Below are 288,358 nucleotides of genomic sequence, written 5' to 3' on the forward strand. Positions count from 1 at the left end.
GGCAGGTCTGGGGAAGGGATTTCAGGCTTTATTTGTTTTTAATAAATTAGCCCCTTCTGGGAAAAATAAACTTTCTAAAACAGTACATAATTTTGTAATCCAGAATAAATAGTTGCATTCTTTATATAGGTCTCCCTTCATTTACAAGAATATTCTTTGTGTCACCTCTTGTTTTACTATTGCTTTTGGAAAACTTTTTAATAACAAGATATACTGTGTCATACCTTTAAGAACTTGTTTTCTTGGTACCACCTTAGAAAGCATTCCAAATGCATTATCTCCCAGCATAGAGAAATTGGTGATATTTTGTAGTTCCTTGGGTGGCAAATTCGTGTATTCTCTCCCTGCAGGGAAGCAGCACATTAAAACAAAAGCAAAACAAAAACAAAAAAAAAACCCACAGACAAAAACACCAGAGGAAATTGCCACCGTTGATTTTTGCACAAAGAACAAAAAATGTCACTAGTTTTTTTAATACTCAATGGGTGAGAACTACTCCTATGGTGGCATTCTAACTTTGCCAAATCTGTATGAAATTTGTGAGTGCTTTTGTTCGCATTTTATGACGGAAGTGGGAAAAGTCAAAGGAAGTTAAAGAAAAGGAACAGAGGTGGTTAAAAGATTGCAAAATTGTTGTTCTTTGGAAAGCTTCTAGGAAATGGTCTTAAGGAGAATGGTTGGGTTATGGTAAGATGTGTGGGTTGTGGGATAAGGTGCCCTGCATCCTGGGGAATTAAAAGTCTCCCCTCCCCACAGAAAGGTTGAGCCCCCTGATTTGGATGTTTGCTGCAGGAGGGTGCATGAGAGCCACCACGTATGGCTGTGCAAGTTGTGCCTGGTGCAAGAGCACCCAGCCCAGGGGCACCTGGGAACTGAAATCTGGCACCTGTGTGGCTCATTAGCTAGGCTGGCACCAGCTGGGAGGAAGGGCACCTGCTTTGCGGTCATCTGACCAGAGGGACACTTCTTTCTAATTGTAAAGGGCTACATCATGGTTCCCCCAAAATGTCATCACTGTGTTTCCCCTACCTGCTTTGCTACCGGTATGGGACCACATGAGGAGTGACATTGGGCAGTGCTACAACGGGATCGCTTATTTCCTTTCCAAAGCACCATTAAGCTCTGAAGGAGTCTTGCTGGTTCATGAAGGAAGGGCAGAATTTCTGTCCGGTTCGGGTGAGGCTCCAGAAACAGGGCTCAGGCTGTGGTCCTAAACAACTGCTTGTGACCTGGGGTCACTTCCCCTTTCCCCTTGTCCTTGAAAAGGCAGACTCCTAGAACATTCTCCTTGACCTCCCCTTTCATTTTGCTGATGAGTCCAATTTCAGGTGTGGACTGCGCATTGTAAAAGCTAATGTGTGGATTTTCATTGCAACTTAGATTAAGGGTTTATCTAAAGTTTCATGGCTCGCTGGACTAAAGTGTGGTTAATGTGAATCCTAAGTTTTTTATTTTCAGAGGAGTACAGGAAAGTAAGACTCGGAGTTAGTTGCTTACAATCCACAAGAACAGCAATTTGCTTTCACATCTGTATTTATATTGTGGTGTAAAATCTATTTATGTGTCCAGACTGTTCTAACATGCAGTCTTAGGAATGCCTTGGGTGATGGAAAGGGTGCAGAGCTATTGTTCAAAATTGGCTTGTGACGTGGAGGCGGGGCAAGATGGCAGACTGGTGAGCTGTAAGTTTTAGTTACTCCTCCAGGAAAGTAGGTAAAAAGCCAGGAACTGCGTGGACTGGAAACCACAGAGCAATCTGTCTTTGGGCATACTTCATACAACACGCATGAAAACGTGGAACTGCTGAGATCAGCGAAATCTGTAAGTTTTTGCGGCCAGGGGACCCGCGCCCCTCCCTGCCAGGCTCAGTCCCGGGGGAGGAGGGGCTGTCAGCTCCGGGAAGGAGAAGGGAGAACTGCAGTGGCTGCTCTTATCGGAAACTCATTCTAATGATTCAAACTCCAACCATAGATAGACTGAGACCAGACACCAGAGACTCTGAGAGCAGCCAGCCCAGCAGAGAGGAGACAGGCATAGAAAAAAAACAACACGAAAAACTCCAAAATAAAGCAGAGGATTTTTGGAGTTCTGGTGAACACAGAAAGGGGAAGGGCGGAGCTCAGGCCTTGAGGCGCATATGCAAATCCCGAAGCAAAGCTGATCTCTCTGCCCTGTGGACCTTTCCTTAATGGCCCTGGTTGCTTTGTCTATTAGCATTTCAATAACCCATTAGATCTCTGAGGAGGGCCGTTTTTTTTTTTTTTTTTTTTTTTAAATCCTTTTTTCTTTTTCTAAAACAATTACTCTAAGAAGCCCAATACAGAAAGCTTCAAAGAATTGCAATTTGGGCACGTCAAGTCAAGAGCAGAACTAAGAGAGCTCTGAGACAAAAGGCAATAATCCAGTGGCTGAGAAAATTCACTAAACAACACAACTTCCCAAGAAAAGGGGGGTGTCCGCTCACAGCCACCATCCTGGTGGACAGGAAACACTCCTGCCCATCGCCAGCCCCATAGCCCAGAGCTGCCCCAGACAACCCAGTGTGACGGAAGTGCTTCAAATAACAGGCACACACCACAAAACTGGGCGTGGACATTAGCCTTCCCTGCAACCTCAGCTGAATGTCCCAGAGCTGGGAAGGTGGAGCAGTGTGAATTAACAAAGCCCCATTCAGCCATCATTTGAGCAGACTGGGAGCCTCCCTACACAGCCCAGCAGCCCAGAACTGCCCTGGGGGGACGGCACTCACCTGGGACATAGCACAGTCATCCCTCAACAGAGGACCCGGGGTGCACAGCCTGGAAGAGGGGCCCACTTGCAAGTCTCAGGAGCCATACGCCAATACCAAAGACTTGTGGGTCAGTGGCAGAGACAAACTGTGGCAGGACTGAACTGAAGGATTAGACTATTGCAGCAGCTTTAAAACTCTAGGATCATCAGGGAGATTTGATTGTTAGGGCCACCCCCCCTCCCCGACTGCCCAGAAACACGCCCCACATACAGGGCAGGCAACACCAACTACACACGCAAGCTTGGTACACCAATTGGGCCCCACAAGACTCACTCCCCCACTCACCAAAAAGGCTAAGCAGGGGAGAACTGGCTTGTGGAGAACAGGTGGCTCGTGGACGCCACCTGCTGGTTAGTTAGAGAAAGTGTACTCCACGAAGCTGTAGATCTGATAAATTAGAGATAAGGACTTCAATAGGTCTACAAACCCTAAAAGAACCCTATCAAGTTCAGCAAATGCCACGAGGCCAAAAACAACAGAAAATTATAAAGCATATGAAAAAACCAGACGATATGGATAACCCAAGCCCAAGCACCCAAATCAAAAGACCAGAAGAGACACAGCACCTAGAGCAGCTACTCAAAGAACTAAAGATGAACAATGAGACCATAGTACGGGATATGAAGGAAATCAAGAAGACCCTAGAAGAGCATAAAGAAGACATTGCAAGACTAAATAAAAAAATGGATGATCTTATGGAAATTAAAGAAACTGTTGACCAAATTAAAAAGATTCTGGACACTCATAGTACAAGACTAGAGGAAGTTGAACAACGAATCAGTGACCTGGAAGATGACAGAATGGAAAATGAAAGCATAAAAGAAAGAATGGGGAAAAAAATTGAAAAACTCGAAATGGACCTCAGGGATATGATAGATAATATGAAACGTCTGAATATAAGACTCATTGGTGTCCAAGAAGGGGAAGAAAAGGGTAAAGGTCTAGGAAGAGTATTCAAAGAAATTGTTGGGGAAAACTTCCCAAATCTTCTAAACAACATAAATACACAAATCATAAATGCTCAGCGAACTCCAAATAGAATAAATCCAAAAAAACCCACTCCGAGACATATACTGATCACACTGTCAAACATAGAAGAGAAGGAGCAAGTTCTGAAAGCAGCAAGAGAAAAGCAATTCACCACATACAAAGGAAACAGCATAAGACTAAGTAGTGACTACTCAGCAGCCACCATGGAGGCAAGAAGGCAGTGGCACGATATATTTAAAATTCTGAGTGAGAGGAATTTCCAGCCAAGAATACTTTATCCAGCAAAGCTCTCCTTCAAATTTGAGGGAGAGCTTAAATTTTTCCCAGACAAAGAAATGCTGAGAGAATTTGCTAACAAGAGACCTGCCCTACTGGAGATACTAAAGGGAGCCCTACAGACAGAGAAACAAAGACAGGACAGAGAGACTTGGAGAAAGGTTCAGTACTAAAGAGATTCGGTATGGGTACAATAAAGGATATTAATAGAGAGAGGGAAAAATATGGCAAACATAAACCAAAGGATAAGATGGCTGATTCAAGAAATGCCTTCACGGTTTTAACGTTGAATGTAAATGGATTAAACTCCCCAATTAAAAGATATAGATTCGCAGAATGGATCAAAAAAAATGAACCATCAATATGTTGCATACAAGAGACTCATCTTAGACACAGGGACACAAAGAAACTGAAAGTGAAAGGATGGAAAAAAATATTTCATGCAAGCTACAGCCAAAAGAAAGCAGGTGTAGCAATATTAATCTCAGATAAAATAGACTTCAAATGCAGGGATGTTTTGAGAGACAAAGAAGGCCACTACATACTAATAAAAGGGGCAATTCAGCAAGAAGAAATAACAATCGTAAATGTCTATGCACCCAATCAAGGTGCCACAAAATACATGAGAGAAACACTGGCAAAACTAAAGGAAGCAATTGATGTTTCCACAATAATTGTGGGAGACTTCAACACATCACTCTCTCCTATAGATAGATCAACCAGACAGAAGACCAATAAGGAAATTGAAAACCTAAACAATCTGATAAATGAATTAGATTTAACAGACATCTACAGGACATTACATCCCAAATCACCAGGATACACATACTTTTCTAGTGCTCACGGAACTTTCTCCAGAATAGATCATATGCTGGGACATAAAACAAGCCTCAATAAATTTAAAAAGATTGAAATTATTCAAAGCACATTCTCTGACCACAATGGAATACAATTAGAAGTCAATAACCATCAGAGACTTAGAAAATTCACAAATACCTGGAGGTTAAACAACACACTCCTAAGCAATCAGTGGGTTAAAGAAGAAATAGCAAGAGAAATTGCTAAATATATAGAGACGAATAAAAATGAGAACACAACATACCAAAACCTATGGGATGCAGCAAAAGCAGTGCTAAGGGGGAAATTTATAGCACTAAATGCATATATTAAAAAGGAAGAAAGAGCCAAAATCAAAGAACTAATGGATCAACTGAAGAAGCTAGAAAATGAACAGCAAACCAATCCTAAACCAAGTACAAGAAAAGAAATAACAAGGATTAAAGCAGAAATAAATGACATAGAGAACAAAAAAACAATAGAGAGGATAAATATCACCAAAAGTTGGTTCTTTGAGAAGATCAACAAGATTGACAAGCCCCTAGCTAGACTGACAAAATTGAAAAGAGAGAAGACCCATATAAACAAAATAATGAATGAAAAAGGTGACATAACTGCAGATCCTGAAGAAATTAAAAAAATTATAAGACGATATTATGAACAACTGTATGGCAACAAACTGGATAATGTAGAAGAAATGGACAATTTCCTGGAAACATATGAACAACCTAGACTGACCAGAGAAGAAATAGAAGACCTCAACCAACCCATCACAAGCAAAGAGATCCAATCAGTCATCAAAAATCTTCCCACAAATAAATGCCCAGGGCCAGATGGCTTCACAGGGGAATTCTACCAAACTTTCCAGAAAGAACTGACACCAATCTTACTCAAACTCTTTCAAAACATTGAAAAAAATGGAACACTACCTAACTCATTTTATGAAGCTAACATCAATCTAATACCAAAACCAGGCAAAGATGCTACAAAAAAGGAAAACTACCGGCCAATCTCCCTAATGAATATAGATGCAAAAATCCTCAACAAAATACTTGCAAATCGAATCCAAAGACACATTAAAAAAATCATATACCATGACCAAGTGGGGTTCATTCCAGGCATGCAAGGATGGTTCAACATAAGAAAAACAATCAATGTATTACAACACATTAAAAACTCGAAAGGGAAAAATCAATTGATCATCTCAATAGATGCTGAAAAAGCATTTGACAAAATCCAACATCCCTTTCTGATAAAAACACTTCAAAAGGTAGGAATTGAAGGAAACTTCCTCAACATGATAAAGAGCATATATGAAAAACCCACAGCCAGCATAGTACTCAATGGTGAGAGACTGAAAGCCTTCCCTCTAAGATCAGGAACAAGACAAGGATGCCCGCTGTCACCACTGTTATTCAACATTGTGCTGGAAGTGCTAGCCAGGGCAATCCGGCAAGACAAAGAAATAAAAGGCATCCAAATTGGAAAAGAAGAAGTAAAACTGTCATTGTTTGCAGATGATATGATCTTATATCTAGAAAACCCTGAGAAATCAACGATACACCTACTAGAGCTAATAAACAAATTTAGCAAAGTAGCGGGATACAAGATTAATGCACATAAGTCAGTAATGTTTCTATATGCTAGAAATGAACAAACTGAAGAGACACTCAAGAAAAAGATACCATTTTCAATAGCAACTAAAAAAATCAAGTACCTAGGAATAAACTTAACCAAAGATGTAAAAGACCTATACAAAGAAAACTACATAACTCTACTAAAAGAAATAGAAGGGGACCTTAAAAGATGGAAAAATATTCCATGTTCATGGATAGGAAGGCTAAATGTCATTAAGATGTCAATTCTACCCAAACTCATCTACAGATTCAATGCAATCCCAATCAAAATTCCAACAACCTACTTTGCAGACTTGGAAAAGCTAGTTATCAAATTTATTTGGAAAGGGAAGATGCCTCGAATTGCTAAAGACACTCTAAAAAAGAAAAACGAAGTGGGAGGACTTACACTCCCTGACTTTGAAGCTTATTATAAAGCCACAGTTGCCAAAACAGCATGGTACTGGCACAAAGATAGACATATAGATCAATGGAATCGAATTGAGAATTCAGAGATAGACCCTCAGATCTATGGCCGACTGATCTTTGATAAGGCCCCCAAAGTCACCGAACTGAGCCATAATGGTCTTTTCAACAAATGGGGCTGGGAGAGTTGGATATCCATATCCAAAAGAATGAAAGAGGACCCCTACCTCACACCCTACACAAAAATTAACTCAAAATGGACCAAAGATCTCAATATAAAAGAAAGTACCATAAAACTCCTAGAAGATAATGTAGGAAAACATCTTCAAGACCTTGTATTAGGAGGCCACTTCCTAGACTTTACACCCAAAGCACAAGCAACAAAAGAGAAAATAGATAAATGGGAACTCCTCAAGCTTAGAAGTTTCTGCACCTCAAAGGAATTTCTCAAAAAGGTAAAGAGGCAGCCAACTCAATGGGAAAAAATTTTTGGAAACCATGTATCTGACAAAAGACTGATATCTTGCATATATAAAGAAATCCTACAACTCAATGACAATAGTACAGACAGCCCAATTATAAAATGGGCAAAAGGTATGAAAAGACAGTTCTCTGAAGAGGAAATACAAATGGCCAAGAAACACATGAAAAAATGTTCAGCTTCACTAGCTATTAGAGAGATGCAAATTAAGACCACAATGAGATACCATCTAACACCGGTTAGAATGGCTGCCATTAAACAAACAGGAAACTACAAATGCTGGAGGGGATGTGGAGAAATTGGAACTCTTATTCATTGTTGGTGGGACTGTATAATGGTTCAGCCACTCTGGAAGTCAGTCTGGCAGTTCCTTAGAAAACTCGATATAGAGCTACCATTCGATCCAGCGATTGCACTTCTCGGTATATACCCGGAAGATCGGAAAGCAGTGACACGAACAGATATCTGCACGCCAATGTTCATAGCAGCATTATTCACAATTGCCAAGAGATGGAAACAACCCAAATGTCCTTCAACAGTTGAGTGGATAAATAAAATGTGGTATATACACACGATGGAATACTACGCGGCAGTAAGAAGGAACGATCTGGTGAAACATATGACAACATGGATGAACCTTGAAGACATAATGCTGAGCGAAATAAGCCAGGCACAAAAAGAGAAATATTATATGCTACCACTAATGTGAACTTTGAAAAATGTAAAACAAATGGTTTATAATGTAGAATGTAGGGGAACTAGCAGTAGAGAGCAATTAAGGAAGGGGGAACAATAATCCAAGAAGAACAGATAAGCTATTTAACGTTCTGGGGATGCCCAGAAATGACTATGGTCTGTTAATTTCTGATGGATGTAGTAGGAACAAGTTCACTGAAATGTTGCTATATTATGTAACTTTCTTGGGGTAAAGTAGGAACATGTTGGAAGTTAAGCAGTTATCTTAGGTTAGTTGTCTTTTTCTTACTCCCTTGTTATGGTCTCTTTGAAATGTTCTTTTATTGTATGTTTGTTTTCTTTTTAACTTTTTTTTTCATACAGTTGATTTAAAAAAGAAGGGAAAGTTAAAAAAAAAAAAAAAAGAAAAAAGACAAACAAGGAAAAAAAAAAAAAAAAGATGTAGTGCCCCCTTGAGGAGCCTGTGGAGAATGCAGGTGTATTCGCCTACCCTACCTCCATGGTTGCTAACATGACCACAGACATAGGGGACTGGTGGTTTGATGGGTTGAGCCCTCTACCATAAGTTTTACCCTTGGGAAGATGGTTGCTGCAAAGGAGAGGCTAGGCCTCCCTGTATTTGTGCCTAAGAGTCTCCTCCTGAATGCCTCTTTGTTGCTCAGATGTGGCCCTCTCTCTCTGGCTAAGCCAACTTGAAAGGTGAAATCACTGCCCTCCCCCCTACGTGGGATCAGACACCCAGGGAAGTGAATCTCCCTGGCAACGTGGAATATGACTCCCGGGGAGGAATGTAGACCCGGCATCGTGGGACGGAGAACATCTTCTTGACCAAAAGGGGGATGTGAAAGGAAATGAAATAAGCTTCAGTGGCAGAGAGAATCCAAAACGAGCCAAGAGATCACTCTGGTGGGCACTCTTACGCACACTTTAGACAACCCTTTTTTGGTTCTAAAGAATTGGGGTAGCTGGTCGTGGATACCTGAAACTATCAAACTACAACCCAGAACCCATGAATCTCGAAGACAGTTGTATAAAAATGTAGCCTATGAGGGGTGACAATGGGATTGGGAATGCCATAAGGACCAAACTCCACTTTGTCTAGTTTATGGATGGATGTGTAGAAAAGTAGGGGAAGGAAACAAACAGACAAAGGTACCCAGTGTTCTTTTTTACTTCAATTGCTCTTTTTCACTCTAATTATTATTCTTGTTATTTTTGTGTGTGTGCTAATGAAGGTGTCAGGGATTGATTTAGGTGATGAATGTACAACTATGTAATGGTACTGTAAACAATCGAAAGTACAATTTGTTTTGTATGACTGCGTGGTATGTGAATATATCTCAATAAAATGATGATAAAAAAAATAAAATAAATAAATAAAAGTCCCCACGTGAGAGACTGAAAAAAAAAAAAATTGGCTTGAGGGTCCTCAGGAAATGTATTTACTCTTACTGAGCCATTCACTGTTTTCTCTTCTGTAAAGTGGAATAAGCATACTTATCTCGGGGCTTTTGTGAAAAGGTAAGTGAGATAATATATAGAAAAATGCCTGGTGCAGTACCTGATGCAAAAACATTCTTTATGATTGTTCCTTTGACCAGTTGAGGATACAGCCCACAATTTAGTTTGTCTCGGGAGAAATGTTCAGAGCCAGGTAGAATGATGCTTTTTGTTTGTTTGTTTTCCAGCCACAGGACGAAGTCTGCAGGCTGGCCACCTCCCTCAGGAGCCTGGGGCTTGAACCAGGTGCCACCCTATGGGTGGGAGATGACGGCAAACCAAGATGGGCGAGACTGCTTCATCAAGTAGGTTAAACAGATGGCATGAACGTGTAGCTCTATGAACCTCTCTGTTCTTGACCTATGCCCCTTAGGAGAATGAACACACTGAAATTAGGGACTCATAGGCCATTACTTCAGCAGCTTGAAGTCCCATGCCTTCTATACCCCATGACATGGGGTTGCTTCTCCTTCCCCTTGTTCTTGGACAGGTGCTGTCTTCGCATGGCGGTTCACTGTGGAGCATGGTAATCCTGGTTATCGAATAACAGGCCAGTTGTATTCATTGGGCTGTGACTAATAACTGAAGTTTGACATGGAGGAGTATCATGGAAAACGTTTTTTAGAAGCGTTCAAGACAGGAGATGTTACTGGCTCATTTGTAACTAGAAAAATCCACGAAAAGGATCATGGATCCTACATTGTGCTACATTGTAAGCATTTCACACAAACACTGGCTAAGGTTTTGGACTTTTGTGGTGCTGTGTTTATTTGCGGTTGTGTGAGAGGATCTCAAAATGGCAAGGGTCCACCCTGCTTGCTTTCTTCAGCCAAAGTGAAATATTCTTAATTACGAGGAATTGGCAATATAGATCTGTAATGAGTCTGCATGGTTGGATCCAGCCTAATACAGTCAGCAAGGATTGGAGGCCAGAGGGAAAAATGTTTCACAGGCAAAGGCTGCAGCTGTGGCTCCAGCCAAGGTGGCTGTGGACCGATTGGTGAACATAGGATCACCATGAGGCGGGGATCATTTTTATAAAAATAAAATTATCCACCCAGTTTGGTTTCTTGGGATTTGATCTTTCGGACTCCCCATTCCCACACCCCATCCCCAAGTTAGGACTGTTGAAAGTAGCTAGGGGAGAACTCACGGGAGCCTTATGGGTAGTTTCCCCAGCCTCCAAAGCCCGAAGCTCTCCCCTTTCCCCAAACTGCTGCAGAGGGAAGAGGGCCTCCTCTTCTGAGCACAGCTTGTTCCTGAGGGCTTGCCTCTAGGGTCTGCTCTGAGAAGATCCAAGTTGCCCCTGAAAGAGCTCACTCCAGGGGAGCCATCTCTGGCTCTTTCAGGTTTTCCTGAGGAAGTGCTCCCCAGAAAGCTATGAGAAGTGGCAGTGGGAGCCAAATCACCCAGGTCAAAGGCTGGAGAAAGCCCAGCAGTTGTGCTTAAACCCTGTGATTGTGAATCATTAATTTCATACAGTTTGACCAAGTCTCTTTCTTATGCTGCTAGAAAGACAGTCTGTTTTCCTATCATATCATATTTGGTAACTTGGTTATGAATGTATGTAACTGGCACAGTTGTGGTGGCCTAGATACTTTGATTCAAAATGGTAAAAATTTCTTCTGAAGCAATGTAATTTTTAAGAGATATGGAGAATGAATTTATGAAGTCAAATCTCAAATTTCTCAGATTAAAATGGATTTTTCTTTTCTGCTGGTTGGATTTGGGTTCACGTACATTCCAGGAGTTTTGATCAATAAGAAACCCAGACAGAGGCAGACTGATTTGAGGTCCCAGGGACCCCAGCTAGCTCCATCTGCGTGCATTTCCACTGGCATCATTGACCTTTTTAAGGGCCAAACCGGGTGTCAATTTAGCATTTACACTGGCCCAACGCCAGCTGTTACAGCATGAAAGAGCAAATCAGAAACTTAATAGAGAAACCTGCACTGATTACTAAATGGCAAAGTTTTAAAGTCAAAGTCCCCAGTGTCAATTTTCCAATTCTGGTTTGTTTACTTGGAAAGTAAGTTTCCATAGTCCTCACGGAAACACTGCTGTAGGGTGTCAAGAACTGTGCTTCTACTGAAAGTGTTGGTTCTTTATCACTAATGAGTTTTAAAAATAATGAGAATCTTTCTGATTTTTTTTTTTGTCTTTGTTTTTCCGATTTTTTCCCTGCATACTGAGGAGTGTCATTACAAAGAGATACTCTAATTAACCAGGTTTGCAGTAGGGAGTATATCTGTGCTTAGGAGTCTTAGAAGTGAAAAGGACAATTTGAAAATTAACCTGTGGTTAGTAATTAGCACCTTTGCATTTAATTTTCCACTCTTATATATTCTCTTTGAAAGTGAGTAGATGTTTTCTTTTTGATCTCCTCATTGGGATCTAAAAGTTGCTACATCAGACGATTGTTTCTGATGGAGGTAGAATTAGTTCCAAATGAGGGACAAAGGTCTGGAAGGACCAGGACTTCACATGTTTAAAGTTAGAGTCTAATGACTAACTAATGAGATAATTCTATCTGTCTTTCACAAGAGGGCCCAAAATAGTTCAAACTGTGTTCTAATTTCATCTTCTGCCTCCCACCCCCAATTATTCACATCAGAGCTGGGTAAACTGTTTTCTATAGAGTCACTGATCCATTGGGTTGGAAAAATCAAGGATGCCAGTACACTCACTTGAATGCACATTTCTAAAATCTTGTCCATCTACAAACTAGTGGTTCTTAACCTTGACAGCACATTGGAGGAACCTGAGGAGCAGTGAAAAACAACTGATGCCATGCCTGGGGTGGGGTCTGGGAAGAGGGCATTTCAGAAGTTCCCCAAGTGATTCTGATGCACAGCCATGAAGGAGAGCGCCTTCCCTAAAGCACTTTTCTGCATGTGACCTCATTTAATCAGCCTCAAGGCTGGAACGATTATGCCCATTTTCCAGATGAGAAAACTGACTCAGAGTAATCCATTGGCTTTCTCAAAGTCACACACATGTACCAAGTCTTCATCCATTTCTTGTTGAACTACACCCAGTTCCCCATTAAGAAAGGACCACTTTTGTTGGCATTTCTAGAGAAATAGGTAATACAGCTTTTTAAGGAACAGAGAACACTGTTTAAGAAGCATGAGAGATACAAACTAGAAACAGATTAGATACCACTGTAGATATATAGTTGTAGCTATAGATACTGATATAGATGTAGATATAAATGGATATAGGAATAGATATTGATACACATATAGCTGTTGATATAGATGTATAGAGCTCTATCTAGAGATAGAGAGGATGAGAGAGAGACCAACCATTCAACCAAGTTTGCCCAGGATGGTCCTAGTTTATGGGTATTTTTCTAACAAAATTATCGATGGCACCCCCTTTTACTCTCAAGACTTTTCTGGTCTGGATAATACAAGTAAGGGGACTCAGTATAAGCAAAGTTTAGGAAATCCTTGCAAGACATAAGATTTCATTAAATCTTGAGCAATCTCCCTTCTGCTGGGGAAGCTGAGGTTCACAGGGATTGGGGTCTCCACATTTTATTGCTAGACAGAACCAGTGTTTGCACCTGCATTTTCAGGCTCTAAAGCCTGCATTCTTTTGGCTCTATCATGGGGCTTAATCCACACTAAGCCTCCTATATTCTATAGTTTTGATCCCCTACCCTCAGGGTTATCCAGCCTGTCTGCTCAGCTCAGCTCAGCTCTACCTGTCCCTTCCATACCCCACACCTCCAGAATCCTTAGATCTGGGCCTGATCAGCCTGGTTGTGTAGTCATAATGTTTCCTTCAAAAGCTCTCCTTGGCTATGTCCATCCTTCCACCCACCCAATATTTATTGAGTGCTACTAAATGCTGAAGATACCGAGATGAATAAGACCAATTCTGCTCTTCAAGAAGCTCAGAGTAATGTTCACTTTCTTCACCAGTATGGACTTGGCCCAACTTGGGAGTAGTTTAGCCTTCCCATCTGCCAGTCTATTCAGTGGTCAATGTGAAATGTATTTGGGGCTCATTTGTCTCCAGAAAAGAATAATCTGAAGAAATACAAGCAGTTTGTGCTGCCCACCCACCACCCACTTTGTTTTAATCGACCATGGCAGAAGACAGTAAAGACAATGTGTTGGGATTCTGTCAATCATGGAAATCAGAAATAACAAAGCTTGACCTCATCCTTCCCTATGAGCTCCAAAGTATTCCCACAATGGCCTTACCTGGTCTAATCCAAAGATCCCAAACAGGGAAGGAGCAATTGAGCCTCTTCAAATACTAGTTGGTAGTTCCAGGGCTATTCTTCTGGCATATTTGCTTGACTTGTACCAAGATTTCAACAAGAGATCACTGTTGTTCTGCGGATGAGGCCTCTTATCACTTACTCTGGATGAAGTTCCCTTACACTTTCCCTTAGCTGAAAAAAAAAAGTCAGGAAGTGTTAAGTTGTAAAGTTGAATATGGATATTGTGGTTACAACCACCATCCCCTGTAATATTTTCTTATTTGAAGGAGACTTCAATTTCCTACTTTATGAAACCTACATTGTTAATAAACAACTAACCAAGACCAAAAGGATCCAAGAGATTGCACGTGCTGTTACCCTTTGTCTCTAGTAATAAAATGCTGGAAGTCTTTGTGGAAATTAACAGTCGTGCCCATAAAGGAAATACAGACCTGTTGGTGGTGGGTGCTCTGTTATTTTGTAAGGTTTTAAATATCCAAAGAGTTAAGAAATGATATTATATTAAGAAGACACAGTGTTGGGGATTGAATCACGTCCCCCACAAAAGGCACGTTCAGGTCCCCACCCTTGGCCTGTGGGTGTGCACCCATTTGTAAATAGGACCTTTAAAGATGTTACTAATGAAGGTGTGGCCCAAACTGAAGGAGGGTGGGCCTTAATCCAATATGGCTGAAGTCCTTATAAGCCAAGGAAATAGGACTCAGAAGAGAAGCCTTGGGTGCAGCCTGAAGCTGGAAGTCAGTGGAACTGGGAAGAAAAAGAAGATGCCACAATGTGCATTGCCATGTGACAGAAAAGCCACGGAACCTCAAAGATTGCTGGCCAGCCAGAATATACCAACCCTGGGAGGAAGCAAGCCTTTTGCCTCTGAAACCCTGAGCCAGTAAATTCCTGTTGTTAAGCCAATCCATTGTCTGGCATTTGTTTTAGCAGCTGAGAAATTAAAACAGACAGTTTGCGTCCATTCTGTATTTGGGAAGAAGAACTCTTAAGTAAAACCTATTGCTTCAAGTGCACACAATGGGTTCTGCATAAAATGCAAATAATTCAAATGTCTCTGTTAAATGAGTTCCTTAGGATCGTGAGCATCCATTCAAGGAGTGGGTGATATATTATAATTTTGGAATTGGGGGAATAAAGGAAACGTGATAGTATCATTACCTGAAACGAAAGGTAATTTTGTCTTGTCAATGCAAATGCTTCCTAGCCTGAGCATTAGAGACTGTTTATTCCCTTCACTGGAGCAGATTTGTTTTCTCTTGAATCTGACAAAGCACCTATCTGCTGAGTTAATAATCACTGTTCCCAGCTGGAAGGTAAGTTTGCAGAGCTGATGGAAGGGCTTTTAACAGAAGGGCTCTGAAATGACACTATCATTCCAGGTCTAACTTGGCATATGGCACAAAGAGCTGTGCTAGGCAGACTTCTCCCAGATCAGAGGCTTCTTCATTTTCCCTGGGTGTTTGCTCTTGAAACTTTGTTGGTTGACTTCATCTGGCCTTAACTCTAGGACAAACCCCCTGAATCGCTTGGCTTATTTGTCCAGCAGGCCAAATTTTCCCCAAGGATTGCAATTAGCTGAAGTTCCTTGGGCCACTTATTACGGTAAAGGGCTGGGCATATGCACATTTGGGCCGAGCTGTGGGCAGCAAGTTAGCTAGTCCATGGGGTCGACTTTCTCCTCCTGTGCTTTTCTGTTGCCCCCAGGGATGTACAGGAGGCGGGTGGCAAAGTCCACTTGCAAACAGAGACGGCCAGCCTGTGAAAAGGCGAAACACCTGGAGCGCCAGGTTTCCATCACAGCCTATAATTGAAATACTAGCTTGGGGCTGCCTGCCACCCCTTGACTCTTTTGAGCAGCCTTTGGACCTCTCCCTTCTGGACTGAGCCAACCCTTGCAGAGAGCAATTTTGATGTCATTGCCTAAGGCTGGGACACAGGGAGAGATTTCGGCCTTTGCCAAGTGCCAAGTGGGAAATATGGGCATTGCTGCCAAGTAAATTGGCTCAACGTAAGAGGACACAGAATCACCTTTGTGGCAGGTGCCTTTTCATTACTGTCCACAGTCCCACATAAAATGAGAAGGGGAGAGACTGAGCGAGGAGGACCGGTGACAGAAGAGGCTTACTGTCATCCTCAGGGGATCAGGAAACAGCAGTTCCCTGCCAAGCCTTTGTCCTGCAGCTCCTCTAAAGCTTGGTCAAGCCTTGTTATCAATGGCCAGTTTCTGGGGAAGAGCCTCTTTGATTGCAAGGATGATGAGGGATGGTGGTACCTTTGTGCCAACGGACCCTCAAACCAGTCTGAGTCTAGAGTAGCCGCATCGCACGGTTTTACACAGAGCGTTGCCACTCAGCTGCACCAGGGCACACCTTGGACAACAGCAGTTCAGGTTGGGAAGACCAAGAGAGACTCTCAAGGCAGGCTGGGTTTGAGCTGGATCTCAAAGGTTGCTGCTGAGCTTTCAGGGCCAGCTACTAATTTGTGGAGCCCATTGCAAAATGAAAATGCGGGGCCCCTTGTTCAAAAAGCAGGAAACAAGTGCCAGTAAAGGTACCACATTGTAAAGCTTTGCCCTTTCCTCTGCTAGCTCTCTGTCGACTTGTCCTAGAATTCTTTATTTCTATTTAATGCCATTCTAAGTAAAGAAAAATTAAAATTTTAAATTATTAGCATGAACATTCGCTGTTCACCTTTGCATTGTAAATTGCCAGTTTTAAATGCAAATATAAGAGCATTAAACTTGCATGCAGAATCACCAACATCACCGCAATTTGTGTTGTGTATCTCATAAAGGCAGATTGTATTTCTTTCTTACCAAAACAGGGGAAGTGCGGCACCAAACTCAGCTGTTTTTATTTTACTTCTTGCTATATGTGCATTCTTCCAGTGCTCTCTAGCTTTGGCTGGCTGATAAGTAAGGGGGAACTGAAAGGAAGAGGAACTATGGGTTGCCCCATCTTACCCTTTCCGTCTCTGTCATTGTTTTCAGCATGCATGGCTGGCCGACACAGAGAAGTAACGTGCAAGAAAAGATAGGAGATGGTTCATTGGTCGTTTGTTTCTCAGCAAACAATTGCCTTCTTTCTGTGTTTGAAGCAAGATGTGGTTCATATGGAAAGTGGGGGCCATCAGCGCCCCTACTTACTCGGTTGTAGACTAAACACGTTGACCTTGTCCTGCTTTGGGCTTGATGAACTCCCACACATCCTGGGAGTTTGCTCTCAAAATAGCCATTGGGCCCCAGGATCAGCCAGGTCTCTGGCACATCACTTCTTATTTTTAATGCTCACTTTGGAAAGATTTTGACCTTGTCTTATTTCTGAAAGAAAGTGTATCAACCAGGGTTAAACCAGGGAAACAGAGCCAGTAGGAGATAAATATTAAGAGACCTATTGTAAGGAATGGGTAGACACAATTATGGAGGCTGTGAGAAAAGTCTGCGATCCGTGGGGCAGGCCTTCAGGAAGGGCAGGCTGGAATTCCCAGGCCGGAGCAGAAGCTGCTGTCCAGGGTGGGATTTCTTCCTCAGGGAAGCCTCAATTCTGCTCTTAGAGCCTTTCAACTCTTGAAATCAGCCCCCCCTCCCCCAGGTTACTCTCCCTTATTTAAAGTCAACTGATGATGGGCTGTAATCGCATCTACAAAATACCATCACAGCAACACCTAGATGAGTGATTGAACAACTGATTGTAGCCTAGTCAAGTGACACATCAAACTGACCATCACAGGAAGGCTCCCCCTTTGCAGAGTCCTTCACCTCCTGGTCTCGGATTCATCACTTTTCTTTTCGTCAGCACTGTCAGTTCCTTAGTGTTTCAATATGTAGCTATCAAAAATGTTATTCTGAAAACAAAACAATGTATAACAAAAAAAACTTTTATTAAAAACTAAAGAGCCAAAATAAACAAATTTAAAGGTAAAATAGATAAATTACAGAGCCTTCAGCCCTCACCTTCCAGCTTCACCTGTTGACTTCTTTATTATTTCTCATGTGGATTTCTCATTAAACATCTACCAAAAAGGAAAGATTGGCTCTAGCCATGGACTCCTCCAGAAAGCAATCTTCATGCCCTGTCCAGGATGGCCTTTCTCACCAACAGATACTCTTCTTTTCCCTTAAATCGTTAGACCAGGAGTCAGCAAACCTTTCCTGTTTAAGGCCAGATGGTAAATATTTCTTTTTGCAGGCCCTGTGGTCTCTGTTGCAACTCAATTCAGCTCTGCTGTTGTAGCTTGAAAGCAGCCATAGACAATATGTAAATGAACGAGCATGATTGTCTTCCAAGAGAACTTTATTTACAAAGACAGACAAAGGGGGTGGGATTTGGCCCAGGGGCTGTAGCTTGCCAACTCCTACCCTAGAGCATCATGGATTTGAGCCCATGCTCATATCCTTCATTCACTAATTGGTAAGTTTTCAAAACCCTCCCACGAAATGGGAGCTGCTACATAATTTTTAAGAAAGTAGGGCAGAGATTGGTAAAGTGACATTCTCTGAGGTTACTCCCAGGGTCATGCAGGGAGCTAAAAATGGACCCTAGAGCCCCCGTTTGTCCTCCTTGTTTCCGGAAAGCTCTATGATGTGTCTTCTGTCAGCAAGCAGTTCTTGCATAGCTATGATATCCATGGTCTCCCTCTAAACTTGGAGCAACATTATCAAAATCCGGGAGAGAAGGAGAACTTTTCACGTGAAAGTGCCGCAGCTCCCCACTTCCTCCTGGTGGGTGCTCAGAGGGTAGAGGTCTGCTGATCACAGGGTTCGCAGCTGCTCCCCACCTCCAGCCAGCACCTTCGTGGGAGTGGGATGGGAGGGAGGGGGAATGGTAGCAACGAGCAGCCCAGTCACAAAGGAATGCTGAATGCAGGTGCAAATGATTATTAGGGAGGTGAAAATTACATAGCAACTTGCTCTTACTAATGGTCTACTAAGAAACAGCCCCATTGTACTTTCAAAAAGTTAATTGTCCACAGCGTCTTAAAGAAATTCTGTTCATTATCCTTGCGGAATTTTATCAAGCTGCGGGATAAAGGTCCCCAACTCTTTTTGGGTGATGTCCTGTTCTAGTCTGTTCTCTCCAAGTCTGTGACCCCATCCTCCTCCTCTGGCTCAGAGCTCACTGGAGGTTCCTTCTCATGTATCCTCTGCCAGTTCTTATTGTTCATTGTTTTAACTTCAGTTTCCCACATTATCAAGCCAACATTTCTATTTAAAACCCACAAAAAAGACAAACGATTTACAAGTTTAAATATGTTGATAGCAATACAAAAAAATAAAAATTAAATTAAAAAAGCAAATAAAGCAAGATCAAAACAAAATAATAAAGTAAAAATAAAAAATAAATATGTAGACAGCATTTGGTTTTGGTCCAGAAATTGCTGGAGACACATGACTATTCCCATACAGGAGATAAAGGAGAATTAACTGGGGATGGCTTGCACTGCCTAGAATATTGCCTGGAAAATAGCAGATACTCAATAAATATTGGTTGAGTAAATATTTATATGTACATAATGTATGAGTGCATGGATAGAAGGATGGATGGGTGACCTTTTCTGAAGCATTATATTTAGTAGGTCATCAGGGAAGATGCTGGCATACAAATCAGTGACCTAAAATGAGCTCTCCTTAACTTGTTGATGGAGACATTTCATTACCAGACATTGGGTATTTAGGTAAAGTATACATGTCCAAATAATACTCTGAAGGTCCTTCAAAGCCTTGTCATTGATCCATATCTTAGTGCGGCTCTTTATCAGATCTCCAAAATTCCGGATGTAATGGGGGTATCTTTTGGTGGATAGCCTTATGGCCATGTATCCCTGCAACAAGCGGCACAGAATCAAAGAGCACAGAAATTAGAGTAAAAACACTTGGACTGAGATCCCAGCTCTTCTCCATACTAGCTCTTCGATGGTGGGAAATCATTGGGATACTGGGGCCCCACTTTTCTCGTTATAAAATAATGTGTTAGGACTAGAAAACTGGGTCAGTTGGGAACCTTCTGAGTTACAAGCAACAGTTTAGCTGAAACAATAAAGAGCATGTGGTTTATGTACAGAAAAAGTAAGTGGTAAAACTCACAGCCAAGGGGAATCCAGGGTGGCATGAGGAATAAAAGTAATATGCTATCCTTGACTGGATCCTGGAACAGAAGGGAGGATATTAGGTAAAAACTAAGGAAATCTGAAAAAAGTATGGACTTGAATAATCATCTATCAATATTGGTACATTCACCGTGACACACGTACCACAGTTAACATAAGATGGAAACAATGTGGAAAACTGGGTGCCAGATATACAGGGACTCCCTGTGCTATCCGTGCAAGTCTTCTGGAAATCTAAAACTGTTCTAAAGTAAAACGTTTATTTTTAAAAAATCTAAAGTATGTGGCAGGGCCAGCATCAGAGGAGGTCTGAAGAGCTTCCCAGAGCTGTCAGGGCTCCGCTCCATCTCTCTGGGCTCCCTTCGACTGAAGCCCGCAGCCCTTCCCGTCCCTTCCGCTGTCATGCAGAAGGAAGAGGGAATCTGTGTCCCAGCATTCTCAACATCAGCCCCTGGGTTCTCGCTGATTGGACTGGCAAAGACCACACCTCCAGACCTAAACCAATCACTGTGGTCAGGGAGGTGATTGGTCTAAGCCAAAAAGCGGTCACCTCCAGAGTAGGAATGGGATTGATCCCATTCAGACCACTTGGGAGGGAGGTAGTTTCTTTCCTAAAGAGAAACATTTTCTGTAAAGGGCCAGATAGAAAATACTTTAGGCCATAGACTTGAAGTAAAGGAGTGGGCGTGATTGTGTTCCAGTGAAACTTTTCAGATGCTGAAATTTGAATTTCATATAATTTTCATGCATCGCAAACTCTTATTCTCATTTTGATTTTTTGGAACCATCTAAAATGTGAAAACCATTCTTCTGGTTGGATTTGGCAGATCCCTGTTCTAGATAATCTCTCAAATGTCTTTCACCTCAGTGATTTTTTTCCCTTTATCTTTTTACCTGGATCACCTCCATTTCTCCTTTCATTAATACCTATAAAGGGATGACCCTCTGCAGGGGTGTTTGCTCAAAGCCCTCAACCTGCTCGTTTTTTGACTTGCAGCAAGGCATTTGGAAGGTCACGCAATCTTTTCCTTTTCCCTGATACATTGAATTGTCATAATAATTCGGTTGCCATAGAACTCTTGGAAAATACAGGACAGTACACTGTTAAATATTAAAGATAATGATTCTTCCCTTCCGACATTATTGGAAATTAAAGACACGCCTTTAACTCTGCAGGTACAATTTAAAGAGTTAAGTGAAAACTCTGTCATGTTGCTAAGCAATTTTTCTTCTATTTTTGTTCACCTTTAGCAGTGACTTTTTTTCTAGCTTAAATATTTAGCAGATTTGAACTGTCTTCAGAATCATACACTTCTTAAAGCTTTTCTTTTCCAGTCATTGGACAGAGTGCCATTATGTAAATAATTGAAGTAAGTGTTCAAAATATGGGTTTAAAGATCTGCAGGGTCAGATAGTGACCCTGGGAAGATAGAGATGGGCGTCGGAGCTGAACAAGAAGGAACAGAGGGAAGATAAATCCAAGGACGGTTTTAAATTCTTACAAGGAGCAAGTTTGGCCGGCTCTCTGGAGAAAGATGAAAAGTAAACAGGTGTGTGAGAAACTAAAATTCATTGGAATAGCATGGAGCCATAGGAGGGTAATGAGCTCTTTTAAAACTAAAATGGGCAACTGTGGAATGATTTGGTCAAATGTACGTTGGCAGCCTTTGAATTTAAATCCAAATACCTTCAGTGCACATCAGGGCTTTGTTTTCTTTGTTCACTGCTTGGTTATGACCCGCCTACTTCTTACAAAAACATCTGAGCCTCAACTAGTCTGTGGCACCCTTATGTGAATTACAAAAGGCATCCCAGCCAGTGGCATCTTTGCGCTGAGTTTCAGGGCTCTGGAGAAGGCTGGATTTCAAGCCCCATTGGGCTCCTTGGCCGGGCTCCCTGCACATCTATTCCCAGCCCCCTGGGTCAGAAATAACTCATGATGAAGGATGCATCTGATTTGGTGGCAGTGCATTTGAGTTCACTGACACCCAAGTGGAATTTCCAAACAGGTTCAAATTCCCATTTAGGGGTCAGGACTGTGAAGGACCAGGTTAAAGTCAGCAGCATTTACAATGATATATGTATCACCTAGAGGATTTATTTGTCCAGCTCTTCATAAAACTAAACCATCCTAATGATGGCAAAGCACAATTTATAAACTCCAGAACTTTATCATAGCAACCACTTTAATGGCAAGATTCCCAAATGCCTGGTGTCCAACCGCCTCCTTGATGTCTCAAGCCACTGTGAGGCATCCTCAAGGTTCAAGAGGGAAGGTTAGCTTTAGTCCTTCCTCTGAGTGTTTCCATGATGCGTTTGCTGTTTATGCTACCAGTTTTCTGTGGGGATTTTGTTATTGTTTTTATTTTCCTTCTTTCCTTTTCTAAATTGTAGGACTTCCATGTGGTAAACTATGTCTGTTGACACAGTCTGGGCTTTTATCATGCCTTCTAATAGCAGTCCCTTCCCGAAATAATCTGCCTGACCCTCTTTTAATTTACAGTTTATAACTTGCTAATGACTAGGAAACCAGTTGACCGGGCATATAAAAGCTAAGTGTTAATAGGCTCTAAGCAGAGTCCTCATGGGCTATTCTGACACAAATGAACCAGCTAGACCTAACAGAAATATTTACAACAACTCACCCAACAATAGCAGAAATCACATACATCTCAAAGTGCACATGGTTCATTCTCTAAGATAGACCACATGTTAGGTCACAAGCAATTCCATTTACAGTAGCAACTAAAAGAATGAAATATCTAGGAATAAATTTAACAAAGGGGTAAAGAACTTACACAGAAAGATACAAAACATTGCTGAAAGACATTGAAGTCCTGAATAAATGGAAAGTGATTCCAAGTTCATGGATTGGAAGAATAAATATTGTTAAGATGTCAATACTACCCAAATTGATTTACAGAATCAGTGCAATCCCAATCATAGTTCCAACAGCTGAAATGGATAAAACAATCAAATTTATATGGAAGGGTAAAGGGCCTCAAACAGCGAAACCGTCTTGAAAAAGAAGAACAAAGTTGGAGGACTCATACTTCCCAAATTTAAAACTTATCTCAAATTACAGTAATCAAAATAGTGTGGTACTGGCATGGGGACAGACATATAGATCAATGGAATAGAATTGAGAGTTAAGAAATCCATTCTCCCTTCTCTGACCAGTTGATTTTTTGACAAAAGTGTCAAGTCCACTCAATGGGGAAAGAATAGTTTCTTCAACAAATGTTGCTGAGCAAAATAGATATCCACATGAAAATATTCAAAGTAGACCCCTACCTTACACCATATACAACATTTACTCAAAACGGATCAAAGACCTAAATATAAGAACTAAAATCATAAAACTTCTAGAAGAAAATCTAGGGAGACAATCTAGGCGAATATCTTCAGGACCTTGAATGAGTAAATGGATTTTTAGACTTTACACGGAAAGCACAAGCAACAAAAGAAAAAATAGATACATGGGACCTCATCAAAATTAAGAACTTTTCTGCATCACAGCACATCATCAAGAAAGTGAAAATACAACCTATGTTGTAGAAAAAATGATCAGAAATCATATATCTGATAAAGGTATAATATCTGGAATATATAGAGAACTACAACTCAACAACAAAAAGACAAACAACCCAATTTAAAATGGGGCCAAGAACTTAGATAGACATTTCTCTATAGAAGATATACAGATGGCCAATAAGCACCTGAAAAGATGCTCAACATCATTAGCCATGAGGAAAGTGCAAATCGAAACCACAATGAGATACCAAAAACCCACCAGAATGCGTATTATTTTAAAAAGGAAAATAACAAGTGTTGTTGAGATGCAATGAAATAGAAATCCTCATGCATTGTTTGTGGGGATGTAAAATGGTGTGGCCTTTGTGGGAAATAGTAGAATTAGCATATGATCCGGTGTTCCAGTTTGCTAATGCTGCTGTTATGCAAAATACCAGAAATGGATTGGCTTTTGTAAAGGGGACTTACTAGGTCACAGATTTACAGTTCTGAGACCATAAAAGTCTAAGGCATCAACGAGAGAATACCTTCACTGAAGAATGGCCGATGGCGTCTGAAACACCTCTGTCAGCTGGGAAGGCACGTGACTGGTGTCTGCTGGTCCTTTGCTCCCAGGTTGCATTTCAAAATGGCTTTCTCCAAAATGTCTCTGGGCTTGTCTCTCTTAGCCTCTTCAGCTCCTGTGTATCTAAGCTTTGGGGTCCTCTCTTAGCTTCTCTATCGCAAACTCCAGGCCAGAATCTCCAAACATCTCCAAGCATCTCAAAGCATCAGCAAGCGTCTCTCCAAAAGTCTCTCTCAGCTGCTCTCTGCTCCTTCTGTCTGTGAGCTCTCTTATAGGACTCCAGTTATTTAATTACGAGCCACCCTGAATGGGTGGAGACCACATCTCCATGGAAATAATTTAATCAGACATTTCCACCCTAATCAACAGACTAATCAGTCTGCCCCCACAAGATTGCATTAAAGAATTTGGCTTTTGTGGGGGGCATAACATATGCAAACCAGCACACCTGGGAATTCCACATCTAGGTATATTCCAAAAAGTATTGAAAGCAAGAACTCAAACAGATATCTGTACACCAGTATTCACAGCAGCATTATTCACAGTGGCCAGAAGGCAGAAGCAACCCAAGTGTCCATCAGTGGAAGAATGGATAAACAAAATGTGGTATGTCCATACAATGGAATATTATTCAGCTGTGAAAAGGAATGAAGTGCTGATACATGCAACAACCTGAATGAACCTTGAAGACATCATGTTGAGTGAAAAAAGCTGGATGTGAAAGGACGATTATTGTATGATCTCACTTATATGAAATAACTAGAATATATGCATATTCATAGAGATAGAAAGTAGAATATAGAATACCAGGGGCTGGGGTGGGGTTGGGGGTGGGGACTTAATGCTTAATGGGTACAGTTTTCGTTTGGAATGATGGAAAACTTTTGATGGAAAACTTTTGATGGTGGATGGTGGCACAACATTGTGAACGTAATTTACAGCACTGAATTGTATACTTGAAAGTGGTTAAAATGCAAACGTTAGGTTGCATATATGTTACCACAATAAGAATAAAAATTTAAAAAGCTTAGCTGTAGGAAATCCAGGTGGTTAGGAGTATGAGCTCAAGAGCTGGGCTACCTAGGGCTGAATTTTTTTCTTCCACTTGCCAATCACATGATGGTAGGCAAGCTGCCGAACCTTTCTGTGCCTTGCTTTACTCAGCTGTAAGTGGGGAAAATAATAGCACAGGCTCTACCGGATTGTAAGAGGATTCAATGGCTTTGTTCATGTGAAGTACTAAAAATAGGAAGTACTCAAGTGTTTTATTATTATTATTATCATTATTAGGAAGGAAAGGAGATGGAGGACAATGAAGGATATAGGCTTTCTAAGCAGACTTCAAGTTAAATATCACCAGTGTGGTGCCTAGGAAACAGATTATTTGTACTCTCCTTTTCTGATAACCTGTAGCTTTGAAGTACACACACTTCCAGGTATCACAGGCTACCATAAGTCAAATTTTAGGCTTCCAGGTTTGACCTTGATATCCCCTGCCTTTTCTCTTGGTCCCCCTGTCCTACAGCCTCACCTCCTTGGTGCCCTCAGGGTCCTTCTCCAATTAGAACCTGCACTAAGGAATAGAACTGATAATCAGTCACACTAGAGTCTAAACAACTGATGAGGGAGTGTCCCATTCCTCCTAGGGGTGTTTGCATTTTCTTAAAGGTGCAATGCCTCTAACCAGTCAACTGAATCTAATAGTACAAGTTTGGATATCAAAGATCCCTTCCGCCCCACTTTCCTGCCCAACCACCAACCCACATTCCTACAAACGTATGTGCACTCTTAGCCATTCTTGTACCCTTTGGTTCCATCATGATGAAAGAGGAGCCCTTTTTTGTCTGAGCCAAGGAGATTCCTCAAGCCCTGGATCCTAGCCCTGCTGCTTCCTGGGAGAGATCACTTCCTCCCTAATGCCATCTCTTCCTGGTGTATTCAATATCTCCATGGTCCAGGCACTTTCCCATCAGTATTTAAACATGGACAAGTAGATACTACCTTAAAAAGTAAAAAAATATATGATAAAACCCACTTTGCCCTTACAGCCTGCTCTGTACTTGTAGTGTTACTTTTCCTTCTCTGTCTATGCAACACTCTTAGAAGCATTGCCCTCCGTGGCTGTCTCCTTCTCCACACCGCCCTCCACCACTCAAGCCACTGGTTGAGTCTGGCCTGCCACAGCCCCCCCAATGTACTGTCCTCTTATGGTGTACCTGTAATGGATAATTTTAAAATCATTACTTTTTATTGAAAAAATAAACTATGATATAGAAATTGTGATACAGTCATATAGTGGTTTCTACACAGCAGTGACAAAGGATGTCCTACAAGTACAAGTTTCCATATTTCAACATTGAAAATTCTCAAAAATATAATGCTGATTGGAAAAAATAAGTTGCAAAAGAATGTCTAGAATATGATGCTGTCTTCTAAAGTTTACAAACATGGAAAATATATACTGAGTGTGGAAATATACAACTATAATGGAAGTCTGGGAACATTCTGAGAAATAAACACCCAAGTCAAAATTGAGGTACTTAAGAAAGGAACAAAAGGAGTAGATTTGTAGATTTTATTTGTAAAATTTTATTTCTGTAATGGGGTAGTGGACACTTGCTTCTATTATAATCTCTACTTTTTAAAACAAGTTTATTGAATCATAACTTACATACCATAAAATTCACTTGTTTTGTCTCTACAATGCAATACCTTTTAGTAAATTTACAGTTTTGCAACCGTCACCACAATCTAATTTTAGAACATTTTCATCACCCCCAAAAGAAATCTCATGGCCAACTGCAGTCTTTCCTGTTCTCACCCCCAACCCAGGCATCCATTAATCTGTTATCCATCTCTACAGATTTGCCTTTTCTGAACATTTCATATAAATGTGGTGACTGGCTTCTTTCACTTAGCATCATGTTTCCAAGGTTCAGCCATGTTGTACCATGTATTAGTACTTCATTCCTTTTTTTTCTTTTGTTTTTTTTAAATCATTTTTTTTTGTTGTTGTAGAATATAGCATATGTACACAGAAGTGATATCTTTCCAAATTCAGTTTTACAGGTAGTTAGCAAATTTCAAAGAATGTTATGGGTTAGGATCCACAGTTTCAGTTATTTCCTTATTGTGAAATGTAACATATATACAAAAAGATAATATCTTTCAAAGTAAGATTTTACAAGAAATCTTAAATCTAGGAAATTTCCAGAAATGTTATGAGTTACAGAGCCATAGTTTCAGTTATTTCCTTATTGTGAAATGTAACATATATACATAAAGGTGATAACTTTCAAGTTACAATTTAATAAGTAACTATAGAAAAAATTTCAAAGGATGCTATCAGTTACAGTTCCACCATTTCATTTCTTTCCTTTTAGATATTCTAATACTGTAGCAACTAAGAAGAAAATTATATAGAGATTTAGTATTCATAATCCTCTGTTAAATTCCATCTTGTCTGTTGCTACCCTTTCCTCTAGTTTCTAGTTCCTCCAGGGACACTTGGATTGTTTCCATCTCTTGGCCATTGTGAACTGTGCTGCTATGTACATCAGTGTACAAACGTCTATTTGTGTCACTGCTTTTAAATCTTCTGGGGACATACCGAGAAGTGGAATTGCCGGATCATAGGGTAATTCGATATCTAGTTTTCTGAGAAACCGCCAAACTGTCTTCCACAGTGGCTGTACCATTATACATTCCCATGAGCAATGAATAAGAGTTCCAATTTCTCCACATCCTCTCCAGCATTTATTGTTTCCTGTTTGTTTAATGGCAGCCATTCTTATTGGTATGAGATGGTATCTCATTGTGGTTTTGATTTGCATTTCCCTAATAGCTAGTGAAGATGAACATTTTCTCATGCTTTTTTTAGCCATTTGTATTTCCTCTTCAGAGAAATGTCTTTTCATATCTTTTGCCCATTTTATAATTGGGCTGTTTGTACTATTGTCGTTGAGTTGTAGGATTTCTTTATATATGCAAGATATCAGTCTTTTGTCAGATACGTGGTTTCCAAATATTTTTTCCCATTAAGTTGGCTGCCTCTTTACCTTTTTGACAAATTCCTTTGAGGTACAGAAGCTTTTGATTTTGAGGAGTTCCCATTTATCTATTTTTTCTTTTGTTGCTTGTGCTTTGGGTGTAAGGTCTAAAAAGCTACCTCATAATACTAGGTCCTGAAGATGTTTCCCTATATTATCTTCTAAGAGTTTTATTGTGCTGTCTCTTATATCGAGGTCTTTGATCCACTTTGAGTTAATTTTTGGATAGGGTGTGAGGTAGGGGTCCTCTTTCATTCTTTTGGTTATGGATATCCATTTCTCCCATCTCCAGTTGTTGAAGAGACTGCTCTGTCCCATTTCTGTGGATGTGGGGGCCTTATCAAAAATCAGTCAACCATAGATCTGGGGGTCTATTTCTGAACTCTCAATTTCATTCCATTGATCAATATGTCTATCTTTGTGCCAATACCATGCTGTTTTGACCACTGTGGCTTTATAGTAGCCTTCAAAGTCTGGAAGTATAAGTCCTTCCACTTCATTCTTCTTTTTTAGAATGTTTTCGGCAATTCAAGTCCCCTTTCCCTTCCAAATAAATTTGATAGCTAGCTTTTCCAAGTCTACAAAGTAGGTTGTTGGAATTTTGATTGGAATTGAATTGAATCTGTAGATCAGTTTGGGTGGAATTAAATCTTAACGATGTTTAGTCTTCTTATCTATGAGCAAGGAATATTTTTCCACCTATTTAGGTCCTTTTATATTTCTTTTATTAAAGTTTTGTAATTTTCTGTGTGAAATCTTTTATGTCCTTGGTTAAGTTTATTCCTAGGTACTTGATTTTTTTTAGTTGCTACTGTGAATGGAATTCTTTTTTGATTGCCTCTTCAGTTAGGTCATTACTAGTGTATGGGAACATTACTGACTTATGTGCATTAATCTTGTATCCCACCACTCTGCTGAATTTATTTATTAGCTCAGGTAGCTTTGTTGTCAAATTCTCAGGATCTGCAAATAATGACAGTTTTACTTCTTCCTTTCTAATTTGGATAACTTTTATTTCTTTGTCTTGGCGAATTGCTCTGGCTAGAACTTCTAGAACAATGTTGAATAATAGAGGTGACAGTGGGCTTCCTTATCTCATTCCTGGTCTTACGGGAAAAGCTTTCAGCCTCTCACATTTGAATACTATGCTGGCTATAGATTTTTTATATATGCCCTTTATCATATTGAGGAAGGTTCCCTCAATTCCTACCTTTTGAGGTGTTTTTTTATCAAAAAGGGATGTTGAATTTTGTCAAACACTTTTTCAGCATCTATGGAGATGATCATTTGTTTTTTCCCTTTCGAATTGTTAGTGCATTGTATTACGTTAATTGATTTTCTTATATTGAACCACCCTTGCATGCATGCCAGGAATGAACCCCACTTGTTCGTGGTGTATAATTGTTTTAATGTGCCTTTGGATTTGATTTGCAAGTATTTTGTTTAGGATTTTTGCATCTATATTCATTAGGGAGATTGGCCTATAGTTTTCCTTTTTTGTAGTATCTTTATCTGGTTTTGGTATCAGAGTGATATTAGCTTCATAAAATGAGTTAGGTAGTGTTTCTTTTTCTTCAATTTTTTGAAAGAGTTTGAGCACGAATGGTGTCAATTCTTTTTGGATCATTTGGTAAAATTCCCCTGTGAAGCCATCTGGCCCTGGGCTTTTATTTGTAGGTACATTTTTGATGACTGATTGAATCTCTTTACTTGTGATTGGTTTGTTGAGGTCTTCTATTTCTTCTTGGGTCAATCTAGGTTGTTCCTGTGTTTCCAGGAAATTGTCCATTTCCTCTAAATTGTCAAGCTTGTTGGCATACAGTTGTTCTTAGTATCCTCTTATGATTCTTTTCATTTCTTCGGGATCCATAGTAATTATCCCCTTCTCATTTCTGATTCTTTTTATTTGGGTCTTCTCTCTATTTTACTTTGTCATTTTAGCTAAGGGTCTGTCAATCTTGTTTATCTTCTCAAAGAACCAACTTTTGGTTTTATTTATTCTCTCATTTTTTTTTTACTCTACAGCTCATTGATTTCTGCTTTAATCTTTGTTATTTCTTTTCTTCTACTCACTTTAGAATTAGTTTGCTGATCATTCTCTAGCTTCTTCAGTTGTTCAGATAGGTCTTTGGTTTTAGCTCTTTCTTGCTTTTTGATATATGCATTTAGAGATATGAATTTCCCTCTCAGCACTGCCTTCATGGCATCCCACAGGTTTTGATATGTTGGTTCTTGTTTTCTTTCATCTCTAGATACCTATTTCTCTTGTAATTTCTTCTTTGTCCTACTGGTTATTTAGGAGTGTGTTATTTAAACTCCATGTATTAGTGAAAGATCAGGTTCTTTGGTGGTTATTGATTTCTAGTTGCATTCCATTATGGTCATAGAATATGCTTTGAATAATTTCAGTATTTTTAAATTTATTGAAACTTGTTTTGTGCCCCAGCATATGATCTATCCTGGAGAACATTCCATGGGCAGTAGAGAAGAATGTACATCTGGGTACTTTGGGATATAACGATCTATATATGTGTGTTAAGTCTAATTCATTCATCATATTGTTTAGGTTCTCAGTTTCTTTATTGGTCTTCTGTCTAGTTGTTCTATCAATGGAAGACCGTGGTGTATTGAAGTAGATGTGTCTATTGCTCCCTTCAATTTAGCCAATGTTTTCCTCATGTATTTTGGAGCTCCTTGATTGGGTGCATAAACACTTATGATTCTTTCTTCTTCTTGATGAATTGTCCCTTTTATTAATATATTGTGTCCTTCTTTGTCTCTTATGCCATCTTTGCATTTAAAGTCTTTTTGTCCAATATTAATATAGCTACCCCAGCTTTCTTTTGGTTGCACCTTGCATAGAATATTTTTCTCCATTCTTTCACTTTCAGTCTCTTAGTGTTGCAGGTCTAAGATGAGTCTCTTGTAAACAGCATATCGATGGGTCATACTTTTTAATCCATTCTGCCAGTCTGTATCTTTTACTTGGAGAGTTTAATCCATTCACATTCAAAGTAATTATTGTGAAGGGAATTCTTGAACCATACATCTTATCCTTTGATTTTCAGTTGGATCTATTTTTTTCTACCTCTCTATCATTTTTTCCTTTAAGTTACCCTTACTAATACTCTTCAGTTTCTGTGCCCTTCTCCAGGCCTCTCTCTCCTTTCTTTTTTTCTCAGCTGGTGGAGCTCCCTTCAGTATTTCTTGCAAGGCATGGCTCTAGTTAACAAATTGTCTTAGCATTTGTTTGTCTGTGAAAATTTTACACTCTCCTTCAATTTTGAAGGAGAGCTTTGCTGGATAAAGAATTCTTGGCTGGCAATTTTTCTCTTTCAGAATTGTAAATATGTCATACCACTGCCTTTTCACCTCCATGGTGCCTGCTGTGTAGTCAATATTTAGTCTTATGTTGTTTCCCTTGTATGTGGTGAATTGCTTTTTTCTGGCTGCTTTCAAAACTTTCTCCTTCTCTTCAGCATTTGACAGACTAATCAGTATATGTCTTGGAGTGGGTTTATTTGGATTTATCCTATTTGGAGTTCATTGGGCATCTTAGTTTTGCATATTTATGTTTAGAAGGGTTGGGAAATTTTCCCGACTATGTCTTGAAACAATCTTCCTAGCCCTTTACCCTTCTCTTCTCTTCTCTTCTCTTCTGGAACACCAGTGATTCTTTTTTTTTTTTTTTTTTTTTTTATTAAATTCAGTTTTATTGAAATACATTCACACACCATACAATCATCCATGATATACAATCCACTGTCCACAGTATGATAACATAGTTATGCGTTCATCACCACAATCTATCTTTGAACATTTTCCTTACATCAGAAAGAACCAGAACAAGAATAAAAAATAAAAGTGAAAAAAAACACCCAAATCATCCCCCCATCCCACCCCATTTGTCCTTTAGTTTTTATCCCCATTCCTCCACTCATCCATACACTAGCTAAAGGGGGTGTGATCCACAAGGTCTTCACAATCACACTGTCACCCCTTGTAATCTACATTATTATATAATTGTCTTCAGGAGTCCAGACTGCTGGGTTGGAGTTTGGTAGTTTCAGGTATTTACTTCTAGCTATTCCAATACATTAAAGCCTAAGAGGTGTTATCTATATAGTGCATAAGAATGTCCACCAGAGTGACCTCTCGACTCCATTTGGAATCTCTCAGCCACTGAAACTATTTCGTCTCATTTTGCATCCCCCTTTTGGTCAAGAAGATACTCTCAGTCCCACGATGCCGGGTCCACATTCATCCCCGGGAGTCATACTCTGCGTTGCCAGGGAGATTTACACCCCTGGGAGTCGGGTCCCACGTAGAGGGGAGGGCAGCGAGTTCACCTGTCGAGATGGTTCAGTTAGAGAGAGAGAGGGCCACATCTGAGCAACAAAGAGGTACTCAGGGGGAGACTCTTAGGCACCATTACATACAAGTTTAGACTCTCCTTTGTGGTAATGAGCTTCATAAGGGCAAGTCCCATGCTCGAGGGCTCAGCACATCAAACCGCCAGTCCCAATGTTTGTGACAACATACGCTAGGGGATCAGCATCTCAAAGTTTAGAGATAGGCCTTACAATTCAGGGATAGAGTTAACTGCTGTAAGAGCTTACAATCTAGGGACTATTACAATTATTGTGTCCACATTAGGCTATGTTCTAAGATTCAATTCTGAGTTTACACATTGTAGTCAGTCCATATTGGTGAGGCATCATCCCTCTCACCATGTTTTCTCCAACACTTTTACTCCTATATATATATTTTCCTACAATTTTATAGAGTTATATTCACATACCATACATTTATCCACAGTGTACAATCAGTTGTTTATGGTATCATCATAAAATTGTACATTTATCACCACAATCAGCATTTGAACATACTGATTACTACAAGAAAAATTGTTTTTTTTTTTTTTTTAGCAATAAGAAAAAATGATAAAAAGAAAAATAACATGTCATACAATACAATATACTACTAAGGACAGCAAATAACACCACTACCAAGAATCCCATATTACTCCCCTATATCCCCTTCTCATATACATTTAGCATTGGCATATTGCCTTTGCTACATTTAATGGAGGTATATTACAATGTTACTGTTGACCATAGACTCCAGTTTGCTTTGATTATGTTTTTTCCTGAATACCATCCCTTTTTCAAATTTCTACATGGTTGACATTCATTTGCAAAAAACATTTTTATATTTGTATATTTAGTAACAGTCATTGGCCACTCCAGTTTTTGCCACGTTATACAGTCCCAGTCTTTATCATCTATCTTTACCTCTGGTGTCATACATTCTCCTATCCCACCTCTTTCAGCAGACATCTTTGTTCAGTGTACTTACAATACCGTGCTACCATCACACAGTATTATGCTATCTATTTCTGGATCTATGCAATCAATCCTAAACATTCTGTAGTCCTTCAGCATCAAATGGCTGATCTCTGCCCTCTTTCTATCTCCTGGTCGCCTGTGTTGTCAGCTTTTAACTCCCAAAGTTTGTTCATTAATGTCTGTTCATATTAGTGAGACCATACAGAATCTGTCCTTTTGTTTCTGGCTAACTTCACTCAACATAATGTCCTCAAGGTTCATCCACATTATTACATGATCCATGTCTTTGTTCTGTCTTACAGCTGCATAATATTCCATCATGTGTATATACCACAGTTTGTTTATCCACTCATCCTTTGATGGACATTTGGGCTGTTTCCATCTCTTGGCAATTGTGAATAATGCTGCAGTAAACATTGGTTTACAAATGTCTGTTTGTGTCTTAAGTTTCAGTTCCTCTGAGTATATACCCAGCAATGGAATAGCTGGGTCATATGGCAAATCTATATTTAGCTTCCTGAGGAACCTCCATACTGTCTTCCAGAGTGGTTGCACCATTCTACATTCCCACCAACAATGAATAAGTGTGCCTCTTTCTCCACATCCTCTCCAGCACTTGTCATTTTCTGTTTTTTGGATAATGGCCATTCTGGTAGGTGTGAGATGATATCTCATTGTGGTTTTGATTTGCATTTCCTTAATAGCCAGTTAAGTTGAGCATTTTTTCATATGCTTTTGAGCCATTTGTATTTCCTCTTCAGAAAAATGTCTGTTCATGTCTTTTGCCCATTTTTTAATTGGATTGTTTGTCTTTCTGTTATTGAGATGCAGGATTCCTTTATATATTCGGGATATTAAACCCTTATCTGATATGTGGTTTCCAAATATCATCTCCCATTGTGTAGGTTGCCTTTTTACTTTTCTGACAAAGTCCTTTGATGTACAAAAGTGTTTAATTTTGAGGAGATCCCATTTGTCTATTTGTTCTTTGGTTGCTCGTGCCTTGGGTGTGAGGTCTAAGAAACCACCTCCTTTCACAAGATCTTTAAGATATTGCCCTACATTTTCTTCTAAGAGTTTTATGGTCTTGGTGCTAATGTTTAGGTCTTTGATCCACTTGGAGTTAATTTTGGTATAAGGTGTGAGATGGACATCCTCTTTCATTCTTTTGGAAATGGATATCCAGTTCTCCAAACACCATTTATTGAACAGGCTGCTCTTTCCCAGTTGCTTCGGCTTCACTGCCTTATCAAAGATCAGTTGTCCATAGATGTGAGGGTCTACTTCTGAACACTCAATTCGATTCCATTGATCAGTATATCTGTCCTTATGCCAGTACCATGCTGTTTTGAGCACTGTAGCTTTGTAATATGCTTCAAAGTCAGGTAGTGTGAGACCTCCCACTTCACTCCTCTTTCTCAAGATATTTTTGGCTATTCGGGGCACCTTACCCTTCCAAATAAATTTAGTTATTGGTTTTTCTATTTCTGTAAAGTAAGTTGTTGGGATTTGAATTGGTATTGCATTGAATCTGTAAATCAGTTTAGGTAAAATTGCCATCTTAACTATATTTAGTCTTCCAATCCATGAACATGGTATGTTCTTCCATTTTTTCAGGTCTTGTTCAATTTCTTTTAGCAGTTTCTGATAGTTTTCTATGTAAAGGTCTTTTGTGTCCTTGGTTAAGTTTATTCCTAAATACTTGATTCTTTTGGTTGCTATTGTAAATGGGATTTTTTTCTTGATTTCCTCCTCTTGTTGCACATTACTTGTGTATAGGAACACTACAGATTTTTGCATGTTGATCTTGTAGCCTGCTACTTTGCTGTATTCATTGACTAGTTCTAGTAGCTTTGCTGTAGATTTTTCTGGATTTCCTACATATAGAATCATGTCATCTGCAAATAGTGAAAGTTTTACTTCTTCCTCTCCAATTTGGATGCCTTTTATTTCTTTTTCTTGCCTAATTGCTCTAGCTAGAACTTCCAGCACAATGTTGAATAGCAATGGTGATAGTGGGCATTCCTGTCTTGTTCCTGATCTTAGAGGAAAAGCTTTCAGTCTCTCCCCATTGAGTGTGATGTTAGCTGTGGGTTTTTCATATATTGCCTTTATCATATTGAAAAAGTTCCCTTCTATTCCTATCCTTTGAAGTGTTTTCATCAGGAAAGGATGTTGAATTTTGTCATATGCCTTTTCTGCATCAATCGAGATGATCATGTGGTTCTTCTGCTTTGATTTATTGATGTGGTGTATAACATTAATTGATTTTCTTGTGTTGAACCAGCCTTGCATACCTGGAATAAATCCCACCTGGTCGTGGTGTATAATTCTTTTAATGTGCTGCTGGATTTGATTTGCGAGTATTTTGTTGAGGATTTTTGTGTCTATATTCATTAAAGAAGTTGGTCTATGATTTTCTTTTTTTGTGGTATCTTTGCCTGGTTTTGGTATTAGGGTTATGATGGCTTCATAGAAAGAGTTAGGTAGCTTTCCCTCTTCTTCAATTTTTTTGAAGAGATTGAGCAGGATTGGTACTAATTCGTTCTTGAATGCTTGGTAGAATTCACATGTGAAACCATCTGGTCCTGGGCTTTTCTTTTTTGGGAGCTGTTTGATGACTGACTCAATCACTTTACTTGTGATTGGTTTGTTGAGGTCATCTATTTCTTCTTGAGTTAATGTTGGTTGTTTATGCTTTTCTAGGAAGTTGTCCATTTCATCTAAGTTGTCTAGTTTATTAGCATATAGTTGCTCATAGTATCTTCTCATTATCTCCTTAATTTCTGCAGGGTCGGTAGTTATATTTCCTTTCCCATTTCTGATTGCATTTATTTGCATCTGCTCTCTCTTTTTTTTTGTTAGCCTAGCCAGTGGTCCATTGATTTTATTGATTTTCTCAAAGAACCAACTTCTGGTTTTGTTGATTCTCTCTATTGTTTTCCTGTTCTCAATTGCATTTATTTCTGCTCTAATCTTTGTTATTTCTTCCCTTCTGCTTGCTTTGGGGTTAGTTTGCTGTTCTTTCTCTAATTCCTCCAGGTGAGCAGTTAACTCTTCAATTTTTGCTCTCTCTTCTCTTTTAATATAGGCATTTAGGGCAATAAATTTCCCTCTCAGCACCGCCTTTGCTGCATCCCATAGGTTTTGATAAGTTGTGTTTTCATTGTCATTTGCCTCGAGGTATTTACTAATTTCTCTTGTAATTTCTTCCTTTACCCACTGGTTTTCTAAGAGGGTGTTGTTTAGCCTCCATATGTTTGTGAATGTTATGACCTTCTGCCTTTTATTTATTTCCAACTTCATTCCATTGTGGTCTGAGAAAGTGTTTTGTATAATATCAATATTTTTAAATTTGTTGAGACTTGCTTTGTGACCCAACATGTGGTCTATCCTAGAGAATGTTCCATGAGCACTTGAGAAAAAAGTGTATCCTGCTGTTGTTGGATGTAGTGTTCTATAAATGTCTGTCAAGTCTAGTTCATTTATCATACAATTCAACATCTCTGTTTCTTTAGTGATCCTCTGTCTAGATGTTCTATCCATTGATGAGAGTGGTGTATTGAAGTCTCCAACTATTATTGTAGAGGTATCTATTTCTCCTTTCAGTGATCGCAGTGTTTGCCTCATGAATTTTGGGGCATTCTGGTTTGGTGCATAAATATTTATGACTTATGTTTTCTTGATGAATTGACCCTTTTATTAATATATAGTGTCCTTCTTTGTCTCTTTTAATTGTTTCGCTTTTGAAGTCTAACTTGTCTGATATTAATATAGCTACTCCCGCTTTTTTCTGGTTGTTGTTTGCATGAAATATCTTTTTCCAACCTTTCACTTTCAGTCTATGTTTGTCCTTGTGTCTAAAGTGAGTTTCTTGTAGACAGCATATAGATGGGTCCTGTTTTTTAATCCATTCTGCCAGTCTGTGTCTTTTTATTGGGGAGTTTAATCCATTTACATTTAGTGTTATTACTGTAAGGGCAGTACTTTCTACTACCATTTTGTTTTTTGGAATTTATATGTCATATCTTATTTTTTCCTCTCCTTTTACCTTTCCTGATAATCTTCATTTCTGTACTCTTCTCCAACTCTCTCTCTCCTGTCTTTTCCTATCAGCCTGTAGCACTCCCTTTAGTATTTCTTGTAGTGCCGGTCTCTTATTCACAAACTCTCTCAGTGTCTGTTTGTCCGAAAATGTTTTAATCTCTCCCTCATTTTTGAAGGAAAGTTTTGCTGGATATAGAATTTTTGGTTGGCAGTTTTTCTCTTTCAGTATCTTAAATATATCATGCCACTGTCTTCTTGCCTCCATGGTTTCTGCAGAGAAATCTGTACATAGTCTTATTGACTTTCCCTTGTACGTGATGGATTGCTTTTCTCTTGCTGCTTTCAGAATCCTCTCTTTGTCTTTGACATTGGACAATCTGACCAGTAAGTGTCTTGGAGTAGGTCTATTGGGATCTATTCTATTTGGGGTACGTTGTACTTCTTGAATCTCTAATTTTCTGTCTTTTATAAGAGTTGGGAAATTTTCAGTGAATATGTCTTCTATTACTCTTTCTGCCCCTTTTCCCCTCTCTTCTCCTTCTGGGATACCCATAACACGTATATTTGTGCGTTTCATGTTGTCACTCAGCTCCCTAAGACCCTGCTCATATTTTTCCATTTTTTTCACCATCTGTTCTTTTGTGTGTATGAATTCGAATGACCTGTCTTCAAGTTCACTGATCCTTTCTTCTGCCTGTTCAAATCTACTGTTGTGTCCCTCCATTGTGTTTTTCATCTCCTCCATTGTGGCCTTCATTCCCATGAGTTCTGCCATTTGTTTTTTTAAGTTTATGAATTCTTCTTTATGGTCAGCCAGTGTCTTCTTTATATCCTTCAGCTCTTTTGCTATATCTTCCTTCATTTCATCAAATTTATTTAGCATTAGTTGCCTCCACTCCTGTGTCTCAGCTGAGCTATTAGTTTGTTCCTTTGGCTGGTCCATGTTTTCGTGTTTCCTGGTATGGCTTGTTATCTTAAGTTGTCTAGGCATCTGATTCTCTTGATTAGTTTATTTTGGAGCTTGTTTTCTGTCTTTTACCTAGTGGTTTTCTTGTTGGTTGGCTTTGTTTTCTGGCCTCTGTTATTCAGTTCAACTTATTCTAGACCTCTAACTTAGGTTCTATTTAGTTGATCAGAATTTTTCCCCTCTTGTTTTTTCTGTTTCTTGCTCTGCCTCTATGTAACCTTTTTGTGAGTGGGTCTCCTCAGATATGGTCGACCCTAGTCAGATTTTCCCAGTCTAGTGAGGCCCAGGTCTCATTGGGAGGGTATGGAGTTTTCCTGAGAATGAGACCCTCCTATGAGGCCTTTAGAATTGGTGCTTTTCCTCTCCTGTCCAGCAGGTGGTGCTGGCCAGCCCACAGCTCCCCCACCAGTGTAAGGAGGTATGGAGCCTTTAGTTCTCCTGGTGACTCTGATCCTGTCAGGGGCGTGGCTGACTGAAGCTGGAATCTGAATTCCAGCCCCTGGGGTCTGAATTCCCAGAAGGAGGACTGCCAGTTGAGCTGGGCCTCCCTCCACTCTCCCAATCCTCAGAACTCCAGTTGTCTCTCAGGGGCACTATTCCCTTCTCCCCTCTCCTCTTTGGGGCCTCTCCAGGTAGATTCCTTGGTCAGCCTGAGTTGCCAATTAAAGACGGGGGTGGAGGCCTTCTGTAGTGAATACGGAATTCAAAGACACTGTGGGTACTCTGTCTCCCCTCAAGCCCAGCCTAGTCCCTCAACCTGGGCTTTCCGATAGAAAATAACCACATATATTACTTTTAGATTAAAAAAAAAAAAAAAAAAAAAGGTATAAAACAAATCAACAAAAACAAAAAAGCAAAAAAAAAAGAAAAAAAAAAAAAGAGTCTCTTTTAAACGTCTTTCCCCAGCCTGGAAGTTTTGTCAGTGTCCGAATAGAGCATTTAAAGATATGCTTTGGGCTATTGTCTGATAATTACTGTCCAACCGCTTCAGTTCCACTCCTGCTGGGGGCTATTGAAATGCAAAAAGATAAGGGATCAGTGAGAAGCCAGAAGGGACAAAATGTAAGGGAAAAAAAATGGCTTTTTTGGAGTCTGGGAATGGGTGCCTGCTTTTACGTGCCCCCACTTCTTGGAGCCCAGCCCTTCTTTAGCACCCCAGCTCCCAAAGTTAGTTAATTAATTTGTTAATTAATTCTGCAGTTGAGGCTGGGTTGAGCTTCCCTTCTTGCCCTCAGCAGATTGCTGTTTTTTGGTTTTTTTCCCCCCCTTTCAGGGAGCCGGCAGCAAGACAGTCTGTGAGGTCTGGGTGGGGAGGGGCACCAGACCCCTGGTCTAGGGAACTTACAATGTTCGCTGTGATCTCAGCTTTTCCTCCAATTCCAAACTTGTGTCCAATGTGTGACTGGTTACTGGAGACCCCGAAAACACTGTTTCATATAGTTCTTGGGTAATTGCCAGCTGCTCTAGGGGAGAGACGAAATTCTCCTCACCACTCCGCCATCTTGCCCCGCCTCTACCAGTGATTCTTATATTTGTTGGCTTCATGTTGTCCATCATTTCTCTGAAATCCATTTCAAATTTTTTTATTCTTTTTCCCCATTTGTTCTTTTGTGCATTTCCATTTGATTGCCCTGTCTTCTGGTTTAGCAATTCTTTCTTCTTCATCTTCAAATCTGCTATTGTGTTTCTCTCGATATTTTTAATTTGATCCACAGTGTCTTTTATTTCCATAAGGTCTGCTATTTTTTATTTACTCTTTCAGATTCTTCTTTGTGCTCTTCTAGAGTCTTCTTGATTTCCTTTATGTCTTTAGCCATCTCATTGAAGTTGTTTTGGAGATTTGTTTGTACTTCTTTAATTGCTCCAAATTTTGTATCTTTTCCATTTTTTAATTTGTTAGTTTGGTTTGTCCATATCTTCTAGATTCTTCAAGTGCTTTTTGATTTTCTTTTGGCTTCAGGTCATTTGCTTGTCTTGATATGATTATTTTGGGAAAAGCAGGATTATTTGAGCATATATATATATATAATTTGGAAGAGCTGCAGCTTGCTGGAGTGTAGTTTCTGTATCCTACCAGCCGGTGGCGCTTTTGAGCTACAGCTCGCTTGAGTGTGATTTCCCTATCCTACCAGCAGGTGGTACTCTCAAGCCGGTCTTCCCCGAACTTCTCCTATGCACTGGGCAGAATCCAAACTGGGTGGGAAACCAATCAGTGCACCAGTTCTCCTTGTGTACTTGTGACTGCCTGCCCTGGGGCTGGGATATAGGCCCTGAGCAGTTCAGCAGGGAGTCCGCTGAAGGGCACCTTCCAGATCAAATGTGCCGTGTTCCTTGCCTGCTGTGCACCTGCGAGCCTCTGGGGTGTGGGAGGATCTCCTGATGTCGTTGGTGTGACACCCTGTCTTGTATCTGCTTCTTGCCAGTGCACCCCCCCAGACTTCCGTTGTGGGGGAGTAAATGCTCTCTCCCGGGTTCACTCATGGGAGCTTTCAGCCATCTGGCTGTGGAGGATCACTTTCCCAGCAAACTATCAAGGCAGGTGCATAGGAGTGGAAAGCCGCTTCTCATTCCCTTGCCCAGAGGTCATCTCACTGCTGCCAGCCCCAGGAGGCAGACTCGGCTAGAGAAACTCATCCTGTCCCTCGAGGCACTCTCTCTGCGTTTTTGTCCACGTGCTCTCCACATATTATGAGGAAACCTCTATGGCCAGCCACACCCCGAAACCATGGTCCCAGGCATCCTATGGCCCCTTTCTAGTTTCTTTCATGGAGGAGAAGCCCATTCCACCTCACCTATTCCACCATCTTCCCTGAAGTCCTCTAGTACTTCATTCCTTTTTATTGCCAAATAGTATTCCATTGTATGAATATGTCACATTTGGTTATCCATTCATCTGATGATGGACCTCTGGTTTGGTTCCACTTCTGTGAACATTTTTGTACAAGTCTTTGTGTGTGAATGTATGATTTTGTTTTCCTTGGGTAGTTAGTTAGGAGTGGAATTGCTGGATCATGTGGTAAATTTCTATTTAACTTTTAAAGAAACTGCCAAACTGTTTTCTGTTTTTCCTTCTCATCAGCAGTGTATGAGAGTTCCAATTTCTCCACATCCTCAACAACACTCATGATCGATCTGCCTCTTTGACTTATAACCACCCTGATATATATGAAATGGTATGTCATTGGGGTTTTGATTTGCATTGTTACATCTACTTTGGAAAAATGTCTGTTCAGATCTTTTGCCCATTTTTAAATTGGGTTATTGGTGTTTGTGATGGTTGGGTTCATGTGTCAACTTGGCTAGGTGGCCTAGATGTCTGGTCAAGCGGGCACTGGCCTGACGATTGCTGTGAGGCTATTTGAGGCTGGTTAATAAACCAACGGGCTGGTTTGTCGGATCATCAGTCAATTGACTGCAGCTGACTGATGACTCATCAAGGGGCGTGCTTCCACAGTGAGAGAATGCAATTTGCTGGATTTGGTCCGGGTGATCAGTTGGAGGCTTATAAGCCAGACGGTTAGAGAACCTTCACTTCTTCTTCAGCTGCTCAGTGAAGCTTTTCCTGGGGAGCTCGTCAAAGTTGCCAGTTCGTTTCCTGAGAAGTTCGTCAAAGTTGTCGGTTCGTTTCCTGAGGAGTTCGTCAAAGTTGCCGGTTCGTTTCCTGAGGAGTTCGTCAAAGTTGTTGGTTCGTTTCCTGAGGAGTTCGTCAGACGTCTTCCTTGGAGTTGACAGCTTGTTGACGGCTCTGCAGAATTTGGACTCGTGCGCTCCCGCAGTTGCGTGAGTCACTTTTACAATTTGATAATAAGAGACATCTCTCATTGATTCTGTTTCCAAGGAGAACCCTAACTAATACAACTTGGTACCGGAAGTGGTTCTTGAGAAACGGAATCTTAAAATGGGCTTTTACAATTTGTTTTCTACTCTGATTAGATTCAGAGGCACTAATGACTCTATTTCCAGTAATCAAGAGGGTACTAACAGTCCATGGCAGGAGTTGGCAAAGGAAATACGCAAAATAGCACCATTTGATTCTCCTAATTGTGCTCTAGTACGAAGTGAGGCTCTGGTTGACAGCATTTTCGACACTTTCACGGAGTTTTGCAGTATTAAGAGGTATAATGATGTTGGCTGGCTGCTCTTAGATACTTTGGACACAGTTGTAAGAGAAAGGGATGAGCTAAAGGCTTCAAATTCAAAACTTGAATGCCGTATGACAGATGTAAAGGGTTCCATCTGTGCCCTGAAAGAAAATCTTATTTCCTGTGCCCACAGACTGGAGGTTTCTGAAAATCAGACGCAGTCTCTTACTGTGCGAGTAGCACATTTACAGCATAAACTAAAATCTCAACCTCTCAGGGTGTCTGCTGTTAAAGTAAAGGCATTGATTGGAAAAGAATGGGACCCAGAAACTTGGGATGGGGACATATGGATTGATAATAATGACAGTGAGGACATTGGAACCCTGGATTCTGCTGGGTCATTGTTAGATTTACCTGTAGAGGGCTGTCCTGGGGAAACAGCTTCTCTGCCTCCAGTCTGCCCTAAGGAGCCTGCCACCCAACCCCCACCTAAGGAGATTAACCCTTCAATGCCTGCTAATCTTGTAATCACCTCCCCTGAGGAAGCAGCCCTCACTCTTTTGTCTGGAGAGATTAATCCTGTTTTAAGAGATGAAAATGCAACAGAGTGCCCTGAGGTGAATGGCTTGAGAGATAATTCTAGCTCTTTTCATGACCCACCCCCACCACCAGTTTTTGCTTCAAGACCTATAACTAGGCTCAAGTCCCAACAAGCCCCAAAGGGTGAGGTACAAAGTGTGACCCATGAGGAAGTACGCTATACTCCAAAAGAACTGTATGAGTTTTCCAACTTATACAGACAGAAACCAGGGGAATATGTGTGGGAATGGATATTGAGAGTGTGGGATAATGGTGGAAGGAATATAAGGTTGGATCAGGCTGAATTTACTGATATGGGCCCACTAAGCAGAGATTCTGCATTCAGTGTTGTAGCTCGAGGGGTTAGAAAGGGTGTTAACAGTTTGTTTGGGTGGCTGGCTGAAACATGGATCAAAAGGTGGCCTGCATTACCAGAGGTTGAAATGCCAGAACTGCCCTGGTATAATGTGGAGGAGGGGATTCAAAGGCTTAGAGAGATTGGAATGTTAGAGTGGATTTATCATGGAAAACCTGCTCACACAGCCCTGGAATGTCCAGAGGACACACCTTTTACCAGGACTGTAAGGAATAAATTTGTGAAACTAGCTCCATCATCCCTGAAGAGCTCTGTAGTCGCCCTTCTCTGTAGGTCAGATATTACTGTAGGAACTGCTGTCACTGAACTGGAATCCTTAAACACAATGGGGATAATTGGGTCCCGAGTCAGCAGAAGCCAAGTGGCTGCAGTTAATCGCCACAGACAAGGTGGACAGGGCTACCATAATGGAAAACAGGCTCAAAGCAGCAATCAAAATAATATGACTCGCAGAGACTTATGGTGTTGGCTAGTGGATCATGGAGTACCAAGTAGTAAAATAGATGGGCAATCGACTAAATTCTTGTTTGAACTATATAAGCAGAAGAATTCTAGGCCACGTGAACAAAAATCTCCCTTGAATTACAAAAACAGAGAGTCATGGCCCCTTAATCAATTCCCAGACTTGAGACAGTTTACAGATCCAGAGCCTCTTGAATGAAGGGAAGGCCGGGTACCCTTGGAGAAGGATCCTGTCACACTGCCAAAAATTTATACTGTTAATCTTCCTCCCAGCCTTCCCCAGGGGGACCTACGGCCTTTTACCAGGGTGACTGTGCATTGGGGAAAAGGAAATGATCAGATATTTCGTGGATTATTAGACACTGGGTCAGAAGTGACATTAATTCCCGGAGACCCAAAACGTCACTCTGGTCCACCAGTCAGAGTTGGGGCTTATGGAGGTCAGATGATTGATGGAGTTTTAGCCCAGGTCCATCTCACAGTGGGTCCAGTGGGTCCCCGGACCCATTCTGTGGTTATTTCCCCAGTGCCGGAATGCATAATTGGAATAGACATACTCAGCAACTGGCAGAATCCTCACATTGGTTCCCTGACTCCTGGAGTGAGGGCTATTATGGTAGGAAAGGCCAAGTGGAAGCCACTAGAGCTGCCCCTGCCTAGCAAAGTAGTGAACCAGAAGCAATACCAGATTCCTGGAGGGATTGCAGAGATTAATGCCACTCTTAAGGACTTGAAGGATGCAGGGGTGGTGATTCCCACCACATCCCCATTCAACTCTCCTATTTGGCCTGTGCAGAAAACAGATGGGTCTTGGAGGATGACTGTGGATTATCATAAGCTTAACCAGGTGGTGACTCCAATTGCAGCTGCTGTCCCAGATGTGGTATCATTGCTTGAGCAAATCAACACATCCCCTGGTACCTGGTATGCAGCTATTGATCTGGCAAATGCTTTTTTCTCAATTGCTGTCAGCAAGGACCACCAGAAACAGTTTGCATTTAGCTGGCAAGGCCAGCAGTTTACATTCACTGTGCTACCTCAGGGTTATATCAACTCTCCAGCCCTATGTCATAATATTGTCCGCAGGGATCTTGATCATTTCTCCCTCCCACAAGACATCACACTGGTCCATTATATTGATGATATCATGTTGATTGGACCTAGTGAGCAAGAAGTAGCAACTACTCTAGATTTGTTGGTAAGGTATTTGCGTGGCAGAGGATGGGAGATAAATCCAACAAAAATACAAGGCCCTTCCACCTCAGTAAAATTTCTAGGTGTCCAGTGGTGTGGGGCTTGTCGAGATATTCCTTCTAAGGTGAAGGATAAGCTGCTGCATCTGGCCCCTCCTACAACCAAAAAAGAGGCACAACACTTAGTTGGCCTCTTTGGGTTTTGGAGACAACATATTCCTCATTTAGGTGTGCTACTCCGGCCCATTTACCGAGTGACTAGAAAAGCTTCTAGTTTTGAGTGGGGACCGGAGCAAGGTGAGGCTCTGCAACAGGTCCAGGCTGCTGTGCAAGCTGCTCTGCCGCTTGGACCATATGATCCAGCTGATCCAATGGTGCTGGAACTGTCAGTGGCAAATAGAGATGCTGTTTGGAGCCTTTGGCAGGCTCCTATAGGAGAATCACAATGCAGGCCCTTAGGATTTTGGAGTAAAGCTTTACCATCCTCTGCAGATAACTACTCTCCATTTGAGAAACAACTGTTGGCCTGCTACTGGGCCTTAGTAGAGACAGAACGCTTAACCATGGGCCACCAAGTTACCATGAGACCTGAGTTACCTGTCATGAGCTGGGTGTTATCTGACCCACCAAGCCATAAAGTTGGGCGTGCACAGCAGCACTCCATCATAAAATGGAAATGGTATATATGAGATAGAGCTCGAGCAGGTCCTGAAGGTACAAGTAAGTTACATGAGGAAGTGGCCCAAATGCCCATGGCCCCCACTCCTTCCACCTTACCTTCTCTTGCCCAGCCCACAGCTATGGCATCTTGGGGAGTTCCTTACAGTCAGTTGACTGAGGAAGAGAAGACTCGGGCCTGGTTTACAGATGGTTCTGCACGATATGCAGGCACCACCCGAAAGTGGACAGCTGCAGCACTGCAGCCCCTTTCTGGGATATCCCTGAAGGACAGTGGTGAGGGGAAATCCTCCCAGTGGGCAGAACTTCAAGCAGTGCACCTGGTTGTTCACTTTGCTTGGAAGGAGAACTGGCCAGAGGTGCGTCTGTATACTGATTCCTGGGCTGTTGCTAATGGTTTGGCTGGATGGTCAGGGACTTGGAAGGAACATGATTGGAAGATTGGTGACAAAGAAGTCTGGGGAAGGGGTATGTGGATAGACCTTTCTGAGTGGGCAAACAACATGAAGATATTTGTGTCCCATGTGAATGCTCACCAGAGGGTGACTTCAGCAGAAGAAGGTTTTAATAACCAAGTGGATAAAATGACCCGTTTGGTGGATACCAATCAGCCTCTTTCCCCAGCAACTCCTGTCATTGCCCAATGGGCTTATGAACAAAGTGGTCATGGTGGTAGGGATGGAGGTTATGCATGGGCTCAGCAACATGGACTTCCACTCACCAAGGCTGACCTGGCCACAGCCACTGCTGAGTGTCCAATTTGCCAGCAGCAGAGACCCACACTCATTCCCCGATATGGCACCATTCCTCGGGGTGATCAGCCTGCTACCTGGTGGCAGGTTGATTACATCGGACCACTTCCATCATGGAAAGGGCAGCGATTTGTTCTTACTGGAATAGACACATACTCCGGATATGGGTTTGCCTTCCCTGCACTACATGCTTCTGCCAAAACTACAATACGTGGACTTACAGAATGCCTCATCCACCGTCATGGTATTCCACACAGCATTGCTTTGGACCAAGGAACCCACTTCACAGCAAATGAAGTGAGGGGATGGGCACATGCTCATGGAATTCTGTGGTCTTACCATGTTCCCCATCATCCAGAAGCAGCTGGGTTGATAGAACGGTGGAATGGCCTGTTGAAGACTCAATTACGGCGCCAACTAGGTGGCAATACCTTGCAGGGCTGGGGCAGTGTTCTCCAGGAGGCTGTGTATGCTCTGAATCAGCGTCCACTCTATGGTGCTGTTTCTCCCATAGCCAGGATTCATGGGTCCAGGAATCAAGGGGTGGAAACAGGAGTAGCACCACTCACTATCACTCCTAGTGATCCACTAGGGAAATTTTTGCTTCCTGTCCCTGCAAGTTTAAGCTCTGCTGGTCTACAAGTCTTGGTTCCAAAAGGAGGAGTGCTTCCACCAGGAAACACAACAATAATCCCATTGAACTGGAAGTTAAGGCTGCCACCTGGCCACTTTGGGCTTCTTATGCCTCTGAATCAACAGGCAAGTAAGGGAATTACTGTACTGGCTGGGGTGATTGATCTGACTATCAAGGGGAAATAGCACTGCAACTACACAATGGAAGTAAAGAAGAGTTTTCCTGGAATACAGGAGATCCCCTAGGGCGTCTCTTAGTACTACCATGCCCCGTGATTCAAGTCAATGGAAAACTGCAACAACCCAATCCAGGCAGGACTACCAATGGCCAAGAAACTTCAGGAATGAAGGTTTGGGTCACCCCACCAGGCAAAGAACCACGGCCAGCTGAAGTGCTTGCTGAGGGTAAAGGGAACATGGAATGGGTAGTGGAAGAAGGTCGTGATAAATATGAACTACGGCCACGTGACCAGTTACAGAAACAAGGACTATGATGATATGAATATTTCCTCCTCGTTTTGTTATGATTATGTTTGTATTTGTCTGTGAAGAAAATATTTTTGCTTTCTTCTCTGTCTTATCCCCTTATCATATGGCATAAGCTGTAACGTTCATTTTGAAGATATGGTTTTAGGTGATGTGTACGACTGCCAAGTTGACAAGGGGTGGACTGTGATGGTTGGGTTCATGTGTCAACTTGGCTAGGTGGCCTAGCTGTCTGGTCAAGCAGGCACTGGCCTGACGATTGCTGTGAGGCTATTTGAGGCTGGTTAATAAACCAACAGGCTGGTTTGTCGGATCATCAGTCAATTGACTGCAGCTGACTGATGACTCATCAAGGGGTGTGCTTCCACAGTGAGAGAATGCAATTGGCTGGATTTGGTCCGGGTGATCAGTTGGAGGCTTATAAGCCGGATGGTTAGAGAACCTTCACTTCTTCAGCTGCTCAGTGAAGCTTTTCCTGGGGAGCTCGTCGAAGTTGCCAGTTCGTTTCCTGAGGAGTTCGTCAAAGTTGTCGGTTCGTTTCCTGAGGAGTTCGTCAAAGTTGCCGGTTCATTTCCTGAGGAGTTCGTCAAAGTTGTCGGTTCGTTTCCCGAGGAGTTCGTCAGACGTCTTCCTTGGAGTTGACAGCTTGTTGACGGCTCTGCAGAATTTGGACTCGTGCGCTCCCGCAGTTGCGTGAGTCACTTTTACAATTTGATAATAAGAGACATCTCTCATTGATTCTGTTTCCAAGGAGAACCCTAACTAATACAGTGTTCTTATTAGTAAGTTGTAAGAGTTCTGTGTACATATTCTGGATAAAATATCTCTAGTTTTTATTTCCTGAAACATTTTGTAATAAATTTGTTCTCAGTCTAAGAGCGCTCCAAGAGAGGTAATTTAAAAGTTCCAGGGCCTTCGAAGTGCCTCCTCACGGGAGCAGCATTGATCGGCAGTTCACATAAGCATATAACCCTCGACGTGTTCCCCTGCTGGGTTCCTTCCCTTTGTGTGGCCAATTCATCAAAGTAGTTTGTCGGTGTCTGTGCAACCCAAGAGGAAGAGCTGGGTGCAGTCTGACTTGAGCATCATCTGCCCTGAGTTTTAATTTAAAGCACCTTCAGTAATAATGTTTGCTCCTGAAGTCTAGAGCAGTCAGAGTGAGTGACAGGAGCCTATAATGAGATCCTCTCCTGGGGTATTAGTCTTAATACATGCACAGGTTTGCCTCTTCATTCCCAAAGAGGCCCTTGGGGCACACGGCATTGTTAGCAGTCTGGTTGATGGCGTTCGGAAACTGCTGACTTTAGAAAAGTCCATTTCTAAAGGACTTGAGAGTCATATTAATGTCAGTTCTACTCACCACACATCTCTCTGTGGATCCTTTTCCCTTTTCCCTCCAGTGCCAGCCTTCATAGCATATTCTCTAAATCTTCCTCTTGCGTGAGTAGCAGCCATCTGGCGGTCAAACGAGCATTAAAAATGCCTTTGACAGCATCATGGAAATCATAACTCACGAGGTACCTTGGGTTTCCAAGAGAGATAATTGATGGGTGACAGCAGAAAGGTTTTTGAATGCCGGAAGAAATTATCATTTGAGAAAACAGTCTGATTCTCGTACTAAGCCAAAAAGATTTCTTATGCTTTAAAATAATATTGTTGTCTTGTCCATCAGTGCACATATTATCGAGAGAAATTACTTACACGTGTCACTGGTTAAATTACTCATCTTTGACAACACATTCCATCATAAATGATGCTCCTAAGACTCCCAGGAGTCTAAGTTCTAGAATTAGAAGCTGAAAAAATATGAAGGAATGTGTCCTTATCTGCTGCATCCAGTCGGCTTCACGGGTTATCATATACCAAGATTGAATTCTGGAAAGCTGGGGAAAAGATAGTAAAACAAGCCCTGAGGAAAAAAAAAGGTCTTCAGTCAATCATTTTGCCTTCTAGATTGTAAACTCATAATCGTACAATCCCTTGAGGGATTGAGGCATCCCTGCATACCTCCCGGTACTTAATGAAAGTTGTTGCTGATTTTTCACTTGTAGGAGAATGCCATGCTTGTGCCATCTTTCTGGCTGATTCCCCACCTAGAGAAATCACTAGAGGTGTTTCCACTTACAGCATTTGGTATTTGGCCTCATTTCTTCCTTCGTTAATTTACATTTCTGTTTGTTTTATTGGCAGTGCTCCTGTAACTGCAAATGATCCTTGTTAATCCTTTGGGCTTAGGGTTTGCAATATTAATTGGCCCTTTCCCAGCATCAGAGATTTGAGTTACAGTTGTTTTTTTGTCTTCCTTCTTTGCAAAGCAAAAGCAAATCACCATGCCCTTGGAATCTGGGTGTGGTGTGGTGTGGTTTGTGGTGTGGTGTGTGGTGTGGTTTGGTTTGGTTTGGTTTGGTTTGGTTTTGGTTCCCTTTGCTTTGCACTTCTGAGAACTCCTCCACTTAGGAACAATGTCCCTCTCCCATTTTAGCTATATTTTCTGCATGGCATTGAGATGTAGACAAAGTATAATATGTACTGGCTCAACATACCTGAAATACCTAGGCAAAGCTTAGTTCCTGATTATCTGGCAGTCAGCCACCACAATGCCTGTGCTATTTTCGCTTGCTCTGTTAGTAAAAATTCTTACACAACAGAGATGCTGTGGTTGGGATTTTTCCAAAGGTGTTAGATAAGGCTTCTCAAATTTTTATTCCAAAGAATTGTTAAAACATAAGAAATCTTGACTCAGTGGGAAAGTTGTACTCTTTTCTCATACAATAACTTTTTCTGGCATTTTAAAACCTTTCTATAGTCTCCCATCAACCAATCAAATCAACTGGGATTTACTGGGCAATTACCATATGCCAACTGATGCATTAGGTACCATGAGAAATAGGGGGAACAATGCAAAATGTGGCCCTGATTTCAAAGAGCTTATATTTGTTCATCTATTCATTCATCCTTTCTTTCTTTCAATTAGCATTTACTACATATCCCATGTGTGCCAGGCACATAATCTAGTTGAGCCAAAATAAGCATAACAAAAAATCCAAGAGCTGAACAGTAGGAGATCAGAGATGAAACAAAGCCTCCAGGAGAAAGTAGCTGGAAGCTGACTGACCTGAGATCTTGCTTCCTCACAATAGTCAGTCTTCTGGCAGCTTCTCTATAGCCTGACCAGTCTGTACTAGACTCCTCATCTTAGAAGCACTCGCCAGGGTGTGAAGGAAGATAACAGCATTGCCGAGCAGAGGACTCTTCTTTGAAGTATCCTAACCTTTGTTCCAAAGGAGTATTATTTACAGCATAGATGTGCTTAGTATAATAATCTGTGTCCAGAGTCCTTAAATAAATCTCACCTTAAAAAGACTCCTTCATTTTCCTGATTAACTCAGTGTCCAGGAACATCCATAACTGTCTTCAAATCACTATTATTTATCAAGCCCCCCATTTGATTTTCTCATTGTATTAGTTATCTATTGCTGTATAACAAATTACCCTAAAGCGTAGTGACTTAAAACAACATGCACTTATTATCTTACACCGTCTGTGGGTCAGGAACCTGGGTATGAGTTAGCTGGGACCTCTGCCCCTGGGTCTCTTACAAGGTCACCATCAAAGTGCTGGCTGGGGCTGGGGCTGGGGTCTCATTTTGAAAGTTAGACTGGGAAAGGAGCCGCTTCCAAGCTCACTCTGTGGTTGTTGGCAGTATTCAGTTGTTAATGAGATGTTGGATTAATGGCCTCAGTTCCTCTCTGGCTGTTGTCAGAAGGCTGACCTCAGTTCCTTGCCATGTGGGCCTCCCCAACATGGCTGCTTACATCATGAAGGTGTGCAAGACGAGAAGGCCATAGAGTCTGCTAGCAGGACGGAAGTCCTTAGTTTTCTAACCTAACCACGAAAGTGATATGTCCTCAGTGTTGCTATATTGTATGGGTTAGAAGCAAATTATTAAAGGGGAGGAGGTTCTGCAAGGCTGTGAATACCAGGAGATGGGAATCACTGGGGCCCATCTTAGAAGCTACCTTCTGGGTGCATAATTATTTTTTTCAGCAGACATTTCTCAATCACCAAGACATGTTATTCATTAGGGTACAGCTATGACTAATAAGTAGCCCTTGTCCTCAAGGCATTCACGGTCTGCCTGGGAACAAGAACACATCAACCTTTAGCCCTAATTCAAGACAGAAAATCTTACAATAGGGGCAGGTTCAAAATCCAATGAAACATAGAAGAGAGGGATGCCTTTTTCCACAATGGATCCCCTGCCAGGAATGCCATTTTCTCTCACATGTAAAAACAAACTTAATGTCACTTCTTCTGTGGAATCTTCTCTGACACTCTTATTTTCCCCCAACTCCATTCCCAGAAGAGGTAGCATTTGAACTGGTTCTTAAGAAACAAAGTAAGAATGTTTATCCAAGTGTAAAATCCAACATAATCAAATGCATAGAGGTACAATGCAATGTGACTCATTCCAGAAACAATGGAACTACAAGATGGCTGGAATACTTGGGATGTCTTCATGAATGGAGAACTATCATGGCAGGAAATTAGTCTAGAAAGATAAAGTGGAGTCTGTGTAGATATCAGAAATTTCAATTGGCAACAGCAACTTCAACTTCTAACTCCAACTGCACATACTGCAGTCACTCAATCCTAATTCAATGCTGACTTTAATTCCCAGAGTTAGACCAGACCCCACAGGTTCAGGGCCATCCTCTGCAAGATTCCCCTTCAGGTACTAGTTGCAACTTTGAGGGTGTGGGCCTCCACACTTCTGACCATCTAACTACAAATTCGGGAGTACCCACCTCCCCCTTGGATTCAGTAATTTGCTAAATCGATTCAGAGAACTTACTGAAAGTGATATATTTACAATTATAGCTTTATTATAGTAAAAGGATACAAAGCAGAAGCCAAAAGAAGAGATGCAAGGGTGAAGTCTGAGAAGGTCTCAAACACAATCTTCTGTGTCCTCTCCACATGAAGTCAAGACATATCCCTCTCACAGCACAGAGATGGAACTTCTCAATCCTGGAAGCTCATAGGGGATTTAAGTGTCCCAAGTTTATATGGGGTCTCATTACATGGGCATGATTGATAGAATCAGTGTCCACATGATTGAGCTCAATCTCCCAGCGCCCTCCCCTCCCTGAGGTGGGCTGAAATAATGCGGCTCAAAACTCCCACTCCTAATTACAGGGTTGGTCTCTCTGGTGGGGCCAATCTCGACACTAAGACTGCGGGTGTGGCTGGCCTTGCTCTATTGTTTTGTTAGTATATGAACTTCCAGTTTGGTTTTGGGCCCATTATGAGGATCAAAAGACACTCCTATCACAGAAAATATCAAAGATTCAGAGGTTGCTTCCCCAGGAACTGAGGACAAAGATGAGCCAAGTTTATCATTATACCACAGAGTCACATTAGGAAAAGAAATTTGAATGCCATGCCAAGGAACTTGGGTTTTACCATATAGGAAGTAGAGCACTGCTGAAGGTCTCTAAGTATAGAATAATGTAAAATCGTATATTAGAAAGGAACTGTGGAAGCAGGGTTGAGAATTTACTAGAGATACTAGCTATAAAACTAAGACAATATTCCAGGGAAGAGTTGATAATGATGCAAAATAAAATACAGGTAAAAGAAGGCCATGAAGATGGAAAGTTCAAAATCTGATGTTTTAGGACTGGAATTGATAGGACTATGAGATCTAGGGAAGAGTTGGGGGAAATGAGGGACGCAATGGAAGAACCCAGGAGTACTCTGGAATTTCTACCTTGAGAGAATATAAGTCTCTTAAAAAGAGGGACTGTGTCTTACTTGACTTCAGAATCTCAATATTTTAACAGTGCCTGGAACTCAACAGTTGATACTCAGTGGGTGTGTGGGTAGGTGGATAGATGGATGAAGGGATGGGTGGATGAATAGATGTGTGGTGAGTGAGTAGATGGTTGGGTGAGTGGGTGGGTGGGTAGATGGATGGATGGTTGATGTTATTAATCATCCTGGGGAGTACAGGAAGGAAACAGTCTGGGGGACCAAAGAGAGATAGGTAGAAGGAAGCAATTACATCCAGATCCTTGGATTGCTAAGATGACAGTGGAGAGAGCTGGGAGACCAATTAAAAAATGAACCCAGCGTTCTCCTTTATGATAATCCATGGTGTTTTAGTTTGCTAAAGCTGATGAAATGCAATATACCAGAAATGGGTTGGCTTTTACAATGGATATTTATTAACTTACAAGTTTATAATTCTGAGGCTGTGAAAATGTCTAAATCAAGAAGGATGATACCTTCTACCCAAAGACTGGCTACCAGTGATCCTCAACTCCTCTGCCACATGGCCAGGCACATGGCAACGTCTGCTGGTCTCTCCCTTCTCTCCTGGGTTTCATTGCTTCCAGCTTCTGGCTCCAGTAGCTCCCTTTCTGAGCTTGTGTGTGTGTCCTTATCTCTCAGCTTCTCTCACTATTCTCTCTCAGCTTTTCTGTGTTTTTCTTTGCTTCTTTGTTAGGTTCTGTGGGAGTCCTTCTCTCTCAGCTTCTTATAAAGGACTCCAGTAGGAGGATTAAGACCCACCTGGGGCATGCCTCAACTGAAATAACCTAATCAAAAGGTCCCACCCACAATAGGTTTACATCCAAAGGAATGGATTAGCTTTAAGAACATGATCTTTTCTGGGGTACTTGCAGCTTCAAACCATCACACATGGCTTTGATAGTTTTCATTGGGTATTTGTTATTTCATCCATTTCAGCAACCTTCAAAAAAGAGTAGTTTGTTCTTCAGAGAACAGACTCTGATTCTTTGTGCAATCCATATCAACATTTTGGAAGCCTATTAGGTTGCTCAGTACTTTATCCCAAAACATTATGTAAGGCAACCACCATTCTGACCACCAAAGTCAATTAGCATCCCTTGAATTTCAGTAAGAGACAGAAGAATATGGAATTTCTTTTCTCCAAAACTCAAATCAAAAAGTCCCCCTCCTTTACATCCTACACTAGCCTTACCTTTAACTTTCTGCCACATGGCTCAACCATACTTCTTGGCAATTCTCACGTTTCTTGGACATCAGATTTTCCGAAGCAGCGTTTTTTAAACTTTGAAATGTATCACCTGGAGATTTGGTGAAAATGCAGATTCTGATTTCATAGGTCTAGGATGGGCCTTGAGATTCTGCATTTCTAACAAGCTCCCAAGTATACGGATGCTGGGCTCCATGGAGCACACTTTGAGTGGCAAGGATCTTAAGGTATAATTCAATATTGGTGCCTTGACTGACATCACTATTGTTGACGACACAGGTTGTCAGCTGCCTTTCAATCCAGAATTTCATTTACCTCCTGCCCTTGTTCAAAGCCTCCCTGAGTGATTTTATATTATCTGTCTCTTCCCTGATGCTTCCAGCTCCTCCGACTTAATAATAATTCGCAAGGGTGGCTCTAGCATGCTGTCTTTCCCCTCCTCCAGATCCCTAATGAAGCTGTCCAATCTGACCTTCTCGCCACTCCCTTCTGCTCACCATCACCATTTCTTAGTTTAATGGTTTGTTTACAACCCTTAGATTTAGTCTTGAGTCTCTTGTTCCTTAAATTCTTCAAGCACCTACAATCAATTAAGGTTCAGAGGTTGGGGATCAAGTTCATTTTTTGAGTAAGAATTTGGGATCTGATAACATGCAGTGTTTGGGAGGTTAGCAGTATGTGTGTAACAAAAACAAATGAGAAAAGCAATCATCCTGGGTCCCTGAGGAGTGGCAGCTTAGCTGGGAACAAGGCAGCTCAAGTCTCAGCCCTCCAGCTGAGCAATTACGTGACCTTGAGGAAACAGCTTACCCTACCTGAGCCAACATCCTTTCAACTGTAAAATCATACATTAAACTTAGATGATCTCTATGGTCTGTTAAAAGTAATTATGTAGAGGCCAATTTAGCCCCATATCTTCATTATATGTTTAAACGAGAATAGAAGTTCCTAACATGAGGCCCATGAATGATCTCCAGTGACTGTGGATAGAATACAGGTTCTGTGAACTTGCATGGGGGGAAATTTACATGCAATTAAATTTTGACTGACATTGAGCATTTTCTTCAATTAGGAATGTTAGACAACAGTCTAGAGTAGTATTTGCAGTGCCTGTGACTTGGTCACCAATGAAAGCCACAAATATATTTTATGTCACATTACAAGTTTTATAGCTATCTATCACTGATGCTTGTCACTACTTTGACATTTTAGTGTTTATTAGACCTGCCAGTACGATTTGTCATTGATCGTACTACATGAAGAAGCACATCTATTACCATAGCATAGTGGCTGTCAACAGGGGGTGATTTTACCCCTCAGAGAGCATTTGACAATGTCCAGAGTCATTTTTGTGCTCCTGGCATCTGGTGGGCAGAGTCCAGTGATGCTGCTAAACACCCTACAAGGCACAGGACTGCCCCACACAAAGAATGACCTGATCTGAAATGTCAGTAGTGCAAGGCGGAGAAACCCTGCTATAGCCTTTTAAAATAATACTTTGATAACCATATCTTAATAAACTCAAGTTCCTTTGTAATCCTGTGTATTTTATTTCATGCAGTTACAAACCTTGTTCTGAGAAGGAGCCCCTTGGCCTCCACAGGTTGCCAAAGGGTCCAAGGCACAAAACATGTTTTAAAAACCCTGAATGAGGAGGAGGTAGCAAAGAACATTTCAATTCAAATCTTTTGTTTGAAGACCAGGAAACTGAAGCTCAAATACTAAGGTAGTGCAACAAATGGAAATAGTGTGGTGGTTGGAATCAGACTCAGGTTCAAACGCCAGCTCCACACTTTACAGCTCATAGGACTTGGGCCAGATCGTTGAACTTCTCTTGGAGTCAGTTTTCTCACCTGCAAAATGGGTAAATAGTCCTTCACTTAGAGCAGGAGTCAGCAAACTACTGCTTGTGGGCCAAATCCAGCCCTTAGCCTGTCTTTGTTAATAAAGTTTTATTGGAACAAGCCATGCTCACTTGTTCACCTATTGTCCATGGCTGCTTTCCCACTATAAGGGCAAAGTTGAGGCACAACGTGGACCTTATTGACCACAAAGCACAAGATATTTACTGTCTGGCCCTTTACAGGAAAAGTTTGCTGACCTCTGACTTAGAGTATAGCTGTGAGGATAAAGTGACATCAGGTATATAAAGATCTAGCTCATTGCCTGGTATGGAATAAACTCTATAAATGTAGTCCATTTACTCCCTTCAAGACAGAGTAACATTTGTGGGATGACAGAACATTGTTCTAAGTCCAAAGTGTATAGTTTCTTTGAACTGGAGAGGAACCTAACAGTCAGAAAATATATGAGGAATAAGGTGGCTTTATATATAAGTTCTGAAGAAGTTCAAATAAATGTATATTTAAATATCTTGCATTTTTCCAAGAAGGATTTGAGATGACTTCCAACAATATGGTAGACAGGTAGCATGTTACCTGTAACCTAGCTTTATTCTCAGTGTTGAGCTTCCAAGAACCTGTGGTAAAAAGGAAAATGTGAAAAACTGTAGCACCTATTACTGGGGGGTGGAGGAGAGAGTCCACTAGATTATCAGGGGACAAAAGGTTTTTATCTTGATACAAATTACAACAAGGATCACTCACATAGATCTTTATGGACTGAGTTTAGTATTTAAAAAAGCAATAATAATAGAAACTAACAGAAGGAATGACTTTTGAAAACATATGTGCCCTCCTGCCGTTGCCACCTGTGCTGGTTTGAATCTGCTACGTACTCCATAAAAGACTATGTTGTTTTAATCCGCTCTTGTGGGGGTAGACCTCTTGTGGGTGGGATCTTTTGATTAGATTGTTTCCATGGAGGTGTGACCCTGTCCATTCAAGATGGGTCTTACCCCTTTACTAGAGCCCTTTAAGAGAGCTCACAGAGAGAGAGAGCTCAGAGAAGCTGAGAGAGCTCAGAGAAGCTGAGAGAGACATTTTGGAGAGAAACTAAGAAAGGTAATCCAGAGTTTGCCCCCAGGAGAAGCAAGGAGGATCCACAGGAGCTGAAGGAAGCTAAGAGAGAAGCTACGAGAGACACTCAGACAGAAATGCCCCAGGAGAAACAAGCAGAGAGCCAAGAGAAGCTAAGAGAGACAGAAGCCCAGAGACATTTTGGAGAAAGCCATTTTGGAGCCAGAACCCAGGAGAAGAAGGACCAACAGACGTCGCCTTGTGCCTTCCCATGTGACAGAGGAACCCGAGATGCCATCGGCCTTTCTTTAGAGAAGGCATCGTCCTGTTGGTGCCTTAATTGGGACATTTTCATGGCCTTAGAACTGTAAATTTGTGAACTAATAAACCCCCATTGTAAAAGCCAATCCATTTCTGGTATATTGCATTTTAGCAGCTTTAACAAACCAAAACACCACCTATTAAACCTCCTTGACAAAAAAAAAGTTGGGTAGGGGAGAGTAGGGTGGAATTGGTTCAAATGGTAGAATAGAATATCTCTGGAAAGTAAAAGGTCAGTGAACACATTTTTAATACAGCAATGCAATTCTGTAAGTTACAGCGAGGAGGAGGATTGAAGAGGAGAGACATTTGACATCTGGAAATAAGGCAGAATATTCACAAATCTGACTGTTAAAATAACTAAAAAATACTTGGGCCCTCATTCCTCTGTAAACTAATGCAGGAACATAAATAAAGAGAAGAGTGCATAGCAGGGCTGGGATTAGGGAGAGGCAAGTAAGGTGAATCATGTAAATGCAGGATTGTATCTTGCTTTTATTTAACATTTTGATGTTGTTCATCATGGAATTTTGCATTAATTTTGCTTTTTAAAAAATTAATTGAAAATATTACATATCTGAATTGCTAAGCATTTTGGTACCTTCTTACATGATGAGCCCGGGGCAAGTGGCTCATTCTTCTCCCCTTGTCACTGACCCTGACCTATTAGGAAATAATTTTAATAATGACTGATGGGTGTAGGAAGGAACTCTCCCCAAACTGATTCACCTTATGGCATCTTTGCCACTTTAGACATGTTGACATAAGGTCTTTGTGCAACTAAGGCCTGCTTTTATTCACAGCAAAGACTATCCATGGGGCTGTTTTGTTTAAATAATTAGCATTCAATGTATTAAAATTATAAATCCCAAACTTGCTTTTCTTCAACTTTTAGGTTCAGTTTCTGAGTCCAGCCTATCTTAGCAATCCACTTTAAGGGACCTTTAAATAATATTGGTCCAATTTACATAATTGTTTAAATTCCTTTAAATCTTTAAAGCTTTTTAATAAAGTAAATATATTCTAGTGTAGTATTGTTGTAACGTATGTATAGCATAAAGTTGCCATTTTTAAGTGTCCAATTTACTGGCATTAATTACTTTTACAATGTTGTGCTACCATCAGCACTTTCCATTACTAAAACTTTTCAGTCACCCGGAACAGAAACCTTTTACCCTTTAAAGCAATAACCCCGTCTGCTTACTCTTTAAGTATATCCATTGTCTGATTTAAGTAACAAAACCTTTCTGAATTTTAAATAAGTCTTACAAAGCTAAAAAATCAAAATTGTAAATGTGGTACAATAGAGTTTTAAAAATATGTTCCAATGTGTACATGAATGTATTTAGATTTCAACTTAAAATTGCAAGTCTAAATCAGTCAGTCAATTACATACTTTATCTGAGAGTCACAGGCTATTATCTAAATAGGGCCAACTCCTCTTAAATAGTGTAAGTGCATGCCACCCAAAATTTGTGCAGGTGCATTAACCAAGAAATGTTAATGATGTGGTTTTGAGTCTCCCCATTATTTCTGTTCTTAATTTTAAAGCTTCCCAGGGTTGAAAGATGCTCAGGCACCCAGGGAGTCAAGTACATTCTCAGAGACTGAAATGACTTTGACCAGAGATTTCAGCTGGGTATTGAGGCTTGGAGATGTAGCTGGCCAAGGTGATTCTGCTCACACAGGACAGCAGCTTAGCCCATGAAACCTAGGGATGGCCTTCTCAGTATGCTGGAGAGTCCTAACAACCAGCTATTTCAGCCAGTAGTTCAGCAGGTTCTTCTCAGGAACCTTAATGGATTGTCCTAACTCCATATTCTGAATTGCATAATTCTTTATTCTTCTCTGAAAAGATTGCAAACCCCACCTAGGTTAATCACTTGAATGCATTTTGTACAGTTTTGGCTCTGTATGAGTGTAAATGCCCTTTCTATATGCTTTTAACGTCTTTTAACTTGGTAGAATCGTCCTTCTTTCGTATTCTCAGGACCCACCATGTTCTCGGATATTCAAATCCAATCCTATCATTCCAGCTATCTACCTGGCTCTGTCTTGCCTGTCACTACAACTTACAAGGCCCTTCAGTAACACAACAAATCGCAGGATGCTGTTGATTCTAGAAATGTTCTCCATGGCTCCTTCAAACTCAGCCATTCCCTCTGGATCAGCTGCAGAATATGTGTTTTTCTCAAGTATGTCTTTCTGTCATCAGCATCAAAGTGTAAGATACACCAAAGTCTCCCTGGTTGGTGTGTGCCCTCGGGCAGTCGTAGTGAACCAAACACAAAAAGGACCAACCCCAGAGATGTCCAAAATTAATTCAGATGGGTATAACTCACCTTGGAAATGGTGTAGCACATGTTGCCAGGCCAGGGGGCCAGGCTGGTCTCTGTGTGCTATTTTAATGAGCCACGAGACCATGGTTGACGCCCAGCCCGCCCATGTTACAGTTTAGTTTGGAAAGAGCAGGATAATGATGTTTAATGGGGAACTGTAAGCACAAAGGCAGGGAGGAGGGGAAATGGCATGCAGTAATCTTTCTGCAATTCAAGGCATGGGCCAAGCCTTCATTAAAGTATTCTTTCCAGTTTAGGGCTTCACAGCTTAACAGAAATTTGAAAACGAGCATGAGTCTGAGCCAGTGGCACGTCTTAAAAGCAGGAATGCAAACTCCCTAAGTATCAGTTAGCCACTTGACATATCTTTATTGTGCAACAGTTAGCTGTTGTGCTTAAAACACTACTAGTAACAGCTGGGAAAAAAATTGTCACTGGAGAACAGTGTCATTTGAAACTATCATTTTGAGCTGCGGTTTTAGCATGGCAATGAAATTGTCCAAATTTTGGCATATCGTTTCCTAATGAAGTTTAGTTTTATGCTAGCCACCATTTAGTAAAATATACTGCATCCCAAATTGTAGGAGCTCATTTCCAGCCAAAGGTTTATATTCCTGTTCTCTCAGTAGCCATATGTCTCTCCTTACGAACGGAGTGTTTTCCAATTACTGGTTAGTAAGCCAGAAATTGGAACATGGAATGCATTTTTTTCATAGAAATAATGTTGAAAGTGGTGGCAGAATTCCAGGCCAGCCCACCAAAGGTATCTGGTTAGCATATAATTTCGCTATAGTTGGGAAGATAGAGCTTTTCTTATATTTTTCCCTGTGACTGTATATTATGATCCTTAATTTCAACCTTGCCACCCAAGGGGCAGAAATGACAGATGGGCCCACCCAGACTCCAGTGGCATTTGGGCCAGCTGAGCCTTCCCCTACTGACCACAGCTGTATCAACTAAAACACTGCTACCTTTCTTGTAGGGTCATGGCCAGTTTACATGTCAGTATGTCAACAAGACAAATAATAATAACAGTTATGTTTTATTAAATGCTTCTTGTGTGCCCTTCACTGATCAGTTCACCCACTCAGCAATCCTACAGAGAAGTGCTGCTTCCCCCATTTCACAGATAAGAAACCGAGGCACAGAGATGTCAAATAACTTGCCCGAGGTCACACAGCTAATAAACAGCTGGCCCAGTCCAAACCCAAGTGGTCTAGCTCCAGAAGCCATGCTCTTGGTCACTCTAGTGCAGGGGTCAGCAAACTACAGCCTACCACCTTTTATCGTACAGCCTGCAAGCCAAGAGGTTTTTACCTGTGTAAATGTTGGAAGTTAAAAAAAACAAAGAAAAATAAACAAAAGAAGAATAATATTCTGTAACGTGTAAAACTGGTATGAACTTTAAATTTCAGTGCCCTTAAATAAAATCTTATTGGGACCCAGCCATGCCCATTCATGTACATGTCTATGGTTACTTTCACTCCACACCAGCAGAGTTGCATAGCTGTGACTGGCTTGCAAAGCCTAAAATACTTATGCTCTGTCTTGGTCCCTTACAGGAAAAGTTTGCTGACCTCTGCTATAGTGCATGAAAAGTACTCAGGTCCAATGCCTGGCCTATTATACATTCTCAGTAAATGTTGGCATTTGAAAAAACAACTGTGTCTCCCTCCCAGCACTAGAGGTAGCACTGTAAGTCAAGTGTTCCTGCTGCAAAAGTTGAGGGTCTCCCATGCAGGAGACACCAGACAGCCCAGTCCCCCACGTCAGGGCCCCTGTGACAGCACCTGCTTGCGCTTACTACCAAGGCCAGGGCTCTGTCAAACGCTTTGTCCTGGAGGCTTTGCTTGTACTTGCAGTGGCCAGTGTCTGCAGCTCCTGAGGCAGTTGTGGGTGTCACCTCAGCAGTGAGGGCTCCAGGGGACCAGCAGCCGCAGCATGGCAGCTGGAGGTAGTCTGTGTCCAGCTTCCTTGGAGGGGGCTGAAGGGATCAACAGCAAGGGATGTTGGGGACCCATTTGTTTTAGTTCCTTGGCTGCTCAAAGCAAATACCATGAAATGGGTTGGGTTAAACATTGGGAATTTATATGCACGTGGTTTTGAGGCCAGGAAAATGTCCAAATCAAGGCATCATCAAGGCGATGCTTTCTTCCCAAAGTCTGGCTACCGGCAATCCTTGGCTCCTCTGCCACATAGCAGGGCACATGGTGGCATCTGCTTGTGTCTCATTTTTCTTCCGGGTTTTGTTGCTATGTGCTTCTTGCTTCTGTGGCTTTCTCTTTGTCTGAATTTCATTCTCTTACAAAGGACTCTAGTAGGAGGATTAAGACCCATCCTGAATGAGGTGGCCACATCTTAACTGAAGCAGCCTCATCAAGAGGTCCTACTTACAGTGGGTTCTCACCCACAGGAATGGATTAGATTTAAGAACATGTTTTTCTGGGTATGTACAGCTTCAAACACCACACAATTCCTAACCAGGGTGCTCCTGCACAGCCTGTGGGGATTGGGTCTATCTCATGGAGGAAGTTAACATCTAGGAGAAGATGTGTGTACTAGTGCAAGGCTCTTACACATGGGCACCAGGAGAGCCACCCAAAATTCATCAGAACAGCATTTCCACAGCAAAAATCTGGAAACAACCAAATGGTCACGGGCAGGAGAATGAATAAATGTGGCTCAGTCCATCACCTTCAAATCTTTACTCAACCGATACATTATAAAAGAGCTCTACTCTGTCTGCCCTCTTTAAAATTTGAAACTTCCTTATGTACTCTAGATATTAAACCTTTATCGGATATGTGGTTTCCAAATATTTTCTCCCATTGTGTAGGTTGTCATTTTACTTTCATGCCTAAAGTCCTTTGAGGCCCAAAAAGTTTTTCATTTGGATGAGATCCCATTTATCTATTTTTTTCTTTTGTTACTTGTGCTTTGGGTGTAAAGTCTAAGAAGCCATTGCCTTAAACAAGGAGTTTGATAGTTGTGGCTCTTATATTAAAACAAAAAAAAATGGAAACTTCCTCCCAAATTTATGTGTGCACATGTGAGCGTGTGTGCACACACACATGCACACACACCAGGAATGGAGCCAGCAAAACCTTCCATTATCAAATACATGACCACTGAGGGCTCAGTCCTTCTGGGAACTCTGACCAGTCATTATCCCAACAGAAGGCGAGGCGGCGAGGCCTCAGGGCTCTCAATCAGTGGTTAGCGGATGGCGCCCTGGAGACACCAACACTGGGCACTGGGGGTCTGCAGCGCCCCTGGTGCCAGAATAAATGCCCTCAGGCAGAAAGTCTTAGGCAGGGAGAACGAGTGCCCAGGTGGGACAGCAGCAGGAGTTTCCCCCTGGAGGTAGTGTTGACACCTGCTTGGCTGTGACCCAGAACATGGCAAACTCAGCTAAGACCCTCTGCTCTAACAGACATTGGAATGGATACTCTGGGCCTCAAACCTCTATCCTTTGGCATGCTCACTACACTTTTCACACAAGACAATTTAATGGCAGATGTAACTTGACCCCCACTTTAACCAAAAAATATCTCAGTGAAATATCTTCAAAATGCCACTCTCTGGGGACCCTCCAAGGTCAACTTTTTTAAAAAAGCAAATCAGAGTGAATAGACAAGCTGACTTGGTGTGCAGAGTTATCATTTATAAGCCAGTTGTCAAGACTTTTAAAAATCTTATGACCTAAAATTACTGTTTTAATACTATATGAATGAATATATTAAATTCTACAACTCAAAGAAAAAAGAAAAAAAAATCGTCCCCTTTGTCCTAATAATACTACTTCGAGGAATATATCCATTGGATATAATCATGAATGTCAAAATGATTTATTTATAAAATAGTTATTGGGATATTTTTAATAAGAGAGAAAATTAAAAACAAATGTGATGCCTGACTTTATTGGCAATATTAAATTATATAATAGGTATATTACAAACTGTTTTTCAACCACAAAAATTACTCGTTTAAGGAATTTTAAATATCATGACAAGATGTTTATGACATGGTAGTAAGGGATAGAAAAGATTATAAGAAGTGTGATTCCACTAACCTTTACAAATTGTTGAAACAGAGAAAATACTAGCAAAATTCACTAAAAAAAATTAGCAATGAGCTATAGAAAAATGGGTGATTAAAAAATCTGTATTTTCCATGTTCTCTGTAATGATCAGCTGATAGCTTTTGCAATAACAAAGTCATCTTTAAAGAGTAAATAAGTTGGCACAGGATAGGTTAATTTGTCAAAGAATAGAAGAGATTCTAAAATGACCAAAATAAACAGACCTTGAATGAAAGACTCTAGGATCAGAGGGTTGTAACTGTCCTGTGTCCTTTCTAATCACCTTTGGATGTAGCTCACTTTTGAGTACTTAAAAATTGTCAAAGGTACATTATAAGAATTTTACAAGGCACACTCATAAGTGTGAGCTTTATATTTTCCTAAGCAGCTTTATTTTCTGTATATATTCTTATTAATTCCAGAGTAGAGGGGTATGTGGACCTTAAGATTCTATTGTCACATTATTAATAAAGTTTCTTAATGTGGACATCTTGAAAAAAATTTTGCCCCCTGAGCAATACTACCTTACTATGTTGCTATTTTAAAGTGTGGGATGTCTAAAAGGTATGGCCTCACTAAATCTTAACTAAAGATGAAGGAATCTCATTGCTACCTGGGCATTGTGGGAAGGAGAAAAACAGTGAGTTCAACTGAAAAGGATTTTATAAGGGATTTTATAATCCTCAAAAGGGTTATAAGGAATGCCTGCTGTCAACATTATGCCTTCACACCTGTGTCATTCATTTGTCACAACATGGTAGTGTAATGCTTTCTGAGGCTCAGAGGGTTTCCTTGCCCAAATCATACAGATGATTAATGCTAGAGTCCGGCCTTGTGTCTGGTTCTACTGAAACCAAGACAGCTGTGGTTCTCAACTTCCTGGCTAACATGCCAACACAATGCCAGCCAGTATAACTCCAACAGGCTAGACAGAATTCTCCCCTCTACCATCCCTTAGTTCCCATTAAAGGTGTTTTATGGTTCCCATTAAGAGACTGACCTGCCTTTTGAGGTCAGTCAGTCCAATGTTTTCTCTAGCGCTCTGTGGACAAGATTGAGTGAGAAGTAATCTATTGGGCACCTGATAGGGAACTGGGCAGCTAGTCTAGAGCATGATAAACAGTCAACAATTCAAGGGCAGTAGACAAGGTTAGGTCCTCTCTGTTTGGGCCAGGCATGGGTTGTGGTAGTGTCTATCTCTAGCTAAGCCTGTGTTGAGAGTCAAAATCTAGACTGGTGAAGGAAGCAAATCAGGCCCAAGTACAGCTTGACCCTCAGTCATCAAGAGCTTCTCACAGAGGCAGCTCAGCACCTTGGACAGTTAGGAGAGCCTATGTTTCAGGAGACTGGTTCCCTTTTTGCAGAACTTCTGCTTCTTTGAAAAATGTCCTGTTCTTCCCTGTATCCTCAGGGATCTTATTTGCAGCAGTGAGACAATAGGGCTGCAACTAGCAAAAGAAGCTTTCTTCTGAAGATGTCCACACACTTAAGATTTCCCAGATTATTAGATAGAAAATCAATTTCTTCTAGCCAGAAGTGTGTCTGTATAACTAAGGATTCCATTAGATTTATGGCAGGGCCAGGGGAGGGAGAATATAACTATTTATCTTTCCTCTAGAACTTTCCTTCTCTGGGTCGGCTCAGAAGTACTAGCAACCCAGCTCCTTTTCTGCAAGTTCTTGAGAGGAACAGATGTCATTTATTTCACAAATCTGATTCCAGGAATGGGCACACTCAAAAGCTGTCTATTTCGCCAACTTGAAAGGTGAAATCACTGCCCTCCCCCCTACGTTGGATCAGACACCCAGGGGAGTGAATCTCCCTGGCAATGTGGAATATGACTCCCGGGGAGGAATGTAGACCTGGCATCGTGGGACGGAGAACATCTTCTTGACCAAAAGGGGGATGTGAAAGGAAATGAAATAAGCTTCAGTGGCAGAGAGATTCCAAAAGGAGCCGAGAGGTCACTCTGGTGGGCACTCTTACGCACACTTTAGACAACCCTTTTTAGGTTCTAAAGAATTGGGGTAGCTGGTGGTGGATACCTGAAACTATCAAACTACAACCCAGAACCCATGAATCTCGAAGACAGTTGTATAAAAATGTAGCTTATGAGGGGTGACAATGGGATTGGGAAAGCCATAAGGACCACACTCCACTTTGTCTAGTTTATGGATGGATGAGTAGAAAAATAGGGGAAGGAAACAAACAGACAAAGGTACCCAGTGTTCTTTTTTACTTCAATTGCTCTTTTTCACTCTAATTATTATTCTTGTTATTTTTGTGTGTGTGCTAATGAAGGTGTCAGGGATTGATTTAGGTGATGAATGTACAACTATGTAATGGTACTGTGAACAATCGAATGTACGATTTGTTTTGTATGACTGCGTGGTATGTGAATATATCTCAATAAAACGAAGATTAAAAAAAAAACAAAAGCTGTCTATTTCTTAGATTCATAACAGACTGATCATACTTTTCCATAAAATTAGATGACTTGAATTGTAAATCCTCTTCATTTATCTTACTGCTAAAATCAATGTGCCTTTTCTAATTAGTTGTTAAAACAAGCTTATATTTTGTATAAGATCTCTTTAATACAAAGGCCCTGAATGTATCTTGGTAGATGGAATTTTTTCCCTAAATTTGCCAACCTCTGCATCTAGTTCATAAAATGGAAGTTCTGAATCAGAGCTACAAAGATTTAATGGGCTCCATGCTGCTGGATCTAATTGCCTGTTGTTGGCAGGACCAGGCTCCAGTGGACCAGCATTTCCCAACCTGTGTTTTATTGAACACTAGTCTAACAATAAGCTCTGTGCAAGAAAATAGTTCCAAGAGCAGTGTAGAAAACTCTGCCTCACTCTCTACGCTTCTTTGGAGAATCACAATGCTCATGAGCATTAGATGTTCTGAATAAAGAAAGATTTTTCATGCTCTTCCGTCCGCATTTTCCAAATCCTTTGAACCACAGAACCCTTTTTTTATTAGTAGTACCCATTAATATTTCTCTGATCTGCTCTTTACCAGAAGATACTTCTCGAGGCACTCAGTTGGCAAGGATATCATCAAGGGGACTAATGTAAGTAATACATAAAGTTAGTGATATTTATATCTCCTAACCTGAGAATCTATGATTGTTGTTATCCCAGGTTAAATGTTTGCATATGCGACAGAGTCAATTGTAGTTATAATTAAAATAATTCACATTCATGTCTTTTTTAAATAGAGCACTTTGGGACTTGGAGGAAAAGTTTTCTAACAGGGGAAGTAATTAGGTATAATTACACAATGGAAAGTGGCAGGAGTGTAGATAGAGGCTTCAGACTCGGAGACACTTCAATCCATAATTAAAATCTATAAAATTAATAAACAATAAATTCTATTAATATTCTAGAGCAGAGTTCTGTGTTAGGTAAGCAAAATAACCGGGCCAAAATGTGAAATAATCTCTGGACTGAACTGATTGATAATGACCTTAAAGATGTTAGCATCTTCTTTGAAGAATAAAACTTATATGAATATTTTAAAAACAAAACAAGAGAATTCTACCAGATAGTTTTTTCACTGGAAAGGGTGGGACAATTTCTTTTGGATTCACCATGGCGCACTGCTATTGAATACTTCAGAATAGCATGTCAAGTGAAAAACCTATAGTAGTGTATTTGCATCCTCCACTTTGAAAGCAGTTTTCCAACCCATTTATTAAAGAGTATTCATATTCTGAGTCAAATTACGTGGCAAAAATAATTGTTCTCTATATATACACAGCACTTTTTTTTCCTTTTAGACCTTGGGCACAGAGTATTGATTTGATAATATTCCTCCATTCATTCACATGCACACACAGAAATGCATCCATATACATATATGTGTATATATTCTCTATAATGCATATAAATATATGAACAGAATAGACATAGTCACAACATGCATTTATACATATTAATATATTTTCCCTTTTATAGTGTATATAAATATCCATGAACATATAGAGTATAGGTGTGTGTGTATATAAATAATGGATATATATATTTATGTGAATATATGTATGTATATTCCCTTTTACACTCCCTCTCTTAGGATAGCATTATATTTCACATATATTCTTTCAGTTATATGTGTCCTTGTAAGAGATGTATTCTTTTGTGAGCATGTTTTCTCAATGTATTATGTAAATAATATATTTACATATATAATTTTGTTTCTGACTTTTTCTACCCAATATTATAGTTGTAGAAAAAACTTTTTATTTGGGAAAACTGCAAGCATAAACCAAAGTCTAGAGAAGAATAGAAGGAACCCATGTGCCCATTATGCAGCATCAACAATTATTAACACATGCCCAATCTTATTTCATCTGTGCTCCCACCCACTTCTCTGCTGCCTAGACTACTTGAGGCAAGACCCAGATGTCGTATCATTCCATCAAGTCTTTTAGTATCTAGCTCTGACAGATCATGACAATGCCATGATCTCATCTAAGAAAGATAATACTTCCTTAATGCAACCAAATGTCCAGTCTGTGTTCACATTTCCCAGATGGTCTCATGGATTGTTTTAAGTTTGTTCAGGTAAATCAGTATCCATAGAAGAGCCATATATAGCAATTGGTTGTTGTGTCTCCCCAATCTCTTTTAATCTCTGAGTTTTTACTTTCTTTCCATATATTTGTTGAAGAAACTCTTTGGTTCATTCTGTAGAGTTGCCTATAGTCTGCATTTTGTTTCTTGCATACCCACAGTGCTGTTTAACATGTTCCTTTCATCCTGTATTTTCTGGGAAATGGTGGTTCCATCTAGATGCTCGATTAGTTTCTGGTTCAATTTTTTTTTTTGCAGGAGGTGGGGATGGACTGTTTTGTTGGTGGTGTTCAGTACTTGCATCCAGAGCCACACAGTGTCTCTGTTTGAAATGTTAGCAGCTGTTGATGATCACTGCTTAAAACATTAATTCTCTGGGTGTCGCAAAATGGTGATATTCTATTATCAGTCTTCATTTATTAGCTGGAATACTTTCATAAAGAAAACCTTCCCCTCATCAGCTATTTGTTACACTGATTACAGTTTATATGAAAGGCAGAACAAATGTTTGAGTCTTTCTCTTTATTGACTAGATTTTAAAATAATGAGTCCCTCCCCTAGCATTCTCCACAGGTGACCAGTAACGTTTTCTTGTGCTATTGTGAATTTGCTTTCTGGCATAACAAGATGTTCCAGGATCATTTGTGCATTTCCTGCCCCAGACCCCAAATCAGCCATTTCTCAAGAAGCCCTTGTGGCTTTTTTTTTTTTTTTTTTGACATTTTTTTTAATCTTCATTTTATTGAGATATATTCACATACCACGCAGTCATACAAAACAAATCGTACATTCGATTGTTCACAGTACCATTACATAGTTGTACATTCATCACCTAAATCAATCCCTGACACCTTCATTAGCACACACACCAAAATAACAAGAATAATAATTAGAGTGAAAAAGAGCAATTGAAGTAAAAAAGAACACTGGGTACCTTTGTCTGTTTGTTTGTTTGTTTCCTTCCCCTATTTTTCTACTCATCCATGGAAAATCTAGAACTCTGGGTGCTAGAGATGCCCATCACTACTGGGCTAGTCATTGTTATTTGACACATTTTCAGGATGCAGAACTAAGAAATATGTATTTTTAAGATAAAATACATAATGATTTCATACTTCCAATTCAAATTCAGGACCACAAGATTTTTACACAACCTCATTGACCTTACATCTGTATCTACTTTCTCCAGCTCTGTCTTACAGCACCAATTTAATTATTCTTTTGCTTCAGCTCATAGATCACCCAGTCTCAGAATAATAATACCATCACTACCACCAGCAATATATGCTGGAAAGGGTTAAATTTTTTTTTGCAGTTGCTTTTGTCCATAGAATATATCCTACTAGGGATGTTCAGTCAAATTGCTGTGCTTTAAATTTACTTGAAATATTTCCTTTCTTTGCACTTATGTCACCAGTTCAATTCACCTGTTCTTTTGTTTTCACTTTGCCTTCAATCTATAACAATTACTTTTTAAATTTAATCTCGTTATGTAACTCTTTAAAATATTTGCCTGGTTCCAGAGTCAAATCTACAAAAATAGATGTATTCCGAGTAGGCTAAATTTTGTCTCTGTTCTTGCCACTTTGGTCAGTCCCTCTCCCAGAGTTACTATTTTGTGTTTTAGTTTTTATTCTGTCCTTCCATTATTTTTTAAATCTAAGTGTGTGTATGCTTATGGGTGCGTATATGTCTGTGTGTGTGTGTGTGTGTGTGTGTGTGTGTGTGTGTGTATATCCCCTTTTAAAAATAAACGGTAGCATACTAAGCATGCTTTCCCCTACCTTGTTTTTCACTTCACAATATATCTCGGAGATCACTCCCCAGCGATATGGAGAAGCACTCCTTTTGCAGCCACAGAGAACACTGAGGGACATCTGAGTTGCTTCTACTCTTATACTACAGAGAGTTCCGTGGAGCGTTAACATTGTGCAGTCTGTCCGTATTCCTGTAGATTCATCTAGTCCACCACCTTTAACTGCACAACACACTCCGCGTAGCCACCGTATTTTGCCTCTCCTCCAGCTCCCTGCCACTTGTCCAAGTGCCCAGGTCCTTAAACCAGTCCCTGTTTCCCTGGAAGCTGTAGGTGGCTCTGTCCCCACCAGCCCAGGCCCTGCCAGATCATCTAAAGACCAGCTCTGTGAAAGCCCCAGTCTTTTTGTGCCCATTATTCTTGGGCAGCTTCCTAGGGAAGAGGCACTTCAAGAGAAACTTCTACATAATTTCAGTATAAACAAAATAACTGTGTTTTTTAATAAAAGGTCTGAATTTACCTTTTGGACAATGTGAATTGTGTGTATGAGTAGGTTTCCCTCTGCATTGGCTTCAAGAATGTTTTGTACAATAATTAATTTATGACCCACTCATAGCAAGCATATAAAATTAATTTGGTCACATATTTTTTTGTTTTCTTAAACTTAATTTAAAAAACAAAGTCACCGTTATAGTAGACATAGTTTGTTGTTATTTTTAAATCAAATAATTCTGATTCTACAAAGCTCAAGTCTTGCTACAACCCAGCCTTTTTATATCCAGGCTTATGTCAACATTCTAGAAGGATATACACAAACATGCCACGTGATTCCTTTTAAGGGGATGTTTACAAATCTCAGTGTCCTTGAAAAAATATTTCTGACTACGGCTTTCCCACATTCTGGAAAGCACATTTCTCTGCAGTGACATTTTGAGAGGATACCTGTAAAGAAATAGGGACTTGACCCAGGAAGCTGTGGGTCAGAGATTTAACAATGGGAAATTTGAGCCATGGAAAGTAGAGCCCTGCTTCGTAATCCTACATCTCACATAAAAACCGCTTATAAAAAAAAAATGCAGAAGGTGTTATCCTTGGAGTCTTTCCTTTATTGTGAGTGTGTGTTTGTGTTTGTGTATTTATAATCAAGAGGCATATAAACAGATTTCAGGATTTGGCAGGTAGTCAGTTCTGCTCTAAAGAATGGATTGCCTGTAAGAGAGACGTGAATTATTTATATGTACACGTATGTATATTTATATTTAAATGTTGCTTTAGTTTGTCTTCATGTTTATGTTTACGTTGAAAATATGATCTAGGAAAATCTGTGTAATGTAGTGTTTTATACAAACTTTGGTTATATGCAAACATAATTTTCATTGCCAAATGACGTATGCTCTGGAAGAGAGTTCTTTGGGTAACTGGCTGTAATCCCCCAAGCATGGCCTACTGATTCATCCGTGTGCTCCTGAAATGCCGATGAAGGTGGCTCATATGCAGAGAGGAAGCTCCCAAGGCTACATCTTCCAAGGCTGTCTGGGTCACTGTTTTTCAAAGGGCACCCTTGACATATTAGTGACTCATGAGATCAACTCAGTAAATCACAAGCAGCATTTAAAGATATGATCCCGATTATAATAGAAAATATTATACATCATATAAATACTGTTTGGGGAACTTGTCTCTCTCTAAATAAATATATATGTACATATGTGTACAAGGTCAGAAAGGAAAATGTATTTCTTCTTTTGAGTGGCAGTGAAGAAAGGCAGGAAGCCCCTGCTCTGGGTGGCTGTGGGCCCTGCCCCATCCCATTCTCTGACCCCTGACCCCTGACCAGGAGCTCTGCTTCATCTCCCTGTGGGCCCCTTTCTCTCCTTTTAGCCCCGAAGCTGCAGCCACAATGGCTACCACCCTCTTCCCTCTTCTCATGACTTTTCCTCTTTCTTCGTAAAATTGTTTCTCCTGAATCTTCTCTTCTTGTTGGTTCTTGGCAAAAAGGCTAGAATTCTGTATTCTCATCCTGCCAGCGAGCCTCCATCCTCCACTTCTGGCTTCCCTTCCCCATAACCAGTGGATCGTGAATGTCAGGGTGGATTCCAGGTCCTTGTCTCTTTTCTATTGCATTTGTCAGTCCATATGACTCAAAAGTTCTTTCTCCCCTGCTCGTTTAAAATTGGGTCTTATGTGATTATGGCTGTCAAGAGACTTCATTATAATTTTATATAATTTTTCTGAGATTGGATAGATAAAATCACTTCTGCTTTTACTGATATTACACATCGAATTGAGACATGTTGGAAAAATATACTGTGTATGGCTTAAGACAGACAGACCAATGGATACAGACTCTTTCCTCTTGTTTAAAACTTTTCTGTAGGGAACTGACCTTTTTACCACCAAAATCCAACAAGTGGGAGGGAGGAATAATAAATAGATACTCACAGGCACAGATGGTCATTTCACATCTAAGTAATCTCTCGTGCATTCTCTTCTACAAAATGCTTGAAAGCCATTGGTTCCAAAAGAAATTTCCAGAAAAAACAATTATTCTGGCATCTCATTAAAACATCTAGAATACACTGCTCATGGCTCGAAATTGAGTTTAGCCTAATGTGTCATTTTAATTATAACGATAAATAATAAAAATGTACATCATAAAATATACAAATTTTCATTACTTACAAAGTTTTAACCACTTTTCTATCAAATTAGATATTTTATTTTGATTAGTGTGGTGGGCAGAATTTTAGAATTCCTACTCCTGGTATATATGCCCTATATAATCCCCTCCCCTTGAGTGTAGACGGAACCTGTGAATATGATGGGATACCACTCCCAAGATTATGTTTTCTAATATGGCAAGGTGAAGGAATTTTGCAGATGTAATTAAAGTTCCCTATCAGCTGACTGACTCAATGAAAAGGGAGATTGTCCTGGGTGGGCCTGACCTAATCAGGTAAGCTCTTTTGAAGAGATTCCAAGCAGCCCAGCCCCTCTCCTATTGGCCCCAAACAGCCATGTTCTGGACTGCTCATGGAGAGGGGGTGGCCTCTAAAAGCTGAGGGCCTCATTCCTACAGCCATAAGGAACTGAGTCCTGCCCCAAACCAGTGAGCTTGGAAGAGGACCCCAAGCTCCAGATAAGAGCCCGAGTCTGGCTGACACCATGATTGCAGCCTTGTGAGACCCAGGGCAGAGGACCCAGCTAAGCCATGCCCAGACTCCAGACCCACGGAAACTGTGAGATAATAGATGTGTGTTGTCTTAAGCCCTGCATTTGCAGTGATTTGTTACCACAACAATCAAAAACTATTACAATTCGTATCTGTTAACTCTCAAAAGGCCATAACTATTGGGCGGAAATGACGCCTTCTTGGGTTTCCCAAAATACTCACTTAACAATCCCCATTGGAATATGTTGAACAAAGGGCAATTAAGAGAACCTCTCCCAAATCTTCTGAGTAAAATGGGTATTTCAGGGGAATTGTGGGTATAAAACAAAATAGTTCTCTTAACTTGCACCCCTCCATTCTTCTCCAGTCCTGTCTCAACCAATTTCCCAGCATTCTCAGCACCTAACTCATTCTCCATGTTAAGTCAATGCCAGTCCTTCCCGACTCAGGTGAGGTCCCGAGTCTCTGCGTCACCTGGAATTGCCCCCGCTCTTCCCCTTTAAAAAAAAAGTGATGCTACATTAGCTGGCAGTGAAAAAGGAAAAGAAAATGGCCTACAGACATTTAGATGACCAAAGTTGTCTTTTTGTAAGCAAAACAATAGCAATACATCTGATCTCTCTCTGCAACTGTGAGGTTACAATGAAAACCAGACATTCTGTTCTTTGTAATTCAAGACATAGCCTCAGGAAGTCATCTGACTTTAAAATATAAACTGTATTTGTTAAATGATGTCTGTTACAGCATTGTAGATGTCAACTCTTTTAAAAAGTCATTTTGCTTTCAATAGGAGATAACAGGAGAAAGAAACTTAGAATATTTTTTTCCTACTTAGAAGAAAGCCGGAGGCGGGGCAAGATGGCAGACTGGTGAGCTGTATGTTTTAGTTACTCCTCCAGGAAAGTAGGTAAAAAGCCAGGAACTGCGTGGACTGGACACCACAGAGCAATCTGTCTTTGGGCATACTTCATACAACACTCATGAAAACGTGGAACTGCTGAGATCAGCGAAATCTGTAAGTTTTTGCGGCCAGGGGACCCGCGCCCCTCCCTGCCAGGCTCAGTCCCGGGGGAGGAGGGGCTGTCAGCTCCGGGAAGGAGAAGGGAGAATTGCAGTGGCTGCTCTCATCGGAAACTCATTCTACTGATTCAAACTCCAACCATAGATAGACTGAGGCCAGACACCAGAGACTCTGAGAGCAGCCAGCCCAGCAGAGAGGAGACGGGCATAGAAGGAAAACAACACGAGAAGCTCCAAAGTAAAAGCAGAGGATTTTTGGAGTTCTGGTGAACACAGAAAGGGGAAGGGCGGAGATCAGGCCTTGAGGCGCATATGCAAATCCCGAAGCAAGGCTGATCTCTCTGCCCAGGGCACCTTTCCTTAATGGCCCTGGTTGCTTTGTCTATTAGCATTTCAATAACCCATTAGATCTCTGAGGAGGGCCGGTTTTTTTTTTTTTTTTTTTTTTTTTTTTTTTTTTTTTTTAAATCCTTTTTGCTTTTTCTAAAACAATTACTCTAAGAAGCTCAATACAGAAAGCTTCAAAGAATTGAAATTTGGGCACGTCAAGTCAAGAGCAGAAATAAGAGAGCTCTGAGACAAAAGGCAATAATCCAGTGGCTGAGAAAATTCACTAAACAACACAACTTCCCAAGAAAAGGGGGGTGTCCACTCACAGCCACCATCCTGGTGGACAGGAAACACTCCTGCCCATCGCCAGCCCCATAGCCCAGAGCTGCCCCAGACAACCCAGTGTGACGGAAGTGCTTCAAATAACAGGCACACACCACAAAACTGGGCGTGGACATTAGCCTTCCCTGCAACCTCAGCTGAATGTCCCAGAGCTGGGAAGGGGGAGCAGTGTGAATTAACAGAGCCCCATTCAGCCATCATTTGAGCAGACTGGGAGCCTCCCAACACAGCCCAGCAGCCCAGAACTGCCCTGGGGGGAAGGCACTCACCTGTGACATAGCACAGTCATCCCTCAACAGAGGACCCGGGGTGCACAGCCTGGAAGAGGGGCCCACTTGCAAGTCTCAGGAGCCATACGCCAATACCAAAGACTTGTGGGTCAGTGGCAGAGACAAACTGTGGCAGGACTGAACTGAAGGATTAGACTATTGCAGTAGCTTTAAAACTCTAGGATCATCAGGGAGATTTGATTGTTAGGGCCACCCCCCCCTCCCCGACTGCCCAGAAACACGCCCCACATACAGGGCAGGCAACACCAACTACACACGCAAGCTTGGGACACCAATTGGGCCCCACAAGACTCACTCCCCCACTCACCAAAAAGGCTAAGCAGGGGAGATCTGGCTTGTGGAGAACAGGTGGCTCGTGGACGCCACCTGCTGGTTAGTTAGAGAAAGTGTACTCCACGAAGCTGTAGATCTGATAAATTAGAGATAAGGACTTCAACTGGTCTACAAACCCTAAAAGAACCCTATCAAGGACAGCAAATGCCACGAGGCCAAAAACAACAGAAAATTATAAAGCATATGAAAAAACCAGACGATATGGATAACCCAAGCCCAAGCACCCAAATCAAAAGACCAGAAGAGACACACCTAGAGCAGCTACTCAAAGAACTAAAGATGAACAATGAGACCCTAGTACGGGATATGAAGGAAATCAAGAAGACCCTAGAAGAGCATAAAGAAGACATTGCAAGACTAAATAAAAAAATGGATGATCTTATGGAAATTAAAGAAACTGTTGACCAAATTAAAAAGATTCTGGACACTCATAGTACAAGACTAGAGGAAGTTGAACAACGAATCAGTGACCTGGAAGATGACAGAATGGAAAATGAAAGCATAAAAGAAAGAATGGGGAAAAAAATTGAAAAACTCGAAATGGACCTCAGGGATATGATAGATAATATGAAACGTCCGAATATAAGACTCATTGGTGTCCCAGAAGGGGAAGAAAAGGGTAAAGGTCTAGGAAGAGTATTCAAAGAAATTGTTGGGGAAAACTTCCCAAATCTTCTAAACAACATAAATACACAAATCATAAATGCTCAGCGAACTCCAAATAGAATAAATCCAAAAAAACCCACTCCGAGACATATACTGATCACACTGTCAAACATAGAAGAGAAGGAGCAAGTTCTGAAAGCAGCAAGAGAAAAGCAATTCACCACATACAAAGGAAACAGCATAAGACTAAGTAGTGACTACTCAGCAGCCACCATGGAGGCGAGAAGGCAATGGCACGATATATTTAAAATTCTGAGAGAGAGGAATTTCCAGCCAAGAATACTTTATCCAGCAAAGCTCTCCTTCAAATTTGAGGGAGAGCTTAAATTTTTCACAGACAAAGAAATGCTGAGAGAATTTGCTAACAAGAGACCTGCCCTACTGGAGATACTAAAGGGAGCCCTACAGACAGAGAAACAAAGACAGGACAGAGAGACTTGGAGAAAGGTTCAGTACTAAAGAGATTCGGTATGGGTACAATAAAGGATATTAATAGAGAGAGGGAAAAATATGGCAAACATAACCCAAAGGATAAGATGGCCGATTCAAGAAATGCCTTCACGGTTTTAACGTTGAATGTAAATGGATTAAACTCCCCAATTAAAAGATATAGATTCGCAGAATGGATCAAAAAAAATGAACCATCAATATGTTGCATACAAGAGACTCATCTTAGACACAGGGACACAAAGAAATTGAAAGTGAAAGGATGGAAAAAAATATTTCATGCAAGCTACAGCCAAAAGAAAGCAGGTGTAGCAATATTAATCTCAGATAAAATAGACTTCAAATGCAGGGATGTTTTGAGAGACAAAGAAGGCCACTACATACTAATAAAAGGGGCAATTCAGCAAGAAGAAATAACAATCGTAAATGTCTATGCACCCAATCAAGGTGCCACAAAATACATGAGAGAAACATTGGCAAAACTAAAGGAAGCAATTGATGTTTCCACAATAATTGTGGGAGACTTCAACACATCACTCTCTCCTATAGATAGATCAACCAGACAGAAGACCAATAAGGAAATTGAAAACCTAAACAATCTGATAAATGAATTAGATTTAACAGACATCTACAGGACATTACATCCCAAATCACCAGGATACACATACTTTTCTAGTGCTCACGGAACTTTCTCCAGAATAGATCATATGCTGGGACATAAAACAAGCCTCAATAAATTTAAAAAGATTGAAATTATTCAAAGCACATTCTCTGACCACAATGGAATACAATTAGAAGTCAATAACCATCAGAGACTTAGAAAATTCACAAATACCTGGAGGTTAAACAACACACTCCTAAACAATCAGTGGGTTAAAGAAGAAATAGCAAGAGAAATTGCTAAATATATAGAGACGAATGAAAATGAGAACACAACATACCAAAACCTATGGGATGCAGCAAAAGCAGTGCTAAGGGGGAAATTTATAGCACTAAACGCATATATTAAAAAGGAAGAAAGAGCCAAAATCAAAGAACTAATGGATCAACTGAAGAAGCTAGAAAATGAACAGCAAACCAATCCTAAACCAAGTAGAAGAAAAGAAATAACAAGGATTAAAGCAGAAATAAATGACATAGAGAACAAAAAAACAATAGAAAGGATAAATATCACCAAAAGTTGGTTCTTTGAGAAGATCAACAAGATTGACAAGCCCCTAGCTAGACTGACAAAATCAAAAAGAGAGAAGACCCATATAAACAAAATAATGAATGAAAAGGTGACATAACTGCAGATCCTGAAGAAATTAAAAAAATTATAAGAGGATATTATGAACAACTGTATGGCAACAAACTGGATAATGTAGAAGAAATGGACAATTTCCTGGAAACATATGAACAACCTAGACTGACCAGAGAAGAAATAGAAGACCTCAACCAACCCATCACAAGCAAAGAGATCCAATCAGTCATCAAAAATCTTCCCACAAATAAATGCCCAGGGCCAGATGGCTTCACAGGGGAATTCTACCAAACTTTCCAGAAAGAACTGACACCAATCTTACTCAAACTCTTTCAAAACATTGAAGAAAAGGGAACACTACCTAACTCATTTTATGAAGCTAACATCAATCTAATACCAAAACCAGGCAAAGATGCTACAAAAAAGGAAAACTACCGGCCAATCTCCCTAATGAATATAGATGCAAAAATCCTCAACAAAATACTTGCAAATCGAATCCAAAGACACATTAAAAAAATCATACACCATGACCAAGTGGGGTTCATTCCAGGCATGCAAGGATGGTTCAACATAAGAAAATCAATCAATGTATTACAACACATTAACAAGTCAAAAGGGAAAAATCAATTGATCATCTCAATAGATGCTGAAAAAGCATTTGACAAAATCCAACATCCCTTTTTGATAAAAACACTTCAAAAGGTAGGAATTGAAGGAAACTTCCTCAACATGATGAAGAGCATATATGAAAAACCCACAGCCAGCATAGTACTCAATGATGAGAGACTGAAAGCCTTCCCTCTAAGATCAGGAACAAGACAAGGATGCCCGCTGTCACCACTGTTATTCAACATTGTGCTGGAAGTGCTAGCCAGGGCAATCCGGCAAGACAAAGAAATAAAAGGCATCCAAATTGGAAAAGAAGAAGTAAAACTGTCATTGTTTGCAGATGATATGATCTTATATCTAGAAAACCCTGAGAAATCAACGATACACCTACTAGAGCTAATAAACAAATTTAGCAAAGTAGCGGGATACAAGATTAATGCACATAAGTCAGTAATGTTTCTATATGCTAGAAATGAACAAACTGAAGAGACACTCAAGAAAAAGATACCATTTTCAATAGCAACTAAAAAAATCAAGTACCTAGGAATCAACTTAACCAAAGATGTAAAAGACCTATACAAAGAAAACTACATAACTCTACTAAAAGAAATAGAAGGGGACCTTAAAAGATGGAAAAATATTCCATGTTCATGGATAGGAAGGCTAAATGTCATTAAGATGTCAATTCTACCCAAACTCATCTACAGATTCAATGCAATCCCAATCAAAATTCCAACAACCTACTTTGCAGACTTGGAAAAGCTAGTTATCAAATTTATTTGGAAAGGGAAGATGCCTCGAATTGCTAAAGACACTCTAAAAAAGAAAAACGAAGTGGGAGGACTTACACTCCCTGACTTTGAAGCTTATTATAAAGCCACAGTTGCCAAGACAGCATGGTACTGGCACAAAGATAGACATATAGATCAATGGAATCGAATTGAGAATTCAGAGATAGACCCTCAGATCTATGGCCGACTGATCTTTGATAAGGCCCCCAAAGTCACCGAACTGAGCCATAATGGTCTTTTCAACAAATGGGGCTGGGAGAGTTGGATATCCATATCCAAAAGAATGAAAGAGGACCCCTACCTCACCCCCTACACAAAAATTAACTCAAAATGGACCAAAGATCTCAATATAAAAGAAAGTACCATAAAACTCCTAGAAGATAATGTAGGAAAACATCTTCAAGACCTTGTATTAGGAGGCCACTTCCTAGACTTTACACCCAAAGCACAAGCAACAAAAGAGAAAATAGATAAATGGGAACTCCTCAAGCTTAGAAGTTTCTGCACCTCAAAGGAATTTCTCAAAAAGGTAAAGAGGCAGCCAACTCAATGGGAAAAAATTTTTGGAAACCATGTATCTGACAAAAGACTGATATCTTGCATATACAAAGAAATCCTACAACTCAATGACAATAGTACAGACAGCCCAATTATAAAATGGGCAAAAGATATGAAAAGACAGTTCTCTGAAGAGGAAATACAAATGACCAAGAAACACATGAAAAAATGTTCAGCTTCACTAGCTATTAGAGAGATGCAAATTAAGACCACAATGAGATACCATCTAACACCGGTTAGAATGGCTGCCATTAAACAAACAGGAAACTACAAATGCTGGAGGGGATGTGGAGAAATTGGAACTCTTATTCATTGTTGGTGGGACTGTATAATGGTTCAGCCACTCTGGAAGTCAGTCTGGCAGTTCCTTAGAAAACTAGATATAGAGCTACCATTCGATCCAGCGATTGCACTTCTCGGTATATACCCGGAAGATCGGAAAGCAGTGACACGAACAGATTTCTGCACGCCAATGTTCATAGCAGCATTATTCACAATTGCCAAGAGATGGAAACAACCCAAATGTCCTTCAACAGATGAGTGGATAAATAAAATGTGGTATATACACACGATGGAATACTACGCGGCAGTAAGAAGGAACGATCTGGTGAAACATATGACAACATGGATGAACCTTGAAGACATAATGCTGAGCGAAATAAGCCAGGCACAAAAAGAGAAATATTATATGCTACCACTAATGTGAACTTTGAAAAATGTAAAACAAATGGTTTATAATGTAGAATGTAGGGGAACTAGCAGTAGAGAGCAATTAAGGAAGGGGGAACAATAATCCAGGAAGAACAGATAAGCTATTTAACGTTCTGGGGATGCCCAGAAATGACTATGGTCTGTTAATTTCTGATGGTTGTAGTAGGAACAAGTTCACTGAAATGTTGCTATATTATGTAACTTTCTTGTGGTAAAGTAGGAACATGTTGGAAGTTAAGCAGTTATCTTAGGTTAGTTGTCTTTTTCTTACTCCCTTGCTATGGTCTCTTTGAAATGCTCTTTTATTGTATGTTTGTTTTCTTTTTAACTTTTTTTTCATACAGGTGATTTGAAAAAAGAAGGGAAAGTTAAAAAAAAAAAAAAAAAAAAAAAAAAAAAAAAGACAAACAAGGGGAAAAAAAAAAAAAAAAGATGTAGTGCCCCCTTGAGGAGCCTGTGGAGAATGCAGGGGTATTCGCCTACCCCACCTCCATGGTTGCTAACATGACCACAGACATAGGGGACTGGTGGTTTGATGGGTTGAGCCCTCTACCATAAGTTTTACCCTTGGGAAGACGGTTGCTGCAAAGGAGAGGCTAGGCCTCCCTGTATTTGTGCCTAAGAGTCTCCTCCTGAATGCCTCTTTGTTGCTCAGATGTGGCCCTCTCTCTCTGGCTAAGCCAACTTGAAAGGTGAAATCACTGCCCTCCCCCCTACGTGGGATCAGACACCCAGGGAAGTGAATCTCCCTGGCAACATGGAATATGACTCCCAGGGAGGAATGTAGACCTGGCACCGTGGGACGGAGAACATCTTCTTGACCAAAAGGGGGATGTGAAAGGAAATGAAATAAGCTTCAGTGGCAGAGAGATTCCAAAAGGAGCCGAGAGGTCACTCTGGTGGGCACTCTTATGCACACTTTAGACAACCCTTTTTAGGTTCTAAAGAATTGGGGTAGCTGGTGGTGGATACCTGAAACTATCAAATTACAACCCAGAACCCATGAATCTCGAAGACAGTTGTATAAAAATGTAGCTTATGAGGGGTGACAATGGGATTGGGAAAGCCATAAGGACCAAACACCACTTTGTCTAGTTTATGGATGGATGTGTAGAAAAGTAGGGGAAGGAAACAAACAGACAAAGGTACCCAGTGTTCTTTTTTACTTCAATTGCTCTTTTTCACTCTAATTATTATTCTTGTTATTTTTGTGTGTGTGCTAATGAAGGTGTCAGGGATTGATTTAGGTGATGAATGTACCACTATGTAATGGTACTGTAAACAATCGAAAGTACGATTTGTTTTGTATGACTGCGTGGTATGTGAATATATCTCAATAAAATGATGATTTAAAAAAAAAAAAAAAAAAAAAGAAGAAAGCCAAGCAAAAGCAATGTATTTTAGGAAGAAAGTAGCAGTCGTTATTACATGGGTTTATTCAAATAAGGAAAGTAGTGAAGTCACCTCTAAGAGTGCGAGAGGCAAGTTCAGGACATGGCACTATTTTATAGCCGTTATCTTGAATTGTATATTGGCATCCAGATTTGAACCAGGAGGAATCAATTAAGTATCAGCATTTGCAATTTTGAAACTGTCAAAATTTGTCTACCCATTACCCAAAAGCATCATCCAGCACAGAAAATGTGTTTGTGCTGCAAACCCTATACCCTGCCAGATTTAGAAATACTCGAAGGCAGGTGGGGAAATTTTTTGTGTGCTGATTGATCTAGAAACAGATCTTCTGGCAAATCAGTAGCGCATTTGAGAAAACAAAAGCATGAGAGGAATGGAAAGAATTGCTTCTAGAAAGGATTAGGTCAAATGGAAAGAGTTAACCACAACATGGGGAGTTTGGAAAAATGGCAAAAGATTGCTCCAGTTAGGGCATGATTGTATGCTTCACGTGCACTAGGGTGAAATCTTGATGTAGCTCTTATTTGAGAAAGCATCTACCTTCCTTAAGTAAACATTTAGTTGCAGAAAATTGTGTAGTGTGAGGGACTGTGATTTTTGCTGAGTTGAGCAAATTTTTTTAATTGTAAATTTAGGGAAGAGACAATTGATGTCTTCAAATTAGATCTTGTTCTTTGAAGAATGAAAATGTCTATTCCAGTTTCAGTATGCCCTCCCTGCTTTCAGTCCTAAAACCCCAAGGTTTAGTGCAGAGAGGAAATAAGAGATAGTTTTCCTTTTGCAAATGCTTTGCAATTACAGAGCGCATTCAAACAGATGATTTATTGAATTGGGGGAAGTGACAGAATCTAGTTAGTAATAATTCACGGTGCCAATTTCAAAATCCACTCAAGAAAATTGATTTGATGTGGCTCTCACGATAAGCTATCAGGCAGTATACGCCCAGTTGGGAAGCGGTCACTTTTAACTGTAAAGCTCTGGGATGCCACAGTTAATATGTTTCCCTCTGTCATGGCCCAAAAGAGCTTTTGTAGCCAAAGGACTAAAGAAAGCACCAGACATGTTCTGAGACATGAGCTTTTATTATGGGGCTTATTTACAGGGTGGGGAAGTCGAGTCACATTGCCCTGAAATCAGGAGCTTCTCTGAATGGATTCAGGAGCTGCTCTGAATGGTGGTGTTTTCAGAGCACAACGTGGAAATAGTCCGCACTTTGGGGGGGCTGAATAAACTGGTTATAAGGGCTCGACATTCCAATGGGTATGAGAGCATAAGGCAGGGAGCTGGGTCGTGTAACATAGGGATTGATTGTAATCAACAGGGAGGAGGGGAGGATTATAGGTTATCTTGTAGGTAACAGTATCTCAGGGAGTCTCAGGGAGGAGGTAGTTTCAGGTATAGATTATAGTTAGCACCTGATTTATTTTTTTTAACCTAAAATAACTACTTTACTTCCAACATATTCCTACTCTACCCCAAGAAAATAACCTAATATAGCAACATTTCTGTGAACTTGTTCCTACCATACCCACTGGAAATTAACAAACCATAGTCATTCCTGGGCATTCCCAGAATGTTAAATTTACCCATGATAGCTTATCTGTTCTTATTGGGTTATTGTTCCCCCTACATTAATTGCTCTCTATCGCTATTTCCCCTACATTGTACTTTATAAACCATTTATTTTACATCTTTCAATGTTCACATTAGTGGTAGCACCTGATATTGCAAGAATAGGTGAAACCTTAACTGACTTAGGTCACGCAAGCTGCTGTGTGCAATCTTCAGGGCCCTTGGTGAATGCCCTGTGCCCGGGGTTCCCACACTCTCCTTAAAAACCTACATTCAAATATATACCTATGTTTCTCTTATCTGAAGTTCATTCATATAAGTTGCCACAATGCCTACAACAGAGTCGAGAACCCAGAGATGTGCAAAAATTGTCTCTGAATTGCTGGGATTGATGGAGGAAAAGGGGAATTGGCAAGGGAGATGAGGAACTCAAAAGGGACCAAAACAACATGATCCTTGGATTTCTGTGTTGTGAGACGTGAAGCAGCAAACCAGCTAAGCTGTGCCTAGACTCCTGCCCCACAGGAATGAGATAATAAATGTGTGTTACATTAAAAAAAAAAAAGAAGAAGAAGACATGGTCACCTGAAGAAGCTCAGAGGACATGCAATGACTAGATTCTACCGTCATTTGACTTAATAATGGCTCGATTTTAAGAAAAAATTTCAAATAGTGCAGGCTTTCTTTAAAAGTGAAAAAAACAAAAAGCAATGGTGTGCTTTTTGGGAAACACTACTGACAAAATAGGACAATAAAATAAAATTGGGGAGCTAAAAAAATAAAGTTTAATCAGCTACAAATGTTTACTATTTCCAAACTTATTGCTACATCTTTTAAAAATATGGTATGACATGTCTCAGGCCAATGATTGGTGTGTACACATTTTTTTTTTTTGCCACTTCCCGCATCTGGGGGTAGAAGTTCTTCCTAGTGTTCTCACCTTCTCTCATCTTTTTTGACAGCTCTAACACTGATTTCTCAGTCCAGTGGAAATTGTGAATATTACTCATTTATTTTTACTTCTCACGGACAGTGAGTAAATCAGTAAGTCCAAATGTCTAAAAATCTCTTCAGAGATTTAGATTTTTTTCAATCCATTCAGGACTGATAAAACTCAATAGATCATTCATGTTAGGAACAGATTGTGTGTATGTGTGTATTTTTCCATTGAATCCCACCCATATCCACCTTGGCTATATATTCCCCCTTGGCTACAATAAATTACAAACTTCATATATTTTGTATTTCACCTCAGAGAATTTTCTGTCTCTGTCAAATGTTATTATATACTTGAAACACACTTACCTATTTTTAATTTTCCTTCTGGGTGCTAAGTGTGCAATCAATTTACATGATTTTTTTTCTTTAACACAATCACATTGACATATTTACGAACACCTATCCTTATGCAAGACACTATGCTAGATCCTAAAAAAGACTTAAAAATAACCTTTGTCCTCAAAAAGCTTAAACTCGAGTTATTATAAACATAAGCTAACAATATAAAGTAGTGTGTGATGCATTCCAAGTGCAGAAGATAAGTAATGTGTTTTAGAGAAGAAGTGATCACTTCAATAGTTAATACTTACCTGTTCCAGGCACCATGTTAATTCCATCCTCCTGACAACCTTTTGGCATTGTTTTATTAGTCTGGACTCTTCTGGTTGCAAGTGACAGAAACTCCAACTCCCATTGGCTTAGGCACAAAGAGGGCTTGTCTGGCTTATATCATGGGTAGAGCTGGGTCCAGGGGCTCCCCAATAGGGGCATCAGGACTCAGTAGCTTCTGCTCTTCTTCAGAGCCCTGCTTTCCTCCAGGCTGGCTTTATGGTCAGGCAGGCTCTAGGCCACCAGGAATCCCAGGCTTGCCTCGTGTGAGCTTTGGGCCTGGCAGCAAGAACACTTCTCTCTCCCTATGGTCCTGCCTAAAGGGTAGGTCTAGCAGTCGTCTCGATTGTGTCCTGTGCCTGTTCTTGAACCGTTCACTGGGGCTGGATGTGCAGGAGGCAGGGCCAGCTCCAGGGCATGGGCCCTGTGCTCAGAAGGATCTTGTGCTTGGTCCTCTGCTCTGCTGCCACTGTGTTGAAATTAGTAGTTTTGAACAAAGGGTGCTGCTTTTTCCTTTTGCACCAATTATGTAGCCAGTTCTGATGGAATGTGATCATTGGCTCCAGGTTGAAAACGGTGACCCTAAAAATCTTTGAGCAATGGAGTGACTCTTTCATGAGTCTCAGAGCAGCGTATCACAGCACCATCTGGTGAGCTAGAGAAAGTGGTATTGGGAAGATTAATTTTCCAACAAAGGCCGGAAATAAGGGTAAAACTGGAAGAACTTGTTAAAATGGCACATTATATTTAAAAACAACACAGAAAGTCACAAGCCTGTGACTAGCTCTTTCACTAAAAGCCCTCACTGACTCTATGACAGTTAGATGTTAAGCAGCCACCAGGTCAAAGGGTGAGTAGAGTGGGTATATGGGGACAGGGGGGCCTATGTTTTTCTTTGCTAGACTTCAGCCAACACAAGGATGCAGATTGCCCATCCTGCCTTCATTTCTCAAATGTTACCTATGACCACTTCAGTCTCTTTAACCAAGAAAAACAAATTTGTGTCAAGGGTTTCCACTTTCATTTTTTAGTAGAATTTAATAGGCATGATTTAGGCTTCAAAATCTACCTCCTGCTTGGAGGACCCTGTATATATGAGGGGGTGGGGACCAGGAGAGGGTGGTCTTTCCCCAGAGGGGCTTGAAAATAAATGATCATCTTTCTGTAGCTTGGAAATACTATTTCCTTAGGGTTCTGTCTTCTTAAGAGAATTTCTTCTTTCTGTTTTACAGAGAAGGGTAGGTCCTAACTCACATGATATAGTCCACCTTTTTTGAACATGCTTCACTGTGATGCCTAAGAAATTTATCCATATTTCTGCCTTCTGGTACTGGCCACAGGCAAACGTATCATCTCTGGCCTCATTTCCCTCATCTGAAAAATTATGCAAATATGTGCAGTCTACCTCTGAGACTTCTTTCTGATGATCTCTGAGGAACTAAGTGTGAAATAATTTTAGCCCCTTGGGAGGAAAAAAAATGTGCAAAAGAAGTACAAAGTGTTATGATTTGTTCTTTCATCCTTTTCAAATGGTGTTTGTTCAAAGAGGAAACACAACGGAACATAGGAAATTGAGTTGAAAACTCACATAAATACATGCTCTGTGGACAATCCTTGCATGCTGAGACCCGGAGTGAAACATCATTGAAAGCACAGATTTGGTCAAATCTGTTATGAGGCTTGTCTGGGCAGAAGCCAACAACAGCAGCCCTGGTTTCCTTGGAGCAGTGGTTCTCAAACTTTGAAGGGTCCGAGATGTTACCCTACTTGCAAGCTAACACACACACAGACAGCAGACCTCTGAAATAGAGACAGACTGCTCATGAAGCAGCGTGTCCCCATGCCCCAGCACCCCATGGGGGCGATGCAGTGAATGCCAGATGTATCTACGTGCAAAGAGGAGATTGTGCCACAGGAGAGGAACTCCAAAACTGTGAAACCTGGAGCTTCTATAGAAGCTGCTGGCACATATGTCCATCCTCCCTCCTGGAGAGAGAGAGAGGGTAGCCCTTGCTTTGAAAAGTAAACATATCCTCTCTGGGAAGAGGAGGTAAAGGTCTCTACCTCACCACTCTGAAATGTAAACACAGTGTTCGTGGGAGAGAAAAGACTTGATATAACTTCCAAGGTCTCTATCTTTAGAGTTGCTATTCAGTCACCCTTTAATCCAGAGCCAGGGCTGTTTTCTCCAAAAGCCCTGACCATGCAGAAACGTGAAAATATTCATGGAGCATTATTTCTTGACACACAAGCTTAGCTGCCCAGTGGAAACCCAGGGTACTTGGCTTTCCCCTAATGTTGATGTAATTTGTCTAAAATGATCCTCCAAGTAATTCTAACCCAACTGTGACCCAATAATTGGGTTAAGAACCTCTGCTGTAAACTACATGTTTAAGTAATGTTAGACATGGAGTTAGGAATTGAGTTGGTGGTAACGGCCCATCTTCAAGCTGATTGTTGGATGGTACACCTGTTGTCTGAGCATCAGACTCGGTCTACATGGGATTTACATTCCAGACTGGAATAGGCATGCCGCTTTAAATGCTAATGTAATCAAAGATTAATTTGATGATGGTTTTCTAAATCTAAAATTTTCAGGATTCTGTTTTATGGTGAAATAATGACAAATAATGGAACATGGGCTGGTAGAAATCTGGCACAAAGGAATTCTTCAGCTGTGTGTTATTGTATGGAGAAACTGGTTCTAAGGACTGATGCTACCTAAGTGCACATTTCCCCCAAAATGACTCTGTTCTCAGACCCCACAGTTTCACAATTTAATATTTAATTCCAGTAAGCAGATACTTACAGAGTAGAATAAGCAAGCTTTATACTCAATAAGTCATTATAATTGGAATCAGTAAGTGGGATCAACTTTCAGGTTAAGGCACATGACTCCTGCTAAAGCTTCTGCTAAATTTTAGAAAGAATTTTACTATTCTCCAGTAAAAGGAACTAGGGCTCCTTGAAGAAATGGCTGATTCTGGGGCTGGAACAGGGAAAATACAAGATGAGCCTGGAGCATCTTGTAGTACCAGAAAGTAAAGGAGTTCTCAGAAACAAAAAGATGTAAAGGATGGGGCATGTCAAAGGGACACAGGCACCAACTTGAATGAGCTCCCCAGGGCCAAACTTGGAAAAGTTGAGCAGCAAGATAACGAATCCCAATGTAAAAAATGTAGTCCAATGTAAAAAGTAAATGCACATGAGTCCATACTGATAGTAATGATTTAACAAATAAATAAATAGGAGAAAAGAGACAAATCTTTCTTACAGAAGAATTCCAAGTAATTATTTAGATAGCCCTCCCATCCAGGAGGCGGGGCTTAATCCCCACTCCCAACTCCTCCCACCCCAGTCTTGAGTGTGAGCTGCACTTAGCGACTTGTTTCCAAAGAGTGTGGTCTAGAAGGAGGAAAAACTTGATAGTGGAGAAACCTGACAAACACTACCTTGGCCAGGTGATCAAGGTTAACATCACCAATAATAAGTCATGTTCATACCATGTCCCGATGTCATGGGGAGACGAGAAAGGCACTTCGCCTCTATGGTATTCTTTCCAAATACCTGTAATCTCCTCCAATCATGAAAAAAACATCAGACAAGTCCAATTTGAGGGATATTCTTTCAAATACCTGCCCAGTACCTCTCAAAACTGTCAAGGTCATAAAAAACAAGGAAAGATGGAGAAACTATCACAGACCAAGGAGCCTAAGGAGATGTGCCAACTAAATGCAATGTGGCACCCTAGAATAAATCCTGGGCAGAAAAAAGACATTAATGGAAGAACTGGTGAAATCCCCATAAAGTCTGGGGTTCAGTTAATAGTAATGAACCAATGTTGGTTTCCTAGTTGTGACAAATACATCGTGGTGGTCTGTTCTAGTTTGCTAATGCTGCAGAATGCAAAACACCAGAGATGGATAGGCTTTTATAAAACGGGGGTTTATTTCACTACACAGTTACAGTCTTAAGGCCACAAAGCATCCAAGGTAACACCTCAGCAATCGGGTACCTTCACCGGAGGATGGCCAATGGCGTCTGGAAAACCTCTGCTAGCTGGGAAGGCAGCTGGCGTCTGCTCCAAAGCTCCGGCCTCAAAACGGCTTTCTCCCAGGACGTTCCTCTCTAGCAAGCTTGCTCCTCTTCAAAACATCACTCCCAGCTGCACTCAGTTTGTTCCCTCTCTCTGAGTCAGCTCATTTATATAGCTCCACTGATCAAGGCCCACCCTGAATGGGCAGGGCCATGCCTCCATGGGAACATCCCATCAAAATCATTACGCACAGCTGGGTGGGGCACATTCCAAGCAAATCCAACCAGCACCAAAACTTCTGCCCCACAAAACTACAAAGATAATGGCATTTGGGGGACACAATACATTCAAACCGGCACATGGTCTAACACCTTAATAACAGGGGAAATTGGGTGAGTGGGACATGGAAACTCCCTGTGCTATCCATGCCATTAATTCTGAAACAAAATTTTCTTTGTCACCTTCGTCATTCCAGAGGCAGGGCACTGAATAATTGGAGGCAATGATGTATGAATTGAGGGAAACTCAAAAACAGTTCTGAACATAGAGGGCATCAAAAGAGCCAAATCTCATGAACCCCTAAAGGTTGGAACTGAAAACTGTCTCCTAATCAAGTAGGAACCCCTGAAAAATGAAGGAAATGGAAGGTGGCAAAAACAGAGAAAGAACTGTGCCAAGCTTCGGCTCCTCCATGAGGTTGCACTGCTTCGGGACTTTGCTGGCCCTGGACCAACCCCCCGCCACTGGCTAGTCCTAGAGATGACTCAAACAATTTTTAAATTCTTGACATATTGTTTTCTGTATATTATTTCTAATCTCACCACCACAAGTGCCTCCTGAAAAGCTGATGTTAATATGCTTACATTTTTTTTACAAAAAAGAGGTTATTTCATAATATTGCAGGCAACACAATATCATAATATAAATATATGGATTTTCCATTGTGTGATTATTTTCATAAAGCCAGCAGAAATAAAATGATGGAAGAAGAAACATTTTCCCCAAATATAAAGGAAAAAAAAGGAGCACTAAGATGAACTGTCTTAAATGTCTGTAGTTGAAGGAGATGAAAATGACTAAGAAAGTATTTATGAAAAGTCTTTATTTCACCTTTCTCTTGGGAAAGGGAAGAAGGTTCTTTTACACAGCAAATTTTATTCATGACTGGCCACTGTTCTTTGGATGTAGGAGCTATGACTCTTTGGGAAACACTTTTGTTTGAGAAATATGTGAGGATCACATAGAAAGTACTGTAAAAGATTGGTTTCCCCAAGATCACACGCCAAACTGGCTGTCACCACTCAGTTCTGTGTGATGAGAAAACCGCCTTTATTTTCTCACTTGCAGAATAAAAGTACTTTAATCTTGGATACAACTAAAATAGGAGTTAATGCTGATTTCCTTTATTCCATTTAAATATAATTTTCCCCACAAAATGGTAAGCCATTGCACATTTTCCTCTTTGTACTGTTTTGAGAAGGATTTTTTCCTCCTCTAAATCCTCCTCCCTCAGCTCCGTTCTGTCATACACAGCCATATTCTGAACTGCTGGTGATTTTCATTAAGTTCTTACAGAGAATAACAAGTGCATTCCTGCTGCTTCGGGTTTCCAAGGAAGGGGGACCCGTGCTGCTCAGGCTCCCAGGGCAGGGGATTTGTTCAACAGTCACTATCCAGGAGCCCCCACTGCTGGGTGTTCCTAGAGCCATTTGGATTTCAGATAAGGATTTTATTTGAAGTGAAATATGTGTGTCCCTTTGTAATGGTTCGGCTGCGTAGACTTGCTCTTTCTAAGAAAATAAAATCTAAAAATCCTGGCTCTCTCTGATCCTTCATTCATTCATTCCTTAAACACTCAGGGGCTACTCTGTGCAGGTGGCAGGATTAGAAACTGAATCGACCAGTGGGGTCTCCTCTGAGGGGGTCCTTGTCTCCTGGAGGCTACCGACGAGCAAGAGGGTAAAGGCAGGACGAGGTGGCCGGTGCTGAGCTCGAGAGATGAGCAGGGATGGAGAAGGTTGAGGCAATGGAGTGGTACTCAGATGGTGAACAGGAGTTGGCTTTCTGGAGATTAGCCAAGGACGGTAGGGATAGAGGGGACAGTGTGACAAGTCTGTGGCAAATCTGTGGTGTGCCAGGTGCCCTGGACTATAGTGAGGGGCTGAGAGAGATGATGGTGAAGAGGACGGTTTGGGGCAGGTTCTGAGTTGCCTCTCAGGCTACAGTGTGAATTCATCCACTGTGTGAACTGGGTGTCAACAGGTTTTAGCCAGGAACTTGACATGGGCAGTCGCGGTTTATAATAATGTCTGCATACCCTTGAGTGTTTCCAGAATAACCCAATGATGTGGGTTTATCAAGAAAATATTAGCAGATGGAAAAATCTGAAGATAACTACATCAATGTATAACAACAGGAATGACAACTAGATACAGAAAGGTGCTATTTGCTCTCAGTAATCCCTTTTAATTTCTGCTTGTGTAGTTCAAATAGCTTTCCAGCATGCTTGATCTGACTCTTCCTGCTTTATAATCCTTCAGCGGGCAATAACTATAGCTACTAACAAGGATGATTTCAAAAGTTAAATAGATTAAGGTTCAAATACTGTAAACAAATTTAAAAGGCCCACTGGGAAAATATTTGCAATACATATGATTGACAAAAGGCTAAATTCCTTGCTTTACTCAGTTGATAAATCTTGAAGAACTTTCCATATCAACACATTTAGAGCACGCAGGCACCCTCAAGCTCCACCCCCCGTGCCCTCCTTCCCTCTCCCCCCTCCCCCATTCTTTTTAAAGGCTCCAAGCATTCTATGACATGATTTTTAAATGATAGATGATAACTAGATAAGAATTGTGTAAATCATTAAAACATTCCTTTAAGGATACACTAGAAAAAGTTAACACTGATATCTTCTGGGGAATGGGCCTAGGTTTGGGGGAACTGGGGCCAGACCCTTATTATTCAATTTATAGACTTATGTACTATTAAAATTTTCTCCCAAAACATGCTTTACTTCCATAATTTAAAAATCTGGTCTAGGATTCGAAATTAGCACAGAAGGGTCTGGAATTACTTCATTCCTATGCTGTGACTCAAACTATGCAAGATGGTTCATTTACAAGGAAGAGAGATCCCTCAGAAGTACAGGGTGTGCCAAATCACATTTAATTTTTGTATATCTAAATAGTGACTGAAGAGTGAAATTTCAGAATATTTCAGGTGAAAATTTAAGTAAGTGAAATTGAGGTAAAGAAAACTTTAGTTATGATAATGCAGTGCTGTAGTTAGTATTAAAATGCTCTTAAGCCGGAAGTCCGGAGACCTATGGTTTAAAAATTTCTCTTGACCCTCAGGCAATAAGATAGTTTCTTTTCTTCTCTTGGCTCAGTTTATCAGTCAGTAAGATGGGAATGCTTTATTCACCTATATCAATGGAAGAGGAATATTTTTATCCACTATTCCAAGTTTGTAACAAATTCAGCTGGAAATTTGGGGGTGGGGGATACTCCTAATTTTCTATTTGCTATTATTAGTTATTCAGAGTTTGTATATGCAGAGTTGTAACTGAGAAGTTAGGACTTAAGTGATGATTACAATTACTGAATCATTATATAGATATTCCTTTTTTACTTTCTGGTATATTAGAGTAGACAGACAGAAATACCTGAAATCTTTGAACTGTAATCCCGCTGCCTTGATCTCTGATAATGATTGTGTAGCCTTTATCTTGTGCCCTTGTGATAGTAAAAACCTTTGTGACTCACCTTTACTTGTACCCATTTTATCTGGTTTTTCAACCTTAGAGTCTTATGATCACTGAAGATAGCTCCTAATGTTTACTAATAAAGTGTTTTGGGTCAGCCCAGAACCAACCCACCCCAAGTCCAAAGTTATCTTGGTAACCAAAACTGGATCTAACCAAAAATGGGCCTGCCTGGCATGCACAGTAGCTTAGACTTTAAGCTATAAGTCACCTATACTTCATTATAATACTAAAAATCGCACCCATCATCATATGAAGGCCGCCATTTTCTTACAGTTCTGTGACTAAGCATGTAATCAGTCTGCGCAAGCTCAATAATTAGATCACCTCTAATTACATCATCTGGAGCCATTGTGCACATTATCCTAAAACCTGCCCATCTTTTAATACTATAAAACTATCAGAATTACAGTAGTTCCAGAAGACAGATTTTGGGACCTGTAGGCCATCTGCTCTCCTGCTTTGTGCCTAGGAATACACTCTTTCTCTCTTCGAAACCCCAGTGTCTCAGGAATTGGTCATGTGAGCACATCGGGCAGAGAATCCACCACCTTGGTCCGGGAACAGAGTAACATATCATTTAATCCTGATACTTATTTCTATTGATCTAGTGACGCAGGAATTTAGTTTATAAACAAAAGTGGTATCAATGGAAAGAATGGAGCTCTAGTAAGTGTGTTTGAGCCAGAGAAACTTCAGGAATGACTTCAATTCAGGAATTAACATGTCTAAATATCTGTAGCAGTACCTAGTACTGCATTAGACAAAGAGTAGGTAATTAATAAGTAGCTGTTAAAAGATAATCTTCCAAAACAGGTCAAATCACAACTCTTCTACAGATATAAAGTGAGCACATGTTAAAAGAGTTTATGTAATTCATTAATGAGGAAAGTGGTACAAAGTTACAAGCGGCCCAAAGAACACTGCAAAAAAAACAAAAACAAACAAAAAAAACCAAAACAAACAAACAAAAAAAACAACAACAAAAAACGGACCCTTTTATAGATCTGGAATATTGAAAGGAATATGCAAATAGAGGCAAAACTAGCTTCCTCCATGCTTTGGGAAGGGAAGTCAGTGGAACCTCTAGGGGGCAGGACTTGCCTGTCTATACCCAAGAATTATTTTGCCACAATTTACAGAGTTTACACAATTTACAGAGTTTGTAAAACAGCTCCCAAACAATCAGAGTTTGTAAAACAGCTCCCAAACAATCAGAATCAGATAAGCCCGAGGGTGTGCTCTAGGCAAGGCAAAGTTTCCCACTGAAGCACATTTTTTCCCCTACCTCTTTTTGATTGATCCAGAAGTGTCTGTGAGCGCCTTTCCCGTGTGCATTCAGGACCTCTTTTAGAGAACATCGTGCTTTTTCTGGCTTGGAGGAGCGGAAGACCCAGAAAAGAGCAGCCACATGGCCTCAGTCACACTTTGGTCAGTGGCAGCCGGAGAGCCTACCTGTCCTCTCTGAGCCTGGGTCCCGCACTCACCGCAGGGCTTGGTTTCTTGCCTTAGTGGGCTGAGCATCAGAGGCCACTCGAGTGAGGATTGCCTGTGATGAGGGAAATATCACTTCCTGGATGCCTCCTCAGCGCCAGACACCTCTTGGCATTTTATAGCCCTGGGCTCACCTTCCAGTGATCCTCAGTTGAGAAAATAAAGATACAGCAAAACGAAGTAACCTGCTTACCACTTACCATGAGCTCAGAGGGAAACTAACAGCCTGAACCCCACCCTCTGCTCTTTCCTCCTTCTAGGAATAGAATTTCAATCATTGTTAGGTTTTTCAATTGAGAAAAACTAACAATCATCTCATCTCTGAATGAGTTTGGGAAAGGAGAAATGAAAATGGTTCCATTTCTAATGGCTTGAGAAGAGCGACTATTTCAAGGGGGGGTGGATTAAGTAAAATTTGTCAAATCTTATAGCACCACCAGTACAACTCACTGCAATTTATTGAACACCTGCTGCGTGTCAGGGCTTATCGGAGGAGCTTGTCGTGAATTTACATGAGTTTCCACTAATTGGCTCCTCATCATAACCCTGAGAGGTAGGTATTTTAGCCCAGCTTACAGGTGAGAAACAGAAGTGCAGGACTTCACACAGCCGGTCGCTGGGCTTTCTGTCCGGGTTTGCAACTTCCCAACCCAATCCTGGATGCTGTCCCAAATGGCCAGGTGTTCTCAAAACCGCCTGCAAGCCACATTTCTAATTCATTCAGGCATCAGCCCTCAGGGCCCGTTTCCTTCCTCCCACTTCTGGCTCGAGGCCCCCCCACCTCTGCACAGGGTGTGGCTGCTTGCAGGGCCCGCTGGACACTTTCGCTCTCACCCAGCTCCTTCACCCAGCAAGAGAGGCTGTACCTCCTCAGAGCTCTTCTTCTTGTCGCTGGGGACTCTTCTTTGCAGCTGATTCCCCATTGCTCTTCCTCGACTCCAAGGGAAAAGCCGGTGAAGGGCTGTAAGGAGTTCCAGTCGCTCTGCTCTGGGGAGAAGCAGATTGGGTCTTAGAGACCCCCGTGGGAGAGAAGGTGCTCTCCCCTTACCTCCAGTGTTTGCATTTAAAAGGATTCCTCCTACTAAGTAGAATAAAACATCTCCCCCAGCCCCATTCCCTTTCCTAATGGAAATCCAGTGACTGTAATTCTGAAATCTTGCTCCCCCTCTGAGCTGCTTTATGTTAAAACCAGGTGTTTTTTTTTAAAAGAGCTCACGTGTGGAACACAAAATGTACCGAGTAAATTTTAAGTTGCTTCCATTACCCTCGTTTGAGTGTTTGGCTTGTACTCTTAATTCATATTCATGTTCTGTGTAACTTTTAAAAATTGGGCAGTTGGACAGTACTTCGTAGTTCTCCAAGTTCTCTCATCTGGGTGCATGTAAATTTCCCAACAGTTGCCCAATACTGGAGCCACTTGCCCCAGGCCAGGCTAGAATCTTAGCCCCGGGCATCTCCTTGTAAAGCCACTGCCCTTTCCTCTGCACCACCCGTGCCTCAGGGCACCATCCGCTTCATAAATTCCCTGAAAAGATAGAACTCAGCTCTGAGTCTTAACATATTGAGCAGGCATATTATTTTCCAGCACCTGGGTACAAAAAGCAGAAGTACTGTTATGTCAGTAAATTAAAAAAAAAAAAAAAAGTTGTATTAAATGTCTGAGTAATCTGCATCAAATGTAAACTTTGAGGTCAAGATTTTGTACCCACTCCTTAAGCCAGATCTTGATTTATTGAACTATTGGGCTCTCTTCTCCCATGATGAATAATTCCGTCTTCAGCCAGGCGTGCCTATGAAATAATTACATGAAAGCTACACAAATGAGCACAAGAAAAACCTTAGTTACTTGCATATAAAATATATTTATGTCTTTCGCAGATGGCTGTTGCTATAGCAGCAATTTTTTTAAAATATTAAACATTTGGCACATTAAAAGAAGTATGGACCATGTGTAATTTTTTTTTTTAACTGTCCATTTGCATGACCCGCCGCGGGACAGTGGCTTTCCTGGGAATTTAACAAGGAAGGGTGGGTTTCCTCCTCTCCTTTCCTGCATGTTACCCCTTCCTTGTACAAACCATTTCAGGCTTTCCATCTTGATTAACTGCATCTTAGTAATTGGAGATTACGGCTCAGAATTGTAATTCTGTCTCATAATTGTAGATGATAAATTTTAATTTGACTCTGTAATTGGCAATAATCAGGCCATGTTCTGGCTTTTCTGGAGTGCTCAATTAAAGGCCCGCAGCCTCCTCTTTCTTACCCTTCCAGCAAAGCTTCTATTCTTGACTTATTGCCATCTGAACGGGTATGTCTATAGTTACATGATATGACAAATATTGTAAGATTTGGAGGACTTTAAAAAGGGATTTCCTAATTACTATTGTTCACTCAGTTGAAAATTTCCCAGCTCTGAAGTTCTGGTCTGTTAATCACCTGGTCACAGAAGCTTTAATTTGCTTCAAGAAGGGTGACTTTTGTGTGGTCAGCAGGGAACACTGGCACAAAATAATAGTGATTTTGTTTCTGTTTCTTTCAAAGAAATAGTTTCTAAATTAAAGAAATTAGCAAGACAAAATGAAAGCGTTTGGTTGAGTTTTCACTTTAACATACATAAAATTCCAAAGAGACTTCTTTAAAAAGACAGGATTTTCCAAGTGTGTTCCTCAGGAGAGTCCTACCCAAGGCCTTCCCTAAGGAAAGGGGTCCCTGTTCCCAAAAGGCCATGCGGTGTGGACTCCTTTTGGAGAGTTACAGTGTGTTCTAGACTTTTAAAGGTGCTGATGATTCTTGCAACAGTGACAACCACAAAAACCTATTTGTTTTACTTTTTAAGCTTAGATTAACCCATTGTTTCCCAGCTAACTATCAGATCCTGTTTTCAAGTGACATGTTCAACTGTGGTTGTAATTCAACTCCAACTATTTTTAAATCCAGAATTTATACCGTATAAACTTATTCAGGTAATCAATCACATTAGGGTCCGAGAATTTCCTCAAAAGACATGATTGAAGGAGAGTTTAAGTTCCCATTTAGGAAAACAGGATAAATGCTGCCTTCAGAAAAAGACCTGCCAACGTCCTAAGATGAAATCTAAGGACAAAGTAATTCTTTCTAGCAGAGTTTCTCACCCTTGGCACTACCAATATTTGGGGCCAGGTGATTATTTGCTGTAGGGGGCCGTCCTGTGCATTGAAGAATGTGTAGCAGCATCCTTAGCCTTTACCCACTAGATGCCATTAGCAACCCAGCCCCAGTTGCAACAACAAAAATGTCCCCAGATATTGCCAAACATGCGGGAGGGTGTGGGGGCGGGGTATAAAATTGCCCCTATTCAGAACCTAACAGTAGGTGGCTTACGGTTCATTTTTGACATGATAATACTAAAAATTGTTCAAACTTTGAATCACTCCCAGCAGTATCTACTGGTCAAGATGGAACAAAATAAAGCATTTAAAATTAGTTGCTTAATGTAATTGAGAGGCAAGTCCAGGAAATTTTTGCAGGGAACATTGTTCAAGTACTTTGGCTTTTTACTTTTAAAGCATAAGAATGCTCTGCCAGCTTTACTTATTGAAAAGGACTTACAAAGGAAATTTACCCTTTCTTCCTGGTTCACTGGTTAATTGCTGATTAAAAACCCTTTTAGTTTGTAAACTCTCAGAACAAAATGAAGGATCAAAAAGTAGACCAGAGCTATGTTGAAGGAATCTTAGAGAAAGGGGTTTATAAGTACATAGACCAGCCCTCCCCCCCAAACTGTTGCTGTTTCTTATAGTTCTCATGACTAAATTCGTATGCAGTAGAATAAAAGTTTACTTTTTAAGACTGTTTTTCTGACTTCAGCCCCAGCACATATTCTCTGGAGTCCATAATTTATTAGCAATACTAAGATGTCATTTGCCCTCTTCCCTTTCCTTCTGTCACAAGCATACGGTGGCCTTTTCTAGATCTCACAAGAGATGGAGTGTAGATGCAGACAAGAGAATCCGAATGTCTTCTATTAAGCCAGAAATTGAGATTTGCAGAACTGTAAAAGAAGCCACTCTTTCCGCTATTTTGTTTTGGAAAATATAGTTATGTTATATGTGTGTGTGTGTGTGTGTGTGTGTGTGTGTGTGTGTGTGTTTATGTTACAATATAATGGGTTTCTTATTGTTATTTTGATGAATTAATAAATATTCTCTAAATTTCCCAGTTATGATTGCATCAGGTAAATGACAATAGCCATAACCCACATAAACAAAAGCTCTTTGAGGTCCTCAGTAATTCTTAAGTTTGTAAAGGGTTTCTGATACCAAGAGTTTGAGAAGCGTTCTGCTAGAGAATGAGACTATTGTTTGTTGGGTCCATGTGGAAAGGGGAGGATCAGACAAAACTTGATGGAGTGTATAGCACGGAGGAGCATTTTAAATACACATTGAGAAATAGACGTGTCTCAGAGCTAGGGTTCACTAACATCTTCAACCCAATAAATGCCACATTAAAAATTAGGCTTCTCTTCTGACACCTTGCTATCTCCGGGGGCGGGGGGTGGTGGTACTCAGTAAACAGGAATATCTATGAAGACAAGTCTCCCTTCCTGACAGATTTTGCATCAGCTATCACCTTCTGCTAACTCCTAAGAGAAGCCCTGGTTTCATGAGAGGCACTGCATGTCCATCAGCTGTATGACTGTCCTTCCCCACAGTTCCACCATTCCCTGCTGGAAATTACAGATCAACACAGTCCCTCAAGTGATGCCATTCTTGGAGAACCTACTGATGTACATGATTAAGTGCTGAAGAAAATGGAAAGTGTAATTTATCCTGAACCATCAGAATTTATGACCAGCCTTTCCATGAATCTGGCAGGTCAACTACTCTCTCATTTTCCTCATTTGTTAAGTAGAGTGTAAAAGAAACTTTCTCCCGCCACCCCTACCCCCATCCCTCTTTTTTGGATGGGGTCAACCCCCCAAACCCAGCAATGCATTCATTTTTACAATTAAAGACCCATTTCTCCAGGACCACATCTCATCTCTCTTCTCAGTTGTGAACCTCACTGTGGCTCGGTCCTGATGGAGGCCCCATGGGTAAGCCTAAATCCTTTGCCCTGGAGCACGCAGCAAGCCAATAACATTCCTAGAATCTGTAGGTGTCAGAGCTTTAAGGAAGCCTTGAGCATTGAATCCAGTGTTTCTTTAATTCCCCTTTGAGAATCTGTTGAAATCCAGGAACCCTTTCCCCCAGAAGGGTGCATGTGGGAGGCAGAACGATGCTCTCCCCAAAGCCGGCCGCATCCTGAGCCCCAGTAGCTGCAAATGTGTTACCTAACACGGCAGAGGGAATGCTGGCTGCAGGTGGGATTAATGTTGCTCATCAGCTGGCCAGCATTAGGATAGTCCAGGTGGGCCCAGTGTAATCCCAAGGGTCCTAAAAGGTGGAAGAAGCAGGCAGAAGGGTCCGTGGCAGAGTGACGCAATGTGAAAAAGACTCGACTGGCCACTGCTGGCTTTGCAGATGCAAGGAATGCAGGCAGTCTCCAGAAGCTGGAGAAGACAGGGAAACACGTTGTTCCCCAGAGCCTCCAAAAGGGTACCCGCCCTGCCGACTCCTTGTTTTTAGCCCAGGGAGACCCATTTGGACTTCTGACCACTAAAACTGTAAAATAAGAAATTTGTGTTGTGTTAAGCCACTAAGTTTGTGGTAATTTGTCCCAGTAACCAGAAACTAATGCAACACACAGCCTCCTACACATAACCCAACTCTGCATAGGGTCCCAGGGAGGACGGGCTCTGGGTAAGAGCCCCCCGGGGATGCTCCGAGCTCTCATTTTATGAATGGCAGTAGAGCCCAGACTCCTGATTTCTAGTCACCAAAGCTCTTGTTTATCTAGAAGTAAAACGTGTACTTTCTTTCTCATAACCGAGTTCGGAGTTAAAATAGGCTGTATTGTATGCTTTTCTCCTCTAGTACAAATAAGGGCTTGGACTTAAGTTGGAAGCACTGTTTTTTTTTGTTTTGTTTTTTGTTTTTTTGTTTGTTTTTAATGGAACCAAAATATGAAACAGCAGTTCAGAGACAGAGAGATTCTTGCTCCCAACAGAGCCCACATGAATGCAAACCCCTGAGATACAGTTGGGTCTGTGTGGACACAGGAGGCAGGCTGCCTGTCCAGGGAAATGCATGTCTGTACCATATAGCATCCTCAGTTGCTTGAGGCCTACAGGCTACATTTGTGAAACCAGAAAATCAGTCCCTGCCTTCAGTGCCTCCCTTCACAAGCACCCTCAGGCACTCTTCTGTGGGAAACCAAGCAAGGAAAACCAAACCTCTCTCGGGATTGCAGGAGGCAGGCAAACAGCCTCAGCAGGGTGAAGGGAATGTGCCTGCTCGGCCACCCCACTGCTCAGAGGGCGCCTTCCCATTGCATCCTGGGAGCTGCCACCGGTCCTCTCCAGACTCCACGGTCACCTCCTGTCACGGGTGTCTCCCAAAGCTGAGGACTCACCTTTAGCTCGTTGGAGGAAAGACCATTTAGTCTGGAGGACTAAATCTGTCCGGCGCTGCCCCGCTCGGTCCCCGGTTCCCGGCCGGCGAGGGGAAACAGGGAAGGAGAGAGAGAGATGCAGACTGCGCGAACTAACCTGGTCATGAATCACGACTCGAACCACACGGCAGTTGTGAAAGCAAGCCCTTTACTACAGCTAGATGAACATTCTGTGTTACTGGTTCCCACACGGGGCACGGCGCCTCGTGGGAGAGCAGCCTCGATGTGGCCGTCAGGCACGGCTCCTTGTGGGCTGTCTCACCCTACCCCGTCCGGGTAAGACCTTTTATACACAATTAACAACCAATAAGCTTCTAGGCTAGTATCGCGTATACAGGATTTCGATTGGTAGGAGCGGGTGGCGGATACATGCGTCACTATGCGGAAACAGGATGCAGGCGCCATCTTGGCTCACTCGATGGGCGGGGGTAACTCTAGAGCAGGCTGCAGCGCATACGCTAGGCCCGATTCGGGAGGCGGCTTTCCACATAAATCCTTCTTCGGTCCCCTTCTGTCTGTAGTAAGGAAAGGTGTAGGAGAGGACACTCATTGTGAGGCCAGTTTAGGGACAGTGCCCATCATACGGGCCGGCAGAGGATTTGGAGTGACCAGGAGCGGCTGGATTTCATGATAGCAGCCACTTGATGCCTTTGAGTCCTGTTAAATTGCAGAGCCGTGGACCTGCCTTAAGACGCCTACCGACTTGGAACCCCTTGAGGGAAAGACTCATGCCTTGTTCATCCTTCTAGTCCTAGGGAAGCAAAAGCCTCCTGCTAAGTGGGCGCTCAGTGGATGTTTATGGGATTTGGGAGAGAGAGAACAGTTCAGTTTCAATCCGCAGCTACTTATTCATTCCAGGCACTCTGTTAGGTGATCTGGGTTTCTAAATTAAATCACCAGAAAACATTCTTCTCTCCTATGGAGGGGTACATTCTAGTAGAAGAGAGAAGACCCTTAATGCAGACAGCTCTAATGCGAAGCAAAATAAGTGCAATGGAAGAAGTCAAAACAAAGAGAGGAGCCTGTGGAGTGAGGAGTCACTGTTGCTGGTGTGAGGCTTAGAAAAGCTTTGGGGAAGAGGCTGCATTGGAGTTGGGTGTTGGAGAACTGGAAGATTTTTTCAGATCACAATGGCAGAAGAGGTAGTCCACGAGAAGGCAGTGGGGGTAGATAAAGAAATGAGAGATTGTGGGGAGCCTAAAGCAGTCAGATTTGGTCAAAGCTGAGGTGCTGGGCTGGATGAAGAAGGATGGGTTATTAGTCATTTAAACCCAGGACAAAATAGGAGAGCCAGCTGGCTAGGAAGGAGGGCCAGGGTCAAGGGCCCACAAGCTGAGAAGGGATGGAGAGAAGGAGCCCTGAGGATGCAGGGCTGGGGAGATGGGAAAACCCAGAGAAATATGCCTGGAGATGAGTTAGACCTGAAGGCAGCTGGCAAGCTCCAAGCAAAGGCAAGCATTCCAGGGCCGATGAAAAGAAGATTCTAGATCTGCCCTTCCCTGCAGGCTACATGTGACACTCAGATGCACACATGCTGGGATATTTCCAGGCCAGAGCATAATGTCCAGGAGAGCCCAACTCGAGCTGCAGTGGCAACAAAGAATAGGCCTACCCTCCCACTGGAGTTGCCAGTGAGAGGGGTTGGCATTGGCATCTTCCCAGGACGTTCCTTAGTGATTGCTTTTGCATGGTATTTTTTTTTTTTTTAATCTTCATTTTATTGAGATATATTCACATACCACGCAGTCATACAAAACAAATCGTACTTTCGATTGTTTACAGTACCATTACATAGTGGTACATTCATCACCCAAATCAATCCCTGACACCTTCATTAGCACACACACAAAAATAACAAGAATAATAATTAGAGTGAAAAAGAGCAATTGAACTAAAAAAGAACACTGGGTACCTTTGTCTGTTTGTTTCCTTCACCTATTTTTCTACTAATCCATCCCTAAACTACACAAAGTGGAGTGTGGTACTTATGGCTTTCCCAATCCCATTGTCACCCCTCATAAGCTACATTTTTATACAACTGTCTTCGAGATTCATGGGTTCTGGGTTGTAGTTTGATAGTTTCAGGTATCCACCACCAGCTACCCCAATTCTTTAGAACCTAAAAAGGGTTGTCTAAAGTGTGCGTAAGAGTGCCCACCAGAGTGACCTCCCGGCTCCTTTTGGAATCTCTCTGCCACTGAAGCTTATTTCATTTCCTTTCACATCCCCCTTTTGGTCAAGAAGATGTTCTCCGTCCCACGATGCCAGGTCTTCATTCCTCCCCGGGAGTCGTATTCCACGTTGCCAGGGAGATTCACTCCCCTGGGTGTCTGATCCAACATGGGGGGAGGGCAGTGATTTCACCTTTCAAGTTGGCTTAGCTAGAGAGACAGGGCCACATCTGAGCAACAAAGAGGCATTCGGGAGGAGGCTCTTAGGCACAACCATGGGGAGGCCTAGCCTCTCCTTTGCAGCAACCGTCTTCCCAAGGGTAAAACCTGTGGTAGAGGGCTCAACCCATCAAACCACCAGTCCCCTATGTCTGTGGTCATGTTAGCAACCATGGAGGTGGGGTAGGCGAATACCCCTGCATTCTCCACAGGCTCTTCAAGGGGGCACTACATCTTTTTTTTTCCCTTGTTTTTCTTTTTTTTCTTTTTTTTTTTTTTTTTAACTTTCCCTTCTTTTTTAAATCAACTGTATGAAAAAAAAAGTTAAAAAGAAAACAAACATACAATAAAAGAACATTTCAAAGAGACCATAACAAGGGAGTAAGAAAAAGACAACTAACCTAAGATAACTGCTTAACTTCCAACATGTTCCTACTTTACCCCAAGAAAGTTACCTAATATAGCAACATTTCTGTGAACTTGCTCCTACTATATCCATCAGAAATTAACAGACCATAGTCATTCCTGGGCATCCCCAGAACGTTAAATAGCTTATCTGTTCTTCTTGGATTATTGTTCCCCCTTCCTTAATTGCTCTCTATTGCTAGTTCCCCTACATTCTACATTATAAACCATTTGTTTTACATTTTTCAAAGTTCACATTAGTGGTAGCATATAATATTTCTCTTTTTGTGCCTGGCTTATTTCGCTCAGCATTATGTCTTCAAGGTTCATCCATGTGGTCATATGTTTCACGAGATCGTTCCTTCTTACTGCTGTGTAGTATTCCATCGTGTGTATATACCACATTTTATTTATCCACTCATCTGTTGAAGGACATTTGGGTTGTTTCCATCTCTTGGCAATTGTGAATAATGCTGCTATGAACATTGGCGTGCAGATATCTGTTTGTGTCACTGCTTTCTGACCTTCCGGGTATATACCGAGAAGTGCAATCGCTGGATCGAATGGTAACTCTATATCTAGTTTTCTAAGGAACTGCCAGACTGACTTCCAGAGTGGCTGAACCATTATACAGTCCCACCAACAATGAATAAGAGTTCCAATTTCTCCACATCCCCTCCAGCATTTGTAGTTTCCTGTTTGTTTAATGGCAGCCATTCTAACCGGTGTTAGATGGTATCTCATTGTGGTCTTAATTTGCATCTCTCTAATAGCTAGTGAAGCTGAACATTTTTTCATGTGTTTCTTGGCCATTTGTATTTCCTCTTCAGAGAACTGTCTTTTCATATCTTTTGCCCATTTTATAATTGGGCTGTCTGTACTATTGTCATTGAGTTGTAGGATTTCTTTGTATATGCAAGATATCAGTCTTTTGTCAGATACATGGTTTCCAAAAATTTTTTCCCATTGAGTTGGCTGCCTCTTTACCTTTTTGAGAAATTCCTTTGAGGTGCAGAAACTTCTAAGCTTGAGGAGTTCCCATTTATCTATTTTCTCTTTTGTTGCTTGTGCTTTGGGTGTAAAGTCTAGGAAGTGGCCGCCTAATACAAGGTCTTGAAGATGTTTTCCTACATTATCTTCTAGGAGTTTTATGGTACTTTCTTTTATATTGAGATCTTTGGTCCATTTTGAGTTAATTTTTGTGTAGGGGGTGAGGTAGGGGTCCTCTTTCATTCTTTTGGATATGGATATCCAACTCTCCCAGCCCCATTTGTTGAAAAGACCATTATGACTCAGTTCAGTGACTTTGGGAGCCTTATCAAAGATCAGTCGGCCATAGATCTGAGGGTCTATCTCCGAATTCTCAATTCGATTCCATTGATCTATATGTCTATCTTTGTGCCAGTACCATGCTGTTTTGGCAACTGTGGCTTTATAATAAGCTTCAAAGTCAGGGAGTGAAAGTCCTCCCACTTTGTTTTTCTTTTTTAGAGTGTCTTTAGCAATTCGAGGCATCTTCCCTTTCCAAATAAATTTGATAACTAGCTTTTCCAAGTCTGCAAAGTAGGTTGTTGGAATTTTGATTGGGATTGCATTGAATCTGTAGATGAGTTTGGGTAGAATTGACATCTTAATGACATTTAGCCTTCCTATCCATGAACATGGAATATTTTTCCATCTTTTAAGGTCCCCTTCTATTTCTTTTAGTAGAGTTATGTAGTTTTCTTTGTATAGGTCTTTTACATCTTTGGTTAAGTTGATTCCTAGGTACTTGATTTTTTTTAGTTGCTATTGAAAATGGTATCTTTTTCTTGAGTGTCTCTTCAGTTTGTTCATTTCTAGCATATAGAAACATTACTGACTTATGTGCATTAACCTTGTATCCCGCTACTTTGCTAAATTTGTTTATTAGCTCTAGTAGCTGTATCGTCGATTTCTCAGGGTTTTCTAGATATAAGATCATATCATCTGCAAACAATGACTGTTTTACTTCTTCTTTTCCAATTTGGATGCCTTTTATTTCTTTGTCTTGCCGGATTGCCCTGGCTAGCACTTCCAGCACAATGTTGAATAACAGTGGTGACAGCGGGCATCCTTGTCTTGTTCCTGATCTTAGAGGGAAGGCTTTCAGTCTCTCACCATTGAGTACTATGCTGGCTGTGGGTTTTTCATATATGCTCTTTATCATGTTGAGGAAGTTTCCTTCAATTCCTACCTTTTGAAGTGTTTTTATCAAAAACGGATGTTGGATTTTGTCAAATGCTTTTTCAGCATCTATTGAGATGATCAATTGATTTTTCCCTTTTGACTTGTTAATGTTTTGTAATACATTGATTGATTTTCTTATGTTGAACCATCCTTGCATGCCTGGAATAAACCCCACATGGTCATGGTGTATGATTTTTTTAATGTGTCTTTGGATTCGATTTGCAAGTATTTTGTTGAGGATTTTTGCACCTATATTCATTAGGGAGATTGGCCGGTAGTTTTCCTTTTTTGTAGCATCTTTGCCTGGTTTTGGTATTAGATTGATGTTAGCTTCATAAAATGAGTTAGGTAGTGTTCCATTTTCTTCAATGTTTTGAAAGAGTTTGAGTAAGATTGGTGTCAGTTCTTTCTGGAAAGTTTGGTAGAATTCCCCTGTGAAGCCATCTGGCCCTGGGCATTTATTTGTGGGAAGATTTTTGATGACTGATTGGATCTCTTTGCTTGTGATGGGTTGGTTGAGGTCTTCTATTTCTTCTCTGGTCAGTCTAGGTTGTTCATATGTTTCCAGGAAATTGTCCATTTCCTCTACATTATCCAGTTTGTTGCCATACAGTTGTTCATAGTATCCTCTTATAATTTTTTTAATTTCTTCAGGATCTGCAGTTATGTCACCTTTTTCATTCATTATTTTGTTTATATGGGTCTTCTCTCTTTTTGATTTTGTCAGTCTAGCTAGGGGCTTGTCAATCTTGTTGATCTTCTCAAAGAACCAACTTTTGGTGATATTTATCCTCTCTATTGTTTTTTTGTTCTCTATGTCATTTATTTCTGCTTTAATCCTTGTTATTTCTTTTCTTGTACTTGGTTTAGGATTGGTTTGCTGTTCATTTTCTAGCTTCTTCAGTTGATCCATTAGTTCTTTGATTTTGGCTCTTTCTTCCTTTTTAATATATGCGTTTAGTGCTATAAATTTCCCCCTTAGCACTGCTTTTGCTGCATCCCATAGGTTTTGGTATGTTGTGTTCTCATTTTCATTCGTCTCTATATATTTAGCAATTTCTCTTGCTATTTCTTCGTTAACCCACTGATTGTTTAGGAGTGTGTTGTTTAACCTCCAGGTATTTGTGAATTTTCTAAGTCTCTGATGGTTATTGACTTCTAATTGTATTCCATTGTTGTCAGAGAATGTGCTTTGAATAATTTCAGTCTTTTTAAATTTACTGAGACTTGTTTTATGTCCCAGCATATGATCTATTCTGGAGAAAGTTCCATGAGCACTAGAAAAGTATGTGTATCCTGGTGATTTGGGATGTAATGTCCTGTATATGTCTGTTAAATCTAATTCATTTATCAGATTGTTTAGGTTTTCAATTTCCTTATTGGTCTTCTGTCTGGTTGATCTATCTATAGGAGAGAGTGATGTGTTGAAGTCTCCCACAATTATTGTGGAAGCATCAATTGCTTCCTTTAGTTTTGCCAGTGTTTCTCTCATGTATTTTGTGGCACCTTGATTGGGTGCATAGACATTTACGATTGTTATTTCTTCTTGCTGAATTGCCCCTTTTATTAGTATGTAGTGGCCTTCTTTGTCTCTCAAAACATCCCTGCATTTGAAGTCTATTTTATCTGAGATTAATATTGCTACACCTGCTTTCTTTTGGCTGTAGCTTGCATGAAATATTTTTTTCCATCCTTTCACTTTCAGTTTCTTTGTGTCCCTGTGTCTAAGATGAGTCTCTTGTATGCAACATATTGACGGTTCATTTTTTTTGATCCATTCTGCGAATCTATATCTTTTAATTGGGGAGTTTAATCCATTTACATTCAACGTTATAACCGTGAAGGCATTTCTTGAATCAGCCATCTTATCCTTTGGTTTATGTTTGTCATATTTTTCCCCTCTGTCTATTAATATCCTTTATTGTACCCATACCGAATCTCTTTAGTACTGAACCTTTCTCCAAGTCTCTCTGTCCTTTCTTTGTTTCTCTGTCTGTAGGGCTCCCTTTAGTATCTCCAGTAGGGCAGGTCTCTTGTTAGCAAATTCTCTCAGCATTTGTTTGTCTGTGAAAAATTTAAGCTCTCCCTCAAATTTGAAGGAGAGCTTTGCTGGATAAAGTATTCTTGGCTGTAAATTTTTCTCACTCAGAATTTGAAATATATCGTGCCACTGCCTTCTTGCCTCCATGGTGGCTGCTGAGTAGTCACTACTTAGTCTTATGCTGTTTCCTTTGTATGTGGTGAATTGCTTTTCTCTTGCTGCTTTCAGAACTTGCTCCTTCTCTTCTGTGTTTGACAGTGTGATGAGTATATGTCTCGGAGTGGGTTTATTTGGATTTATTCTATTTGGGGTTCACTGAGCATTTATGATTTGTGTATTTATGTTGTTTAGAAGATTTGGGAAGTTTTCCCCAACAATTTCTTTGAATACTCTTCCTAGACCTTTACTCTTTTCTTCCCCTTCTGGGACACCAATGAGTCTTATATTTGGACGTTTCATATTATCTATCATATCCCTGAGGTCCATTTCGATTTTTTCAATTTTTTTCCCCATTCTTTCTTTTATGCTTTCATTTTCCATTCTGTCATCTTCGAGGTCACTGATTCGTTGTTCAACTTCCTCTAGTCTTGTACTATGAGTGTCCAGAATCTTTTTAATTTGGTCAACAGTTTCTTTAATTTCCATAAGATCATCCATTTTTTTATTTAGTCTTGCAATGTCTTCTTTATGCTCTTCTAGGGTCTTCTTGATTTCCTTTGTCTCCCGTACTATGGTCTCATTGTTCATCTTTAGTTCTTTGAGTAGCTGCTCTAGGTGCTGTGTCTCTTCTGGTCTTTTGATTTCGGTGCTTGGGCTTGGGTAATCCATATCGTCTGGTTTTTTCATATGCTTTATAATTTTCTGTTGTTTTTGGCCTCGTGGCATTTGCTGAACTTGATAGGGTTCTTTTAGGATTTGTAGACCAACTGAAGTCCTTATCTCTAATTTATCAGATCTACAGCTTCGTGGAGTACACTTTCTCTAACTAACCAGCAGGTGGCGTCCACGAGCCACCTGTTCTCCACAAGCCAGTTCTCCCCTGCTTAGCCTTTTTGGTGAGTGGGGGAGTGAGTCTTGTGGGGTCCAATTGGTGTACCAAGCTTGCGTGTGTAGTTGGTGTTGCCTGCCCTGTATATGGGGCGTGTTTCTGGGCAGTCAGGGAGTGGGGGTGGCTCTAACAATCAAATCTCCCTGGTGATCCTAGAGTTTTAAGGCTGCTGCAATAGTCTAATCCTTCAGTTCAGTCCTGCCACAGTTTGTCTCTGCCACTGACCCACAAGTCCTTGGTATTGGCGTATGGCTCCTGAGACTTGCAATTGGGCCCGTCTTCCAGGCCGTGCACCCCCTGGTCCTCTGTTGAGGGATGACTGTGCTATGTCACAGGTGAGTGCCGTCCCCCCAGGGCAGTTCTGGGCTGCTGGGCTGTGTAGGGAGGCTCCCAGTCTGCTAAAATGATGGCTGAATGGGGCTTTGTTAATTCACACTGCTCTACCTTCCCAACTCTGGGACAATCAGCTGAGGTTGCAGGGAAGGCTAATGTCCACGCCCAGTTTTGTGGTGTGTGCCTGTTATCTGAAGCACTTCCGTCCCACTGGGTTGTGTGGGGCAGTTCTGGTCTATGGGGCTGGCGATGGGCAGGAGTGTTTCCTGTCCACCAGGATGATGGCTGTGAGCGGACACCCCCCTTTTCTTGGGACTTTGTGGTGTTTAGTGAATTTTCTCAGCCACTGGATTATTGCCTTTTGTCTCAGAGCTCTCCTAGTTCTGCTCTTGACTTGACCTGCCCAAATTGCAGGTCTTTGAAGCTTTCTGTATTGGGCTTCTTAGAGTAATTGTTTTAGAAAAAGAAAAAAGGATTAAAAAAAAAAAAAAAAAAAAGGGCCCTCCTCAGAGATCTAATGGGTTATTGAAATGCTAAGAGACAAAGCAACCAGGGCCATTAAGGAAAGGTCCACAGGGCAGAGAGATCAGCTTTTCTTTGGGATTTGCATATGCGCCTCAGGGCCCGAGCTCGGGCCTGAGCTCTGCCCTTCCCCCTTCCACGCTCACCAGAACTCCAAAAATCCTCCGCTTTTATTTTGGAGTTTTTCGTGTTGTTTTTTTTCTATGCCTGTCTCCTCTCTGCTGGGCTGGCTGCTCTCAGATTCTCTGGTGTCTGGTCTCAGTCTATCTATGGTTGGAGTTTGGATCAGTAGAATGAGTTTCCGATAAGGGCTGCCACTGCAGTTCTCCCTTCTCCTTCCCGGAGCTGACAGCCCCTCCTCCCAGGGGACTGAGCCTGGCAGGGAGGGGCGCGGGTCCCCTGGCCGCAAAAACTTACAGATTTCGCTGATCTCAGCAGTTCCATGTTTTCATGAGTGTTGTATGAAGTATGCCCAAAGTCAGATTGCTCTGTGGTGTCCAGTCCACGCAGTTCCTGGCTTTCTACCTCCTTTCCTGGAGGAGTAACTAAAACATACAGCTCACCAGTCCGCCATCTTGCCCCGCCTCCTGTTGCATGGTTTTTTATCTAATGTGTGCAATGGGTGATTTATGTGAGCTAAGTTGCAACGTAGGTTTTTGGGGTGATCATGATATTGAACTGACAGATTCACACAAAACCCCAAACAGATATAAATATAGAGCTAGATATAAAGTGTCTCTAATATCTCTTTATCATGTATCTAATGGTATACTTGTAAATATATGTCTATATCTAATATGTATTCTGATATGTATGTGTGTATATCAGTGTTTCTCAACCTTTTTTTTTCCCATTATCCCCCTGCCCCAGGAGACTTTTTAGACATTTTTCCTTTATTTCCCTTCCATGAAACTTTAATACCTCAGATAAACTGTGTATCTGTTTATGTGCAGTATGTATATCTGTACTTTATACGTAAAAAGTATAAGAATCCCACACCCCCCCCCCCAAGAACCAATCTTCACACTATTGGGAGCAATATCACCTCTGTTGAAGATACATGAGTATATGTATATGTGTATGTGTGTGTGTGTTGTGTGTGTGTGTGTCACCTTACTGCACAAATGCATTAGCATGCCAAATCAGATGTTATTTATTCATTTAGAGTAGAAAGTGTTCCTTTCCAGATGAATGAATATCCTGTTTCCTAGCCAGGTACCAAGATGATTGAAGTGGTAGACAGGGAAGAAAAAAAAAAAAGCCCTGCTTAAAGAGCGTTCAGTTATTCAGTTAAAAGAAAATAAATTGGATAGTCATGGGGAATATTTCTTCCAAGGTATAGAAATGTCACATAAACCTTCCTTTAGTGAAAGAATATATCTCACTCTATAATAGATAAAGTATTGCTGTCTCTCTGACAATGCTGAATAAAGTCTCAACTTTCTGGTTTTTCAGTTCTGCTTTTTCTAGATATGTTTCAGATCATCCTTCCAATTTTATGATAATACAACAATTGTCTCAGATGTTACAATGCAATTTGAGTAGTTTATAACCCTCAAGAACCATCTTAGTTTTCTTAATTGGATTAGACTTCAGAATCGAGTCTCATCAGGGACACATTTCAAAGCCATCTACTGTGGAGTTACTTCAGCAGATCCATGGTGTGTTGTTTTGAGCAGTTTCAGCTTCAGGGGTGACCTCTTTCTGACCTTGTCTCCAAATCCTTCTGATCCGTCAGGGAAGCCCACATGCAGTGAGTTATCGGTGGCGGACTGGACTGGGCATGTTCTGTTTAGCCTGGCAAGCTGATGTTGAGCTCCGTATCTTCATTGTTATATAATACTGCTTTTGACACTTTCATTTCTAAAAAATCCAGTTTTTGATCTTTCGGGAGCTATTATTGAATTGGTGTCCTCTAAATTCTTACTAGACAGAGAAGTTAAATCTAGTTTCCTTCATGAATGTTTTATTACAGTCCAAAGATATTCCCAATAAACAAAAGGAAAGAAAACTCAAAATGCTTTCCTGTTACAGCTTCCGAAAAAGATTAGATTGAAAGAACAGAAGATGTTGAAACTAGGAGACGAATGTCTTTGGAAAATAAAATAAAACTTCATTCCCCTGGAAAGCTGTTGGAATAGGTTAAAAAGTTCAAATTACAGATTTGTTGAAAAATAAAAATGGATTTCCATTTCCATTATGGCCAAAGAAGCTCTTTGTTCTTGCATATAATACCTATAAATTCAGGACAAAATTTTACATATGATAATTTTTTTAAAAACACCTACTGCAAGGCGCTGGAGAGTGAACAAAATGCCTACGAGACAGAGTATGCAGTTTGAGTCCAACCAAGTTAACTAACTACTAACCTAAAAAACATCAATACTTTTCAGAGAAACGTAACAAAACCCGCAGTCTCCATGATGTATCTTTCACAATGTCCAGGTTATCATCCAAAATTACTTGACATATGAAGAAACAGGAAAATGTGAGCCATACTCAAGAAAAAATACAATCAACAGAGATCAACATGGATACTGATGACACAGATGAGCATAACCATGTGTGATGACATAAAAGAAAATATGCCTTTAATAAATGAAAAGATAGGCTATCTCAGCAGAGAACTAGAAACTATTTTAAAAATGGAAATTCAAGAACAGAAAATACAATGTCTAAAAAATAAATATAGTGTGAGTACTTTAAGATTCATATAACAATAAACATGAGTGCCAGATAGTTTGTCAAGAAGAATTCATGCTTCAAAGTAACAGCCAAAGATCAAGTAATCTTGCTAGTAATTTTTTTTAATTCAGTTTTATTGAGATATATTCACATACCATACAGTCATCCATGGTGTACAATCAACTGTTCACAGTACCATACCATAGTTGTGCATTCATCACCCCAATCTATTTTTGAACATTTTCCTTACATCCGAAAGAATCAGAATCAGAATAAAAATATAAAAATAAAAAAAGAACACCTGAATCACACACCCCCATACCACCCTATTTTTCATTTAGGTTTTGTCCCCATTTTTCTGCTTATCCACCCATACACTGGATAAAGGGAGTGCGATCCACAGGGTTTTTCACAATCGCACTGTCACCCCTTGTAAGCTACATTGTTAAACAGTTGTCTTCAGAAGTCAAGGCTACTGGGTTGGAGTTTGGTAGTTTCAGGTATTTACTTCTAGTTATTCCAATATATTAAAACCTAAAAAGTGTTATTTATATAGTGCATAAGAATGTCCACCAGAGTGACCTCTCGACTCCATTTGAAATCTCTCAGCCACTGAAGCTTTTTTTCATTTCATTTTGCATCCCCCTTTTGGTCAAGAAGATGTTCTCAATCCCATGATGCCAGGTCCAGATTCATCCCCGGGAGTCATATCCTGCATTGCCAGGGAGATTTACACCCCTGGGAGTCAGGTCCCACGTAGGGGGGAGGACAGCGAGATCACCCGCCAAGGTAGCTTAGTTAGAGAGAGAGGGGGCCACATCTGAGCAACAAAGAGGCACTCAGGGGAAGACTCTGAGGCACAATTATAAGCAGGTTTAGCCTCTCCTTGCAGCAACAAGCTTCCTAGGGGCCAGCCCCAAGACAGAGGGCTCAGCACATGAAGCCATCAGTCCCCAGTGTTTGTGAGAACATCAGCAACAATCCAGGTGAGGAAGTCCAACACCTCTGCATCCTCCCCCAGCTTATATATTTTTATGCTCCACCCAAATTACTTTAGGATGTGTTGCTATTTCATTCTAATCTATACAGACCCACCATAGCTCACTTCCTATTCAAAGTTCCATGTATTTGTAGTGTTTGAACAAATTGTAGAAGTTATATTGTTAGAAAATATAGATCCGACACCAAATAAACATCTCTTCCCTTGGTCTCACATGGGAGTTGAAGTTTGAACACAGTTTCAACCTTTACCCTTTGGCCCAATTTGCTCTAGTCTTAACCAGATCTGCTTTATTCATATCTCTAATTAAAGTCTGGGCTCTATTTCGGTTTTTTTTTTTAACAGCTGTATGCATTAATACTGATATTCGTCTCTGCCTAGCTCTAGCTCTGAGTTTCAGGTGTAACACAGATACCCAATGTTCCAGAGACCAATCAGGTTATACATTAAGGGATCAACATCTCAGAGTTTGCAGATAGCCATTAGAATTCAGGAATAGATTTGAGTGCTGTAATAGCTTACAATCTAGGGACCATTACAATAATCATTTCCCTGTTAGGCTGTGCTCTGAGATTTAATTCTGAGTTGACACATTGTAGTTAGTCCATATTGGTGAGGCATTATAGTGTTTGCCTTGGTTTCTGGCATACTTCACTTAATATGCTGTTTACAGGATCCATTCACCTCGTTGCGTGTCTCACAGTTTCACTCCTTCTCGTAGTTGCTCAGTATTCCATCATGTGCATACACCACAGTTCGCCATTCTGTTCCTCAGTCTATGTACCCTTAGGACACCTCCACCCATTGCAAATCATGAATACTGCCTCCATAAACACCAGTGTGCAAATGTGCATTCATGTCTCTGCTCTGGGATCTTCCAAATACATACCATAATGAGGTTGTAGGACCTTATGGCCCCACATACTTTCTTGCTAGTAATTTTAAGCAAATGAATTCTACCAAAGTAGCATGTAAAGGTTTAAGAAAGGATAAAAGGATCCTGTGCAATCTTTTTTTGGTTACTAACTTGTTTGCTAAATCTCTTTTTTTTAATAGAAAGTACAGTCATATATTGAGTCTCACCCAGGTCCAAGTTATTACAATTTCTGAGCAGGATAAAAATTGGTATAATGTAACTGTATCTATGAATTCTCTTTTCCTACAGTGGATTATTTTCTTCATATCTTCTGTTAATATGGAGACTAAGACTTGATGTTTTTAGTCAGTAACCTCATGGCATCGGCTAAAGAGGACAATAGTAATTCTCTTCCGCCTCTAGAGATGAGACTTTTGAAATAATCTTGGTGATTGACTTCAGATACCTGGACTGGTTTTCTTTGGAGAAGGATATTTTCCCCAGTTTCTGTTGCTGGCAGAGACACTGATTTGCCCAGCTAATCTTTTTGTGCTGGGCCAAATCCTAGCTCCACTGGTCACCCTAAGAGTTGGCTTCCCTTGGGCCAGGTGTCCACTCCTGTCCAATTAGATGTGGCCCAGAGCTGGGCAAGGGGTACCATGATCCAGGGAATGTAGGCAGAGTGGTTTATCTTGGAAAGAGCTATGGGTGGAGCAGACACCAAGACTAGCACTTCTAGGGCTAAGTCCCTATCATCACCCAAATTTAGAGTAAATTCCTATTTCCCATGATGCAGTGACCTAGCAAATAATCATGGGCCTACTAGTAAGGTTAGGATCTGAGTGCAGAACCCAGAATGAGAAGGGGAGGTGATAACGGATGTTCTCCTTAAATCTGAGTTTGTCAACTAACTGGGCATAGAGAGTGTTCTTCTGGCATTTATTTGTTTATTCCAGAAATTTTTATTGAGTACCTGCTATGTGCTAGGAACTCCAACAAATGCTACAGCTGTGGTGAATAGATCTGCAGCCCCTGCCCTCAAGCATCTCAAAGTCTTGAGGGGGACAATAATTGAGCGAACAGGCCAATGCAATGTGATACATATTTTTCATAGGAAGTAACCTCAGTATATAAGAGGAGCCCAAAAGGAGGGTGGTGGCCTAATTTGGCCTGGGGTCTAGGGAGTCAAAGAAGGCTTCTTAGTGAAAGCTATACCCGAACTGAGAGCTGAAAGAAAAGGACAAGTTTGCCAAGTGGATAAGGGGAAGGAAAGGCATGTGGGAGGGATATAGAGAGACCTTAAAAAGCCGGGAGCTTGCAGACACTGGGGGTCCTGGCAGACAAGAGCATCCCCAGGGCCAAGCATGATGCTTGTGCTTAGTAGGTACTTGGGGAATGTTTGAGTAAATGAAGTGCCTTGCCAGGCCCTGCGCAGTCTGCCCCCTGCCTACCTCTCTGACCTCCTCTCCCCCTCCTCTCCCAGCTCGTCCTTTGCCAGCCCACCACTTGCTTGTGGTTCTCTGAACCCCCTCTGGCCTGAGGCCTTTGCATTTGTGGTTCCCTCTGCCCGGAATACCCTTCCCTCCTCAGATAGCCACATGGCTCGCTCCTGCTCCTCCTCCCACTCTTTCCTCAGATGCCATTGTCTCAGGGAAGCCTTTCCTTCGCCTCCCAGGTGTCCTGCCTCCTGACACTTCTGTGTCCATTTCCAGTATTCTTTGTCTCCATATTACTTATTAGCCTCTGACCTCCTGTATATTTATGTGCATGTTTTGTTGTCTGTCTCACTAGGATGTAGCTCCCAGGAGCATGCAGACATTTGTATGTTTGTTCTCTGCTGTCTCCCCAGTGCCTAGGACAATGCGCAGCACATAGAAATTTATTAGAAATATTTGTTCAATGAATTAATGCATGAATGGGTGAATGAACGATCTTACATCTCATTGTGCAATAAGCTATAATCATGAATGAATTGCCATACCTTCACTGTGTGCCTCTCATTCAGACACAGAAACATTAAAGTCTACCCCTGAAGATAGCATTGGTTTCTTTTTGCTTAACATCGCTGGAAGGAAAAAAAAAACAACTGTTTTCTGTTCCTGCCTTTGAGTCGGGAAATACAAGTATTGGAATTAGATCAGCCCGTCCTGATCAGTTCATAATAATTGCCTGATGAAAATAGTCTCCCACTTGTTTTCTGTCCATCCATGTCACCTGCCGGCTCATTTTCTGGGACTCAAAAACTGTCACGACCTACCTGATTAAACCAAGAATGTGCCTCACATCCCAGTGTTCCAGATGCTGTGATATGGCCGTTGTGTCAGTTTGGATCCACAAAGACAGAAGTCGAGATGAGGGTTTCGGTGAAAGTGATTTATTGGCAAGTGTCCCAGGAAAGCTCCCCTGTGGGTGTAGAGAAGCAGGACAGGGAGGAGAAGGAGATGAAGCTAGGGTGCAAGGAGGTCCCACGGAGGGGAGCTTCTGCTCAGCCCTGCAGGGGAGCTCTGGGGACAGTGCTGGTCATGCCTCAGAGTTGCCCCTTTCCCAGGGACAAGGAGCTGGAGTCATTCTGCCCTATTGCACAGCCCTCTCCTAGCCAGGGAAATTCGTTTCTGGCTCTGTGCACACAGAACAGGTGATGGCAGCCTGGTGTTGGCAGCCAGCCAAGAGACCCAAGACAGGGGAGCTGTCAGGAGGGCACCCAGGTGGCAGCATGTAGGGAAATGGTAAAGGGATTCTAGGAACACCGGGGGGGCGCTTGGAGCACTGACAGCATCTGCTGCCTTTTTAGCTGTATTCTTACTGCCCTCTGGTTGCTAGGGTCACTGCCCACTCTCCTCTGTGCCTTTGCTTGCTCTCGGCCTGCTCTGCCCCTCTCCCACCATCCCTACGTGTCCTTTAAGACTGACTTCCTATGCTACCTCTTTGGCCAGACATTAAAGAGCTAAGAGCCCACGAGGAGGATGTGTCCAGTCACGCAGGACCGCCGCCAACCAAGCGGTTCCCGGAAACTCAACTTTCGGTCTCAGCCACTCCTAAAGCCTGTTCTTTGCTCTCATCAAACACATGAATAGTACCCTGTGGTTCTTCCAAAAAAGTGACAGCTTTAGTTGCCGATGTCACCATCTTGGCCTTTCCTAGGGCGCTGCAATTATTTATGGCAGAGTTTAATGCGCGTCAGCCTTGGTCATCTACTGAAAGCTTTGATCTGGAGCAGTGGCCTATCTTTTTGAATTTAGCAATTGAAATTATGAAGCAGACCATGCACACATAAGTTCTGGCTGTCACTTGTTCACTCATTGATACACAGAAATAGGGGGACCTAAAGCTAATTCTGCAGCAAGAAGTCATCCGCTCAGAATCTCCAACCCAGTTTATCACACCAAGAACCTGCCTGAAACATTGCAAAACCTTCCCCTAGGAGCTAGGATCAATTGTACCGTCCTCTCTCTCAGGCTCCTCCTTCATAGCTACCCTTCCTCCCCCTTCCTCTCCCCACTCCCTTCCTTGGAAAAGAACATGGGAATCATGATTCAGTCAATTAAGTACTTGTACTTTGCAAAGGAGCTTTCATTTCTTTTTATGAATATTGTTACTCTGAGGCAATGCCCCATCGGAGCATAGGAGTGAGGGAGGGAGAATGGGAGAGAAAAGTAGCCCCTCAAAGGAAATATTTTAATACCTTTTTAAAAACCACTCTGGCCTGGAATGTCAAATTCTTCTGGTTTTAATTTGATTTCCGCAGTGGCTCGCAGACAGTAATTAAGAGAACGCATTAACTGAAATGACGAAGGAATCTTCATGAAGTGCAAAAGGCTGAGAATTCCTCCCTTTGGAGATAAAGTGAGAATCTCCTAAGTACCACGACACATCCCCTGCCCCGTCCTGTTAATGAGCAGACTGGAAATAGGAGGATCTTTACGTTCCCTACGAAAATCAGTAGGCCACTGAAAAGGTAATTCCATTGACAAGGAGCTGAAGAACGGGATATATCAAATATTTCAGAGGATTTTGCAAAAATATTGTAGGTTCAAGCTTAACAGCAGAGATCCTAAGCCTTCCCAACAATATTTTACCTTTCTATGTGATTTATCTCCCACCCAAAAATAATCCAGATAATTTTGCATAATATAGACAAGGCAATACATCCCCAATTCTGCATACCTATTTCGTAAAGAAACCCTCCACCCCAGAACTAATGTCAATTTGCTTAAAACATTCCATTGTTTACGAGTATGTTTCAAATGCCTCTTTAAAATATTCTTTCTGTTGGTTTCAAGTGTTTTTTAATTTACAAATAATTTACAATGTATTTTTTAAAAGGCAAATTATACCACACTTTTAAAACATCCTGGCAACAGTTTTCTTATGAATTTCCCTAGGGACCTTTAGGAATCATTATCTTCAGTTTTTAATGAATAAAGGCTCTTCCAAGTCAGTATTATCCAAATATTTGGTTGAAAACACATTGGAATAATTTAGATTATTTTCTGAGTGTTGTCAGACTATTTTCATAATACAGACATAGGCATTTTAGGTTCACTGGTAATTGACATGTTTGAATCTTAGAATCTTTGAAAAAAAAATCCAACCAATTTGTTTTAAATTAAGCTAATGCCTAATGTGATTTTTTCCTTTAGGCCAAAACCAGGTGTTGCATTTAGAGCTTTTATTGTCTAATGATAATATTCATGAAAGTGGCAAAGCAGTTATCTTTTCCCAGAGGATCAAGCCACTGTTCATTCAGTGGCTTCCTAATAAATTCTGAGAATTCAAGGAAGCCATGGGGAAAGAAACCCAGGTTCACAGGTGTGAACAAGCTCAGATTTTAATATATTTGAAATTGAATACAGAAAGGGTTACAAACTATTTAGCAATAAGAGTCACATAGACAAAATGTTTGCCTTTGCAGGATTTTTCCATGTAGCCTAGGTAAGATAAAATGTATTAGCAATTTTATTATCTATAACCACCTAAATTTGATACCTGCTGAGGATGAGTGCTTAAACTCTTTGTCCTCCCAACATCCATTTTTGTACAATTTTAACATATTGTACACTTCCTGAGTCATGCCAATGAAAAGTTGAATCGTGGCCCTTGCAAGCTTAATTTGCTTCTTAATTATGCATGTTTTATAATGCCCATAAAATAATACTTATAGGCATAACATTTCAAAAGCAGAGCTTTTCAGAAAAGGAGAGTCAGATTTACTTCCAGATGTTTCTACGGAGCATTTTCTTTTTCATTTCCTTCACCCTTCATTCCCATTTCATTTTGATTAACAGAGCAAAGCCCTATAGCAAAAAATTCATCCGCTGAGCCCTTCCACCTTCTGAAGCCATAGTTTCAGGTCTCAATTTGAGACATAATGAAAGTCTACTTTGCATAATTTTCAGATGAGACTATCTGTAATTAAGTGCCGCCACATGGTTATGCTTCAGTGTGTAAACTACACTTTATGTGAATTGAAACCACAAAGACTTAGTTCTCTGCGTTAACTTTCATCTGGTGTTTGCGGTGGGGGGGGATGTGGGGAAGATGCTAACAGGGATTCACTTCCAACAGGGTTCAAATCCCCCATGGGAATTTTTTTTTTTTTTAATTTCAGTAGCAAAGTCGATTTCTGTAATTGAAGAATAACTGGAGACTTTAAAATGATTGCCTCTTCAAAGTTAAAGACATTGATCACAAATTTTAAAAAGTGCTAATTATCAACATTAAATTCTGAGTTTTGTCTTAAAGATATTTTACAAAGCTTTTCTGATCTTTTCAAAATCATATACAAAAAGACTTGTTATTCCTCATGCAATTGTGAAGCCTGAAACGAGTCTTGCAAAAGTTTCTAACCTTGATTTACAACCTTTCCATTTCTTCCAACTAGAAAAAGTCAAGTTGGCTATACCAAGTTGAAAACTAAAACAGTGGTTCTGAAATGTATTCAGTGCCTCTGGGATAATTTGTGAAACCCCACGGAATATTGTTAAACTTAAAATGACAGAATAGGTAAAGTTTAGCTACACTATATCTGTGTTTACCAAGCATTCTTTGCACAGCAACTGTATACTATACACTTTAGCAGAGACTTCAAATAAATAGATGGATATTATACAACTTTCAAGGAGTTTTGAATCTAGCAGCATTCTCTTCTAAAACTGCCAAGGGATTGCATTCACTGATGGTTCAGGACAAATCCCAGAGCAAAACTTAAATTTAAAGTTTATCCAATGACCTTTCCTGCCCTCAGTGTTCTAAAAAGACCACCATTGTTTAAACTTGGTGGAATGTTTGTGCCCCTGACATGACTCGGGGACTCTAGAGAGAGGATTCCTCCTAGGAACTAAACGAAGAAGGAATTTTGAGTATTAATCTTTAATGTCTCCATAATGATGATTCAGAAAATCGTACTCTATTTATTGTTTTTGTAAATGTGGTGATTGCCCAAGTATGTCTAGATCTGGGGTTGCAAACTATGGCCCGTGGGCCAAATCTGGCCCTGTGCCTGTTTTTGTGAATAAAGTTTTATTGAAACACAGCCATGTGCATTCCTTATGTATTATCTATGGCTGCTTTTGTGCTACAGTGGCAGAGTTGAGTAGCTGTGGCTGAAACTATGGTTCGCAAAGTCTAAAGCATTTAGCATCTGGCCCTTTACACAGAACATTTGCCAACCTCTGATCTAAATGGTGTGCTTAGATGGGTACTTCCACCTTGATCAATTTTAGTCCTTATCTACTGATTGCTTACTCTGCTAGATAAGGGTTAGTACATTACACCCTTCCCCACCTCCTCACAGCCCTCTCTTCCCAGGGTAGGTATATAACTACCGGTTACCTTTGTGATTTTAAATAGCAGATTATACCTTTCTTCTTTTTCCTTCTACTGTAAATGGCATATTCTGATGCTAGTAAATCCACTTAGTAAAATGAAAATATAATTCATTTACCCTTCCCGCTTATTTCTCCTTACCCTTTCCTATCCTGCCTTTCGTCTTCTGTATTTTGACTTTAATATTATAAAGGCTGTCAACATTTACGATTGTTCTGTAACCAATATTAAGTCTTTTGTGCTTTATCTATAGGTTGATTCTAGACATTAAAATGCACGGAAGAGTTTTCATTTGCACTACTAAGAAAATATTATTCACTGTATAGCTAATTATTGCTGGTTATACTGCCGCTGCTGTAAAGTTGCTTGGTTTTTGTTTTTGTTTTTCCAGCAGTCTGTTTTTCACTTTTTCTCCTTGCATTTCCCATCCTAAATGCCTTGGCTTTCTGAAGGGTAGAGTCAAATACCTGGAGCCACCTTTTTTCCCATGCTCCCCCTTTCCCAGTCTCCATTCTCTGCCTTCATCTGGAAGAATTCCCAGGCCACCTACAAAACTGTCATCCTAAGGCTTTGCTTCCTTCTCTTGTGTTGGATCCATTGTTTCCTTGATCCCAGGCCTTTCTCTTTCTTGATTCTGTTGGAGCACACCCTAAGGTAACTTGCTCAGAAAAGAAATGTGGGAAGTAAACTTTCTAAGAAGTTACATGTCTGGAAATGTCTTTATTCTGCCCTCTCATGTGCCATAGATTTCTAGGTTGAAGATTATTTTCCCACAGAATTTTTAAAGACAAGCTACGTTGCCTCTCAGGCCTCCACTCCTGCTGTCAGATAATGATCTGCTTCTTAGTCCTTTATCTTCAACAAATCTTTTTTCTCCTTAGCTTTTAAGATAATTTCTTTATACTTGGTATATTGAAATCTCCTTGCACTGTATCTAGGTGTGATGGCTTTTTCATTGTCAGGCTAAAGGATCTCAGGTTAGATTCTCAGGTCATTCAGCTCAGGGACCTTTTCAGATTCGTTTATTTGATAGTTCTTTTCTCTCTGTTGTTTTCTCTTTCCTCTTTTAGAAATCCTATCAATTGTAGATTGGGTCTTCAGAATTGATCATCTATAATTATTTTTCTTTTCTCCTATTATTCTAACACGTTTTCTTTCTATTCAACTTTCTGGAAGAGTTCTTCAATTTATCCTTTGAGCTTTCTATTGAATGAATATAAAAGTATATATTTAATTTCTAAGAGCTCTTTCTTATTTTCGTGTTTCTTTTTCTTTTTTTGCCCCAGTGAAATGCTGCAGTGCACATCCTTGGGCACGTAACTCTACCCAGTTATCCTATAGGAGATAGCAGAGACCCGTTATGACGTGCATTGAAAACTTACATTGCCCTCCAGAAACAGGTTGCACCAACTTATCCTTCTACTTCTAGGGGAAAAAAAATGATATATCAGTATTTTTACTTCACATTCATTAATGGAATGCACATCTCTCAGATCTTTATTGGCCGTTCGTATTATTGAGTTATCTTTTCCTTTTGAATTGTACGAGCTCTTTATATGTTGAGTACATTATACATTCATCTGTTCTACGTGTCACAAACATGTTCCTCCAGTGTATTATCTGTCTCAAAATGTTGCTTATGCTTTTGTCATTTTAAATTACTATGTAGTCGAACCTGTTTGTCTTTTCCTTTATAGCTTTTGGATTTCACATTATACTTAGAAATGCCCTTCCTATACCAAGACACTCCATTTTTTCTTTTTTTATTTTCTTCTAGTGCTTTCAATGCTTAAATGTTTTATATCAAATACATGTAGGAGATGGTGCATATGATATTTTTAGACTTATTGGCCATCCAAATAGATAGTCAATTAACCCCATTTTTAAAAACGTTTTATTCTTTCCCTGGGATTTGAACTGCCCTCATGCTTTGTACCTGGACCATTTCTGCTCCATTGTGCGATTTGTCAGTTTCTTGTAGAAGGTGTATCGTTTCATAGCGTAGTGATCTAGTGAGGACTCCCTTCACTAGCACTTACTGTCCAAAGCCCAGTTACTTTGCACTGTACCCCTGGGCCCTCAGTTTTATCAAGTAATACCCACATATAGGTTTGTTGTGAAAATGTGGTAATACATATGAATAATGGAGAACAGTGCTTGGCAAGCTCCGGGACTATTAGCTGCTCCCGCTGTGTCGATGGTACGTCTTCAGTGGCTGGCAGAGGACCTGATTTTACAACATACAAACTAAAGGGTAGATGAAATGAGCCTCCGTTATTGAAGAGAATGAAAATCACTTGTAGGTAAGAGAGAACATAAAGTTACAATCCCTTTTGTAAAAGTGCAGAGGGATTGGACCAAAACCTCTCCGAGTTTTTTCCTGAGTCTTTGATTTGTTTCCCCCATGGCTTGTGCAACCCAGAAAATAAGTGTCGCGTTAATAAAGCTGGAAAGTAGTTTTCAGCCCTTAAACTGAATTAAATGACTACTATTGTGACAAGTTAATTAGACAGCCATAAAATTGCTAACTATATGTCATTGAAAATGCTAATGTTCCATATTTTGTTAAACATCAATAATTATCATAAGAAATCTGCATCTAATAAAATGACACATGTTAATTATTCTGGAAAATAATTAGGCTCTTAAAATATTTCAATATGCTATTAAGCATGCATGGACTCTGAATGCTTAAGCTCTTTTGAGCTTATCCAGTTAATCTGACAACATACAATGAAGTAAAATTTTCCCTGAAGTCCTCTTAGTAAAACAAAAGGCAAACGCAGTTGCAATGGCGAAGGGTCCACACATAAAACTTGGTTTTGATTCCAGGTGTTCAGGTTGGAATGTTCCCAGGCTCTAGTCTGTCTTGGAGTAGCCACAGCAAAATAAAGTAAAACATGGAGGAGCTATTTCCTGTGTCCCTGAGATGATGGCATGTCAGGTCTCTCCACTGCAACATATGAAAGGGTTTGGAAACGCATGCCTCTAATCTCCATGCTTCCCAGCCCCTGACAGCAGTCCTGATTCTGCTTGTGTGACAGCAAATGTGAATTCAAGCCGTCAAATTGTTTATGATAAAGAACAGCTATTGCCTCCCATAAATGCTTTTCCATTTGGGAACTGAGATTACTGGGAAAGTCACCAGGGAATTCAGGAGATATAAAAGAGGCCGGCACTCCAGCCAGCTGTGTAGTGAGGGTGGCTGCAAATTACAAGATACTGTAGAGGTTGACTGTATTTCATATCTTGAGCTCTCCCCCCGGCTGTCTCCCACCAAGCCTGGTGCTTTTCAAAGGGTGGTCCCTTAACCCTGCACCACAGTTACCTGGGATGCCTATTAAAAATGCAGATTCCTGAGTAATGCTGGATTAAGAGGAAAGTTTGAGTGTGATTTAAGTTATTGGCTACGCTGGGACTGCAAAAAATGAATATTTTTAAGCAAAGAGCATCAAAGTTGATATCATGGAAAATATCAGAACCTTGTTTGCACTTCCTTTAATTATTTCAAGTTTGATATTTTTATTTTGAAATGGAGACAGGTGGTGGGAAATGCATCATCTTTCATGTTTATGGGCTCTAAAGTCTTATTAAATCAGAATCTCAGCCATGTGGACTGGGCGTCTGCTTTTTAACAAGCTCTGCAAGTGATTCGTGTGCACACTGAAATCGTAGAACTTCTGCTGGCCTTGAAGGCAAGCTGTGATGACAGGCAGACTTGCTAACTTCAAACTCCTTAAAGGCAGGGAGTTTTTTCTTTTCTATCCTCTTATACCTGTACTTTTCACAGTTCCTACTACATAATCAGCACTCAATATTTTTTGATGGCTACCTGGCTGTTTAAGACATACTGGAATGTGGGAAGGCCCACAAAAGTTTGTAAGTTTAAAAGTGTCACCTTGGAAAAAGGCTGAGATAATTTTCTGTGTCTCTGCTCTCCTTGGCCCATCAACTCCCTCCTCCTTCATTTCTCATAGCACCCGCTTTAGGAATTTAGTTTGCTGAAGAAACACTTTAGGGAGTTTGTTAAATATTCTTAATTCCTGAGGCACCCCATCCAGAGTGTCTGATTCGGTAGGCCCCGAGTATGATGATCTCTTTTTATATTCTGGATATTATATTTTTATGTATTCAGTGCATTGAAAATATTTTATAATTTCACTTGTGTCATTTTAAATTACTATATAGCTGAACCTGTTTGTCTTTTCCTTTATAGCTTCAGGATTTCATGTTATGCTTAGGGATGCCCTACCTGAGACTCTAAATGTATTCTTTATTATTTAATAAAATGAATAAGAAATACCACATGTAACTGTAATGCATGTAGTCCACACATTGAGAATCACTGCCCTCTAGCTCTTCATTCCATTCTTTATTCCTTCCTTCCTTCTTCCTGCCATCATTTATTCATGTAGCCTGTCAATCAACTATTATACAAAGGCAAATCATTATTCAAGGCAAGTAAGACAGACCTTGTCCTCAGATATCCATGCCATATGCTGGTCACAAAAATCCTAAGTAAAATATTACTGAGTCAACTCAACTATCATATTAGGAAAATAACACATCATGACCAAGTGGGGATGGTTTAATATTAGGAATTCTATTAATATAATTCACCAAATTATGGCACACTTACCAAGTTCAGGGAAGTTAACATTGATACAGCACTTTTATCTGATTTATAGTCCACATTCCAACTCAGTCAATTTATCTGGTAGTGTTTTTTTTTGTTTTGTTTTGTTTTTTAAATAACATCTTTACCTCTTTAATGCAGAATCCAGGACAGAATTACATGTTGCATCTAGTTGTCACATTACTTTAGTTTCTGTTTTGGTTTGCTAAAGCTGCCAGAATGCAAAATGCCAGACATGGATTGGCTTTTACAATGGGGGTTTTTTAGTTTACAAATTTACAGTTCTAAGGCCATGAAAATGTCCCAATTAAGACATAAAAGGATGATACCTTCTCTGAAGAAAGGCTGCTGGCAACCGAGACACGTCTGTCACATGGGAAGGCACGTGGCTGGCATTTGCTTGCCTTCACTCCCAGGTTTCATTGCTTTCAGCTTCTGGCTTCAGTGGCTTTCTCTCTGTTCTCTGTGGGTCCTCTCTTAGCTTTTCCGGGAGCTTCTCTGAATTTCATCTCTTAGCTTCTGTATGTGTTTTATCCTCTTATAAAGGACTCCAGCAAGAGGATCAAGACCCACACTGAATGAGGCAGGTCACATCTCAATTGAAATTAACCTAATAAAAAGGTCTTACCCACAATAGGTCTACACCTACAGGAATGGACTAAAAGAACATGGCCTTTTCTGGGGTACATACAGCTTCAAACTACCACAGTCTACTTTAATCTGAAATAGTCTGTCTTTGTCTTTCATTACATTGACACTTTCAAAGATTGCAGGCCAGTTATTTAATAGAATAGTCCTCAATTTGGTTGGTCAGATATTTCCTCATGATTAGATTCAGGTTCTCATATTTGGGGAGAAGCCCACAGAAGAGCTGTTGTGCCTTCCCAGTGCATCACTTCAGGAGGCACGTGATTTCTATTTTCCCCTTCTTGGTGAAGTTAGTTTTGATCACTTGGTTAAGGTGATGTCTGGTTTTGCCACTCTATAGTTACTATTTTCCCTTTTGTTTTTAATACATAATTTGTGAAGAGATAATTAACTATGTAAATGCCCTACTTATACTTTTTATCCTGGAAAAAAACACAGGCTTTAAAGAAAAAGAGGCCTTAAGACATTCAAACTTTAGTGTGACTAATACAGTAAGCCTGCTTTGTTCCTAAAACTTGGACTGGCTGCTTGGAACAAATGGAAATACAGAGGCCTTGGAAGGAGAAAAGCAGAAATAGGAGAAGGTAGCAAAACTGTGGAGCACACTGAGAAGAAAATATAAAACCCATGAAAACAGGAACCTCGTCTAAATGTTCACTGCTGTATCCCCAGGACCTAGTACAGTGCCTGCACATAGGCACCCAATTAAACAAAAGAAAGTTGTTGAATGATTCAGATGATACTAGACACCCTTGATCCTGGGGGGAGAGACATCCGGAGACAGATGGAGTATGTAGACACACCTAGCTTATTTCAAAAACTACCCTTGGGTGGGTTGAGGCCTGTGGAACGATCAAAGAATACTCATTTTCCTTTGATATTCTGGTCCTCCTTAACTGGGATCCAAAGATCAAGACTTGTCTGTGTTACCTGTGATACTTGTGTTCAACTACAGGGAACCTGCCTTGTCCATGGTCATTTGCGGCTGCTCTGAGAACTTGGACACTCTCCATGCTTTCCTTCTACTTCCTCAACTATAGCACTCAAGACCCTCCATCTGCCATCTTTGCCCCTTGTAGATGCAAAGCCAATGTGACCAAGCTTACACAACTGGCTATTTCCCAGCTTCCCTTACTGCTTTGCCTTCAAATTGTTTATCACCACCTGGAGTAACATATATTTTTTTCTGTACTGAACATCTCTCTCTCTCTCTCTCATACATACACACACACACACCTACACACACAAATGACATGTCATGAAATAACCCTCACCTTCGCTGCCTGCTATGTACTTTGATATTTCTAGTTTCTAGTCTTTTCAATTCCATTAAATAAATTTACTGATTATAACCCATTCGATTTATTTCAGGACCCCTGTGGCTTGCTACCCAAAGTTTGAAACATCTCGATCATTCTACTCTCTCTGACTATTCTCCTCTCCCTACTGAAATCCAAGGCCTGCCCTGTTTGAGTGGGATCTGAACAACTAACCCTTCTGGTTCCCTCCCAGCCTACTTTCCTCCCCACCCCCAAAGTTGATACCATTCACCAGCACCTCTAGCTTCCAGCTGGAGCGCACCCTTGAAATCACAGGCCTGCCCGCCAAGTGCCACGCAAGACCACTGGCATGATCCAAAGATCCCTGCTGCTGGGTCCTTCACAAACGCTCAGAAGTCAGAACTGAGCCCACACGCTTGGGCTTACACCTAGGAGTGGGATTGATTGGCTTTGGCACATACTGCCAGTTTTCCAGTGCAGTTGTTCCAATTCATTCTCCAGGAATAGATTTTGATAGTGATATTTGAGGTGTACTATAGTCACCCCAAGAATTTAATTCACATTAAATTTAATTCCCTCACATCAGCATCACATGGCTTATACTGATTACGACCAAAGAGAGCATATAATTCTGAGGATTTATTGTGTGGGTAGCTGTCTATATGTCCTAGTTTGCTAATGCTGCAGAATGCAAAACACCAGAGATGGATAGGCTTTTATAAAACGGGGGTTTATTTTGCTACACGGTTACAGTCTTAAGGCCATAAAGTGTCCAAGGTAACACATCAACAATTGGCTACCTTTGCTGGAGGATGGCCAGTGGTGTTTGGAAAACCTCTGTTAGCTGGGAAGGCACATGGCTGGCGTCTGCTCCAAAGCTCCGGCCTCAAAACGGCTTTCTCCCAGGACGTTCCTCTCTAGCAAGCTTGCTCCTCTTCAAAACATCACTCCCAGCTGCACTCAGTTAGTTCCCTCTCTCTGAGTCAGCTCATTTATATGGCTCCACTGATCAAGGCCCACCCTGAATGGGCGGGGCCATGCCTCCATGGGAACATCCCATCAAAATCATTATGCACAGCTGGGTGGGGCACATTCCAAGCAAATCCAACCAGCACCAAAACTTCTGCCCCACAAAACTACAAAGATAATGGCATTTGGGGGACACAATACATTCAAACCGGCACACTATATTACCTGTCTTATTTTTAATCACCAATAAATTTCAATTAAAGATCGAGTTTCCTTGGGAGTAATGTGTATCTGGGGTTGACGGTCTGAGGCAAGGTGGAGAGCCAGCAGCTCTGCTCAGCATCTCAATCAAGCCCAGGATGGGACTTGATTATTATTGCCTCTGACACATTAGAGTGTCATTAACACAGAAGTCATCTCTTAAACACATTGAACTGAACTCAATTAACGTAATTGATAACCACCCTTAAGCTGTAGGGATTTTGCAGCTTTAGGAAAACTGACAAACATCTTGCCCTTTTACATCCCACAATGAGATTCACAAGGCACAGTCAATAAGCATTTTGCAGATGCTAAATTCATCGTACTTAGTGATGACAAAAATCTCTCTGGGTGGATGAACTGACTGTTGATAAAAGATTAATTGTTGAAACATTTTCAGTAGTAGTATTGACAAATAGAACTAACTGCTTAAAGATAAATTCGATCACGAATTAATGGAACCTATTTTGAATGTTAATTTACATCAGCCCTAATAGGTCTTTGATTTCTTGCATCTCATTTTCTAAGGCTGAAAGCTTGACTGGAAAAATGTATCAGTCTGGGTTCTGTGTAAACCCTGTGGTCCTTTGAACTGTAACCCTCCAAATGAATCGTACTTTGATTCATAAATGAAATTAATATCAACAGTTGTGCATTGAATTTAATATTTAAGAATTCTATTAATTTTCGGCTCCTACAATGTGGAGAGAATTTCAGTATTTTTATTTCCTCAGCCCATTCAATATTGGATCCTAATCAAGTGGGATAGATTTGAGAGTGCCTCAGCTTTCCACCAAGGATGTGCTCTTGCTTCCATAAATGGTACATGGTTGACGCTGGGCAGCGTCTAACTTGGCTTATAGTATTCCTCTCTAACCTCATTTCTCCTTGCTCCTGCTCTCCTCCTGTTACCCAACAAGTGACACTTAGAGTTGTTCCAAAACACCAGTTTCTTTTATGCTTGCTGTTCCTTGGGGTTGGAATGCCCTTCCTTTCCTTGCCCTGTGGTAGTTACCTATGCACTTCTCCAGACTCACCTCAAGGGCACCTACTCCGTGAAGTCTTCCCTGGTCCCCACTCCCTGCCCGTTAGGGTTGGATTGAGCACCCCATGGATTGCACCCCCTACTGGAAAGGGTGCATCCTTCCCTCACCCCCCTCCAGCAGGGAAAGAATGGAATATGTCACTATTCACAGAACCCAGGAGAACTTCACAGTGAGTCGATACCCAATAAAACTTTCTTGAATAAGGGAATGAAGGCATGTATAAAACAGCAGACTAGAGACTGTTCTCTCAGGGCCTTTATATATCTGTTCCCTCTGCTTGGGATATCGTTCCCCTGGATGTCCTCTCAGCTCAGTCCCTCACTTCATTTAGATCCCTGCTGGAAGGCAAACTCCCCCGAGAGTACTGACTCATTTTGTTAAAACATTCTGCCCCCTCCTTCCCTCTCTGTATTTTTCTGAGAATATGTGATATAGTTTCTGTTTATATTTGTTGATTTTTTTTTTTGTCTCAGTCCCTCCACTGCAAGAAGGGTCAGCAAATGTTTTTCTCTAAAGGACCAGAGAGTAAATATTGTCAGCCTTGCAGGCCACAAGGTTTCTGTCACAGTTATTCAACTCTGCTGTTGTAGCATGAAAGCAGCCTTAGCCAGTAAGTACGCTAATGGATGTGGCTGCGTTCATATAAAACTTGATTTACAAACTCAGGCAGTGGGCTGGATTTGGCCTGCAGGCTGTAATTTGCTAACTCTGTGCTTCCCAAGGGCATAGACTTTGTCAGTCTTATTTACAGCCATATCCCGGGCTCCAGGCACATAGAAAGCCTCTATTAAATTGTTGAATAAATGTTGAGAAATTAATTTACCATAAATTATGAGAGATTCATTTTAATCAAATTTGAAGAGTCAATTTTTGGTTTACCACACCAACTTGAAAGAAAAATGGTGGGCACAAACTTCAAATGAGCCTATAAACTTTTTTAAAACATGAAGGTGTTCACTAGAGTCCCACCTAGTCTCAAATTCAGTGATGTTCTCTCTCTTATAAATTGTTCTGTATTTCTATTAAGTTTTATTTGTGGGTAATGTTGACCGAAGACAAAAGTTGAATGAGAAAACTTTGACAGAGAAACAAACAGAGAATGCCTCAGTTGAGATAAAAAGAGACTTAATTTCATTTAAATTAAGCAAATGGTAATGGGTTCTACAGTGGTCAGTGTATGAACCCAAAGTCTTCATCATACTTAAAGCTCCATAGATAGAAATTTCATTTCGTCCAGAATAAATGCTTATTTAATGGGTATTTGGGGGTGGGGTTTTTTTTTAGAGAACTATTGGTGTATATGTAAGTGGGTTGATATGTTATAAAGACAGATTAGTTGAATAATTGACCTCACTGCTGCTCCCAACGCAGAAGTATTTATTGTTCTTCACTAAGAATCAGAGAAGAGGCTAGAATTACATTTTTCACGGAAAGCCAGGATGAGGGGCCTCCCCATCAGTGCCGTCCCAAGGGCAGGGTTTGCTTCATGGGACTTAGTAAATTACTCCCTGGAAGAGAGGAACATGGTACCTGATGGTCCTGGGAGGAAACAGATGGACGTGAGCTCAGATAAGGAAACCAACAAGCCACGCTGAGGTACCCAGAGCCTAGCAGCGGCTGGGAGCTGTTAACACCCCTAGACCTCAAGGGGCAAGGAGGGGGAGAAATGTGGGGCCGGTGAGCCTTGGAGCCGTGGAATGGAGGAGGGAGTGGTAACAGAGTGGAGAAGGGCCACTTCCCGAACTGCACCAAAGCCAGGAGGGGATAGGAGGGATAAATAGCCAGGCCTCTCTCTCCTCCCACCCTCATTCTTTCCCACCTGCACCTCCCATTGGCCCAATCCAACCGGAAGCCAGAAGGCAAGGGGTCCAGGGGTTGCCATCCAGAGTGGCCAGGCTCTCAGGGCTCCGAACAGGGGGAAAAGCTGCACATGGATCTGGGGGTGGCTGGGGGATGGGCAAGGTTCCATTCACGTGTACAGGGCTCAGAACAGGGAAACACAGGCAAACAAACAAAACCCAAAAGAGAAAAGACATGAAACTGGGCAGAAATGTAGTTTCATGGATAAGGAAGCTGAATCTCTAAGTATGAGCTATGAATAGTCATTGAAATGTGTAGAAGATTAAGAGATCACAAGTTCGTAATTAATATAGAACAATTTAGCTCCAATCTTTGATTCTGGTAATTCCCTCACCAGCTCCTTTTAACTTCCACCAGAAGTATGTAGTCATCAAAGGGAGACTTTACCATTTAATCACTTTTGAAATCTTTTGGGTAAAGATTATAAAATTATGAAATTTATAAAGTGTGGCCAATCAACCCCCAATAATATCTCCTTTATGAAAATCAATTCATGTTTTCGAATAGTCTTAGATCAAGTTTTCTGTAACACACACCCTTATAGTTTGTATTTATGAAAACCATGGAGTTGTTTTCACTTTCCAAATATAAATTTATAATACAAATTTTCAAAGAATGCATGTAGTCAAAGGAAGGGCGACTATACTAGCCTCTCAGGATGGGGACTACAATAACCTCTGTCAACTACACACACACACATGCACACATACGCACACAAAATACTGGCCTAAAATAGAGTCTAATTTGACAGAGACAAATTCTCAGACCTGGAATGATTATTTTAACATGTTTGAGAAAGGCTTTGCTCATTGTTATCAAGTCTTTGTTGAAAAATGTATTTTCTTGGAGGTACAAAAAAAGGGGTAATCAATCAGGCAGAAAAGTCCGCCCCACCATGCTCTATAAACAACGGGTGTGGACGACATCTCTGAAAGGTTTGCCGTGGTTGGATTTCCCACCCCTAAAGGGTTCAATCTATTGGAGCCCAAAGGAATGGCACATGCAAGAACCATCAATCTGTCGGTCCTTTGGTCACTCAAATCTGGAACTACTCCATTGCCTGTCGCTTGCTGGGGTAGCATTAGACAAACAGAATGGAAATGCACCATTTCTCATTAGCACTCAAAAAGCATTTTTAGGTTTCTACAAATGCCACTGAATCTTTCCGGGCATGAAACCTTGATTTCCCCAGAGCTGTAGTGAGCTTTATAATATTAATGATTCTTTCCGTCATGTGTGAATATGTAAAACATCATAAGTCAAGACCCCTCTGAATCATTCAGGACAGAAATCTCCACATTTTTTGCTTTTGTACTCCTATTAGTAAAATAGTTGTGAACACGTACCCCTCAAATATGTATTAATTTATTCATAATTCATATATATTCACTACTGTAAATAAGATACTATGGCGAGTATAAAGCATATGTAAAAATGTTATAATACAATGAGAGGAAGGTGAAATATACATTTTAATAATTTCTAAACATTTGTCCATCACTGCTGCATTAACAATTACTTCATATTTTAAATGACAGCAGAGTAATTGAAGATGCTTCATTGTTTTTGCCCATTTTGGCTTACCATTTTATTGGATGGAAATTTGAAGGTCCAATTGCAAGTAAAGCTTATTTTCTTTATGTGCTTTTAATCTTTGTCATTGTAAAAAGGAACCAAAGCAACATATGTGGAAACAATTGGAGAAAGTGTGCCACCGGCACTGGAACACAATTCAGTCACCAACACAGGCCTTTGTGGTCTTTGATCTACATTACCTTTTCAGTAGATACACTGGTCCAAACCCACGTGGTCCTCTGAAGTTCACTGACTCTGCCATTTCTTTGGGCTTGGGGAGCTTTGCTGAGCTTATGGGTCTTGGTGCCCTGCTGGACGCACCACCAAGCTAGTTCTCCTCAAGCTTCTACCACCTTACAGGGGTCCTCTCTTCCTGCTCCCTCAGCCAACTTGCTCAGGCCTTCAGGAAACAAAAGTCAAGAGAGAGGGTTCTCTCTAGGTAACTTTTGCTTTGGGACCTGGTAAATGCATCTCCCCTAAGACAAGGGAGTACAAAAGACCTGTCTACCATATTAGACCTGGGCAAGGAAAAAACTCAATTAGAACAAAGCCAAACATATTTTTTAATATACTATTTTGCCACACACATCATCATAATTTTGACTTGCTGGACACCTACCATGGTGTTTAGTCTACCTCATGACCTCTCTCATTTGTATCCTGTCAACATTAACAATCCATATTCTGGTTTCTCTTTTTCCTTCCTACTTAAATTCTTGTTCTGGGGAGTTCTGGCTTGCCAGTCTCAGCCCCGTTGGTCAGAGCTTTTCCCGTTAGGCCTGCTTACAGGCCACAGCAACGCTTATGGATTGATGACCCTTGGTTGGAAGCAACCATTACCCAAGTCCAATCAGGAATGTGGGAAGGTCATGAAGAAGAGACCATGAGCTTCTTGTGGCTGCCATGTCACCAGGGATAAGGAGGGGAGCAGGTTCTCTTGGAAGTGGCTGTGGGTGTGACTACCACTGTTGTTTGTCCAATGTACCATATTTGGGGAATAAGGTTGATGAAGAGAATCCCTGTGGAATTTCAGGGTTTTAAAAGCACTCTTTACAGAATGTATCAGTGAGATTCTGCAGCATAACAAACATCTCCAAAATTTAGTGTCTTAACATAATTATTATATATTATCCCTCATTCATCTGGCTAATCCAGGTTGGGGGCAAGGCAGCTCTGCTACATGTGGCTCCTCACTGAAGTGCAGGTTCAGGTCTGTGCTGCATGCTCCATCCTGGAGCCCAGGCCAAAGTTGGCAGCAGCTACCCTAGTATTTTCATGGTGATAACAGACAAGAGCACATGCCCCGCTATACAAGTTCTTTTCACTTGCCATGTCTGGGCTCAGCCATGTGATGTGCTTCGGGCAATGAGATGTTTGCAGAGTCATGGTTTGGTGGAGAAACACGCACTGTGTACAATTGAAGGGCATTGAAAAGGAGCATGGCATCTAGTGGTGAATCACATCCTGGGGAGCCAATGAAGAATAATGGAGTCTACCATACAGAACACTGCTACCAAGATAAGAATAAAATTCATCCATGCTTGACACTTTTGTGTAATCACAGCAGGCCATCCCTGAAAGGTAACTCTAACGATGACCATATCAAGCAGAACTTGGGCATGGATGTTTTTCTATATTCATTTTCATTCCAGTCTTAACTACCCTGATGCCCCACCTGCCACCATCCTCCCAGATTCTTTAATTTCCACACTTAACCTCCACACCAAGGCAATGGCTTCTATATTTGGTTCTTCCTTCCAGAATCTTTCCATTCAGCACCTATTCCAAGAAGGACCTTGCTGGCTCTAATGAGTGCATCAAAACCTGGAGTTACTTTAGGTTTTCTTCCATGGTGCTTTCTACTAGGCAGACTAATTCTTTATGATGTACTGGGTGTATCAGTCTTTTATTTCTGCTGAGGAAGAAATACTAAAAGTGTTCAAGGAAAGCCCTTTCCGCTTGTTATGGAGGGTTTGGCAATGGGATGGCCATCATTCCTTTTGAAATGAAATCTGTCAGAAACAGGGCAATTGCTCATTGACTCTTGATGGACACATTTTCTCTCCCAATGTCAGTTCTTTGTGTTACCAGGCCATATACTCTGTCCCATCTGTGTGTTGGTTGTCAAAGGTCGGGGGCAGGGACACAGAGGTTTGTGTAATTCATCAGTTGTTTTCTTCTAGACTTAGCATCAGAATTTACTGAAGTGTGTTCAGCATAAAAAAAAGATGTTGCTTTTTCAGCTCATTATAAAAGGACTCAAGCATCTTCATCAAAAAATATTGCAAGTACTGGGACAAAAAGTGCTTGCCTTAATACAAAGAAGACAAGGATGTTTCATGGGGAACATTTTTTTTTTTTTCTCCCATTTTTCTACTGATTTTTTTCCAATTTTTTAACTTTGTTTATCAAAAAATTAAAAACAAACAGGCAAACAACAACCAAAAAAACCCCACAACATTTCAAACAAAGCAATGGATTAAGGAAAACAAATAACCTAAAATAACTACTTTGCTTCCAATATGTTCCTACCATACCCCAAGAAAATTAATAAACCATGTCCAAACAGAGGAGTAAGAAAAACAAATAATCTAAAATAGCTACATTGCTTCCAACATGTTCCTACCATACCCCAAGAAAATTAACAACCCCTAAGAAAACAAAGGAATAAGAGAAAAAAAAAACCTAAAATAACTCTATTGCTTCCAACATGATCTTACTATATCCAAGAAAGTTTACAAACCATAATCATTCCTGAGCATTCCCATAACATTGAGATTACCCTCCATAGTTTATCTGTTCTTATTAGATTATCATTCCCCCTCCCCTAACTGGTATCTCTAGGTCCCCTACATTCTACAGTATAAAACATTGTACATTTTTCACAGAATTCACATTAGTGGTAACATACAATATCTCTCTTTTTGTGCCTGGCTTATTTTGCTCATCATTATGTCTTTTTTTTTTTTTTTATCTTCATTTTATTGAGATATATTCATATACCACGCAGTCATACAAAACAAATCGTACTTTCGATTGTTCACAGTACCATTACATAGTTGTACATTCATCACCCAAATCAATCCCTGACACCTTCATTAGCACACACACAAGAATAACAAGATTAATAATTAGAGTGAAAAAGAGCAATTGAAGTAAAAAAGAACACTGGGTACCTTTGTCTGTTTGTTTCCTTCCCCTATTTTTCTACTCATCCATCCATAAACTAGACAAAGTGGAGTGTGGTCCTTATGGCTTTCCCAATCCCCTTGTCACCCCTCATAAGCTACATTTTTATACAACTGTCTTCGAGATTCATGGGTTCTGGGTTGTAGTTTGATAGTTTCAGGTATCCACCACCAGCTACCCCAATTCTTTAGAACCTAAAAAGGGTTGTCTAAAGTGTGCGTAAGAGTGCCCACCAGAGTGACCTCTCGGCTCCTTTTGGATTCTCTCTGCCACTGAAGCTTATTTCATTTCCTTTCACATCCCCCTTTTGGTCAAGAAGATGTTCTCCGTCCCACGATGCCAGGTCTGCATTCCTCCCCGGGAGTCATATTCCACGTTGCCAGGGAGATTCACTCCCCTGGGTGTCTGATCCCACGTAGGGGGGAGGGCAGTGATTTCACCTTTCAAGTTGGCTTAGCTAGAGAGACAGGGCCACATCTGAGCAACAAAGAGGCACTTGGGAGGAGGCTCTTAGGCACAACCATAGGGAGGCCTAGCCTCTCCTTTGCAGCAACCATCTTCCCAAGGGTAAAACCTGTGGTAGAGGGCTCAACCCATCAAACCACCAGTCCCCTATGTCTGTGGTCATGTTAGCAACCATGGAGGTGGGGTAGGCGAATACCCCTGCATTCTCCACAGGCTCCTCAAGGGGGCACTGCATCTTTTTTTTTTTCCTTGTTTTTTTTTTTTTTTTTAACTTTCCCTTCTTTTTTAAATCAACTGTATGAAAAAAAAGTTAAAAAGAAAACAAACATACAATAAAAGAACATTTCAAAGAGACCATAACAAGGGAGTAAGAAAAAGACAACTAACCTAAGATAACTGCTTAACTTCCAACATGTTCCTACTTTACCCCAAGAAAGTTACCTAATATAGCAACATTTCTGTGAACTTGCTCCTACTATATCCATCAGAAATTAACAGACCATAGTCATTCCTGGGCATCCCCAGAACGTTAAATAGCTTATCTGTTCTTCTTGGATTATTGTTCCCCCTTCCTTAATTGCTCTCTATTGCTAGTTCCCCTACATTCTACATTATAAGCCATTTGTTTTATATTTTTCAAAGTTCACATTAGTGGTAGCATATAATATTTCTCTTTCTGTGCCTGGCTTATTTCGCTCAGCATTATGTCTTCAAGGTTCATCCATGTTGTCATATGTTTCACGAGATCGTTCCTTCTTACTGCCGCGTAGTATTCCATCGTGTGTATATACCACATTTTATTTATCCACTCATCTGTTGAAGGACATTTGGGTTGTTTCCATCTTTTGGCAATTATGAATAACGCTGCTATGAACATTGGCGTGCAGATATCTGTTCGTGTCACTGCTTTCCGATCTTCCGGGTATATACCGAGAAGTGCAATCGCTGGATCGAATGGTAACTCTATATCTAGTTTTCTAAGGAACTGCCAGACTGACTTCCAGAGTGGCTGAACCATTATACAGTCCCACCAACAGTGAATAAGAGTTCCAATTTCTCCACATCCCCTCCAGCATTTGTAGTTTCCTGTTTGTTTAATGGCAGCCATTCTAACCGGTGTTAGATGGTATCTCATTGTGGTCTTAATTTGCATCTCTCTAATAGCTAGTGAAGCTGAACATTTTTTCATGTGTTTCTTGGCCATTTGTATTTCCTCTTCAGAGAACTGTCTTTTCATATCTTTTGCCCATTTTATAATTGGGCCGACTGTACTATTGTCATTGAGTTGCAGGATTTCTTTATATATGCAAGATATCAGTCTTTTGTCAGATACATGGTTTCCAAAAATGTTTTCCCATTGAGTTGGCTGCCTCTTTACCTTTTTGAGAAATTCCTTTGAGGTGCAGAAACTTCTAAGCTTGAGGAGTTCCCATTTATCTATTTTCTCTTTTGTTGCTTGTGCTTTGGGTGTAAAGTCTAGGAAGTGGCCGCCTAATACAAGGTCTTGAAGATGTTTTCCTACATTATCTTCTAGGAGTTTTATGGTACTTTCTTTTATATTGAGATCTTTGGTCCATTTTGAGTTAATTTTTGTGTAGGGGGTGAGGTAGGGGTCCTCTTTCATTCTTTTGGATATGGATATCCAACTCTCCCAGCCCCATTTGTTGAAAAGACCATTATGGCTCAGTTCGGTGACTTTGGGGGCCTTATCAAAGATCAGTCGGCCATAGATCTGAGGGTCTATCTCTGAATTCTCAATTCGATTCCATTGATCTATATGTCTATCTTTGTGCCAGTACCATGCTGTTTTGGCAACTGTGGCTTTATAATAAGCTTCAAAGTCAGGGAGTGTAAGTCCTCCCACTTCGTTTTTCTTTTTTAGAGTGTCTTTAGCAATTCGAGGCATCTTATGGGGAACATTTTAGCGTGGATCCACACTTACTGGAAAAGAGGCAAAGTTTGATAATTTTTAGATAATTTATTCTGAAAACCAGCATGTTGAGCAAGGAAATGATTGGGCCATTGGAAAGTTATCCTCAATGTGAAAGTGAAACAAAAAGAATTTTAAAAATCATAGACAAAACAAAGAACACCAGAACAAGCAGTGACCACAAAATATACATTGGGTTGCATGTTTTCAAAACTTATCTGGGTAAAGAGACAATAATGGAGTGATACAGACCAAATTAAGACTCTCTGTTGACACAGATGTTGGCAGCATCTGAGGCGAGAGCGGCCTGCTCCCCTGTCCCACCCTCAGAGCAGTCTCGGGTGCGTCTCCCGGCCCCCCCTTGACTGCGGTTAGCTGCCAAGGCAGGCACCGAGACTTGCTCGGGTACTAACGGTTTCCCACAACCCGGGCTCACTCCCCTGCCCTGTCTACTCAGTGGTCACCTAGTGGCTCGGAAGCCCAGCCACAGAAAACTCAATGACAGCGATTCAGTCACTAGACAGCCTAGAGTTTCTTCCTCCTTTTATTCTCTTGTGCTCCAGTGCAGCGTTGCCTTGTGTGTAGCAATTTATATTTATGTTCACCGTGTTGTTGCATCTGATATGATTTTGCAGATAGAAGGCCTGAGAGGCTTACCTAAAATTTGTGAGGCGTTTCAGTGAGAGAGTGGGGCCTCGGGTATTGGGAATGGTTTTGATTTGGTTTTCATATTTAAAGATGGAATGAGCGCATCGTGTCTGAGTCTTATTCCTTTCCATTCATTTAACACCAGGCAGTAAAAATAATCGCTGGTACTTTTTGAATGCTTACTTTGTGCCAGACATTTTGCTAAGGGCTTTACATTTATTCTCTCATTCAGTCCTCACCATCATCTTTTGAGGTTGTTACTAGGATTATTGCCACTTGCCAGAGGAGGAAACTGAGGCACACAGAGTGCTGAGGTGATGTGTGCAGGTCCCACTGCTGGGAAGTGGTGGGGTCTGGATTCAAATCCAGGTAGTCTGGCTCCAAAGTCTTACTCCAAGCTACGACGTCAGTTCTCACATTGACCCTGTACCTGGGCATTTATTTGTTACTCGTGCAAACCAGAAAGGGTTGCCTCCTTGAAGAGAGAGGGTCTCCTGCCATTTGGATACATCAGGACACAGGACTTGCATTAGGGAACGTGCTGGTGGATCCATCCTCAATGGGAACATCGGGCGGATACAGGATATAGGGCCCAGAGCAGGAATCCCAGCCCTGCTTGGTCACAGTGGCCTCCAAATACACTGGAAACCCAACAAATTCTTGCCATCTCTATCACTCTCACCTTAGTCCAAGCCACTGTGATTTTCTTTAAAATTGTATCATGGTAACATTACAATATAAAATGTCCCATTTTAGCCACTTTCAAGTATACGATTCAGTGGTGTGCATTACATTCACAATGTGATGCTACCATCGCCACCAGGATCTTTTGCCAACTTGATGCAACACCTGACTCGACCTCCCCACTTCCACCAGTGGCCCTCTCCAGTCTGTTCTCCACTCAAAACCCTCCAATGGTTTCCTATTTCACTCAGAGCAAAAGCCAAAGTCCTTCCAAGGGCCTGTATGATCTGCACCTCATACCCCATCACCTCTTTCCCATGGCCCTCGCCGCCTCCAGCCCCTCACCCTGGCTCCGTGCTGTCCCCCAGGCTCGTGGTGCCTCAGGACCTTTGCCCAACCCCGGCCCACCACGGAGCTCCCCCCGCCCAGCACTCCCGTTCCTTCCTCTCTGCTTTTGTTTTCTCCTTATGGTCATAATGACTTGATATTCTATATATTTTATGAATCTGTTAGTTTATTCTCTGTCTCCCAACACTGGAGTGAACATTTTACTTTTTGTCTGCTTTCTTCACCATGGGATCCCCAGAACTGAGAAACCAGTGGGGAGTCAATAAATATTTGTCGACTAAATGAATGCATTATGGAGTGGATTTGGAGAATTAAAGGCACTAATCTGTGGAAAGCATTTAGAACAATACTGAGCACAGAGTTAGGGTTTAATAAATGTCAGCCATTAATAATAATATGCTGTTGAATGGGTAGATGGTTGACTAAATTAAATAGTATTACTCTATCATCATGTAACAGAAAGAGCATAATCAAGCCAAAGATGTTTTAAGTATTTAAACTTTCATTTTTAGTGCATGCTAGAGGATGGAATTGGGGACATCCTTTGTGCTGTGTTTTCCTATTATCTGGAACGCCTGCTGCAACCCATCTTCACCTGGGCAGGCACGTGGTCCCCAAATGTTGTTGCATTTTGGAATCACCCCGGGATTTAAAACAAAACAAAACAAAATGGTGACACCCGGCTCCTACTCCCAGCTATTCTGATTTAATTGGTCTGGATTCAAATGGGACATTAGGATTTGTTTTAAACGCTCCCCTGGTGATTCTAATGTGCAGTAAAGTTTGGGAACCATTGCTGTAAGCTTTTCAGAGAATGGGTAAAACGAGGGGAAAGCCTTCCCCAGTCCCTAGCTGAGCTTGGAATTCAGAGTGATGCCAATCAGGGTTCACATCGCTGCTCTGCAGCCCATGGGCGTGTGGGCAAATCACTAAGCTTCTATCACCTCAGCCTTGCGTCTCTATACCCACAGCGTGTGCCTGGCTCCAAAAATGGGATTCCCCTACCTACTTTTCTCTCTTCCTCCCACTTTCCCTCCCTTCCTCTTTTCCTTCCTTCCCTTCTTTTCTCCCTCCCCACCCAAGGCCCTGGCTTTGCTGGTGTCATCAGGGTTATGAATTCTGTCCTGACTCTCAGGCCTCTCCATGGGCTCCCTGCCCACCTGAGCTCTGCCCCCTCCTCACCTCCAAGCATGTACCCCACGTGGTGGTTGTGTCTAATCTCTGGGTCCAAACAGACACTCTCAACGTCACATAAAGCAGCCCCTCCTCTTCTGCCCTGTAACGCCATTGCTCTGAGCCTGGATGTTTCTAGAATGGTGGTGGAACACTGGATAGCCCGCTACCAGGGCCCTGTGCTCAGAAGGTCCCTGCCTGGGGTTGAATGCTCTGCTGTCACCCTCTTGAAGTTCTTGGTCATTTTTTGAACAAGGGAGCCCGCGTTTTCATTTTGCCCTGGGCCTGCAGACAATGTGGCTGGTTGTGTGTGCTATCCCACCCAAGAGAGTGTGACCTGGACCCAGTCGTGTTTGCTCTCTCAGCATTTGCAGAGAGGGGATGGGGGCAGGTGTGAGTGCTCTATGCCTCTCTTTTCACCTAGCCTTCCAGATCCCAAGGAGCTAAAACAAAAAGATCTTTCCTTTCTGCTTAAAAGGGTGTTTAAACTTTGCTTTTCCTACTCAGCAATGTATGCCTAACGGACAGGTCCTAGAGGATTCTGGTTGATGTGACTTACCTCTTATTAATTACCCAGAAACACAACAGGACTCCTTTGTCCCTGTTTTTCTTCATTACATTTGAACAATATGTTGTCCAGATGGCGTACAGAGTAGCATCGGCCAAGGTACTTAAAAATGATCTTCTTTTACTTATTGAAGAAGATTAGAGAGAGAGCAAATTGAATTAAGCCCATGTCATTGAAGTAATCTTGCCTTACATTGCTCTAAGGAGATTTCTAGCATACGAACTAATAACTCTTCCCCACAAGATGGCTGCCTGGGATAAGCCTTCATTAAGGGGCCCAGGAGTTGATTTGAAACTCTTCTCTCTGGCACACCAGCCACTCTTGGGTCTCGGTTTCCTTATTAGGAAAGTGTAAGGAATAATATCTGCTCTGCTCCTTCATTCTCAAGGTTGTTTTGTGGATCCCATGAAATATCTGTAGAAGCATGTTGAAAATTTTTTTGACTACTGTACAAATTATACTTTTGGATTATTGGTGAGACTTCTGAAGTTTAGATATTAATCAAAAATTCATTTAAATCATTTGAAAAGCTTTCCGGAAAATTAATGCCAAGAACCAGATTCTCCACTTCATGGGAAAGGGGGATGCATTTGACACCAGGTTAGCCTGTCACCACCAAAATGATCTGCGTCACTTAAATTGCATTGCAGCCTGAAGCCACAGGTGTCACCTGTGAAACATCCACGTCTTCCTCAACATATCAGTTTTAATTTGATGGTTTTCCCAAGAGAACTATCTTTTTCTCTATTTATTAATTCAATATTGTTAAGAAGTTTACATGTGAGAGTGGAGGGAGAAAGATAAAATAAGCATAAAAATAATTATATTCTGCAGCAGGCTAGCAAATGATCAGTGCTATTAGGAAAAAAATAAGGTAAAGGACAGCAGGGGTGTGGCAGAGCAGGGTTGTGATTTAAAAATATGTGGCTGGGATAGTTCCCTTTAAGAAGGTCATATTTGAGCACAGACTTGCGAGAGGAGAGGAGGAGCCTCACAGATATCTGCAGGACAAGCATTCTAGAGAGGGGAACAGCTAGTGCCAAGGCCAAAAGCAGACATGGGCCTAGAGTTTTCAGGGAACAATAAGGAGATAACAAAAGGTGTGTTTCCCCACATCTTCTCCACTCTCTGCCAAACAGAGCATGGAAGGCTCAGAAACTAGACGGTGTGATTGCCGGGCCAATGCTTAATACATACACTGAAGCCCCTTCCCTCTTGTTTGTTTTTTCCACAGTCACATGACACAGGCAATCCCATTTGACGACCCTCAGTTAGAGAGCTACCAAATCATCCCTCCAGCTCCCCGGAAGGTGGAAATGAGGAGGGACCCCGTGCTGGGATTTGGTTTCGTGGCAGGGAGTGAAAAGCCAGTGGTGGTTCGCTCCATAACACCAGGTAAGCACCCAAACCCACTCCTTGGTTGTTCTGGTTTGCTAATGCTGCCATTTTGCAAAACACCAGAAATAGATCGGCTTTTATAAAGGGGGTTTATTTGGTTACAAAGTTGCAGTCTTAAGGCCATAAAGTGTCCAAGTTAAGGCATCAACAATAGGGTACCTTCACTGGAGAAAGGCCATTGGCATCTGGAAAACCTCCATAGTCTGGGAAGGCACGTGGCTGGCATCTGCTTGCTCCCAGGTTGCGTTTCAGAATGGCGTTCTCCAAAGTGTCAGTGCCAGCATTCAATGTCTGTCTTCAAAGTGTCTCTTTAAGCTGCATAAGCAGTGAGCTCCTTCTGTCTAAGCTCTTATAGGGCTCCAGTAAACTAATCAGGAACCACACCAAATGGAAGGGGCCACACCTCCATGGAAATAATCTAATCAAAGGTATTACCCACAGTTGGGTGGGTCACATCTCCATGGAAACAGCCAAATCCAAAGATTCCAACCTAATCAACACTAATATGTCTGTCCCCACAAGATTAAAGAACATGGCATTTTGGGGCACATAATACATCCAAACCGGCACACTGGTCTTCTAGGACTGTCTGCCCTGCCGGAATGACCACTGTTCCGTTCCTGAAGTGCCCAGCCTTCCTGGGGATGCTGTTCCAACCCCTGGATAGGGTCATCCCAGCTCCTCAGTAAAACCAGAAGGAAGCGGTATTTACTACCTTTAGTCCTTGGCGTGGATGGATTATTTAGCAACTCTGCACTCCTCTCCCTTCCCACTGGAGGCATAACCTAGTTCCCTACCCATGTAGTTAGTTGCAGGGTCATGGTGAGAATGAAATGTTAGAAGAGTGCTCATGCTTAGTTATCACTCTACAAATGTTTATCATCATCATCATCATCTAATGAAAATATTTGGTCAGTTGAGTCTATCAATTAAGGGAAGTGAAAGTCAACTGGTGAACTAGGATAGCTTTTTTAAGTTGATTTCCTTTTTCATTTTTCATTGTTTGGACATAAAATGCCCCAGGGCAAGCACCCCAAATACAATCAGCCAATCTAGACTTGTGCTTAGGAGATAAATTTCCTTTTCATGCCTACCATTTTCTTACCACACACTTTTATTTCATTAAAGACAACAGTTTAGTTCTCTGTGTTGGATTGTCAAGCTTGACATAATTGAGAATTTTAGTCTTAAATTGGTTTTGTTGCTTTTTATGGTAATGAAATAATGCATGTGGTTTGTAAAAATAAAATGCAAACAATGTAGATAGAGAGGAGAAAGTTAAAAAAACAAAAACAAAAAATCACCGATTTCCTACTACCAAGAGATAATCATTATTAATGTCTACACAGAAAGCATATGTTAGTAGTAAATATAATTCAGTGCATACACATACACATACAAACACACTCACATATTATATATATTTATACATATTATCTGCATAAATATATGCATAATTTTTTTTCCTAAATGGGATCATATTTGGCATGCTGTTTTGTAATATTGGTATATCTTTAGGTCCCCGGTTGTGAGATTTTCCAAAGTGTGTATCCTTCCAGGAGCTGACTAGAGATTCAAGACGTGGTTTTCATTTTCTTGCACTACCTCCCTGTTCCTTCAGCCTCTTCCCCTCCTTGCCCTTGACCCTCTCTGAAGGTTTAAAGACACTAATACCTACTGTTAGACAATTCTGAGAACAGTAGAAAAAAGTGAAAGCAGAGGTCAGAGAGTACTGTTTCCATTCAATTTTTTTTTTGTTTGTTTTTTTTTTTTTTTTTTTTTTGTTTTTTTTTTTTTAATTCAGTTTTATTGATATATATTCACAAACCATACAGTCATCCATGGTATACAATCAACTGTTCACAGTATGATCATATAGTTATGCGTTCATCACCACAATCTATTTCTGAACATTTTCCTTACATCAGAAAGAATCAGAATAAGAATAAAAAATAAAAGTGAAAAGAGAATACCCAAACCATCCCCCCATCCCACCCTATTTGTCATTTAGTTTTTACTCCCATTTTTCTACTGATTTTTTTTTCAATTTTTTAACTTTTGTTTATCAAAGAATTAAAAACAAACAGGCAAACAACAACCAAAAAAACCCCACAACATTTCAAACAAAGCAATGGATTAAGGAAAACACATAACCTAAAATAACTACTTTGCTTCCAACATGTTCCTACCATACCCCAAGAAAATTAATAAACCATGTCCAAACAGAGGAGTAAGAAAAACAAATAATCTAAAATAACTACATTGCTTCCAACATGTTCCTACCATACCCCAAGAAAATTAACAACCCCTAAGAAAACAAAGGAATAAGAGAAAAAAAAACCTAAAATAACTCTATTGCTTCCAACATGATCTTCCTATATCCAAGAAAGTTTACAAACCATAATCATTCCTGAGCATTCCCATAACATTGAGATTACCCTCCATAGTTTATCTGTTCTTATTAGATTATCATTCCCCCTCCACTAATTGGTATCTCTAGGTCCCCTACATTCTACAGTATAAAACATTGTACATTTTTCACAGAATTCACATTAGTGGTAACATACATCCATTCAATTTTATGAGTGAAAACGGTTGTCAAATAAACTGTCTATCATAAAAGCAACTCAACTGAAGTCTCAAGTGATTTCAGTCGTGTGACCTGGTTTTCTATACTAGACGACCCACCTTCAGAGCAAATGGCAGGAGACAGTTCTCTGAAGCATGCCACTGTTTCAGATCTTGGAAGGAACTGTGTGTTGCTTCCTCCAGATTTCTTGATTCAAGTTGCTTGATTAAATAAGAATCTTTTCCATTGGATTGAAAAGCACTGGTCAAATATGAGACCATGTCCTACTAATTTTAGAGCAGTTTTCTTAAGGGAATAGTTATAATCCAGCAAGCAAACAGTTATTTTGAAAACTATTCTGTATTTGAGCAGCAGTTGTTTGACTGAATTTGAGTGATTGCTTGCACATAATTCAATGGTTATGATAAGCTTTCCTAGTGATTTTTCAAATCCCTCATGTGTGCAAACACACTGAATTTTAGTTCCCACATCTGTGAAATGAATATTTTCTATCACTGATATGGGGCCATGTTAAAGTTTTCCCCACTCCTCTACTTCCCAAAAGGAAGACAAGTTTTTTGACAGCTTGAGGGACACATATGCCGAGTGTCTGAGTGGGTGGAGAACAACTGAATTACTTTCAGTTCTGTGTTCTGGGCATGAAGTGTTCATTGTGACTACTAAATAAAGGAACAGCAGAAATATTTGAAAGATAACATTTCAGCAGGATGTGTATCACCCAGTGATAGACCTCTGGGAACAGACAGACCTTCATAGATAGAAGGGTTAAGGTAATCCAGATAACCAAAGTATTCATTTTTACGTTCTATTTAAATGCAGATGCATGGCTCTCACAGATGTAGCTTTAAGCATGTGTGGCAAGAGACCTGGTAGCAAATGGTCTTTGAATTATGGGAGCAAAGGCAAAAGAGATGTTGGCCACTCTGAACTTGGAAGATCTAAGTTGAGATCCAGTCCTAACCCCTTCAAGACAATTCCTTAACCTGTGTTAGCCTCAGTCATCCCATTATATGGAAAGGATTATGGTGTTCAGTTGGGATTCGTAGGCAAAGTATTTAGCCCATTGCCTGATGCATAACAAATGTCCGGGAAATACAACTGAGAAAGAGAGAAAAGCAGTCCCTGAGAGCCAAAGCTGGCCAACTCTCATGGCTGGATTTTGGTGTCCTGTTGATCATGAACAGTTTCACAGAATCAACATCAGACGAGGCCACTCTGACTGCAATGGAGCAAGGCAACTACAAGACTGCTCCGTATTCACATCTGAGCACAGTTCAAACCAGCCAGATGACCAAACACCTCCCTCTCCCTGTTCATATAGGGGCCTGCTGCTGCTTTACCGGTCCCAGCTTTAGCCCTGCCTTTTAGGCAAGAACTATTAAGATTAAGATGCCCAGCATAGCATTATCCCTGCTTCCAGATGGCATCTAAACCAGAGCAAACCCATTTCCTCAAACCCTCCCTCAAAGTACCTAACACATGTCCAAATCCTAGAATAAGTCCCTTCTAACATTCCCTCACCAAGATGCCCTACAATTCCCCAATTCCCCATGTTGTGCAGGGGTGGGGGGCTTGTAATGAGTAAATAAACAAATAAACTCAATGTTGTTCAAATATGGGTGTTCCCAGGTGGTTGCAGGTTTGGCTGCAGGGCATCAACATACCTGATGGCCCACCTGTTGGAACATCCCTTCCTCTAGGGGTCGCCCTACTCAAAGTGTGGTCAGATAACCAACAGCAGCATTTCCCAAGTGCAAGGGCTTATTAGAAGTGCATCATCTCAGTGCCACCCCCGCCCCAATCCACTGAATCAGAATCTGCATCATAACAAGAACCCTGGATGATTCACACGCACATTGAACTGTAAGAAGCACTGCTCAACCGTGCCCGGGAACTTTTAGAAACATTTTGATGCCTGGTTGCCACCCCTCGAGATTCTGATGTCATTGGCCAGGGCACATTCTGGCCATGGGGATGGTTAAAAAGCGCCCCAGTTCTTTCTCAGGTGCATCCAGGGTCGGAACGACTGAGGTAAGAGAGGTCTACTTTTGTTTTTGCTGATAGCATCTTCTCACAATGGATCTTGATTGTATGAGGAGCTGGAGGGGTTAATCATGGTCTTCTCACGTGTGCTTCCCTCTCATTTGTCTCCAGGTGGCCCTTCGGAAGGAAAGCTGATCCCGGGAGATCAGATCGTAATGATTAACGATGAGCCGGTGAGCGCTGCGCCGAGGGAGCGGGTCATTGATCTGGTCAGGTAGGTGGCTCACTCACCTATGCACAGCCCTGAGACCGCATCAAACACCGGAAGGGCTTCCTGTAGGTCAGGTTAGGGCAGAAACACAAACCCGCACATTCAAGTTGTTGAAGATGCTGATGCCGCTGGTGAATGATATATAAACATGCTCCATAAACATGAAATGCCTGATTGTCCAAATCCATGTTCACATTCAGGGCACATATGTTTCAGCTTAATAGTTTATGACTCCTCTTTCCATTGCTAGGTCCACAGGTTGAGTTCTGTAATTGTTCCTTTCAGAATTACTAACACGTTGGTTTTCCACAGTCAGGGAGATAACAAAGGCAATACCCGAATTCGGCTTAAGTGATGAGTAATTTTACATACATAGCTCTATGGATATGCAAACACACAGTTCCCTGATGTCATACTTGACTGAGTGACTCATTACTGAATTTTGAGATTAACCGAGGCAACCAAGGCAAAAGGGTAATTAAGTCAAAGCAAGGACAGTTTAAAAAATGTGTTTGGTTTACGGTTTAATTTTATTGTGGATATAAGTAGATTGTTATGCGATATTCTTATTGATAACTGGTGTACCAGAAAATGCATTTTATGTGATGACAACATATTGGCCAAGAATCCACTTAGAAGCCCACTGCAGTTGCACTTCCACAGTGAATTTAGTGCAAAAGCTATCTTTGGAAATTTTCCAAATGAAGCTGTGCATGTTGTATGAACACATCCACTTGTGCCACAGGGGTGGGGAAGGATAACGGGTATGTGACATTTGTCTTTCATGACCTGATCTTTTCAAGCATGGTGGAAATGGAAACTAAAGCAATTAGAACACTGTAAACTGAGAAGGGGATCTTCTAATATTTAGGCTGTCTCATAACAAAATGAGCATCTGTATTTTGGGAAAGGCTATAAGTGTATTCCTGGTGTCTTCAGGAGCAAGTTTCTCTCCCAAGCCTACTTCGGCGTCTGCTCCACAGAGAGGCACCAGGTGGTCAAACCTCCTTGGAAGTACTGAGAGAAGGGTAGAGAATGGAGAAATAGAAATAGAGGGGGCTCATTTTTCAGGTGACCAACCGTCCCTGTTTGCTTGGAGCTGACCCAGTTTTAGCAGTGAAGGGCCATGTCCTGGGAAAGCCATCAGGCCCAGGAAACCAGGACAGTTGGCCACCCTACTTTAGTCTGGGCCTAACATAGCTGATCCTTCGCAGCTGGCTGGGAAAGTTGCACCTGTCCTTGTGGGGCTGCCAGATTACCAAAGGATGTTCTCATAAATGAGCAGGCACCCAGCCTTCTGTCATATTCACCTTGAACCTGGGATAAGACCTAGGAATGCCTCGATTCTTCCTGTGGACCAGGAACACGAGAATCTGGAGAAACTCATATTTTAGAGCCCTTGGGAGGGAGCAGCAGTGCTACTCTTTGGAATCCCTTCTCTCTTGAGATGCATCTGGTGTGAGCAAGGACATAGTTCATCTGGGTGGGCTCTGAGCTGGGATCCCTTTGCATCCTGGTGTACCATGTTTGTGGGCCCGATAGCAGAAGTCAGATGGGCATTTGGTTTGTCTCCAGTGCATGCCTCTGTGATCAGGTCTATAGATTTCTGCACCTGAAGGATTGTAGAAGAAATAAAATGTGTGTGTTTGAGATTACTGTGACAGTTTTGCCTGCTGTTGGAGAGAGACAGTGGAAAACTTATTTAAAAGGGTGATCGTTCCCTGGCATTTCTTCCAGGGGCATTTAGAAAGTTTTATTTTTTTTCCCCTAGGAAGGATTGTTTTCCTTCTGATTTAATGCATGATGGAAGAAAATGGTGTCTTTGTATAAAAAGCACTCTGTATAGCACTTTATACAGAGGAGAGCTCAATGAATATTTGTTGAATAAATGAATGAATTAGAAGAGGAATTGGCCAGTGACAGCCCACGGTCTGAATGCAGCCCACCACCTGTTTGGGTATGGCCCACGAGCTAAGAATATTTTTTGCTATTTTTAAAGGGTTGAAAAAAATTAAAGAACAATGTTTTGTGACGTGTGAAAATGATGAAATTCAAATCTCAGTGTCCGTAAACTCTTGGGGCACAGCCATAGTAGAGTTGAGACTGTGTGGCCCGCAAAGCCTAAAATATTTACTCTCTGGTGCTTTACAGACAAAATTTGCCAATCCCTGTTTTGGGGGACATTAAAGTAACCAATTACATTTTCTTTCGTTAAGTCAAATCTAGACTAAACCTCCAAATATTATCCACAAAGAATTTCTCTTAAAACGGGTTGCAATTAACTCCAAGATCACCACACGCTTGATAAAGAGATTGCGGTGTATTAAAATGGATGGACATGGAAACATGCATGCTTTCCGCCTCTTCCTTGGCCAGGCCCTGAAAGTTCTGTTTGACTTCTTGTGTTGTTCCTATAATTAAGGTCTGTGCTATTGTACTCTGCTCATACACTCTTGTGATATTAAATAATATCTTTATAACAAAGAGAGACAGGCAGTAAGTGAGGGCCACCTAGTGAGGAAACCACCAGCCCAGGGCTCGTTTCCCCAGTGGCAGGCCATGAGCACAGCCTCGCCTTCACATTTCCTTTCTTCTCTTTCCTTCTTCCACATGACAAAGTCACTGGGCTGGACTGAAAGAAAGCAACCTGATGTGAACTGGATGGAGAGAATGAGATAAACCTGGGGAAACTGAGGCTTACAATGCTGTAAACTAGGAGAAACAAAAGCAAAGGAGTGAAAGAAAAAGAAACAAGAAGAGCTTCCAACCCACATGTCTTTATCTGGTAGAAGTCAGAGACAGATGTATCAGACAAGTAATCTTTGGGTCTCTTCCCTTACTATTTCTTCAACCTCTAGCCTTTTTTTACCTATTGTTTGTCCTAAATATCCAAGGAAAACAGTAGAAGTGGATGGATATATATTTTGTCAATCATGAAGCCAAAAAACAAAGAATCCACAAGGCACAGGGGATTTCCTATTGATCAAGACACAGTCTTCATCTTCAAGCAACTTAAAATTCCCTTTTCTACACATTATCACACATGTCTGAACTACACCATCCCTTTGCTAGTGAAACCACAATCCAAAACAGAAATCTGAGCGCCATCCTCAAATTTTCCTCTCCCTAATTTTCCCCACCCAACCATCTATCCATCCACCCAGCCATTCTTCTGTTCATTCATCCATGTGCTTATTGAGCAGTCTCAACTCAGTGCAAGATATAAATGTGAAATGGATCTGTTTTTCTCCTGTCATCGCCTTCAACCATGAACTGTTGCATCTTCCTTTCCCATCCACTAACATCATCTCAGACGGAACCCACAGTCACCCTCCCTTATTAAAGCCCAGTTTGGAGCTCCAACCTTAGGTCCATTTTAAATTCTGTCTTCTCCTCTCCCTACAACACAAGTCAGGCTCAGCCTGAGGAATGTGGAGTGGGGGTAGGATTTAAGTCTGCTAAACCCCCTTCCCCAATTCCTTTTTAAATGTCATGAGACATTTCAGGCAATAAAACTCCCTTTCCCTTCTCAAGGCCCAGCCCCTCTGGGATGGAGGTTGGGAGGGGGAATAGCAGGGAAAGTGGAGGTCTTCCTGCTTCACTGCCCACTGTTAGAGCCCTCTCTCAATGACTGTGGCTGCTTCTCTGACTTCCACTGACTGTTGACTCCCTCTGTGTGGCCATTACCTACATGCTGGCTCTCCTGTGAAGCTCATATATGAGTGTTTTAGTGGTAGAAGTGGGGTGTATTCATTTTCTAGGGCTACCATAACAAATTGCCACAAGCTGAGTGGCTTAAAACAACAGAAATTTATTCTCTTAAGGAGGCCAGAAGTCTAAAATCTTGGTGTTGGCAGGGTTGGATCCTTCTGGAGGCTCTGAGGGGCAATCTGTTCTAGGCCTCTCTCCTAGTGTCTGGCAGTTTCTGGCAGTCCTTGGCGTTCCTTGGCTTGTTGACACATCACACTTCAATCATGCCACTGTCTTTACATGGCGTTCTCCTCTCTGTGCCTCTGTGTGTCATCTCTTCTTATAAGGCCACCAGTCACTGCATTTAGGGCTCACCCTAATCCAGTTTGACCTCATCTTAACTAATTATATCTGCCTAACGCTATTTCCAAATAAATTCACATTCTGAGGTTCTTGGTGGCCATGAATTTTGGAGGGGCACTATTCAACCCAGTACAGGGGGCACCCTGAGGAATCCCCCCCCCCCCAGTGTATAATACCAAACATGGGAAGTCTGGCTCTGGCCCTTTCACCCTCTTACTGCTAGTTTTCCTGTGCACAACACTTGGATGAGGCACCAGCAAGACCAGCTACTCATCAAAGCGTCCACTTGACCTCCTCACAGATGGGAGGAAGTTCTCATGAACCTTCTCCAAGGTTCCTTCTCCCAACCTTTCCGGTCTTCTTAAATAGCCTGGGGAAGGGGAGGCAGTAGTGGCTGCAAGTAGCAGGGCGCGTTGTGCCTCCTCTTAGAAAGTCTGAGGGATCCCACCCGTTTGCTGCTCACTTTAGAAGGTCTGAGCAACCACATTGCAAGTGTCTCATGGATACATGACGATGGCAATTTTAAATCAAGAGACATGTAGCATCATGTTGTAAAATCAAGTGACCTAGAGGCTCAGTTTCATGGAGACGAGGCCTTGTCTCTGTGGCTCCCCACCATGTCCCCATGACCGAGCACGTTGCCTGGCTCGTAGCAGGTACTCCATCAAACTTTGTTGAGTAAAACTGAAGAGCACTCTTTGAAAACTACAGATCTAGATGATATTCCTCTAAGTCCTCCTTCAGCTCTTAAGTTCTTCAAGTTTGAAGATAAACTAATGAATCAGTGCCTCCAAAAATTTCCATTGTATTCTCTTATCTATCAAACATTCTTTAGGCACCTACTGTAGGCAGGACACAAAGCTAGGCCCTGGACACACAGGGATCAGTGAGACGAAGCCCAGCCTTCAGGGAGCCTAGAGTCAACAGTCTTGTGAGTAGTGACATCTATTCTAGTTGGACATCCTCTAGACAGACAGGCATCCCACATTGAAACATCTGGGGGAACTGTCATATCTGTAGGGATTGTACTAGTGATAAAAACACAGAGGCTCCAGATGCTATTGAGATGGTAAACATGTGACCCTAAGACTCACTCCCTTTTAATCTCTGGGCTATAAACTAATCTTCATAAAAGCAACAAGGTGCTCTATTTTGACCAAATATATCTAAGTACAATGACACCATACAGTTCACAGAGATTAAATACAGCTGGTTGTGGAGCTCCTCTTGTGCCAGAAACCTTCAATCTCAAAACAGAATTCCCAATGTATTTCTCAGTAATGAAAAAGTTCATGCATTAGAAAATTTTCCTGTGCCTTCCCATCAGGTTTGTAATCTGTCTGCCATAATGTGTACTAACCCAAAATTTTAGCTCTTGTAAAATAATGCCTTTTTTATTGGACTCCTCAGCCAATATGTGTTTTCATGTCTATATCTTATACAAGATAAATTCCTTTTCTGTTTAATAAGATATCCCATTTTCTTAGCCACTACAGAAATCTAGAAAAACACTCATCATTTTGATAACACCATAAAATTCTCTTTTTAAAAATTGGCATCCATTTACTTGCCTAAGTCGGTTAGACTTAATTTTTTTTTCCCTTGCAGCATTTGCTCATGGATCCTTTTTTTGTTTCCTGACACATTTGTGTTTCTTTGTGGATTATTTCTCTTATCATTTGGCTGCTTTATTATAGACACATTATTTTTTTCTTGAGAAAATGAGAGTTTCGTGGAGACCAATTTACTACTATTGTAACTACATTTGGGTTTTTCATGTATTCTCAAAAAGAGCTATAATTGCGGCACTGAAATGAGGTGCGTTCTGTTTATTTCATGGTGCTTGAAGTTAACTCTAACTCATCCTTTACAGCGGCTGGAGAGCAAAATCTTTGAAGAATTCATGCCCTTTGCAAATAAACATATTTTTCTTCCTTTAGAAATATCGAAGGATAATTTCCTTTGGCTTTTCACAATTAGACAGCTTAGCTTAAAACAGTCTCCAGGAATTTATTTTTTAAAAACCTGTAGCATGATTGCTCACAGAAATAGTAGGATGGTACGGCCTTCCCACAAGGCCAGCCGAGCCAGTGAGATTCGTTCGCCTTCAACAAACAATTATTGCGCATTTACTCCGGCAAATATTGTCAGGCCCTGGGGATGTATAGATATAGATGCGGAAGCCGTGACTCCTGCCCTCCAGGAGGAGACTTCCCATCGGTTGTGCTGTGTTGATGACTGGGGGAGGCTGGGAGGGTGGGTGTTTGGTAGCAAGGCCTGGTGCGGATGGCGAGGATGGCAGGGATGTTACAGAATCCAAGGATGTTGGTAAAGCACAATCGTCTACCTGGGTTGGAAGGGTAGGATTATGCATGGGAAAGGAATTGTCAATTATTTTATCTTTTGTCCTGGAAACCCCAGACCTTCCTGATGGACACCCACTTTACCCCTGATACAAAAAGATCGTTTGCTCAGGCCACTGCCCTGAACCACGATCTCAACCTTTCCTTCTGCCCTCCCTCCATTGCCCCTTCAAGGCAGCAACATAAATCTCCTGGGTCATGTTAGATGGAGCGGGGGTGGGGCGTGCTAGCCTTTTTGATTAGCAATCCATTTGAAAATCTGATAAATACCATGCACTTTCCACTCCCCCCCCCCAAGAAAAATCTACATACATTCACTTTTACATGGAATGTCAGAGTGTTCCTTGATCCCCAAAGCCAATCCCAGTTAAGAACCCTGGCAGCAGACTCTGAAAATGCCGGTCCCTCTCCTTTCCCTTCCTTCCCATCAGAAGGTAATGCTGAAGAGCCAAGCACATGAGTAACTCTGTCATACCCCTTTCCCCTACAGCAGTGGAAGCTGGTGGTACCAGGCACCAACTGGAGACTCACACCTCCATCTCCCATCTGCTGCAGTCGGTCGGCTCTCTGGCCGTCTCTCTGCCTTCTCTCACTGCATAAGTTGAATTATTCCTGCTAGTCCAATCAGCTATGGCTGATCTACAGAAAGTTGCCCACATGTATCAGATGTGTCACCCCTTCTAATATCTTGGGACTGGAGGGCATTTTGGAGGAGCAGTGCGATTCTTCTGATAAGAAATAAGAATAGATGTTAAATTACTAGTCATGATTTTAATTCACACAAGACAAACTACTAATACTGCATTCCTTTAACTTGAGTAACTAATACATATAAACCCACCCCAAATCATGTGCAAATTTCATTTTTTAATTCATTTTTATTGAGATATATTCACATACCATGCAGTCATACAAAACAAAGCGTACATTTAATTGTTCACAGTACCATTATATAGTTGTGCATTCATCACCAAAATTAATTTTTGACATTTTCATTACCACACACACAAAAATAATGAGTAAAAATTGAAGTGAAAAAGAACAATTAAAAAAGAACACTGGATGCCTTTTTTTTCCCCTTCCTCCATTTTTCTACTCATCCATCCATAAACTAGACAAAGGGGAGTACAGTCCATATGGCTTTCCCAATCACAGGAAATTTCATTTTAAGCCTAAGATTGTTCTTCTAAAACAAGAAGAATGCTCAAAAAGGGGACACATCCCTACCAAAGAAATGGGCCAAGTCACTTCCACCACTTTGAATCGATGCCATGTGCTGACCACAGGAACCCGCCTCCACAATCAAGGTCAACGCTTTGTGTGTAACTTCTAAGGGTAGCTTTTTTAAACACCTCAGCAAGCAAGGAAGAAAAAGATCAGATGGCATGCCGACTGATCACGATGATGAGAGTTAATATGTGTCCAGTCCTGCATGTATCTAAACTTTGTGCTAAACATTTTTCGTGTTTTGGTATTAAGACCCACTAATACTTCCATGGCACTTACTATGAGTTACTCCTAACCCACTCAGTCCTCATAGCAGTGAATGGGTACAGTGGTTACCCCCAATTTACAGACAGGGAAACTGAGGCTTGGAGAAGCTAAGGGACATCCTTAAGATCCCACAGCAAATAAGCAGTGGAGCTAAGCCATTCTGGCTCCTGATTGAATGCTCTTAACTGCTCCATCACCCTGCTCATCACAGTACACGGTGGAAACAGGCTTGCAGAGGTTCAAACACTTGCTCATGGTCAGGACCAAAGAGGGAGCCATGGAGTGGGAGTGGGAGAAAGCCAGTACAAATTACCAGGAGCTAGGGCTCCAGAGGGGGGCCAGTCCTCCCTTCCTTGGAGCTATAGTTGGGCGCCAGGACCTGGGTCTCAACTCCTACACCACATAGACACACTCTGTTTTTAGATTATACCCAAATAGGCTGTGTCCTATCCCAGGTTTGCCAAGCAGTTGCCTTGATTTTAATAGGGACAGCTTGGGCACAAGTGCTTGTTGCGGTCAGTGGGGGATTAGCAAGCTCGTTAGGAGCAAAGTGGACCATTTAGAAGGGACCCATTCCAAAAACTAGATCTTGGCACATCTGTCTTTTGATCAATCCCCCTCATCAGAATTATAACGGAAAGTCAAATCAGATCATGTTCCCCAGGCACTGCATCTGCAGAAGAATACATTAGGAAGGTCACCTTCCTGTCTAATTTCAGCCAGGCTTGGGTGTGTCACGTTGCTGCTTAGTAAAATAACAAAGCAAAGAGCATCTACTGAGCATCCAGCCTATAAAATATGCATGGGGATGGATGATATAATAAGGCCTTATTATAGGAAGACCAGCAAGCAATTTCAGTGAAAACACAGAAAGAACAGCCCCTTGGTATGCCGATGGTACAAACTGTGGCCTCACCTAATAGACATTTGCAGTGTACAAGGTTTCTGACAATTGCAAATTACAGAGGCCGGGGAGAAAGAAAATGGAAAGTGTGGGAAAACATTCTAATAAGGACAAAGTAGAAAAAGGGATTTGAGTCAACAGTGCCTAAATGTTATAATGACATATAAGGAAGAAAATTATTAAGAAAAATGGCTTCACCCCGATTATTTTAATGTCCCTTAGATTTTGTTAATGACTATCTCCCACTCTCATTAAATCTCCCCATTACTGTAGATGCTTTTATGCAACTTGGGTATGGAAAATGAAGGTTGAAGATTGAAGAGCAGAAAAAAAAATTTTAAACTAGGGCATGTTTTCAGTGATCTCATGGGGTTGACAGTGCTGAATGTCTTAACATATTACTTGTATTAAGAAAAAAATGGAAGGAGAGCATTATCAGCTCTATGCCGTGTTCTGTTAATCCTTTGATCTTACAGGTTTATAAATGACTGCCTGCCCTTTCTATAGGTAGCTGAAAAGAAAAAAATAATCTTGGTGAGGCTGTACATTTTCCCTGTGGTCTGGATCTTCCCTTTCCCAGGGCCCAGAGGCACTGATCTGTGGCTATGAACATCCTCATTCTTTGATGGCCTTCCTAGCTTTCTCCAGGCCTACTGGAACCTTGGGAATGGGGAGCTGGGGGTGGGGAGAGGGAGAGAAGAGAAAGCAGGGGCCAAATAAATCCCTGCACTTAGGGCAGGAGTATGGGAAGAACCCGGCGTGGAGATAAAGGCTGGGCCCAGAGCAGGCAGCTGGGCAGCCAAGGGGTAGGCTGGGAAGGGCGGTGGGTCCCTGTCCTGCCCCGAGCCGTGGTTAGGGTGTAGGGATAGACTGAGGCTGGTTCAGTGGAGGGTGCTCCAGCTGGAGAGGTGACCATCAACATTCTTTGCTAACAATGCACCCTGTTATCCCTTGGTACCTCACTGCACTTAAGAAACATATTACGTGTGGAAAATTAGAGGGACAAGAAATGTATTTTTTAAAAAATCCTCACCCTTTTAGAAGCTCTCGCTCACAGAGGTGCAGGGTGACAGAGAACGAGCATGGACAGATTGGGTTGACCTCCCGGCTTCATCTAGTACTGCTTGGCTGACCTTGAGCAAATTACAGAACTCACTAGTATAGCATAGAGCCCTGCACACAGTCAACACTTGTCCAATCTTGTTTTCCTAATATGAACAAGTCTGGTAACACCCATTGACAGAGTTGGAGGTCAAGGAATAAAAGACTCAGAAGACAAAAGATTTATTTTTCCCTCGTGTGAGAACTTAACACTGTTAAACATCCTTTTTTTCCCTTTTAGCTCCTTGCTGCTATTCCATTTATATTTTTATGCACAAAATAGTCTACATCTCTGTGTCTAATAAATGGGATTGCTTTGTGGACTTAAGCCTTGGATTTTTACAAGAAGCATGTCAGAGCTGAATTTTCATCACAAGCTCTAAAACTCTACCCCAGGGTATTTTCATTTATATTTAATGTTAAATCAAGGATATTAGAGATGGAACAGACTGTTCTGCATTGAACCTAATCAAAAGTATCATCCCCCTTCCAATTCCAGAAATAATATTTGGAATGTTCTTTCTGATAGAGCACTTCAGGGTATGTGGGTAATTCAGAAACTCGGAGCTTTGCCGTTTCAAAACTGAATAACCAAACACAATAACAAAGAAAACCTCTCTTGGGATTTATAATAAAACATTCCAGGTTTGGGGAGAGCTTCTAAAAGGGTGAGGATTTTTTTAAAAAAACATTTCTTGCCCCTCTAATTTTCCGCATGTATTATGTTTCTTAAGCACAGTGAGGTAGCGGTTTCCATTATTTGACAAAGTAATAAAGTACATAGGAGGCCCTTAAAACTAGCCTTCTCCTGCAGTTTGATTTATTTTCTCCATGAAGTGCCTCTCCCTAGGCTCTCACATACACAGTACGTTTTAAAAGTAGCATAGCTGTGATTGTAAGAGCCTTTCAGACAGAAGTGAAAGAAGCCCAATTCAAACTCGCTTGAGCAAAACTGGGAATTTGCTGGCTGGTGGAACTCAAAAGTGGGTGAACAGATCTGGCTTCAAGCACAAGAGGATTCAGGCGTTGAGACCTGATGGTGTTAGGAATCACGGTGGCCCTCTTGGTTTGGCACCCTTTCCTGTGCTGGCTTCTTCCTCTGGAGAACTCTCCCCAAGTGGCGTCAAGATCTGACACAAGTCTAGACTTGTGTGCTGCTAGCTCAAGAACTGGGTAACAGACATGCTTTCCCAGTGCATCCAAAGGACTTCCCAGGCAGAGCTCTCCTTGGCCCAGGGTGGTGACTGTCCACCCCCAAACAAATCACTGCAACCCAGGGATGGAGTCAGCCTCATCCAGATTTCATCTAAGAATGGGGGAAGCTGGTTCTGCAAAGGAAATCTGGTGACCATTCTAAGAGAATGGACTGAATACTTGTCAAGCAAAGGCCACAGCTGCCCACTACGACTGGTCATTCATGGTGGCAGGTTGTTTCGGAAACATTGTATTATGGAAAATTTTTAACACAATCATACATGGAGAGAATTGTGTGCTAAACACATTTTCCCTTCACCCAGCTGCAGGAGTCAGCAAGTCTCGGCCGATCTTGTTTCATCCGTTCCCCCAGTCACTTCCCCGCTCTTTGATGATATTGAAGCAAACGCCAGGCTTCAGATCATTTCATTTATAATAATTCAGTATGTGGTTCTAAAGGATAAGCATTCTTTAAAAGATAAAAATAAAACCACAATACTATTAATACACCTTAAAAAATTAACAATTTCTTATCAAATATCCAGTTAGTATTCAAATCTCCATTTTCTTTTTACAGTATATTTGAATCAAGATCTAAATAAAGTACATATGTTGTGATTTGTGATACACCTTTCAAGACTCATTTAATCTATAGTTGTTCCTTTCATCAAAAAAGTTGGTTTATAGTTGAAAATAAAGACATGTAATTTGTCATGTAGAGAGTCCCAGAGCCTGGATTTTGCCGAGTGTGTCTCTGGGTGGCATTTCCCACCACCTCTGTCCCGTGTCTCCCGTGAGACTCAGATTTGCCACTTCACGGAGGACGCTGTGGACTTTAGTCCTCTGAGGGCGCCTGATGCCTGGTTGTCTCTCCTTTTGTGCTGTAAACAGCTATTGGTAGTCTCTGTCTGATCTGTGAATTCATTAGCATCGCATAATGGGGGTGCTCTAATTCCACCCTCTCTTCATCTATTCATTGAACAACTCTGTAGAGAGAGGCGACATCACTGAGAGGAAGAGTTGTTATGAAAGGCAGGACTAATGATTGATTCTATGCCTCAGTTTATCAGTTTTCAGCATGCTAAGCTGTTTCCGTAGAATTCCCAAAGGAGGAGAAATAGTTTCTTGGTTTGTTTTCTGTTTGTGTGTGTGTGTGTAAGTATCATTCTTAACTCATGGATTTAAACATATTTTATAGATTTCAATCCATTGCAGTTATTTTTCTCGTTGAAGCCATAATCGGCTAGTGAGAGCCCATTCCAGTGGGCTATTGAGTCATGTCAACATGACTCGAATAGTCTTTTTTTTTTTTTAATCTTCATTTTATTGAGATATATTCACATACCATGCAGTGATACAAAACAAATCGTACATTCGATTGTTCACAGTACCATTACATAGTTGTACATTCATCACCTAAATCAATCCCTGACACCTTCATTAGCTCGAATAGTCTTTTTATTTTATTTTATTTTAAAATAAATTCAAAGTGATAGGAACAGTTGCAAAAACAATACAAACCCCATACACAGAACTCCAGCATACCCTGACCCCCCTCCCCCGATACCCCGATCCACCAACTTTTAACATCCTGTCATGCTGCTATTTCTTTCCCTCCCTCCCTATCTATCATCCATCATCTGTTGCTCTGTCTTCTGAACATATGAGAGCTAGCTGCACACATCCTTGAACAAACACCATAATTCACATATACAGTTCCCATGAACAAGAACATTTTTATGCGATCCCATTAAACGCAGCTAAGAAGTACAAGAGATTCAACATTGATACAAAGATTACATTCTATATTTCCTTTTTTTTTTTCCTTATGTCTCAACTATGTCCCTTTGAGCCTCCTGTCCTCCATCCTCAGATCCCATCCAGGGTCATCCTTGGCATTCAATTGTCATCTATTTAGACTGTCTTTTTTTTTTTCCCTCAATTGTGGAAACATATATACAGCCTAAATCTTCCCATTCCACCCCTCCCTAGCCTTCCATTAGTGGGATTAATCACATTTAGAATGTTGTAATGCTATCTCCTTCCCACCATCCATTACTAGAAATTTCCCTTCACCTCAAACAGCAACCCTACACTCATTTCTTAACTCCCCATTGCCCCTTCCCCCATTTCTCTTAACCAATACTCTGCTTTTCATCTCTATAGTCATATTCTCTGATAATTTCTTTGTGTTTACTGTGGGGCTTAAAATTAGCCTCTTAAATCCATTACAATCTTGTTTTTCTTTGATACCATCTTAACTTCACTAGGACACATAAACTATGTTCCTATACCCCTCCATTCCCCCACCTTTATATAGTTCTTCTCAAAAATTATGTATTTTGCATTGAGTTCAAAACCACTGATTTGTCATTAGAGTTTGTGTATTTTATATCATGTAGGAAGTAACTAGTGGAGTTACAATTCAAAAATTATTGACTTCGATTTGTATTCCATTGTGGTCAGAGAATGTGCTTTAAATATCAATTTTTTTTTAATTTATTGAGGCTTGTTTTATGTCCCAGCATATGGTCCATTCTGGAGACAGATCCGTGATCCCTAGAGAAAAATGAGTGTCCTGGTGATTTGGGATGTAAGGTACTATATATGTCTGTTAAAATTCTCTATATCTCTCTCTCCTTTCTTTGTTTCTCTGTTGGTAGGGCTCCCTTTAGTATCTGAAGTAGGGCAGGTCTTTTATTAGCAAACTCAGCATTTGTGAAAAATTTAAGCTCTCAAATTTGAAGGAGAGTTTTGCTGGATAAAGTATTCTTGGTTGGAAATTTTCTGTCTCAGAATTTTAACATGTCATGCCACTGCCTTCTCACCTCCATGGTGGCTGCTGAGTAGTCACAACTTAGTCTTCTGTTGTTTCCTTTGTATGTGGTGAATTGCTTTTCTCTTGCTGCTTTCAGAACTTGCTCCTTCTCTTCAGTATTTGACAGTCTGATCAGAATATGTCTCGGAGTGGGTTTATTTGCATTTATTCTATTTGGAGTTCGCTGGGCATTTATGCTTTGTGTATTTATATTGTGTAGAAGGTTGGGAAAGTTTTCCCCAACAGTTTCCCCGAATACTCTTTCTAGACCTTTACCCTTCTCTTCCCCTTCTGGGACACCAATGAGTCTTACATTTGGATGTTTTATTTTATCTATCATATCCCTGAGATCCATTTCGATTTTTTCTCCATTCTTTCTTTTGTTCATTTTCTGTTCTGTGGACTTCTAGGACACTGAGACATTGTTCAACTTCCTCTAATCTTGTATTGTGAATATCCAGAGTCTTTTTAATTTGGCCAACAGTTTCTTTTATTTCCATAAGATCTTCTATTTTTTTATTTACTCTTGCAATGTCTTCTTTATGCTCTTCTAGGGTCTTCTTTATGTCCCTTATATCCTGTGCCATGGTCTTCTTCATGTCCTTTATATCCTTTGCCATGTTTTCATTCCTCGATTGTAGTTCTTTGATTGATTGTGCCAAGTACTGTGTCTCTTCTGATATTTTGATTTGTGTGTTTGGAATTGGGTTCTCCATATCATCTGGTTTTATCTTATGCATTAAGATTTTCTGTTGTTTTTGGCCTCTTGGCATCTGCTTTGCTTGGTAGGGTTCTTTCAAGTTGTAAAAAAAAAACCAATCTAATTTTTCAGAAATACAAGTTGGTGGCATACACTTTCTCTAACTAACCAGCAGATGGCGTCTGTGAGTCACCTATACCCCTCAAGTCAGTTCTCTTCAACTTTGTCTTTGTGGTGTGTGGGGAAATGATTCTTGTGGGGTTCAGTTGGTGAACTCAGTTTGGGTGTGTTGTTGGAGCTGTCTGCCCTGAACGTGGGGCATGCGTCTGGGTGGTCAGGGAGGCAGGGCAGCTTTAATATTCAAACCTCCCAGGTATTCCTGGAGATTCAAGGCTGTTGCAAGAGTCTAAGCCTTCATTTCAGTTTTGCCCCAGATTTTCTCTGTCGCTGACCCACAAACCACCGGCATTGACGTAGCTTCCCTGGGTTTTCCAAGCGGGCCCCCCCCCTTCTCAGCTGTGATCTTCCAGGATCTCTGCCGAGGGAATGCTGTGCTATGTCACAAGTGCGCGCCGTCCCTCAAGGGAAGCGCCGGGCCATGCAGGGGCGCTCTCAGCCTGATGCAAAGATGGCTGAATGGGGCGTCTCAACCCCTCCCCTTTTCACACAGTTCCTCCTTCCCAGCTCCGGAACAATTGGCACGGCTCTGGGCTGTGGGCACGGCCCCGGGCAGGAGTGTCTCCAGCCCGCCGGGGAGCCAGCTGCAAGCAGCGGGGTTTCTTTCTCCTTTTGGCTCCCCCCTCCACTCCCCTGGCCCTGAGGGAGTCTGCAGCGGGCTATCCTCCATGCCAGGCACCAAGAGGTTGGCTCAGCCTGCTCCTGCTGTGCTTCACTGCGTGGTTCCCACTGTCGCAACTGCAGCTGCTCCTGGGTTTTTCCCTTTTTTCTTTTTTTTTTAAAAGAACCAGTCCGTCTCCAAACGCCATCTCCCAGCTTCCCCACACAGCAGCGCGGCCGCGGGTCTTTCAGCCGGCTTACTCACTCGTTTCAGAATGCAGACTCCCAGTTTCACCAAGTGCATGGCCCCTGTGGTTCTAGCAGACCTTATCCAGTTGGTGCATTGCTGAAACCGGTATTCTGGGTCACCTTCTGGTTTTTATCTAGTATTTTTCACAGAGGTGTTTTTTTGCCCTGTCTCACCTAGCCCGCCATCTTAGGTTCTCTCTCTAATAGTCTTTATTAGCTTCTTGGCTTCCAGGTATGACAAGGTACTCAAGCTTCAGCTTGTACATTTGTTGTTCCAGATCTAGAATCAGTAATTTCTCCAAGGAAACATGATTCCTTTAGTAATCTGAGTGCTGGCATGCTCATGGATAAGGACAGAACTAAGAAACAGGTGCACATATTTAAAAGATAAAATACATCATGAGCTCATACTGTTATGGCCGGTTCAAATTCAGGACAAAATTTTTTTATGTAACCTCATCTTTTTCTCAAACTGTAAATTCCAGTTCTGGGTGACACCATCATAATTTCTCATCTTTTTCCCACACTACACACACAGCAGTCTCAGAATAACCACACTACCACAAATAACATGATTACTGAACAGTTTAAGATATTTTTATTGCAGTTCTATTTGTCTTTCTGGTATATCTTACCAGGATGTTCAAATTACTGTGTTTTAAAATCACTTGGGCTAGTTCCTGTCACTCAGCCAAGGAATTGGATTCACAGGTACAATTATTTCATATTACCTACAATTGTTAGGGATGACTCTTACTTAATTTTATTTTAAAATGAAGTATAAGCAGAACCATGCCACCACCTGGACACACAGGCTCGTTATTTCATTTTTACGTGCAATTTTTAGGGACTGCTTTTTATTTAACTGTGTTTTATAACTATGTATATTTTCCCGGTTCCCAAGTCAGAGCTACAAAACATAGATTCAAAGAAGTGTAGGTTCTGTCCCTTTCCTCTTCACCCTGTTTCCTCCTGGTCTTTATATGTCACACTTATTTTTTGTTTTATAGTTTATTATTCCTTTGTTTAACATAAGCACATACTCCAATCCCCCTTCTGTTCTTAGAAACAGTAGTATACCAAAAACACTTTTCTTCATTTTGCTTTGTTCCCTAGACTGTATATCCTAGCAATCCCTATATCATAGCACCATGTTTTTCACATGCATGCAAATACAAACATACATATGTGCATGTGTGTAACTTTTGGTTGTTAAGAAGACGTATATTTTTGTTCTACTGGTTGTCTTTAGACCAATGCCTTTATGTCATAGCCTAGCCCCTCCCCCAAACCCATCCTTTTTTTATGGCTATTGTGCATTGGTTTTCTACATTGAACAATATTGAAATTAGCTAAGTAACCTCTTCTTCACTCTTTTTGCTCTTCTCCCTGAATATCTGACTTGAACTAGTATCTTTCTACTCCTAATTAATATTCTTCTGTATAAGGCAAGCAGCTAGCTTACTCTGTTCTTAATATCTGCCTTTCTCCCCCTAGTTTTGGGCAGATGTTCTGCATCCACATTGTCAGAACACAGCCAGTGCAGATGATACTGTCTCCCTTAGAACATCACTGAGTCATAATTACACAGGTAAATAAGTGCTTGAGTGCCACCACTGCTTCGGTGGCTCTCTCTGTGGTTACTCTAGTTGTCTGCAGCGTGTCCTCTTCTAGATTCCTAGGATGGGACTCTCCCACTTCTTGTGAGAACCTGGAGGTAATTTGGGATTCTTTCTGGTCTCCATGTCATCAGAAATTCAATTCCCTTCTCTGTTTCCTCCCACACAGGCGCTTTGGGGAGTTTGTCTCCATCAGCTCCTATTTTGGCATTCCTGGGAATATCTCATCACCCAGTTTTGCTGGTGGTGATGTCACCAGCGTTACTATCCTATTTGCACTCTCTCTTTGTGTGTGAGAACTCAAGGAGATTCAAAAACCATCTTGCCAACTTCCCATAATCCTCCAGTGCCTTCAGATTCTATCAAGAAGTTTTGGATCTGAAAAATTATTTGTAAATAGCATCTCTGTGGTCATGTCACACTTTAGTTTGAGTAATTATCTAGCAGGCCTAGCAGACAAATATAAACAACTGGCAATTGTCACAAGCTTAGGCAAAATCTTGCTGTTTTAAAAATCAAGAATAAACAATCATCTATTTTGGAAAAACAAAGCTGTTATGACAAAAACAAAACACTTCCTCTTCTCCTTGGATGTGAAGAGTGGACCACTTTTTATGATGCTCTTGCCATTTGCTATATATATGCAACTTAAATGTTGAGATGTTTACACTGCAGAGATCAATCAAAGCCTAGATAAAAACTGACTTTCTGCAAAGTAATTTATCTGTTTGTAAAGCAATGTGGGAAATATCTGATCTATTGGAGGCATTGTTTCTGCCAGTATTTTCATGCGATATATTTTCATAATTAATATATGTAAGGGGTAGAGTTCACCTTCACAAAATAGTCGACTCACAGAGAAGGTCTTCATTTTATAAATCAGGACAAAGAAGCTCAAAGAGGTGTGGTATGTTGTCCAAAGTTCCCCAGCCCTGTCGGAAACAGTAGCGCCTAGAGTCAAACGCAAGTCTTCTGGCAGCCAGTAGAGCAGTGGATTAGGAGTCATTGTTCTAGATGGTGCAGGAACCCATGCAGCACCATTTTCTGCACAAGAAGGAATTCAAATAGTTACTGTTGGAGAAGAAAGCTTAGACTTTTCATTTGTTTAAAGTATAGCGAGGTGGAGAGGGGGAAGGAGAAGGTAGGTAAAAGGCTTATATAGTCTAAACATTGTAATTCAATGGATTTGGAATTTTTTTTCTTCCAAGTTTTGTAAGTTTTAATTCAGAGTCACCAGGGTTGTATCTGCCCAACCTCTGGATTGAAAAAGAAACAGAATCAAGGCTATTTTCAGCGTCTGTCAAACAGTAATTACCTCTTTGCTCAGAGAAATCTTTATGTAAGACTAATGCAGATTGGCATTTCTTCAGTTTAAAAGAACAATTCTAGTCATCCTCTTGAAAGAATGGTCCTTATTAATGATGGTTATTGGGATATGTTTTGATGGAGGGAAAATGTTCCCAATATGGTCTTGACATAGGAGATTTTACTGATAAATCAGATCTTTCTAGTTCAAAAATTATTAAATGGCATTTATTTACGCTTTCCAAGTAATCTTGGACTTGGTTACCAACAGGTCTATCTATACCTTCCACAAAAATTTTACACAAATTATGGCCATTAAAAGATGGGATTAAAATGCAAATTTAGAGAGAAAATACCAATATTTTTAGGAAACTAGGCAATCAGTTAAGACTCTATCTGTGCAGATGAGAACTAATCACAAGGAAAATGTCCCTGAGTCCCAGGCAATTCTGTGGCTGCTTGAATTATTTCATCATTCCAGCTACCCTCCAAGGCAAGTGTTATTACTCCTGTTTTAGAGCTGAGAAAGCTAAAGCTCAAAGACATGAAATTTATTCATTTATTAGGGACCCACTGTGTGTTAGGCAGAGTGGTAGGTGCTGGTTATGGAGTGGCCAACAAAACAGACCTGGTCTCGGCCCTCATCAAGTGTATGGTCTAGTGAGGGAGATGGACAGTAAGAGGTGAAACCAGCAAATACATAGTTTGCTGGTTCAGTGAGTTATGGTGAGTGCCATGAAGAAAAAGGACAGGACACTATAAAGGATAATGATGGCCTGATAGTCAGGGAAATCCTCAATGAGGAGGTGACATTTAAGCTGTGACCTGGAGGATGAGAAAAGCCAACCAGGCAAAGAGTGGAAGGAAGGAAGGAAAGGGCTTAGAGGGTTTGGCAGTGAGGCTCATCCTTGGCCAGCAAAGGGGAAAGTGGTGTGAAAAATTCTGGAGAAATGGACAGGAGTTGGGTCATGGAGGGTCTTCTAGATCAGGGGTGGCAAACTATAACCTCTGGGCTGAATCCAGCTACTGCCTGTTTCCATAAATAAAGTTTTATTGGACCCCAGCCACAACCATTCATTTGCATATTGTCTGCTACAACAGCACAGTTGAGTAGTAGTGACAGGGGTCATATGGCCTACAAAGCTATTTACTATGTTTACTATCTGGCCCTTTACTGAAGAGCGTACCAACCCATGGTCTAAACCATGGAAAGAAGTCTGGATTTTATTCTAGCAAAGAGTGGGAACCATTGGAGAGTTTTGAATAGAAGAGTAAAATAATCCATTTTAGTTTTTAAAAATATCACTCTGGTTGTGTTATCCAGGAGACAAGCGTGGAAGCAGAGAAGGTACTAGATCTTCTTTAAAAAGTCCAGGTGAGAGATAAAAGCTAGAGGACTGGATCAGAGTATACTGGGGATGGAAAAAAGCTGTGTTCTAGAGGAAGAATCCAGAGGCCTAGGTGGTATATTGGATGTAGGTTATAGAGAGACAGTGAGGAATCAAGGATGACCCCCAGATTTCTGGCTTAAGCCGGATGGTGCCAGTCAATGAGGAGCAGCCTGGGGCTGCTGAAGTAATGAAGGAGAGTGAACAAGGTTCAGTTGCCCAGAGTACTGTGTTACTAAGTGAGGGAGCCTGCACCAGAGAACAAGTCGCACTGCTTTCCAAGAAACCAAGTGGCCTCCCCTGGGAATCATCACATGGGTCAAACTCTCAATTGAATTACTTGGCCTGTTTGGTTGAGACTTCTCTAAAAGTTTTCTTGTGTGTGTACTTCAAGACATTTATAGGACACATTATGTGAGGTTCAAAGGAGTCATTATGTTCTCATGTGCACAAAGACAATGTATTTTTAAGGAGCCACTAATTTTTGTTTGCATAACCATGTCTCATGGTATTTTTACGCAGCAATAGTCTCCTACCTATTTTATCTTACTTGCTAATCCCTTACCACTCTTCCCCATATATTATGATCCATTCAGACCTTGCTATATTTTGTTTCATACTGTGATTGTATGCCTGTGCATGGTTAAAACCTCCCTCTCTCTAACTCAGTTTTTATATTCACCTCTTCTCATCTGCTCACCTCCCTTCCTTTTTTGACCCAGTTGAATATTGAGCCCTCTTGGACATTAATGAAATGCAAGTCAAGAAAAAAATAGTAGCAGAGACAAAAAATTTACTCATATTTGTAAATGATTGATATATGTATTTTGATTTTTCCCTTTTAAAAATCCACTCTGGTTCTGGGCATGAGGGGAGGCTTCTTTTTGGTGGCAAAAGTGAAAAACATAGGATCATTAAAAATAGAAATCACAGCTCTCCACCCTCTCTGTTGTTCATATCCTTGAAAGGAAAAAGAAGTAAAAGGCAGTGGTTCTACTAAAACTCCAATCTGTTATTATTTTAGGGAATATAGGGAAATAGTCTTGGCTATGCTGCCAGGTTCTGTGGGAAGGAAGCTATTCCACTACTTCTATTGATTTTCCTTGCTTTTTCTTTGTTTGCAACCCCAATGGGATCTCTCCTTTGGTAAAGTAATCTTTATATGGTTTTTCACATAGTAATTGGATAGCTTTTGCGAGTGAAACATTGTCTTTTTTTCATACAGTCAGCCTCCAATGCAGACTATAAACCCTATTAATACAAAGCAGAAAGGTCTCGGAATTCAGTCACAGGTCGTTGTGGCCCAAGTTCATTTTCAAAGCAATATTTCCCAGAAGACAGGGGAACAAGATTTCTCTCTTGCCTCACCATAGATAAATTATAGCTACTGATTAATTTATAAATAATATTTTAGTTTGAGGCTAAATTCAAACACGGAAGGCATACTTCGGAAATTTACTCTAAATCCCACAGCCTCTGTTCCTTATTGAAAATATTGTGGTTGACTGAAAATCAGTTAACTTTCAGAGAGGATTAGGGTCTTGCTAGGTTTTCTGAGATTTGTGGTTTCATTTCAGAATATCTGTGTTTAGTCTTCCAAAACCCAGTTTTTACCTCCCGGTAAGAAGGTACATTCTTTCCTGTAGCTATTTACAAACAGCCTCTACATGTGCCATCCTTGAATTGCAGCTTCTTCCAAGACCATTATCGTTATTCTTTTCCAACATTAAAAATAATATTTCTCCATTTATATTTGTCTCTTCTCGCCTAACATGCATATAAAAATTACCAACTGGAATAAGAATTTAGGGGTTTTGCCATTGCTTCTTGTTTAATATTCAAGTACAAGTTCAATCCCAGTAGAGAGCTCTGCATCATTCCAATCCCAATACATGTAGACTGAGAGAAGGTGACTATGATTATTAACCCCTAAGATATTTGGGAGCTCTGACTTCTGACACTAGAACATTCTATGGAGGCTCCATTCAGTTATTTCTGTCTAGGCCTCTCACCTTTTCTTTCTTGGGTACCACTTAAGGTGTGAGGCCTCTGGATACTGGTCCCCTCTGATACCTGCATCTTTGTGACATGTGCTCCTTGCCCCTCCTTGACTTAAACTTTCCCTGCTACCGTCCTATATTAGTTTGAGCTTCTGTAGAAGGTGGAAGGGGGCATGGTACCCACATTGTCTGCTATTCTTCCTAACCCTTTCTGCTATACCCTTGGAAACCCTCACTTCATTGGAAATGTAATTACCTTAGCATTTAATCTCTTTACCCAGCCTCTTTACCATCTTCTGAGACCTGGTCCTTCTCTTGCAACCATCTTGAAAGGAGGCTTAGTCCTTCTGCCACACTCCTTAGACTGGGCTCCTCAGCAGGATGAAGCTCTAGTTGCCTACAGTGGTAACTGGCTTGATAGAACTCACCCTTTGTTAGTTGTCTCAGTGATGTGGCAAAAGGTAGTGTTGGCATTCTCATGGCATCTCATTATTAATCTACAGACTGTTATTCTTTCCCACTGAGCCATCTTGTGTCCTAGTTAGCTTTGGAAGTATACTATTGCCTAACCAGATGCCACACGTTCCTGCGTATAGTCCTGCTTTTGCTTTCACCTCTCCTGGAAACTACTTTCCTTGACAAGCTCTTGCCCATCCACTGAGATCAAACTCAAGCACTCCCTTCTGTGTGGTTCTCTACCAGTTCTCTTCCTATCTCACCTGAGTTGGAGTTACTCTTCTCCCATTCTGTATTTGCAAGACCTCAGTGGTAACTCTGCTTCACAATTGTATCAAATCCTACCCTGCTGGGTGAAGCAGGCAGATTACATAGCCTCTCAGAGCCTCAGTTTAATCAACTGCCAAATGGAGAAAGTGATAGATACCTGTTGGTGTTATTGTGGAGAGAAAGAGAGCAACATGAAGTGAACATGTTTTGGAACCCGTAAGGACTAGCACAGCATGTATCTTTACTGGTGGCTCTAACAAGCCAAGGGAGAAAGGCCAACCCTTGGTAGGTAGACACTTTGGGTACTGGCAATGACTTGCCTGAGAACAAAGGGAGAGAACATGGGAGTCTAGTTCAGGCCTTGTGGACCAAACTCCTCCTATGAGCTGTATTGCCTTGGGCAAGATGCTTACTTAGCCTCTTAGAGACAGCCTCCATTTTCTGATGTGTAAAGTAGCAATAACGAAGCCTACCTTGCAGAGTTATCATAAAGGTTAGAGATGCCGAGGCTAAGGCAGCCAGACCCAGGCCTGCCGCCATCAGCAGTGACTAATGCCTGGAAGCTGACACAGCTTGCTCTGATGGTCTGCTCCAACTCAGAGGGCTTCTGATACTTCCTTATCACCTCTCATACGGATCAGTACTGATTGGGGCACACATCCCAGGCACGGGACAGCATTGTGTGACTTGACAAAGCGTGAGAGACAGTGACTGTCAGACTTTGAGTCTAAATTCCATCCTTGAAGACCACACTGCCAACCTTGACGAGTGTCGAGAGCCAGCTTTAGAAACCTGCTTTGCCAACCGGCACACCCCCAGGGTTCTGTGAGTCACACACGGCAGAGAGCCACGCTGGAGTGTCATAGCTGCTTCTGCAGGAGTTATTCTTGGAATCTCAGGCTCAGAAAGAAGCTCTGAGAAGGTGCGGCCTGCACTGGACTGGGGCAGGGGCAGGTCTCCATGCGGCAAGGAAATGAGCCAACGTGATGGCTGGGCTAGATTTCCTCTGTGTCTTCTGGAATGCTCTCCCTCAGGGCTCCAGAGACAAGAATTAGTAATAATTAGAATAAGAGTTTAATAACAGCAGGGGCCACTGTTCGTTAAGACTTGGGTTTCAGGGCAATGTGCACTTCATTTCACATACATTATTCTACTTAATCCCAGATTAGGCTCCAGGCAGGGCTGAGCCTACACCCAGGTCTGTAGCAAGGACCCTCCTTGTACCTGTACCCAAATACTACTGAGACAGGTGGATACAGTTAGGTAAACGAGGTGTTTTTTGGGTTTTTTGTTTGTTTGGCACTCTGGCAATTCACAGAAAGTATTTTAATTTCCAGAGTCTTAGTAACTTCACCTCTACATGGGAATAATAATATCTAATTCCTGATATACTTGAGGAGTCTGTGAGATTTTATTGGGTGTAAAGTGAGTTGCACAGTGCCTGGCATGCACTGCATGTGAAATAAAGGATCTGTTACACTGCTAGCTCCTCCGATAATATTTCCAGCTGGGCCCACATGGATGCTGACCCATCCCTTGTTCCCATCCAGGTCAAAAACCCCACACAGAGTAGCCTTCTGATAGAAATGGCCCCAGCCGTGTGACCCCAGGTAACCAAGCAACTTGTTTCTCTCTTGCCTCAATTTGTTCTCTCACTTCCTCGAAAGGAAGAGGTTTCCTCCCACTTGCCCCTGCAGAGCCAGCCCTGGTTGTCGAAGGGTTGCCATGGACACCAGTAGGTCTGATGGCAGATGGGATATTCTGGGAAGACTTCAAAGGGGCAATTCCTGGACTCTGTTCTGAAGAAGGGGGGGGGGTCATTAGTTGGAGAAAAGGTAGCAGGCATTTTAGGTGAACGACAGTCAGAAAACCGGTTGAGTTGATGGGGGGGACTCACCAACAGGAAGGGTTAGCTGGTTTGGGTCTGTAAGAGAAACCCATGCAAATTTGAGGTCTGGTCCAGTTTCTGCATCTTATGAGAATGAAGATGGACGGAGGGGGTGAGGGGCTGCTCCAGCCCACTCCCGTCCAGCTAGGGCACCCTCCAGTGCCCCGGTCTTAGAGGACGCCTTAGAATGTCAACCCCTAAAGGGCAAGAATCATTTTCTGTCCCTTCACTGGTGTATCCATGGAGCCTAGAAGAGTCTTTGATGCATAGTAGGGGCTCATGAAATATTTGTCCAGTGAACTCCAGCAGCCTCTAAAGTCGAGGAGTAGGTAAAGGTGAGGGGAGATTTGCTGGGAGATGTCTCTTACTGGGAGGCAGTGATTAGGACTTTTACTTGAATCTGGGATGCAGTTGGAAATCAGCCTAGTAGTTGGAGAAGGAAAGTGACATGGCCAAAATAATACCTCAGAAAGATGATTGAAATTGCTTTCAAGCAGACAGGAGAAAAAGGAGGCAGGAGGCACTCTACTTCCTGCCCAAAAGTTATTTTTCCCCAATTTGTTATTGAATGAATTCATTTTAAAAACAATGCATGTTATCAGTTGTCACAAAAGCCATAAGCTTCTCATCTCAGCTCACCGGGCAAGGTTGAACTTACTTATGCAGGGAGTCCAAGATATGAATTTAACTTCTCTTATTATAAAATGTGACAACCCGACTTGTAGCCTTGCCTTTGGAAATGGGCAGTTTAAAACAACAGTTGCACGTAACAGTCTCACGTGCTCGTGCCGTCAGAGCTTGCTGTGGGAGTACCTGCCCTTGGGACAGGCGCTCCTAGTTGCCCGGGTAGGGTAGTCTCTGTGCAAAACACACAACCCAGGGATGGCAGCGAGGACACTGTCAGCACAGTGGACAGTCAATCTCATTATTTCCCGGACAAGAGCCAGAAGGGAAAGCAGCCTGGCAGCCACCCTGCCCCCTACGTGGCCGTGTGGCTCGCTGAGCGAACTTGACCGAAGCAAATGCAGTGGCCGTGAAGAACTTTAAATGAACTGTTCTATCACTTGCTTCCTTGAGTTATTTTCTCTCCCTTTCCTCCCTCAAGCCCTGCTCTCATCCACCCACTAGAATCTTTTATTTATTTTTGGCAGTCTGCAAGGAGAAAAATAATGAAAAGAAAAAAGAACCGGAATTTACATAATACCTTCCTTCCAAGATACTAAAAGCAGTTTGCCCATCTATAATTTGTCCTCACAACAATCCTCTAAACAGGCTATTATTATCATCATCATTATTATTATTTCCATTTTGCAATCACATTGCTTACTTTTGAGACTTTTAGCTAGCACCACCCCATTTCTTGAATAATTCCAGCCCCTCAGCATATGTATAAAAAAGGCTTCAACTGCCCCCTCCCATTTGGGAGCTGCTACTTATTCCATTAATGTCCCTGACCCTCTGTTTAATTTTATATTTAAAAATTTATTAAATCCCTGTATTGTCAGAATACTGCAGGACTGGTGAACAGAAGGGGAAGCGAGCACCGAAAGAGAGCAAAATCCAACATAAATATCTCCTGAACTAAAAGGGAAATGGAAAGCAACTGTCACGGAAAATTGATTTCAATTGCATAAGAGTGTGATTTGTTTTTTAAGAATAGACTCGGGATATGAACTGTTCTTTCCAACAGCTTCAACTTTGCTGCTGACACTACCTGGCTCTTTCTAATCTCTTCCCGTCTTCCAGGTTCCAAATCTGTATTGGCTTTGAAAATTTTAACATCTCAGAAATGTTTCCAGCTCACTGAATTCCTCTAGCCAACACATACCCCATGAGAGCTGCGCCCCCCACCCCATGGGAGTGACCCTAAAATGTCATGAGCCACTTGCAAATGCTGGTCTCTTCTAATCACCCCAACAATTTAGTTCCTTCCTTGGGCCACTACCTAACTTATTTTTGACACAGACAGATTTCATTCAGTAGATAAGATGTTGAATCTTACATTTTCCCCTTCTTTCCTCTTCTCTTAACTCACATGCAGCGTCATCACAAATTCTCATTCTTCTTTCTACATCGTAGCTGTCTTCCTATCAGAGGGGCGGAATCAGTCAGCTATTGCTTCATAACAAATAATTACGAGAACTCAGTGGCCTACAACAGTAATTCTCTCAGGAGTTTGCCAACAGGCTGGGGTGGCTCTGCCGATCTCCCCTGGGCTTGCCTGCAAGCTGCAGCTTAGGTTCAGGTCTACTCCAAAGGTCTCCCATCCTCCTCAGACCATCGGGCTGGCTGGGGGGTGGCGTTACATGGTGATAGAGAGATGGGAGGGCAAACAGGAACACGCAAGGCCTCTGAACAATTATCCTCTGAACCGGCACACTTTGGCTTCCTTACCTGTTCCACTGGCCAGAGCAAGTCATTGTGGCTAAAAGTCTAGGGTCAGACGAGTAAACTCCACCCTCAATGGGAAGTTGAAAAGTTGCCTAAAAAGTGCCATGGATACAAGGTGGGGTATAGAATTGGAAGTGTCCTACATGGTTAAAAATGGAGGTTGTGGAGTTAGCTGGATCCTGCTCCACCACTTTCTGACCAGGTGACTTATTAAAAGTGCTTTAACCTTTCTCAGCCTCAGTATCCTTATCAGTAATATGGGTTAATAGTATTACCCATCTCATAGGATGTTGTATCACTGAAATGCTCTACATTTACAAAGAAAAATAAGAGCAAACAGTATTATCATTCTTAAAATTTAAAGATTAAAAAAAAAACAAATCCAGTAAAACTTTTTTAATCTTTGTTTTTCATTGAGGAAAAGAAGTTTAGGTGAGAAGAGGATGCTGGAAGCCTTCATGGATATTCAGAAGGCAGTTAGAATTATAGCCTGTGGCCTATTAGAATTTGAAGACCCAGTAGCAGTCATTTTTTTGTCCATTGGTTTTCCCACCTGCTTTTAGCAGTAGAACCCTGTCATCAACAGAAACCTAAACTCCCAGCGGAGAGGTTCTGGTTAAAAAGACACAGGGGTAGCCAAGGCTCTGCCCACGGGCATACATCTGAGACTCGGAGGGGACCCCCTTCCACATGGAGAAAGTGAGGCACACTTGCGTGATGTGATTTTTTTCCAATATCATGCTAATCATCGTTGCCGGAGAGGAGAGTAGAACCTTCTTCCTGACTCCTCAGCCTTGCCATGCTGACTCTGTTCTGATTTCACCTACCATCATGTTTCTCAGTTTTTCATTGATTCACATATCTCACTGGTAATACTCTCATATTTAGCAGCATGTTACGTCCATCTGAGGAACACATGTATGTTACTGGCGAGGGAAGGGCAATCTCCCCCACCAGCAGAGCAAGAGAGGAATGGGACAAGGGGTATGGAAGGTACAGGAGAGCTATAGGAGAGTTTATAAATATGTATGCACACACATGCATGTGCAGCCATATGCTCAGCCATGTTTAGTTAACTGATATACCAGCTATGGAAGATAAAGGAAAATATTCTCATTAAGCAGAAGACACGAGATAGGGAATAGGATTGGTTTAGAAAAATAAAATGAGAATGGTAGTGGTCACCCGGTGACACACACACACACACTTTTGTGAATCTGAGATGCAGTGTAGTATATTAGAGAGTCATGAGATGGAAAGTTTACCACTTAATAGTTGTGAAACTTGGACAGATTCCTCAGCATCTTTGGGTTCAGTGTCCTCTGCATGAGATGAAACAGAGTTGCTACTTTGCAGGGATGTTGTGTGTACAAATGTATGTGGGAAACAGAAGCTCCTTTTAAGTATTAATAATACTCACCACACTTGAGAGTGTTACCAGGGATGCCAGAATTCCACCTGGGTGCTTTCTGAGTTCTGGGCTTCTAGATCCATTTCAGAATTTCTACAGAACAGCTTAACGATTAAGAGCACAGGCTTTGGAGACAGAAAAGCACAGGTTCATATCCTATTTCTGCAGCTCCTGAATGTGTGAACCTAGACTGCTGAAATGATCTCGCTGAACCTCAGTTTCCTTATCTCCAAAATGGAGGTGATGGGGCCATTTTTACTGACATATCAATAAGCATTCAGAGCACTTTAGCTATTAATCTGGTTCTTATTTTTGTGGTTCTTGCTGTTATTCAACATTTTCCCCAGTTTTGCACCCACTCAGTCACAAGAGAATACATTTGGAGAAATATTGAAACCATAGTACTTGGAATCTTTAGAAATTATATAATTTTAGGAAAAATAGAGTATTTCTTAATTTTAGAAGGAAACTATTAGGATCGTTTTCAAGAGAATGGGCTGCTGTAAGGATCGTGCAATGTGGTTTCTTGTCCCTGAACCCCATTTTTATCTCTGTGTGCATTCCAGCAATCTGAGCCAGCTGGCAAAACTGCCCCTCTTCAGAATAAGAGAGACACCGTGCTAACATGTGGAGGAGGATCGTCCTGGTGTTTCTTGGGAAAATAGTTCTAAATGAGCATTTAGAGCAGCACTGTCCAACAGATCATTCTGTGAGGAGGGGATATGGTATCCAGCTGTATGTGGTTATTGTGCACTTAAAATGTGGCGAGTGCAACTGAAGGGCTGGATTTTTATTTTATTTTATGAATTTAAATTTAACTAGCCATGGGTCTAGAGAATGCTTTGGATGTTTTCAGCCAACTAGAATGCTCTTTGAAATTTTGATTTTTAACTCATCAAATAGCACATCTCTAAAGATACAGTCAGGCAAAAGGAGGATGGAAAGGAAGCTTTCACACTGCAGGCATGCGGAAATAGTCAGAAATGAATTAGATGATGTGAAGTACCCTCTCCTCTCCCAAACACATTCTGTTGAACATGAATGGTTGCCAACTGCCCCAAAGAATTTCAGGGCTCCTGATAATTTTGATACAGTTTGGGCTGTGTCATTTTAGTGAACCTAATGTGGTACGCTCACCTCAGCATCCCTCACCCAGATGAGAAAGCTTGAACTACTACTTAAGTTACTTTAAGACGTTCTTTTACAGCCCCTCCTTTGTGAGACATAAATTGATCCCTTATTCAACATGATCTCTTTCAGTCATAATAGCACTTATCTCCATGTGCACTCAAGAGGATGTGTTCAGATGACAGCATGTACTGATGGGCTGCAACTTGTTCCAGAAGCTAGAAGAATAGAAGCAGCTCAGTCAGACACTAAGAAGAAGGGAAAGGAAGGCTATTAGAATTCATGGAAATAAAGAGACACATGCAGCACAGGATTGGAAGGGAAAGATACAGCCAAAGAAAACAAGATCTTGGGCAGAACACATGCATACCCTATGACCTAGCAGTTCCACTCCTAGATAGATACCAACCAGAAATGCATACATATCTCCACCAAAAGACATATAAAGGAATATATAATGGTGACACTGTTTATTAACAGCTCCAAACTGGAAACTACCCAAATGCCCATCGGGAGTAGAGAGGGTAAATACATTGTTGGGTAGTCTTCCAAATGCCTGCTGTATAGCAATGACAGTAAATTATCTACACCTGCACACAGTTTCAATGACTCTTACAAACAATGCTGAGTGAACGAAGAAAGGGGAAAAAAATGAGTTCAAGCTATATGATTCCATATGATTCCACTGACTTAATGTTCCAGATAAGGTCAAACTATTCTATGGTGTTAGAAGTCAGAACGGTTATCCTTGGGGGTTATATCTGGAAGGGAGCATAGGGGTAAGAGGGTTTCTGGGATGCTGATAATATTCTGCTTCATCATCTGAATTCTGCTTACAGTTATCTATTGCTACATAGAAAATTATCCCAAAACTTAGTGGCTTAAAGCAACAAAAATTTATCATCTCACAGTTTCTGTGGGTCAGGAATCTGGGTGTGGCTTAGCTGGATGCCTCTGGCTCAAAGTCTCTCTCAAAGCTGTAGTCAAGGTGTTGGCTGGGACCATGTTCTCATCTGAAGGACTTTGACAAGGGGAAAACCTTTTTCAGAGCAAAATTCATAGCAAAATTCTCTTCTGTGAAAAACACTAGATAAAAGACAGAAAGTGCCCCAGAATAGCAGTTCCAAGCTTCCACCAGCTGGGCAGGGACTTCTATACCCATAGTGCCTGTGCACTTGGAGAAACCAAGAGACTGTGTTTGGAGTTGTGTGAGTATTTGGTCCAGAAAGCTGCTGGGGAAACAGCAGCTGGAGTCACACCTTGGTGGGGAGAGACCGAGAGACTGTGTTCGGTGTCATGTGAGTGTTTGGTCTGGAGAGCTGCCGGGAAAACACAGCCAGGGTCACAGTGGAGTGGTGGGGAGAAACTATATGAGGCTGTGTTTGGAGGCAGGGTGGTGTCTGATCCAGGGAGCCGGTAGTGGGAGCCACAGCTGAGCACAGTGGGGAGTGCCTTCCACACCTCAGGCACCCGCCTCAGTATCTGGAATGGGTGATAGCCCTTCACATACCCGCAGCTAAGAGCCCCCCATGCCAGGGAAGGGCTGCTGCAGCAAGCAGATGATCGCAGAAGTGAGTAGTTTCCACACCCCGTGCAGCCATCTTTGCAGCAGGCTGGGAGACACCCCTTCATGGCACCATGTCCCAGAGCTTCCTTAAGTGAATTTGGGATTTGGCTGGCTTGTGACAGTGCACACTCCTCCTCCACGGAAGCCCACGGTGTGCACAGCCTAGAGTCAGGGGTGCCACATGGAAGTACAAGGAGCCCTACACCAATCCCAGGAACTTGCGGGCCTACGGAAGACAGGGACTGTGGGGAATTTGAGCTGAAGGGTAGGATGCATTCTGCAGCCCCAGAGTATTCCACCTGCAGCCCCGGGAATGGCTGGGAATACTGGGTCTTATAGCCATCTTCCCTGCCAAACTGCACAGGGTACGCCCCCCACCCACATGGCTGACAGTCCCCACTGCACACAGAAAATTGGTGCAATGATTGGACGTCCACATGGTTTGGGCTCGCTGCATAGACAAAGTTGGGGAGAACAGGCTTGAAGGTAAGAGGTAGCTCAGGAGTGACATCTGCTGGTAAGTCAGGGAAAGTTCACCCCACCAAGCTGTAGTACTGCCAAATTATAGATAATTGTTTAAATAAGTCTACATAGCCTAAAAGAACCCAATCAAGATAAGCAAATTCCAAGAGGCCAAAAACAGAGAATTTTAAAGCATATGAAGAAACCAGAAGATATAGATAACCCAAATGCCCAAATTGAAAAAAAACCAGAGGAGACACAGAACTTGTAGCAATTAATCAAAGAAGTAATCTCAAACACCAGTATCATGACTCAGGATATAAAGGACATCAAGAAGACCCTAGAAGATCATAAAGAAGAATTTTCTACAGTTAATTAAAAAATAGCAGATCTTATGGAAATAGAAGAATCTGTTGATCAAATTAAAAAGATTCTTGAGTCACATAACAAATTTGAAGAAATAGAGGAAAGAATTAGTGGACTCAAAGATAATGTGTCAGAAAGTGAAAGCACAGAAGATGAATGGTGAAAAAAATAAAAAAAAATTTTGAAATGGATCTCAGGGAAATGATGGAAAACATGAAGAGCACAAATATAAGAATCACTGGTGTTCCAGAAGGGGAAGAGATGGGTAAATTAGGACTACAAAGAGTATTAAAAGACATTTTTGGGGAAAACTTCCCAAACCTTCTAAACGACATAAGTTCACAAATCATAGATTCCTGACAAACTCCAAATAGAATAAATCCAAATAAAACCACTCTGAGACATATTCTGATCAGATTGTCAAATGCTGAAGAGAAGGAGAGAGTTCTGAAAGCAGAAAGAGAGAAGCAATTCACCACATACAAGGGAAACATAAGACTAAATAGTGACTACTCAGTGGCCACCATGGAGGCGAGAGGCAGTGGTATAACATATTTAAAATTCTGAAGGAGAAAAATTGACAAGCAAGAATTCTTTATCCAGCAAAGCTCTCCTTCAAAATTGAGGAAGAGCTTAAAATTTTCACAAACAAATGCTGACAGAATTTGCTAACAAGAGACCTGCCCTACAAGAAGTACTAAAGGGAGCCATACTGGCTGAGAAAAAAAGAAAGGAGAGAGAGGTCTGGGAAAGGGCACAGAACTAAAGAGTTTTAGTAAGGGTATGTTTCTTAAAGGAAATAAAGAGAGAAAAAAAATATATCTGACAAATAAAAACCAAAGGATACAATGGCTGATTCAAGAACTGCCTTCACAGTAATAACATTGACTGTGAATGGATTAAACTCCCCAATTAAAAGATATAGATTGGAAGAATAGATCAAAAAATATGAACCTTCAATATGTTGCTTACAAGAAACTCATCTTAGACCCAGAGACACAAAGAAATTTAAAGTGAAACGATGGGAAAAATTCCATGCAAGCTACAGCCAAAAGAAAGCAGGGGTAGCAATATTAATCTCAGATAAAATAGACTTGAAATGCAAGGATGTCACAAGAGACAAAGAAGGACAATATATACTAATAAAGGGGACAATTCAACAGGAAGAAATAACAATCATAAATGTCTATGCACCCAATCAAGGTGCCTCAAAGTACATGAGACAAACATTGGCAAAACTGAAGGAAGCAATAGATGTTTCCACAATAATTGTGGGAGACTTCAAACACATCACTCTCTCCTATAGATAGATCAACCAGAGGACCAATAAGGAAATTGAAAACCTAAAGAATGTGATAAATGAATTTGACTTAATAGACATTTATAGAGCACTACATCCTAAATCACCAGGATACACATTCTTCTCTAGTGCTCATGGAAATATGCTGGGGCATAAAACAAGCCTCAATAGATTTAAAAAGATTGAAATTATTCAAAGCACATTCTCTGATCACAATGGAATACAACTAGATGTCAATAACCATCAAAGATTTAGAACATTCACAAATATCTGGAGGTTAAACAACACAATCCTAAACAGTCAGTGGGTTAAAGAAGAAATTGCTAAATATCTAGAGATGAATGAAACTGAGAGCACAACACATCAAAACTTATGGGATGCATTGAAGGTATTAAGGGGGAAATTTATAGCTCTAAATGCATACACTAAAAAGGAAGAAAGAGCTAAAATCAAAGAACTAATGGAACAACTGAAGAAGCTAGAAATGAACAGCAAACTAATCCTAAACCAAGTAGAAGAAAAGAAATAACAAGGATTAAAGCAGAAACAAAGGATACAGAGAACAAATTAACAATAGAGAGGATAAATAAAACCAAAAGTTGGTTCTTTGAAAAGATCAACAAGATTGACAAGCCCTTAGCTAGACTGACAAAATTAAAAAGAGAAGACCCAAATAAAATAATAAATGAGAGAGGGTACATTACTGTGGATCCCGAAGAAATTTTAAAAACCAGAAGAGGATACTATGAACAACTGTACACCAACAAACTAGACAACTTAGAGGAAACAGAAGACCTCAATCAACCAATCACAAGCACAGAGTTCCAGTCAGTCATCTAAAAGCTTCCCACAAATAAAAGCCCAGGGCCAAATGGCTTCACAGGGGAGTTCTACCAAACTTTCCAAAAAGAACTGATGCCAATCTTACTTAAATCTTTCAAAACATTGAGGAAAATGGAACACTATCTAACTCATTTTATGAAGCTAACATCACTCTAATACCAAAACAAGGTAGAGGTGCTACAAGAAAGGAAAAGTACAGGCCAATCTCCCTCATGAATATAGACACAAAAATTCTCAACAAAATATTTGCAAATTGAATCCAAAGACACATTAAAAAAAATCATACACCATTACCAAGTGGGTGGTTCAACATAAGGAAATGAATCAATGTAATACAACACATTAACAAATCAAAAGAGAAAAATCAAATGATCATCTCAATAGATGCTCAAAAAGCATTCGACAAAATCCAGCACCTTTGATAAAAACACTTCAAAAGGAACTGAAGGGAACTTCCTCAATATTAAAGAAACTTCTTTAATATGATAAAGGGCATATATGCAAAACCCACAGCCAGCATAGTATTCAAGGGCAAGAGACTGAAAGCCTTCCCTCTAAGATCAGGAATGAGACAAGGATGCCCGCTATCACTATTGTTATTCACCATTGTGCTAGAAATGCTAGCCAGGGCAGTCCAGCAAGACAAATAAATAAAAGGCATCCAGATTGGAAAGGAAGAAGTAAAACTGTCATTTTTGCAGATGATAAACCCTGAGAAATCAATGACACAGCTACTTGAGCTAATAAACCAATTTAGCAAAGTAGCAGGGTACAAGATTAAGGCACATAAGTCAGTAATGTTCCTATACACTAGAAATGACCTAACTGAAGAGACACTCAAGAAAAGTACCTAGGAATATGCCGAGGTCCTGCCTCAGCAAATGTGTCAGGGTCCTAAAGTGGGGGTCGGCGTCGGCGCAGCAAGGAAGGAGACAGACACGCAAAGTGTCTGGGACGAAGCTCAGGGCTCCGACAATTTTAATGAAAAAGTGATTTTCTTTTATAGCTCAAAGTTACATAAGCTCTGCACCTGGATCACGCGGGTGAGAGCTGGCAAGCACAGCATATAAATCACAAAACCATTGTTACTCAATTCCAGGGGACATTGGGGTCCGAACAGGGCGGGGGGACCGAGCAGTGTGTGTTTTCATCCCTATGTTAAGACAACTCTATTCCGGTGCAGACCTTCCAAGTTCCTCATAATATTCTTCCTTGTTCTCAGTAATGATCTCTGTTTTGGCTATTTTAATTATTTAGAAGGGCTTGTTTTTGTACCTAAAGTAAATTAGCTGTGGGCTCATACGAGGAACTACTCTCGTACCATAAGCCCGTGGGGTGGGTGCCCAAAGAATTTCTTGTATGCTCTGGCTGCCCGAGGCCAGCCATTAGGCACTAGTGGAGCGTGTTGACCCTGATTCAGTTCTAACCTCGGCAAACAACGGGGCCTGTCAAGGAACCGGGTGATGAATTACGTGGTTTACATTGCTTCTGCTTTGGCCTTCTAATCGCTTTCTCAGTGAAATATTTTTGGATGTCAAAGGGGGAACTTGTGTAAAGGAGGATGTCTGGAAAGGGGCAAGGGGGCTTCAGGCGGCTAAACGGGGTGGCTGCTTTCTCATAGGTGGAGGAGGGGATTCATCGAAAGGTAAAATCATCGGAAGGTGCCCAACACTTTGTCATATCTTTGATTATTATCCAGAGTATATCCCAAATAATAACATTAGCAAAGAAAAAGAGAAAGCAGAAGCACAAAGATTAAAAGAATCAGCATTGCAATAGTCCATCGGTGGTAGGCTTTGCCAGGATCCGTCGAGGGGCCACGCCCACTGCCGTGCAGCACATCCACAGTAATGTTTTCTGTTGAAACTGAGGCCTTGCCATCAGGTTTAGGATGTGGCGATTTGGCTCCCGACAGGAATAAATTTAGCCAAGGATGTAAAAGACCTGTACATAGAAAATTATATAACTTTACTAAAAGAAACAGAAAGGGACCTAAAAAGATGGAAAAATATTCCATGTTCATGGTTAGGAAGACTAATTTTGTCATTAAGATGTCAATTCTACCCAAACTCATCTACAGATTCAATGCAATTTCAATCAAAATTCCAATAACCTACTTTGCAGACTTGGAAAAGCTAGTTATCAAATTTATTTGGAAGGGAAAGCGGCCTTGAATTGCTAAAAACATTTAAAAACATTCTGAAAAAGAAAAACGAAGTGAGAGGACTTACACTTTCTGACTCTGAAGCTTACTATAAAAGCCACTGTAGTCAAAACAGCATGATACTGGCACAAAGATAGACATATTGATCAATGGAATCGAATTGAGAATTCAGAAATAGACCCCCAGATCTATGGTTGACTGATCTTTAATAAGGTCCCCAAAGCCACTGAACTGGGACATAGTCTCTTCAACAAATGGGGCCAGGAGAACTGGATATCCATATCCAAAAGAATGAAAGCGGACCCCCTACCTCACACCCTACACAAAAATTAACTCAAAGTACATCAAAGACCTCAATATTGGAGACAGTACCATAAAACTCCTGAAAGATAATGTAGGGATATATCTTCAAGACCTTGTATTAAGAGGTTGCTTCTTAGACCTTATACCTACAGCACAAGCAACAAAAGAAAAAATAGATAAATGGGAACGTCTGAAAATTAAAATCTTCTGTACCTCAAAGGAATTTGTCAGAAAGGTGAAGAGGCAGCCAACTCAATTGGAAAAAATATTTGGAAACCATGTATCTGATAAAAGATTAATATCTTGCATATATAAAGAAATCCTACAACTCGACAATAGTACAAACAACCCAGTTATAAAATGGGCAAAAGATATGAAAAGACATTTCTTGGAAGAGGAAATACATATGGCTAAACAACACATGAAAAAATGTTTTATCTTCACTAGCTATTAGAGAGATGCAAATTAGGACCACAATGAGATATCATCTAACACCAATTAGAATGGCTGCCATTAAACCAACAGGAAACTAACTACAAATGCTGGAGAGGATATGGAGATATTGGAACTCTTATTCATTGCTGGTGGGACTGTATAATGGTACAGCCACTCTGGAGGACAGTCTGGCAGTTCCTTAGAAAACTAGATATTGAGTTACCCTTCGATCCAGCAATTTCACTTCTCGGTATATACCCAGAAGATCTGAAAGCAGTGACACGAACAGATATTTGCACACCGATGTTCATAGTGGCATTATTCACAATTGCCAAGAGATGGAAATAATCCAAATGTCCTTCAACAGATGAGTGGATAAACAAAATGTGGTATATACACATGATGGAATACTATGCAGCAGTAAGAAGGAACGAGGTCATGAAACATATGACAACGTGAATGGACCTTGAAGACATAATGCTGAGTGAAATAAGCCAGACACAAAAAGAGAGAGATTGTATTGTTACCACTAATGTGAACTCTGTGAAAAATGTAAAATAAATATTTTATATTATAGAACGTAGGGGACCTAGAGATAGACAGCAACCAGTGGAGGGGGAATGATAATCTAATAAGAACAGATAAGCTCTTGAGGGTAATCTTATTGTTATGGGAATGCTCAGGAATCTTATGGTTTGTAAATTTTCTTGGGTATGGTAGGAACATGTTGGAAGCAATGTAGTTATTTTAGATTATTTGTTTTTCTTATTCCTTTGTTTTGTTATGGTTAATTTTCTTGGGATACGGTAGGAATAGGTTGGAAGAAATGTAGTTATTTTAGCTTATTTGTTTTTTATGCCTTTGTTTTGTTTGAAATGGTTTTTTTTTAATTTTTTGATAAATACAGTTTAAAAAAAAAGTGAGGCCCAGGACTAACCCCGATTCAAGGGGAGGAGACTATCCAGGGGTCTGAATATCAGGAGTGTCACTGAGAGCCATCTTTGGAGCCTTCAGGTCACAGATGGGAAAAAGATGTGCAGCACAACCATCAGGTTTCCAGAGAGGGTCTCTACCTTATTACATACTACATTAATAAGAATCTTGCCCAAAATTGCCTTCATTTTCCCTTTGGCTGCCAAACTGGTGGTCTTTTTACTCAGCAGTAATAACCCTCACTCAAGGAGGGAAACAGGAGTGGGAGAGACCTTGTCTGTGGATTTGGTAGAAGCCAAGTTGAGGCTGCTGGTCAGGTGGACTCCGACCTATCTCCTGTGTGTCTCCATTGGCGCCGGTGATGTGGTGGCTTTGTTATGCCCATTTTCTTCCACAGCACCCCCTGAATGTAACTGAGAAATGATAAGGAATTCTGTGCCTCTCATTTGTAGGTATCAGGTTAAAGGCAAGGGTTGGCAGCAACAGCTAGAGTGTTAGTGCTTCATACAGTCCATGACAGGTCACACTTAGCCATAATATGTGGAACGCTTCTGAATGGTTGGTAATTTGCTCATTGTTTCCATTCTCTCCAGCTAAGGGCTCAGTACCTGTTAGGAATTGATGCAATGGATCATTATAATCTCTGTTTGGAGTATTGGAAAGGTCGATCAGATGATGCATTAAACCCCATTCCAGGTGGAGTTGTGTGGCAACTTTTCCAAAAACAAAGGGCAACACTACTTCCTCCAGCTTTGCCGGCAATCGGCTAGGCAGTGATGTTATGGCCGGTCATTTGATCAGAAAATCTCACTGTTCTTTTCACATCTCCAGGTTGAGCTAGGAAGGGAAAATAGAAGGCATCCTGGTGGCTTCACAAAATACCCCAGGATTGAGGAAAGGCCCTTTGGAGCAGAGTCATTGGAAAAATGCTGTTAATCGGTTCTTATTTCTGTCAGCAGTGACTGTCCTCCAGCAGGGTTTAAAGGCTGAGCTGGATGAGCTTGCAGAAAAGAATATTTTTTTCTAATCTCTTTGAAGAACTCTGAAGTGCAAGAAGGAGGAAGAATCTTATTGTCCATTTATTTATCTTAGAAGTTAGAGTTCAAACACCCTTTCACTGTGCCTTACCACCTTCCTTTCCAAATAAAAATATTGCACAGCTTTCCTTTGAGTTATGTTACAATGTCATTTAATGGTTTACAAAACCCTTTCACCTATGGCTGTGAATTATCTGCTTTATTATTTGCTTTTTAAAAGCCCAACTTTCCAGTCTTTGTTGATCAATTACTTATTGCAACTTTTGAAGTTTAAAATATTATAGTTAGATTGTTTGGACTTTATTTTTTTAAAACAAGACTTTTGATTTTTGACAGCAAATATCTTCCCATGTATTTTAGTTATTTGGGTTTGGTTTTGTTTTTTCCCAATCTCTCCAAGGAAATCTCAATGGCCCTTCACTACTCTGTTAAATTCATATCCATCTTTGAGTTGATCAAGAGATCTATGTAGTTGGTCTAGAAGGGAAATATGCAATGGCACATGCCAATATGATTGCATATTGCAATATTAAAATGGTGTAAACATAAAATGGGAAAGGCAGTTAAAGAAAGGTTCCAAACTTTGTTGATCTAAGAATTCGGGAATAGCAACTTTAGCTTCACTGTGGAAAGGGATTTTAATACCAAGCTCTACCTCATTAGAATCTGGGATGCTTCCTCATACAGCTTTGCTTGCTGTAATAGAATCACATTCCATGACACTATAAAATGGGATGTGATGCCAAAGCATGACGTGTGACCACTGATGTTGGGTGACCCAAATACATGTCAAGGGACCTCCCATCAAGAAAGGATAAGAAGAGACTTTTGTTAGAGACAGGCAGAGAGAGGAATGGAGGACAGCTTTGACGGGAGTGGTTTAGGGTTAAGATTCAACTACAGTTTTCCCTGCAGCTCAGCACTGTGAGGCAGGGATCAGAATGACATTTTGAACAAACTCAACTAATCATTTAAATAGAGGTTGGCACAGCAATTTGAAACTATTCTTCAAAATTAGAATATTCACTTGGATTTATTATGAAATTATACTTTTCTAAATATGCTTCTCACTGGATTTTTAAAAGTCTCAAAGTGCTTTAGGCCTTCATAAAAAGAAAATAAAAGTTATCTGATTACTTGATTGTGGCATTTTCAGTCTCGAGTCTAATCTTTCTGTTGCGGCTGTTTCAAAGGGGCCTAGATCTTTTTTTATATATATATATTCCTACCCAGGACTGGATTAGGAATTCTTAGGGATCCAAAACCTCACGGAGTCAATTCTTCTTGTCTGGCAGGTTGTAATTAAGTCATTATAGATGAGAGAAAACAGAAGAAAAGCACATTTCCAGTCCTGATGATAAATAACATTTTGAAATATTTTATTTCAATTCAGATAACTTCACTTATTCATTAAATGGTAAAATTAAAGTCAATCTAGATAATGTTTTGGCAATTTACAGAACATTAATTTAGGCATAAAAACTTTAAATGCCATAAATATGATAGAGATATTTTGAAAAACGGTTCCTATTTGCAAACGAGGTATGCTGAGCAATGCTTATTCCTGAAATTCTTGACAGAAACAAAATGCTGTGATAAGGTCAAGTCATGGGTGGAAACTGCTTTTGAGATACTTATAGATTGTGAGGTTACATACCTCTCTTTGTTAGTGTGGCAGACAGAATCTAAAATGGCACCCAGTGATCTCGGCCTCCTGGTAGTCACAGCCTTGTGCAATCCCCCCTCCTTTAGTATGGGTGGAACCTGTGACTTGCTTGTGACCAATGGACTATGGCAAAAACAATGGGACATCACTTCCATGATTATGTTACATAAAATTGTAACGGCCATCTCACCAGCAGACTCTCCTTTGCTGGCTTTAATGAAGCAGCTTGCTGTGCTGGGGAGGCCCATGCAGCAAGGGACGGAGAGTAGCCTGCAGCCAGCAGCCATCAAGGAACTGAGCCCTGTTGAAAACCACGGAAGTGAGCTTGGAAGTAAATCCTTCCCATCTGAGCTTTCTGATGAGACCGCAGCCCTGGCCAATACTTGGCTTGAAGCCTCGTGAGAGAACATGAAGCAGAGGACCCAGCTGAGCCGTGCCCATATTTCTGACCCACAGAAACCATGAGATAATAAATGCGTATTGTTTTAAGCCACTGAATTTGTGGCAATTTGTTACACAACAATAGAGAGCTAATAAAGTTAGCATCTGTGGGAGGCAAAATAATGCCCCCCCCCAAAGATGGCCACATCCTAATCCTCAGAACTGTGACATGGCAAAAGGGACTTTGCAGATGTGATTAATTTAAGGATCTTGAGAGAGGCACGTTATCCTGGATTGCACAAGTGATCCCAGTATAATCACAAGGGTCCTTACAAGTGAAAGAGGGAGCTAGGAGAGACAGGGAGAGATGTGATCCTACACTTTTGGCTTTGGAGATGGAGAAAGGAGTGCAGGAATGCAGCTTCTGGAAGCTGGAAAAGGCAAGGAAACATGTCCTTCCCCTGCAACCTCCAGAATGAATGAATGCAGCCTTGCTGACACCATTTTAGCCCAGAGAAACCCATGTCAGACTTATGACCTCCAAACCTGTTAAGACAGTCCATTTCTGTTGTTTTAAGCCACTAAGTTTGTGGTAATTTGTTACAGCAGCAGTAAGAAATGAATACACCATCTAGGCTTATTTTTCTAACATCTAAGAGGAAGAATACGAGTCCTTATCCATGAGCTTGTCTGCTCCACATCCCCAGGTTCACCTGTCCTCGGCCCTAGACACGGACACTCAACACCCCACCCTCTGTAGGGAACATCCTCATCCCCATTCCCTCAGAGGCTAGCAGCAGAATTCCTTTGCGATATAAAGCCAGGGGGGAATCATTGGGTCATAATGTTTATGACACTGAAGTTGACCTAGTAGAGCCAGCTGTCTCCCCAGGACTGTGACATGTGTCTACAGACTTCCCAGCAATGTGTGATCCTTCATCTTATGCATGGAAATCTCATTTGATTACCCTGATGCTCTATAACTCCATCTAAAGAAGATACTGGCTGTCTACTCCAGTTATTGGGGCCCTCTGCCAGCCCTTGGGAACTGGAAACTCGTGAGAGTAGATAGGCTACTGTCAGCTGTGAGCTGACCACCCCCTCACCATCATCCTCAGTGTCCTGACCCTTCCTTGAGTTGCAATTCTAGTCCCCCTTCCTCTGCTCTGTTGATTCCTCTCTTCCCCTACCCCACTCCATACCCCATGGCCCACACACACTGCTGTGGCAAGTTGGTAGAACACGGTCCAACACAGCCAGAAGTGAGTGGGCCAAGCCACAAAGGAGTTAGTGCTCGAAATGTGACTTGCAGTGGCTTCTTCAAGGGAACAGCCTGTGTCACCTTACTCATTTGGGCAATAAATCACAAAAACAGGTAATTAATTACAACCCAAAGTAGAAAAAGTCAGCTCTTCCTCAACAAAGTGGCAACTGACCTCTCTCTTATACATGATACAAAAGGAACAGAGGAAGGAAGGAAGGAAGAAAAACTTCTATAACCCATTATGTGATTTTTCTTTCCCCCAAGAGTCTGAGTTATTTGAAAGGTTTGGGTTATCTGGAGGAAATGAAATAAACCATTACATTATGTTGTTCTGCTTTTAGCTACAAAGTGCTCCCTACTGCGAACAGCATTTCCCAGTTGGTGCCTGTCTGAAATATTTATTGGGCCAGGGTCCTAGGTGTACCCACATACTTAGCAAACCACATGGTACAGAAGGAGGGATTTGCTGGGCTGCTGCCTTTACATAAGAAACCGACAATGCTATTTTTCCTTCCTGACACCGACCCTGAGAGACGGAATCATGTTCAACAAATTGACAGAATTACTAAAAATCTCTCCCCCTTAACAAAAACTACCGAGAAATTTTTAAGCCACAAAGAAAAGTAGGTTATAAGAGAATCAGTTTTGAAAGCAGTGAACATGTAAAGAGACTGACTGAGTTGATGCTCCTAAAACTGTTCCAGCCCTCGGCAGAGTTTTAGTTTAAGGCCCTGCTGTTAGCGCAGATACTATCGCCCAACATAAACCTCATGGGAAGCTTTCGATTGGGCTATTTGTTACACTTGGGAAACACTTGATTTTTGTTTTCTCTGTTGTCTGAGAGTACTTCTGAGCTTTTTGATTGACTCTGCCCTGGGAGCCTAAAGAACTTTCACCAACACATCCATATCAAAAGAAAACTGTTGCTGCTGGAATGCAGGCTCTGCATTTCATAAATATGTTTGTTTTTCTCTCTTACAGAAGCTGCAAAGAATCGATACTCCTCACGGTCATTCAGCCTTACCCTGTAAGTGTGCTGTGAGTAAAAGTGCCACTGCATGATCTCGGGCTTCTAGTCCCTTTCCTCACCACCTTTATCTGCTCCAGGAAAACCACGATGAGTAACATCAGAGAAGAATAGCACGTACTCACAATACGGCTTTAGAAATCTCAATTATTTGTACTTCATACTCCATGTCTAAACCAGTCACTGGAGGAAAAAGAAAGTAACGCACTTTCTAAACATCATGAAAGACAATACGCTGTTCGGTCCTATGCTGCTCTCACATCTGGATGTGACACAAAACTCAAGACTTTCCTGTGGCTTCCAGCTTAAAAATCTCGGGTCTAGTGGGAATATCTAATTGTAGGCAATTGAAGCATGATTGTTTTTCATAACCCCTTCCAAGTAATTTTGTAGAAGACTGAATATTCCATCAAGGCTTGTTTTAAAGATGGTCATTAGAGAAAATATGGTCATGAGAATATTATTTCAGCAGCTGTGGTCAGGAGAGTGGAGAGTGATTAAAATCATATTGAACTGAATCCTCCAGTTCCCATGGTGTATTTTTGACCACTTTATGGAGGTATAATTTGCATACCATATAATTCACTCATTTCAAGTGTACAATTCAATTGCCTAAATCAAATTTCCCAAGGTGTGCAGCCTTCACCACTATCCAGTTTTAGAACATTTCCATCACCCCAGTAAGATCCCTCATGTCCATTTACCATTCATCCCCCATTCTCACCCTCAGTCCCATGCAACCACTAACTTTCTATTTCAATAGATTTGCCTTTCCACTTGTAGTTCATACATTGTCAGGTGAACTAAAAAATATTGAGGCAAATTCTCCTTTGGATTTTCCCCCAAACATTTACTGTCAGTCCTTGTCTGGGGTCTCCATCTTCTGACCAATCTCGTCATCTCCCTTGTGCCATATTTTCCTCCTAGGCTCTGTGGTCTGGGCATTTTAGGCTGGAATATACAGACATATTTAAGATTCTGATAGCACCACAAATCAAACTAAGCAAGACAACAATCACGCCGTCCAGGACTTAACTTTGCATATTAACAGCTCAGTTTTATTATTGACAGTTATTTTTTTAATTTTTATTTTGAAATAATTTCAAACATATAGGACAGTTGCAAATACAATCCAAACCCCATACAGAGAACTCCAACACCCCCCACCCCCAGATATCCATATCTACCAATTTTACATTTTGCTACCTTTGCAGTACCTTTCTCTTTCCTTCCTTCCTTCCCCCCCCTTTCTTTCAACTATATCTATTATCTTTCTATCAATTATCTATCTATCCATTTATCATCTTCTGAACATTTGAGAGCAGGTTGCATATATCATACTCCTTGAACTCATAACATTTCCATGTTCATTTCCTATGAGAAAGGATATTCACTTATGTCATTAACTTAACTGCAGTTAATTCAAGAAAATTAATATGGATATAAAGCTTAAATTCTATATTCCAATTTTTCCTTATGCCCCCTTTGAGCTTTTCTCCTCTATTCTTAGATCCACTCCAGTATCATATATTGCATTGATTGTCATTAACACTTAATTTTTTTAAATTAACCATATCAAAAAAAATTTTTTTAAGATATACAATAAACAAAAATTTCAAACAAACCATAACAAGGGAATAAGAAAAAGACAACTAACCTAAAATAACTACTTTACTTCCAACATGTTCCTACTCTACCCCAAGAAAATAACCTAATATAGCAACATTTCTGTGAACTTGTTCCTACCATACACATCAGAAATTAACAAACCATAGTCATTTCTGGGCATTCCCAGAGCGTTAAATTTACCCACGATAGCCTATCTGTTCTTATTGGGTTATCATTCCCCCTTCATTAATTGCTCTCTATCGCTAGTTCCCCTACATTCTACATTATAAACCATTTATTTTAGGACTATGTTGTTTAACCTCCAGGTGTTTGTGAATTTTCTAAGTCTCTGATGGTTATTGACTTCTAATTGTATTCCATTGTGGTCAGAGAATGTCCTTTGAATAATTTCAATTTTTTTTAATTTATTGAGGCTTGTTTTATGTCCCAGCATATGGTCTATTCTGAAGAAAGTTCCATGATCACTAGAGAAGAATGTGTATCCTGGTGATTTGGGATGTGATGTTCTATATATGTCTGTTAAATCCAATTCATTTATCAGATTGTTTAGGTTTTCAATTTCCTTATTGGTCTTCTGTCTGGTTGATCTGTCTATAGGAGAGAGTGATGTATTGAAGTCTCCCACAATTATTGTGGAAACATCCATTGCATCCTCTAGTTTTGCCAGTGTTTGTCTCATGTATTTTGTGGCACCACGATTGGGTGCATAAACATTTATGATTGTTATTTCATAACAATATGAATTGCCCCTTTTATTAGCATGTAGTGGCCTTGTCTCTCATAACATCCTTGCATTTAAAGTCTGTTTTATCTGAGATTAACGTTGCTACTCCTGCTTTCTTTTGGCTGTAGCGTGCATGAAATATTTTTTCCACCCTTTCACTTTCAATTTCTTTGTGTCCCTGTGTCTAAGATGAGTCTCTTGTATGCAGCATATTGATGGTTCATATTTTTTGATCCATTCTGCCAATCTATATCTTTTAATTGGGGAGTTTAATCCATTCATATTCAATGTTATTACTGTGAAGGCATTTCTTGAATCAGCCATCCTATCCTTTGGTTTATGTTTGTCAGATATATTTTTTCCCTCTCTCTCTTAATGTCCTTTGATGAACCAATATTGAATCTCTCTAGTACTGAACCTTTCTCCATATCTCTCTCTCCTTTGTTTCTCTGTCAGTAGGGCTCCCTTTAGTATCTCCAGTAGGGCAGGACTTTTAGCAAAATCTCTCAGCATTTGTTTGTGAAAATTTTAAGCTCTCCCTCAAATTTGAAGGAGAGCTTTGCTGGATAAAGTATTCTTGGTTGGAAATTTTTCTCTCTCAGAATTTTAAATATGTCATGCCACTGCCTTCTCGCCTCCATAGTGGCTGCTGAGTAGTCACTACTTAGTCTTATGTTATTTCCTTTGTATGTGGTGAATTGCTTTTCTCTTTCTGCTTTCAGAACTTGCTCCTTCTCTTCAGTATTTGACAGTCTGATAAGAATATGTCTTGGTGTGGGTTTATTTGGATTTATTCTATTTGGAGTTCGCTGGGCATTTATGCTTTGTGTATTTATATTGTGTAGAAGGTTTGGGAAGTTTTCCCCAACAATTTCTTTGAATACTCTTTCTAGACCTTTACCCTTCTCGTCCCCTTCTGGGATACCAATGAGTCTTATATTTGGACATTTTATTTTATCTATCATATCCCTGAGGTCCATTTCGATTTTTTCAATTTTTTCCCCATTTTTCTTTTACTCTTTCATTTTCCATTCTGTGATCCTCGAGGTCACTGATCATTGTTCAGCTTCTACTAGTCTTGTACTATGAGTATCCAGGATCTTTTTAATTTGGTTAACAGTTTCTTTTATTTCCCTAAGATCATCTATGCTTTTTGTTTACTCTTGCAATTTCTTCTTTATGCTCTTCTAGGGTCTTCTTCATGTCCTTTATATCCTGTGCCATGGTCTCGTTGTTTGTCTTTAGTTCCTTGAGTAATTGCTCCAAGTACTGTGTCTCCTCTGATCTTTTGATTTGGCTGTTTGGGTTTGGGTTATCCATATTGTCTGGTTTTATCATATGCTTTAAAACTTTCTGTTGTTTTTGGACTTTTGGCATTTGTTTTACTTGATAGGGTTCTTTTAGGATATGTAGGATTATTCAAAGACGAATCTCTGATTTGTCAGATCTACAGCTTGGTGGCATACACTTTCTCTGACTAACCAGCATCCGTGAGTCACCTATTCCCCTCAAGTCAGTTCTCCCCAACTTTGTCTTTGTGGTGTGTGGGGGTCTGATTCTTGTGGGGTCCAATTGGTGCACCAAGTTTGGGTGTGTTATCGGTGCTGTCTGCCCTGAATGTGGGGCGTGTATCTGAGCAGTTAGGGAGGGAAGACAGCGTTAACAATCAAACGTCCCAGGTGTTCCTGGAGATTTAAGGATGTTGCAAGAGTCTAAACCTTCATTTCAGTCTCACCACAGATTGTCTCTGCCACTGACCCACAAGTCCTTGGTATTGGCGTAGGATCCCTGGGATTTCCGAGTGGATCCCTCTTCCAAGCCATGCCCTTCTAGGGCCTCTGCTGAGGGAAGGTTGTGCTACATCACAAGTGAGCACTGTCCCTCAAGGGAGGTTCTGGGCCACTGGGCTGTGTAGGTGCGTTCCCAGCCTGCTGTAAGGATGGCTGTATGGGGCATGTTAATTTCCCCCTTTTCACACAGCTTGTGTTCCCAGCTCCAGGACAATTAGCTGCGGGTGCACAAAAGGCTATTGTGCACGCCCGATATTGTGGTGTGTGCATGTGTTGCTGGAAACACTTCCTGTCACGCAGGGGTTTTTGGCGTGGCTCTGGGCTGTGGCTCCGGAGCTGGGCAGGAGCGTTCCCAGCCTGCTGTGAAGATGGCTGCAAGGGGCATGTTTTTTTTTCCCTTTTTGGTTAACCTCTGCCTTCCTCGTTCCGAGACAGTTAGCAGCAGGTGCACGAAAGGCTATCTTCCATGCCAGATATTGAGGCCTTCGCACAGCCCGTTCCTGCCGTGCTTCACTGTGTGGTTCTCACTGCCATATCTGCAGCCGCTTTTGTTTTTTTTTTTAAAAAAGAACTAGTCCGCCTCCAAACGCCAACCCTCAGTTTCCCCACACCACAGCGTGGCTGCCGGATATTCAGCAGCTTACTCGTCTCAGAACGCAGACTCGCTGTTTCACCAAGTGCACGGTCCCTGTGGATTTAGCAGACCTTGTCCAGCTGGTGCATCACTGGAACTGGTGTTCTGGGTCACTTTCTGGCTTTTATCTAGTATTCTCGGTGTTTTTTTGCCCTGTCTCTCCTAGCCACCATCTTAGGTTCTCCCTCTGTTACTTTTAGTCCCATCTCTTTGACACAACTATGTACACACAATTGAATTTGACAACTAAGAGGGAGCAGGATGTGATGGAACCAAGATTTGAGATCTAGTTCCCAGCAGTCCGGCTAGATTGACTCTTGTAAAAACTGCTTTGCACCCCCATTTTCCTCATCTGGATGTGGAGAGGGTCTGCCTGCTCTACCCTTTCCTGATTCTGTGATTCTTTCAGCATGCTTCCATACAAATGACAGCTGGGCTGCTTTTCGATTGTTTTAAGTAACCAAACTGTGGTTCACACTTGCTACAGATGTTCAAATCTACCCAAAGTCTGTTTGCAGTGGACAAATGCATTTTGGTGAAGCCAATCTAAATATCAATGATAAGCAAGTGATTGAGCAGCTCTCAATTCCTATTGGAACTTCAAGTTTACGTTGTCTTTCCTGAATTCTCTCTCCCCACCTCATAACCTATTAGAAATTCAAGAACAGAACCCTTTTACTTCAAACCAGGCTATTTTTATAAAATACTGTTTTACCCTGTGCCATAAACTCAGAGAAGGAGAGAGGAGTTTTGCATTTAAGTTAAGCGCAGCATCTTGGGGCTTTGCTTGCTCTTTTGCCAGTTGAGTCTACAGGATTTGTTATTCATATGAATACTTGTTACTGACAATGAATTGTGGGACTTCCTTTTAACGGCTAACCTGGAATTTTCCAAGTCCAGGTGGCCCATGCTATGGTCCTATATTGAAAGCCAGCCTTTGGCCACAACATTTAGGAACAAGTACTGCAGGTTCTTATTGCCAATGCTGCCCTCTGCCTCTCTCAGTCACTCTCTCCCTCCTGGTTCGTTGCCGAGGAAGTCTCATCTCTGACTTTCCTTTGACCAGCAATCCATTCTGGAATACCAACCCCCACCCCCACCCCATACACACTCCACTCCTACCACCTCCTCGGCCAGGCAAATCTTGCTCACACTTCAATCTCAGCACAAGTTCTAAATACTACCCCAGGATTTCTCAGTCTGGGCACTAGTGACCTTTTGGGCCAGGTCATTCTCTGTGGTGGAGGCCATCCTGTGCCTTGTAGGATGTCTAGCAGCATCCCTGGTCTCTCCCTACTAGATGCCAGGAGCATCCCCCACCCCAGGTATGACAACCAAAAATGTCTCCAGACATGCCCCCTGGGGACCAAATTGCTGCGGTTGAGAACCCCCGTCCCACGTGAAGTCTTCCCTTACTATTCCAACCCAAAGTGGCTTTTCCCTCCTCTGAGTGGTAGGAGTTGAAATAAAGGAGTTGAAACTTCCAAGTTACATAAATAGATACATTTACTTGGTTTGCATTACAGACAGATAAAGTAATACCCAATTTAATACCCTAAATCATATTTGGACCTGATGTTAGGTTTCATTTATTTGCTAAACATCCTCTCAGAAACCAGGCTTGATGTACGGAAACAGATGACCCAGCAGACCGAAAGTCAATAAAGTTTACTTTTATTACCAACAATAAAAATAGCATTTAATTTCTTTTGCAACTTGCTGGTCAGCATTTTTTTATATTGCATTTCTTCTGCATAATGTCCAGTAAAGACAGAGCCCCAAGGTTTACCCCCTCCTGCCACACTCTCCCTGTGCCCAGGGCACCCCAGGATGACCTGGCCAGGGAAATCAATCCCCAAAGAGGCCCAGGTCAAGGAGGCCTTGGAAGAGAGGCTTGGGAATCCCTGAAATCCTTTATAAGAAGCAATTCTTAACAGGTTGCCACCCCATTTTAAAAAAGGATTATGGAGGGATTCCTCCCCTTGCATTTTCACTTTTTTTCTTAGCAAAAAAAAAATGTGGAAGGTACAAAAGGAAATACAGAAGCAGAAAATGTTCATTGGCAAACCTCTCCCCCAGAGACAACCAGTGTAAATATTTTGTCCCATTTCCTTCCAGTCTTTTTTTCTATGCCTTGTCAGCAATTGAGCTCATATTGTTCATAAAATTTTATTCTACTTGTTTCATTTAATACATCACACACATTTTCCATATCAAGAATTCTTTATAAGCATCATTTAAATGGCTGCAAAACATGACACTGAACCAAGATTTACTTAGCCAATCCCCTACAACTGGGTCCTTTACACTGTCTCTAATGTTTTGCTATTATAAATAACTCTGCAAAGAATATCTTTGTTTATAAATCTTTATCCATATTCAGTAGTATTTGCCCAGGAGGAAATTTTATAAGGGGCATTTCCAAGTTACTTGTGAATGTTATTCATTTTGTTCTGATACACCATCTTCTTTCCTTGTACTATTATCTTTTTTTTATTATAGATATTTCATTGGTCGGCTCCTTCCCTCTTTCCTCTGGTTCTACCTCCCATAGTTTCCAAACTGAGCATTTCCAGAACTTCCCAGTCCAATCTTAACTGAGACAGAAAGTATTCAAAGATTTCTCTACAACCTCCCCTCACACAACCCCAACTCACTGGCACCTGCTTGGGCTGAGTCACTCTCTCAGTTCCGGTGTCCCTGGGCTCCCACGCTTCATATACCCTCAGGTTTCTTCTAAGCCAAAGAGCTGAAGGACCTGCTTGTCTGCCTCCCACTTGCTGACCTCCTTCTACCATGTCCCACATGCCTTCAGGAGGCTGCATACCTCTTCACGCAAACCCCAGTACAGCAGATGCTATTGAAGCCCCGGCATATCCCCTTGGCATGTACCAAGCCCTAGGAGCAGCCATTCCATCAATGATTGACAGGAGCTGGTGGTTAAATACCCCAGCTCCCTCCCTCCTCGGACAGTCGGACTCTAAGGCATGTGTCTGCCTAATTCATCGCTGGCAAGCCCTTCCCTCACAGACAACCAGTGTAAACATTTTGTCCTATTTCCTTCCAATCTTTTTTTTTCCCATGCCTTGTCAGTAGATGAGGTCGAATAGAATGTGCAATTTTACTGTTGGTTTCTCTTACAACTATATCACAAGCATTTCCCCATATCATCAAGAATTCTTTATAAGCATCATTCAAATAGCTGCAAAACATTACATTGAACCAAGATTTACTTAACCCACTCCCAGTGCTCCCTAGCAGGTTTTTAAGCTTCAGTTGCCTACAGTGGTAATTTATTTAAAATGAACACTTTACTGGCTTACTTCTCTTCCCTTTCTCCCTTCTTTCATCACCTACCAGTGTTTCCAGGAATCGCCTGCCACATCAGCTACTGCTCTTGGGGGACTCCAAACTCAGTCACTGCGGACTTGTTCTCACCTTATTCTCTACCCAACCCACCTGGCTCCCCCTCTGTGGTTTTCTTCTGAATCTGTATTGCTGCCCCCCACCACCACCTTTCCTATCCCAGGGGTCAGGCAGAATCTCAGACTACCCCAGCAGGTTCCCCAACTGGTCTTCTTTATCTCTAGTCCCACCCTCCAAATACATCTCCACATGCCCTCCGGAGTGATCTTTCTAAAAGACAAAGTAGTCCAAGCCACTTTGCCACTAGCATTTCTTTACTGGCTCTCCACCACCAACAGGAAATCATTAAGATTCCATGGCCGAGGCTGCCCACATGCCATCTCATCTCCCACGTGGCCCGTATCCCGCCAACGGCTGTACTTGCTCTTCCCTGAACACACAAGTTCTTAGACTTCTTGCTTCTTCTTGCTTTCGCATGTGCTGATCCACATTGTCTATGCAGTTACCTAGGACTCGCCTTTGAAGTCTCCTCTCTGAGGACTACCCAACCTTTCCCGGCCTGGCTATATGTTATTGTATGATGGACACACAGCAGACCTGGGTAGCAGATGTGGTCAGTGTTCCACCCACATCCTTTGGATCCTGATCCCTTTACCATTTCCGTACACATGGGGTCCTGGCAAGCTCTCACTGCCACCAGCCAGCACCTGAGTCCCTTAGTTGGCAGGCTGTCCTTGGGCTGCTGGAGCCTGCCTTGACAGCTCATGGACAGCCTAAAGTACCTGGGGCTATTCAACCTTCGTGGGGACAGCCCTTGTTCAATGACTGATATGAGTGGAGGTACAGACACTCCAGCCCTCCTGTCCCTGAACAGGACAAACCTGATGAATGGTCTGAACCAGGAGTTAGAAAATTACAGCCCATGGCCTAAACCCAACCTAATGCCTAGTTGTATAAATAAAGCTTTGTTACAATACAGCCATGCTCATTCATCTACAGATTGTCTGCTCCACCAGCAGAGTGGAGTAGCAGTGACATACACTGTATGGCCTGCAAAGCCAAAGATAGTTACTGTCAGACCCTTTACAGACAAAGTTTGCCAACCCCAGACCAATACTATCTCTAGAGCTTCCCTCCATGGGAATGTGCTTGATTATGTGCCCTTACTTGGCCTATCTCCTCACTCTCTCCCAGGTTTCCCTGGGCACCCGTCCTAAGAAATCCATTTCACACTAAGCCTTGCCTCAAGCTCTTTGTCTGGGGGAACCCAAACCTAAGGCAACTCAGTAAATAAAAAGTGAATGAAAAAGGCCCCTTCCCACCTGCCTTTTGTTACCTTAAGGAACCACCATGCCTACCCTTGCGAGCTGACTGGTGGCCTGAGTCTCTAACCAAATTTTTACTCCATGCCTATTATATAAGTAGCACTGTAGAGCTACAGGGATGGCAAGTTCAAGACTTCACCCTTCAGTTTCAGAAACTAACCTTATTTGGGTAGGGAATTTTTTCAAACTATGTTCTAGTGACTTCTAAGAGCATCTGAAAGCATCAGGAGAATGCCACACATCTACTGTGGCCACCTTAGCCACAGGGAGTTTGGAAAGAAGAGCAGGGGTTGATTAGGGTCCTTTAATTTAAAGTTAATTAACAGCAGGAGAATCTAATTATTCTAAATGGTAATTACTTGTCATTTCCACTACAGGATATGAAGCACTTGTGTGATCAGCACCTCCAGGTCTGTAGGTTGCTCAGAATTAAGTTGCCAGGTTTTCTGGGTGCTGCATATTGTATATTTCTGGAGTAGCAAAGAGAAATCCAAGTTAAAACTGTAGTCATGTCTGGCTTACACAACACCATGTACCACCAGTAACTCCAGCCAATGGAAGAAGCCATTACTTTGTTGATCCTCATGAAGTAGCCTGCAGACTTGGCGAGTTTAGGTTTTCATGATCAAAAAGTAATTTTAACAAAAAGGTGTCAATGATATGAAACTAGAGTCACACACCCAGAAGTAAGTAAGAAAAATGCACTTGTTATGGATACATAGTTAGACCTTTATCGCAAGTCTACTGACTTTGATTATGCATAAAATAACATTGTATTTACTTTCCTAACAACCTCAGGTATTTAGTTTCCTTTCTGGTCTTCCTGATAAATAAATATGGGGATAGGTCTACATGAGGTGGTCATGCTACACCCATAGAGAGAAAAGGGGGCATTCTCAGCTTGACAAGTTCTGCTATTTGGGACCATTTAGTTTAGGGGCAAATAACGATGTACTTTCCTGACCCCTGAGAACATCGCTGTGTCCTAAGATTATACAGTCAACGATATGCATCCCAAAACTAAGTTCTGTTAAATATATTTTGTTATTGATGGAGGGAATTATGCAAAACATTTATGGTAAATATTGACTTTAACAATTGAGACGCACGGAGAAAGAAACCTCAGTACCTCACACACTGATGTGTGAAATACGTCATTCTTCAACAATGCTGGGGAAGTGGGGTGTTCCGCATTAGGACATCTCATCTCATTAGTCGCGGCTGTTATCCGCAGCTCTATTACAATCGCTTCCCTTGCGCTAAACTCAATTGTGCCAAAGTAAGTGACTCCTGCTTAAAATCATTAAGGGAAAATAATGTTTCCCCTTCAGCTAAAAAAAAATGGCCTCTCAAAAGCAGATGAGTTCTTGAGTTAAACTCCTGGGGATTGCCATTAAATGTTCCAACATTCACCAAACCTTTTCATCACCTGACACCCTCCGTCCCTCCCAGGAGTGATACATAAGCTCCTTTGTAGCACTCGAAACCAGAGCACAGTGGCGAAGCGGCTTTCTTCATAAGGTGAGGCAGGAACTCAGGAATAGAAAACCCAGGGCTCTGGGCTCCACAGGCAACCAGGCCCGGCCTGTTTCTAGCCACTTCTCTGCTGTCCTAACCAATCTATTATAAAATGCCTCTGTGATCCCAGTGAGAAAACAAGTGTCCATGAGGAGGAGGTTATAAATACATCCAATTGTAAATACATCCCAATAAAAATAGATATCGACAAGGAGCTCCAGACAGTTGTGCTCGGCAAACTGGACTTCCAAGGAGAACAAAGTAGCCTATTTTTGAGAAGGCAATAACACTTTCTTAAATTCTTCCTTAGTAATATCTTTAGGGTCATATATGCCCCTTGACTGGTTACTAAATAGTATAGGGTGGTCAAAGAAGGATTTGGATTGGAAAGTTCAGGAATCATGGAATTATGACTTAATAAATATTTTTCCTCTCTCACAGGAGTAACACATAAACATCAGTGAAGGGTCAAGGGAGACTATACTGGGAGGATGGAGGTGGCTTTTGAAAGCAAAAGTGGTGCAGTCTCTGACACCCCTGGGCTTTGAAAGCTCTCAGGGAGCCCATTGGGATGTGGCAGAGGACACCGTGGACCCGGAATCAGAGGCCCTGGGCTTCCGCCCAGAATCCAGCATCTCCTAACTGGGAAGCCTTGGGGAAACCAACTTAAAAAAAAAATAAGCAAATGAACTCACCACTGTATGATTTGATTGTTAATTGTGACCAAACTTGGCCTATGATACAAAAAATACCAACAAGGACACCCCAGGCACATGGCTTGGGCTCTGCCATAGTTCACAGGCATGTTGAACATTTGTAAAGCTCTTTTTTGAGGAGCAACAGTTCCAGGTTTGATTTTGTTGTTTGTTTTTTAAGATGGCAGCCATTCTCTCAAAATGTCTTGTATAAATGGAAGAATTGAAGCTGTGGAAGCCAAACTGTCCCCCTATCCAGGCCTCTGAGACACTGTTCTTAGAAAAGGGTAGGATGGGGGTGCAGGGGAACTTCAGAAATAACAGGATTCGCCTGGTACTAAGGCAAAAATTCCACCCAGGGATACACACACACACACACACACACACACACACACAGTTTTTACAAGTCTTTTTAAAACTGTGGTAAGATACACATACAATCAGCCATTTTAACCATTTTAAAGAGTATGACGCGGTGGCATTAAGCACCTTCACGATGTTGTGCAGTCGGCACCTTCTTGTTCAGCACCCCAAAGGCAACCCTGTGCCCATTAAACAGTCACTCCGCATTCTCCTCTCAGTCCCACCCCTGGATTTCCCTAGTCTGGATATGCCATATAAATTGAACCACAGACTCACTCGAACATGACTTTTCATATCTGACTTCTTTTACTTGTCATAATGTTTCCAAGTTTCATCCACATAGCAGCCTGAATCAGTACCTTACTCCTTTTTATGGCTGAATAATATTCCATTGCTTGGCTGTGCCACATTTTGCTTATCTGTTCTATCATGTTGTCTTTCAGTTGGTCTCAAATCTACTTGTATCTCTCTGAGATGGGAATTCTTTTTTTTATTATTTTAGCTGAAATCCAAAGTACAGGTCACCCTAATTGGCCTTTGTGTCTTGAGTTTAATACAGTGCACAGATGGTCAAGCCTCTGTGTTGATTATAGAGTCAATTACTAGAATTCTCTAAGCAACAGCCTCAGTGTCTTCGGACTTTATGGTACGATAAACATTAGGTTGAACCATATTCGGTTGCCAATATTAGACCATTTTAATCTGTAAGATGGCAATTGTATGATTAAAACTAAATATTTACTTACATATTAGGTTCAATAGAGAATGCAGTTCTTTTTTAAAAAGTAATTCGGTAGTGCCTACAATATAGTAGACATCTGCTAGATGTCTTCCCCCTTAGGCTTAATTATAATCACATACCAAGGATGGTTCTCAGATGGGGTGGCTTTATCAAGCTCACACAGCAAAGGGTGCCCCCAGATCCCAGCACCCTTGTAAGCAGGTTCTCCCACTGCACTTCCAATATCCGAGGAAGAAGACACGAGTCACTCGGGCCTTCTTTCCAATAAAAGAAAGGAGATGATCATAAAGTACAAAGAACCTATAAGTTGAGGCAGAATATGAAGTCAACTCTCAACTGTAAGCCAAGGTCTCCTCTCTGCCCTGCCCAGTAAGATCACAGGTTACCAACAAGAGGCTGAAACTAAGGTTGCAGTAGCATAAAACATAGGTGCCTGGGGGGCCAGGGGAGGAGGGAGGGAGAAGAAAATGTGTGTGTATACTTGCCTGCTCGCATGCCTAGATGCCCTTAATATGATAATAGAATTATTGATCATTTTATATTATCGGTGGCTCTTCTCCACCTTAATGAAATAGGTAGTTAACGATCAACTCATTGTCAACCCAACATCAAGTCATTATAAACCAACATTAGATTTGACCAGTACCTCCCCTTCCACATTATGCTCAAAGCCCTGTATGATTATGTACTTTCACAGTGATCATTTAAAAAGATCCTTGGAAATGTGCTCAGTAAGAACATCGAAAGTGCTGTTTGTAGTTCTAGTCTGATGACTAAATCAAACTTATTAGTTGGTGGTGGCCATAATTTGCATTTCATCCTTGAATTGAGCATGCACTGAACATTTTGCTTTTTAGCAAAAATATTGCATCTCTGGGAGGATAAAGATGGAGAACAACCATTACAAGGTTTGTGTTATGTTACCAGCAATCAGATAAAATGTTTTCTTTTCCTTCCAGTCTCCCAAATCAGCATTTATTAGTGCTGCAAAAAAGGCAAGATTAAAGTCCAATCCAGTCAAAGTGCGCTTCTCTGAGGAGGTCATCATCAACGGCCAAGTGTCGGTGAGTTTACTGTGATCTGCTTCGTGATTCAGAGAGAGTCACCAAGGCAGGGCTTTGCACTCAGCGAAGCCAGTGGTCCCACTGGAATGAGTGTTCCAGAATTGGTTGTTGGACTTCACAGGGTTGTTGGATTTCAAATCTCAGGCTCGTAAAGAGAGATCAAGTCTTGCCTGAATCTCCTCTAACATATCCAAGATATGTGGTAGTCTAGTTTTTGCTTGAATGCTTCTGGTGTCAGAGAACTCACTACTTTGCCAAGCAGTTTGTTTGATTTGGGATCACTCACGTTACCTGATATTGAGTCAAAATATGCGTCCTCAAAACTTCCACCTATTTCTTCTCATTCTGCCAGCTAAACATACACCAGCCCTTTAGGTCTTCTGAGAAAATTGTTTCCCCTAAGTTTTTCCCTCTCCAAAACAAACAAACAACAAGCTCTTGTCTTTCAACTAATTAAAATGGCAAAGAACTCATGATGGAACAGTTTTGTATGTGCAGCCAGAACTAAAACGATACTGCCCAGATCTCCATCATAGGTCATGAGAAAGACCATGAGTGCTCAGACATGACTGATCTTCAAAATGAATAATGCGAACATCGATCGGATACTTCACTTTAAACATGGGCCAAAAATATAGCAAAAATATAGTTCTTAGTTTTGAGAACACTCTCACCCAGGACACTGATTCTTTTTGGCCCTTAGGAATGCTAGATGTTGTTGTTGTTGTTATTGCTTTTTAAATAAACTCACAAGGATAAAATCTCATCCTTGATGTGCTCATTATAGGTCACAAATTCTGCCCAAAGAATGTGAAGATACTGTCACCAAAGGGATACCTTGGTTGGCCTTAGAGAGTTTGTTTTATGTGTCCTGAGTGGAATAAACTAGACCTGTGCTGCTCCTGTGAAGCATAGAATGCTAATTTGACAGACTTATAACACCCTTTTTTTGTTAAACAGGAAACTGTTAAGGGCAATTCACTTCTTTTTATGCCAAATGTTCTGAAAGTCTATCTGGAAAATGGGCAGACCAAATCATTCCGCTTTGACTGCAACACCTCCATAAAGGTAAGACGGCTTGCTCAGCTCTGTGAGCCGACACTGCCAGGGATGGTGTGCAAGTTCCACTGTGGTATCTGAGTGGCAGGAGCTTCTTCCGGAACTCTCTGGTTTTTTTTTTTTTCCTGAGATTTTAGTGGTTGCTCCCATATGCGGTAGTGTATGAATACTTAAAAACAAACCAAAACCAAAAGCTTAAGCTGAGAAGGGTCTTGGTCTCTTGGTCTCTTTCTCTCTCTTTTATTGGTGTTACAAAACAATATAATATGCTATCAGTGAAGAAACAGCTGGGCCACTCATTTTAATGTGACTGTGGATTAATTAAAATAGCATGACTCCCAAGAAGGCTTGGCACTCTGCCCAAAGCCAGCATGAATTCTCAGCAAAGTCAGCTGCCAAGATTAAGATGTTAGCTGTTAATTGAATATCTGCTCCTCTGGTGTCCAGCCACAACAAGGGGTAGAGTCGTGTAAAGATAACACTTACTTTTAGTTGCCGTAGCCAATTGCATGAAACAATGCATAAAAAGGCAGAAATGAAGCTTGCGTCTTAAGGGAAGGGGTAGAAAGGAGGAGTCACAAAGCAATGCTATGATTTCAGAGCCACGGGTGAGTTTTATATAATGAGTGTTATGGCAAAGCATATGGGTTTCCTTTTACCCCCATACTTCTTCCCTGGACAAAAAAAAAAAGAGTGCACAGTCTCTTTTTTGTTGGACAAAAGTGTGTTCAGAAATGGATTGTTCCCTGGTGCTCCATCAGCCTAAAATAGTTTCTTCAAATGGCACAGTAAAAAAAGATTTTTATGGAGGGAAAAAAAGTACCTAGTGATGATCTGTAAAATAATCTAGCAAGAGAATATTGACTCTGCATTAAAATGCCTATGAATGGCCTACCCCCTATGCTCAGGTTTTTTTTGTTTTTTTTTTTAATTAATCAGCATAGTTCTTATGCACTGAAGCATTTCTGCAAAAGCCCATTCACTGTGTATTCCTACTGTCATGATCCCAGCAAGCAGCTTGTTTTGAATTGCTTTTAATATGTAGTGATTTAACAGGTAATAGAGCAGACTATATAAGTAGATTGATGATTGAACAGCTAAATCATCCTTAAACCATTCCAGATGAAATATTAACTTCCCTTGCACAAGGCTACTCATTTTAAATGGTCATGACTGAAAAAGTCCTTTTCCTTTTTTTCTACTCAATACCAATTTATGGTGAGATGTGGATCAATTACTGATCAATGAACCCAGATGTCAGCAAACTTTTTCTGTAAGTGGTCAGATAGTAAATATTTTAGGCAGTGAGGGCCATTCAGTCTCTGTTGCCAGCTCAACTCTGTCCTCATATCACAAAAATAGCCACAGGTTAATACAAAAACTAATGGGTGTGGCCAGATTTGGCCCACGGGCTGTAGTTTGCTGATCCCTGAGTGAACCCATAAAGCCGGGTGATTACAGCTCCCTGGGTACCTTTTCTTTGTTACCCACTGGTCAGGAAAGCTCCTTGTTGTTGAACTTCCTATCCTGCTGAAGACGTAGGTAAAGCCTTGAATGCATTTCTTAACAGAAATAAATCTAAATTTAAAAGCAAGGCCTGTCACTAATTCTTCTGGACTCTTTAATACAGGGACCCATGCTAGACTAAGCTTGACTTTTCTGAGTATTACAGATGGCAAGGAGGAGACAAGGAGCAATGCAAAGAGTTCAGATCAAATTAAAGTTACCTTATCTTATATCCTAACAGCCTTATTATCACAAAAGACACAGGCCAGTAGGTGGAAAGTAGAAATAGTATAGTTATGAGGGGGATGTGACACTGTTTATAAAAATTGCCCAAGTTCTTGCAACAGCATCACAACAGGAGAAAACTATTGCTACTGATTTTCCAGCGTCCTCCCTATTGATTCAGGGAAATATTTAGGGCCTTGAGTAAAAATTATGAAGAATCTCTTTTATAAAATTCAACATAGTCAAGGCATTTCTGTTGAGTTATTGGGGGGGGGGGGGTAGGGGAGGGGATCTTTGTTTTACCAGGGCTGGGAGCTGTTGGAAAAGGTCCCCAGAGAAGAATCAAAACATTAGGGGAATTGGCAAAAGAAAACTCTGTGCAGGGATTCTCTGCCTCAACACTACTGACATTTGGGGCCAGATAATTCTTTGTTGCGGGGCCGTCCTGGGTATTGTGGGAAATTTAACAGCATCTGGGGCCTCCACCCACCAGACTCCAGGAACAGTGCCCCCCTCCCGCCTCCTCCCCTGTTGCAACAACCAAAAATGTTTCCAAAAAAACTGCCAAATGTCACCATGGGACAAAACTGCCCCTGGTTGAGAACCATTGCTCTTTGGGATCTTTAGCATCTGAGGATAAATTATCTTGAAGATTAAGAGGTCATTTCCTAGTTTTTAAGTACATTAAAAAAAAGTAAAGATTGAGGAGATTAGTTTTTCATTTCAATAAATGTGTCTGTGGGTATGTGTGTATACATGGAGCAACTTTCTAGATGATAAATGTTGAATCCTGCTGAGAAGGCTTCTTGCTCCTTCCAACTTCCCTAAAGATTTAAAATAAAAGCTAATATGCATTCTTATGGTGTCCTAACTCGATTCCAAACTATGTTGTAATAAATGCTTTCTCAGTATTAACTCGTTTAATCCTTAATATACGTTCTGAGATAGGTATTATTATTCTCTTCAGCTTACAGAGAAGGAAACCTAGATACAGAGAGGTTAAGAAACTTGCCCAAAGCGGCCCAGCTAATCAGCAGTGGAGCCGGGGTAGAAACCAGGCCGGGTTTCCAGAGCCCACGTTCCTAACCACTACTCTACTTCTCCTCACAGAAGGGTGACCAGGGGGTGACAAACTCTCTGTAAAGGGCAAGGTAGAAAATATGTTTGGCTTTGTGGGTCATCGATCCCTGTCGCAGCAACTGCTCCACTCTAGCACAGCAGCGGGAAAGGAGCCAGAGGCCATATATAAATGAGGGGGCGTGTCTATAAAACCTAAAAACAGGCTGCAGGATGGATTTGGCCCCTGGGCTGTAGTTTGCTGCCTCCTGGGGTGGGCCACTCTCAGAGTGGGCATAAGTGCCACCCCATTTAGAAGAAAAGGGAATTGAAGTGACTATACTACCCAATCTACGGATAGCCTTTCTCATTTAGGACCTCCCCTGATAGGTAAGCTCTCCCTCCAGCCTTTTACCTCGGTGCTTCTCTGTTCTGAACCCCAAAAAGATTTGGGGTGGTGAGGGAAGCCATGAATAGGGGCAAGAGAAGGATGGTCTCATTTCTCCATCTTTTTGGAACTTGGGAGCAGCAAGCTTCAGAATCAACCAAAGGTATCTATCAAAAACCCAAAGCCTACATATGTAACACTTCTCGGTCACAGTAGACAAAACACAAGGACCGCCTCGAGTTTGATCACACCTTGTCAATGTTTCCTCTTCCAGGATGTCATCTTAACCCTTCAAGAGAAGCTCTCCATCAAGGGCATCGAGCACTTCTCCCTCATGCTGGAGCAGAGGACCGAAGGGGCGGGCACCAAGCTGTTCTTGCTTCATGAACAGGAGACGCTAACTCAGGTCTGTGAAATTACACCCTCAAGTGATGGTGATGCTGGGAAGAGCAGAGGCCACCCAGCCCTGGAATTCTCCCTTCCTCTAATCCTTTAAATGAATTAATGGCATCCCTGGGTATACACCCCCACAAAAGGAAGCACTGACATTGGCAATGGATTTTATACCACAAGGTGATGTTTCACTTTTTATCAATCTTTCACAGACTGTAAGTTGGTCTCCCAATCAGATTTGTCATTCAGAGATTCACCAGCTATTTGTTGGGAATATGGCTCTAGAGAATTATATTTTGCTATTGCAAAGACCTTTTCACCTGTTTTGATCATCAGTCTCTTGAAAGTGCTAAAAAGAGATGGTTCCTGAGATTTACCTAAATTAAGCCGAAATCATACTTAGTTGTTTTAAATTCTAGGTCCATACCTCAGACTATTTTCAAAAGCCTGAAATCCCTTCCCCAGACCTGCCCAGTGTAAATATGTGATCCACCACTGCGTCCCGGTTGCTGGTTACCAGGATGCCACCCCAATCTGTTTTCTCGGGAGACAAGCAGACTGCTTGGCTGCAGAATTCATCACGGCACTCTGACTTTTCTTGTGGTTCCACAAAGAGTCTTTGTTGGATGTTTAAGGGATTTCAAGCAATTCCTCATGGGTGGGAGAGTCAGCCATGAGGGAACTTGAGGGAGGGGGGCAGGAGGGGACCCAGGATGTGAGGCCATAAGTCGGGACACCACTATAGGTGTGAAGTGGCACAAAGTGTCATCACCCTAAAGCTGGTGTCCTACACATCAGGTCCCACAGATATTCCCCACTCTCAGTACAGTCCAACTCAGTGTCATGAACCAGTTAGAAAGTTGCCATTTGCATTGATTTATATTCCTCCATCTAAACCTGACCTATTATCTCTCTCTCTCTCTCGATAGCGAGCAAGCTTTTTTTTTAAAAAAAAAAAAGCAGTTCATGAGTGTTTATTCATTTAACCTGTGCCAAAACACAATCAGAAAGAGACAGTATATTTTATGCTTCATTACAGGGTAATAACCCCCAACATTCAGAATCCCAAATCTGAAAAGTCAGCGTGAGACAAGGATTCAAATGCAAGTGGTTTATTTGGGAGGATATCTCAGGAAATACCAGCAGGAGAGTGGAGAAAGGAAATGGGAAAAATTGGGAAACCAATAAAGAATGTGTGCTCAAGCCAGTTTGCACTGTTGGCAACTGGAGCACAATCCTACTGGGGAACTCTGGGAAGCGATGCAAAGCCAGCCTCAGTGCATCCCAGCTGTGGGAAGAGACCACAGGGGCCTTCACCCACCCACTTGCTGTCCAGTACTGGCCGTGGCTGCTCCCTAGGGACAGCTCCTCCCTGGCACTGCTGTTTTGCCTTGCGCTGGCACAGTCACAGGTGTTTGCAGGAACTAGCCTTCCCCTTGTAGCAATAAATGCCCAGGGGACATGGGCAGAGCGCCAATAGCTAATTACTGTGAGTCTAAGGAAACCCCAGCCGACATTGAATGTAAGAGAATTTCACAACCTTTTGGATATTTCCTGTTATACTTTCCCTTCGAACTTCCATCTGTGACATGGCCTTTATGGGAAAGCTTCATGCTGATTTAATTGGACAAAAATTCATTAAAATTCTCTTCTGGTGCTAGGTAACCATAACTTCTCATTCCAGCTGGATTTCCAATTTTTAAAAATGTTAGCTGAAAACCAACAAAAAAACTCTAACAAGGATTTTCCCCTTATCCTTCTGAGAGGGGCTTTTCTAGAATCAGAACTAAAATCAAATTGCTAAAACTCAAGTATTATCTCAAGAAAAGAAAATCGATTTAAATGTCCCGTGGCAAGCCAGCCCCAGACCTTTGAAAGAAATGTCATCTGAAAAACTTGATCAACAAAATATTTATAGGTATGGTGGAAAGGGGAAGGAAGTATAAGAAATTAAAATTTGTCCAGTAACAAAAAACTCATTTTAAAACATTTAATTTTGATGTAAATCCCCAAAAGAACTCTTAAGCAACTATACCTGAATTTCTCACAATTTGATACGAAATTTCTGTCTAGAAAATACTATCGTATATTTATGTAACACTTAAAGGTTCCAAAAAATTGTGTGTTTTTCCAAGACTGGTATTATTCTTAAGAGCTATCATTTCTAATGAGCCTAAAGCACTTTTTTGCATTGCATTAATTTATTTCCCCCAAACTAACCTGTGTACCTTGTATGGGACAAGGTAGGTGTCTTTGGTTCTTTGCTCATTTCACTGTTGATTCAGCAGTTCACTCAACATTGATCCTTTGTGAGAAGCCCCAGGTAGAGTTTGGTCCAGGTTTTGCTTGTTTCCTTCTTTAATGGCCTCCTTGAGGAGCCAATGAGGGTGGGAGGAATGAGTGAGGAGAAACTGTGAGCACAATGTACCGCAGGAAGGGGGGGACTGACAGGTGGGCTGTCTTCAAGAGGCCTTTCTCCAAACAATCGCTCTTTGCTGCTCCTTCCTGACATTCCCGTTGATGATGAGCCTCTCTATGACACTCCCTATGATGCCCAGCTCTCGGTGACCCTCCTCAGGTGCCCCTTCCTGTGGTACCTCTCTCTGGGATGTCCCTTTTAATGATCCCTCTCTCTCATGTTAGATGCCACTGTCTAATCTGCTTCTCTCTAACAAGCCTCTCTCTGCACCTGGGAGAACAAAGATGCATGGGTTTGGTTTGGTTTTGTGTTTTCGTTTATGTTATCTTTTTCCCAGGAGGATTATGAATAGGGTGCAGTAGAACTTGTTATGGGCATAGTGCCAGGTGTATCAGAAGAGTGCACGGATTGTTGATGGCAGAACCCAAGTAGTGGAACCTACTGACAGTAACAATAGATTCAAGATGGCATATGGAAAATTCAAGAAAGATAGATTCTCATCATTAAAGGAGCTGGGGATATGATGATAGCTGACTTACTAACGTCAGAGCTGACCTGACAAAATACCCCATGGCACCACTGTGAAGTGCAGCCACAGGGCTGAGCAGCACCATGGGGCTCTTAGGTTCCCATATTTCCTTCTCCTGGTTTGCTTGACCATCAGCCAGCCATGAGCATCCCGTGGCCCTCAGGTCTCGTGAGTCAGCTCTACAATCCCGCCCCCGGCCAGAAAGCTGGCTCAGTGTTAACTACTTTGCAATATGCCCAGATATTAAAAAGTAAGGTTTCTTTTCCCATTGGAATCCTTCTATTCAACCAAATTGGCAGTATAAACTATAAGATTATATTAGCCATAGGGCTCAATAATGTGATTTTTATTTTGAATTTTTAAATTGCATCTCAGAAATATTTTTATTATGCCAGATTTGTCCCCTATATAAAAGTAGTTACATGCCACTGTGTTGGTGCATGCTACATGGTTTTAATTTCATTTTGTTGGCCCCTTTGAGGGAAATGAAAGAGCTTTTGCCTTCCTTCTTGGGGTCCAGTGTCTTTCATTCATTCAACTGTTTAAGCGCCCACCATTTACTGACTGATTCCCTCCCTGCCTTGTTGCCAAAGGATTTAAGAAGACGACACCTAGTAGTTGATCCATAGTGCAATGGGAAAAGGAAAAGAAAGCAAAACAATCTAGGGGCCCTATTCTCAAAGAAACTGGTATAATATAAGCTCCTTTGAACATCTGAAAAGTGCCCTGAAGTTTGGCGTAGTTTGGAAACGGGTGGACTCCAGATTTAGTGCATGGGCCAAAACTTCTGGTTTCATACTTTCTATTGAAATCTCATCCAAGGGTGACACTACCATATTTTCATCACTATAGTCAATCTGGAGTATAACTTAGGGGGAAAAAACACAGCAGTGTTAGGCAATAACAAACTTCGATGGACAATCTCTGGGCTCCACCCTTGGATCCCTTTTTTGTGCTTCCTCCCCAACACCCCCCCCCCCACCTCTGGGCTTTGATGTGCTCTCACTTCCAAGGACCAGCACCTGCAGATCTTCTCTGGAGGACCAGCTGCAGGCTACTTGCACTTACTCTGTCCACACCTGGAAGTTCATGCCCCCCCTGGGACATCCCTAAACCAATAACTGATGAATACTCCTTTGGCTCCAGTCTCAACAGCTCTGTGGTGTAATTTCCACTCCAGAGTCCCCTGGGGGATCAGACTGGAGCCACTCTCTGCTGGGCTCACCTGAGTCACCCCTTTGCTTGGCTACGTCTCCTTCCCTGACCAGCTTCCCCCACTCCCTTACTGGCCTCTCCTGGAAGCACTGCCACAACAAATCCCTCACACACTGACCCTCGTCTCGGGGTCTGCTTCAGCGGCACCCAGCATAAGTTACAAGGTATGTATAGTTTTCAGAGAATGAGTGTCGATGATAAATATTAAAAGAACTTCAACTGCTTCCTTCTCCAGTGTCCAAAAAAAAAAAACTTTTCTGTGTTCCTCAGCCAATTCCTGTCAGCTCTGAAGGACTCTTGTGTCATTGGTCTGCTCTTCCAGGTGACACAGAGGCCCAGCTCCCATAAGATGAGGTGTCTTTTCCGAATTAGCTTTGTCCCAAAGGATCCAATTGACCTTTTAAGGAGAGATCCAGTTGCTTTCGAGTATCTCTATGTTCAGGTACGTGAAAAAGTTGGCATATTTTATATTAACATCATAGGATAAATTGACTTTGAGGTTTTCTCCTGAATTTTTTGAGATCTTCTTTCTCCTTGCCACCCACCCCAAACTCAATGCATTGTAAGATGATCCTATAGTGCTCTTTTTATTCTTACTTTTTATTGTGAAATAATTTCGTACTTATGGAAACATTGCAAGAGTTGTATGTCTACACTTTTCATCCAGATTCACCAATTGTTAACATTTTACATTTACTTTTTCTTTATTCACATATTCTCTCTCTCTCTCTCTCTCACACACACTCAGAAACACACGCAAAATTTTTCTGAACCATATGAAAGGCAGTTGCTGAAATCATACCCCTTTATCTCTAAATACTTTGATATGCATTTTTAAAATGAAAATGACATTTACTTATATAACCATTGAACAAGTAACAAGATCAGGAAAATTTAACATTGCTATATTACCATTATCTGACCTACAATCCATATCCAAATTTTGTCAATTGTCCCAAAAATGTCCTTTAAATCAGTTTCTTTCTAGAGCCACTCCAGGATGCCATTTTGCATTAATTGTTGTGTCTCTTTAGTTTCCTTAAATCTGGAACATTTTTCTGCCTTTCTATCACTTGCATGACCTTGACAGTTTTGAGAAGTACTGATCAGTTATTTTGTATAACTATCTCAAATTTGGGTTTCTCTGATGTTTTCTCATAATCAGATTGAGGTTATGCGTTTTGGGTGGGAGAACAATATGAGTGATTTTGTGTCCTCCTCAGTACATCCCATCAGGAGTTACCTGATCTCAGTTTGTCCCTTCAATGGTGAGGTGAACGTAGACCCTCCATTCCAATGGCACTACTTTTCCTATTGTAATTATAAGTAATTTGTGGAGAGTCACTTTGCAACACTCTCATTATCCTGTACCTCATCAAACTTTTACCCACTAGTTTTAATATTCATTGATGATTTTTGCCCAAATCTGTTGTTATTGTGATGGTTGAAAATGATGACTTTTCTAATTCCATTCTTTCCTCTTTATTCACTTATTCATTCATTCATTCACTGGGTGCTTAAATTCTTCTACAATAGTGTGATATTCGTTACACTGGAATTATTCATTTCAAGACACTATAAGAAGAGAGTACCCTTTGAATTCTGTCTATATCTGATTGAGGGATATCAACCTCAGAAAATGATGCTTCCAGGAATGAGTATCTGGCAGAATTTTTCCCCAAGGCAATTTATCCAATTTGATCCTTAGAAGATGTTCCAGCATTTTTCTATAACTGCTTGCCATTACTCTCACTTAAATTTTCAGCATAATTCCATTAAACAGTAAGAACCCACTTACTGAATGCTTAGACATCTAGCATTTCAGCTACTCAAAGATGTTTTAAACTTAAATGAAACCTTCCTCCACAAAAAAAGAAGAAAATGCAAAAATGAGGCAAATGAACAAACAAAACACAACATGCTCTTTTTTAGCTGGGGATACCCATATAAGGCAAACCTCACCGGAGCCAATAAGTAAAAGAGAAAGAGCAAAGTAGGAAAAAGAAGATAAAAGAAACATTTGTTAACTCTGGAGCTGGTACACTGGTGTTTGTTTCACTATTCTCAGTATGTTCTTATTTACCTGAAAACTTTCATAATCTTTAAAAAGATGGGTAGGAAAAGGAAGTAGATAGAAAACAGAATAGAGACCTAGACAAGACAGAAGTCCTAGATTAGAGATGGTGGCAAAAATTAAACTGTCAATAAGTTCCAGAGAACAAAAATTAAGTCAAAGAAGAAAGAAGCATAACCTACTAGAGCATTATAGCCGATGGAAGCACTCAGGGCAAGGTCGGTTAAACCTTCCCCACCTCAGTGGTCTTTGGAAGAGTCTGCGATATTTATAGCTCAGTGGGATGATTAATGTTCAGGAAGAAAACCCTGAGTCGTCACAAAAAGACAAATCCTGCACAGGATCCCCTATTTATCAAGTCAAGAAATGTAGAGTGCACATAAAAGGTTTTCCACTAAGATCAGTGATATTTCCATTATTGGTTCTTAGAAGTGTCAAACCCTGGTCCACTGGACCCTTCACTTGTACAATATCCCCTAGTCCACACCAGGCCAGGTGACCCCAATGTGACTGCGTGATACAAACCGCCTGCTTCTCAGCTGATCTGTAACTGCATAGGCCCCCCCATTCTGCCGAGAATTAACCCACAACTTTGCCAGTGCAACTCAGACCCCTGTATGCCATGGCTGTTAGCTTGTTAGTTGCAAATAAACAGTTACAGGTGCTGGACAGTGCATGGCTGTAGACAGTGAGATGCATTTGGTTATCGTTCTCAATAATTATATGCCCGGCCCATTAAACAGATGATGTTTTAAAACCATTTTACTCTGTTTCTGTTTTAAAACATCACAAGCCCATTGCATTTATAAAAGAAGAATGTCTTTTGTCTTGGGGAGAGGAGACCTCTTAAGTAGACAAGGAGTATTGCTAAGCACAGTTCTTTTTGATATGTGTTTGCTCAAATCTTCTGCAGTTTATGGATCTCTCTTATTCAAAACACACATCATTTATACCAGGGGGACCATCCTCAGGATAGGAAATCCTGTCTGGGGATCTTGCCCAGGGACTAACAGATGAAGACCAATGACATTTCTGCATTTCTACCATGAGTGCTGCGTGAGGGAGTGGACTAGCCATCCCTTCAAGGAGTGGCCACGGGGGAAGTGGAAAGTCATGTACGGTGGGCATGAGGGTCCAAAATAAAGCTACTCTCATCTTACACATCCTCCACTGAGAAGACGAACTGAGAGCTTCTTTTGCCTCAGACCCTCTCCTTCTAAAATGCCTTGTATCACGGAATATGTAGTATGTCTAAAATAACACATTTGTCCATGCCAACACATCTGCAAATGGTGCCTATGTGCTGATGTTGCTTTTAACATACTAAAAAGATGCAATAAAATTAACCTTGGGAACAAATGAATAAGCAGAAGCTATATTCTGTAAATATATAGATATAGATATCTATCATGCTACAAAGACAAACGTTGATGTAACCTACTGGACTCCTAAGGAGGACAGTAGCCATTGACTAGATGAACCACGAAGATGATTAGTGATAATATCTACTAATCGTTGAGTCATTAATGGGCCGTGAGGTATTTCACAGATTTTAGCATATATATTAAAGTAAATCCTAATAATACAGACTGTTCTAATTCCTAATTTTAATGAGCTGTGGCTGATGTTTATCTTTCCTCTATTAAGAAAGAGATTGTTGCACTAATTAGTAAACAGGATAATACCTCAGAGGCAGCAAATTGTTTTCAAACACTTTAATAGTGTTTGTTTCCATCTCAACATATAGCATGTTAATTATGAATGAACTTTTCTAGGTTTAAAGGGGGACCCATTGGGGCTTCCATTTAGCAGAACAATGACCACCTTTAGCTTGTATAACTGTATGTTAAGTAACGTACTTGAGAGTAATAAAAGCATGATTAATACCACAAAATAGACATAATTCAGACTTCACACTAATTCTGCAGGATCAGTTTGAACTAATTATAATGTAATTAGCTAATAACCTTGACAAAAACTTCACCCAGAAGTCTGGTTAAGTACAGGGTATAACAGGGATGGCGCAGAAAATGGTCCCAGCCACAACTCTTAGGAGAAGTAAAAATGTTGATTCACCTTTGTAAGGCACAGTCCATTTTGTGAAACATCCCTACAGGTATCACAGCAACCTTGAGAGTTAATCATTGCTCGCCCATTTTGAAGATAAGAAAAGAGATTCAAGAGCGATGAAATGCCATGTTCAAGGTCACTTGATTAGTATGTGATAGAGCCTAGAATCAAACCAGAGATTTTATCTCTAAATTTTATGTCAGAATTCCCAGTTTCAAATCATCATGCAATAGCAGTAATAGAAGAAAGTGATTTATCAAAAAATGATTGATCAAAAAAGTAATTTCTCAAGTGCATGCTATGGGCCTGGCACTGTGACAAGTGACTTCCTCATCCTCATCCTTCATGCAACTATAAAATGGCCCTCTCTGGGCCATCAGCCATTTGGTTCCCTGTTATGGACAATGCTGAGCACTTGGAAATATGTGGTAAACCCAAGACCAGCGAAACAAAATGGCAGCCTGGGATTGCTTTCAGAGGCTGCCTCCACTCAGAAGGCCCTATCTCCTGCCTCATGCCAGACACTCCACAAGGGGGCCATACAAGCCAGATAGGTTTAAGAAGTTAAGGGGAAGCCGAAGTGAAAGACCAAATTAGGAACAGCAGGGCAGAGAAAGTAACTTCACTCCTGGGAGCAAAGCAATGCTGAGGATGCAGCGCGTACATTGCACGGTACCAGCATGCCCTGTGCAAGTATGCAAAGGGTAAAATACTGTATGCAGAATCCATACAGTGCATGTTCCTGTCTTAGTAATAACAGTTCCCAAGTGGTCGTAAACATGCCCCTCTTGCAAAGGAGGCAAACGAATCCCAATACAATTTTCCATTTGAAATCTTGGAACAAGGCAAAGAATAAAGAAAAAAAGGAATGGAGAAAGGGACTACCTATGATATTTTCTAGCCCAAAAGCCCAGTTCCCTGTACAACAAATATGGTGCAGAATATGCTCAAGCAGTGCTGTGCTCCCTGTCAACACTTAACTCAGTGTTCTTTGCTCCTAGTAGAGCACGCTACCCTAAAACCAACCCCTTGTGTTCAGGTAGGACTTTGCCCTTCAGAATGAATCCCTCCAAGAGGCAGGCTATGGCAGAGGCCACTGAAACAAACTAAGGCCTTTCCTTGCATTCCCATTCTCTGTGAAAAAGAACAGGAAGCGCCTCTCATCTGAACCTCATGCCACTCCAGCAAGGTAGTGAGTGTGAATCTTGTGGTATAGATGAGTAAACTCAGGCTACACAAGTTAAAGTAAACTGGTCTAAGTTTATGTGCACAGGTAGTGATTGGCAGGGCCAGGACTCCAAAGCCAGGGTCCTTGTTAATTCTGCTTCTGGAAGCATCTCTGGATAGCCCTGAGGAGGAGGAGGAGGAGGAGCACAATGATGATGCTGATGATGAGCGCAGCTAACATATCAAGTGCTTACAGCTTATTAGGTAGTTATAAGGGTTTTACACTGTTAACTCATCTAATCCTCACCATACCCTATACATGGGTAGTAGTATCATGCCCTATTTGCAGAAGAGGAAACTGAGGCACCAAACAATTAAGAAACTTGCCCAAGGTCCCGTGTCCCTATGAAGTGGAGGAACAGGATTGGAACCCAGGATTCCAACTCTGGCAGCCTAATTCCAGAAGCCGCATCATGCTATCAAGAGTTCGTGTGTTCAGTTTGGAAATGTTATAACCAGTTCCAAATTTTTTTTACGAAAAACTAAATATTTAAATAGCAGCTTACAGATGACTGTTAAATGTTTTGTGTGGTCTCTGCATTTGTGCGAGCAATTAAACACTGACTCGGTTCCAAGCAGCCTGGTGGAAATGTTTGCACATTTAGCCTCCTTGCCTTTGAAGTGAAGGTTGAAACACTCTAGGGAATGCACGTCACCTGTTCCTCTTAAGCCCAGCTGTGCGTGCCCATTCTTTGACGTGCTGCGCCCTCTGCTGTCCTCTTTGCAGAGCTGTAACGATGTCGTTCAGGAGAGATTTGGGCCGGAGCTGAAATACGACATCGCCCTGCGACTGGCCGCGTTACAAATGTACATCGCCACTGTTACCACCAAGCAAACGCAGAAAATCTCGCTCAAATACATCGAGTAAGTGTGGACTCTCGGCCCCATTTCGGAGGCAGAGAAGCCTCCTTCAATCCTGAGTGTATTTCTGATCTTTATCTCCCTTCCCAAGCTTGTGCTTCTTTTGTAGCAGAGAATTCGTTAACCCAGGGCAAAATATATGAATATCATGTTCATTTTTGGTGGCTCCTCTTCCATGTCTTACACAATCTACCCTAGAAAGTTGTGGTTAAAATGGGAGTCATATTGAAAATGAGGTGCACGTTTTTAAATTCCAAAAGGGACTTGGTTCTAAGCCAACCATTGGGCCAAGTGCTTTTCAGGCATTAACCTGTTTTATTTTCAGAACACCCAAATGAAATAAGTAGTATTTTAGCTCCATTTTACAGATGAGCAAACTGAGGCACAGAAAAGTAACTTTGCCCAAGTTGTCCAGCTATTAACTAGAGAGGGAAGCATTCAAACCCAGGCAGCGTGACTCCCCATTGGGCCACAGTGGGAGTGATGGGTTGAGATGCCTGTGTTTGGAAAGCGGTCTGTGTCACCTGAGGTTACCTTTACATGATTAGAAAGCAGTCCAAAAAGTAATGAGCTCATTCCCAATCAGAAAGGATGGTCTTTGGAGTAAAGAACCAGGAAGTTATGGGAAAGGAAGCCCCACAATTAGACTTTGCTTCGTGAATCTCACATTACTTGGAAATTGTGAATGCCTCTCCTGTTTATCAGTATTAGTGTACCTCTTTGGTCCGGGAAGATCCCCTCTTCTTCGATTTAAATTAAAAAATCGGTTTGTGTTGCCTTCGCTTTAATGGCATCTATTAAACAGTCATCCTTTAAGAAGGAACACTCTATCACCCAGTCTGTGTGCTTTGTGTTGAGAAGTGATTCAATAGCCTAAAGCAGCCACCGTGTACTTAATCCTGGCAGTGCTTAACACAAATCAAAGAGAGAAAAGAAAACTCACATTTCAAAGTTCAAGACAAGGCTGAAGCCACATCTCTGTGCAACGCTAAAAGCCTTGAATTCCTCCCCATCGCCACACTTCCAATGAAGCTTCCTATGGGCCTACAAAGGCTTTCTAAATTCCACATTGCATGTTGACTCACCAGGGGGCTCCTCCGTTGGGGCATGTTAGAGCTCCAATTTGCTGACCTCGACGCCACTGTTCTTGCAACTCTCAGCTCATCTGTTGATACCTAGAAGCAATCCCTCGTGTGCAGTTTGAGACCCTCAAGCCTTCAACCCCTCCCTCTCACAGTCAGTTTATTTCCTCTTCCCTTGCTACACACATGCAATGATGGTACCCTGAGAGAGCAACTCAGCCCACAAAGCCCATCTCCCGCTCAGGAGGACACATTCATACCCTCATACCCTCCCCTTTCTGAAGTTCTTGGGTCCACTGAAACGGGCTCCCATTTGAAAAAGTGGTCTGTGCAACCTGAGATGATTTTTGGACAATTAAAATGTTTCCTTTCCTACTCCCTATACCCACCTTTTACCAGGTTGAATACTGTGCAATCAGAATCCCATCAAGATAACTGGCTTGATTAAGAATCTTGCAGAGTCCACAATAATGTTCTCATTAATTCATTCACTCAACCAACAAACATTAATTGACCATGATATTCACATTAAGATGGTAGAAAATATGAATATGTATAAATTATAATACTGTCCACTGAGGAAATTATCTTATTGTAAAGACAAGACATGCAGATATGAAAAGTAATGATATAAAATAATGATACCAGTAGAATTACAAGATACCTCATCAGATGGTCATTTTTTTAAAATTTTTAATGCATTTTTTAATTGTGATCTTTAACATATATACATAAGAGTGAAAACATTCAAAGTATGATTTAACAAGTAGTTAAACAAATTTCAAAGAATGTCATGGGTCACAGTTCCACAACTTCAGCTATTTCCATCATTATAAAATATAACATACATACAGAAACGTTTTAACTGTTGATGTAAAGCTCAACAAGCAGTTATATAGGTAATTTCAAAAACTGTTATGGGTTACAGTTCCACAGTTTTTCTTTCCTTATTATGCAATACAGAAAGGTGAAGACTTTCAAAGCACAATTCAATGAGTAGCTATAGAGCAAATTTCAAAGGATGTTATAGGTTACAGTTCCACCATGTCATTTACCTCCTTCCAGCTATTCCAACACCCCAGCATCTAAAAAATATATAATTTTTTTTAACTAATGTCACTACATTTATAATAATAAAAAATAAGAAAACAAAATACACATGTGCCACCTGGCCCATTTGTGAAAAGGTACATAATGATCAAGTAGGGGAATAATGTCTGGCTGCCCTTCTTTGCAGAGGGCGTGGAAAAGGAGAAATAAACAGATTCTTCTTGAAAGTCTTAAGACGATATAGAAGACACTGGTTGGCACATGACAACCAGGAAAGATTTCCTAGAATTCCAAATATGGAACCTTCTTAGGATAGAGCTGTAGTCATTGCTGGGGTTCTTGGGAAAATATATCAACCTGGTCCCATTTGTTGGTTTGTTCCTATGAGTGATGTTTCCATCTCCCCCTCATTGGGACCAGATATACTTTAAGTTGTGAATCTCAGCCTGTCTTCACACCAGCAGCACCATCACCCCCAAACCTTTGTTCCAGACATGTTGATGACTGGGAAAAAGGGGAACTGTGTGTGCCGAGAGAACAGCCACCAATGAGGGAGTGGGAGAGGGCAGAGTGGGTTGGGGGCATGAAGAAGTTACTCTCATTCTCCCAGAGAATGGACATAACAAAGGGATGGAGAGAAATGGGTGTCACAAATACAAACTCAGATACTCGTATGAATTCTGAGACTCAGAGGCAGGTTGGACAAATAGAGTGTCTCTTCAACTGGTCCCAAATGCCTCATTAGCATTCTTCCTGGAGAGCAAGGAATATGTTTCTTTTTCATTGCCAACATTTGTATTAATGATCAAATGGTATATTTTCTGAGTGTAAATTAACAGTTCCCTAATTGGGGACCTGCCTTACCAAGAGTTCATTTGTTCCAGCAAACATCAGAGTGCCATTTTGTCTTAGATAACTAATCATCACAAGAATGTGAAATTAAAGATATGTTCTTTATTGCAGAAAAGAATGGGGATTAGAGACTTTTCTTCCTTCTGCCGTGCTGCAAAGCATGAAGGAGAAGAACATAAAGAAAGCACTTTCACATCTTGTCAAAGCAAATCAAAACTTGGTACCACCGGGTAAAAAGGTATCGTATTTGCATCTTAATAGAAAATAGAGTTTAAAGAGAGAGGCTTGTGTGCATTTTTTCAATGTTTAAAATTAGCCCGTGGATAAAATACTTAACACCATATTTTCAGATGCAGAAGCGCTATATAACTTTTTTAAAAAAAATTATGTTTCTAAGACTAATGAAAAATAAGTATTCGTATGGGAACCTATTTCTTTTTTCCAAGCAATAGCCTCCTTATTGTAACGCTGTGTCTGTTCCTGAGCGTGTGTAGGAGAAGGTTGTGTAGCCTCTAAGACCTTGTGATTAGAGGACAGAATTGAAAGACAATTCTTTGTTTTTATCATGTTCTCACTTACCACTCAGATCACTATCAATGCAAGCAACCGACAAAGGGTCCCAGCAGACAAGATGCCACGTCCATCACCCCAGGGTTTCTAAGTCACAGCACTCTTGACATTTGGGGCCGATCACTATCTGCTGCCGGGGCTGTCCTGGACACTGTAGGATGCTTGGCAGCATCTTGGCCTCTGCCCGCTAGATGCCAGGCACAACTCCCAGCCCCACCCCTCAAGTTATGACAACCAAAAATGTCTCCAGACATTGCCAGATGGGGGGGGGAGCAAAATTGTCCCTGGTTAACAACCACTCAATTAAATCATACTTTCGGGGAGAAGATAAAATTGTTTCATTCCCCATCATTAGCATTAAAATCTCCTCTTTTTTCCTTCTTTTATTAAGTAGGAGAAACCCAAAGGACATTTTAAAATTCACTGTTGGTCAGAACAGAGAGGTATAGTTTATAGGTAATAAAAAGTGAAAGGTTTCAGAAACCAGCAAGAGAAGGAGCCTTAAAATACTGGACCTATAGAATTGGATGCAGCCTAACAACCCAAGAACACTTTCCAATAGGTATTCACCATAGAATGCCTCTAATACAAATCGCTGTCTATGCAGACAATTCTTGGTTGTAGTATCAGATTTTAAGTTGCCTTTACTGGCTAAGGCACACTGTGCCGATTCTCTCCTCACCCCATGGTTTTCTTTTTCAAGTGTATAGCCAGGTTCAACACACTATCAGCAACCTCCAACCCACTTCCCAGATTCACAGGGCTGAGCCTCTGCCACTGAGAGCACATGGCCTGGTTGGAGAAAGGTGGGCAGGAAGTCATGGCTAAGATTTTTCAAGTTTCCCTTCTCATTTGCCTATAGGCTAATTTCTTTTAAATGATTTGAGGTGATTTTGTTCAAGCCCGGGCCGCTGGTCCTGTAATGATTTGGATAACTTCTTTAAGATCTACCCATCTACCTATCACTGTCTTTCTATAAAGGTTGGTTTTTCTAGCCAAGAGTGAATGCATCGCTTTCAAATCAATTTGCAAAACGCTTTCATTTTTTAAAGAACGGACGAATGACCGTAAATAGCAATGACATGGAGGGCAGTACATTTAGGTTCAGATAACAAATGTGTTGGCAACTCATGGGTGATTCAAAACAGAACTTTACAGTCATTGCTACTTAATGGTAGACTACACCTTGTTGGACATTTTCATCTCAAAGAAACATTCCTAGCACAGTCCTTGTGGAATGTGGACATTTTTAAAACCAAGCACATTATTTTTTATGATGCGAGAACCTACATTTGTAAGTTTTAAAGACCAATTTTATCTGGATAGAATTTCACTTGTCAGTCATTCATGAAGTTCAATAGAGCCTCAGAGTCAACTTAATAAAACAGGGGCTAATAGAGCAATTTCAAACATTTCCACAAGGATTGGAGCTCAGAAAGTTCATTTTTCCCTGAACTCTCACAAAGACTTGAAGAAACTTGAGAGGGAAAGTGTAAAAGGCTGCACGTGGATTGCAGGTGGCAGTGTTCAAAAGCGCACCCACAAACTCTACATACAGGTGAGTCTCCCCTGCTATGGGAGAAGGGGTGTAAAGCCCACCTTTGCCCCTAATTGCAGTGGGAAAGCACTGTGGCCTCTTGAAATCTCCCAGTGAGCAAATGTTTCAATGGAACATTTTCTCTTTTTGTTTTTGGTTGTTGGGTGTCCTGGCCCAGCATATGCATACATTTCCCCACAAATAAGATTTTAATCTTGACGTCATGTTATAGCCCTTCATTGGGAAACCAAATCTATAGCCATTTTCTTTCATTCCTAATGAAGAGTCCTTGTCACACCGCATTTTGTCTGCAGTGAAAAGATCCTTCTAGTTTGCTCGTTTTCAGCTGGTCTCCAGTCCTACTGCACCCAACAGGGTTAACACCTGAAGTCTCTTTTCTCTCCTCAGCTGTCTGCTCTGCAAGCCAAGGTCCATTATCTCAAGTTCCTCAGTGACCTCCGATTGTACGGGGGCCGTGTGTTCAAGGCGACATTAGTGGTAATTTTTTTTTTTTTTTTTTTTTTGCTTTTGCTTAGAAGCCATGGAGGCTTGCAAAAATGTCACTGCAGAGGCCATTTTGAATGAGCTGACTCTGATGACAAAAGCAATCAGCTGTGCATCCTTTCTGGCCTTCATTTCTAGTCTACTTCACCTCAGCCGGAAAATAGCAGAAAAAAATTTTAAACTAGATAATGCCCCTGCAGAATGCCCTAGAAAAAGAAATGTGAGAAACCAAGAGAATCAAAGGACTCTAACAATGGCCTTCCTTAAAATCATTGAGCCAAAAGTTACTTTCACATTAAAACAAAAAACAAAAAACACCTCTCCTAAAAGTCTCTTATGATTAAAACCACCATCCTAGGCCATGATAACATTTACTTTCTACATTAGTCATAATTTATCAGAGCCTCGATGCAGGCATATTCCCGTTTCTACTAATCATTCTTTTTATTGGATGATTTAGTACAATATAACAGAAAGATTTTGTAAAGCAAATGTAATCATAAAAAGAGGCTCATCCGGTTCAGCTCTGTGTGGCGCTTCAGAGGTCTAGTATTTTTATATTTTGTCAACATTCCTTTCTCAACAGACGGAAAAGCGCTCAGAAGTGACACTCCTGGTCGGGCCCCGGTATGGCATAAGTCATGTCATAAACACCAAAACCAATCTGGTGGCTCTTCTAGCTGACTTCAGCCACGTCAACAGAATCGAAATGTTTACCGAAGAGGAGAGCTTGGTGAGGGTGGAGCTCCATGTGCTAGATGTCAAGGTATGTCTTCCAGGCGTTGACGCATGGCCTTGATTTGAACAGCTGGTTTCCGATAGCACTGCTGATGCTTAACAAGGCAGGCAAACTTGACCACATGCGAGCATCACAGAGGCAGGGTGGTGCTGAGCAAAATCCCCCAACTCAGGCCCCAGTGTGATTTGGGGACAAGTTGCTGGACTTGTCTGGGCTCAGTTTCTTCAACTCTACACAGGAACATAAGCTAGATCATTTCTCAGGTCCCTTCTGGCTCTAAATAAAGGAATCTAACTTTCTAGAATGTAGGAATTTTATGTAACAGAAAGTCAGGGAGATTTTTCCCTAACGACTTCCTTTTGAATCCCCATTCCCTTGTGCTGTACTTGGTCCTTACGTGTTTATTCTTCAGGAAAAGCTGAGTATTGTAGTCAGTCTGGCTTCTTGTGCTATAGTAATTGGTACTGACTGAACATCTGGCCCCTAAGTCATTGACTACAAATGTCTTGAGCTTTCTGTTGGAAACAAAAATCTGAGATTGTCCACAAAGTGCAAACTCTCCTCCCAAAGCAGAAGTTGACTGGAAATGATCAGGTCTCCTTTCTTTCCCCACTAATAATAGATGAGTCATTGTATTTCCGCAATGCTAATGTATGCTAATGTGTCCACAGAAAAAAAGGCACTGGTCAGGAGAGGGGCTTTGAGAACAGACAGGGAGGGACCCATCCCCACTCCCACCACAGTGGTGTGGGAATTATGAAAATTAATAAAAAATACTGGAAAGATTTTCTAGAAAGCGAATCAGAAAGCCCCCAGCAGGCTGTGCAGCAGGAAGAGATGATCAGGGAAGAGAGAGTGACACTCAGAAATGCTGACAGTGGTCCATGCATTTCATGGGTTGAATCCAGGGGACTCCCAGTTGACTTCAAAGCAAGCAGACAGTGCGGGAAGACTTGGAGTACCTCGTCCAGCCCATGATCAAGGAAGCTTAAAAATAAAACAGCCCCATCGTAGGAAAAGGGCAGAAGAAAGGGTGGAGTAGCTCCAGTCATTACAGCCCTGATAACAGGGATAATCTGTCCCAAACAGAAAGGTGGCAAGTCCTGACTGATGCTTTCCTGCCGATACATGTAGATGGTGGGGTGGCATACCACTGTGCATGTGGTGTTGGAGAGGCTTGGCCGCTGAGGAAGGAAAAGGCCATGCAATAAATCGTACAGGGACTTTCAATGGGAAATCAGCTTCCACCAGATGGGGGGGGGAATCAAACCCGGCCAGTGTCTTACCCCTGGGAACGAAAGCAAAAGGCCTGTCATCTCATTCCCCCCACCTTGTTTTTTGGTCTCTTATTTCTCACATACTCTATTTTTCATTAAGAACACAGCATGTCCACCCTTCCTAATTGCTTCCAGCAAACACTTCTGCATATGCCCAAGATCCATGTCCTATTATGTGATGACTTCAGTGCCTCCAGAAAAGTTTTAGCAAGGCCTTTTCTCAACTCCCATCTCTGTTTTACCCCCCTGTGAATTTACAATTTATTTTAAAAGCATCTTCTTCCTGGACCATTTTGACACTTTTCATTTAGTCATAGCAGCCATTTCCACTTAATTTTTACTTCCCTTCAACACTAATTCTCACTATGAACCCCAAACTTCATCTTCCCATGATTTTCAGATTGCAGGTTCATGTCTGATAACTGACTCCTTAACTGTCGCTCTTTTAAATGTTAACTATTTGGGGACAAACCAATGTTTGTTTGTTTGTTTAATTCCAATATGACTTTCAAGAGATTCAAGATGTCTAGGCTTTCAAAATTGTCTCCTAAATGTTTCTCCAATACAGCTCACTGTGTTATGCCTGACTTTTTGCCTCCATTTGGGACCCTCAATTGCTGTTTGCCCAGTAACTTCTTTACTTTATATTTCGTAAGCATAAATGCAGCCATTGACAATTTGAGGGAGGTATTGAGGATGGATGGTTTTAACCAAAGTGTTCTCTTTTGTGTAGCCCATCACGCTCCTGATGGAATCATCGGATGCCATGAACTTGGCCTGCTTGACAGCTGGATACTACAGGCTGCTTGTGGATTCCAGGAGGTCAATATTTAACATGGCCAACAAGAAAAATGCAGGAACCCAGGAAGCAGGTATTCTCTTCCTCAACCAATGAAACACTGACCACTCTCCCCTACCCCACCCAAGAACAATAACAAAGATGTTTCTTGAAAAATTAAAATTGCACCCACAAAAGCATCTAAGGCCCAAATTTAACACAGAGGCCTTCAAATACATCTCCCAATATGGTCTGGTTTTTTAAAAATGAAAATGCTGACTTGCCATCACACTTTACATGTTGCTCTGAAATGCTAGGGTACCTGCTTAAGAGTGGTGGTGATTTTTATCACTGGGAAGGAAGGAAGCATCAGTCTTGATGGTCAAGTTTTTACTGCTTCACTCTTAGAGAGGTCAGGATACCAGGCCTGAGGATGGATGCCTACTAGGAGCCCTGAGCCCCTGCCTGAGGGCTGCTCTCTCCTTACGGTGCCACAGCCTGGGACAGCTGTGAGCCTCCTCCTTGCAGCCGGACCTGCGTCCGGGATCCTTGGAGCTCCAGCCAGTGGGAGGACTTGGCTATTAGGTAGCACTTGGACGTGAGGCTCTAGAAGGGAAGTCCTCCAACCCAGCAGCCATCTTGCCTCCACAGCAGGACCATCAAGATGACAAAGACATCAAATAATTTACTTCAGCCACTTGACAAAATTGCCCCCCAAAAAGGACAAGAGGGCCATAAACATTGATTAAATTAAGAGTTGATTGGGGGGGGGGGGGTAATTGGTTTTAGGGATTCTGTTTTGTTTTGTTTCTTCCTTTAGAGTTTGAACATTTTCTTCCATCTGCAGTGAACACTCAGTATATGTGGATGACGGCTAGCTGAGAGGGGAGATGTTTTATTCAACCCAGAGCTACTAATCCATGAAAAAAATTATCTATAAAAAACAGATTTTAAAAGAAAAGGAAATCCTTAAGAACAAGTTTCATTGTCTTTGTTCCTGAGAGAAAAAGAGAGAAGGAAAGTTCTCTCATTTTTAAACTTAGCAGGAAAAAAATCTTTATCCCATAAATATACCGTAATAGGTATACATACATGCACCTTTATTATGATGGCTAAGTGTAAGTGATTACAGTCATAGGAAAAAGGGTAGTGAGTGAGAAGACAAGGCATATTAGAACTTTCAAGTCATATAAATTGAAGCTTTAATCCAGCCCCTGACACCTGGTGTTTTAATTTCTCTAAGCTTGGGTATTCTCATTTGTAAAATGGGAATTAAAAACCTAGCTTGCAAAGTTAGAAAACATCTATGTACAACATTTAAAATAATGCTCAGCACTTCTGTTAATTATGGACAATTAACAATTGCCAATGAAAAACATGGTGGTAGGAAAAATCGAGAATGACAGTAGCAGAAAGAAAGGAAAGGAAGACAGAAAGTGAGACAAAGAAAGACCCTGAGAGACACAAATGGCTAAATACATAGAAAGGGAAGGGGGGAAAAGGAGGTAGTAAGTGTGCACTGGATTTGGTGGCCGAATTTTTATGACGCCGTGTTTCCACTGAGCTAGGAGATTTCAAGCAATTTAGCACTGACCTTTGAAATTCCAAAGAGCAGCTCAGCAATTTAACACAATCCTTTCTCATTAGAAAACCAGTTTTCAGCTTTTTATTTTCAAATCATAGTGTTTATCTTGAAAATAAAATCTTTTCCCTTTGGGCTGTTAAGATTGTACAGGTGTGTGAAAAACAAATAAAGCCTATCCTTCAAAAATGGTTACAGTAAAAGCAGCCTGAGTTCTGTCCAATTGATAGTGACCCACAATGTAATGTTTGATAAAACTTCGAGAGGCAAAAACTTAGTTACAAAAAGGATTATAATCATGGGGAAAGATTGCAATTTTGACCTCTTGGTAATTTCTCCCAGTTCTACATTGACAATGAGGGTGAAGGCACATGTTCCCACAACCTCTCCCCACTGTGGGAGAGATAGAAAGAGGGGGTGGGCGTGACGAGGGAGGGAGATGGCACACTCCAAAAAGAAGCCGATAGACTTAAGCTGAGCAGGATTTAGCATCCGCTATTGGCTGTAAGTACTGTCCTCTCCAGAAACTCCCCAAAGATCTCCTGAGACCCAACAGTTGCGACAAGTGAAGGCTGGCTGGGCCGGTCCAGCTCCAGTCATCCTCTCCTGCCACCCCTGCTCTGTGGGAGACTGGGCCATGTTACAGAGCCAACTCCCAACCCACATCCTTCCGTGTCTCCAGAGTCATTCCAGGAAGTTAAATGAGAGCCTCAGGACACCCCTCAGGTTTTGCTAAAACTGACCATGCATTTTCTTCTCATCTCACATTGATCATAGACTCAATCAAGATCTTATAATAAGGAGCAGTCAGCCCCCATTGTTTGTCTCCACCTTGAGAATTAATCTTCAAGCCCTTTCAAAACCCTAGACCATATATGTATGCATCTCCAGGCCTTGGGAGGGTCTGAGTAAATATCCATCAATTTGCTTGTAGCCTGCTGACCTGTTCGGTTTTCTTGTTGATCTAAAGTAGGAGTGGGCAAACTGTGGCTCGTGGGCCAAATTCTGTTTTTGTAAATCAAGTTTTATTGGAACTCAGGCCCACTGCCATTAGTTTCCTGTGGCTGCTACAACAAATGACCAAAACTGGGTGGCTTATGGGAGAAACTTGTTCTCTCACAGTTCTGGTAAGCCAGAACTCCAAAATTAAAGTGATGGCAGAACTGCCCTCTCTCCAAAGGCTCTAGGGTAGAATCCTTCCTTGACTCTTCCAAGTTTGCGTAGCTGTCATCCTTTCTTGTGGCTGCATAACTCCAACCTCTGCCTCCATCTCCACATGGCCTTCCCCTCTTCCCTGTGTGTCCCCAGTTCCCCTTTGCCTTCCCTTATAATTACAGGCCCACCCAGATAATCCAAAATGATATCATCTCGAGGTCCTTGTCTTCATTACATCTCCCTTTGCAGAAAAAAATGGCCAACCCCTAGTCTAAACCCAGAGGTCACAGATACAGGTTTGCTCAACCACTCACTCTACCCCCAACAACCCACACTTCTGACACACAAATATACTCAGTCATATCTAAATGTCTGTTGTTAATAAAAAAAAAAAAAAAATGCTGAACTCCTGTGAGGTATATTATAAGGTAAGATGCAAATGTAGCCAGTGTGTAACTCAGTGTCTTCAAAATTATATATTTTGCTTGCTGTTCATGGAAAAAATATATATTTAGTAACAGACTTTGAACACTGTTCAGTATTAAGTCCATTGTGTAATTTGAAAGTAAGCTGTACTCTTTGCTAAAACAGATTTTTGTTGTGTGTGTTTTCATGTCTTTTAAAACTGATGCCAGTTCTAGTTTGCTAATGCTGCTGGAATGCAAAACACCAGAGACAGATTGGCTTTTATAAAAGGGGATTTGGTTACACAGTTACAGTCTTAAGGCCATAAAGTGTCCAAGGTAACACATCAGCAATCAGGTACCTTCACTGGAGGATGGCCAATGGTGTCCAGAAAACCTCTGTTAGCTGGGAAGGCACGTGGCTGGCGTCTGCTCCAAAGTTCTGGTTTCAAAATGGCTTTCTCCCAGGACATTCCTCTCTAGGCTGAAGTTCCTCAAAAATGTCACTCTTAGTTGCACTTGGGGTATTTGCCCTCTCTTAGCTTCTCCGGAGCAAGAGCCTGCTTTCAACGGCCATCTTCAAACTGTCTCTCATTTGCAGCTCCTGTGCTTTCTTCAAAGTGTCCCTCTTGGCTGTAGTTCGTCTTCAAAATGTCACTCCCAGCTGCACTGAGTTCCTTCTGTTATGTCAGCTCATTTATATGGCTCCACTGATAAAGGCCCACCCTAAATGGGTGGGGCCATGCCTCCATGGAAATTATCTCAGAGTTATCACCTACAGTTGGGTGGGATGCAGTTCCATGCAAACAACCTAATCCAAACGTTCCAACTTAATCCCCACTAATATGTCTGCCCCACAAGATTGCATCAAAGAATATGGCTTTTTCTGGGGGACATAATACATTCAAACCAGCACACACATCCAAACTTGGGCCATGGGGCACTTTGTGGGAACAGAGGAGAGAATAGGTGACCCTAAAATGCTGCTACAGTGATAAGTTACCTTTTCCTCAAAATGTTAAATTAGGGTTTTGCAGTTTTAAGCATGAGGCACACCAAACAAATCTTCACAAGTTCCCATGATACAAACAAAAATTGAAATTAGTCAAATTTTTAGCTATGCTTAAAAAGAGCAGAGAAGTACATTACCTGTGAATGTTCCACCTTATAAGTTATACTTATAAATATGTACAAATACATATCTCTATGCATGCAGGCATATATACTGACATTTATAAGTGAACATATTGATATCCACTAGAATATAAAAAGGCCGAAGATAGAGGTTTCCATGCTACCATTACAATATCTATGTTACTTTCCTACTAAAACATCTGGTAGAAGTACGAGGAGCCTTGACCTTCTCTTTACTCAATGAGGAAAAAAAGTCCAACATCTTCCACAAAGTAGACAATGTTAGATCTTGTTGTACAAAGAAGACTGTCTATTTTAAGAAATAGTAGCCTGTTGAAATATTGACTTTAAGGATTTTTAAAAGCATGCTGTATATTCACATCCAGAGATATGAATGAGGTCTCTTTTAATAATGGAACAAAGGGTCAGATGGAATTAAGCCATAGTTCCCTACTCCCAGAAGGTATTATATTTCATCACATGGCAGTTATACTTTATGAAATAGCGATTTCGCTAAGGTCAAGAAATCCTTACACCTGAAGCCTAAATTGACCAGTACCGTATTTGGAAAGCGGAATAACTATATTCACATGTGTGATCCTAAAACCACTAAATCAGGAGACAGAAACCAGGCTCCCCCCACCACCACCACCCCCCCCAAAACCAGACAGCACAGTAACCTGTCTTTGCATGATTCTTTCTCTTTAGGAACAGAAGGTAAAGGAAAGCCTAACTTCCTGGGCCCAGATTGGAATTGTATCCCCCAAATGACCACCTTCATCGGCGAAGGGGAACAAGAAGCCCAGATAACATATATAGATTCAAAACCGAAGACGGTTGAAATTACAGATGGCACCTTGTGTGCAAACGACCACCGGCACTTGTATATAGACAACACCTATTCTTCTGACGAACTCCACCAGCAGTTGACCCAGCCGGGAGAAGCCCCCTGTGAGGCAGACTACAGAAGTCTAGCTCAGCGGTCTCTGTTGACCCTCTCAGGACCAGAAACTCTGAAGAAAGCACAGGAGTCTCCGCGAGGAGCTAAAGTGTCCTTTATTTTTGGGGATCTCGCCTTGGAAGATGGTATCAGCCCCCCAACTCTTGGCTACGAAAGACTACTGAGCGAGAGTCCGGAAATGCTGGAGAAGCAGAGGAACCTCTACATCAGCAGTGCCAACGACATGAAGAGCCTGGAGCTCACGCCAGACCCCGAGAGCATCCAGTTCGTGGCAAACTCTGTTTATGCAAACATCGGTGACGTGAAGAGCTTTGAGGCCACTGAAGGGATAGAGGAGCCCCTCCTGCATGACATCTGTTACGCAGAAAACGCCGACGACGCCGAGGATGAGGACGAGGTGAGCTGCGAGGAGGAGCTCGTCGTGGGAGAGATGAACCAGCCGGCCATCCTCAACTTGTCCGGGTCTAGCGATGACATCATCGACCTCACGTCCCTGCCCCCTCCAGAAGGTGACGACAACGAGGATGACTTCCTCTTGCGTTCCTTGAACATGGCTATTGCTGCGCCCCCACCTGGCTTTCGAGACAGTTCTGATGAGGAAGACTCTCAGAGCCAAGCAGCTTCCTTGCACGAGGACAAGGAGCAAGGCGGCGGCCTGCGGAGTGACGAGATCCCCGTGTCTCTCATCGATGCTGTGCCTGCCGGCGCTGAAGGGAAATGTGAGAAGGAGCTGGACAGTGCCGTCGTGCCCATGCTGGAAGCTCTAGGTGCTCTCTCCGTGTCCAAAGAGCAGCAGACCAGTGACAATTCAGGTTCTTTCACGATTGTTACATTTATTTACTAACCGTATCATTTCATCCTTTCAAGCCATTTGCCCTAGGAGTCCTGTTGCGTCCTGTTCTCCACGTCACGCATGTCCCATTTCATAAATGTGCTGAAACTACCACCATGAGTTTTTTGTGTATGAGGTTTCCTTTGTTGTTATTTGTATGTGTGTGGTGCTCTACCCCCCACCCCCCATTTCCGGAACAACTGTGCAATAAACTCAGAGTCCTTATTGAAAAGGGAACAACTTGGTTTTTTGTTTTTGTTTTTTTTTAAATAATAGTGAGTCCCATTTTTTTTCACCTGTCTCCCAATGCATCCATTAACCAGTTCTTGTCTTTTGTGGCATGCAGGTGTAGCCATCTTGCGGGCTTATAGTCCCGAGTCTTCGTCAGACTCGGGCAATGAAACTAACTCTTCCGAAATGACTGAGAGTTCTGAACTGGCCGCAGCCCAGAAGCAGTCAGAAAACCTCTCCCGCATGTTCTTGGCCACTCATGACGGCTACCGCTCCCTTGCTGAAGAGCACACAGAGTTCCCTGCCTCCAAAACCCTTGCTGGGGGCTTGCCTCCAAAGTCCCATGCCCTGGCTGCCTGCCCAGCGACCGGCCTGCCACCCAAAGTTGTGCCTTCCAAGCAGATACTTCACTCGGACCCCATGGAGATGGAGCCTGAAACCATGGAGACCAAGTCAGTCACTGACTATTTCAGCAAACTGCACATGGGGTCAGTGGCATATTCCTGCACCAGCAAAAGGAAAAGCAAGTTGGCCGATGGGGAGGGGAAAGCACCCCCTAATGGGAAAAAACAGCAGGGGACCAAAACAGCTGAGGCAGAGGAGGATGCCAAAGGGAAATTTGGCACTGTGTCTTCAAGGGACACTCAACACCTAAGCACTTTTAACCTGGAGAGAACTGCCTTTCGCAAAGACAGCCAAAGATGGTTTGTGGCTACCGAGGGTGGGGGGTTTGAAAAAAGCGCACTGGAAGCCACCGTCGGGAAAACCTTTCCAAGAGCTTCCGGCCTGGGGACAAGGGAGGCCGAAGGGAAGGAGGAAGGGGCTCCTGATGGAGAAGCCAGTGATGTTTCCAGACTTGGCCAAGGGGACCATTGCGTATCCTCCGCCAAAGACATAGGTAACCCAGAGGATACAGACTTGTCCACCCATGACCATCCTTCCAAGCTTCTGGAGGCTGAAGAGAGCATGGCCCGGCTTTGTGACTACCACCTGGCCAAGCGGATGTCATCGTTGCAAAGCGAGGGCCATTTTTCTCTGCAGAGCTCTCAAGGCTCTTTGGTGGACGCGGGCTGCAGCACGGGCAGCAGTGGCAGCACCTGTGCCACACCCGTGGAGTCCCCGCTCTGCCCCTCCATCGGGAAGCACCTGATGGCTGAGGCTTCCGGGAAAGGCGTGAGTTACATTCCTTCAGAGGAGAGAGGCGCTGGGCTGCCCAACCATGGAGCCACCTTTAAGGAACTGCACCCACAGTCAGAAGGGATGTGTCCTCGGATGGCAGTGCCTACTCTGCACACAGCCGTTAATGCCGAGCCCCTGGCTGGCACTTTGAGGGACGGATGTCATCGGCTCCCCAAGATTAAGGAAACCACAGGTACAGCAATGATGGATTTAGCTCTTTGCATTAAATGTGAAGTGCATTTTACTGCAAACTTGAGAATATATAGACTGGAAGAAAAGTAAAAGTTAGAATAAAAAAGCCACAGAACTGTGGCCAGGTTAAATGGCAATCATTGATCCCCCAGTGTTTAAAAAATATGGAAGTTTCTAGGTCTAGAACAATTGTGAAAATGGCGCCTGCTTTTAGAATTTGATTGGGCAACTTTTTTTTTTTCTAAATTCTGAGTGTAGACTTTTAGCAGAGCCAAGTATGACTTTTAGTTATAAGAAAATATTGCTTAGAGGCACAAAACAATGTGGTCTCTTCCCCAAGATATCTAATTTCTCATTTTGCCATTTTGGCATTGAGAGGTAAGGAGAGACACTGGAGCAGGTGGCAGGGAGACAGGAGGGGGTGGGGAGATCATTTGGCTCACTCTCCCACCTTTTGGCATTCCTTCCAGATGCCTCCCTACCTGTGCTATTTTTCTAAGAGGCCCCTAGAGGAACGTTCTAAAGTATCTGGCATACCCTTACGTCAGGAAGGTTTGGGGTTTGTATTCTGAGTTGCTTCGTTTCCCGAAAAATAATAAAACACAGACAGTCAGAAACAAGACCACAGCCACCTTCTGTGCCTACCTTCGACATCCTACCCCCCAGTGGGCGTACAGCCCTGTCACCCATCCACCTGGCCAGCCGTCATGTGGCAAGGGCTCTTTCACACTTTCATGCTTTTATATTTCAAATGATATCATTTGCAGCATCCTTTCCCTATAGGTCAATAGATGTTAGTGAGATCTTTCGTTGGTCAAATTCCATACCTGACCTTTTAAGATTAACTACGATTTGAAAAACCACCACTGGCTTCGCCACATAGAGACTGCCTGCTTTGGGCAGGCTGTCTGTAAATGTTACCTAACTCATCAACAAGCATCTTTCCTTCTAATCTAGTTAAACCGTCCTCAAACCGTTCAGTCATTTGTGGTTTACAAAGAGTTTTCACCTCAGTCATCTCTTGCTTTCTCACAAAATTTCTGAGATGGAGGTTATTTTCTCCACATGACAACTTTCCTGAGAAAAGTTGCATGACTTGCCCAGTGTCTCACCACTATCTGACTTCAAACCGTATACCAGGCCAACCTCTGTGACTGCCTAAGAATGTTAGCTTGTTTGATTTGTATTAATTAAATTAGGCAACATCTTTGAAGAAAGTAACCTATGCCAGAATTAACCCCAACTCCCTTGAAATGAAACTTAAATATGTTTGACTACTCTTTAAGTAGTATGTGTGTTTTCTAACAATGTGTCTGTGCTTTGACAGATAAATATGGGAAACAAGGCAATTCATTATATCCCATTGTCTTCCCCCAAATGTTTGGAATTTCTAGGGAATTCCAAATGAATCAGTAGTTGCAGAAATAACAGATTCCCATATTTCTTGACATTTCTTGAAAGGGAACTCTTTTCTGAGAACTCAGGAGGCAGTCTCTGGAAAGCAAGACATAAAGCAACCCTTCTAGAATACAGCCCTGGGAAATGACAGGCATCGCACAGAGATGTAGTGAAAATGGCTGCCTGGAAGATGCTTAATGATTCTCTCTGTTTTTCTACTACCCCTAGTGTAGCTTTGACAGAGCCTGGGAAGGAGAGACGAGGAGGCATGCCTTCAGCTTGGTCTCAATATCCCGAGGCTGATCCCATCCTGCTACCATCAAACCGTCACTCGGAATCAAAGGTGCCAATTCCACGTCAAGACCCCAATGATTTCTCCCAAGCAAACCAGGCATCTGGAGGGGCCGTGAGCTGGCGCCCACCGGATCTGAGAGTGGGGAGCCTTGGGACACCCCCCAGCCAGAGGGTTCTGAGACAAAGCAGCAGTGTCCTCTTGGGATCTGTAGTTTTGGAGACCTTCCGAGAGAGGACCAAGGGTGCAGTCAGCTTAAAGTGTCCAGGAGTCACAGAAGCACAGGAAGCCAGTTCAGAAAGGCGAGCAGACCTCCCCCTGGGGAAGAAGCTCACCAAAAGTTTTTCCCAAAGCTCGATGCACTTCAGCTCTGAGGGAAAGGTTCACAAAAGGTCTCCCGTGGCTCACAAAGACTCGAAGCTGTACAGGACATTACCTTTGCGGAAGCTAGAGGGCAGCAACTGGAGGTGCCGGGGCCCTTTCAGCTACTGCTTCCTGAACCGAGGGCAGGATGAAGATGGTGATGAGGACAAAGAGGAGGGAGAGGCCACCCACCGCATCTCTTGCCTCTATCAACCACAGATGACTCAAGCCGCGGCAGAACCAACCAGCCCATCCCTGGCTGTTGGGATTCAGAAGCAAGGAGGGGAGCTATCCAAAGGTTCAGTGCTGAAATCTTGGGCAGAAGTCCTGAGTGGCCCGGATGATTTGGACCTCAGCACCCTAGCCTTTGATGCCCGGATTGCAAGAATAAATGCCCTAAAGGAAAGCACATACGCAATGCCTGATGGGTTCTTCGCAGCCCAAAACGATGCCAATGAGCTGCTCTGCCTCGTCAGAGCAACCAAGGGGAAGAGAGAGGAGCCGCACCCTGAAGCGTATGACCTTACGCTGTCTCAATACAAGCACCTGTTATCCATTGAGTCTAGACAGTTGGGAAGTGCCTGCAGGAAAATGGCAATGGCTGAGAAAAGCCCAGAGGAGATGCTCCTAGCTATGACCTCCAGCTTTCAAGTGCTCTGTTGCCTAACAGAAGCTTGCATGCGATTAGTCAAAGTTGTGAACTCAGAAACACAGCGGCAGGAAATCGTAGTGAAGATCGATGAAGTAGTCATAAACTACATTTGTCTCCTGAAAGCTGCCGAGGCAGCCACTGGAAAGCCCCCCGGGGATCCTAACGTGGGACTCTTGACGCGACATTCAACCACCATGGCCGCTATCATAAGCACACTAACACGTTCTCTCAAGATGCTTTTAAATAAATAAAGTATGAAAGTCACGTCATAATCGACCTTTGCAAAGCCATACATGAACTTTTATTTACTTTATGTGTATGATGAACAGATGTCTCCTTTCTTCTCTCTGTATATTTTGTTATTTTGTATAAAATAGGAGATAAAAGTGACACTGATGAAATGTTGAAATGTACTAATCAGATGTATTCTGTTTATATTATACATATATATATACACACATGTAAAAGAAATATACAAGAAAGTGATGGCATTTGGCTATTTTTCATATAGTCAGAACTCCAGGTAAATGATGTGAAATTTTAAATTATACCGTGTTAAAGTAAAACAGTGAACCCTATCCCCTTTCTTTCCAAGCGGATACTTGGAGACCATATCATTCATATTTAGAAGTTAAAAAAAAAATCACACTGTAAATAAAACAGTACTTACGTTTTAAAATTATGATTTTTAAGCACTGGAAATCGAAAAGACATTTAAATTTCAAGAAGGTATTATGGATTACTAGGAAATATTACAAAAATAAATGAAATTTTGCTCACAATGCTTGGTTATCTGATGCTTTCTTCCAAATAACCCCAGATTTTAAGTTTTGGCTTATTCCATTTGGGCTAGAAATGAGGTGGGGCGTGGTGGGGTGGGGGTAGATTCAACTGTGTCCACACAAATGTTCCTCACAATGTTTCTAGAATTAAAATACTTCTCAAAGAGAAGAGAGGGAATGATGGGCAGGTTCCTAGGTAACACCTATAGTAATAGATGGTCCAGTTTCGTGAAATTTAATTACCAGAATTAAATTATTTAAAGAAAGGAGAGGTCTGCTTTGACTAAATGTCAAAATATATGAACCAAAGGCATCATCTCCCCACTCTCCCTCAGCTCACCCTTTAGAGTGAGAGAACTTTTAGGAAAGTATTTGCAAAATCACAACAGGAGCATTCAAGGAGTATCAAAAAAGTAAGTGCAGACCCAGCAGTATAAAGCAGATCACACCCCAGCACCTGTACATCACATTTCAGACCACAGCTCTTAGCATCAAGCGTCATGCATCACCGCTCCTCCAGCAGCCCATGTTTCCAACCAAACGGGGACTACCAACCTAACACCAGGACAAAATTTTCTATCTGGAATGTTCCATAAAATCAGGGACAGATGGCTACTCTAATAAGAAAAGCCATGATTAAATAAACAATAAAGTATATATTAAATGTTCTGACCTTGGCCTTGATCAACTGATAGAAATATGGAAGTTGGGGGGAAAAAAAGAACCTAAAGTGGTAGATTTGACCATTTTTGGGTAAAACTGATGGAATGCAAAGAAGTTTCCAGAACTGTCGTCACTCTGAAAATATACTTTTGGGTCAAAACAAAAGGCTGCACATTCTGCAATCATAAAATAAAATTGGCATGTACCTATGTACTTCCTGGGTCATTCAGTGCTTAAACTACACACATTCCTATTTATTTATGTAGGTGGCTCTTGAACATATGACAGGAGCATGCCAAGTGCAAGTATTGCCATTTTTGTAGCCTAGAGGGCAGGAGGCATAACAGTCCATTTTGGCTTTCTCTCCCTTGTCAGCAGTTCCACAGGGACTCAACAACAAAAGCCACATATGTTTACAGAGGGCAGCAACCAAAAGGGGTTGAGGCGTGCGTTATTATAAATAATATTTAATTGAATAATAAATTTCATTACCATTTTAATTATGAATATTGGTGTTTTGATATTGAGAAATATTGGTGGTGTTTACTGTGGAAAATCTTGGTAAATATTCTGTGTACTAAAATATTAAATCAATAGGGTGTGTGCTCTCTGTTAGACACTGTGCTAAACACACATCTCATTTAATCATCTCAACAATCCTTTGGTTTGGGCACTATTGTTAATTCCTTCTGCGGGCCATACAGTTTAGTAGTAAAGGATGTGCGTCTCGGGGTCAAAAACATCTTCATTTAAATTTTGACTTCCATATTCTAGCCCTGTCATCTTGGGGAAAAAAGCTAATTAATTTTTCTAAGTGTCAATTTCCTCATAGTAAAATGGAAATCAGTAATAAGATCGATCCCTTAGGGTTGTCATGAGTTTTAAGTGAAATTGCACACATAAATTTCTTAGCACAATACCTGGCAGAGAGTAAGTACTCAACTGATATTAGATACCATCATCATCATCATGTTAAATAAATGGTCCAAAATAATCTACGGGGGATGTCTGTTGTATGTGTATATTGTACCCCAACTCTACATGCATAGTGCATTTAGAATAATGCCCCAGTCCATTCCAGTTCTTTGCAAGGCCTGGGTGAAATAGCTCTAGATCCCTGTAATTAATTTCCTGTTTCTTAAACCTGTTCCAATAAGTGTCTATTTCTTAAAAACAAATACTTCTCAGAAAACCTCAAGGCCCCCCCCATTCACTGAACATATTAGAATGAGCTTGTATTTATTTTTATGTAGCTTTTTTTTTTACATGTTTGTATATGTTTCATAATGGCATAATAGCACAGTGGTACATGTACTTACTTTGAAACAAATAAATAAATGAATGAATAAGCATATACCTGGTGAATGTATGTGAAAATATTATTCCTGGTAGGGGTGCAGGCACTAAAGTTTTGGAGACCACTGAACTACAGAATAAAACTTCCTTGCAATTGAGGTCCTTTACAATCATCCCCCATTCTAACTTTTCCAAGTTTATCTCCTACCATTTTTATTATCCATTATTACAGTAATTTCAAGCATACCAAAGTACACACAATCATATAATCAATATGTTCTCATCACACAGATTTAACAATCAAATGCATGACCAAGCTTAGCTTCTCTGTTTCTACCCATCTCCTCCCATACTGTATGAGTTAGAAGCAAATCCCAGATGTTCTAGTTTGCTAATGCTGCAGAATGCAAAACACCAGAGATGGACTGGCTTTTATAAAAAGGGGGTTTATTTGGCTATACAGTTACAGTCTTAAGGCCATAAAGTGTCCAAGGTAACACATCAGTAATCAGGTACCTTCACTGGAGGATGGCAAATGGCGTCTGGAAAACCTCTGTTAGCTGGGAAGGCACGTGGCTGGCGTCTGCTCCAAAGTTCTGGTTTCAAAATGGCTTTCTCCCAGGACATTCCTCTCCAGCAAGCTTGCTCTTCTTCAAAACGTCACTCACAGCTGCACTCCATCTAGTCTCTTTGAGTCAGCATGTTTTATGTGGCTCCACTGATCAAGGCCCACCCTGAATGGGTGGGGTCACACCTCCATAGGAGTATCCCACCAAAGTCACCACCCACAGCTGGGTGGGGCACATTCCAAGCAAATCTAACCAGCACCAAAATGTCTGTCCCACAAGACCACAATGATAATGGCATTTGGGGGACACAATACATTCAAACCGGCACATTCCACCCCCTGGACCCCAAAATGACATTATCTTTCCAAATACAAAATACATTCATTTCATCACAATATCACAGAAACTTAAATCATTTCAGTAACAATAGTTAAGTACAAGATCCCATCAAAATCAAATATAGGCATGGTCAGTCCCAAGGCATACTTTTCCTTTAGCTTGAATCTGTGGACTTAGAACAAGTTATATGCTTCCAGTATACAAAGGAGGGACATTCATAGGATAAATATTTCCATTGTCATAAGGAGAAACAGTAAAGAAAACAGGGTTAACAGGACCAAAACAGTTCCTAAAACCTGCAGGACAAACTCCATTAGATTTCAAAGTCTGAGAGTCATTTACAGAACAACGTTGCATCCTTGGGGCTTGAGAGAGTGGAAGCCTAACCCTTCCTAAGGGCCTTTTCGGCAGCCCTTTCCTCTCCAAACGCTTAGGTGAGTGCTCCAACATACCCACACATTGGGGAAACCACCTTCTCGGCCCCACCCTCCTCAAACATCGGGGCTGCTCCCGGATTCCCTTCCATCTCCGGGGCACATGCTCAACCCCTTCAGAACAGTGTGGTGGCAGCCAGGCTCTCCCCAATTCCCTGGGAATGTGCTCCACCCTCTTTGAGACCTCGGGTGGCAAAACTCTTCCAGAGCATCGAGGTGGAATGCCCACCCTCGACCTCCGGGGCAAACTCACCCTTTCCATGCGTGTAGGCTGCTCCGCTCTCCCAGCCCAAGGCCTCTTGACTCCAGACCTCAACCTCCATGGCTCTGTGTTTGAAGAAATTTTTCCTGCAATTTGTTCCTTGTCTGTCTCCTCCAGTCCAGACTGGCAGCGGCTCTGTCTATAAAGTTCTCGCAAAAATTCTGTTGGCTTTGCATGAAGCACACAGGGGTCAAAGCCATCAGACAATAGGAGTTTCCACAAATCCTTTCTGGATAATTCCATCTCCAATCTTGGCTTGTACTGAAATGGCGGCTGGGTTCCATGTTCAGTTACATCCTCACATTGGGCTGTAGCTTCTGGGATTCCACCCCCTGGAAGCTCGTAATTTTCCAAGCCATCAGCTTCTGGTTTCTTGGAACCCAAGAGTTCAGTTCTAAGTTTATCTCTCTCTGCTCGCATTTTACTATAAGCTGCAAGGAGAAGCCAGGGTATATCTTCCACACGTAGTCTGGAGATCTCCTCAGCTAAGTACTCCAGGTTGTCACTTTTAAATTCTTCCTTCCATCTGACACCAGGACTCAATTTTGCCAAATTCTCTGCCACTTTAAAACAAGGATTGCCTTTCTTCCAGTTTACAACAACATATTCACCGTTTCTGTTCAAGGCCTCGTCAGAAGTATCTTTAGAGTCCATATTTCCACAGTCTCTTTAAAGTATTTTTGGCCTTTTCTGTCAAGCTCCTCACAATTCTTCCAGAATCTCCCCATTATCCATTTAAAAAGCTGTTCCAACATGTTTGGTATTTGCAAACTCAGCAGCAAAAGCACCCCACTCTCGGTACCAAAATCTGTTCTAGTTTGCTAATGCTGCAGAATGCAAAACACCAGAGATGGACTGGCTTTTATAAAAAGGGGGTTTATTTGGCTATACAGTTACAGTCTTAAGGCCATAAAGTGTCCAAGGTAACACATCAGTAATCAGGTACCTTCACTGGAGGATGGCAAATGGCGTCTGGAAAACCTCTGTTAGCTGGGAAGGCACGTGGCTGGCGTCTGCTCCAAAGTTCTGGTTTCAAAATGGCTTTCTCCCAGGACATTCCTCTCTAGCAAGCTTGCTCTTCTTCAAACCGTCACTCACAGCTGCACTCCATCTAGTCTCTTTGAGTCAGCATGTTTTATATGGCTCCACTGATCAAGGCCCACCCTGAATGGGTGGGGTCACACCTCCATAGGAGTATCCCACCAAAGTCACCACCCACAGCTGGGTGGGGCACATTCCAAGCAAATCTAACCAGCGCCAAAATGTCTGTCCCACAAGACCACAATGATAATGGCATTTGGGGGACACAATACATTCAAACCGGCACACCAGATATCATACCCTTTAATCCATGAATATTTCAGCAAGAATCTCCTATAGATAAGAACTTTTAAACTTGACAAGGCAATTTTCACACTTAAAACTAATAATTCCTTAATATATCAAATATCCAGTCCATTTCAAATGTCCAGCTGTCTCATAAGTGCCATACATTTTTTACTACTGTGAAAAAAAATCAGATCCAAATAAGATCCACACACTGCAGTTGATTGATATTATCTTTTAAGTTTCTGTTAATCTATAGGTTTCCCATCCCACTCTTCTTTTGTATTTGAATTTTTTTTTTTTTTTTTTTTTTTTTTTTTTTGGTTTTTGAAGAAATGGGGTTGTCTTATGGAGTTTCCCATAGTCTGAGTTTTGCCAATTGCATCCAAAAGGTCAAGTTTAACATTCCCCTGTTTGTATTTCCTGTGATTTGGTGTGGATCTACAATCTTGATCAGATTTGGATTCCATGATTTTGGCAAGACTACTCCAAAGGTGTGTGGGGGGATTAGTGTGCTTACATTAGGGGACACATAACATCTGGTGGTTCCCCCTTTTATGATATTAGCAGTCATTGGTTCTCAATGCCTAGGTCCATTAGTTCATTGGAGGTTGCAAAATGCTGATGTATTTGTTGACACAACCACAACGGGTTCCCCCACTGTGTCTCCACAATACCTTGTTTATTACTACCTCTCTGATGTTTTCCGATTTTGGAAGTTCTTACCTCATCCTTGCTTATCTCATTCCTATCCATCTTTCAAGGACCAACCAAGGCTCCCCTCTTTAACAAAACCCTCCCAGAGCACCCTAGCTCTTTGTGACCTCTCCCTTCTCTGAACTCTTGATTTGTTTTCTAAGTACTCATTTTGGCACTCCTTTATTATTGTTTAAATACTTCTTGAATGGGTTACTGCTACTCCAAGTAGACCACACATACCTTAGAGTAAGGGCTACGTTTTTTATTTCTTTCATATTTCCTACATCCTTCAGCACAACATTGGATATTGGATATGCATTTTCAACTGCAAAGGAAACTGCCTGAGAGGCGCTTTCTAAATGAAATTAGAATTTGGCCCTAAAACATATTATGTGCAAAATCCCGAGTTTCCTCTAAATTAAAAACACTGACTTTCCACAGGAATTAATATATATATAAATATATAAATTATATATGTATGGTTTCCACCATGGGAAACCATACTTGGGATGTGTGCTCTATGTCAGCATTTTCATCTTTGTTGGCCAATTCCTTTTGTTTATCCATTTTTATAAAATGTTATATGGCTTTATCTCTTGAAAAAAAGGCAGTACAATGACATGCTTTGCTATCTGTAGGTGAGCCAAATAGCAGATGCTCAGTAACCAATCACCAACAGACTCTGAAAAGAGTGACAGGATTGGCCACCAATTGCAATGTGATTCTGTTATTTATGTCATGATTTTTGGACTGAAGAGCTAGCAACAAGGTTTGTATTTTATGCAGTCACTAATAATTAAAAGACCATGTAACTGAAATTTGAACTACATTGTTGGGCGACTGGTTTTTTAACTAAACCATGGTAACTAAAATTCATTCATATCAGAACCATATGAGGACTGCCTGTACTCAGATGTTTAAAGGGCCTGAAACCACTGATGAAAATGCCTGAATGGGTAGCATGCAGCACTGTCCAATAAAACTTTCTGCAACAATGGAAATTTTCTAAATCTATGCCATCTAATACGGTAGCCACCAGCCATGTATGGCAATTGAATACTTGCAATGTGGCCAGTACGACTAAGGAGCTGAATTTTTAATTGTATTTAATTTAATCCAATTCAATTTAAACACCCACATGCAGCTAGCGGCCACCATACTGGACAGCACAGTTCTAGTGAGCAAGCAGACAAAAAAAGAGTAAACCAATAAACAGAATGATAATAGACAGCAGTGAGTTCTACAAGGGAAATTGATAGGTGGCCGAGGAAGAGAATGTAAGTCAGGGCCGTGTCTACACTTGGGGGAAAGGAACCGACTCCGAGCAGTTAGTCCACAAGACACCCATTCCACACAGGCCCTGCTAAAGACTTTTCAATGGCATATATAATGGACACAGTAGCAGGTAAAGGCTCTCCCTCATTAGAACTTAAGTTCTAACTGACCCGAATCCTTACCCTGGGCAAAGCAGAGATCAAAAGACAACTGAGTGGCCCCTCAAGGAAGCCAGCAAACTCACATACAGACTTGAAGACACTCACTTGTTCGACCCTTCTGTATGCCTTTTATGATGATGAGTGATTAACATGGACAATCATTTCTGCCCCAGGATCTGCAAAGCTGCTGTGGAATGGTGGCCACGCACTCGTTTGTGAATTACTGACCAAGGCGGCAGGGAACGGGGCACGTTGTGGCAAATACTGACCTAGCAGCCAGCACGACAGAGCCCTGAACTCTCCTCTGCCCTTTCCCTCATCTTCCTACCTGTTCCGGGGCCCAATTTTCTTCTTAGGTTCCAAGCCTGCTCCTGAGTCCACTCAGATACAGCCCAAGACGTTCTGCAGCCTAAAATATAGAGAGAGTAGAAAGGAATACAGGAAGATGTGAGCGCAGAATTTTAGGAAAGCCAATGCAAATTCAGTCTCTGCTACCTGTTATTCCCTCTCTGTCGTCTTCGCCCTCTTTTTCTTCCTGGCACTCTCCCATCCCACACTGCTGCAATTACATTTTCTATTGCTGTGTAGCAAATTAACACAAACTTGGTTTACAACCACACACCTATTGTCTCTCAGTTTCTGTGGGTCAGGAGTCTGGGCGAGGCCTAGCAGGGCCCTTTGTGGAGGGTCTCATGAGGGGCAGTCAAGGCAGCAGCTGGGCTGCATTCTCATACCTGAAGATGAATCTGCTTCCAAGCTCAGCTCACTTACGGAATTTATTTCCTCCCAGCTGGATGACTGAGAGCCTGGCTTTCTGCAGGCTGGCAGCTGGAGGTCACCCTCAGGGCACAGAGGCTGCCCAGAGTCCCTAGAGGCCATCTGCAGTTCTTTGTCCACTGGGCTTCTCCAACACGGCTGCTTATTTTGCCAAGCGTGAAAGGAGAGGCTCTGACTTCTGAGAGGGCCCAGGACCTCTTTTAAGGGCTTTCACCTGATCAAGTCAGGCTCACCCAGAAAGCTCCCTTTTGATTAACTCCAAGTTAACCGATTTGGGACCTTAATTGCCTTTTCAAAATCACATCACCTTTGCTACATTCTGTTGCCAGAAACAAGTCACAGGTCCTGCCCACACTCAAGGGGAGGGGCTTATACAGGGGATGGAGCCATGGCACCAGCCTAGAGTCCGTGTGTCACACCTACTGACTAAGCCCTGGATGCTTCACCTCACCACTCCAGGGAAGAGATTATACTGGGTGTGAACACCAAGAGGCAGGAATTATGGGGGCCTCCCAAGAGCCTAGTCTGTCACACCCTGCACGGCCCTCCCCTCAGCCACAGATTTCAGAGATCATCTATTCCACTTGACAGAAGAAATAATGTAGACCTTGGAAATACAGAATTGAAAGGCTTTCATTACCCACAAACCCAGACCTGAGTCAAAGGCCACGTGTGCTGCCTTCAGCCTTCTCTGCTCTCGCCCAATCCCAGATTCTAGATATATTTCTGTGCTGATGTGCCAAGTTGTTCCAGGGCTGGAAATGCTGATAATTATGATGTACTGACCTGTGCGTGTCAGAACTTTCTTAGTGCTAAGTCCATAGGTAAGCTTTCTGTGGCAATGTGGCTTTTTTTCATTGCATTCGTTTTAGAGTTAAGTTATGACTTTGGGATCGGGTTAAGGGAAAATAATTCAACTGGCAGCTGACTTTCCCCAGTGGAACTAAGCCTTTTCCCCAGGATTTATGGGGAAGGGGGATAAGGTCATCTCAGTTCACTTTTTGCTCCTAAGTTCTTCACCTGAAGCAGAACCCACACATCCAGTTCAACTTCCCACCATGCCCCACTTGGAACTCCTTGCCAGATCTTCAGTAAAAGGGTAACTAAAGGGGTAAATGAAAACCCCAATAGTGCTGTACTAAGTGGTATGGGGTTTTTCTTTTTGGAGTAATGAAAATGTTCTAAAACTGACTGTGGTGATAAATGCACAACTCTGATCATACTAAAAGCCATTGAATATATACTTTGGATGAATCGTATGGTGGTGTGAATCTCAATAAAACTGCTTTTTAAAAAAACTCCACCCAAAGAATCTACAGATAAAAGCAACAGTATCTCATCCCATTACTCCCCTTCCTCAGTCCCAATCCCAAGAGACAATGCCTTTTACCAGTTTGTTTTAGTTTTTCTAGTGGTTTTCTCTAGAATTCTAAATAATATAATTTCTTGACTCACCCCTTTGGATGATTTCTATTGACTGCTCCTTGAAAGATAAGGAATTTGCTCACTTATACTACCCCTCACTTTCCTTCTCCTCCCCTAACCAATGTTTAATAGAGATATTACTATTATCTTAAGCTCTTTTTGTAGTTACCTACTTGACTTTAAATAGTATAATTAAATTTTCATTTCTTGTTCAATCAGTCTCCTTTAACTCCTCATCTATGTGAAATAAAACTATTTGTGCCCATAGTCTGCCTTCCCTTCCACCTCACCATTTCTTCACTCCCTCCCCCTAGCCACCGCTCTGGGTACCTTCGCATTTACATTGTTGCTAAAAGTAAAGTCCTGCGCGTGTTTTCAGCTCAAAACTGTATAAACCGCTGCAGCCTGTAGAAACAAGACAGTGCACCACTTTCTCAAAAAACAGAAAGTTTTTCAGAGGGTGAAACAGGGAAGGAAAGAGGAAAGATAAAGCAGAGGGTTTACTGTGAATTCATTTTACCTTAAGTCGGTGATCCTCAAAGCGTACCCCCTGAACCAACAGTGTCCACATCACCTAAGAACTTGTTAGAAATGCAAATCCTTGAGCTCCACCCCAGGCCTACCAAATCAGACACCCTGGGGGTGAGGTCCAGCAATCTGTGGTTTAACAAGCCTTCCAGGTGATTCTAATGCACACTCAAGATTGAGAACCACTGTGTTAAATGTTTACCATCAGGTAGAATTTAAAAAACATGACTCTTTCCAGCACTGAAACTTGTCTTGTGACTATGAAATTACTTAAAACAGGCTTTACAAATTGACACCCACACAGAGAGGCCCCTGATTAATATTTCCAAAGGAGAGGACTACAGGCTGCACACATAATTAAGAGATCCCTTACCTGCTGGGACCTTCTGCATCAGGAAGCATTGTGGGAAGAAGTTTCATAAGAATGAACAAAGTAGATGAACGCTATTTGAATTGCATTCAATCTAGAAAAGTTCTATACCTGACAGAATAAATTTTAAAAATTCACTTTTTAAAATGACATCAAGTAGGAATCCACTTTTATTTTTCTCCATAGATGGAGACAATTTCCTCAATACCAACTCTTGGGCCAGAGCGTCTGGGACAAACAACACATGTTGAGGCTTAGATGACAAAGGGTGGCTGGATTGGGGGTGAGGGATCATAGCACTCCTGATCTATACACGGGGATGCCTCTGGTCCACAAGGACTTTCATGGCACCGATTCCAGCATGGTGATGTGGACACGGGAAGGGCTGAAGTGCCCTCCACCAGCCCACCAGGGAGCAGGGCCCAACCCGGATGAGCAAAGGCAGAAGGACATGGCCGACGGCACATGTTCTGGGCAAAAGCACATGTTCAAGGACTCCAGGAAAAACAGGGTGAGGCATCGATGGGAAAGAAAAGTCCTACATTAGCAGGTGGGTGCAAGGGCCACCAAACCATGGTTAGGTCCTATTAGATTGATCCCATCTACAACCCCCAGATGAGGGAGTCCTACGAACTAACACAATAGATGTAAATTGCAATCTCTGCTGCATGAGGGGGTGAAACTGTCATTTTATTTTCAGGCTCATTAAGTAAGAATTACATTTCTAGAAGTAAATTACAGTTTGAAAAGGGGAAATTTTATACCTGAGACCAAGTCTATGTATTTTGCCCATTCATGTTGCTATAACTAAAGGATTACTCTATATTTTAGAGCTATTTTTCTATTACACAGTATTCACACTGTTAAAGGGCAAATGGATATGAAATAAGACATTATAATTATAACATTTAATCATGGAAAAATATCACTATATCATACTTGTTAGTATCTTAAATAAAATATCATAATGGAAAGAGCACAAAATCCAATAGGGAGAGAGGCGGGGCAAGATGGCAGACTGGTGAGCGGTATGTTTTAGTTACTCCTCCAGGAAAGTAGGTAGAAAGCCAGGAACTGTGTGGACTGGACACCACAGAGCAATCTGACTTTGGGCATACTTCATACAACACTCATGAAAACGTGGAACTGCTGAGATCAGCGAAATCTGTAAGTTTTTGCGGCCAGGGGACCCGCGCCCCTCCCTGCCAGGCTCAGTCCCGTGGGAGGAGGGGCTGTCAGCTCCGGGAAGGAGAAGGGAGAACTGCAGTGGCAGCCCTTATCGGAAACTCGTTCTACTGATCCAAACTCCAACCATAGATAGACAGAGACCAGACACCAGAGAATCTGAGAGCAGCCAGCCCATCAGAGAGGAGACAGGCATAGAAAAAAAAAAACAACACGAAAAACTCCAAAATAAAAGCGGAGGATTTTTGGAGTTCTGGTGAACATAGAAAGGGGAAGGGCCCTGAGGCGCATATGCAAATCCCGAAGAAAAGCTGATCTCTCTGCCCCGTGCACCTTTCCTTAATGGCCCTGGTTGCTTTGTCTCTTAGCATTTCAATAACCCATTAGATCTCTGAGGAGGGCCCTTTTTTTTTTTTTTTAATCCTTTTTTCTTTTTCTAAAACAATTACTCTAAGAAGCCCAATACAGAAAGCTTCAAAGACTTGCAATTTGGGCAGGTCAAGTCAAGAGCAGAACTAGGAGAGCTCTGAGAGAAAACGCAATAATCCAGTGGCTGAGAAAATTCACCAAACACCACAACTTCCCAAGAAAAGGGGGGTGTCCGCTCACAACCATCATCCTGGTGGACAGGAAACACTCCTGCCCAACGCCAGCCCCATAGCCCAGAACTGCCCCACACAACACAGTGTGACGGAAGTGTTTCAAATAACAGGCACACACCACAAAACTGGGCGTGGACATTAGCCTTCCCTGCAACCTCAGCTGATTGTCCCAGAGTTGGGAAGGTAGAGCAGTGTGAATTAACAAAGCCCCATTCAGCCATCATTTCAGCAGACTGGGAGCCTCCCTACACAGCCCAGCAGCCCAGAACTGCCCTGGGGGGACGGCACTCACCTGTGACATAGCACAGTCATCCCTCAACAGAGGACCCGGGGTGCACGGCCTGGAAGAGGGGCCCACTTGCAAGTCTCAGGAGCCATACGCCAATACCAAGGACTTGTGGGTCAGTGGCAGAGACAAACTGTGGCAGGACTGAACTGAAGGATTAGACTATTGCAGCAGCTTCAAAACTCTAGGATCACCAGGGAGATTTGATTGTTAGAGTCACCCCCCCCCCTCCCTGACTGCCCAGAAACACGCCCCATACACAGGGCAGGCAACACCAACTACACACGCAAGCTTGGTACACCAATTGGACCCCACAAGACTCACTCCCCCACTCACCAAAAAGGCTAAGCAGGGGACAACTGGCTTGTGGAGAACAGGTGGCTCGTGGACGCCACCTGCTGGTTAGTTAGAGAAAGTGTACTCCACAAAGCTGTAGATCTGATAAATTAGAGATAAGGACTTCAATTGGTCTACAAATCCTAAAAGAACCCTATCAAGTTCAGCAAATGGCACGAGGCCAAAAACAACAGAAAATTATAAACCATATGAAAAAACCAGATGATATGGATAACCCAAGCCCAAGCACCCAAATCAAAAGACCAGAAGAGACACAGCACCTAGAGCAACTACTCAAAGAACTAAAGATGAACAATGAGACCATAGTACGGGAGACAAAGGAAATCAAGAAGACCCTAGAAGAGCATAAAGAAGACATTGCAAGACCAAATTAAAAAATGGATGATCTTATGGAAATTAAAGAAACTGTTGACCAAATTAAAAAGATTCTGGACACTCATAGTACAAGACTAGAGGAAGCTGAACAACGAATCAGTGACCTCGAAGATGACAGAATGGAAAATGAAAGCATAAAAGAAAGAATGGGGAAAAAAATTGAAAAAATCGAAATGGACCTCAGGGATATGATAGATAATACGAAACGTCCAAATATAAGACTCATTGGTGTCCCAGAAGGGGAAGAAAAGGGTAAAGGTCTAGGAAGAGTATTCAAAGAAATTGTTGGGGAAAACTTCCCAAATCTTCTAAACAACATAAATACACAAATCATAAATGCTCAGCGAACCCCAAATAGAATAAATCCAAATAAACCCACTCCGAGACATATACTGATCACACTGTCAAACACAGAAGAGAAGGAGCAAGTTCTGAAAGCAGCAAGAGAAAAGCAATTCACCACATACAAAGGAAACAGCATAAGACTAAGTAGTGACTACTCAGCAGCCACTATGGAGGCAAGAAGGCAGTGGCACGATATATTTAAAATTCTGAGTGAGAAAAATTTCCAGCCAAGAATACTTTATCCAGCAAAGCTCTCCTTCAAATTTGAGGGAGAGCTTAAATTTTTCACAGACAAACAAATGCTGAGAGAATTTGCTAACAAGAGACCTGCCCTACTGGAGATACTCAAGGGAGCCCTACAGACAGAGAAACAAAGAAAGGACAGAGAGACTTGGAGAAAGGTTCAGTACTAAAGAGATTCAGTATGGGTACAATAAAGGATATTAATAGACAGAGGGGAAAATATGACAAACATAAACCAAAGGATAAGATGGATGATTCAAGAAATGCCTTCACGGTTATAACGTTGAATGTAAATGGATTAAACTCCCCAATTAAAAGATATAGATTCGCAGAATGGATCAAAAAAAATGAACCATCAATATGTTGCATACAAGAGACTCATCTAAGACACAGGGACACAAAGAAACTGAAAGTGAAAGGATGGAAAAAAATATTTCATGCAAGCTACAGCCAAAAGAAAGCAGGTGTAGCAATATTAATCTCAGATAAAATAGACTTCAAATGCAGGGATGTTTTGAGAGACAAAGAAGGCCACTACATACTAATAAAAGGGGCAATTCAGCAAGAAGAAATAACAATCGTAAATGTCTATGCACCCTATCAAGGTGCCACAAAATACATGAGAGAAACACTGGCAAAACTAAAGGAAGCAATTGATGTTTCCACAATAATTGTGGGAGACTTCAACACATCACTCTCTCCTATAGATAGATCAACCAGACAGAAGACCAATAAGGAAATTGAAAACCTAAACAATCTGATAAATGAATTAGATTTAACAGACATATACAGGACATTACATCCCAAATCACCAGGATACACATACTTTTCTAGTGCTCACAGAACTTTCTCCAGAATAGATCATATGCTGGGACATAAAACAAGCCTCAGTAAATTTAAAAAGATTGAAATTATTCAAAGCACATTCTCTGACCACAATGGAATACAATTAGAAGTCAATAACCATCAGAGACTTAGAAAATTCACAAATACCTGGAGGTTAAACAACACACTCCTAAACAATCAGTGGGTTAAAGAAGAAATAGCAAGAGAAATTGCTAAATATATAGAGATGAATGAAAATGAGAACACAACATACCAAAACCTATGGGATGCAGCAAAAGCAGTGCTAAGGGGGAAATTTATAGCACTAAACGCATATATTAAAAAGGAAGAAAGAGCCAAAATCAAAGAACTAATGGATCAACTGAAGAAGCTAGAAAATGAACAGCAAACCAATCCTAAACCAAGTACAAGAAAAGAAATAACAAGGATTAAAGCAGAAATAAATGACATAGAGAACAAAAAACAATAGAGAGGATAAATATCACCAAAAGTTGGTTCTTTGAGAAGATCAACAAGATTGACAAGCCCCTAGCTAGACTGACAAAATCAAAAAGAGAGAAGACCCATATAAACAAAATAATGAATGAAAAAGGTGACATAACTGCAGATCCTGAAGAAATTTAAAAAATTCTAAGAGGATACTATGAACAACTGTATGGCAACAAACTGGATAATGTAGAGGAAATGGACAATTTCCTGGAAACATATGAACAACCTAGACTGACCAGAGAAGAAATAGAAGACCTCAACCAACCCATCACAAGCAAAGAGATCCAATCAGTCATCAAAAATCTTCCCACAAATAAATGCCCAGGGCCAGATGGCTTCACAGGGGAATTCTACCAAACTTTCCAGAAAGAACTGACACCAATCTTACTCAAACTCTTTCAAAACATTGAAGAAAAGGGAACACTACCTAACTCATTTTATGAAGCTAACATCAATCTAATACCAAAACCAGGCAAAGATGCTACAAAAAAGGAAAACTACCGGCCAATCTCCCTAATGAATATAGATGCAAAAATCCTCAACAAAATACTTGCAAATCGAATCCAAAGACACATTAAAAAAATCATACACCATGACCAAGTGGGGTTCATTCCAGGCATGCAAGGATGGTTCAACATAAGAAAATCAATCAATGTATTACAACACATTAACAAGTCAAAAGGGAAAAATCAATTGATCATCTCAATAGATGCTGAAAAAGCATTTGACAAAATCCAACATCCCTTTTTGATAAAAACACTTCAAAAGGTAGGAATTGAAGGAAACTTCCTCAACATGATGAAGAGCATATATGAAAAACCCACAGCCAGCATAGTACTCAATGATGAGAGACTGAAAGCCTTCCCTCTAAGATCAGGAACAAGACAAGGATGCCCGCTGTCACCACTGTTATTCAACATTGTGCTGGAAGTGCTAGCCAGGGCAATCCGGCAAGACAAAGAAATAAAAGGCATCCAAATTGGAAAAGAAGAAGTAAAACTGTCATTGTTTGCATATGATATGATCTTATATCTAGAAAACCCTGAGAAATCGACGATACAGCTACTAGAGCTAATAAACAAATTTAGCAAAGTAGCGGGATACAAGGTTAATGCACATAAGTCAGTAATGTTTCTATATGCTAGAAATGAACAAACTGAAGAGACACTCAAGAAAAAGATACCATTTTCAATAGCAACTAAAAAAATCAAGTACCTAGGAATAAACTTAACCAAAGATGTAAAAGACCTATACAAAGAAAACTACATAACTCTACTAAAAGAAATAGAAGGGGACCTTAAAAGATGGAAAAATATTCCATGTTCATGGATAGGAAGGCTAAATGTCATTAAGATGTCAATTCTACCCAAACTCATCTACAGATTCAATGCAATCCCAATCAAAATTCCAACAACCTACTTTGCAGACTTGGAAAAGCTAGTTATCAAATTTATTTGGAAAGGGAAGATGCCTCGAATTGCTAAAGACACTCTAAAAAAGAAAAACGAAGTGGGAGGACTTACACTCCCTGACTTTGAAGCTTATTATAAAGCCACAGTTGCCAAAACAGCATGGTACTGGCACAAAGATAGACATATAGATCAATGGAATCGAATTGAGAATTCAGAGATAGACCCTCAGATCTATGGCTGACTGATCTTTGATAAGGCCCCCAAAGTCACTGAACTGAGCCATAATGGTCTTTTCAACAAATGGGGCTGGGAGAGTTGGATATCCATATCCAAAAGAATGAAAGAGGACCCCTACCTCACCCCCTACACAAAAATTAACTCAAAATGGACCAAAGATCTCAATATAAAAGAAAGTACCATAAAACACCTAGAAGATAATGTAGGAAAACATCTTCAAGACCTTGTATTAGGTGGCCACTTCCTAGACTTTACACCCAAAGCACAAGCAACAAAAGAGAAAATAGATAAATGGGAACTCCTCAAGCTTAGAAGTTTCTGCACCTCAAAGGAATTTCTCAAAAAGGTAAAGAGGCAGCCAACTCAACGGGAAAAAATTTTTGGAAACCATGTATCTGACAAAAGACTGATATCTTGCATATACAAAGAAATCCTACAACTCAATGACAATAGTACAGACAGCCCAATTATAAAATGGGCAAAAGATATGAAAAGACAGTTCTCTGAAGAGGAAATACAAATGGCCAAGAAACACATGAAAAAATGTTCAGCTTCACTAGCTATTAGAGAGATGCAAATTAAAACCACAATGAGATACCATCTAACACCGGTTAGAATGGCTGCCATTAAACAAACAGGAAACTACAAATCCTGGAGGGGATGTGGAGAAATTGGAACTCTTATTCATTGTTGGTGGGACTGTATAATGGTTCAGCCACTCTGGAAGTCAGTCTGGCAGTTCCTTAGAAAACTAGATATAGAGCTACCATTCGATCCAGCGATTGCACTTCTCGGTAAATACCCGGAAGATCGGAAAGCAGTGACACAAACAGATATCTGCACGCCAATGTTCATAGCAGCATTATTCACAATTGCCAAGAGATGGAAACAACCCAAATGTCCTTCAACAGATGAGTGGATAAATAAAATGTGGTATATACACACGATGGAATACTACGCGGCAGTAAGAAGGAACGATCTGGTGAAACATATGACAACATGGATGAACCTTGAAGACATAATGCTGAGCGAAATAAGCCAGGCACAAAAAGAGAAATATTATATGCTACCACTAATGTGAACTTTGAAAAATGTAAAACAAATCGTTTATAATGTAGAATGTAGGGGAACTAGCAATAGAGAGCAGTTAAGGAAGGGGGAACAATAATCCAAGAAGAACAGATAAGCTATTTAACGTTCTGGGGATGCCCAGGAATGACTATGGTCTGTTAATTTCTGATGGATATAGTAGGAGCAAGTTCACAGAAATGTTGCTATATTAGGTAACTTTCTTGGGGTAAAGTAGGAACATGTTGGAAGTTAAGCAGTTATCTTAGGTTAGTTGTCTTTTTCTTACTCCCTTGTTATGGTCTCTTTGAAATGTTCTTTTATTGTATGTTTGTTTTCTTTTTAACTTTTTTTTCATACAGTTGATTTAAAAAAGAAGGGAAAGTTAAAAAAAAAAAAAGAAAGAAAGAAAAACAAGGAAAAAAAAAAAGATGTAGTGCCCCCTTGAGGAGCCTGTGGAGAATGCAGGGGTATTCGCCTACCCCACCTCCATGGTTGCTAACATGACCACAGACATAGGGGACTGGTGGTTTGATGGGTTGAGCCCTCTACCATAAGTTTTACCCTTGGGAAGACGGTTGCTGCAAAGGAGAGGCTAGGCCTCCCTATATTTGTGCCTAAGTGTCTCCTCCTGAATGCCTCTTTGTTGCTCAGATGTGGCCCTCTCTCTCTGGCTAAGCCAACTTGAAAGGTGAAATCACTGCCCTCCCCACTACGTGGGATCAGACACCCAGGGGAGTGAATCTCCCTGGCAACGTGGAATATGACTCATGGGGAGGAATGTAGACCCGGCATCGTGGGACGGAGAACATCTTCTTGACCAAAAGGGGGATGTGAAAGGAAATGAAATAAGCTTCAGTGGCAGAGAGATTCCAAAACGAGCCGAGAGGTCACTCTGGAGGGCACTCTTACGCACACTTTAGACAACCCTTTTTAGGTTCTAAAGAATTGGGGTAGCTGGTGGTGGATACCTGAAACTATCAAACTACAACCCAGAACCCATGAATCTCGAAGACAGTTGTATAAAAATGTAGCTTATGAGGGGTGACAATGGGATTGGGAAAGCCATAAGGACCACACTCCACTTTGTCTAGTTTATGGATGGATGAGTAGAAAAATAGGGGAAGGAAACAAACAGACAAAGGTACCCAGTGTTCTTTTTTACTTCAATTGCTCTTTTTCACTCTAATTATTATTCTTGTTATTTTTGTGTGTGTGCTAATGAAGGTGTCAGGGATTGATTTAGGTGATGAATGTACAACTATGTAATGGTACTGTAAACAATCGAAAGTACGATTTGTTTTGTATGACTGCGTGGTATGTGAATATATCTCAATAAAATGATGATTAAAAAAAAAAAAAAAAAAGACCTTGTATTAGGCGGCTACTTCCTAGACTTTATACCCAAAGCACAAGCAACAAAGAGAAAATAGATAAATGGGAACTCCTCAAGCTTATAAGTTTTTGCACCTCAAAGGAATTTCTCAAAAAGGTAAAGAGGCAGCCAACTCAATGGGAAAAAATTTTTGGAAACCATGTATCTGACAAAAGACTGATATCTTGCATATATAAAGAAATCCTACAACTCAATGACAATAGTACAGTCGGCCCAATTATAAAATGGGCAAAAGATATGAAAAGACAGTTCTCTGAAGAGGAAATACAAATGGCCAAGAAACACATGAAAAAATGTTCAGCTTCACTAGCTATTAGAGAGATGCAAATTAAGACCACAATGAGATACCATCTAACACCGGTTAGAATGGCTGCCATTAAACAAACAGGAAACTACAAATGCTGGAGGGGATGTGGAGAAACTGGGACTCTTATTCATTGTTGGTGGGACTGTATAATGGTTCAGCCACTCTGGAAGTCAGTCTGGCAGTTCCTTAGAAAACTAGATATAGAGTTACCATTCGATCCAGCGATTGCACTTCTCGGTATATACCCGGAAGATCGGAAAGCAGTGACACGAACAGATATCTGCACGCCAATGTTCATAGCAGCATTATTCACAATTGCCAAGAGATGGAAACAACCCAAATGTCCTTCAACAGATGAGTGGATAAATAAAATGTGGTATATACACACAATGGAATACTACGCGGCAGTAAGAAGGAACGATCTCGTGAAACATATGACAACATGGATGAACCTTGAAGACATAATGCTGAGTGAAATAAGCCAGGCACAAAAAGAGAAATATTATATGCTACCACTAATGTGAACTTTGAAAAATGTAAAACAAATGGTTTATAATGTAGAATGTAGGGGAACTAGCAATAGAGAGCAATTAAGGAAGGGGGAACAATAATCCAAGAAGAACAGATAAGCTATTTAGCGTTCTGGGGATGCCCAGGAATGACTATGGTCTGTTAATTTCTGATGGATATAGTAGGAGCAAGTTCACAGAAATGTTGCTATATTAGGTAACTTTCTTGGGGTAAAGTAGGAACATGTTGGAAGTTAAGCAGTTATCTTAGGTTAGTTGTCTTTTTCTTACTCCCTTGTTATGGTCTCTTTGAAATGTTCTTTTATTGTATGTTTGTTTTCTTTTTAACTTTTTTTTCATACAGTTGATTTAAAAAAGAAGGGAAAGTTAAAAAAAAAAAAAAGAAAAAGAAAAACAAGGAAAAAAAAAATATGTAGTGCCCCCTTGAGGAGCCTGTGGAGAATGCAGGGGTATTGGCCTACCCCACCTCAATGGTTGCTAACATGACCACAGACATAGGGGACTGGTGGTTTGATGGGTTGAGCCCTCTACCACAGGTTTTACCCTTGGGAAGACGGTTGCTGCAAAGGAGAGGCTAGGCCTCCCTATGGTTGTGCCTAAGAGCCTCCTCCCGAATGCCTCTTTGTTGCTCAGATGTGGCCCTGTCTCTCTAGCCAAGCCAACTTGAAAGGTGAAATCACTGCCCTCCCCCCTACGTGGGATCAGACACCCAGGGGAGTGAATCTCCCTGGCAACGTGGAATACGACTCCCAGGGAGGAATGTAGACCTGGCATCGTGGGACGGAGAACATCTTCTTGACCAAAAGGGGGATGTGAAAGGAAATGAAATAAGCTTCAGTGGCAGAGAGATTCCAAAAGGAGCCGAGAGGTCACTCTGGTGGGCACTCTTATGCACACTTTAGACAACCCTTTTTAGGTTCTAAAGAATTGGGGTAGCTGGTGGTGGATACCTGAAACTATCAAACTACAACCCAGAACCCATGAATCTCGAAGACAGTTGTATAAAAATGTAGCTTATGAGGGGTGACAATGGGATTGGGAAAGCCATAAGGACCACACTCCACTTTGTCTAGTTTATGGATGGATGAGTAGAAAAATAGGGGAAGGAAACAAACAGACAAAGGTACCCAGTGTTCTTTTTTACTTCAATTGCTCTTTTTCACTCTAATTATTATTCTTGTTATTTTTGTGTGTGTGCTAATGAAGGTGTCAGGGATTGATTTGGGTGATGAATGTACCACTATGTAATGGTACTGTAAACAATCGAAAGTACGATTTGTTTTGTATGACTGCGTGGTATGGGAATATATCTCAATAAAATGAAGATTAAAAAAAAAAATGGTATATACTACAAAAAAAAAAAAAAAAAATCCAGTAGGACATTTTTATCTGCCTTTGAGAATATAGACCACAAGGCAGAGGGGAGATCACAAGTGCCTGAGGTAACACAGAATTAAGACCACATTAAAAGTAGAGTAATGATTAATTTTTGATAAATAACATATCTACATTTTGACTAAATACTTCCTGAATTGTAACTACAATTGTAAGTGACCTTGTTCCAGGGAAAATTGCTAAATGCTTCAGAAATCTTTACATCGCTCATTGTATCCAGCACACATTCAATTCAAACTGCCTCAGCATTCAGTCTCACAAAACTTAATTTCCAGATTTAATTTCATGTAGCTGTACATTTGGCTACAGCTGAGGATCTTATCAGGCTTTGGGTCGATTCATTTACTAATCCCATTGACCGAATAGGAAAACTCTTAGAGGGCAATGCAGTCAATAAAATGAGTCTCCCTACTACCCTGGGTTGAAATTACATAATTTTTTAAATCTTTTAAACTAAAAAGAGATATATCATAAACAATATAGAAAGTTCAGAATTTTATGATACAGAGGAAAATAATGTGTAACCTCACCACCCTAGACAATAACTACTATGAACAATTGGGCATATTCAAAACACTTCCACTGAAATATGTCAGGTGTCTGTGTGATCGTTTCTGCTCAAAATCTTGCAGTGGCTCTCCATTAATTTCAAGATATAGTCCAAATTCTCCAAAGTTTTCCACCACAGAGTGCCAAGCTGCTTTTCTCAATGTCCTTCTTACGGTTTCCAATGAAGCATTCCAGGGAGATCCATAAACCATTGTAACCACCTTCTTGTAAGGTGCCAGCATGTATCTAGCATCACTTAGTCAGGAGCCTCCTTCATGTGGACTTGAAGGAAAAAGGGTGGGGCGGGGGCAGGGAAGGCTGCAGGAAGAGCCCTGGCACAGATCTTGGTAGCTCCCAAAAAGCCCTGGGGTCTGTGGTGTTCTCCAGGCTAGAGCTGGGGAAGGCTGGCCTCTGAGTGCTCTATCCACAGTGGCTGAGCTGGGCAAAGCTGCCAGCATCCAATCAGGGGCAGATAAGAGTTCCACGGGACTGAAGCTTATACAATTGATGGGTCCTCATCAAAAAAATTACACCAAAATATGAATACAAAAGTAGGAGAAAATGTATACTTATTTAGAATGAGAAATAAATCACAACAAATTTCGGTTAAAAAGTTGAATCCAACACTATGTAAACTGAGAAGAATTACAGAGTGGAAAGAGATGGCCATCTTAACCAATTCCTGTGACAATTATCTTACTTTTGCAAATTTCGACAAAGATGCATGACACGTGAACACATTGCTAGGGTCCCTCCAAGGGCTTTAGAAGTGACCCAGGCAAGTGAAGGCCCCTAAAGCTGAAGATTCTTTAGCTTCACAGTAAATCCTCCTCTGGTGATGAAGGTCTCCCAGCACTGACCCACACCTGGCACAGGGAGGAAGGGGCAATGTTATTTATGACCTAGTTTGGAAGCCACGTACCCCCATTCTCCCATATTTTATCGGTCACATGGACCAGCCCTGATACACTGTGGAAGAGAACTATACAAAGGCAGGGTTTCAAGAAGATAAGGATGATGCACGCCATCTTGGAAGCTGGGTACCACACTGAATGATCTCAGACTAGTTAACCTCTTTGTGCATCATGGAATTTTGAGCACCATTTTGTTCACTATTATTATTGTAGATTGATTTATATAAAATTAATTCTCCTGAACCCAATCCTCTTAAGGGTAGTCTGTCTAATAAGCAAGAAGCAAAACACAAAAGACGATAGAGTAGGTTCTTTTGTATATAAAGTTCAAAAACAAGCAAAATGAAACAGTATTGGGTAGTGATGCATAGATCAGTGATAAAACTATAAAGCAAAACATGGAAGTGGTAACCATAAAAACCAGGTGAGGGCTTACTTCTAAAAGGGAGGGAGGCAGTGTGACTGGAAAGGTGGGTGGGAGGGGATTTGCAGCCATGGCAATGTCCTCTGTTTTAACTCAGTTGGTTACACAAGTGTTTGCTTTATAAAGAGTCATTAAGTTGTACATTTATGTTTAGGCACTTTTCTGTATGTGTGCTATATGTCAATTTAGAATCTACTGGTTAAAAACAAAACAAAACAAAACAAAACCTTGGGGAGGGGCCTGCCAATGTGATTTTTGGACAGGGAGTTTGGCAGTTTCCAAGTAAACATTTCTACTCTCCAACGTTATGATCCTTGAAAGAATCTTTTTCAGCAGAGACAGCTGAAGGGGAGTGCCTTTTGAAGTATTTCCTAATGACTGCCAAGAGTTCCCTTCATACGACCTGTACATATAATGGGAAGAGGTGGTAAAATCGCACCATGGGAAGTCCACCTGTTTGGGAACGCTACGTTTAGGAATGAGTTTGCCAGAATGGTTCACTGGTGCCATCAAGGAAAAGATGGTTGGATTGTTTCACCAAATGAGAACTCTGTTGGTATACAGAGGGGGTCCCAGGGCAGAGTACAGTCTGGCCATGAAGAACTTGGACTCTGAAATCAGGCTGCCCGGATCTGAATCCTGTCTCTGCCGCTTACCAGCTGTGTGACTCGGGGAAAGTTACTTAACCTCTCTGCAGCTCACCTCAGTAAGCTAACTATAGGTTCCTCGGCCCCCAAGTCTTCCATTCTAGGTCCCATACTAGGTCCCCATCACCACCACCACACACACAGACACCTATATGTTCTTCCTCACATACAGCAGTGCACACAGTCAGCGAAGGGGTCCTGCCTGAGGACTCAACCACGAAAGGCCAGGATTTGGGCCCATGTGATCGATCCACCAAGAGAAAGGAGAAATAAAGAGGTGACTCACCAGCGCCCTTTAATATGGCACTGTTGAATCCTCTGGCATATGGCTTACATTTGACATTAAGCTGGGTGATCTGGAAAACCACCTGATCCACTTGGCACCATTAAATCCATCTTTCCTGTCTACTGCTGTCTTCCCATCTCCAGCTCAATCTGGTAGATTCTTCCCGCTCAGACACTGGCGTTCCCAGAGGCAGCCCTCACCTCTGGTTCAGGTAGAAGTCAAACTGGGAAACCCTTAGCCCAGTGGTTCTCCACTGGAATGATTTGGCAATGTCTGGAGACATGTTTTATTGTCAGGACTGATGCAATGCTACTGGCATCTAGTGGGTAGAGGCCAGAGACCTACTAAAAACCTTACAATGTACAGGACAGCCCCCTACAACAAAGAATTTTACAGCCTAAAATGTCAGTAATGCTGTGGTTGAGAAGCCCCTAGGCCAAATTCCTTTAAAGACCCGAAGCCCCTCAACACTCTCCGTATAATCAACGGCCTTTCCTTTTTTCATGTCTGCTAATGAGATCAACAAATGGAGACTTGGAATGAACTTAAGTCATGCCAAAATCTGTGGACATCTTTTCTAGAAGACAATTTATACATATTACGACAGATAGGAATTTGGCAAGCATCACATATTCTGTGAGAAATCTGTCTAGAAATTGCACTTTCCAGCTGTTTTAATGGTGCCATTAGAGTCTAGACCGAGACTTGCCATGAATGTGCCTTGAATGAGGTAGCAGTCATGGCTGGATATCCACTGCTAATCGTGTCTTCCCTGGAGGAGATAATAAAAGACATCAGAACACCTCCCTGCTTTGAACCAACTGCTCTTTTGTGTCCAATGAGCTTGACTACAGCTAGGGGAAGATCCTTCTCGTCATCCCTCAAGAAAGGGGAATTCAGACAGTCTCAATAATACTCAGATACTTAAGGGGACTGAGACCAGTGGTGAAAATGGCAGAATGAGGAGACAAAGAGGTGGTAGAAAAACACTCCCCAATAGACCTTTCAGCAGGGATTGAAATCTTTATAATCAGCATTGCCCAATATGATAGCCACTGGCCACATATAGCTAGGGAGCCCTTGCAATGTGGTGAGTTTGACTGAATAACTGAATTTTTAATTTTATTTCATTTTAATCAATATACATTTAAGTAGCCACGTGTCTGGTGGCTGCCGTATGGGACAGCACAGGTATAGGGTGTGTCTTGGTGTCCTCAAACTTATTCGACACTGTTAATGAATAATCAAAAGAAGGGAAGTTACCTGTGATTAGGGGTAATCTCTGTTTTTCTACATGCATGCTCTGAGCTGATTTTAGCACTTTTGAAACCATTCCAGCTGGAAGGCCTACATTGGAAAGGTAGATGTGAATATGTTCATACAGCAAGAAGTCCTGTCCCTACCTCCCCACAGTTGGCCATGCTATACAAGCCAGAAATGAACTTGTCATTTATCCACTCAGAGCCTTCCACACAGAAACCATATCTCCTTGAGAAAATGCTACTCTCTTGTTTCAGGCAACACTGCCACTAGGAAATATTTATGTCTATCATAAATCCCTCAGCATTTTCTTTCCTGGATGAAATAATCCTGCCTCCACGTCCCTTCCACTCTGGACCTATTTTTATAATTCAGAGTTAACCCATATCAGAGAGCACTCTTTGACCATCTTGTAGGATCACTAGCACCAATGGGCGCTTTTAAGGACAAGGGGGCTTCTTGGGGCCTCTTCTCTGTCTGCACCCTCTTTCCTATGTCATCTTGTCCAGACTTGTGGCTTTGATTGTCATCTCACTTGGCATCCAAACTTAGAATGTCCAAAACCAAACAACTGACGTTCTTTGCAGGCTTGTTCCTCCTTCCACCTTCTCCATTTCAGTAAATGGCAACTTCTTCTAACTTCTTCCCAAGCCAAAAACCTTGGCGTGCTTCACAACTACTCTTTTTCTCACATCCTGTGGTTGGCTGAATAATGGTTCCCCCAAAATATCCAGGTCCTAATGTCTGGAACTGATGAATGCTACCTTATATGGCAAAAAGGGCTTTGCAGATGTGATGAAGTTAAGGATCTTGAGATGGGGAGATTATTCTGGATTATCTGGGTAGGCCCCAAATGTAATCACAGGTTTCCTTAGAAGAGGGAGGCAAAGGGAGACTGGACTGTAGAAGAGGAGAAGGTGATGTGACCTCAGAGGCAGAGATGAGAGAGATGCAGCCACAAGCCAAGGAGGGCCAGCAGCTACCAGAAGCTGCAAGAAGCAAGAAAGAGGATTCCTCCAGAAGGAGCCTGCCCTGCCCACACCTTGAGTTTTATTCCCATCAGCCTCATTTCGGACTTCTGGCCTACAGATATGTAAGAGAACAAATTTCTGTTGTTGTAAGCCACTAAATTTGTGACAATTTGTTACAGCGGCAATAGAAAATGAATCCACTCCCCATAGCTGATCTATCAGAAAACCCTATGGGCTCTCTCCTGAATTACTGGACTCTTATCATATATCAAACTCTATCTTCCCCTAATGTCTAATATCTACATGGAAGTCAGAGGGATTATTTTGAAGTATAAGTCAAATTGTGCCTCGCCTCTCCTCAAACATTCCAGTAGATTCCTATCTCACTCAGAACAAAACCCAAAGTCCTTACCATGGCATATAAGGCTCCACATGATTTGAACCCTGGATATTTTTCCGACTCCCCCTATTCTTCTTTCCCTCAGGCATTCAGTGCCAGCTACAGGCCTCCTTGCTGTTCACTGAATTGCTAGGCATGTTGCCACTGAGACCAGACCGTGGCAATTGCTGTTTTCCTCCCTGGAATTCTTTTCCCCATAAATCTACATGGGGGAGGTGGCACGATTCTTTACTCAAATAGCACCTTCCCGGTGAGGCTGTCCATAGGGGCAGGGAATTTTGGGGGTTTTGTTTGTTGCTATATCCTCAGTGCCTGGAACAGTGCTTGATATTTGGCAGGTACTCAAATATTTGTTGAATAAATGAATGGATGGCATCTTATCGACATCCCCACATATTTCCCAACCCTTCTAAAATGAGAGGAAAAGATAGTGAAAGAGAGGAGAGAAAAGAAGAGGTAATGAAAAAGAGTACATGACAATTTCCTGACCCTAAGGAAACTGGGCAGACTTCTTTAATCAGATCATTTCCTATTGATGGATGTATGTCTCCCCATTCTCCTTTCTCATAATAGGGATCACAATATCCCAGGGATTCCAGCGTTCCCTTCCTGCTACCCAAATCTGGTGTGAAGAACCAAAAAGCATGCATCTGTACTGAATTATTTTCTCTCCTTGTGCTGAAAACTCTGATTTCCAAAGGCAAGACTCAGAACCTTCCCGCTATGCAAGCAGACTTCAGCTTTCTCTCCTTGCTGCCAGCCACAGTGTCTTCAATCCATCCTCACTTCTGCTCACCAACAGCAGCAAAATTGAACTGAGGTGCGGCATCAGGCCATGGTCCAGGGGGCCCCAGTGGCTAGGCCCACAGATGGTGAGGGGCTGCTGGCGAAAGACGGTATGTCTGTGAAGTGCTGCAACCTCAGCTGAAGCTCCTGTGGAAGCAACCTCTCTCCTGGGTCCAAGGGCACAGATTCAGAGCCACAGGGAAAGTTCTGGGAGAAGGAAGGAGCTTTTAGAGTAAAAGAAAGGAGAGCACGGGATGGGGTCTACTGGGCTGCCACCCCTGCTCAGACCCCAGCTACTATTCTGTCTACAAATGCCGATGACCACCCAGTGCTAGATAAGGACTCAATTCTGCAGTTATGGAAACTCCTATAGCATCCGTGGAAACCCCTGTGGCAACTGTGATGGCTCCAGCAACCTCACCACCTGGCTACCGCACCTTCAACCTGCTTTGCTCCCGTTGCTCTACCACTGAGGAAAAAACAATTCCCTCCCTTCTTCCTTCCTCCTTCCCCCCAGGCCTAAAGTTCCCATCTTCTTCTTGCCAGAGAAAAGAAGTCAAGAGCTCCTTCTGTAGCAGGGAGGGCTCATTTGTACTTTGCAAAGGACCCTGAATTTTGCTGGTGATGCCAATATATCAAAGTGATCTTTCTGAAATACAAATTGGACAATGCTTCCCCCTGCTTAAAACACTTCTCCAGTTCCCCTGAACACTCCAAGCTGTCTTATGTCTCTGTGCCTTTGATCAAATGGTTGCCTCCATCTGGAATGTCCTTCCTCCACTTTGTTCAACTAATGAACTGCTATTTGCTTTTCAAATCACACTAAGAAGTCACATCCCCAGGCAGCCCTCTGTGATTGCCTCCCCAATCCCACCCAAGAGCAACACTTCCTCTGGGCTACCTGTGTCTTATTAATGCTTCTATACTGTAGTCCTCACAAAATATTAGTTTGTTTTTAATTGTCTGTCTGTTGAGGGCAGTACCTGTGTCTTATTCACATTTCTATTTCTGATGTTTAAAAAATGCCTGGCATGTAACAGGTACCAAACGTCTTCTTTAAAAAGCTGAACTGAAATGCCAAGGACTTTCTTTATATATTTACATAATGATGAACCAGTCATGGAGAGGGAAAGTTGATTGTTTGTTGTTTAACTATTACTACAATTTGACCTATGACCGCATGAAAACTCAGAATTATACAACCCAAACTTTGGTATTGGATGTGATCTAGCCCAGTGCCTCTCCAACCTTAACGCTCATAGGAATCACCTGGGCATTTGTGAAAATGCAGACTGATTCAGGGCCCACGATTCTGCAGGTCTAACCAGCTCACAGGTGATGCCCATAATTTTGGATCGCCAACCATCTTCGGAGTATCAAGAGCCAAGAGCCTAATCCCCCTGCTAATCCAATGCTTGAATTAGAGCTACAACATTTGGACAACTGGTCAGGAGGAAACAAATGTGAAAGTGAGCTTTGCTGAATTTTTCTAGGACAGGGATTCTCAAATTTTAGAGTGCATCAGAATCCCATGGAGGGCTTGTTACAACACAGATTGTTTGGTTCCACGCCCAGTGTTCCTGATTCAGGAGGCCTGGGGTGGGGCCAGAGGATTTGCTTTCTTTATAAATTCCCAGGTGAGGCTGGAGCTGCTTGGTCCAGGCACCACACTTTGGGAATAACTGTTCTAAGTGTCACCCTGAAACCAAGGTTATCAATGAACAATTTAGTCATATTGCCAGAGGCCAGCCAGGCACATAGGTGATATTAGACTATCAAAGTGCAGCACCTTGGAACTACCTGCCACGTGAGAGTTAGTTGGTGGCCCATGTTAGAGATGCTTCCCACATTGGTAAGGTGGAAAGAACACCGAACCAGGAGAGAAAAGACCTGGCTTCCAGTTCCCATCTTGAACCTGTGATTTACATCCCCATGGGCAACCATTGAACCTCCCCGTGCTTCAATTTTTCCATCTACAAAATATCTTCAAGACTCAGCTAAAGCAAGCCCTGCTCTACAGGCCCACCGGAGCCCCCCTGGCAATTCTGACCTCCAACTTAACTGACCTTTACCCTTGAGCTATCAAACAGTGGGTCTTTATATCTAACACATCAACAAGACTCCGAGTTCCCTGAGGGCAGGGATAAGTTTTAATTATATTGATTCTCAAGCAATTAGAGATACCTCTGGCGCAGAGCAGGTTACTTGTTAAATGTTTACTGTTGAATGTATAAAAGTAATAAACCCTGGGCTCCAAATAGCCCTTTAGGACCTGGCTTTATGCTAATTTGCTCATTTTAAGCTGCTTTGAAGTATCATTAGAATAGAAAGCCTCACCAAATAACGCTAGGAATGAAAGACACATAATTCAGTGCTTAATCTCCAGGGAAGAGTACATGGGCAGGCCACTAAACTATAAATGATTTTTTTAAAATTTTCAGATTTAATGATACTTAGAATTATTTTTGTAGGTAAGTCTTTTTACTGCTGCTTTTTATCATGAACTTTATTGAGGAAAGCTTTCCTACAGGGCCTTGCTTTTATAAATAAACTGGGTCTTTTATTACTGTAAAAGTTTTTGTTAATTAAAAAAATCCCTTTTCAGACTTAAATGTTTGACTTCTAGATTTTAAAAGTAATTTTCTCTTCGTTGGAATCAGTTTGTTGGTTAATAGAATAACAAACCCATATTTCCCTTTTTTAACCCAGTTCTAGCCATGTGACTTTGGGTGCCTCATGGATAAAACAATTCCTATCTTACAGCTTTTGTAAGAAATATATGAATTAATATATGCCTTTATAAGAATGCCTGACATATAATAAGCCCTAATAAATATTAGCAATTATCAGTTATCGTTGTTTTAAGGCTGAGTAAGATGAACACAATTACAGGGGGTGCATACTCTAACTATAACCAGAGGCTACGTTTGACCCCATCCAGACCATGAGCCCAGCAAGGGTCTTATTTGGGTGGTTCTCATGAGAACACACACAGAGAGGGTCCCATTGCATAATTCAGAGGGCAGGTGTGGTAGTTTGGAGCTGTTATGTACCCCAGAAAATGCCATGCTCTTTTAATCCTTTCTTGCAGGTGCAGACCTATTATGGGTGGAACTTTTTGATTAGGTTGTTTCAATTGAGATGTGACCCACCCAATTCAAGGTGGGTTTAATCCTTTACTGGAGTCCTTTATGCAGATAAAAGACAGAAGAAGCTGAGAGAGCTTAGAGACAAATGCCCAGAGAAGTTTAGAGAGAGCTTAGAGAAAAAGCCCTGAAGGAGCTGAGAGAGTCACTGAAGCCAGAAACTGAAAGCAACGAAACCCAGGAGAGAAGGACCAGCAGAGGCCGATCATGTGCCTTCCCATGTGACAGAGGTCTACCAGATGCCAACAGTGTTTCTTCAGAAAAGGTATTCTCCTGTTGATGCCTTAATTTGGACATTTTCACAGCCTTAAACTGTAAATTTGTAAACTAATAAATCCCCATTGTAAAAGCCAACCCATTTCTGGTATATTGCATTTCAGCAGCTTTAGCAAACCAAAACAGCAGGTCACTGGTTTTGTTCATCTGTTTTCCAACATAAAAATTCAAGTATTGATTAATATCCCTCATTTGAATTCACCCCAAATTTTCCTGATGCCTCTTTGCTCACTACATGGTAGAGGCCACCAGTTACCAGAGTTGTCCGCCGAGTGGGGAAGGTGCAGGTGAGAAGAGGGAAGACGGTCAGGAGGCCAGGCTGGGCAAAGTGGAATTAAGGACAGAAGGGGGTGGTTTCAGTTACCCTAATAGTCAGTCTGAGCCCCACAGATGAAGGCAAATTAGGTGGCCTTGACTGCCTGCAGGTTGGGGCTTTGGCTATGCATGTCCTCTTAAGAGTGGTTGGCTTTTGTTGTTAGGAACACTGCCTCTGTGTGGTTGCATGGCTTAAGACAGAAAACAGTTGCCAGAGAGTACACAGGCAGGCAAAGGAAGGAAAACCAGCTAGAAGCACAGAGTGCCTAAAGATGCTATATTGAGCAAGCCAGGTCTCTTTTCCTGGCTCAAGGAGTTGCCATGGTGGATAACTGAGACTGTGAAGAAGAAATGAAGCTAATGGAAAAACAGGGATGGAGGCCCAGGGGAGAAAAAAGCTATCAAAATAGAGAAGGCTGCCCCACAAGCTGTCCAATTAGGACCTGGGCAATCCCAGGCCAGCCTGCTAGACGAGGAGAGACACATGGCCCAGTCGCACCCAACAGCCCAGCTGACAGCCAGGAAACCTCCAGAAGCAGAGCTGCCCAGCTGACCTGCAGCTGCCTGAGGGAACCCAAGTGAAACCAGATGAACTGCCCAGCTAAGCCCAGCCTAGATTTTAACCCAAAGAATCACGAGCTAAGCATCTGGTTGTTATTTTCAAACATTAAATTCTTGGGCATTTGTTAGGGAACAACCGATAACTGGTAACAGGGAACAATTGTGTTAATTTGAATATGGACTAGATACTATATAATATCAGAAAGTTACTAATTTTCTTAAGTGTGATAATAGTATTGTGATTATATAAAAGCATGTCCTTGTTTTTAGGAGATACAGGGGTGATGGGTGATGTGGCTTTCTTTCAAGGGATCCAGCCAAACAATATATAGATAGGTAGATTGATAAATTGATAAAGCAAATATGACAAAATGCTATCAATTGTTGACTCTAAATCATGGCTATACGGGGGATCATTGCACTACTTTTTTCAACTTTTCTGTATGTTTCAAAAATTTCACAGTAAAACATTGGGAAAGAAAACAAAACAAAACAAAATACACCCATACCAAACATTAAATATGTATTTATATATCTTTAAATGGAAGCTTTTTTATAATATGATTTTGAACTTATTTGGTTATGAGTAATCATTTAATTAGCCATTGCCTATAATTTCTTGGCTAGTCTCATGAACATTCAGGAACTCTCATGAAGAACAAAATCCACTTACAGATTGCTTTCAAATATATAGAACTTTTTATAAAATTTATGATCACTTATGAATTTAATGAATATCAAATTCAGGATTACTGAATTTAACAATGAGTGAATCAGGCACAATATTAATTTTTGCAGCCATTTCATTGAACATTTATTAATTTTGACTTGGCAGTTTTATTTCTGCAGTTCGGAGTGAGTAATTTTCCCCCAGTCCTCAAATGCTTTCATAGGCTCTGAATGAAATGATTAAGGGACGAAATGGCCCTGCAGTGCCCTAAAACCAATTCAGCTCTGTCAAATAAAAAAACTTTATTCGAAAGGATTATTGCAAGGGGGGGGAGAAGGATTATTGCAAATGGGGGAATGCTCTGACCATAAAATCTACAAGCATCTCAAGGGTTAGGCTAAATGGGGTTTTCTTTTATAGAGGGGTGTGCTGGTTTGAATCTGTTATGTACCCCATAAAAGAAGATGTTCTTTTAATCCACTCTTGTGGGGGCAGACCTATTGTGGGTGAGATCTTTTGATTAGGTTGTTTCCATGGAGACACGACCTTGCCCATTCAAGGTGGATCTTAAGAGTCCTTAAGAGAGACAGAAATGCCCCAGGAGAAATAAGCTCAAAGCCAATACAGACCCAGATGCTTGGAGAAGCTGAGAGAGACATTTTTCAGAGAAGCTAAGCTATGTAATCCAGAGCTAGTCCCCAGGAGAAGCAAGCAGGGACCCACAGGAGCTGAGACAGAAGCCCAGAGACATTTTGGAGAAAGCCACTGAACTGAGAAGCTAAACCCAGGAGAGAAGGTTCAGCAGAGCCAGCCATGAGCCTCCCCATGTGACAGAGGAGCCCCAGATGGCACTGGCCTTTCTTCAGTGATGGTACCCTCTTGTTGATGCCTCAGTTTGGACACTTTTATGGCCTTAGAACTGTAAATTTGTGAACTAATAAACCCCCATTGTAAAAGCCAATCCATTTCTGTTATTTTGCATTCCAGAAGCTTTAGCAAACTGGAACAGATTTTGGTACTAGAGAAGTGGAGTGCTGCAATTTGCAAATACCAAAAATGCTGAAATGGCTTTACAAATGGGTAAGGGGAAGATTCTGGAAGAATTGTAATATGTTTGATAGAAAAGGCCTAGGATGCTTTGAAGGGACTGTTGGTAGAAATATGGACTCTAAAGATACTTCTGATGAGGCCCGTGCTTGTTTGAATCTGTTACATACCCCATAAAAGACCATGTTCTTTTAATCCACTTTTGTGGAGGCAGACCTATTATAGGTGGGACCTTTTGATTAGATTATTTCCATGGAGATGTGACCCTGCCCATTCAAGGTGGGTCTTGATTAGTTAATTGGAGTCCTTAAGAGAGCTCAGTAGGGGAGAGAGAGCTCAGAGCCAACACAGACCCAGATGTTTGGAGATGCTAAGCTAAGAGATGAAGCCCAGAGTTTGCCCTGGAGAAGTTAAGTGAGAACCCACAGATGCTTAAGGAGAAGATCACTGGAATCAGAAGCTGAAAGCAATGCAACCAGGGAGCAAAGGACCAGTAGACGCCAGCCACGTGCCTTCCCAGCTGACAGAAGTGTTCCAGACGCCATCGGCCTTTTTCTCAGAGAAGGTATCTACCTCTTGATGCCTTAATTTGGATATTTTCATGGCCTTAGAACTTGAAATTTGTGAACTAATAAACCCCCATTGTAAAAGCCAATCCATTTCTGGTATATTGCTTTTTGGCAGCTTTAGCAAACTGGAAAAAGTAGTGTAAACAAGGCTAGAAAGAACTGGATGTGGGGAAGTAGGGAAGTGGGATGAAAGGGTGGTGTGATCAGATAGTAAATCGGAGAATGTTTTATACTGAAGTCAGCCTATTATCTGGGAGAGGCCTCTTAGGAGGAGCTGTTCAGGCTGAGGGTGGGCTAAAGTTCAGGGACCTGGAGGAAGGAGAGAGTCTTAACCAAAGTTTGATTAATGGACATTTTGTTCTAACTGATCAGTAGGGACAAGCAGTTCAGCTAATCATTTATGAGACAAAGAAGGGAAATTTGGAAGGCCTATGTTTGGCTTTGTCATGGGTAAACATGAGAGCATCTATAAGTCTTATTTAAATCATAGGAGGAAAGGTGGTTCTCGCAGTGAGCTGTTTTCCAGAACACAAAGGGTAGGGGGACTTCTTAATCTTTGCTTTTTTCCAGGATCACAGGGCTTGGGTAAAGTTCAACACTGTCCTTAATCAACTGTGAGGAGAAGCCATGTACCTCAGTTGATAGAGGCATTAGAGGGAGAAACTTGGAATGTGGTCTTGGGAGTCAGAGAGACCTAAGTTCAAAACCCAGTTTTGCCATTTTCAAGAAGTCACTTAACCACTCCAAGCCTCAATTTCCTTATGTCTCAATTTCCTTATGATGACAGAATGAGAGAATGACCTGAAAGAGTCTGGCATATCCTTGGCCCCTGTGGCTTCCATTTCCTTCAAATCAGATGTCTGCCCAGGAGGAAAGAGCCAGCCCCAGAGAGGCCACAGCAGAAGTAGCTAGAGCACAACCACTTAATTAACCCCATCACCACCAGAGTTGCCACTAATCCATGTGATGTCTTTGTGCAAATTAGAAAAAGTTGCCCCTTCCCTGAAATACTTTACCTTCCACAAGGTGGAAAATTGCTGAAATATACTGATTTATTACCATCTGCTGGGAATCACCATATTAAACATGCAATTAATGATATGTACCTTGTAAATTATAGATGGAATTAGTGCCTACTTTTTCGTGGTAAAGCCTAGATGTTCAAAGTTGGAATATATTATTTTTTAAATATATATATATATATATATATATATATATATATATATATATATATTCAAGGGTGAAGTTTCATTCATGTTTGTTCTCTGAGCAGCTGGGAAATTATAAAAAGCTCAATCTCAAAAAAAATAAGAGATTTGTAGTATTAAATGCAAAAGAATGAAAAAGCAAAATCTATAAGGGAAAATATATACCCTGTACCTGTCCTAAAATTATTTCTTCTTGGAGTTATCTTGGGCACGGCCAGGCAATGGTGTCTGGTTTTATTTTTAACCTTGCTGGAAAGCACATTTTAGTCTTCCTTTGTATTAACCTGTGATCATTCATAAAAATCAACAGAGAGCAGCCTCTGGGCAACTGTAACTGAGAAATTAAGAATTAACAAATGATTATGATTACTGAATCATTATATAGATGTTTTTTCTTTCTATATTGTAGAATAGGCAAAAGTTAATACCTGAAATTATTGAATCTCAACTAGTCTAACCCTTGTGTATACTTACTATTATAATGGTTGTTCTAGCTTAGTCTCAGCCCTTTTACAGTTACTATTATAATGGTTATTTGAGCCTGGTCTCACCCTTGTGTGTACTTACTATTGTAATGGTAACAACTCCATTCCCCTTGTTTGAATCCATAAAACCTGTACTCCTTAGACTCAGGGAGACAGATTTCGGGGCTGATAGGCCATCTGATCTGCTTCGCGCATAGCATTAAACTCTTTCTCTCTTTGAAACCCCAGTGTCAGATTGGCTGTTATGCACATAGGGCAGAGAACCCACTGCTTTTGTCCAGTATCAATAGTACAGCAGTTTTCCAAAGTAGCTAAACATCAGAATCAGATAGAAAACTATAAAAAAAAAGAAATAAAGGAATACACAGTCTCAGCCTTGTCATTTCAGCTAGGTTTGGGACCCATTGATCTAATCTAATAATAGAATATGAAGAGATGAGATGGTGGTGTCAGCTGGAGAACCTGAAAGCCTTCCCCTCCCGAGTCTCATTCAATTTCCTCTCTAGAGCCAGAGAGCTCTTGGCAGGCTGACAGAGCCTGGGGCATCCAAAGCCTCCTTTTGGCAGAGATCTCTAAGCTAGTGGTCTGCAAATTGGGACTCACACACAGGGGTCGTGCAAGACAATTCACTGCAGTGGAAGAAGAAAATTGTACTTATATTTATTCATCTTTTTAAAATTTCTATTATAATGCATAATGCATTTGCTATATTACTGAAGTGGTACATTTATATAATTTAAAGGCAAGTATATCTAATGCATTTATTTATTTACTTGGGGTGATGCACAAACATCTCTTATAAAGGGAGGCAGAGTCAACTGTCCTACAGGAGATAATGGCCATTGGATTTTGTTCTCCAGTGAACCATGAGACAAAAGATGGAGCTGCCTGGCTGAAGATCAGAACTCCAGGGATCCCTAGAGAGAACGCCACAGATATGAACCCTTCTGGTTACGCCACTTCCAATGACACTGCTTCATCCCCACAAGCCAAATTCAAACCTTCAGCGCTCACCATTTCTAACTGCTTTTTCTGCCATGATAGTCCCACCCCTTTCTCCACCTCACAAGTGGCTATGGTCCAAATTCTACCCCTTCTCCCGGGAATGTGAGACCAGAGAGAACTTAAACGGTGGGTTATATTTTGACATCACCAAAAGGTTTCAGATTATTTTAGAGCAAGCTGTGCAAACATTTTATGCAAATTTTCTTTGCCAAGATTAGAATGCACAGAACACATTCTAAGGAAGGGTGTAGAAGTGATAAACAAAAGGACCCAAACCTTCTACAGTTGCAGCTGGCAGGTGCCTGAATCTCTGCTGCGAAGCGTGTACCTGGCCCAGTGGGTGTGTGAACCTAGGAGGGCGGGCTGGCTCGCTCTTCTCCCAATGGAGGGCTGAAAACTGCACGGGGGTCCTAGCTATTTCTATCCCTGTGATGAGGAAAACAGGCAATGAACAAAAAATGCTTTAACAGCTGCAACTAGGAAAGGTGGGGGCAAAAAGGCTTTCTCTCCTCACAACTTGCCCAACGGCCAGCCTCACAGCACGGGAGTGGAGGCTGAGCTTTGCCATCCCTGGAGGGACACACCTTCACCCGACTGCACAGGGTGACCTCTCAGCAAACGGGGCCCAGGAACCAAGGGGCAGGAGACCAAACAGATACCTCAGAACAGAGAGCTTCTGGTGGACAAGAATAGACAGCACAGACATGATACTTTAAACCAAAAAAGAAAATGAGGGAAAAGACTTGAAGAAATTCTGTTTAAACATTAAAAAATAGCCTTTCTCCGAGAAGTCCTGAAACTTAGAGGTCCCAGTCTCTCCCAGAACATCAACCAGTTGCATCCCCCTACCCGATAATGTCGACACCCCTTTTCAGCATGAAGAAGTTAGAATGGTCATTGCCCAAATAACCCTGAAGACTGAGAGAATGATCAGATTGAGAGGGAGGAGTTGTAACAGAGATGTTGGGATTCAACAAATGATTATGACTATTGAATCATTATATAGATATTTCTTTTTAGTTTCTAGTATATTAGAACAGCCAGAAGGAAATATACCTGAAATTGTGGAACTGTAACCCATACTGTACATACTGTACTGAAATTTGCTCTATAACTACTTGTTAAAATTTACTTTGAAGTTTACCACTTTTCTGCATATATGTTATATTTCACAATAAAAAATGTTTAAACAAAAGCCTAAGAAACATATGGCTTTGACTGATTACAATTTACTGTTAAAAAACGGAGAGTGCATTTAAAATATGAGAGTGCATTTAAAATATTTTAGTATTCACTTCTTTAAAGTAAAATCACTTTACTTTTATTGAAAATTATTTCATTAAATCTTAACATCTAATGTCAAAAAATAGCCTTTCTGTAACTAAAAACAAAACATTATTTCCAAGTTTTCTTTTTAATATTTTTTTCTTTATTAGAGTAGTTGTGGGTTTACAGAACAATCATGCATAAAATACAGGATTCCCAAACACCACCCCACCACCAACAGCTTGCATTGGTGTGGAACATTTGCTACAATTGATGATAGCACATTTTTATATGTACTATTAACTAAAGTCCATGGTTTTAACTTAGGGTTCACTGTTTGTGTAGTGTAAGTTCCATGAATTTAAAAAAACATTCTATTCTGTTACCATATATACAGTCTAACATTTCCCCCTTTAACCACATTCAGGTACATATTTCAGTGCTGTTAATTACGTTGACAATGTTGTGCTACCATCCCTACCATCCACCACCAACATTTCCGTCATTCCAAATAGGAACCCTGTACATTTTAAACCTTACCTTCCCATTCCCTATCCCCACCCTGTCCCCTGGTTACCTATTTTCTAGCTCCCGACTCTATGAGATTGCTTATTGTAATTGTTTCAAATCAGTGAGATTATACAATATTTGTCCTTGTGTATCTGGCTTATTTCACTCAACATGATGTCTTCAAGTTTCATTCATGCTGTCGCATGTATCAGGACTCTGTTCCTTTTTACAGCTGAATAATATTCCATTGTATGTATACACCACATTTTATTTATTCATCGGTTGATGGACACTTGGGTTGCTTCTGTCTTTTGGCAATTGTGAATAACGTTGCTATGAACACTGGTGTGCAAATGTCAGTTCAAGTACCTGCTTTCAGTTCTTCTGAGTATATACCTAGTAGAGGGATTGCTGAATCATATGTGTGCTGGTTTGGAGCTTTTACGTACTCCAGAAAAGGCCATGTTCTTTTAATCCATTCTTGAGGATGCAGACCTATTGTGTGTGGGACCTTTTGGTTAGGTTGTTTCAATTGGGATGTGACCCACCCAATTCAAGGTAGGTCTTAATACCTTATTGGAGTCCTTTATGAGGATAAAAGGCAGAGACACAGAGAGAGAGAGAGAGCAGAGAGAGAAATGTGCAGAGAAGCAAGAAGGACCCACAGGAGCTGAGAGAGCCACTGAAACCAGAACCCAGGAGTGAAGGACCAGCAGACGCCGACCATGTGTCTTGCTATCTGACAAAGGAACTGAGGATGCCAGCAGCTTTTCATCAGAGAAGGTATCTTCCTCTTGATACCTTAATTTGGACATTTTCATGGCCTTGGAACTGTAAAATTGTAACTTAATAAATCTCCATTGTAAAAGCCAATCCATTTCTGGTATATTGCATTTTAGCAGCTTTAGCAAACTGAAACAATATGGTAGTTCTATACTTAGTTTTCTGAGAAACCGCCAAACTGTCTTCCATAGTGGCTGCATCATTTTTCATTGCCACCAGTAATGAATGAGTGTTCCAATTTTGCAACATCCTCTCCAACACTTGTTCTTTTCTATTTTTTAATAGCAGCCATTCTAATGGGTGTCAAATGATACTTCATTGTGGTTTTGATTTGCATTTCCCTGATGGTTAATGATGTTGAACATCTTTTCATGTGCTTTCTGGCCATTTGTATACCTTCTTTGGAGAGATGTCTGTTCAAGTCTTTGGCCCATTTTTTAAATTGGGCTGTTTGTCTTTTTGTTGTTAAATTGAAGTATTTCTTTTTATATACTGGGCATTAATCCTTTATCAGATGGGTGGTTTCCAAAAATTTTCTCCCATTGTGTAGGTTGTCTTTTTACTTTCATGATAGATTGCTTTGAAGAACAAAAGTTTTTTTATTTTGATGAGGTCCCATTTATCTATTTTTTCCTTTGTTGCTGGTGCTTTGGGTGCAAAGTCTAAGAAATTATTGCCTTAAACAAGGTCCTGAAGAGGCTTTCCTATGTTTTCTTCTAGGAATTTTATAGTTCTGACTCTTTTATTTACATCTATGATCCATTTTGAGTATTTTTTTTTTTGTATATGGTGTGAGGTAGAGGTCTACATTCATTCTTTTGCATACGAAGATCCAGTTTTCCCAACAACATTAGTTGAAGAGACTATTCTTTCCCAGCTGAGTGGTCTCTGCCCCCTTGTCAAAAATCAATTGGTCATAAATGTGAGGGTTGATTTCTGAATTCTCAAATATATTCCATTGGTTTATATGGCTATTCTTATACCAATACCAAGCTGTTTGGATTACTGTGGCTTTGTAATAAATTTTAAGATCAGGAAGTGTGAGTCCTCCAACTTAATACTTTTTTTTCAACATGGCTTTAGGTATTCAGGGGCCCTTACCCTTCCATATAAATATGACGTTTGATTTTTCCATTGCTGCAAAGAAACTTGTTGGAAGTTTGATTGGGATTGCATTGAATCTATAAATTGCTCTGGGAAGGACTGACATCTTAATGATATTTAATCTTCCAATCCATGAACATGGAATGTCCTTCTATTTATTTAGGGTTTCTTTCATTTATTTTAGCAGTTTTTTGTTGTTTTCTGTGTACAAGTCTTTTACATCCTTGGTTAGATTTATTTTAGATATTTGATTCTTTTAGTTGCTATTGTGAATGGAATTTTTTCTTGATTTCTTGTTCTGATTGCTCATTGCTTGTGTATAGAAACACTATTGACTTTTGGGTGTTGACTTTTTACCCCGCCACTTTTCTGAATTCATTTATTAGCTCCAGGAGTTTTCTTGTGGATTTTTCAGGATTTCCTGTATATAGGATCATGTCATCTGCAAATAGGGAACGTTTTATTCTTCCTTTCCAATTTGGATGCCTTTTATTTCTTTGTCTTGCCTAATTGCTCTGTCAAGAACTTCAAGTACAATGTTGAAAAACAGTGGTGACAGGGGGCATCCTTGTCTCATTCCTGATCTTAGAGGGAAAGCTTTCAGTCTTTCACCATTAAGTAGGATGTTAGCTGTAGGCTTTTCACATATTCCTTTTATCGTGTTGAGTAAGTTTCCTTCTGTTCCTAGTGTTCTAAGTATTTTTATCAAGGAGGGGTGCTGCATTTTGTCAAATGCCTTTTCTGCATCAATTGAGATGATCATATGGTCTTTTTCCTTCTTTCTGTTAATGTGGTGTTTTGCATAAACTGATTTTCTTATGTTGAACCACTATTGCATACCTGGGATAAAACCCACTTAATCATTGTGTATAATTTTAATATACTGTTTGATTAAGTTTGCTAGTATTTTGGTGAGGATTTATGAACCTATATTCATAAGAGATATTGGTCTGAAGTTTCTTTTTCTTGTGGTATCTTTTTCTGGGTTTGGTATGAAGGTGATGTTGGCCTCATAAATGAATTAGTGATTGTTTCCGCCTCTTCATTCTTTTGAAAGAGTCCGAGCAGAACAGGAGTTAAGTCTTCTGGGAATTTTGGTAGAGTTCCCCTGTGAAGCCATCTGGTCCTGAGCTTTTCTTTTTTGGGAGGTTTTTGATGACTGATTCAATCTCTTTGTTTCATTCAGATCTTCTCTTTCTTCTTGATTCAGTGTAGGTAGTTTGTGTGATTCTAAGAATTTGTCCATTTCTTCTAGGTTATCTAATATACTGGCATATAGTTATTCATACTATCCACTTGTGGTCCTTTTTATTTCAGCAGGGCCGGTAGTAATGTCACCCTTTTCATTTCTGATTTTTTGTTATTTTATTCTCTCTCTTTTTTTTCTTTAATAGTCTAGCTAATGATTTGTCAGTTTTATTGATCTTTGCATTTTATTTATCTCAGCTCTAATCTTCATTATTTCCTTCCCTCTGCTTGCTTTGGGTTTAATTTGCTCTTCTTTTTCTAGTTCTTCCAGTTTCAAGGTTAGGTCTCTGATTTGAAGTCGTTCTTCTTTTTTAATGTAAGCATTTAGAGCTATATGTTTCCCTCTCAGCACTGCCTTCACTGCATCCCATAAGTTTTGGTATGTTGTATTTTCATTCACCTGAAGATATTTCCTAATTTCACTTCTAATGTCCTCTTTACCCTATTGGTTGTTTAAGAGTATTGTTGTTTAATTTCCACATATTTGTGAATTTTCCTTTTCTCCCTCTGTTATTAATTTCTAACTTGATTCAGTTGTGGTCAGAGAATATACATTTCAGTTATTGTGGTCTTCAACTCCAGTAGTTCTGTTTTGTTCCTTTTTAAAATTTCTATCTCTTTACTAAGACTCTCATATTGCTCATTCAGTGTTTCCTGATATTCTTTAGTTCTTTCTCTGTATTCTCCTTCATATCCTTGAGTGTTTTTAAAGTCATTTTTAAAGGCTTTGTTTGGTATGTCTATATTCTTGTCTTCTTCAATAGTGTTTTCTGTATTTTTATCCTCTTCCTTTGCGTGGACCATCATTTCCTGTTTCTTTGTCTTGTATTGTTTTGTTACACACTGTACATTTTAATATTTTAAAATGTTAACTCTGGGATTTATTCCCTGAGACATCTGTTTTTTTTGGTTGTATAAGCAGATGGTGATAAGATAAGAGACTTTCTTGTGCTTCAGCTCTCCTATCAGGAAGATCTTCCCAAGGCAAATACAGTGTGCAACGTTCTTCCTGTCTTTCTGGGCCTCTATCTTGTCCTGCATATTTGCTAGTTAGTTGTTTTGGAGTTCCCCTATTTACTGGAGTTTAATTGTCCCCTCTGTTTCCAAAGAGACTGAGCTCCATCTCCCCGGTGTTTGAAGCTGGCAGTCCTTTGTCCCAGGCTGTCTGCCTCTATAGTTTTTTACACTCCTTTCATTGTCTTACCTTGCTTTTGCCTGGAAGGCAAATTCTGAGAGAAGGGGCACACTGGAGAGGACTTCCCCAATTCAGTCTTTCCAGGCCAAAACAGGGCCAGGGACACACAAAGGGGGCACAGACAGTTTCCAAAGTGCCCCTGGGAGGGGATCAAGAAGGGCATCAAAGAGCTTCTCCAACAGTTCCCCAAAGCTGAGCTTTCCTGGCCTGCCCAGCAAATGCAGCTCTTCAATTAACTGTCTCCAGCAACTGGCAACCGGCAACTGGAAGGTTTAAATCTCCACATCCACTACTGCAGTCCCTACTGGGGAGGGTTGAAACAATAGCTGCCCTCAGAGCCAGAACCCCACTGATCCGAATTTGCTAACCAAAAGCCATGATTAGTGATCAGCTGTGTCCACCCCTGTTCTTGGGGATGAGGATTTTTATGTCCCTTTCTGTCACCAGTGAGCTAGCCATGGGCCAGACCCCTTGGAAGCCTGCCACAAGAGTGGGGAATGGGCAACAGCGGGCACAGGTAGCTGCTGCAGGGAGAGAGCAATTTACTGTTCCTTATAATTTATCAGCCTCTTCTCCCACTCTTCCCTGGATGCTGTACTGTGTTCTTCTGGCCTCCGGAGTTTCAAAAGAGTTGTTTCAGATAGCTCCTGCCTGTTTAGTAGTTGTTTTGGTGGAAGGACTAAGTCGTGAAGCTCCCTACTCCTCAATCTTCCCTACTTTGTTTTTTTGATTTCCAAGTTTTAAAGGGGAATTTGTAGTTTTTTGTTTTTGTTTTTGTTTTTGTTTTTGTTTACTGCTCTAGGTCTCTGTTCATGACACATAGTAAGCACACAAATACTGAAGGGACTAAATGAATAAAATTCAATAGATAAAGCAGAAAATGGGCACCAATGAGAACAGAATTAGCACCTGGAAGATAAGTGGATTAAAGATGCCAAACAGAATTTATACATGAGGATAAGAGATTGCAGAAACCCAATCTGTAAGTAATAGGAGTTCTACAAGGAGTAAAAGGACTAGAGGGAGGTGAATAATTAAAGAAATAAGAGAGGCTGATTTTCCTAGTTAGAAGGAAGAAAAGCCTGTAGAGGTCCAGATTGGATTAATGAAAACCAAAGATACTTGCCTAGGAACATCTTAATAATATAGCTGAGCTGCAGAGATATAGAGAAAACCTTTCATTATTATGTAAGGATAATAATTCAGATGGAAGTAATACTTCACTTACAAAAGCCAAAGAATCAGACAATTGTCAGACTTATTAGCAACACTGAAAGTTATAAGTAAATGAAGTGACATCCATAATCCACTAAGAGAAAAGAATTACAGATGAAGAACCCAATAGCCAGCCAAGATGGCATTGTCCTGTCAGGGTAAAATATAATACTCGTGGCAAGAGTATTAAATGTTTACTGTGTTCCAGGTGCTCTGCCATGTGTATTATAGATAATACTCATTCCCACCTTATAACAATCCTATGAGGTAAATACTTGCACTATGATCCTGATTTTAGAAATGAGGAAACTGAGGCACAGAGGAATGAAGTAAATTGCCTGAGAGCACACAGCTCAGAAGTAGAAGAGCCAAACTTCAAATCCAGATGCCAAGCCCACACTCTTACTCTATTCTATATTATTTTACCATCCCCCAAATTAGTTGTGTTTATGAGAGGTGGAGATAGGGCAGGAGAAGGATGGTTTGTGGTGTGCGGTTAGGGGGTGGTGGGACCAGTCAATGTGAGGAAATGCATAGTGTAATATTCACAGAACATATCAAACAAAATGCTGTAAAATGTTTTATCGAAAATATATAAAAATTGACTATTCATTTTAACAAGAACTGGGAGGTGATAAGGACATACAAAAACATGGATTTGCTCTTGTTCTGTCTACAGGTAATTTTATTCTTAGATTTCCATTATTTCAATATACTGTTGGTAACAAGAGCTCAAAAAGCAGAGAGTTCCAACTGTGGAGACAGACTGCTTGGGTACCAATTCTCATTCTAGTTACTTAGTTGTTGTATGATCTTGCGCGCTTCACCTTGAGGTTTGTCTAACTTTGAGGGAAAAGAGCTGGGCATTCACACTTGCGCAGCCATCAGTCATTAGCTGGGCTGCCCTAGGGAGGGTGTGTGTAGCGAGGCTGCTGTGGCCCCAGCAGCCCTTGGCAGGCCTCAGAAGAAAGCCACAGGTGTGAAAAGTTACTAACAAAATGCACTGAAGCTGGGGAAGTAGCCCCTAGAACTAGTAAAACATGTGCAAGGAAGTTGGGGCAGACCACTGTAGCATGCTTATGGGGTTTATTTTTCTCCCATAACAAAAAACACAAAGGGAGTTGGAAGACTTAGAACAGTGAAGTGACAATTCTATCAAGAAAGCTCTTTCCATCTTGTAGCTCCCACAACCTTATAATGTTGGCTTTTTGCTTTAGAGGATGAGATGCTGTCCAACTTCTAGGTATCCTTTTCAAGCAGGAAGAAGTGGGAAGGGGTAAAGAATAAAAAGTTTTCTCCTACCAAGGCTTTTTAAATGTTTCCTTCTTTTTATATGGGAAGGGAAACTCTCCTCAGAAGATTTCCCTTTTCATCTCCTTGGCCCAAATTGGGAGAAATGCTTACCCCCAAACCAACTAATGGACAAGGGGAATGAGATCACCACAGCTGATTCAGACTAACCATGATTCATTCCCTGGTGCTAGGAGAGCCCACCCTCCTTGAGACCAAGGATCACCACCAGTGACCTGAACAATTTATGGGTCTGTCATCAGCACTGAAGGCAAGAGATGGCCATTGGCTCTCGGCCATATCTGCCACCATCCTTTACCCTAACTGAGGTCATGGGAATAATGGGAATTATGCAATCCAAGGAGAGGGGAAAGAATGGAAAGAGAAGATGATGGAAGCTGGGGGACCAAGATGTCTGAGGGACCAGCAAAGGAAGAAGAGCCCAGGAAGAGTGAAAGAGGAGCACAGAGCTGGAGGATAGCCCAGTGACTGTGATATCATAGAAGTCAAGGGAAGAAAAAACTTCAACCCATGTTTCAGTTATCTCTTGCTGCATAATAAACTGCCCCAAACTTTGCACCTAAACACAACATTCACTTATTAGTACTATCTCTCGGGGTTTGGGAGTTGACTGGGTTCAGATGGATGCCTCTTACACTTGGGTCTCTTGGGTAACTGCAGTCCAATGGTGGCTGAGACCAGAATCATCTCAAAGCCTTCCTCACTCACGTGTCTTCTGCTTGGGTTGGGAAGATTCAAGCAGCTGGAGGCTAGAAGAGCATATCTCTCTGTTTCTGTGGTCTTTCTACATGGTCTCTCCTGCATGACTATTTCAGGGTAGTTGGTCTTTTTACAAGCTCAAAAGGTATGTATTTCAAGGAGAAAGAGCTGGAAGTCAATGTTGCCTCTGATGCCCTAGTCTCAGAAGTCATGAAGCATCACCTCTTGCTGCATTCCCATTAGAAATGAGTCACTAAGGCCCACCCATATTCAGTAGGAGCGGAATTAGATTCTACCTCTTGATGGGAGCTAAGTTGATCTTGGTTTCCTAAGTCTGCCAAGACAAAGTACCACAGACTTGGTGGCTTAAAACAACAGAAATGTATTCTCTCACAGTTCTGGAGGCCAGAAGTCCCAAATCAAGGTGTCCACAGGGCCATGCACCCTCTGATGGCTATTGGGAAGAATCCTTCTTTGCTTCTTCTAGCTTCTGGTGTTTACCAGCAATCCTTGGCATCCCTTGGCTTGTAGCTGCATCACTTCAGTCTCTGCCTCTGATATTGCATGACCTTCTCTTGTGTCACTCACCCTGTGTCCAAATTTCCCTCTTCTTAATAAGGATACCAGTCATATGAGGCACCCCCCCAACCCAGTTTGGCCTTATCTAGCTAATCACATCCTTAAAGACCTTTTTTTCCCACATAAGTTCACATTCACAAACCTAGGGATTAGGACTCGACTATATCTCCTGGGGGGACAATTCAACCTCTAACACACGTCAAAGACTTTCCAACCATGTTTTTAAACCACTGCATCTCAGCAATCTTTTTGTTTTAACCTACTGCTTAGGTTATCACAAAAAGACAGTGATATAATTGGTAGAAGGGTGCCAACAGTCAGGCCAAGGATACAATTTCCTTTAATGTAGGTACAGGATATAAAGGACGCCAGAGTGATCTGCCTGTAGGAGGTGCCCAGCAGCACCCCAGCTGGAAGGACAGGCCTCACTAGGCTTAAAGTCCCTGAAGTCGTCCAGCTGATCAAAGAGAGAAGCTCACCAGGTCCTTCAAGAAGCTTGCATTTCCATTCCCTCAGGGCTATTTATATACTCCAGCTTGCTCCCTCGTCTTCC

The 288,358-nt window shown here is 41.4% G+C and overlaps 1 protein-coding gene across 2 annotated transcripts; it reads left to right on the top strand.

Moving 5' to 3' along the window:
- The first annotated feature begins 9,790 nt into the window (after nt 1-9,790).
- On the top strand, nt 9,791-241,240 carry FRMPD4 (FERM and PDZ domain containing 4). Of its 2 annotated transcripts, none has more exons than XM_037822520.1 (16): nt 9,791-9,918; nt 144,497-144,657; nt 149,405-149,507; nt 192,716-192,761; nt 206,507-206,611; nt 207,572-207,679; nt 211,120-211,251; nt 215,724-215,843; nt 221,500-221,636; nt 224,729-224,855; nt 227,133-227,222; nt 227,815-227,994; nt 229,978-230,116; nt 235,006-236,070; nt 236,437-237,693; nt 239,324-241,240. In XM_037822520.1, the coding sequence occupies exons 1-16, from the start codon at nt 9,881-9,883 to the stop codon at nt 240,646-240,648; spliced, it is 5,133 nt and encodes a 1,710-aa protein (XP_037678448.1). In that variant the 5' UTR covers nt 9,791-9,880; the 3' UTR covers nt 240,649-241,240. The 2 variants fall into 2 exon arrangements, with proteins under 2 accessions (XP_037678448.1, XP_037678450.1); XM_037822522.1 differs by having other exon boundaries at nt 9,806-9,918; nt 239,319-239,462.
- Nucleotides 241,241-288,358: the final 47,118 nt, after the last annotated feature.

Source organism: Choloepus didactylus, chromosome X (assembly GCF_015220235.1).
Source record: "Choloepus didactylus isolate mChoDid1 chromosome X, mChoDid1.pri, whole genome shotgun sequence".
Taxonomy (NCBI): Eukaryota; Metazoa; Chordata; class Mammalia; order Pilosa; family Megalonychidae; genus Choloepus; species Choloepus didactylus.

What these genes read in the sequence shown, in the direction of transcription:
- FRMPD4 (XM_037822520.1), top strand. Translation starts at nt 9,881, where the DNA reads ATGACGGCAAACCAAGATGGGCGAGACTGCTTCATCAA. An exon ending in TGTTCAAGGCGACATTAGTG is followed by an intron (nt 227,223 to 227,814) that starts GTAATTTTTTTT and finishes CTTTCTCAACAG; the next exon opens with ACGGAAAAGCGCTCAGAAGT. An exon ending in TCCATGTGCTAGATGTCAAG is followed by an intron (nt 227,995 to 229,977) that starts GTATGTCTTCCA and finishes TCTTTTGTGTAG; the next exon opens with CCCATCACGCTCCTGATGGA.